At 38.7% G+C, this 243,793-nt stretch overlaps 1 protein-coding gene and 1 long non-coding RNA gene across 5 annotated transcripts; both read right to left on the bottom strand.

Annotated features, from left to right (window-relative positions):
• Positions 1-36,263: 36,263 nt before the first annotated feature.
• Positions 36,264-192,032, bottom strand: gria3b (glutamate receptor, ionotropic, AMPA 3b). 4 transcript variants are annotated; one of them, XM_047353114.1, is made up of 16 exons: positions 191,717-192,022; positions 191,088-191,246; positions 152,812-153,051; positions 121,970-122,157; positions 86,316-86,369; positions 83,595-83,756; positions 82,734-82,901; positions 82,273-82,377; positions 77,542-77,646; positions 73,992-74,198; positions 71,591-71,964; positions 69,946-70,144; positions 47,442-47,689; positions 46,578-46,692; positions 40,103-40,350; positions 36,264-37,992 (listed from the first exon to the last, which is right to left on the bottom strand). In XM_047353114.1, the coding sequence occupies exons 1-15, from the start codon at positions 191,793-191,795 to the stop codon at positions 40,105-40,107; spliced, it is 2,649 nt and encodes an 882-aa protein (XP_047209070.1). In that variant the 5' UTR covers positions 191,796-192,022; the 3' UTR covers positions 36,264-37,992; positions 40,103-40,104. The 4 variants fall into 4 exon arrangements, 3 of the variants coding, with proteins under 3 accessions (XP_047209070.1, XP_047209069.1, XP_047209071.1); XM_047353113.1 differs by lacking the exon at positions 46,578-46,692 and adding an exon at positions 41,720-41,834 and having other exon boundaries at positions 191,717-192,021; XR_007036274.1 differs by lacking the exon at positions 36,264-37,992 and adding an exon at positions 41,720-41,834 and having other exon boundaries at positions 40,214-40,350; positions 191,717-192,031.
• A 16,441-nt stretch (positions 192,033-208,473) lies between these two features.
• LOC124860994 lies at positions 208,474-239,340 on the bottom strand. The gene is made up of 4 exons (XR_007036534.1): positions 239,134-239,340; positions 235,018-235,068; positions 208,720-208,779; positions 208,474-208,639 (listed from the first exon to the last, which is right to left on the bottom strand). It is a non-coding gene; the product is annotated as an uncharacterized LOC124860994 (long non-coding RNA).
• Between the last annotated feature and the right edge of the window lie 4,453 nt (positions 239,341-243,793).

Consider the following 243,793-nt stretch of genomic DNA (forward strand, 5'->3'; position numbering starts at 1 on the left):
AAGAGTGACACGAAAAAAATCCATTATGGAAAGAAAGCCACATGAAGTCCCTTTTGTAGTTTGCTGCAAACCACATGAGCGTGCAAAAAGCATATGGAAGAAAATGTTTTGGTTGAATGGAACCAAAGCCAAACCTTTTAGCCTACATGGAAAACATTTTGTGTGCTTTTGAAGTAACACTGGTCTTCAACATAAGAACACCATCTCTATGGTGAAAACTTATGGTGGCAGCATCATACTGTGGGGAGATATCTGTCAGTATGGACACTGGTCAGAGTTGATCGCAGGACCTCAATAAAGAGAACTACTGATTAAGCCTGCAAACAACTTGAGATTTATCTTACAGCAGCTATATACCAAAGAAAAATGGACAAATATTTGGTCCACAGATAAAAAATTCTGATGCATACTTACGGAGCTAAATTGGGGCCATAAGGTTTGTTCAAACGAAAAAAAATTGAACTTGAAAAATAAAAGTTTGTTCAAACGTAAAAAATGTAAAACTGAAAAATAAAATTTTGTTCAAAAAACAATTTGAACCTAAAAAATAAAAGTTTGTTCAAAAGAAAAAAAATTGAACCCGAAAAATAAAAGTTTGTTCAAAATAAAAACATTTGAACCTGAAAAATTATTTTGAACCTCCCCCCAAAAAATTTGAAAACTTGAAAAAAAGTTTTGCAACTGAAAAAAAAAAAAAAAAAACAGACGTGAAACTGGAACAAAACAAGTTCAAAACTACTTTTCAGATTCAAGTTTTTTTTTCGAACTTGCAGACTTTTTTTTCGGCTTCAAACTTTTGGCCCAGTTTTGGCGTGGAGGGCGGGGCCTCAGATCACAGGGGTGTGGAATCATGACTGACAGCTCAACACAGCGGCTGAACAACATATTCCCAGCTGTGGCATTCAGGGTCCATGGGAACTGGAAATATCTGTGATACATCATCGATATTCTATATATATGTGATTGGTTTTGAAAGATAACATGCTTCACCGATAGAAGCAGCTCACGTGAATACACGACGTGCATCTCAGAGGAGAAAATAATGATCTTGACAGATTTGCACAGCATTTTAAGTCCATGTTGGAAATTTCCCATGCTCTCAACATCAAGCAAAAGAACCGACAGACTAAGCGGCAGTATGAAACCAGATCCAAAACGAGACGGTATTTTCTGAAAATCCTTGCATAATTAAGCCTGGACTTGTTTTCACATGGACTGGACTCGGGTTTTGGTTTCTGTTGCATTTTTGATTTAAAGGTGTTTGGTCTTCATTTAGTGAAGTGACACCTTTCAGACCTTTCAGAAGTTTGTTAAAAGAATTTGAAGACAATATATCCTTTGCCTTTAATGTCAAATTTGTGGGCTACTTTGTGTTGGTCGATTGCTGAAAGTCTCAGTAAAATACACTTATGTTTGTGCTTATAATGTGACAAAGTGGGGTATACTGTTTCTTGGAAATACTTTTTCTGAGAAATTGTAGCTGAAGCCTACTACATCGTCTGCAATCTAAGCAGAAAGCCTGACAAGTAAGGTCACAGAAGAGGCCCCAAGGGAGTGATGCTGGCAAGTCAACTCCAGCATGAAGGCAACAAAACTTCCTTGCTTCAGTTTGATTTATAATTAAATTGTCACCACCTAATCAATTTGAGGTGTAACGACAAGGACAGAATCTGCACATCTAACCTTAGAGCCCAAAACAGAGGGGTTCTGAGCTATGCTTTTATATTAGTGACCTGAGGTTCATACACACAAAATAATGTTAGAATGTATAGTTTCACCTGTCTTTTTTATGTCACAAATCTTTTTGTTCGCACTCAATTGTTTTTTACACATGGAAAATCTCAATTCCCCAGACATTTTATTTCTCAAGGAGACAAAGTCTGTAAATTCTGACCATGACAAAATCTAAGCTAGAGCTAAACCAACACCAAAGCAAAATCAAAATTGGAATGTTTGCGCGCTGGTCAACAAACAAACACCAGGCTGGTGAAACATCCTTTTAATACTTTCCTAGTTATGCTGAAACCGTGAAAAAAAACACACGTTTAAAATTGTATATGTTTGAAGCATTCACACGGGTAACAAAAAAAAAACCTGAATTTGGGAAAAAACGGAAGCACAGGAGAATGTTACACATTGTTAGCACTTCATGCATAACTGCATTTAAAAGCAGATAATATTTAACAGTACAACACACTCAAAATCCCTTCTGATGGCCACACTCGGTGAGAACATGCCATTTCTCCTTAAAACCGAAGTTCAAACTGAGCCAAAAACCTACTATGTAATATGCAGTTGGAAATTTTACTGCCTTCTCAGGATTTGAGCTTATTTGGGCCAACTTTGTAATTGCCTTTAAACTAATCTACCTAAATAGGCACCCGGCTCTGCTTTGCTCGTGATTGTATATACTGGATGATGTTTATGACAACAAAATTGAGACTGTCTCATACTATGTTCCAGCTGCCTCAATAGCTGGAACTTGGATCTGGGTTTTGTCTGTGTACCAGTGACAGGAAAACTGGAGAACCAGTAGAAATATGTCGTCTAATAATGCTTGTCCCAGTAAAATTAAGTACACTATATAGAACAAAAGCTACGTAGTTCTGACCAAAATTGTGACCCAGTTTGTTGGGTAAAGAAGAGGAGGAAAGGGAAAGAAGCTTATCATACTTCACAACCTGTCACTAATTTAATTACATAAATTCCGTCGTTTGTTAATGAAAGTCTTGTCAGCCACTATGAGGTTATCATCGTCATTTTGTTCAACTTGATAATTTTTGGGGCTAATTTGAAGTAAAGACAATATTGCACATATTCAGGGATGCACAGTCACCCAGTTCTTAGCAAGAAGGTTCTGGGTTTGAATCATGCCCTGGGTCTTTCTTCATGGCATTTGAATGTTCTCCGTTTGCATAAATGGATTTTCTAAGGGTACTCCATTTTCTCCCTACTATTCATCACTCTTTGCTAGCCTTAGAATGTAACTATAATCCTGTTAACCCCATATTTACACTGAAACCAAACCCACTATCTCAGGTTAAGCCCATACCTCAAGCCAGGGCTAGATTGTCCCATATTTGATCTGGGACTGGGATAGCACAATAACTGAAACTGGGTTATTTTTAACACAGCAGGTTTGGGTGGTCACTTCTCTTCTTATTATCTAGCATAAATCAAAAACGGACCACCCGGATCATTATACCTCAATGTATAAACAGTTTACATGCCTTTATGATACAGAGGGTGCGTTTGTGCACAAGACAAGGACAATCTTAACATATTTACATGGAGGTGTCACTATTGTAGAATAACACACTGAATAGATGTATTGTGCCAGTTTTTGTTTTTATTTCTGTGAAAAAAGTATGTGTGTATAACATCTGCATGGCTCTATAGTAAAAATGTCAGCGTGCCTAACATCAATCTAGGCCCCTGAGTAAGTCACTTAGCTTGACTACAAGTGTTGTATGTCAACTCCAGAGCTGTGCTCATTATATGAATAAACAGAGTCACAGACAGATTACTGGACATAGATCATTGTGTCTGACAGCTCACTCTCAGCTTTGACTGAAGAACTGATAAAAGCTTTTTAAAAAGTTCCACTCCAGACAGTTTTACTTCAGTCTGGAGAGGAGGCTGTCAGTTAGCCGAATAGCAGGAACACAAAAAAGTTCAAACCAATCTTTGAGTCCACTTGCAAAGGAAATCTCTTTTCTTCTCATTACTCTCACTTTCTTCCACACCTATTTACCCCCTCCCACTTTCACTGTGCTCTCCAACTTTCTTCTCCCCCCACTCTTTTTCTTTCTCTCTCTCTCTCATCTCCCTGACGCTGAGCCAGATCTCTTCTCTATTCCTTTTGCTCAGGTCTGTGGGCTGAGACAGACTTATTTAACAAGCTCCTGGCGGGCTGGGCACTGGATGTGGCAGCTCTGCAACTGAGGCTGATGTGGCCCTTTCTACCACAGGAGAGTAAATCCCTGGGAGGTGGTCTCCAGATGGGCTCGGTTTGAGGCAGTTCACCTCTGGTTCTCCCAGATGAACGACATACGGGATAACACTGCATATCTGAATGCCTAATGAGGACTGAGTGTAATTAATTATGTGGATGCATTTTGGTCCGTACTTACAATCCGCACCTGATGCCTTTCCATCTTCAGCTAGCAGATCATTATTATACTGTGGTTGATGATTGAAGTGCTGGGAAAAAATATTTGGTAAAGAAAAAGTAAATACTTCCCTAACCGAATAAGTGGTTGCATCAGCTTTGGCAGCAACAATAGCTGAATTGTACTGCCATACCATCTAAATTCATAAATGTGGACATTGACTTGGCCACTTCAAAACCTTAATTTGTTTTTTTTGTGGGGGTATTCAGAGGTAAACATGGTGAAGTGCTGCACAGTCTAAGTGTACCTGATTTTTAGGTCACAAACTGAAGGGCAATTCTTCTTAAGGATTTTTTGATAGAGAGCAAGTCATACAGGAAATACTGCCACTGCCACGTTTTATTGTCACTACAATGTTCTTTTACTGAAACCCTTTTCTGTATTAGTTTCATGCAAGATTTAACCAGATGTAATATTTTTTGGCAAATGTGAGATAGGCCTTCCAATTATTTTTTGTCAGCAGGGGTTTTGGCATTGGAACTCTCCTATGGATTCTATTTAAGCCCTGTCTCTTTCTTATTGTTAAATCATGACCACTGACCCTAAGTGAAGTGAATGAGGCCTGGAAAATCATTGATGCACTTTTGAAGTAATTTTGGAAAGCCATCAACTTCTGGGAAGGTTCACCAGTGTTCTATATTTTCTCATTTGCAGATAATGGTTCTCTGTGGTTTGCTGCAGTGCAAAACCATAGAAATAGCTTTGTAACTCTTTCTAGATTTTTTTTTTCCATTTATTGTCTTAATAGACAACAGTAATAGATATCTTTTTACAGCACGTCAGATTTAAAGAGAGTCTGACCATTGTCACCGTACATAAAACGTTTCTGTCAGATTCATTTTGATATATTCTCAGTTCCTCTCTCTTTGCACAAACTGCTGGTATTCTCCCGACGTGCCACGTGCTGACACTGCTTTCTTCTGCAATCTATTGATCCAAGAGCCCTGAGTGATAGATGAGTTTAATAAAGCAAGGTGCAGTCCTCCCCAAATAAATGAGCAAACAAAGGATTTATTACCAACATCTGCATTTTAAATGGAAGTAAACAGGCCTTCAGCTGAGAAACTTGATACTTCCCAGCAACTTGAAATCTGGGCCAGAGCATTTGGGGATGCATTGAATTGTGCAAAGGGACACTCATTCATGATTATTTTACATGAGCATTCCTCTCACTGCCTTTTCTTTTCTTCTGCCTATCAATGTCTCAGATTTCTACGTCTTTTGCAGCTCATCTTTACCCTTCAGGAAGAACAGACCTTGTGTTGCCAACTCTTTACTTCAGAGTTCCCTATTCTTCTCTTTTGTCTTTTACCTCGTTTTCTGACAGAAATTCTCTTTTTTCAATTTGTAAAGCAGTCTCCGTTTGAACCAAAGTGCTCATCACTGGTTTGTCATAACAAATATTGTCCTTTTTCTCACAAACATCAGCACATTAATTTGTCCTCTCTTTTTTGCCATGCCAGTGCCACAGGCTGTTTAGTGGTGTTGATTTATCCATGCGCAGTGCCAGCAGAGCTAAATCTCTACTCCCGCTTGGCTCAGAAACAGTGGTGTGGACGGTTTAATTTCAGCTTTGAAAGACTGTCGTGCTGCCGTGATAATGCAGGCCTGTTTACCCGTGATTGGACTAATTAATAGGCTCACAGATGATCTGCGCCCATCTCTTAACAGTCGCAGCGGAAGAAGGTGGGGAAAAATGTGGGAGAAAAGGGACAGAAAGAGAGAGGAATGTTAAAGTTGTTTGACCTGTGAATTTTGGAGGCCCTTTTCAAACATGATCGTTTCACACATTTAACATTTCTATGTGTGCAGATAGAATGTGCAGTAACTCCATGCACAGATGACTTGCGATTTGCCCAAGCCTGTTTGTTTATCCGTGGTATCTTAATTGGTAATTACAAGCAAATTTAGCAGGTCCTATACAGGGCACATGCGCATTTTCACTTTTCATAATCAACTCTTCCCTGGAAATCTGATATCCTGCACTGTTTACAAAGATCTACGGCACCCCTCTCTGTCTCTGTTTCTTTTTTTCGTGCAAATGACCCACTAAACCTCTGTGCAATGAACGTTTGCGTGATTTCCATCCCTCTGAGCAATTACTGACTGAGCTGTGACTAAATGAAAAAAATATTGTGTTTGCCACACATCCATTAGTCAACTATGTGCTTCACAATGAATGAGTGCTGTTTGTCTGCAGACTGTTGACATTGATGTATGGCCATATGGTACAGCAACTGGGAAATTTGTCCCTAAACCTTAATGGGGTAATCTAGAATTTAGGTTCCAGCCTCAATTGTAAACTAACAGATCTGAGGTTATTTGTGACAAGTGCCATTCTTTCATTTTGTTTCATACATAAGTTGGATGGTAGGAAATCTGTTAAAAGAAAAAGAAGCATTCATATGTAGCCACCACAGTGATGTGGTCACTGCGCCAGTGTGTTATGGTGAAGAGAGATGAGCAGAAAAGTGAAGCCCTCAATTTACAGGTTAGTCTACGTTCCTACCCTCACCTATGGACATGAACTTTGGGCCGTGACCGAAAGAACAAGATCCTGGATCCAAGCAGCTTAAATACGCTTCCTCCGCTGGGTGGCTGGGCACTTCCTTAGAATTAAAGTGAGGAGCTCGCCCATTTGGGAGGAGTTCAGAATAGAGCCACTGGTCCTCCACATTGAGAGGAGTCTGTTTAGGAGGTCAAAATCCAATATGGCTACTCCATGGTGAAGAAAAAAAACTGTTTATTTGCACTTCTGACGGTTTGTGTCTTTTTAAATCTTTCAGACACATCATACTATGCAAGGAGTATTAATATGTTCATAAAATGCAAAGAAATACAAAGTTATTTTTGGCACTGCAAACACATACGCCTCTGTTTGTCTTATTTGACATGGGAACACCAATATGTCATTTTTTATTTTGGTGGCAACCCAAATGCGAAGACAAAGACATGATGAATAAAGCAATTTAATAACAAAACTCAAGAGATGGGAACAATCTGGCATAGGTGGACAGAGAAAATACAGGATCTAGCAATGGAGTAACTGAACCAAGGAGTATTTATAGAATAGAAGAAATAGAACAGAGTTGTTCTTTATTGTCCCACAGTGGAGAAATTCAAGTGTACAAGCAGCAAAGTAAAAGGCAAGTGGAAGTATGCAGATACACACAAGGTGAAAAATATGATAACAAAAACAAACAAACAAAAAAAGAATCAGAGACTGTACATTGAGGGAAAAATTTACATTGGAAAAAGGAATACTGTACAATTTTTCTCAATAAAAAATGTGCAAATGTGTAGGGTTATTTGAAAATGCACAGAACGTGCATATATTTGTGCATAAAAAACAACTATTTATAAGAAAATGAAAAAATCAAATATCCGCAGGGATATAAACACGTATTGAGTTTGTTGGGAACAGTGATGGCTATGAAGTCTCACAGATGCTGGGAGGAAGAATATGTAATAACGCTTCTTTGTGCACCTAGTGTTTCAGTTTGGCACTTAACATACCGGGTACTGTACTTATTGAAAACCACTCATGTTGATGTGTGAGTCTTGGGTTAGCTCTGCTAGCCACACCTCAAATTGGATAATTAAGATGTTCTCTGTAGCCTTTCTGAAGCTGGGTAAGGGCCGCCAATTTCTAAAAGCAACACAGGTGAGTAATTGAACAGATGAGGTAGTGCTATGAGATAGTAGCTGAGGCACTGGGAGAAAAGAGTAATATTAGTAAACCACTGAAACAAACTAAATTGACCAAACCAAACTCAAAATCCTACAGATCATGACAAAAAGTGTATAACACTGCCTAAAGTTCTTTGCCATTATTACTTCTCTCATATATCCGGGATCAACATCATTGTGTATTCCAGAGCTGCTGGTTCAGAGTTGCTTGGGGGAGTTTGAGAGCACAGCGGCAAGTTAGCAAGCTGTTGGAGAACTGCTGTAAATGATTCATGTTGCACAAGCAAGCACGTTCGTGTCTACGTGGATTTTAAAGCAGCAGCTGAATGATGTCCTTTAACTCAAGGTCTTCAGTCCCTGAGTGAATATTACACTTCAGGTTAGTCCTATTAATGAGGAAGAAGTGATTTTCCTCCGCCTCTCGAATGCTGTTCACATATGTTTCACGACCATTAGTCCAGGGTTGATCAAGCCACTGCAAAGCTGATGGTAATTTGCTCTGGGACAATCTGTGCTGGCACCATTCCACCCAGTGGGACTGTGTAGGTGTAGCAGCAGTAAAAAAAACACCTCTTGTTCAACTTTAAACTCTTACTCCCTGCTCCACCAGCTAAGTCCATCATCTTTCTATTTTGTGTTTTTCCTTTTTTCTTCACGCTCCCCCACAAGCTTGTATTTCAACCCAGTCAATCCTTGAGGGGATGAAGTGGCAGGATAAGGTCGCAGCATCTGTACGGGCTCTCATTGAGGCTTAATGAATACCATTAATTCAATCGGAGGGACTTGTTGGGATGGCCGTGGCCTTTGTCCAGTCATGATTAAGCGATGCTATCAGTTATCAATTGTAATGAGCTTTTGAAGCTGTGGGAGGGGAGTGCCGGCTTTTGAAATAATAACATCTTGGTCTTATGATGGGGGTAAGGCCAGACACCTATCTCAACCTAATTATATATGATAGGCTGGGAGTGGGAGGGAGAGGGGGTCTATCTCAGTATCTCACTGCTTCACAGTATTTTGTTCAAAGTATCAGCATATAGACAAGTTTATTTTGAGAATGTGATGGTGACATTTCACATTTATGCAGTTAAGTCCAGAACTATTCACACTCCAAGCAGATTTAGATTTAAAATAATTTTATTGAGCTTGTTTCCTGTCAGAAACAAAAAACAAAGGTATTAAAGACAGGTAATAAAATAATGCAAATGGATTATCAATTAAGAAAAAATATTGGTACTTGTAAAATGTTATTTTAAAAACGGCATGTCAAAGATTATTTATATCCTTCTCAATGTTGTGCAACAATAAGCTGGTTTGACTATGAATACCCATGCCAAAGGCATCTATTAACAAAGTAATTTTGATTAAGCTTTTACACTCTGTTAATGACTGTTTTATGAACACCCGCCTGGTGAGGTGTTGTATTATAGAACAATAGATGGAGTGAATTGGCACACTGGCCTTCTCAAATAGTAAACCCTGCACACAAATACAGAATAAACACAAACAACATCTCTCCAAAATATAGAAAGTTATTAACAATATGATTCAGCTTCGAGTTAAAATACTTCACAAACGATTTACCTAGACTATATAGTAACACTCAACTAAATTACTAAGTAAAAAGGAAAAGAAAGAGGAAAACTAATGAACTATAGAAAAAGGGAGAGAATACAATTAAAACCAATAATTGATAAAATGATGCATTGGCATTACAGTTCAGCATGAACATATTTTTTTCTGTTTAAGAACCAATGTTTATTTCGAGGAATTTGGAATAAGCCTAATTAGTTTTAAAATTACCAAAGAACAATAATTTGTATGTGTTCAAACAACCAGTTCACAATGCAAATCCGAAGGGTAAATACAATATTATTTTAATAAAGCGATATTTTTAAAATAAAATATTTGCTGAAAATTGGAAATCAATAACCTCTTAATGTTGTTTGAACCAGCCACAGCCACGGGGAGTGATGTACTACTAAAATGGCCGCTTAAAGCAGATATAGACTCACAATTTGGCCGCCTTGACGGCAGGCCTGATGATGTCATATCTGGAGTTAGACAAATAACTATCCTCTATTAGCAACCCCTTTAAGTCCTTCTACCTTTAGGTACCATTAATATAAATATTAATGTGTGTATGAGCTGTGGCTGATCATTGCATTAATGGAATGAGTGATGCTGAAGACACATCAGAACTTGGCTGTTATCGCCCCAGCAGCTTGGTGGTGAGCATCTAATCAGACTAGTGCACATGGACTGTGTGCAGTGTTGCGTTTTTAATGCCATCCTCATCAGGCAGTGGGGAAAAGCCACTTTGTCAGTGACACTGTCCATTCTTGTAGAATTTTGTTTAAGATAATTTTCTGCAGAAGATTAGACAGAAAGGTTAATGTGACTTGTCTTATTTTCAGTGACCAGAACAGCAGACCATATTTCACTTTGGATCTGAAGATACACCCTTGTACTCGGCCAGCGAGGTCCAGACATTCATGCACGTTTCCTCTCATATGCAACCTGGTGAGGCTGCGGGTAAAGATAAAGAGATGTTGTCGCACATAGAGTTTTGTAGCTCTTTGATGTCATGGGGATTCCAGCTGTGAAACTCCCCATTCCTGGGTGCTGTGCAGGAGGATGGGTTACAACTGTGCATTCTGGGATTCAAAGTTTTTACTAGTCTCTTTTCTGTGTGTAGTTCAGTGCTTGTTTCCCCAACAACAATAATCAAAGAAAAATATCTTTATTGGCATTAAAAGGAATCAAACCCTTTTTATAACTGCTAATAATTTTTTTGCATGTTTCCTCTTCTGATGATTCATCCTTGGTGATGACCTTCAAGTCTTTGAGGTTAGAAGCCCTCCTTGCCATCACCCTAATCTTTAGCTCCCTCCCCAGATTATCTATCAGATTTAAATTGATACTCTACCAAAATCTTCAGCCATCTATATGTTTAAAGAGTGCATTTGTTGTTTTTGTATTTCTAAGAAACAGAACACATACAGTATATCTTTATTTTCACCCAGATGCATAAACCTCTTTTTACTTCTTCCAAGTGACAAAGCTTGACAGGCTTTCCACTCATGATTTTCTGTTTTTTGTCACCTCAGCAGTGTTGTCCTTTCCCTGACGCATTCATTAAAAATGCAGCATCTCTTGGATCTTTGCCCTGCAGATTTAAATAATTCACACAAAGCACAGTATCCATTCAGTTTTTATGAACCCCCTGTGGCAGTTCAAGGCAATTCAGTCTGTTTATTTCACAAGCTCCCTTGTGGGCCATCATCTCAGTCTTTCTTAATTCGGCATTTGGTTGCAGCTCTACAAAACCTGTCTCCTTATTGATCTCCTCTTGCTTTATTTTTAACAAGCATCACTCCTGCTACAAGGAGGAGGTTTCAAAGAGTTGCTGTCTTTTTAAACAACGTAACACACATGACTAATGGGACCTTTTTTTTCTTACAGGTTTTAAGTTTAAAATACCAAATATTCATATTCATGGCTGGCTCATATAATCAGGAACAAACAATCCTTCATGTAGAAGCCCTAGCAGAAACTGGAGAGCTGAGAAGCACTGCAACAAGCCTGGAGTAATGCACCCATCTCATCTTTCTCATAACGTTATTATACATTTTGGCCTGGAGGCCATGAAGGTTTAGCAGAGGATTATTATTTCAAGCTCTAAAATAAATCAATCTTTTATCAAAGTCTGCAGTCCCCATGAACTGCCTAATCAAATTGAATAGTGTTCTAGGCAAGTATCGTGCTACTCTTCTATTAAACCAAACTATTGGTGAGGGAGATGGCTCAAAAATAGCCTCCCTCATAAGACATGGTTGTTATGTGCAGACAATTGAAAATTCCTATAAATCTGTAAAACACTTTTTCTGCCTTTGAAGTTTCTCTTCTCGTCATTGCCCGCTTAGTGAATAAAATGTTTTGTGTTAGGGAAAACATTCAAACTGTGGAAGGTATTTAAGCATTTTATCCCATTTACCACCTAAGCCTTCATGTTTCAAAATGCCACTTTCACACTTAGATGGGCAAAATAAATTATTTTGTTCACACATTTGTGTAATGTCATTTCTGAAGAACAATATCTGTCCCCTTACAGTTGTACCTCTCTCAGACTAGCATCACCCTCATTGGATGTGGCTGCCTTGCAGGCCAACACTTTTATGGAACTGATCCCTGTTGAATAGCTGCTGTCAGCTGGAAGAGCAGATAAAGTGTTTTTCCTGCTTTGGTCAATGATGAAAATAACAGTCAATTTGGAAAAAAAGCTGATGAATTTACTTGAAACAGCAATTCCTCTGATTTTAGATGACACTGCATTTACATGACACCCACCCTTCTTTGATTTTTCCTCTTGGTGTTGGCTGTAGTTTCACTTTAGATGTGATGTGAAGGATTTGCTCTAGGACAACGCGTGCAACGTGTCACTGTAAGACTTTTTAAAATACGATTTAAGTTTAGTTTCAGCCAGGTCTTAAGGCAGTGTGAGACTAAATTATTTTAAACAATCATAAATATTTCAGAAGAAATTTGACATTATGTTCTTGCATTAGCATCAGGAAATCTCAAATTTTGCATACAGTCATGGGAAAAAAGTTCCCATGAGTGAAAATACATTCATGGTAAAACTGTGTACACCCTGGCTGGTTATGTATGATGTTATGTAGAAGTATCAGCCAGGTGCTGATAATGATCATTAGAAAGTTAGACCACCCTTTACAAAAACAGGAACTGCGACAGCTTGTTGGTCTGGAGCAAGGTGTGAGTTAACAGAATGCCAAAGCCAAATGCCATCAGCAATGACATTAATGAAGCAAATATAGTTGGCCATCAATTATGAAAAGCTGTTTCAGAGAACTGAATTATTCTGTAGTGAGAAATCTTTTTACAAATGGAAAACATCTAAAATGTTTGCCAAGTTTCCTAGGAGTAGACATTCCTACAATATCAGGTGAAATTGCGAAAAACCCAAGAGCTCAGTGTCAGACTCTACATGCCTTATCTAGCATATTAAATGTTTAACTTCATTACAAGACAGTTAAACAAAGACTGAACCAGTATGGTTTGTTTGGAAGAGTTAACAGTAGAAAACATATTCTCTCTGCAGTTATTCCAAAAATTCCTCAAAAACAACACGATAGGCTCTTATAGTCATTCAGAAAACTACTTTGAGTTATTGCCACTAAAGGTGGTTGTACAATCATTAATCTGAATAGTAAAGAGAACTTAACCCTGAAACTATGGCTCAGAAATGCATCCGCAAAATGTTGCGAAAAATACAATTAAAAAATCATTTATTTTCGGTGTAAAATTACATTGATATTAATCTCAAACAGTATCAATAATTATGTAGAGGTTAAATATCTCTTTTCTTTCAAACTTATAAATGCAAGTTGAAGTTTTTGTCAGGCTTGGTATGGCAGAGGACCCCGGAATGCAGACGGACAGGAAGCATAGGCGGTGAGTAATATGATTTAATCTTAGAAAAACAAAAAACTCACTCACAAGAGGAGGCAGAACAAGACAATAAACAGGCAGGCAAGACAGGCATAGCATGATCCGTAACTACCGGCTGAAAACAGGGTGATATGATCTGAAATGTTTCCGCGAGGAATGAACAGAACAGAGGCGTATATATGGAGCAAGAACCAGGTGAAACGAGGAGACTGAATGTTAGGTGCAGGTGAACCGAATAAAGTTGATTGTCAGACAGGAGAGAACAAATCGTGGCTGGAGCAAAACAGAGACTCTTGAATACAAACTAATAGAAACACAACTAGTAAACCATGAAACCAAAGCATAAGAAGATCCAAAAAACCTAACTTGACAAAACATGAACTAGAAGACAAAAACTAAAGCATGACCAGGAAAATAACAGAAGCATGATTCAAAACCTATCAATAATAATAATAAGAAGAAGAACCCAAAAACACCCACAAATCATGACAGAAATCCTTTGTAGTCTACGTGCATTTCTCATCAGTGCACTACTATTAAGATCAATTAATGTCCACAATTTTGATATGCACACACAACACATTATTTTTGTCTTGTCCACAGCAACCTTGCACATGTGATTAAAAAGATGTTTAGAAAAGTGATTTACAGTCAAGCCTTGGTTTAAGTTTGAATAAATAATGGCACATATTCTTGTGGTACATCCTCAGCACGTATGTGAACTACACACAAGAGCCTGTTGAGCACTAATTAGGTTGTGGAGGAGCAGCGGTGACAAAAACATCACTTCCTGTGGAAAGACCTGGACTGTGTCACTCATCGACTGTACCCATGTTTTTATTTTCAACCATAATGAGCATGCCGCATCCACTCGGTTTGTCTCATATAGGTTTGTTTTCCTTTTTTCTTTTTTACATCCTCTTGTTTAGAAAGTACATTTTATTTATCAGCTCAAGGGCTTGTCAAATTTTAAAAAATGTGCTCTTATGTTACTGTCATTTGTGAATAGAAACATCAAACAAGCAATGTATTACATCCTCTTGTATTCTACCTCTCATACTTGCTTACAAACGCACAAGTGAGGTGTTTTTCTCTTTACATCCCTCTTTGAATGAAGAAAATTACTTCTCCCACTCTTTCTCATGTACAGTCTCAGCCTGTGCCTCGTTTGATGTTGCTGCAGGAATAGTTCCAGCCTAGTGTTTTAAAACAGCAAAAAAAAAAAAAAAAAAACCCAAAAAAACAAATAACTATTTGCCTCTGCAACTGTCATATCCACAGAGCTATGTGCCGATTGCTTGCCGTTTCTGTTCTCCTACTCCTTCCTTTCCAGGGTGTGACTGGCAGGTGAAGGCTGCTGGTCACATACTAGAAGGACTCAGTAGGACAAGCTTAAGGAGAAGCTGCTTTACTAAGAAACATGCCAGAGTGTTTTGGTCACATGAGTGGTAATCAGGCTCCCATCTCTTTGCACTCCTTGCTTGTCGAAACTCTGAGTCTAACCTCCCTTGACTCTCCTGACAGAAACCGGATTCCTCCGTTGGTGTCTGAGTTCTGGAATCCAGTGATCAGCTTCCTGGTTCCCTGCATCTGTGTGGACACCATCTAACTGGATCCCTCTCCTTCTCTCTGCCACTCCCCTGTCAGTCCTCCTGCTAACTGATATCAGACTCCTTACCTCTGCCTCTACCCCAGTCACCTCTCTGTCCACCTTCCAGTGCGTCATCACCCACCAGCTATCATCTGGAAGGAAATAAGGAAAAAACACCATACAGTGAACTCCTGTCAACCTCAGCTCTGTGGATAGATTCCTCCTCTCCAGGAACTCTTAACTATCTCCACAGCAGTAAGCCCCCCTCACTTAATATCAGCCCATTACTCATCATCTCTATAACTATATCTAGCCACCTACCTCATCCAAGTGCCATCCGGGAACCTGGTCCCAAATCATTTGTGTACATATTATAAAATAAATTGTCTTCTGAATTTTACACATTGTGTCTGTTATTAATATTATTGTAATTCAGAAGAACTTAAGAGCTGTTTATCTAATAGCATATTGATACATTTAGGTCACGTGCTTCAGCTACTGATAATCACATCAAGTCTTTGCTTAATAAAAAAGATGCTTTTCAGTTCAACTTGTGCAGCTTCTTATGCCATTAATATACATTCCTTTGGTAATTAATAGTGGTAAAATAGGGGTGAGACTAGATTTTGTGGCACAAGATTTTGTTGTGTTAAAATGAAACACTTTAGTGGTTTACACTTGGCACACTGTATCTATATTTGAGAGTCTTAAGGATGTAGATCTTGAACTGCCTGTGTTGACAGAGTCTGCTCACAAGCTGTTTATCAGCCTGAGCAACAAACTTTGGTTACAAACTACTAAAGAGTCCCCTTCCCCTTTTGAACTGGTTGATGGGTAGCATTTTGCTTGCTTAGTAGAAAGAGTGGCAAAAAATATATAAATGAAATGTAACCATGGTGATGTGTTACTTGCAAATGTGGGTAAATTTGGCATCTGCTTTATAGCTCCCTGATGGCACTACACTAAAGGGCTATTTCAGCATTGTCAAGATTTTGAACCAGAGAGGTTCAAAATCTAAAATACTAAATATAAGACTGATCTAAGCTGAGCTAGATAATTTTAGACAGTTTGAGATGAAACTTTTATTCTATCTGAGAAAACATGAAGGGAGCAATTTTAATGTTTTGGCATTATGACCACATTTAAATTAGACAATAATAAAAGCTTAAATATGTGGGGTAGTCAAACCAAACCTGAATTGTTATTCACTGATTAGACATTCTTTAAAACACAGTCAGATTTCTGAAACCTTTACCCTATTATTGAAAACAGAACAACAGGGAAACTTAGTTTTCCTTAAAACATTGCTTATCTCGTTGTTATGAACCCAACATCATGTATCACCATGTCTTGTGAGTTGGATGTATCATCACACCCTGAGTGGCAAAACATTTTTTCACTTTGTGTAACAATTTTATTGCATCCTTCACAATTATAGACACCTCTGGTTAATGTGTGTCTTTGTCTGTGCTTCTGTTCTCTCACTGTGTGGTGGAAAAAAAACTTGGGTCATTGTTCTGTCTTGTTTATCACACTTCCAGTTGTTTCAGACTTTTTAATTATTGCTCTAGCTGTAGTTATTAGATGAGCTTCTATTTTCTTCTAGCCTACTCCTAACGTAGATCTGCCTTATTTGAATTCCATGCTATTAAATCTTTCTAACTTTGAAAAGTGGCTAAGAAAAATGGGTTCCCATGTTACATCAAAATTACCTGAACATGTGAACTGCTTTTTAAAAGTTCCCAAGAAGAAAAATGTTTTACTTTTGTTTATGTAAGCTAAATATTTATTGCTGCCAATAATTGTGGTACCAGAGATTTTGTTAAGAAACATTTCTTAAAATGAAAATTTCCCCCTCTTAGATTTCCTATACTTATTTTTTTAACTGTGCAGTTCTTCCTCATTTCAAGGTAATATATAATATAGAATATAATACTAGTTAGTATTATAGTATCACATTTTTTTCCATGTGCCTTTTACAGTGTTATGTCAGTTGTTGTTATAAATACAATCCAGGTGTCAATGTTTCCGTTTTAAATAAGTGAAATCATGCCTAAGTACTTGTCACCTATCCACAAATATTCAAAACTGAATTCCAGAGAGGTTCTTTTAATTGAAAAACATGATGAAATGATAAATATCAAAGTGTATACAGTATAGCTATTATAGCAATTCAATTAATGAGACTGAAAACAAATCAGCTTGATTGATTTACTAATTTTAATTAATGAACAAGAATGCTTCATGGCAATGGACAGGGACTCAACAACCAATCCTGAAAACTGACAGGTGATGGAATAATCTAATGATCTAAATGCAGATTCCTACAGCATGTTTAGTAGATATATAGTATGTTAGATATATAGTATTGATTCATGCATCATATTTGATTCATGAATCAAGTTATGTCTTAGTAGTTCATGTTGGAGACACAAAAGTATTGTTTACCACACACTACAAAGGTTTGAAGTCCGAAGCTATAGCTAAAGACTGCATGGAGTTAGCATCATCTGCCTGTGCCTACCTTTGTTTGTTCTTCATCACATGTGTAAATGTATGTTTTTTCATCTCTGTGTGTGATGCTGTGGTAATCTTCTCAAGCTGTTCCACACATATTGCTCCTTTACAGCTGGGATTGGCTTCATCCTCCATGTCCCTGAACAGAATGAATTGGGTATGAGGAAAAAGATGGATAGAAAGTGATACTGTTTGATCAGTGTTTTAGCCTCGGCTTGGCTTAAAAAAAAATCAGTTCAAACTACTGCATGATAACGTTATCTCAGCAAGGATAGTGCTACAGATTTATATATATATATATATATATATATATATATATATATATATATATATATATTTTAAATGGTCTCTGAATTTTACTAGCTTTATAGAACCATATGATATGCCTGGGTTATTTTTAAAATTTCATTTCCTTCAGTTTAACATGATTTATACAGTATGCACTGTAAAACCTAAATTGGCATGTCTTGTCAAGAGACTGTGATTGTGTTTTGCCCCAGGCCAATGAGTGTAACTTGGAAATTTTTACCCTGAAATGATGCTGACAGTGAAATGCATGACATTAATTTACCGAACAGTCTTAAAGTCCACAGAGACTGAGGCACAGCTGTTCAGTTAACTTGCTGTTTAGTTAACTTGCTTTCACTCACACAGAGCACACTACATAGTGTATAGGCCACATACCTCATGTAATTTAAAACCTGCCTAGCATTATGTTGGTCTCCATCTATCATACTACCAACTTAGCTCTGCCCAGTAAGGGAAGTATTAGCACATGATGCACAGAAACAAGATGATGCACAATATTAAGTTGACAACAATCCGACAAGATCTCAGCTGTATTTTTGGGAAAATTTGTTCTGTTTTTCTATTCACAAATGAAGGTTTCACTGACAACAAACTGTTTTAAACTGTTTCTAATCAGTGGAGAACCATGGTTCCTAGACTTTTTATAATGACTACCATTTCAGTAAATAAAGAGTTTCGCTAGAACCATCATACGGATAATCTTACAACCATATAAATAGAACAAAACAGAATGACAGAAGTTTGCATCCATATTTAAATTCATTATGAACAAATTAACAGTGAAGCGGGAAGGCTTGAGTTTCCGTACTATCGTCAAATATATATATATATATATATATATATATATATATATATATGTATATATATTGCAGTTTTGCATGTGCATCCATTCAGAAGTTGGCACCCCCCTGTGTTGAGTAGATGTGCCCTGTACGATGCTGACATTAGACATAGCATTTTTCCTTCCCGACATCCAGAAACATGAATTTTAATTGGTTTTTAGGAGCAATGGCTGTTTGGTAGTGTCAAGGTAAGTTTATTTGTAATAGTAGTTTGCCTGGACACTCATCTTTGACAGAAACTGGAGCATGAATAAATTGGGTTTGATGTCACTCTCAAATCCAAGTTCTGTCTTGAGATGTAAATTAAATAGCATGTAAGTGGTCATAAGCACTTGTTCCTCGTTCCTCCATTCATACAGGGAGTTCTTGCAAACATTTCCATTACCCTTCTCAAATGCCCAATGGAGCAAAGACCAATGTGCTTGAACAGCTTACCTTTTTAACTGTTGTCACAAATAAAACTTTCATAAATCTTTTAGTGTGTTTTATAAACAATCTCTGTTCATGCCATTTTTATGTTGGTGGTGGAGGTCCCAAATGCAGACAAGAAGCAGGCGGTAACATAAAAAAGGTGTATAAGGCATTTATTGATATAAATGCATTTACAAAACTCATCGTACGTGGAAAGTACTGACTAAACTGACTGAAGGATTTTGCAGAATCTATACAGATGAGGTTTAATTACTGATGACAGTGAGCGAGCAACACAGAATAAATCCGGGGGGAGAATTAATGACCAACTAACACTGAAAAGAAACACAGGACACGGACAAACACGAGAAACTAAACTCTGTAGCTGTTTCTTTGTTCTAAAGAGTACCAGAATCACTGCCACACAAATGATTTGAAAGTTGTAGGAGCTTTGAATGTTGTAGGCCAGCTGTCTTCATTAGTCAACACAATTAGCACTAAAGAACAACTCAGGAACATCCACGTGTTTTTCTTCAAAATAAGAGCCTCAAACACCCCTAGAGGCAAGAGGCAAGAAAGATTAATAAACACATTTTCATATCTAGGGCTCATTATAATAGTTTCTACTTAGTTTATCAGATGAAGCTACCTGCTGGCAGCAATTAGACTAAGCTTCACGGCATAGACTTCATTTTTCCAAGATTTTTGTTAATGTTTCAATGTCATTTTAATGTTTTGAAATCTTGTGCCAGCAGGTCTTGTTGCTCCTCTAATGGACACATGTTCTTATTAGATGTTTGTATGGTCTTCTGAAGTTGGCTGCAGTGGTCAGATATCCTTTGCTGTATCTTACTGACAGATGACAGGGTTACAATCTAGAAAACTGAAAGTCAGGATAAAAGCCTTAGCCTCAGTGTTGCGACCATGTTGTGTCTTTGTCTACCAGAGTTCAGGCAGGTGGTTTGGGTGGATGGATGCACCACCAAGAACCAAGACTACCCAACAGAATATTTTACTGTCACTACATGATCAGTGTATTGCTCATTTCACCTACAATGTGTTGTCATGGCTTTTAGTGTTTGATGTGAACATTGTTTACCATTCTACCTAAAAGCATGTTGTGCAAGGAAGGGCTTCAAAATATCAAACCAATTTTTCCAGGGTAAGATTATCATAATATTTAGAAAATTTTTGGGAAGCATATGGATATTACATTGTCTGACTCACACGAGACGACAAGTTATGGGGTGTCTTTTCAAAGGGATCATCTGTTTATTGATGTAAACATGAGAATGTTATTTTCTCACAGTTTAGTAATGCTCCATCTCGGGCCCCTCCGCTAGAGAAAAACAAAAGATTTAGGAAATGATTCAGTTGAGTCTATATACAGAGTTGAACTTTCATCACCAGCCAATCAGTGTTTGTTTAAAGAAGAACCATAGCAGACTCATATTTCCTTTTGTTGTAACCATAACAACATACAAAAACTATTATGATGATTGGATTACACAATGGACTTTAAAAGCTAACACTGAAGAAAAAATGACCAGCAACATTTAAACAAGAAGACATTAGGACCATAAATTACTTTTTAGAAATGTTACCATTCACTGTAGCTTGGAAGCCAATGACTGACGATCATTTCACTTGTAAATATAAACTGAAGTTTACAATATTTCTGGGTCAGCTTGAATTCTGGTTGAAAGCATGTGTTCATGCCATCAGCTGTGTGCCAAACATGTTTCTGTAAAAGTCTGCTGCCCTCAGCTGTAATGAACAAGTGCAATGTCCAGATGTTCTGTCACACTGAGCTAGTTGTCAGTTCTACTGGAGCTATTAACAAAGCTCAGCAGAGCATTGGCCCTTCCCTCTTTTTTCTGATCTCTCTGATCCAACACTGCAAATGTCTTCAACGCCTCTCTCTCTCTGTCCCCCACATGTAAAGTGAAAGTACAAAACTACACACATGAACAATCAAAGCTGGGGTAAATCAATTCAACACACTCCGAAGCTCATGCACATTTCACTGTTGCCCAGACGTTATGCTCACAGAACAGAGAGATTCATCAAAGGAGGGATTTTGCATGATGCTAACAGTGCTCTGCAGGAACAGGCCCTTGCAGCCTTCCTCTAGTACCTGCAGATTTTTCATCCATGTTACCTGATCCATGCTGTGACCTCCACAGTGTGTTTGAGGAACTATCCACCTGGTTGAACCCCTGATGAGAAGATTGATACCCTGTCTTATCTCTTTTCTGTATCTGCTTTTTGGTGAAAATGTGAAACACACAGCAAAAAAAAAAGAAAAAAAGAAACAGAGCTTGTTGAACTTCAGGGCTCTACATACAATCATGGTGACTTTATTTTTTATCGAAAATAACTTAAATATAGTATTTTTTTTACCTAAAATGTAGGATTAAGAGGTGACAATTAATCTAGTTTGAAAAAAAATTGAGAAGCTATTTTCTACTATTATGTTAGATACCCTGTGCCACAGAAAACAGTGAGAATTTGACCAAAAAATTAGGGTAATGATTAACCAAAATAAGCCCAGTAACAAAGAGGATCTCTACCGTTTTAATACAACTCTGTTGGGATTATGATTATCGATTAATTAATATTTAGCAATAATTATAGTTAAAAATCATAATTTGAGAAAATTAATTTCTTAATCAAAAATCCTCATTTATGAATCGAAACCAGAGATGTCTTCGGGTGTTGTAATTGTGGCTCAACGCCTTTGATAATCACAACCGTTAAATACTCAGTAATAATTGATAACTATTACCAGAGATGTCAGTTTAATTGACAGTTTCTGCCGAAACGTGGGGAACTTTAACCTTATTTTGACAAATCACTCTTGCACAAAATAAACACAAAACGCCTTCTCTTTATCTATGTGAAAATTTATTAAACCAATCAGCCTGATACAATCAACTGTTCGATCCAATAATCTTCACCTACTCAAACATGCAAAGTTCTACACAAAAGGGTAAAATATCTAACTAAACAAAATAAAGCAAAACAGCAGTGAGTGTGTATGGAATCAACCAGCAGTCATGGCAAAAGTGATAATATGACAAGGGAATATGGTGTTGAACGAAGCTTTGGGATTGCAGGCCGCCAGAAAGTGTAGCTCAGTGAGATGCACAGTCATAAAACTTCCCCCACTGCTGGGGATGTTACAGAACACAAAGGGTTATAAAACGTTTGGCGGCAACTCATAAAACACGAAGTCGAAGACAAAGAAAATGGTTGATTTTCACCATAAGGTTAATATAGCGGTCCAGTTTCACAGCGCACCTGCTCTCAGGTGTTCGCACAGTAAAAGCACAATCTTGCGAGACTCAGCGGCCTCAGAAAACAACAGTAATCACGTTTCAAAAGAACAATGGCATGCACATACAATTCAGAACACATTAGTCTCTAAGTGGCGATTCTACATCGCACTAAAACCTACTCTACCCTACCCACGCTACTCTAAATAAAGAAATAAAAATAAAAGTTGGATTTTACTTGTAGAAATCTTCCTTCTGGGGCAGCGAGTGAGAGAAAAAAAAGGGGGTTGAAGAGTTGAACAGTCAATCTCCGTCTTTTCTCCTCCTTGGCGAAAAGGAAAAACATGATCTGACCGTCAGCAGTCGACTAGTATAAAACAAGGAGGGAAAGTTGCGTCTCCTTGAAACGCCGTGGTTTTTGGTTACGTGTTAAACTCACGTCTTCGATCGGCAAAGTGAAATTTCTGGCCTTCTCATTCCAGAAACCTCTTTCATGAATTTTTCGTTGGCCAACGAAGGAGAATAAATGAAGAATCCATGTGGGACCTCTTCTTCTCCAGAGAGGCGCTTCAGTTACTGGTCCTGTTTCCAGTGTGAAAAGCAAAGCTTTTAAAGGGGCCACCTTCATTTATGCTTTCCGTGACGTCAGACTTGGGACGCCCCGTCATGTCAGCCGTGGTGGCCGCTGGGATTTGTAGTAGCGGGCTAGCCTGGGATACAAAATGGCCGATGACGCCAAACGGCCTGGTAGCATCCAGCAACGTGCAAATGGTCCAACAACTCCACTCTTTAAAATGTCATCTTTACAAAGCTTTGAAACACCGTTGCATTGCCATTACACAGTTGTTAGCATCCAGGCAGGATATGAGACTTTTTTTCTAGCTTGTGCCAGTCACTGCTGAATCGGACGTGGCACCATGATCCAGTCCTAAAGAAAGGCAGAGAACCAGCCAAGTCTTTATAAAAACGAATAAATTAACAATTTAGTAGGTGTATTACTGAGTTACAGACTTAAATAACGAAAGGACAGGACCCCAGATGTGACCCTGAATTGAACAATGAATCTTTTCAAGACTAAGACAAGAGATGATGTCTGAGAGCCATTGAAGGTGGTGGGCAGAGGCAGCGATCTTTCATCTTAATAATATGGCACACCTGGCCAGGACCCCTTGCTTTACTTAGGTAATATGTTTGTCTTCCTCATCCATTGTACCAGAGAAAGAGAGCCAATAAAGGCTTATGTGTCAGTTTAAAGTAATTAAACCCTTAATTATAACGGCTTTGAGAATGTTTTATCATACAACATTCACTAGTCCCATAAAAACTGAAGTCTAAAACATTGTTACCTACAGTAGATTTTACCAGCACAAATACAATAGTATAATCCAGTGAAATTAATTTGTTGATGAAGAGGAAGCTATTTCTCCACAGAGCTTCACCAATCAATAATGCCTTACAGCCACTGGTTATTTTATGTTTTGTTTATGTTTTGTATGGGTTCAACATACATGAAAGACATGTACTATGATCTGAGGTATCACGCTGATGAAGACAACACTCATGGCATGTTGTGGGATTATGGAAATAACTTTTTTTGATCCATAGCTATTTTCCTGATTGCTATTCCATGCGTGTCTATACATGCACAAGACTCTTGAAAAGCCTACATGTAAATGATGTGAACACATAGTTTAATCTTATATTGTTTTTTACACTGCCTACATGTCTTCCTGTTTAAGAACATAATACACTTTAGAATAAAATAAACTACAAAGAATATATATATAATTATATATGTAATAAGTACAGCAAATCATCTTTTTTCTTAGATGGATTTCTTGACCAAATGTTTGTTTCTCATTAACTGTTTGATATCCCTCTTCCTTTATTTAAAAACTTGATGCATCATTTCCTATAAAGGCCTGGCTTATTGATAATTCTGCATGTGTACATTTGAGATCAACATGAAGCCATCAACTAAATGTACTTGCATCTTTAAGGACTGTGGGAAATAACAGGAGTATTAAAACCACATAGTTAATACCCAGTTTTATTCGGTTCCATTTGTTCCAAGTCTTTCCAGTTCCAACGTTATTTTTAATAAATAAACTTCAAATCATTATAAAAACTCATGATTCAATTTGACTCCCATAATAGGCTAAGGTTTGTGTTTTTGGACTATCTGGAGAAAACCCAAACAGTTTAAGCTAACTCAGCCTCATTCAGTTAGATCCAAGCCTGCTTAACTAAAATATTGTTTAAGACATAAAGTTTAAACAGTAACCTAAGATGACTTTTTTTATATTAGGAGCACAAAAACATAGAAATTACTTTTTAAGTTTAAAGCAACCTTAATTGTACTGGAGAATACACTGAGAGCTTCAATTTACAATTACTGTAGTACAAAGTTGGAGATCCTGGACACATCCATGAGTGAATGGGCAACTGTACAGCCTACACTTAGGTACACATGAATAGAAATTGGAACTGAGGACTTTTTTGCTGTGACAGAATAATGTTAACCACCACATTAGTTTGTTGCCCTTAGTGATTTGAGATTATAATAATAAAATTGATTGGATCATAAATGTGTGTGACCTAATCACACTGAAAAGTTCAATAAGTTGGCAGACTGACTTGTTCTCTGTGGATAAAGTATTATTTTTGTGTACTGTTTTGTTAATTTGTAAACATTTAGTTACTGTTGTAACTTAGTGATCTGTTTATTTTTTTTGTGAACTGTGTTTGAGTCACTTTCTGTTTTTCAGTAAGACCTTTCCTGAGTTGCTTCATCTTGCTTGCTCTTGTATTTCATGGTGGCTGTCATGTTTGGCTTAGTTAATTTTTAATACTTTTGTCCTTCTGTCTTACCTTTTGTCCACTCAGCTGTCTCAGTTTTCGCTCCCCTACAGCTGTTCCACATTCATTTAATCCGTTTCACCTGTTCCCACCATGGTAATCATTGTCCCAGTATTTACACTCCCATTTTTGAACCACTCCTTCCTGAATTCTCCTGTTTCCCTCGCTTTCTCTCACTGGGTTTTTCCCCTGTTGTGTTCTTCTTTCTGATGCCACTAGTTTTTTGTATATTTGCTTTATCTTCTCATTAAATCACTTCTCATATAACCCTGACTGCCTCCTGCTTGTACTTGGGTACTTTTACAGCATAGTACATGAGAAACAGATGTATGAATACATCTCAGTATTTTTTGTCACTCATTTCAGAAGCCAGGGTTATGTTATATAGATTCATCACACACTAGAGTGTAATATTTCATGCTTTTAGTTATTTATATATTAAACAGAAATTTTAGGCTTCTGAAAAGTATGTTCTATGAACTGTAAGTTGTTTGGGCCTCTGTTTGAGTGAATGAATACAATAATGCATAGACATGATCAGCCTGTGGTTCTGCTGAGATGTAATGGAAGCCCAGATTGCCTTGATAGCAGCCTTCAGATCATCTGCATTGTTGGGTCTGGTGTCGCTCATCATTCTCTCGACATTACTTCATACATTCTCTATGAGGTTCAGAGCAGAACAGTTTGCTGGACAATCAAGCACAATAATACCATGGTCACTGAACCAGGCTTTGCCTTTGGCAGTGTGGGCAGAGTCCAAGTCCTGCTCCAAAATGAAATCAGCATCTCCATAAAGATTGTCAGCAGAAGGATACATAAAGTGCTCTAGTGTCCAGATAGTTGACAGTGTTGAAATTCAAAACTAATCTTCCACTTACAAGAACCTCATTGAGGATTACAGGCAAGGTAGGAACACACCAGGAAACACACGGGTAGCAAGCAGTAGAATCAATTGGCGAGAACAAAAAACCAGAATGTATAAATGCTGAGCGGAGTGGAAAATGGGCCAACAATCTAGAGGAGCTAATCAGGGAGAGAATCAGGAACAGCTGGTGGAGCAGGGAGATAGAAGGCAACTGAGGTAGAGTGGCTATTTAATACAGATGAGCAGTGAGTGCAGGGAGGTAACATAAAAAAATACAAACTAAAACATCTAACCTAGGAATCAAAAAACATAACAAACACCTAAACAACAGACTGAATCTTATAAACCTGGATGAACTTCTTTCTGAGCATGTAGATATTGAATCGAAGGGGCCCTAAGATGGATGCTTGGGGAACGCCACATGTGATTTCTGTGCTCTCTGATGTAAAGTTACCTACTGACACAAAAAAGTCCCTGTCCTTCAAGTAGGATTTAAACCAGTTGAGTGCTGTACCAGAAAGGCCGACCCAGTTTTCCAGACGCTCTAATAAAATGGAGTGATCAACAGTGTCTAATGCTGCACTAAGGTCCAATAATACCAGCACTGTGGTTCTTCCACAGTCTGTATTTATATGGATGTCATTGAACACCTTGACAAGAGCAGTCTCTGTACTGCGGTGAGCAGGAAGCCTAACTGGAAGACATCGAAGCGGTTGGTCGTTGTTAGGAAGTTGTTTAACTGTTGAAACGCAGCTTTTTCAATTATCTTACTGATGAAGGGGAGGTTTGATATAGGCCTGTAGTTCTGTAGTAGCAGCTTGTCCAAGTTGCTCTTTTTCAATAGAGGTTTGATAATTGCTGTTTTCAGGGCCTAGGGGAAAATACCTGACAAAAGGGATGCGTTTATTATTTGTGTTAAATCAGATGTTATTACGGGCAAAGCTTTCTTAAGGAAAGCTGTGGATAAACATCGAGACGGCAGGAAGAAGAGCTTAGTTGCTGTACGATTTCCTCTAAGTTTTTGTAGTTTATTTGGTGAAAATCAGTTCAAAATCAGGTTTAGTTGGAGACAACATTGGTACTGTAGTTGATGTGGATGTGCTGACTGCCCCTCTGATCTTTTGGGTTTTTTTCAGTGAAGAAGTTAGCAAATTCATTGCAGGTCCTGGTAGAGTGGAGTTCAGATGCTACAGTTACAGGAGGGTTTGTTAACCTGTCGACCGTGGTAAATAATGCACGAGCATTGTTAATGTTTTTGCTGATGATCTCAGAAAAGAAAGATTCCCTTGCATTTTTCAGTTGTAGGTTATATCTGTATAGTGTCTCTTTATAGATAATATAGTGAACCAGGAGTCCAGTCTTTCGCCACCTGCGTTCAGCTTTTTAACATTCCCTTTTTTCACTTCTGACTGGTGGAGCACCTCTCCATGGAGACATTTTCTTCCCAGAAACAACTTTCACTTTAATTGGAGCAATTGAATCAATGATGTCCGAGATTTTAGAATGAAAGTTTTCTACCAGGTCATCTACTGTGTTACAGGGCAAAGTGGAGGTAGAAGAGTAAATCTGGTTAAAGGTTTCAGCAGCACTGTCCTTAAAGATGCGTTTTCTTATAATGTCTCTTTGGCAAACTGAGTCATTGGAGATGATGCTTTCAAAAATAACAGAAAAGTGGTCAGATAGGGCAACATCAGTTACAGACACCTTGGAAATGTTTAGACCCTTAGTGATGATCAAGTCCAAAATGTGTCCCTGTTTGTGCGTTTGCTGTTTAACATGTTGAGTCAAACCAAACGTTCTAAGAGTGTCACATAGATCTATTGCACTTCTGTCTTCAGGATTGTCCATGTGAATGTTGAAGTCTCCAACAATAATTAAACAGTCATAATCAACACATATCACAGATAAAAACTCATTAAAATCACTGAAAAATTTGTTTTGGACTTAGGAGGCCTGTAAATATTCAAGAACATGGTTCGGACCGGGCTCTTTACCTGGAGAGCCAAATATTCAAAAGAGTCAAATTTGCCCAGAAATACTTTTTTACACTCTAATAAATCTATAAACAAAGTGGCCACCCCTCCACCTTTTCTTTGCTGTCTGCTCTCACAAAGAAAAGTGTAGTTCGGAGGCGTCGCCTCTATCAGAATGGGAGCTTCATTAAATTCATGTAACCATGTTTCTGTTAAAAACATAACATCAAGATTGTGGTCATTAATGAAGTCATTGATTAAAAATGATTTTCCTGACAGAGATCTAATGTTCAATAAAGCCAGTTTATATGACTTAGTTGTTGATATTATCTCTGTGTCTGGTTGTACCTGACAGTTTATGGCTTTTTTTGATTGTTTATTACTGTCTCTTATCCTTTTGGCTTTCTTCTTTCTGTCACGTATAAGCACAGAGATTTTACAACTATCTTCTATTAGGGGCCCAAGTTTTTTTCTGGAGATGCTCATTTCTGATGTTCAGAGTTACCACAGGGGCCCAGACTGTATCACAGAGAAGTGATTTGAAGGTCCTGATTAGGAGGAGATAGATTATGAGGTGGTGGAAGTCTGCGGCATTTGGAAGATGTTGGTTTAGTAGCAGGGCCTCGGCCACGGGGGGTGTTGAATGGAGAAGATGTCAGAGCCATTTGGGTCCCAATTTTAAGAGCTCCTTTCATGTTATCAGAATCCAGTAAAGCAAAAAGCAGGCTCAGTTGGGAGATGGGAGAGTTCTGTGCAGTCTGGGTCGAGGTCTGGGTTGAGGGGGGTTCTGCTGGAGCTGTTGGAGGCAGCGTTATCATTGTTGTTGATACTCCATGTTCTCTGCTGAAGGTCGAAGCTGCTGGCAGATTATTTACTGAATAGAAGAGATTAGATGTGAGACGTCTGGCTCCTGGCTTGTTCAAAATGAAACCATCTTGCTTGAAGAGTTGTCTTTTTTCGCAAAAAATATTAAAGTGATCAATGAAGTTCACAGATGTAGTAGCACATGCTTTTTTCAACCACTTATTAATCATCAGAAGTCTGGAAAAAATCTCATCTCCACAGAAAATTGGTGCAAAGGGTCCACTGAGAAACACCTTGATATTGAGACCTCCAACAATATTCAGAAGATGAGTGAAATCCTCCTTCAGTCCTTCTGATTTTTTCTTAGCTACGTCATCCATGGCTCCACAGTGTATAATAAGGTTTTCTAGAGACGGGCCCTTTTCTGTGATTGCAAGAATATTCTCTGAGATATCAGAGACCACGTTACTGGTACCAATCATAACTTCTGTGTTTTTCTTGTTGCAAAAGTTTTTAATCCCATCCACCGCTGTGTTTCCCACTATTAGGGTTCTTGGTCCGGTAGGGTACTTTTTCTCTGGCAATTTAGGAGAAGACTGTTTAGAATGAAGGTTGTTCTCAAACCTTTTATTGTTTTCAGAGGATGGATCATTTTCCTGGTTGTCATTCTGTAGTGGAGCAAATCTGTTTTGGAGGAGAATTCCATTCTTTCCAGCTGTCTCACTCCTATCAGTTGTTGTGACAGCAGCTCGCTGTCGAAGTCTCCTTTTCCCAGGGGAAACAGGAGCATTTCTCTGTAATTCTGGCCATTCTAATTTATTTAATTGCTGAGATCTTCCAGTGAGTCATCCACCTTGATTTTTTTGGCATGCGCCTAAAACATGCCAGTAGTGTCTGCCGGTAGGTTTATTCTCAGTGTTCTGATTGCCGGCTGAGTTGTTGAGCTGGCTGTCACTGCTTGGGATCACAGGCAGAGTTGAATCATCATTGCACCCCATATTCACCTCCACATTCACTTCTAGTCGATGGATTTTCATCTCCAAAACAGCCAATTTTTGTAAAAGTTTGTCGAAGTCCTCTGTGGTGAAGGGAGGCCTTTTGTGCTGATTAGCTGGCGTCAACTTACCCTTCTTTCAGGTTCGATTATAAAAACATCAAAATCCTTTAGAAAAAAAAAAAAAATCCTTGGGAGTCGCTGGTAAGAAGTAGTTTTAGTCCAATATTTCCGTAATTTTGGCTAAGAGATAAAAAGTTAGGAGTAAAACAATGCAAGCAAGCAGTGAGCTTAGGAGAAAAGCGTCTGAGCAGGCAGAGATGCGGAAGCAGAGCTCTCGCCCCAGCTGCTGGTGCACCACCATACTTTTTCATTCTACTCAACTTTCTACGAATATGCTATAACTTTTACTTAATGTTAATATTTTCAGAGAAACTGAAGGGTTTTCATTATTTGAAAACCCTAATCTTAAAAATGACATGTAATAAAGGTTTGAAATAATAACAGTGACAGAAAACATTGAACTTTTTCACAATATTGGAATTAGTCCACAGTAATCCATTACTTACTCTGAAATTAGTCAATCTCAAATGTATGCATCATATTTTACATCACAACTGTAAAACTACAAACTTCAAAAATATTTAGTTTTTGTTCTATGTTGTTGAAATGTTTAACTATGTTTTAATATTTTACTAACCAGAACTTTTGAAACAATAACTAAAGAAGTAACAGTTGATAACAACTACTAACGGGTAAAATACTTCATATTTATTACCTACAAATTGTGGCTCTTCTGTAAGCTTAAGCAGCCTCTGTCTGTCTCAGGTGAACCCTTCTCTTTGTTGGTGTTTTTGATGTCAACACTGTGTGTCTTGTACCCAGTAGGACTCATTATTTATTGGTTTCAAACCAGTCAGTCAGTCAGTCAGTCAGTCATCTTCTATACCGCTTATTCCATAGTGGGTCGCGGGGGAGCTGGTGCCTATCTCCAGCAGTCTATGGGCGAGAGGCAGGGTACACCTTGGACAGGTCGCCAGTCCATTGCAGTGGTTTCATACCATGAGTGTCAAATGCAAAAAACTCCAATGAGGGCAGCTGTCGCATTAGATGTTTGAGCTGACACAACTGTTGCCAGTAATCACAACTTTGTGCTGAGTTGTATTATGAGTCCTGATCGCTCAGATTCAATCAAACTCTTTTTAGATTTTTTACTGCCGTTTGCATGGCGTCTGAGTAACAACTGCATTCCTTCACTGTCTGCAGAAGAGATTTATTTTTTTACATGAAAATCATATTTGCAAAAAATTGAAAACACTTTTATGCAAAGCAATGCATTTAAAATGACTTGTATGCTGCAGCTGGTGTAAATCACGCAGCGCAGTGCAGTTTCTCTGCTAATATTACTTTAATGTCATTTACCAGTGCTGCCCCAGAGGCTTCACACATGATCTATATGTGTTACCTCTTGCTACATCTCTGTTGTCTATAAATTACACAAAATGAGAAGGTGCAATGAAATCCAATGAGATATTGTTGATGCTAAGAAGAAAGCATTAAAGCAGTTGCACTCTGTTGAGCACTATTTATTTCATTGAATTTGACAAATGTTTCTAAATAATAGAGCATGTTCTCAGAAGGCTGTTAAATGTCAGCTAAGGCTGTCAAGAGCAGGTGTTTTCAGATACACTTGAAAATAGCTGAAGAGCTGCAGTGGAGAAAGGACAAAGGAACAAGTGAGTTGGAATCTGATTTATTTATTGTGTCCTTGAAGGAAGAGAGATGAGGTGAATGACTGCAGTGTGCAGCAAAGTGAGGAAGCTGTACAATAAGGAGTTTTTTCTTCAGAAGTAATCAAACTATTGTTTCCAGGTTAGGCCCTTCTGTAGCCTTTTGTCTTCTCTTTCTTTAACACAGAGAAATATCTGACCCTCTTCTCACTTGTGAGGGAATCAATGTTAGATCAGATTAAGCTGCACTGGCACAAGCCCATAGAGCCAGCAAACACCAGGCTCCAACTTCTATTTGCACTGTGCAAAGTGTAGTATGATCAGTTGTCCTCTAGTCAAAAAAAGTGCTCTTGGAATCAAGTTAACATATTTTTATGTTAACTTGAAGGTGTTGCTTTCTAGATCAGACACCTCACCCAAATTTCTGTTTTACAGTTACTTATACCCCATTCTTCCAGCGTAGACCACACTGTAGTGTTCGGTATCATTGCCTGGTAATGCTAATTAATTTTGAAGAACAGTCTCATGAGCTTCATGTGCTCCCCTCCCCCCATTCCCACATTGTCTTACTCCTAGATGATGGCAGTCCAGGGATGACAAAGGGGAAACAAAGCTATAACAAGGACAGGGGAAGCAGTGAAGCAAATGAAAGAACAGAAAAAGCAATATTGTTTTTTTCTTGTCAGAAATGGTATGTTTGGATTGTGACGTTTTGTACAGCCCAGCCTGGATCCACAGGTATGGTGCAGCAGTGAATAAATCCTGAATCACAGCAACAACTTCCAAAATGAAACATAAGAAATAAAAGGAACATTGTTTTTGCCAAGTTTGGTGGATTTGTTATTTGATCTTTGCAGACTGGATCTCTGGATGGAGGTATTTCTTTCACCAACAATACAGACCCTGAAACCACTGACTGAGAAAATGTTCAAAAATAGTAAAGGTTTAATGTATTACACTAAATTTAGTGATAGTAATTAAAAAGGTTGAAAATATTTGCCCTGAAACATATAGGCTACAGAGGACTGCAAAAGCCTGTATTCCTCTTGAACTTTTCGTAATTTTGTAATGTTACAGTCACACTTGAGAATTATATTTTATGTGACAGACCATCACAAAGCAACATATTACTGTGGCATGGAAGGCAAAAGATAAATGATTCTCAAAATGTTCAACCAGTAAAAATCTGAAAACTGCGGTGTGCATTCTTTTCGGCCCCTTTTACTTTGATTTCTGTGAATTAAATCCAGTGTAACTAATTTCCGTCAAAACTCTTTTAGTTGCTAAACATATGCAATTTAATCTCAGTATAAATGCACCGGTTCTGTGAAAGCCTACAAGGTTATTTATAGATCTTTGTGGAACAAACGGCATCATGAATACCAAGAAACACATGCCATGTAGAGGACAAAACAAACATGTTGAAGAAGATGCTCCGGACTGTTGAGAGCTACACTTAACTATTTTGCCTATATGCAAAACACCATGTAGAGGAAAACTAACTCTAGACATCACCCTGAACACACCATACCCATGATGAAACATAGCGGCAGCATCATGCTGTGAAGATACTTTTCCCCATGGACAGAATTGATGCAAAGATAAATTAAATTAAATACAGGACAACAGTGGAAGAAAATCTGGATGCAAAACACTTGAGACTGTGGCAGAGGTTAACTTTCAAGCCGAAAAATGCCCCTAAACATGCAGTGGTTTAGATCAAACCATATTATTGTGATAGAATGGCCCAATCAAGGTCAGACCAAAATCAAATACAGAATCTGTGACAAGACTGTAATATATGACTACGCTTCAGCTTTTTTGTAATATTAATTGAGCAAGAGTTGAAGTCTCTAGATGTGCAAAGTTGACAGAGATACAGGATATTCCTAAAGACTTGCTGGTGGAATATACATTTTAATACGCTTGATCGAGATGACTTGAAAAATTACAGACCTATATCCAATCTTCCATTCTCTCTTCCAGGGTTAATTGTGGAGTACCACAGGGCTCAGTACTTGGGCCTATTCTCTTTACTATATATATGCTTCCAATAGGTCAAATTATTAGGCAGCATGGGATACATTTTCACTGTTACACTGATGATACTCAGCTTTACTTATCCATAAATCCTGATGAGCCCAACCAGTTAGATAGACTACAAGCATGTCTTGAAGATATAAAAACTTGGATGACGTTAAATATTTTGCTTCTAAATTCAGACAAGACAGAAGTTGTCGTCTTTGGACCGGAGCCTTTAAAAAAGAAACTGCCTAGTTCATCACTTAACCTGGATGGCATTAAATTGACCTCTGATAATAAAGTAAAAAACCTTGGTGTTATTTGTGACCAGGACATGTCATTTAAATCCCATATTAAACAGGTTTCTAGGATTTCCTTCTTTCATCTCCAGAACATTGCCAAAATTAGAAATATCCTATCCAGGAGTGACGCTGAAAAACTAGTCCATGCATTTGTTACTTCAAGGCTGGACTATTGTAATTCTTTACTATCAGAATGTCCACAAAATGCAGTTAAAAGCCTTCAGCTGATTCAAAATGCTGCAGCAAGAGTTCTGATGAAAATTAAAAAGAGAGATCATATTTCTCCTATTTTAGCTTCCCTTCATTGGCTCCCTGTTAAATCCAGAATACAATTTAAAATTCTCCTCCTCACATATAAAGCCCTTAATAATTTAGCTCCATCATACATCAGAGATCTGATTGTTCCATGTTCCTAACAGAGCACTTTGTTCTCAGACTGCAGGTTTACTGGTGGTTCCTAGAGTCTCTAGAAGTAGAATTGGAGGCAGATCCTTTAGTTATCAGGCTCCTCTCCTGTGGAACCAGCTCCCAGCTTTAGTCCGTGAGGCAGACACCCTGTCTACTTTTAAGGCTAGGCTTAAAACTTTCCTTTTTGATAAAGCTTATAGTTAGAGTGGCTTAGTTTATCCTGAGCTATCTTCCTTATTTTTTTACCTCCGTCTTCTTCCCTCCTAAGGGGAGTCAGGTTTAGCCTAAACTGGCTCAGTTATGGTTGAGGTGCAAACACACCCTCCATTTCTGCTACCTGTATGACCCCCTCTCTTTTCTAATGGTTATAATCAGTCTGACAGAGGGAGGTATCCCAATCATTGTGGTTTTTAGTATAACAATGACCATCAGTGGGACCCTTTGTGAGGTGCCTTGAGACGACATTGTTGTAAATAAGTGCCGTTTAACTAAATAATCTGAACTGAAACTATCTGTGTAGTTATGCTGCTAGAGGCTTAGGCTGCTGGAGGACATAACGACCACTTTCACCCTCTTCGCTGCATTCTCACACTACTCTCCAATTTTGCATTATTTGCTGTTATTTCAGTTTTTAACTTTATGTTCTCTTTTCTCTTCCTAGAAGCTACACCTGGCCTGACTCTGTGTCTACCTGTGACACCTTTATGGAGAGGGGAATCGCCCAAGCTTCTGCTGGCAACAACTTAATGCTCACCTTCTACCGATGATCCACATAGCCCTGTCTTTTAGTGTTTAACCCTTTCTCTCTCCTAGACATGGAAATTGACTGAGCTTTTACTGTAACTAATTATATGTGCTCTCTTTCAGACTCTAACCTTGAAAACTGGCTCAGAGTTTATCTGTTCTTTCTTTCTAGGTGAAACGACTAAAGGAGCTACATCCATTAACATAGAAAGGACTCCTGGATCAGTGCTTCTGTGTTCTTTTTGTGTCTCTGCTCTGTTCTCTCAAACCCCCAGTCGGTCGTGGCAGATGGCCGCTCACACTGAGCCTGGTTCTGCTGGAGGTTTCTTCCTGTTAAAAGGGAGTTTTTCCTTTCTGCTGTCGCTACATGCATGCTCAGTATGAGGGATTGCTGCAAAGTCAACGCCAGTGACTGTCCACTGTCTCTACATGCTCATCGAGGAGGAGTGAATGCTGCAAGTCACTGACTGGATGCAATCTGCTGGGTCTCCTTAGATAGAAAAACGTTTTATCCAATTTGAATAAAAAGCTAACTCTGACTGAACTGTTCAATAGTTAGGATTAATTGGAATGTATGTACCTGACTGTTGTGAAGTGCCTTGAGACAACATGTGTTGTGAATTGGCGCTATATAAATAAAACTGACTTGAAATTGAATTGAATTATAGACATCTAAGTAAACGGGGCTGAAAAAGAATGCACACTACATTTTTATTAATTTTATTTGTAAAAAATAATTTAAAAACCACACATAATTTTCCTTCCATTTCACAACTACTGCTACTTTGTGTTGTTCTAAATTTTGTTTAGATTCATTCAAGTCTGTGGTTGCATTGTGATAAAATGAGGAAAGGTTTGGTGAGTATGAATACATTTGGAAGGTACTCTATGTTAAAAATTTACCATGCAACATTAACTCATACAGCAGGCAGTATGCTTCAATAAAGTTTGAGGTTTATAATACATTATTGATTATGTAACAAAGGCTTTCATGAAGATGAAGATGTCAATGTAGCCCTAAATCAGTGGATACAAGGCAAGATACCAGGATTAAAGCAGATAGTGCTCACTATTGATCTAACAAGCACACTTTTACTGACTAACAGCTCAATATCGTACTTTTACAGGAAAATTTAATCCCTTTTTGTACTCATCTATATGAGCTCTCTGTTCAGGCTATTGATACTGTGAGAATTGCTACCACCACAACCGTTGCAAAGCTCACAGGTCTTTATTTTATAATATTATTTCGAAGAAGTAGAAATAAGCACAAAGACACAAGGCCCTTTCTGTACATTTTATTTACAAAAATGTATTAAAAGTCTTTGTACAGCGCCTCTTTCGATGAGGTTCAGCAAATTTCACATGCATCTTTTGCTCTTTTGAAACCACTGCTACGCTCGGCAATTTTATGTATTCTTTTTTCCGATTATTTCCGCAGGAGATGATACTTACTAAAAAGCGAAACAAATTTAAACAAGTTGAAAAAATGAATGACTAGGGCTTTATTTCTATCATTAACCTAGGTGTTAATCTTGTGTGTAGCAGAGCTCATCAAGCATTACTGATTTCACATGCAATTCTTTAGAAAAAAAAGAAATAATGTAAGAGAAAACCCAATCTGTTATCATGTTATATAAATAATTCTCATTAGTCTAATTGTACACATCTCTCCAGGCTACCTCTTTGTTTGTCTTCACATTGTTTCTATTTTAATATAAAACTATCTGCCCATAGTTTCAGGTGATTAGATAAATATCCTCCTAAATCCTATGGAATCACAGTCTTTATGAAAGAACACAATTGGTTACAGCAGTATGGAAATGTGTTGAGCTCCAGGAGACGCCCCACTGTAATCTTATAAAAATCTATCTTTTTTTGTTGTATTTATATATTTTAAATTTACTAAGTAAAACCACTAAACACTTTAATTTTCATGGAAGAAAATCCTTTTGAAAGCAAACCACAGTTCATTGGAAAATGTGCAATTTGACAGAAATGTAAAAAAAAAAAAAACTACAGAAAAACAAAAAAACTTTTTTCTGTGAGCCTTTAACCAGACTACAGTTAATCTACAACTGAAGTACCCATTTGTTTGGTTTTACTTTGATGTAATGAAGACTTCAGTGAATCTAGACTTCAGAGAAAGACTCTTCAAAGCATCATACCTCCCTTGATATTTTACAAATCGCATTTATCCCAAACTTATTTTCTGACCTTACGTAATCATTGTCATACAAAACACAGTCTTGGCAGTATATGAAGTGCTAAACAGGACCTGGTTCATCTTATCTTCTTCTTATCTTCTCGAGTTCAATCAAACTCCCCTGAAGACAGTGGCGGCAGCAGCAGCAGAGTTCGAAGTACAAACAACAACACGCATCTTTGTTTTGAGCTCGACAGCATTCCTCTCCATTGCAACAGATCTTTCTTCTCAAAGTTCATGGTCATCCGAAGGGCTTCACATTAGTATAAAAGGCTATTATCTAATAACCAGTGTCCTACAGTGAACTGAGTAGATCTAGTAAAATAATTTCAGCACACTGAACCAGTGAAAATCTGGCAGCAGAAGGATGATGAGGAATCTGACCATATTGATTACAAGAAACGAATTAGACAGTTGTCATGTATAATGCATCGACTTTCTGGCACTTCAAAATGTGCTTCGAGTTGCAAATGATGGCTTTATTCTCTCATTCACATGTATGTATATATATATATATATATATATATATATATATATATATATATATATAGTTTTAAACTCTGCACCATTCTTCTGTTTTGTATGAGTTTCAAGCAAAAAGCATTATTGTGATCGACTTGCATTGTTTAGACTCGGTTCCATAAGGCACTGAGAGGCGGAGGGAACCTCATCGGCTCTTCCTGTGACCAGTCAAGTCGTGTCGTCAATGCAGATTATCATGCCATGAAGCACAAACCTCTGTGGTCCTGTGCCTTTCATAGATGTTTAGTCACAGTTGTAGAGGATGGCTGAAATGTTTCGTGAACCTGTGTCAATGGACAGAGCAGGGGCAAAGATGGGAGAAGTTTAGGATATGATTGAGAAATATACATCAGCAAGAATGCAGCTCTAAGGTGTGTGACGATACATTGCAAAAAAAAAAAAAAAGTAGGCAAGGACATGTTGGGGTTTTCAACACCTTTAACTGAGAAAATATTTTTAATTGTTTAACTTTTTATTGGTCACGATAGTTTGGACTAAATCAAAATAAAATCAATCACTTGCAAATATTTTAGACCAATGTAGCTTTGAAAGACTTGATTAGTCTGCTTCCTCGAAGCTGTGCTGCTTCAATTTAAACACATTTGATTGTGTTAATTATGTTCTGTGTCCAACTAAATCCTTGCCACTTCCAGCCATGTAAAAAAGAACAGAGTAAAAATAAATCACAGCAGCTGTATTGTGCACAAAATGCAAAAGTTTTTCTTCTCTGGAAGAAAACTGGGTATTTGTGGATTTTATCACTCACAGTAATACGATGATTGGGGAAAAGTCTTATTGTGGCATTTAAAAAAACTGACATGTCACAAATTGTTCTTAATGAGAACGCCCATGCAATTACTGCAATCAAAAAACAAAGCTCACATGTAATTCTAGACTTTACTCAGTGGATTGTTGCGCATCATCATTTCATGGTTTCCACTGTTTCTAATGATATTTTTCAGTGGCTTTTAGCTGGAAGTCCTAATTGCATTTTTTGAATTAGAAATGCTTTTAAAAAGTCCTCAGTACGTTTCATGTGTTGTGGTCTCTGCTTCTGCTTTGAAAAGAGTTTCAAAAAGCTGGGCTCAACATTATTAGCATTTGCTGGAACGACTGGGTGTAATGTGGTATGCACATTTCCTTGGCCTTACAGGGCATTTTAGTAGTTTTTAGTTCATTGTGTTTGAATTTATGTTGAGTAGCTCCAAAGCATTGGTTTGTTCAGATCTATTTCAATTCAGATCTATTTCAATTGCAATCTGGTATTTTCAATCAAATCTAACACATTAACAGCTGGCTGGTGAACCCAGTTTCAGCAATGGAAGTTTATTTTATGACATCTTCGGCAGACAGCATTTTCACCCTTAACATATTTAATCAAAATGTGCTTTTTCAACACACCTGAATCAGAAGAAAGACCTCTACAAGGCTGAATGACTGCTGATGAGGGAATTCAGCCAGTTGATTTAGGTGTGTTGGAACAGGGATGGATGTAAAAATTGCAGGACAGTAGCTCTCGAAAACTGAAGAGGGGCTCCCCTGCTATAAGAGGTACAACTAATACACACTCACTGATAGAAGGGTTAGGGTTAAAAAATAGGCAACTAGATAAAAGGGTTGGGCCACAGGATAACAGATCTAGGAAGAAAACCCACACATCTATCTCCCAACTGACACTCTCCAGCTCATTCTGGTGGAGCCCAATGCATTCCACAACCAGTAGGGATGCAGTGAGTTCTAGGTCACCCATGGGGTCACCCCTGAATGTAATGCAGAAGACTGTGACGGCACAGGGCTATGTCAGTGACATCCTGTGCTTGCACTTCTGAAACAGCACCCTGGGACTGTCTTTTAACAAGACAGTGCCTCTCAACACAGCATGTGTGTCTACGGACAGAATGCGTTATGTTGAGGTACTCCTGTAGCCAGTCAGATCCTGCAGTCTTGCACAAATCAATAATGTGTGAGGTCAGTTTAGACATCAACTCTACTGACCTGTGGGCCAACTTGCTGCAATAAAAGGACTTAAAGCAGCTGTATTCAGACCCAAAAGGTTGCCACACGTTATAGGCTTGGGTCTGTCAGTGAGACCGTACTGGCAAGCTGGTTACCTATTTGATTTGATACGATAGTCATACCGATACATCATATTCCATTCAATATGTGTGGTTTCATCAATTGCCACCACTCCATCTTGTTGCTCAACCTTTCTTCCAGTGTGTGTATCAGTGGTTTGTTTTGTGGAAATAATTGGGTTTTGTCTAACATGGCAACCATAAACAATTTCACTGGCAGCAAACATACAGCTGCATAATTCATTCTGACTGCTATGAGAGGAATCTAAATGATTCATCTCTTCAGATGCTCTGTGTAAGGTAAAGAGAGCCAACGTACCTCTAGATCTTAACGCTCTCGGTTCCATAAACGTTGTAGCCTTCTCTGTATGTGGCAAAGTTCTGGGTGTTGGTTGGGGGAGCGGGCTTAAAATTCTGGGTATTTTTGGCCAGTTTTAGCCGTTTGGTTTCTTGTCGTGATTTATAACAGAACTCTATCAGAGCCACCATCATTGCCAGCCCCAGCCCTCCAACTAGAATATAGAAGACACCCGCCACATTGCTTAGGCTGAGAGCACTTGTCTTGTCCTGGGAGAAAGTGAATAACAAAGTTAAGGGTTTTGCAGTGGAAAAAAGGCAACAGAACAAGTTGTAACCCTGAAACTATGCTTTAAACTACTCAAAGGTAAAACTAGTCATAGTTACTTGATAAAACTATTAATAGAACACTGGTATCAGCAGCTGAGCAACAAAAACCTACATATTTAGAATAAATTATTCTCTAATAGGAGCCAAAAGTTCATAAGGAACGTAATATTTGCTAGAAGAAGCCAATGTGTTTACTGTTCTGGTGAATGTAGAGCTTTTCCTGTAATAAGCTGCTTATACTGTACGTAAAATGGCTTCTGCTTTTAACCATTAATGGAAGCCGGTCAGTATCGCATAGGTCAATAGCTCTTAAAAAAATCCCTGCCTTTTAACTCTCTCAGAGACATGTACGTATAACTTTCATGGCAATAATGTCATACAGTACAGTCAAGTTGATAGCATATGAATGATAACTGTGTTGAAGTAAAAAGAAAATCAATCTAAATGTCAAACCATTTTGCTGCTGCTTACCTACCAGACATATTCGTTAAAAATTTGTTCATTAGAGTTTTACTATTTGCAGTTTAACCCTATGAGCATGGAGCTATTTAAGATCTTATATAAATATATAATCGGTCTGAATCAGAGAGGGTTAAATAGCAGGTTTGTTATATTCTTCGACTACTTGTAACGCTCAAACAAAGCATCTAAGGCTCCTCTCTGAGTCACCACAAAATTTCCAGGACGCCCTGCGGCGGTCCTGCTGCTCCAAGAGGTTGAATTTGTGTAACTCATCACAATAAGAGGGTTTGCTTGTTCATCACACCATGGGAGGCTGAAGAATCTAATAGACACGTCTCAATGCAAAGTAGTAAGAACACAAACAAATCAAATTTTCATTAACAGTTTGGTAAATAGAAACAGCAGCAGAATGGTCAAAGTATCATGAATGTCAAGAATGGAAATGAGCAAAAAAAAAAAAAAAACAAACCCTGCATTTATCACATTTGTTAACTGCTGTGATTCAGAATCTAAAAATGGCACTTTTTTAGTTTTCCCATAAAGTTATCATTACAGTTTTCACAAAGAGAGTATCATGTTTTTATACTGCTTAAAAAAAGCGTCAAATTTAAATTGTATAAAATATAATATATAATTAGAAAACATAATAATTCAGGGAAGCAGTGCCCAAAGCCACACAGAAACTGGGTTACAGTGTGTGGCAGAAAATGTTAGTATTACAAAAAAGAAAGGTGTGTGTTGCAAATAAACAAAATGCATACTATAAATGTAAGAGTTCTTGTCTTGCATATGAACAGTACGTCAAAATGCAATTTGGAATCAGTACAAAAGACCTGCAGCGACTGACCTTACTTCCAGAGTCCTTGGTTCCACATTCACCCTTATCGTACCACCATTTGTTTTTCAGCTTGTCTAAGATGCCTTGTTCACTGAGTTTCAATACTGCAAGGTTTACAGGAGTTCTTCACGTGGGAAATAACATAAATAACATTATATTATGTTATTTTATGTTATTCAACTTTTAAACTACTACATATTTTACAAAGCGATAAAGCAGGGCACCTGGCTGTTGTCAACATCACAAAGAGCAGGCATTCTACCTATCACCTGTATAACCCCTAGTCTAAAGCCAGGACCTACCTAATCGCTTTGAGTAATCGGCAGATGCTGCTAACAGGGCGACAAGCAGGTACTGACAGTACGATCTGCAAGTCTGTGACCATCAATGAGACCGATTCATGGGCAGGGAGTACCAGAGGCTTTCAGCTGCAAGTCATTCTGTCAGGAGCTTTGTCCTTACTGAGCAGAAAAAAATGATTTAAACCTCATTTCTTCCTCCTAGGCCTCATGTTTTTTTCTTGTTGTTCTATTATGAGTCTATAATGACAAGATTCTGGAAGTATATGAAGCCCAAACTTTAAACCTACATAATGCATTTGGAAGTTTATTGCTACTTATCACTTCGAAAACCATTCTGTTTTGGCAGATTGGTAACAGATCAGAGCTGCAGGATGACGCTTAAGAGTAGTGGGATATTTGTCTCATGTTTGCCTGCAGCTGCAGAACCGACTGTACTGTTTGCCATGTCTGGAAGCTAAAGTCATCATAAAAAACAAATCTAGACAAAAGCACACATCAAGGAGCTGCTTCATGATTTGTAGTCATTTGGAGTTCAGCTAAATTTTTCATCAGATGCAAAAGGTGAATTGCAAGCAAAAACATTGATAAATGAGTGACCTGACTACTGCCATGAAACAATGTATCCCAGGGGGGATCCATGCGACAGATAATGCCCTGAAAGAAGATTACAGTACCGTATATGCTTCATAGCCAATCAGGGGAAACAGAGTGTGAAGACCAAACCATTGTCTTGACTTGGAAAGACATTGATTAACAATGCAATTACCCAGCAACATGTTCTGTGTCTGAAAGTCAATCTAGGTTGTGGTGTGTTGGGTGTTGGGCCTGAGGGGGAACTCGCTGTGTGTGTATGAGTGGACCTGCATGCTGCTGGGTGAAAACAAATCTGTGCATCTCTTCATGTCTGCTAACGGGACCTCAAAGCAGTGCCAGACCAGTTGATTGGATGTTCCAAACACATTGCTCTGGGCTAGTTTAGTCTACCTTTCCAATGTTTCCTGAGGAGGACCCATGAAACAGACAGATCCTACATCTCTTGAACTCCTGGTGCATTAGACAAGTGATGAAAGAGGGATGAAAACGGTTGTATGTACCAGAGAGGCTTCTTGAGACTAGTGACTTAAAAGGTTTCTGGACAAATATTGAAACATTTTATCCAAAATTAGCTGTTGCTTGAGGCTTTTTCTTCTGAAAAGCTGTTACATACCTGTATCAATTGCATGAATGTCATTCTGGGCAAAACAATTATTCTGGTCTTTTATTGGTGCATTTTAACTGTTCATTTTTGCTAGCTAAAACGATAATACAACAAATAACTGAAAATTAATTTTTCATAGCACAGGGTCCTGAAATAATTCTGGGTGAACCACTTTGAGCACTCCGAACGTTTAATTGAGTTGGTTTCCTGGCTGGGCCACAGCTTTTAAGAGTAGCTCATACATATTCAATTATTTTGAGGTCAGAGCCATTCCAGAAGCTTAATATTAGCTGGCTTTAGAAACCAGCTTTAGTTTGTTTAGGATCACTGTCCTTTGGAGCACCCAACTGTGTTCAAGTTTCACTCATCTGAACCAAACCATCACCTCAGATAAAAGCAAACCTTTCAGTATATTTAGGTTCAACATAAAAAAAAAAAAAAAAGGCTCAAGCTTATTTAACCTGGAAGATGCTGTAACACCAGTCCCCTGTCCACAATTCAATTACTTAAACCACATGACTTGACTGAGAGGGTGGCAACCAAGAAACAACTGCCTCCTTCTTCAAGCACTGAAATTTCCAGTTGCCCAAAAGGTTGCAATAAATGATTTCTAGTGAACGGTTTTCATTATCAGATGAAATGAAGATTGAGCTTTTTGGCCACTAAGAAGTTTGTTTGGAGGACTCAAGGTGAGGTTTTAAAACATAATAATACTGTCAAGCATTCTTCTGGGTTCTTATTCGTCACCTGTGGTACAGGTACATTACACAACACAGGTGGAATAAGGAGGAAAGAGAGCTACCACCACCTTCTACAACTTCACCTCAGTCAGGTTGATGGTTGAAACTTGGACACAATTTAATGTTCCAACAAGTACAATAATTCTAAAACATAAACCAAAACTGGTTTTAGAATGGAGGGAAGGCTCAGCCCTTCTGAAACATTTGTGGACCATGCTTCAAATTCTCAGTTTACACAATGACCGTATTTATATTTTCACCCTGTTTGGATTTTTAAAAAATCCACATTAAACTTGTTCACCTAATTCTTCTTCTTATTATAATTAAAATTATTATTTCAGCTATAAAAAAGAACAGTTCAAAAAAATTATTAAAAGCCAAAAATCAATATGACATTCATGATGATGGGTGTGCAGCATTTTTCAGCACTGTATTACTGCAATAACTGCATTTTTAAGATGAACTGTAGCATGAATATATACAGTGCAGAAAAAAGTATATTCAAATACACATAAATCCTCCAATAATAAATAAAAAAGTATTTTATATTTCAGGGTATTTACTTAGAATGTAATTCTTTAACCACAATAATTATCTTACAAAAAATGTCTGTTTAAAATGAAAAAAAAAAATAGAAAAGCAAATGTCTAAATGTCAGTTGTAGATTATTTCTTTCCACTTTGTGGAATGAGAAAATGTTATGGAAACATGAATATCCAGAGAATTAAAATTGACCTAAGCTTGATATTTTTTTTTACATTTTTTCAATTATTTTAACTGAACGCTTTCGATCTCTGCATCACAGGGATTCAAGTTCCACCAGAAAATAAATGAACAAAATAAAAGGATGTGTTGAGGCATGTCTTCACATATAATGTCCTGTTAACAATGTAAAGGCACAATAGCACCTTTCAGCTTGTAGACAATCAAGCCAATTATGTGTCATTAAACTGAGCTACTCTGTGAAGGTATAATGTTTGAGTCATCTGTGAAAACAGAAACAGCCATGAAAACTGGTGCTCATTCGTTAGGAGCTGGTTGTGGTTTCACACTTTGGACCTTTGGTTGCTGCACTGAAAAGGTTATTTACCACTGGAAAAAGGGTAGACAGATCTTATGGTCAGAGGGGTCACAGATAGAAAGGAATCAAACCACAGGCAGGTTTATCAGGTCACTCACTTAAGAAGAACAAAAGTGTTGTTTTTAATTAGAATTCTCACGTTTGCCTGTGATGCTTAGTCCCCTCAAGACGCCGCTGTTCCCCTTGCTTTATGGTCGGCCTCTGCCTGGCAGCCATTTTCCATTTAAGAACTGGTTAACCTGACTGGTAATGTCAAGCAGCTGTGCTCTAAAGTGCAACAAAGCATTTTTACAGAATTACCAAAACCTTACAGGTCTTATGACCATATGAGCATTCTGACTCTTAGAAAGTGATTCTACTGACAAGCTATTTTATATAATTAAACATCCCTTTATCAGCCTTTTTTTAACAAACCCACTTAATATGCACAGAGAAATCAGTTGGTGACCAGCATAGGATTTATGCTTAAATCTAAAAAATTTGATCTTCTTCTGATCAGTGAAAACACCAAACATATTGATTATGTATAGTGTGTTCACTGACAACAACACTCTTTCGTGTGGTATGCTATTACTCACTGAAGCCTGACAATTACTGTTTTCAGTAGTAGTTAAGTGTTTAAAATCAAGTCAGAGGAAGCACAGAGATTAAGGAAGCTATAAAACTGCAATGCTGAGTCACATCTGCGGTTACGCAGGCCATGAAAAAGAGCAAGGCTTTCATCAGATAACAGGAAGCCTGAAAAGACTACAGTAAACTTGCTCTCTTTTATCCTTTTTAGCTTTCTACCATGCTGACAGTCCTTTGAAATTCTCAGAGTTTAGAAAGTGAATTTTCTGGGAAAATACACAGTCTACTTTTCAGTAATGCTAACTGCGCTAACTGCATAAATCGCTAATATAAGATGCTAAAGCCAAATTCAAATGTCAACTCCTTAATTAATTTGTCTTTCTTTTAAAAAAGTAAAACCTATTTTTAAAGTGGCAGCTTTCTCACACATATAGATTGATGCTGCATTTGCCCCTAATATAAATAATCACCACTCATGACAGTAAGGCTAGAAAAACATGTTCAATGTTATTCATATGTTTTTAAAAAAATATTATATAGTTATTAAAGAGAAATCAGAATCAGGTAAAAGTGTTGTTGACAGGTCAAAGCTTTACAAAGACCAGAGATCATAAACTGGCTTCAAAATTTTGATCCGTTCATCTTTGCTACTACCTGTGTCAGGGTGAATAAACACAGTTCATCCTTTCACAACAGCAGGGTGGCCACACTCTCCAGAAGCCTTGTCATTTATTTCTCAGCGTTGTAACTCTACAAGTGATATTATTTTCAGCTGGTTAAGGCAAGAGCTCCTTAGCTTTCAAATGAGCCGTTACACCGTCTGGTCAACCTAACAGTACATTTTTATTATCCGCCTCAGTGTAGCAGGTTGGTTGGTTTGGTCTGGATCGGGTTGGTTTTTGGTTGGGTTATTTGTCAACAGTTTTGCCGATTACTCTGCACTATGGTACCCGATTGTGGTGACATCGAGGCTGACCTTGGAGTCACCTCCCCCGCTGCCGCACTCTCCCTTGTCGTACCACCATTTGTTTTTCAATTTGTCCAAGAGGCCTTGCTCATTCAGTTTTAAAACTGCCAGGTTAACAGCATTTCTTGAAACGATAAAACATAACTTGTAAGAAAATGCACAGGTTCGTGAGAAATCTAATGCAAAGTGATAATAAAATGTCATAATAGGAAGCAATGGTAGTGAAACTACCACTGTCAAAGAAGGGGCTTATGCACAGACTACTGTTAATCAGAATTGTCTAGGAAAAGGACAAATTGTTTAAAAATTTAAGGAATATGAAGAATATAAGAAAGGCTCATATAAGGCAGAGACAGTGTTAAATCTTGGAAAAAGGTGGCATGAAGGGTTACGTAGTTTAGAACTGAAGTGTGCGGGATGGGGACACTTGTCATTGAGAAGAAAAAGTAACAACAACAAACATCATGCAATTAACATTCGTCACAAGTGACAGCGCAGCTTTTAAAGGCTAAATTGAAAAACCATTGAACTGTTAAATTAAAAGTGACAACACAACAGTCAGGTAGGACAGCACACGGGACAGAAGGAAGGATCGAAGGAGAGAGAAAAACAGCAGTAAGAAAGACATAAATATGAAATGATTGTTAGCTTTTACTTGCTCATCTGAATTTGATCTTTTCTAACATGAAACAGCAATTCTATACAGAAAAACATTAAATAACATTTGAATCCAAGTACAGTTAAAGGCATCACTACCGTTACCTCTGCGTCCATACAAAACAAGAAGAAAAGAAGAGAATGACAACAAGGGGACATCAGGGTAGGTGGAATACTATAACAACATGGGGGATATTGTTATATTATTCCACCCACCTTAATGCTGAGCCTTTGGGCGTCGCCACACCGTAGCCTTTAGAGTCGAGGTTCCCTCCCACTTTCATGGTGTCACAGGGCTTCCGCTGCTCAATGTACTCGTTCATTGTGGACTCAAGGAGAAAGGCAAACTTGCCCTTCGACTTTCGCACTCGGGTGACACCGTCTGGCGTGGTCTTAACAAACACAGAGGGTTCTGCGGATTTCATGTACGACCACATCTTCTCGTATACCGCTATTTTGGATCGCTGTGTGGAGGAGAGGAGGAAAAGGACTTTAGAGGCTCCAAAAACTCGCATTCAAGAAATGGATTTTGCAGGATTTTTGTTCTTAATGATCACTTGATTTAAAGAGGCGCTGCAAAGTATTTATAGACATCTAGGAAGGTTTGTGTGATATCTTTAAATACTTCCAGAAAATATGGCTGATGAAAATTTACATGATCATGTGGTACAAGAATTTACAAAATCCATCTCTTTTCTGCAGCGCTAAAGCACCAAAATATCTAACATCCCAAAATCCGTGTATATAAATGAGCATCACACATCACCATCGTCAAGTTGAAAAGTAAAAGACAGTCCATTTAAGGACTAGTTCTATAAATACATTCAACTGACACTAAACAGCAGATAGTGATCTTTTTATTTAAATACATTCATAATTTCAGTATCACATCCTCGATGGATATTCTGCCTCAGTGAGTGGAGTAAGGCTTTGTTAATACTTCAACTTCAACTTGTAGAGCTTATTACAGTAACACATTTCTGCAACATGGTTAATTAAATATCTCGTCTGACTCAGAGGCATAGCACAGAGGAAGATGGGGAAGTGAACAACAAAGCAGCCCATGACAAAGTGACAGAGACGAGTGCTTCTTCAGTGCCGCAGGTCAGGCTTATCGAGACCGTTAAATCTGGGAGAGTTGGACGCTATCTATAATTAGCATCAATTAAATCATTCAGTGTTGCTGGATTGTCTTTGGCATTCCCATGTCACACATCCTGGTGTGATCATGGTCCATGCAGAAATGAGCCCAAGTAGTTTCCTGTGAAGACTTAATGTAAATAAATGCACTTTGTTTGAATGCACTTTAAGAAAAAAAAAAAAACAACTCAGAATAAGTTAAGCTGATTACAATAGAAAATTTGCTTGAGTCACATTATTGGTATACAGAAATTTAAAAAAATAAATTGTTGAATGAAGCAAAAAAAAACCCAAACTTAATTGGTTTGTTATGGACTAATTTTAGAATTACATATATCTGAGGTTTCAGCACCAAATCATTTTCATTTATCAGAACCGAGATAATTTATTTACCTTTTCTAGGTTGGTTTAACTAGTTTTAAACATTTTTTAAGCAACCAATATGTTCTTTGAAAAGATCATTATGTCTTTTTAATTAATTGAAACTACCGACAGTTAACACAAGCATAATTTTCTCTCGTATGACAAGATTATTTTTATTTTTGTGGAATTGTGTCTAAAATGTAATCAAGTGATCTGTTGATATAGTTTGTCACATATAAAGCAACATGCCTCAGTCAGTTTGTTATTATTTCCACTATACTGTTGTTCTTCCACAGTTATAAAAATCCAGTCTTCTAAAACCCCACATCCATTGACATCAGATTCTGGCGATGTCTGACCAAGAAGACTTGTGCTTTGTAATTTACTATGTTTCTTTTTATGCATATCTTTTTGATCATATTCTTTCTTCAGTGGTGTTTATTTGCATTTTGTGCAGCTGTAGCTAAATTTTTGAGCCACACACAAAAACATGGTATGAATTTAAGGGAAACTGATAAGAAAAAAGGAGCAGGAAAGACTGGAACGACCTGAGTTCACCAACCAGGGATGACTTTGAGGGAAGGTGGTGTAAAAACCACATGACCTGGTCTATGGGTTCCATTTGGGAGCAATAACTGAGAGAGAATTTTTAAGTTCCAACCATATCCTACCAGGATATGCAAATGTGCTGCATTATGCACCACTGACACACAGACTTATAATGAGCCTAGCTCCAGACGTTAACCCCATCATGTACCTGCAGTGCAGCCATAGCTGTTATTCCAGGCAAAACCAATGGAAAAAAAAATTGAGAAAATCTTATCACTCTGCCAGAAAGAAAAAAGGTGTTCGGGTACTACAATAAATCTGTATATTTTCCAAAACTGCATACACTGAGGTGGCTAGTTGATGCTATAAAAGCAGAATGTGTTATTTACAAGAGGCAAAACCAACCATAGAAAACAATCAAATTAAAGAAATCCAAATAAAAACATGTAGATTTTTATGACTCAAATGCATTAGAGCTGTACCACTTAAAGTTCTGCTACAAGGACTGTCCTCATCACAGTTTGCTTTGGCTCCAGCTGTCAATAGCAGCATCCATCAGGACTTGTTGTTTGTCGAAGTCTGGCAGAAACCAATAAGGCAGAAACCCATGCATCTTGAACTCTTGCTCTGACTGATCTTCATTATATTCTTTTTTCATCAGAATTAATACACACTAGGTGGAATTAGCCTTTTTTAAGGTAAAAATCTTTAGCTGGTTATTGATTTATTTTTGTGGCAATTACTGGACATGAATCCTTTTCATCCAGCCATGTTTTTATTCAATGATTTACAGCTGGTGTTAAAATAAAATACACCTATAGCAAGAAACTTTAGTAATGCAGAGTAAATCCCCAAATAAACTCAGATGGAATATCTTGCTTTTATTAGTTGTTTTCTTTTAGCAGTAAGTGTATTAAGTTATAACATGATTGCTTCACCATTTGTTTGTCCATTTTATAGTGTTGGGACTAAAAAAGCAATCAATTCAAACTCTGCAGCCACATAAGGGATGTGTGCCTAGAACAATATGTCTTTTGATTTGCTATCATGCAAAACTGTTTCCCACGTTTCCATACATCAAAGGCGTATTTGCAATTTTTAACCCAAAGAACCACAAGTCTTTAGTTCAGATGTAGTCAATTAATTATAATGATTTAAATTATAATTAGTATTAACAATCAAATATTGATAATATAATATTATTAAATAATAATTACAGTTATAATAAGGATTTGATCCGTGAACCGAGAAATTAGTTTATGGACCAATGCTTTGGTTTATCCGATTATCGGCCTTCTGACTGGATTTTACAATTAGCTACAAGGGAAAAATAAAATCAACAATATGCTGCTTGCAGAGTCTCAGATGTTTTGTGCATTTTGCTGAAAAGTAAAATAATTAAATATTTTTTTTTAAGCATGCTTAATTTTACTTGTATTTTACTTCAAACTGGTAAACAGGCTACTAGGAATATTAGAAAGTGAGTGAAAATCATTGTTTTTTTTTATTTGAAATTGACACTAAAAACAGGAGACTAACAACTCATCATCAAATGCATTGCTCTTCCTGTCCAAACATGCTGATTATCATAGAAGGGTCTCTGCCTTGAATTAGTGGGAGTCTGCTTAACAGAAGCATATCCATCTCTAATGCATTCCCATAAATAAACAAAAGCATTAACCTTGACCAAATGAAAGTGCTTTTCTGGCTTTATGTAATCACAGTTTGTTTGCAGGCATCTGTCGCTGCACATCAGGGCATGGGTGAGGCTAAGATGAGACAGCCACATCACACAAATATAAAAATCTGCTTGATGAATGTTCCCCAATTAAAATGAACAAAAACCCAAAGCCTGGGTTACATCCATTCTGCTTTAATGTAAACACAACAAATGAGGGGACTGGCAATCAGTGAGATTTGTTTTTTTTTTTGTTTCTTCCAAAATTCATAATTTAGTGTGAGACATGGCATCGAAATAAGACTCGTTTGGAGGGCATTTCCCCAAAGACACCAGGCTCATCCTCTCAGCGATGAGAAAGCTCCTTGTGCATTGAGAAAATAATAGATCTCAGCATTAATAAGTGGCGACAGAATGTGCTGCCACAGTGCCTTATTATGTCAATTTATCAATATCAGAAAGGCTTGCAAAGTGTGACCGAAACCTAAATAGGCCAATTCACTGGAACTAAAAATCCCAGCTGAGATGCTTCCAGCAGAGAACCAAGGAGAGAAAACGAGGTTCGAGGAGAGATCTCAGCAGGGAAAGAGAGCTATTTGATTGCTGATTGCTGGCACATTAATGTGCACAGTGACAGCCTCACCAACGCATTCACATTTACAGCTGACTAATACGAACAAACATCACTCATCTCTTTTTAAACGTTATCATTCATGTTCTTTGTTGGGCATGTGAAATTCAATTAGGGAGCAATTACCGAAGTCCATAAGAAATCTAGAGACCATTTGAGGAGCTATTAAATCCTGTTATAAACACAGCTTTATATGTTCGACCATTCTAGACATCATATAATGATGCTGAATTCTAAATCTTTATATTGTTACAAAGGAGTGACGTGGTTTCATATTTTGTTTTTATAAAAAAAGACAAAAATATCAAGCTGGGATTTTTGTGTGCCTATTATTCTCCTTTTCTCAGTGTCTTTAAAAGTCACTCTGAAGCAATCACTGTGTTGCTGGCTTCATAACAGAGTACCTAAATAGCCTGTCCTCCTACCTCAGCGACACAGTTACATCATCTGTGTAGGTGTTGAACCTGCAAATCATCCAGAAACAATGAGCTTCCTGCCGTCTTGTAATGTAATGTTTTTCAAAGCCTCTGACCTGAGACGAGAAAACAGATAAGACTTGCCTCAGGGAAGGCAGAATTATGGCAAAAGCAGTGGTCCATATTAGCTTTGTTTTACCAATACCTGATACTGTAAAGTCTCCTAAGATTGTACAAGTGGTAAACATAAGATAAAATAAGTGGGCTGCAGTGCTGAAAACAAATATTACAGGCTAAAGTAGTGCTTTGCCCGCGGATTATCAAGAAATTGTAGTTGCTTGTATTTTCTTTGACTTCTACCTTTAAATCTCAGTCATTACTAGACTAGAATAGAATAAAATAGAATATAAATGTCACTTTTGTCCCACTGCATACTCTTTAACTTCATCAGTAAAAATATTAACAAAAATGAGAAGGGTGTACTCACTTTTGTGAGTTACTGTATGACAAGAGCCAGCACCACCGAGCTTTACATTTTTAATATTACTATTGCTATGCACTCTGCGGTTTGGTTTGTGCATTTCTATACCAGACAGGGTTCTTCACTAACAAAGTAAGCTAAATACATTTTGGCTGTTTTTATTGATTATTAGACAATTCTATAAAATTATATATTATATAGTATTTTACTGGTTCGACAGGAGTTGATACAGACCGCTACTGAAAAGATATCTGACAGGGAAGCACAATAAGCTATAATTGGCAATAGTACAAAGGGCAGGTTTGCAGTCGACTGTAAAAACTACAAAATTTATTTTGACAGATACACTGTCCGGAAACATAAACAGGTGCAAAAGAATGGCACCACCCACAAACACAAGTGTGGATTTGGCAGGATTAGGCATAGAGGAATTTGAATAGAATGAGGTCAGTGATCAATATTTGGTAGTTTTGTCAATAGAAACATTCCATAGGCACCTCAGTCATAAAATGGCTGTTCATGTGTGTGAGTATTGAAAGGTGCTGCATAAAACATGGGTTGCCTGCAAATACATGCCTCTCATGACCCAGTACATTTTGATCTTACAGAATAATTGGCATTGGAAGCTTAAGCTAATGGGTTGTCCAAACAGGCCTGAGACCAGAGCAAATCTTAATGTCTTTAAAATCTCCAATCCCAATATTTTACAAACCTTTAATTTATTGTCATGCTTGTCACAGATTTTTATTTACAGGGTTCCTAGATCTCCCTCACGTAAAAATTCCATTCTTATCCAGACTCTGTATTACATAGTCTGGATAAGTATGCTTTTACCAGACTCTGAAATGTCTGTAGAAGCATCCTTCCATAAACAAACGGTTATTGCACAGAATGGTTTAGTTGGTACAAAGAAGAACAAGGTGAAACAGAGTTTGGTTTTGTGCTTTACATCTCGTTGATCCAGTCTAGATGAGAAGGACAGATTTCACAATTTTCATTTTAAAATATGAAATACTAAAGTTCATAAGGAATTTATGGCAGATTTTTCTAGAGTTCATAGGCTTTCAATATGGAACCTGGAAAAGCCAGAAACAAGAATGAAAGGTAGGGAGGTAGGACACAAGCACAGAATGACAATAGGCGGGGGGACGGACAGAAATAAGGAAGAACAGAAGGAAGGAAACAAGAAAGGGAGGAACAAATGAATAACCCAAGAAAGGAGAAGAACGAAAAGAAAAAAGGAGGGAAAGAACGGTAAAGCACACAGCAAGGAAGAAATGAAAGAATGAACAAAGGTAGAACACAATATAGGAAGGAAGATTTATGACAAGGTAAGAACAAAACAGGGATACACGGAAGGGATGGGGGTAGAATAGAAGGGAACCAATGAAGGAAGGACAAAAGGGAAGGGAATGAATCAATGAATCAAGAAAGAAAGAAAGGATAAAAGGAAAGAACAACATATTTAAGGAAGGAAAGACATAAGGGGAGGATGATTGAAGGAAGGAAGGAAGGAAAAACAGAAAAGATGAAAGGAAAGAAGAAATGTCATAACAAGAAAAAAAGAGACCATTTAGACGATAGGATAGGGATTAAAGTGCCTGTGACACGCTTTTCCCACAAATACAGAAAATGAAAAAAAAGATCTTAGCTGTGATTGGAGGACTTTTCGCAAACTGCTCTAACAAGAAACCTCTGAATTCACAAGATAAATTATGTCAGAGGTCGCGATATCTGACAGACGAAGGAGAATGGTGAAAGCAATTGCTATAGCCATGCTGTTTAGTGCATCTGATGTGAAAAGATCTTCGAAGAAAAGGTTGTTGCTGTTGTTGCTTGTCTTGCTTGCCTTGTCACAAAAGTACATTTAGATATTGGTAGTTATTCTTAATAATTAAAAATCCGAACTTCTTATTTTATTATTAATAATGATCCAAAATTAATATAATCAAAGTAAGATAAATTACACACACACACACAATATATTTAAATAAATGTTTATCTGAAGATATAATTTGACACTCCTGGCAGTGTCTTCAAATCATCCGTTGTGTCTGCTGCTACTGCTCCATTCTGCTCAGCTTCGCCTCTGGCTGTTTCACTCATTGTTGTTAAATCTGTAACCCTGGATTTACACTGTTCAGCTGCGAACTTCTCTGCCCTTATGATTTACATCCGCACCGCTCCAGTCTGCTGGGAAGCCAGGAGGAGCTCCAAGAACCATACGTAGATCGTGCAATAAAAAGCCAATGATAAATGCAGTAGTAAGTCCAAAACAACCTATTTGCAGAAGCTAAACCAGTTAAACTACTTCATTTTTCTTTTTATGCATCCAGATATTTTCATGGGTGAGTACACGAGTGCAGCAAAACTATATTTGTGGCTTTGTTTGGTGCATTTAATGTTTAATTGTTCGGTTTAAAGTTTTCTTAGTAAATGTAGCCCATAACTGATCTACTTGATCAAATGTAAACAGTTGCTCATATTTACATGTGTATACATAAATATATCTGTGTATGTATTGAAATAGCGAGATCTAATCCATTTTTGGTGACTTGTTTTGAAAACCTGAATGTTGTGCTCGTTCTGTTTTCTGTTGGTGCGGTATGATTCATGTAGATTGACTCTGGAGGTGCTCCAGCATACGGCAAAAATAGACTCTGGTCAAATTAGGTGGCCGTCTGCACACCGCAGCCATCTGATGACAGCCAACCTTTTTCTCCTGACTCTGCTGTGTCTCTCTCTGATAGTGACTGAAATATATCTAAAGAAACATCAGATTATTTGCTGCTCTCTGTGTTGCTGGCTATTGTAGCAGCAGTCAGTTTAAGTGCTTGGGCTTCCCCTTCTACGTCATAAAACAGCGCAAAGTGCAAGTGCGTTTTTAGTGAAATTTATGAACATGTATCTCAACAACAGCATGGCTATTTACATTATGTAGATTCTCACTGAAGGCATCAAAACAGTGAATGAACACATATGCAATTATGTAGCAAACAAAAAATTGTACAAGAACTTTAAATATGTTATATTTTGGATTCCTTAAAGCAGCTGCCCTTAATATTTCAGTTCTGTAAGGACTAAAATATTCACCTTTGGCCGTCTCCCATTGCACCTCTGGTGCAATGTCTGGATATAAACAGATTTTTCCATAAACTTATTTTCCCCTTTCCAGACCTGGTAAATACGGAAATCAAATTCCATACTTCTCCCTATGCTATCAGACTGTGTAGCAACACTGCATTTACATATAAAAGCTGAGGTTTATATAACCTGTTATTGGATTTAGGAGGAGGTGCGCCAATGATGATCTTATTGAGTGAAACACATACACAGAAAACAGAACATGTAACGTGAATCCAGTCATGTTACAATTTATACATATCAATGATTACTTTTATTGGAGATGGAAGCAGGAAGTTGTGCGTCCCCCGTAATCTTGCTGTGTGAAACTAATTCTGTGACAGGAACACATTTAACTAAAAACACCACCCAAGGCAAACATAACAGCGATTTGAAAGATCATATAAATAGCATTTGCATAAACTGTCCTAACATTTGTCAGAATTGAATTGTTTTTTTGATACGGGGAAAGCTTGCACTACCTGTAAGCTTTAGCCTCTGGGACCAAATAATGTAAAATTATATTAAATACAGACTGTAAGACAACTATCTAATGTAGGTCAGATAAAAACTGTGTAACACCTTTAAACAGAACCTCCCCTAAAGAAATGCCCAACTATGTCTTTAACATTTATTTCATAATGGAAGTATTGTTTTTCCTTCGGTTACCTTAAATGAGAATCTGTTTTTAAATATCACACGACTGTTTTCAATGACTAAACAGGTTGATGTTAAGTTGCACTAAAGCAGAAATTAAATTGATTTTCCTACAAGGGTATAAATGTTCCTCTTGCTATAATTTGAGTGTAATATAATTTAAAACATTTAACAACTGCAGCCCGACATATCGCTTGTTGCTTTTATTATGAAACAGATCATTTCTAAACAATAAGCCCAGTGGCTTAAGCACTGAAACAATAAAAGTCATGATAAAGAATGTTTTTTTCACTATATGTTGTAGTATTAGCTTCTAGCCTCTGCTGATAATTGCCTCAGAAGTCAAGTTTTGACCTCTAGTATTTAAAAAGGTTACTCTGCAGGAATATATGTGAAGTTTTTATAAAAAGTGCTTACACGTCTGAAAGAAGTCCTCTAAATTTTCTGTGCTGCTTAAGAGGACAGAAAGACGGTGAGAAGGGCTGTTGCAGTTATGTGTTTTAAAAGAAAATTGGTAAATTTAGCGGTGAGATGTTTTTTTGTTTTTTTTAGAATTTCCAATTATATCATTAAAACTTCTGCAGAGACAAGTGATTAAACTCCAGAGTTAAACAAATTGACCTCTCCATTCTAAACAACAACTTAATCTGTATCGATTTTGAGTTATGCAGCATTTCCAGCCCTCTGCCCGCTGGCCTCCGAACTGCAGCCCGTTTTTTATTCTCCCTCTGACACTGCAGAGCTGCTTTTATTACAGCTTCCCATGCCTCTGCATTTAGAGGCCATCGCCAAGCACCTCTGCTACATTTCATTCAACCAAACTTCCCTTCCATTTTGTTTGGCTACATCACCGCTTCCTCCTTAATATCCTGTAACCCAGGACTACCTATATCTCAAGTAGGCAGAGATGAAAGTTGAGGCTCTGGGGGTGTATTTTGTCACTGAAGTCCCACATGCTTCAACCTGAATACCAAGTACTCATCTTTGATGCCCAGTGCTGGACTCCAATAGCTCCTCTCCAGCGCCTGCTGCTGCTCATCTTAATTTTGGCAAATCCTCGGAGGACTGTACTTCTCCTTTGAGGTTACGCCTATCTTGCAGCATGCACGTGTGTTATGTTTCTCTTTTCATGCAAACAGTCTCTGATCTTTGTTGTAACTGAAAATATGTCTTATATTCTAGGCTTCTTCAAAGTAGCCACCTTTTGCTTTGATTACTGCTCCGCACACTCTTGGCATTCTGTTGATGAGCTTCAGTATGGAGGACCGATCCTGACAAAATTAAAAATAAAAGCAGATATATATATATTTTGTTTTTCCTTGTCCTTAAACATGCGTTTTCATCAAGAAATGTAAATGTTTTCTTTTTCCTTTTCCTTACACATGCCTTTGTTCTTTTCACATTTCCTCGTCTCTCTTTTTCCTTTACCTTATGCGTTTCTGCTTCATTATGCAAATGAGGAGGGCTGCCTTCTTCTCTCCAGCTCATCTCCTATTGGTCAATATACAGGAAGGAGGAGGGTCCATGTGCAGGCTGAGGGTGTGTCCCAATTCAGGGGCTGGATCCTTCCAAGCGCGTACTTGTGGGCTGATTAGGTCACAGGTTACGTAAGGTCTGTCAAATGCTGCCGACAAAAGTGTCCTTCTTTTGCCCGATTTGAAGGATGCGTTGTGAGTATCCTTCGCGGTCCATCTTTTCCCATGATTCATTGTGGGTCGAAGCAGTTTGGTCAAACAGGGGCAGCAATGGCGGACCACACTGGCAAAAGCTGTGAGTAAACTGTGAAAAATTACACATTCTGTGACACAAATGAACTTTTACAATGTTTTTAGTGCGGGAATATAACTGTGTAGACGTGAAAAATCTGCTTGATTTATCAAGACATCGCTTAATTTCAAACGTGCTCCGACGTGTTCGGAGTTTTCCGTTCCTGGCGTAGTAACCGGCTCGCTTCGCCAGCCCTATCGGCGGTGAGGTGAGCTAGCCCGGTAGAGATCTGACTGGACTATCGGCACTGAGCTCCCGCTGGCAGTCATCACAGTGAACGTTAAACACAAGTGATTTCTAACAGTTTATGTTATTATTTTAATGTATTGTGTCATTTGTTCATGTAAGTCGATTTGACATTACAGGTGATATTAAAGTTAACCTGAATAAATGGACGATTTTATGTAATCCTACCGTATCGCTGGAGAGTGTGATCGAGAATAAATAAGCTTTTAAATATTAATTTTAATGAAGAAATGTGCTATATGTGTTTTTAAAAATATATTTATAATTCAGCTAGCATTATAATTTGTGATTCCAGGTACAGTTGAAGAGAAATACACTTTCAAATGCAAGCAAATCTCAGTAAAGAAGTGAAAAGTTTGAAAGAGCTTGTTTTAGGCATTTGCATAGAAATATTTTAATATGTTCTGCAAATTAAGACAAATGTAAAATAAAATAAAAAGCCTTTTTTTATGCTGATATTAAGCAAGATGTTTTTTTTTGTTGTTTTTGTTGTTTAGGTACAAAGGAGCAGATGGGCCAGTTTATTAAGCTCAGGGGTGAGAATGACCACCTTTTTACTGGAGCTAAAAACTCAGCCACCGCTTGGAGGTACAATAACAACATTATTTGCAGTCAGTTTCTGTCCAGTTTCAAAAACTCCTATCTTTCTAACTTTCATAAATATCCATCCAGTGATTAACATACTTCTTTTGGTTTTCCCTCTTTCCTTTTGTTTGTTTAGGACAATTCTGGAGAAGATGGACCAACAGGGGAAGGTCACCCCCTTGCAGGACCAAAAAAAAGTGGGACGATATGAAAAAGACATATAAAGTTTGTTCAGAACTTCTCATGTCACACACAAATAAAAAATATTTCTAAAAGTCTTATTGGTTTCTCTGTTTAGTCAACTCTTCTTTTATTCCCTCTAAATTTAGGATTGTAAGTATCCAGGGTCAGGAGAGGGAGTCAGTGAAAATCCCACTGCTGCTACTTGGCCCTGGTTTGTCCTTATGGATGAGTTGTTGGGACAGAGGTCTTCCACAACACCTCCTGTCCTAATTGCCTCCATCCCTGAGGACACTCCAGGGCCAAGCGGAGCGGTGGGCAACCAGATGGAGAAGGAAGACAGTGAGCCAGCAGGAAGGGGTCAGAAAAGAAAGAGGGACAGAGATGATGGATTTGATCAGGGAGGACATGAGGGCACAAAGAATGGACAGACTGTTTTCCATCTTAGAAAGAATGGTACTGAAATAAGGTGCTATATAAGAAATAAATAAATATGTTTTGTTCAGATAGTTTCTTAAAGTTTTAAGCTGTTCTAATAAATTTCTAAATTGTTTTTGTCACCAATGTATTTTATTTCCATTTGACCTAACAATACATCAACTTCATTTAAATTTCTAAACAGTTCATTTTGAAAATTACAAATAGCATTTTAAACAGAATGTGGAAAAAAACAACGTTCAAACAGATCAAGATTACAAGACAAAAGGCATAAAAAAAAACTATGTACAAGTATTTACAATGGCAACAGCAGGATCACCCTGAGTGTCTTTCTGAACAGAAAGTCTCTTGCGGTGTGGCTAAATCTCTCGCAAGGTCAGACACTTGGATGGGATGCTGCAACTGAGACCTGTGGTTTGTCTTTCTGGATGGTGAGCGAAGCATCACACAGGTGGTCTGCAGATGTTTGTGATGCCTCTTTCATCCATCAAGTTTAAAGGGCTGGCTGGACCACATCACTAAGATGTAATCAGAAATATGCAGAATTAGAAGATGGTGCTCACAAAATATGACAATTAGTTATACCCCTCAAACGTTAATCAAATCTATAATATTATACCTGCCTACATACAGTAGTCATGTTCTGGTGTGTGTATATATATATATATATATATATATATATATATATATATATATATATATATATATATATATATATATATACACTGCTCAAAAAAATAAAGGGAACCCTTAATTAACACAATATAACTCCAAGTGAATCAAACTTCTGTGAAATCAAACTATCCACTTAGGAAGCAACACTGATTGACAATCAATTTCACATGCTGTTCTGCAAATGAAATAGACAACAGGGGGAAATCTTTGGCGATTAGCAAGACACACTCAATAAAGGAGTGGTTCTGCAGGTGGGGACCACAGACCACGTCTCAGTACTTATGCTTTCTGGCTGATGGTTTGGTTGAATGTTGGTGGTGCTTTCACACTCGTGGTAGCATGTCTGCACAAACAGTTAGAAACTGACTCCATGAGGGTTGGATGGTATGAGGGCCCGACATCCACAAATGGGGGTTGCTGGACGCTTGGCATTTGCCAGAGAACACCAGGATTGGCAAATTCGCCACTGGTGCCCTGAGCTCTTCACAGATGAAAGCAGGTTCACACTGAACACATGTGACAGATGTGACAGAGTCTGGAGACACCGTGGAGAGTGATCTGCTGCCTGCAACATCCTTCAGCATGACCGGTTTGGCAGTGTGTCAATAATGGTGTGGGGTGGCATTTCTTTGGAGGGTTGCATGGCCCTCCAAAGAAATTGGCCATGTGGTACAAACCAGTACAGGACCTCTGAAACATTAAATCACTCTTTGGTGTGGTTATGGCATGTAGTGGTGGTTATGACCCCACACACAACCAAGCACACAGCTACTCCATGCACAAACTATGCAAAACACATTAATAAAGAAATAACATTTTAGTTTATAATTTATCAAACAAAAAACAAGAAATAAAACCAAATTCATCTAGAAAAAATCAGTTTGACCTGTCTATGTGCTTTCATGCTTCTTTAAAACTAAGGTGGTCCTTCTGCCAAAAAACATTGATGATTTTTGTGTGATTTTGTTGTCAGCACATTCAACTTTGTACAGAAGAAAGTATTCAATGAGAATATTTCATTCGTTTGTGTTCCCTTTATTTTTTTGAGCAGTGTACATTTATATATATATATATATATATATATACACAGTACAGACCAAAAGTTTGGACACACCTTCTCATTCAAAGAGTTGTCTTTATTTTCATCACTATGAATACCAAGAGTGTGCGTAGCAGTAATGAAAGCAAAAGGTGGCTACTTTGAAGAACCTAGAATATAAGACATATTTTCAGTTGTTTCACACTTTTTTGTTCAGTATATAATTCCACGTGTTAATTCATAGTTTTGATGCCTTCAGTGTGAAGCTACAATATTCATAGTCATGAAAATAAAGAAAACTCTTTGAATGAGAAGGTTTGTCCAAACTTTTGGTCTGTACTGTAACTAAATGACATGTAAGAGATATGATGTAAAAATGTACAGCCTTTAGAGATAACACAATCTTAAGACTTTTTATTACTATTTAAGACCAGGGAGAAACATATATGCAATCTCTTTTGAAAAAGTCAATGCCAAGCATCTTGCTTGTTTTTGGGCTGTGAGCCGAACCCCCATTTGTGGACTTCGGGCCCTCATACCATCCTCATAGAGTTGGTTTCTAACTGTTTGTGCAGACACATGCACATTTGTGGCCTGCTGGAGGTCATTTTGCAGGACTCTGGCAGTGCTCCTCCTGTTCCTCCTTGCACAAAGGTGGAGGTAGTAGTCCTACTGCTGGGTTGTTGCCCTCCTACGGCCTCCTCCACGTCTCCTAGTGTACTGGCCTGTCTCCTGGTAGCGCCTCCAGGCTCTGGACACTACGCTGACAGAAACAGCAAACCTTCTTGCCACAGCTCGCATTGATGTGCCATCCTGGATGAGCTGCACTACCTGAGCCACTTGTGTGGGTTGTAGAGTTCGTCTCATGCTACCACGAGTGTGAAAGCACCACCAACATTCAAAAGTGACCAAAACATCAGCCAGAAAGCATAGGTACTGAGAAGTGGTCTGTGGTCCCCACCTGCAGAACCACTCCTTTATTGAGTGTGTCTTGCTAATCGCCAAAGATTTCCCTCTGTTGTCTATTCCATTTGCACAACAGCTGTGAAATTGATTGTCAATCAGTGTTGCTTCCTAAGTATACAGTTTGATTTCACAGAAGTTTGATTTACTTGGAGTTATATTGTGTTGTTTAAGGGTTCCCTTTATTTTTTTCAGCAACACCACCAGAACATGACTACTGTATGCAGGCAAGTATAATATTATAGATTTGATTAACGTTTGAGGGGTATAACTAATTGTCATATTTTGTGAGCACCATCTTCTAATTCTGCATATTTCTGATTACATCTTAGTGATGTGGTCCAGCCAGCCCTTTAAACTTGATGGATGAAAGAGGCATCACAAACATCTGCAGACCACCTGTGTGATGCTTCGCTCACCATCCAGAAAGACAAACCACAGGTCTCAGTTGCAGCGTCCCATCCAAGTCTCTAACCTTGTGAGAGATTTAGCCACACCGCCAGAGACTTTCTGTTCAGAAAGACATCTGCCTCTTTGTTCTGTTGAAGAGGTTTTTCCAGGAATCGGTCACTCAGATTGATCCTGCTGTTGCCATTGTAAATACTTGTACATAGTTTTATTTTATGCCTTTTGTCTTGTAATCTTGATCTGTTTGAATGTTGTTTTTTTTCCACATTCTGTTTAAAATGCTATTTGTAATTTTCAAAATAAACTATGTTTAGAAATTTAAATGAAGTTGATGTATTGTTAGGTCAAATGGAAATAAAATACATTGGTGACAAAAACAATATTGAAATTTATTAGAACAGCTTAAAACTTTAAGAAACTATCTGAACAAAACTTAATATTATTTCTTATATAGCACCTTATTTCAGTACCATTCTTTCTAAGATGGAAAAACAGTCTGTCCATTCTCTGTGCCCTCATGTCCTCCCTGATCAAATCCATCATCTCTGTCCTTCTTTCTCTTCTGACCCCTTCCTGCTGGCTCACTGTCTTCCTTCTCCATCTGGTTGCCCACCGCTCCGCTCGGCCCTGGAGTGTCCTCAGGGATGGAGGCAATTAGGACAGGAGGTGTTGTGGAAGACCTCTGTCCCAACACCTCATCCATAAGGACAAACCAGGGCCAAGTAGCAGCAGTGAGTTTTTCACTGACTCCCTCTCCTGACCCTGGATACTTACAATCCTAAAGTTAGAAGGAAGAAAAAAAGAGTTGACTAAATAGAGAAACCAATAAGAAATATTTTTTTATTTGTGTGTGACATGAGAAGTTCTGAACAAACTTTATATTTCATATCGTCCCACTTTTTTTTGGGCCTGCAAGGGGGTGACCTTCCCCTGTTGGCCCATCTTCTCCAGAATTGTCCTAAACAAACAAAAGGAAAAAGGGAAAACCAAAACAACAAGAAAAAAAACAAAAAAACATCTTGCTTAATATCAGTGTAAAAAAAGGCTTTTTTTAAAATTTTCCATTTGTCTTAATTTGCAGAACATATTAAAATATTTCTATGCAAATGCCTAAAACAAGCTCTTTCAAACTTTTCACTTCTTTACTGAGATTTGCTTGCATTTGAAAGTGTATTTCTCTTCAGCTGTACCTGGAATCACAAATTATAATGCTAGCTGAATTATAAATATACTTTTAAAAACACATATAGCACATTTCTTCATCAAAAATGAATATTTAAAAGCTTATTTATTCTCGATCACACTCTCCAGCAATACGGTAGGATTACATAAAATCGTCCATTTATTCAGGTTAACTTTAATATCACCTGTAATGTCAAATCGACTTACATGAACAAATGACACAATACATTAAAATAATACTAACATATACTGTTAGAAATCACTTGTGTTTAACGTTCACTGTGATGACTGGCAGCAGGAGCTCAGTGCCGATAGTCCGGTCAGATCTCTACCGGGCTAGCTCGCCCCACTGCCGGTAGGGCTGGCGAAGCATGCCGCCAGTTACTACGGTGGGAGCAGAAAACTCCGAACACGTCGGAGCACGTTTGAAATTAAGCGATGTCTTGATAAATCAAGCAGATTTTTCACGTCTACACAGTTATATTCCCGCACTAAAAACATTGTAAAAGTTCATTTGTGTCACAGAATGTGTAATTTTTCACAGTTTACTCACAGCTTTTGCCATTGTGGTCCACCATGGCTGCCCCTATTTGACCGAACTGTTTCGACCCTCAATGAATCATGGGAAAAGATGGACCGCGAAGGATACTCACAACGCATCCTTCAAATCGGGCAAAAGAAGGACCTGCATCTGTCAGCATCTGACAGACCTTACGCGCCGCGCTGTGACGTAATTAGCCCACAAGTACGCACTTGGAAGAATCCAGCCCCTGAATTGGGACACACCTTCGGCCTGCACATGGACCCTCCTCCTTCTTGTATATTGACCAATAGGAGGGGAGCTGGAGAGAAGAAGGCAGCTCTCTTCATTTGCATAATGAAGCATAAGGTAAAGGAAAAAGAGAGGCGAGGAAATGTCAAAACAACAAAGGCATGTGTAAGGAAAAGGAAAAAGAAAACATTTACATTTCTTGATGAAAACGCATGTTTAAGGAAAAGGAAAAACAAAATATATATAAATTTCTTTATGAAAACGCATGTGTAAGGAAAAGGGCAAAACAAAATATATATATTTCTGCTTTTATTTTTAATTTTGTCAGGATCGGTCCTCCATACCTTCAGGAGGTAGTCACCTGAAATGGTTTTCACTTCACAGATGTCAGGTTTAATAAGTGGGATTTCAAGCCTTATAAATGGGGTTGGGACCATCAGTTGTGTTGTGCAGGAGGTGGATACAGTACACAGCTGATAGTCCTACTGAATAGACTGTTAGAATTTGTATTATGGCAAGAAAAAAGCAGCTAAGTAAAGAAAAACAAGTGGCCATCATTACTTTAAGAAATGAAGGTCAGTCAGTCCGAACAATTGGGAAAACGTTGAAAGTGTGCCCAAGTGCAGTCGCAAAAACCATCAAGCGCAAAAACCATCAAGGCAACAAGCAGAAGAGACTTGTTCGGGCTAAAGAACACAAGGAATGGACATTAGACCAGTGGAAATCTGTGCTTTGGTCTGATGAGTCCAAGTTTGAGATCTTTGGTTCCAACCACCGTGTCTTTGTGCGGCGCAGAAGAAGTGAACGGATGGACTCTACAAGCCTGATTCCCACCGTGAAGCATGGAGGAGGAGGTGTGATGGTGTGGGGCTTTGCTGGTGACACTGTTGGGGATTTATTCAAAATTGAAGGCATACTGAACCAGCGTGGCTACCACAGCATCTTGCAGCGGCATGCTATTCCATCCGGTTGGCGTTTAGTTGGACCATCATTTATTTTTCAACAGGACAATGACCCCAAACACACCTCCAGGCTGTGTAAGGGCATTTGACCAAGAAGGAGAGTGATGGGGTGCTGCGCCAAATGACCTGGCCTCCACAGTCACCGGACCTGAACCCAATCGGAATGGTTTGGGGTGAGCTGGACCGCAGAGTGAAGGCAAAAGGGCCAACAAGTGCAAAGCATCTCTGGGAACTCCTTTAAGACTGTTGGAAAACCATTTTAGGTGACTACATCTTGAAGCTCATCAACAGACTACCAAGAGTGTGCGGAGCAGTAATCAAAGCAAAAGGTGGCTACTTTGAAGAACCTAGAATATAAGACATATTTTCAGTTGTTTCACACTTTTTGGTTCAGTATATAATTCCACATGTCTTAATTCATAGTTTTGATGCCTTCAGTGTGAAGCGACAATATTCATAGTCATGAAAATAAAGAAAACTCTTTGAATGAGAAGGTGTGTCCAAACATTTGGTCTGTACTGTACCAGAGTTCAAAAGAGGACAAATTGTTGGTGCATGTCTTGCTGGCGCATCTGTGACCAAGACAGCAAGTCTTTGTGATGTATCAAGAGCCACGGTATCCAGGGTAATGTCAGCATACCACCAAGAAGGACAAACCACATCCAACAGGATTAACTGTTGATGCAAGAGGAAGCTGTCTGAAAGGGATGTTCGGGTGCTAACCCGAATAGTATCCAAAAAACATAAAACCACGGCTGCCCAAATCACGGCAGAATTAAATGTGCACCTCAACTCTCCTGTTTCCACCAGAACTGTCCGTCGGGAGCTCCACAGGGTCAATATACACGGCCGGGCTGCTATAGCCAAACCTTTGGTCACTCATGCCAATGCCAAACGTTGGTTTCAATAGTGCAAGGAGCACAAATCTTGGACTGTGGACAATGTGAAACATGTATTGTTCTCTGATGAGTCCACCTTTACTATTTTCCCCACACCCGGGAAAGTTACGGTGTGGAAAAGCCCCAAAGAAGCGTACCACCAAGACTGTTGCATGCCCAGAGTGAAGCATGGGGGTGGATCAGTGATGGTTTGGGCTGCCATATCATGGCATTCCCTTGGCCCAATACTTGTGCTAGATGGGCGCGTCACTGCCAAGGACTACCGAACCATTCTTGAGGACCACGTGCATCCAATGGTTCAAACATTGTATCCTGAAGGCGGTGCCGTGTATCAGGATGACAATGCACCAATACACACAGCAAGATTGGTGAAAGATTGGTTTGATGAACATGAAAGTGACGTTGAACATCTCCCATGGCCTGCACAGTCACCAGATCTAAATATTATTGAGCCACTTTGGGGTGTTTTGGAGGAGCGGGTCAGGAAACGTTTCCTCCACCAGTATCATGTAGTGACCTGGCCACTATTTTGCAAGAAGAATGGCTTAAAATCCCTCTGACCACGGTGCAGGACTTGTATATGTCATTCCCAAGACGAATTGACGCTGTATTGGGCGCAAAAGGAGGCCCTACACCATACTAATAAATTATTGTGGTCTAAAACCAGGTGTTTCAGTTTCATTGTCCAACCCCTGTAGCTCGCTGTTTTACAGCTGCAAAAACAGCCTTTTGAGGTTGCCAAGTCTTCACAAAATCATTAGTTTATGTTCACAAGTCAGGAAAGCCAGAAACAAATCATACTATTACAGATGTCAATGTCTGGAGATGCCAAACTCCACTGGGAGTTTAACAAGAACTCTGTGCTTTGGTCTCATGAGGCTAAGACTCAGCTTTTGAGACCAAACACTCCAGGTCAGTTTGAGAAGAAACAAAGGATGACATCATGAACTCTTTGAAATACCAAGAGACTTTAAATAAAAATCTGATTGACCCTACTCACAAACTGAAAACAGGGTGTCATTGGTCTTTTAGCAGGATAAAAATTCAAATCATGTGGCTGGATCAAGTAAAATTATACAAAGTAACTATGAAAAGGACACAAAATATTTTATCATTTTTCAGTCCCCCATATCTAACTACTGTAGTAAATCCTTTTGGGTGAGTTGAAAACAAAGGTGCATAAAATGGCACCTAGGCAAAGGATTTCAATTGTAGCTCTCTCTTTATGCACCGATCTAGTAAAATGTTGCATGGAAGTACTGTTTTTTTGGCAAAAGGGTTGTATAAAGTATTAACAGCAGGCGTGCCAATAATTGTGTCACCGGTGACCCCCAACCCACCCCAATAATTGTACTCAAATTAAACAATGCATTTTTCCAGATTTGTCTGTGTGAGATTATGCTAATGCAAAAATGGGCCGTAAAGGGTTACTTTTTTCCCCATCCATACCTAATAAGGAAGATAGTGCAGCAGAAGTGCTGGAGCAGAGTGACCATCTTGAGGTGAAACAGACAGACTAAACATTAGGGAGGGAAACGTTTCCAGGCGAGCACGGTATTCTGGGGAAAAGTGGCCAAGAGCAGTTAGAAAGCCACTGCCAAATGAATGATGGAAGCTTCCACTGGGCACATCAGTGGGTTCCTGGACCAGCTACCCTAGTTGGTAGTGGGCATCAGAATTTGGGCTTTCTGGGGATTCTGTTGCAACACCCAGTGTTGGAAAATAATCCAAAGCTAAGCCACATTCCCAAATGAAGACACAAACTGCAAAGAGTGTTATGGCTCTTATCAGGTAGAAAATACATTTCCAAAAGGAAATTTGACAGGAACTAAAAAGAGCTTTCATCTTTATGAGTAGATAAGAAACATTCAACAAAAAACACCAGTTAATGCAATATTTATTGATCGATGTTTTATAGTTTTTTGCTACTGAAAGCAAATAAATACTTTAGATGACAGAGATCGTTCTACTTGTCAGGGAGCTTTAGAAAATAAACCAGGTGAAAGCATCAAAAATAAAAGGCCAACGGTGACAGACGTGATGACATATGCCTGGTTTGAAAGGTTGGACTTGATTTAAACTTTACAGCTGGCTGATGAAGTATGGGCCTAATTAGCGCTGAATGTATTTTCTGAAGAAACAGATCTGAAATGGAACCTGAACTCATATTAATCAGTGAGTTTTCTTCCTTGTCAGTCCTCTGCAGCTTTAATTAAAAAGTCCCCTGGAATAGAGCTTCACACGTGTCATTTCCTATTTGAAGTCTTGGGGATGTATAACTAGGACACTCGTTTCACAGAATACAGAAGATTGGGACTCCCAATCCACATCTTGGATTGTTCTGTGACACAGCATACCTTTTCAGGGGGTCTTCATTGTCAATTGCTACTACTGTGCTCTGTACAAGCTTACACCTGTGCAATATTTTTCATAAAAAAGCAGAGCAGTGACAGGTTTTGTGAGATGTTGTGTGAAGAATAGGTTTACTGTCATTCCTAATATGTTTTTCTAAATACAAAGCATTATCTGCACTGAACTGAATCTTTTATGCCTAATTCATGAGGAGTTACAGACTTTAATTCAAAGAATTGTAAATATCAAGCCCTGCAGACACTTCCGAATCCTTCTTTGACTGAAAGAGCATGGATTTAATTCTGGATTTTGTGGTCGGGACTCAAAATTCAACTAAAACAAAGAGTCTCTCTGCCAACAGGCTGCAGCTGTTAAGCATATGTTTTGTTTCACTCCTGCTGATGAGTAATGAGGGAGCATAAGATAAAAGACATAAAAGTCATATTGCCTTTCTGTCATCACAGTCAGAGCAATGTTTCATGAATTTGTTTTCAGGAGTGCTATTGTGAACACACCAGGAACTAAGACATCTATGGATCTCAGAGCACAAGCTTGATCATTCCGACAGTTCACAGCTTTGGTTAGATCTTGCACAATGAGCATGTGATTAGTTCTCAGAGACTCAAATACTCATGCCTCAGATTGTAGGTAATTTATAACTTAATTGCTGAGCTAGTCCCTCACGCTGGTGGACATATTGCTGATTCCTTCTGAAATGTCTTTCCGAGCGCTCTGCTTGACCTGCAGGGGCTCTTCTTCATTACACCCAATTTGCCATCCACGGCTACCTTGCTAATTATAACTCATGAACTGACCCTTCTGAGTTTGAGTCTTACGTAGGTGCTTTGATTAGCCTCCTGTTTTTATCACCTCTGACTCTTCTGTGTTGTTATCATCCTTTCTGCTGACAGCCACAGGAGGCCACAAGGTTGCGCACTGCAGCGCGTGCTGCATAAATTTGACAGTCATGTCCAAGGAGTTCAAGAATTGCCTCTTAATCAACATGCCTTATTTGGGGCAATTTTTCACAGGTCAGGAGTTATTTACTGAAAGCACAAAGAGGAACAGCTGCAAGGCGTTGTCTCTCAAGGACACAAATGAGGTTTATGCTTCAATATTTAGGCTTCTGCATGGTTTGCCACTTCAGCCAATATAAAAGGCAGTTACAAGTCAACTGGTGCATTGCGCAAAAAAATGTTTCTGACCCTACTCACCCTGAAAAACTCTTTAGTCGAGCCTGAGTCCAGAGTGCCATACGCTATCTCTGTCTGCTTTGCTAGATCCTCAGCACTCTCTATAGGCGACACCATTCTCTCCACGGTCAAGAAGGCAGCCAGGTTGGCAGTGTACGAGGAAATAATGATAAGGGTGAAAAACCACCAAACACCACCAACGATACGCCCTGAAAGAGACCTGACAGAGGGAGTGTATGATGGTATGATGGGGAAACAAAGAATGCAATTAGAGTGACATGTGGTGCCCATCAAGCTGCTAACATCTACCAGTTGTGTTCAGTGTATGATTAGTGGATCAGTCATTAGAATTTCCTGGGTAAATCCTAAAAACAAGTTAAAAGTGTATCAGTGAGTTAAAAGTTTGCTCTTGTAACACCTTCTTCCTTCTTCCAAGGAAAATTGTGCAAGAATGTTTGAATGTTGTTTTTTTCAATTGGCTGTGAAGTCAGGGTCAAAGATTATTCCAGTGCTTCAAATAACAAACTTTGAGAGGATAATAATCTTAAAGAGCAACACTGCACTTAGCAAAAAATGTGGAATTCTGGTCAGAAGTTTACATTCATTCCTCATCGACATGAATGTCATCTAAATATGGTGGTCGAAACTGTTCTTTTTACAGAGTGGAATAATGGTAGAACAAACAACTTCAGGGAACCCGTTTGAATTAGTTTGTGGATTTTTTCTTATGCACATGGGTTAAAATGACAGACATGGTGAAATGTATACATACAGACACACTAATATTTAGTGGCGGTGTCTCAGCTTGGCAAGTTGGAGAGAAACCACTTGTTGGTAACCATCCATAAATCCAAACTTTCAAAACTCAAGTTGGTATCGAGGAACAAAAGGTGGCATCAACTCAGCAGAGGTGATGGGCAGTCTTACATATAAAATTCATCTAATTCTAAAAGATAAAACACATTAGCTTTGTTTGACAACTAATTGGTTTTCTGTTATCAAGTGTCACCAGTACCAAAGAAACTACCCTTGGCTGAAGTCCAGTGATTTGTCTTGTCTTGGCACTGTTCAACATGGACTGTCCAGTGTGTGTTTATAAAGGAAATTGTGTGCATTACACACTGGTTCCAGTTTGTTTTGGGCTTAAATCACCCAGACAGCTGATAGCACAGACTGTCTGTAAACACTGCATCACATCCTTGAAGAGGGCTAATACTTGCACAAGACGGCCAATACAGAGCAGTTACTCTCTTGGTGTGCAGCTCAGAGGCATGACAGTAGTGGGTTGACCGCTCACATTCCAAACACATGGAGACAGCAAAACGTCATGGCTCTAGTGAATGAGGCTAACAAATGTTTAGAGGAGCATGCTGATTCTTTATGCTGAGGGTCTCTTTCCCTGCCAATGGCACTAGTGTTTTACATAAAGTGGATGGAATAATGATGAAGGATTACCTCTAAATTATTCAATCTAAAAAAAAATCAATGGTTAGATGGTAGAAACCTGGACATAGGTGTTTATTGTTGAAATAAATTATTTTAAAAAACTAAATTAATACAACATTTGTACTGAGTGTATGCAAGCTTCTGACCAGAATCCAGATAAAAGTTTTTATCTCTATCCCTTATTACCATTCAATCCAGGTGTCTACTGGAGCTGACCCACCTTGGAGAGATGTCACAGCCTTGCTGCATAAAGGCGCCCAGTGAGAACCAGAGCGAGTTGAAGATGCCAAAGTCATTGGGAGGATCGGGGGGAGTCTGGGGGTCTTTGGTCTCATCCTGCTCCTCGAGGTTCCACTCATACGGGCTGAACCGACTGACCAGGAACAGGACCACGCTCACACCAATGTAGGCAAACACTATACACATCCAGATCTCATAGGCCAGCGGGTCCAGGAAGGAGAAAACACCGGGCTTGGACTTTTGTGGCTTCTTTATCATAATGGAGATGCCCAAGCTCATAAAGGGCTTGGAAAAGTCTATTACCTCCTCTCGAACCAGAGTAATGGTGAGAGGCGCAACGGCTATATCTGCCCTCTGGAAATAGGGACATGCACAGCAAGCATTAGTCATGAAACATGTTAGGGAAATAGGTCATCATATGTGTGAACGACTGCAGCTGTTAAAATCTCAGTTTACATATGATATTAAAGAAAAAATCCTTTTAAGGAGAGCTGTAAAAAAGAAAGGTGAATCAGCAGAAAGGTTGCTGAAAATGTATGTAATATACATCTAAGATGAGAGCGGAGTGAAGCAAAATTTCCCATGGAAATGTTGCTCCATTTAGAGGCAAAAAAGAGAAAAAGCTCTAGAGAAAAAGGCAGCTTGGAAGCGATCCATCGAGACAGACGGGTATTTGAGTAATGTTTGACTAAATGAGGCAGAAAGTGGAAGAGAAATTTCAGAGGTATATCGCAACAAAACAATAAATAGAATTTTTTCACTGAAGTAGAAAGACAAAAAAAATCAGTGCATGTGTTTAGTTAGATATTTCCATCTGCAGAATGCAAAGTCGGTGCTACATACAGAAATCTGAGCGCAATGGCTGCGTCTTACACTTGGTTTCCCAAACATAGCTTATTCTGGCACTGTATTTTTTCCTCCAAGCTGTTTCTCTTTATCTCCTTCTCCATTTGCTCTGCTACTTCAATCACATTACACTATCAAAACAAATCCAATGAAGGTGGTGCTGCCCCTTTTTTAGAAATCACAATGGCTTTCTCTGTAAAAGTAAAAGCAGAAGAAAATAATTAATCATGTTAGACATTGTTACTGCATACTGTGCGTGTGCGATTAATTAAATAATGCTCCTCTTCAAAGGAGCAAGAGTGGGAAAAGACAATGGCATCCATTGTTGTATTGTGCTATGTTTGTCTTTTCATGTCGAAAAACAAGAAAACATTGAACTGAAGGAGCACGAGGCGGAGAGTGTTTGCTTTTCATGAGGTCGGAGCAAGAAGCGGCACAAATAGAGCCAATAAACACAACTGTTGTTTTTTTTTACCCTGTCAACGCAACACTGAGACGTGGGCTATAACCATTTAATTCTTGTGCTGTGCTCAATCAATGGTGAAGCAAACAAAACAATAAAGAGGAGCCTCGGGCCTAACCTTTAAAAGACAACTAAAATCAAATTAATTTACTGGTCAAAAGGTCAGAATGTACAAAACTATTAGAGCTGGCCCACCTGCTTTAAAGGCGCAGGGCTGGAAAGACTTGACAGCAATGTGGTTGGAATCATTTTCCCACTACTTTCATCTGCAAGGAGTGGATTTTTCCTATTTGAAAGATAATTTGGCACATGAAACTGAGCAATCTCCTTGGCTGATAGCAAGGAGATTGAACAAGTGAGGAGGTCTAACTCTCATGCATTTTGTATTTGGCCCTTCCTCAGAGAAAGGTGACAGGGAGGAGTTGGGATAATTTGGGAAATTCTTAATTTGTTGCAAGCTCCCATGCTCGCTCTCGTCAGATGTATAACAAGCCGTGACCCCCATCCTTAATGCGAGAGGCTGCGAAGCGCAGCACATATGGATCTTGTTGCTTCAAACTGCAAACCATCATTTAGCTGTTGATTCCAAAGCAGATTACTCAGCTGTGAATGTGGCATAATTCATCAAATGCGTGAAACATTGAACACAAAAACACAGTCACTTCAAAGACATACAATGTTTCATTCATCAAAGTGATTACAGTGTGTTTGCCATATGGACTCATTGTTCTCATGTACCTACCTCTGTTTTAACTGCAAGAAAGAGAGAGGGAGAGAGACAGTTTCTAGACTAAGCAACAAGGATTAATTGCAATGAACAGCACTGAGAAATGATTTCATTTTCTCCGTCTCAAGATGATCACCAACTCCCCAATGCTTCAGGCTGCATTTGACAAATTCACTCACAGCTGAGCGTCATGGGACATCATGGGGCTTTGAACTGGGGCAAGAGCTGATGAGTTCACCATGGGTTTGGTGATCACCATAAGACAGAACAATGAGATCTCCTCTCATGTTGAAGTTCCTTGCAAACTGTCATGTAATCAGCAGAATCGAGACTCCCAGTACTCACCCCATAGACCAGTTCACCCACCATCCCGTTCCATGTCTTGGTCTCAGGGTCTCGGGCGCCGTACTTGCCGTCCATTACTATTGACAGTTTGTACTTAATTCCAACATGTTTGGCAATCTCAGATGCTAAATCGACGCAGTAGCCTTCATATTTGTCATTCCCCTCCAGATGCTTATAATTTTTCTTGTACATCACATAAGGAGCTTCCTGTTGATTCAAACATGGTTCATTCACTCCTATGTCCTTGTACATGTTTAAAAATACAGAAATATGCAAACATGCATTCAAATGCATGCACATACAGCAAACACAGACACACTCATTCACCGACACACAGATATACACACACACAGAGAAGTATTTCTATGACGTTGGAGCTCTTTAATTTAGACATTTTCTTTAATCCTGAACTCCCAACCTCTAATTTAATAATGTGTGAATAGATCTTAATCCCGCCTTTTCCTAAAATTACCCTTGTAGTTCAGGGCTAAGGTTGTTCTCATAATGTTAAGAACTGGTACATTCACACTCACTGGCCAATTTATTAGGTATACCTGTTCAATTGCTTGTCAACACAAGTCGCAACCCAGCCAATCACATCACAGCAACTTAATGAGTTTAGTGGATCTAGATATGGTATAAATGATGAACATGGTATGGCGGCTGGTGCCAGATGGCCTGGTCTAAGTAATTCGGTAACGACTGATGTCAGAAGTCAGAGGAGAATGGGCAGACTGGTTCAAGATAATAGAAAGTCAACAACAGCTCAAGAAGCCACTTGTTAGCACTATCTTTAATCTTGGAGAAGATTTTTAACAGCAGCACAAAAGCAAACGTTGTGCCATTCCTGTCAGCTAACAACAGGAAACTGTGACTGCTATTCACGCAGGCTCAGCAGAATCAGACAGAAATAGATTGGAAACATGTTGCCAGGTCCGATGCATTTCAATTTCAGCTGCAAAATTAAAATAACTGGGTCAAAATTTGGCATAAACAACATGAAAGCATGGATCCATTCTGCCTTGTATGGCAGTGGTGGTGTAATGATATAGCGAATATTTTCTTACTGCTTTGTGGGGTCCTCAGTGTATTGTGGCTGACCAACCCGATATGACTACATTCTACCTGTCTTCCTATGGCTACCTCCAGGAGAATAATGCACCATTGTACCAATTTGTATTGTATTGCACTGACTACGCCAAAACAAATTCCTTGTATGTCCAAAAACGTACTTGGCAATAAAGCTTTTCTGACTCTGATTCTGATGTCCCAAACCTCAAATCATCTCAATAGTTGTCGGTGAATATATAATCCATAACTAATTGTTAATCTTACATTATGCTAAATCTAGACTTGCAGTTTGGGGCTCGGCAGTTTAAATACTGATACATTTTTAAGATTATATGTGTTTTCAAGGTTTTCACAGAAATACACTGACAGTGTCACCATTGCAACAATACTTGCCTAAATCAACAGGTGACAAAGAAGTAGGTGGGGGAGAAAAGATTAATAGCAATATGAATATTTCAACTATTATTTTAAATATTAACTTTGCTTGTCAAACAAATGTCACTAAATGGTGTTGAAACATGGTTAACAAGGTCTGACTTTGTGACCTTTTTAAAACGGCACTGTTAAACTTTTACCTGAAGGTTTTCTGTCAGTACTGTTTATTTAAAAACTGTAATTCACAAGAATTTGCTCTTGGTCCTTGTAATGTTTTCCTTGCAACCTAACCAAAGATGAGAAATACACACCAAGCAGAACCCCCCCCCCCCACACACACACACACACACACACACATTCCATACATCATTGGCTGCTACAGACATGTCCAGGCAGTCGTGCATAAACAAATGACGGCCTGCTAATATACAGTGATAAAAGCAGAATGATTACATGGTCTGGTTGCTCTTATCATGCCTTGACAGCCAGCAGACACCAAGCCAAACACATATCTATTAAATAGTTTTTTAACCTGTAAGTCCAACTCAGTGGCTTTTTGTACATGGAAGAAAATACATTTGTAAATTGTACAAGCCAAATTATGCTTTTGATCAGGTTGGGTCACTGGTAGGCAAGGCATGGGTCAGCTCAGTGGAGAATGGGGATGTAAATGGGGGTGGGGAATGGGTTTTACAAGTAAATGCCAGTGACAGGAGAGGGATCAGAGAGTGCCACTGGTATCTCAGCAAGCACACCGCACCACTGCACAGTTAGATGGCTATATTAAATAAATGAATAAAAATCATCATAAAAATCATCATTAGTATTATGATTATAAATAAAAAAGATACCACTATAATAATAATAAATAAATAATAAAAAAAACTATTATTCTACCAGTAGTAAACAAACAAGCAACTAAATAAATATTAACTGGTTGCTATTTGCTATCTACAATAAAGCAACAGAAAAATTATTCATAACAAAAATACTTAAAAAAAGGGCAGGAATGTGCCAGTTTTTTCACTCCATTTTTACAAAGACTTGTGCAGCTCATCCTTCCTCTTACTGAGCACATCGTTATAACGAAACAACAGGGCTGCTCAGGAGAGACGGCATTGTCATTACAGCCACACACAATTAGAGTGCAAGAGGGAGAGCAATGATTTGTTTGTTCTGTGCTGAATGTATCCCCTCACACTGGATCCACAGAGTATTTCCTAGTCAGTCAGTCTGTTAGTCCATATCCAGAGATGTTTAATTGTTCCTTTTTGTTTCTGAGTGATACTCATTCATCTAACTGTACATACATCTTTAAACAAGACCATTGCTTTTATTTTTTTTTTCCTTTATTATTTCAAAATGTTTTGTTTTGCAAAAAAGAGGATCCTGTTTCTGGATATTATTGTGTCTTTATAAAAGCACTTAAACATTTCACATCTAGTAAGCCTAAATTAATTGGTTGATTCAATATACTTAAACTAAGATTTAAAATGTGCAAAATTTTCTTAATTTGGCTTAGTTTAGTCCCTTAGGATTATTATATACTTCAACACAGAACGCATGAAGAAGAAATACACAATAGATTGGAGAACTGATAACAGGGGAAACCGCCACGCCACCTTATCCTTCTCCAATGCTATTTATTTTGCTTTACCCAGCTTGTGAAACCACTGCAGCATTTTTCTCTCAACATTCTGCAGTCAGTCTGTCCCAAGTGTCATTGAACATTTACTTGATGAGGACAGACGGGTCTACTTACGTATGCGTTTTTTATGTTTTGTTTTTTGTAACTGATGGAGTCAACCATAATCACTTACACCATTTATTGTGACGTCACTGCTACGACAGGCCACTAAAACATGGGAAACCAAAATGCTTTGACACCCACACGGATACAGTTGAAACACTCCCCCCTCCCCCCGAACTGCCGCCTTCGCTTACTTGGGGCCGACTGTTTCAACATGTAATGAGTGGGTGGAAAGCAACACAAAAAAAATGTGGTTCTACCCGTCCAGGACAAAATGTATCACTCATTGGAATCAACACCATGACCTCGAGTGGCAGAATACGTGAAACACTTAAAACTGTGTGGAAAGTGTACCATAATAGTAGTGACCACAATGGTTCGGTTTTCCACTGAGGAGTCGTTGGAGACCTGGGGATCCATAATATTTACAAATCGTGTGTACTCGTTCCAGTAACCAATCTGCAAAGAGAAACCAGCAATTAGTGATACCCTCTAATACACAGATGAGAAACGTGAACATGGACAATGCCTTGCAAAAGTATTGATTCCCCCCAACACTGCATGTCACCCTAACCAAATAATACCCATGAAGAAATATGCTGAAGGTAGCCTTATGTTTCGGTGATGCCTTTCTTAACCAGGGACAGAAAAACTCATTAGAGATGATGGGATGATTTTTATATGTATGTTTATTCAGCAGAGACTTTTATCTAAAGTGACTTATACATTAGGATTATAACAATGTAGTTAACATCAAAGCTAACAATAGGCTACTTCAATAAGCTACTTAGAAGGAAGATCAATAGTCAGGTGTTGTTGGAGGTAACAGGGGTGACTGCAGGCTTAGATGGAATTTCAGAAAGAAATGGTGGAGTAGGGGGGTGCAGAAGTAGATGATAGGTGCTAGAGGAAGACATGCTCGCTAAGTGCTGGGTTTTTAATTGTTTTTTGAAGATAGAATCAGAATCAGAATCAGAATCAGAAAAGCTTTATTGCCAAGTACGTTTTTGGACATACAAGGAATTTGTTTTGGTGTAGAGAGAGAGAGACATCACCTAATGTACTCAGTAGGTGATTCTACCTTCAAGAAACAACACAGGAAAAGAGTCTGGATTGTTGTGAGCATGATGTGGGGACTGCTAGCTGAGAATTCTTTGACAAGCGGATTGACAAGAACCTTCATGAGAGTGTTCAAGTTGTTGGGAGCCATTCCATTAAGCTACTTGTTGGCCAACATTAATAACTTTAATTTAATGTAGGCTGTTAGCCATTGGAGTTCAACAATCAGAGAGATGATGTATGCTCTTTTATGCTGTTTAAAGACCAGATGAATTCTGGACATGTTCTGGACCATCTGCAGAGGTTTCACAAAACAAGCTTAGAGCCCAATTAGGGGGACGTTGCAGTAGTCAAGGCGGGAGATGACCACAACCTGATCAGGAGCTGGGTGGCGTGTTGATCTTAAAAGGTCAGCAGGTCATCAATTATGAGCTAGCAAGGGATAGGGATCCAGTTTGGATGCAGATATTGTAGAGTATGGTTGAGGAGACAAGCAGTTCAGTTTTAGAGAACTTTAGTTGGAGGTGATGGGCTTTCATGCATGTCAATATGTCAGTCAGTTTTAGATTTGCACTAACACTGTGTGGTTGTCAGGTGGGCAGTTTGGGTATAAAAAAAAAACAAAAACGACTGGGCAGAAATTTCAGTCTCTACGTGCAAAACTGATACCCAAAAAGATTTGCAACAGTCACCGTAGTGAAATGCGAAAAGTTGTATGGACTACTTTATTTTTCTATCACATAAAATCCCAATAAAACACACTTAAAAGTGGATTGTGACATGACAAAGTTTGTAAAGGTTCAAGGGGTACAAATACTGTTGCAAGGCACCATAGAAGGGGCACATATTAGTTGGAACGTAGCAGTGATGCAAACTCATTAAAATAACATTGTACATCCCTAAGGCATGCTGCTTCCACCCTGAAGTTCAACTAAAATAGCAACAATGAGCGGACCACTAATCCAGAATGGACAAACAAGAGTTCCCCATTTATCCAAGAGCACAGTGAAGACTTTATATTTCTTCATTCATCATTTTGCTCTGTATTATGATTACAAACATCATATGTTTTGTGTTTTTGTACTGCAACCTCACAGCTCCTGTGAAATATATACTCATACGGAAGCCAACACACATCCCTTACACCTCTAGCTTTGTAGGTTTTTATAGTAATTTACTGAAACGCAGGCCTGCTAACTGCATACACAGTTAATATTAAAGGACACTATTCCAAGGCCTCCAGGATTTCTTCTGCTGTTGTAGTCCGCCTGTATTCTGCTGTACAGATGTTTAAGGCAAATAACTGTCAAGTGTTTGTTTTGCGCATCTAAAATAATGGGTGCTTTGGCTCATGATGAAACGTGTTGCATATGTAATTGCCAAATGTGTTGCTGGCTGGGAGTTTCCCCTTCACATCTGGTGAGCATTTTTCTGTTCCTCAGATCTTTCACTGATATCGACAAACAGGTGTACAACAGCGCATTAATTTTCAGATCCAAGAGGAGGTGCTAGAAAACAGCAAACTTCTAAGAGTTGAACTCCAAACTGAGTTTACAGCTGTGAATGTATTCAATGCATTTGCCAGAATGGAAAAAAAAAGTTCTTGTTTTCTTTTTTATCCACTGCACTTTTTTTTTAATCCACCAGCTATTTTGAGCGGTGCTGCTTATGGGACCAGTTTGAGCCTGAGGAGCTCCAGAAGGTACATCCTGATCTCACCCCGAGCAACTACGACACATATCAGCTCATACATCATTTGTGGCAGTCACAGCTAAGACCCTCATCCTCCAATTGTCACTGGGGTGGCTGAGGCTGCAGGTCCTGACAAAGTGCTGCCTGTCTTGTCTGATCTTCCCTCCCTCATGTTCTCCCACTAACCTCCTTTCTCCCACTCTAGCCATCCATCTCCCTGCTCTCTCCGTCTGTGCGGGGATGTTGGTGAGGGCTATGCAAAGCTAATTGAAGTATGGGCTTGGATGCCTGCAAGGCAGGCAGTATAATCACACATCATATCAGACTGAGCCTACACTTATCCGGCAAAGTAGAAATTCACAGCTGCCTCTTGGATCTCAGTAGGGTAATGAAATAAAACCAGAGGTCATCATATGGTACTGGTTATAATGTGAACGTTCCACTGGCAATTACCATTTTAAAGAGGAGCTAGAGGAATTTTTGGGTACCCTTTGCTGTAATTGGTTATTGGAATGGTAATTACTGTCAGGAAAGAACCAAAATCATATCTGCGCTATCCCACGGCAACACAAATGCCATGCCTTTTTTACAGCACAGTTTTAGCTGTCAGATTGCTGGCTTGGTATGATTTGTGGGCATTTCAATGCTTGCTTTTACCAAAGCAATTGGCATGATTCTTTGCTGTCCACTCAACCTTTTGGACTCACGCATTTGAAGAGAGAGAGCCATTTGAAGCACCTGGATTTGACTGAACTTTTTAAGATCACAGTCTAGGCTTTAGGCTATGCTGAGGTTAACATTGTCAGCCATTGGCAGTCTTATGTGTGACTAAAGCATGACTGTCTCTACTAATCATGCTTTGATGCATTAGTTTCAGAGGAGTCAGGTTGTGATGGCTTTATCCGTTGTTTTGTGAACTAGTTCAGACTACTTCACTGACAATTTTCTGCTTTATATATTTATTTATTATTACCTGACTTTTGTGAAGTGCCTTGAGACAACATGTGTTGTGAATTGGCACTATATAAATAAACTGAATTTAATTGAATTTATTTTTCTTTAGAAATGGGAGCATAATTGACAAAATTATAATCATATTGTATTAAAGAAAATCAGAGACTGGGGAAATAAATTCACAAGAAAAGTATTAAGGGCATTTTCTTGCCCCAACGACTCTTCAGAAAGAGCCCCCTCCACACTTATTGGCACCCATTGGTAAAAAGATGAATTAAGACAAATTCATTATTTGGTGCAGGTGCATGACCTCATAAAATCAGATCATCAAATTGTCTAGGAACTTCAAACAGTAAATCACAACTTTGCCTGGAAAAAACTGGGAAAGACAAGTGACTGAGGAAATAGCAGCAAGTAATAGCTGCTCACATGAACTTGCTATTATCTATAATCACAGCAATAATTAAAAGGTTAACGCAGAACCTGTGATGTCAGGATAATAAGGGAGGTAAAAACAAAACTTTCCAAACCTCATTGTTAGAGAACTGCAAAGCATGGCATTTTGAAGTCACCGACTTGTCATAATAGTAAACTCTATTTAGAAGCATGTGTGTTGGTTAGATGAAACTAAGATGGAGCTTTTTTGCAACAAACTCTACAGTTACACAAAAATATGCAAATGCTCTCCATATATACTGTTAAACATGCATGGAGAGCACACTAAAAGCCATGAATACCGTGTTAGTGTGCATGGCATCATGGACCTGACTTATAATTAAAATATCTTGATATTTTAATTATAAGTCAGGTCACCTTTAGTTTCCAGAAAACTGAAAATAGGTAATTATTTTGTCTTTTGTCTGGGAAGAAGAGGGCATAAGAGAGGCCCAAGGACTCTGGGACAAGAGAGATTGAGGAGAAATAGTCAGACATCCCTCTCAAAATAATATAGGGGAAAACTTGGCAATAGGTGATGGTAAAGTGAGAAAAACATCATTTAATGTAAAAACTATACTTTAAGGCGGGATTGTTTTAAATGAATAAAATTATCTGAGTGAAATAATCTGACTGAATAATTTAACTTAGAGAAACTTATTTTAAGGCTATTTACATTTTTGTTTTTCCAGGGGTGCCATTTAGTTTGAAGGCTACTGTAGGTACTTTTTCTTTTACATTTTCTATTGCTAAAAGTGTATAAAATCCAACTTTATCATTGTAGCTGAGTGAAAGTTTTGTTTGACAAAGTTTTATCATCTAAATAGGTACCAGTAGGCATGAATAAACCTTTCTGCTTTAATACAACCAGCTGAAACTTTTAAACTTCCATGTTGGCTAAAGGAAATGATTCTTAGTAGCTCTGGCAGCTGGAAAAGGTCTTACCTTCCTTGGCCCACCTGTTTTCATTTCATATATGTCTATGGTGTAATTGGTCCTGCGGCCATAGTTGTCAAACTGGATGTTCCCGGTCATCCCCTGCACTTGAACCTGATGGAAAAACAAACACTTAGACCTGGGGAAATGTGAAAAACTTAGATCACTTTGCAGATATAGCCATATCGCTGCCCGTGTCCATTTTGCAACTGGAGCGAACTCAGTCCGTTAATCAAATGATGAACTGGATACGCTTTAATAAAAGATGTAGTTTTATGGTAATGAGGGCCTGGATTTGAGCAAGCTCAGAGATATCTGGAGGCAGAGAGCGGAGAATAGCTCTGCACTCTCTCCCCTTCTCTCTGTCACTTTCCATCTTTATCATGCTAACCCTGCACCACTACTTCTCCTGGCCCCCTTTTTTCCTGTTTGGTCTCAGCCTACCACTCCCTCCCATATCCCCTCCTTACCGTTTTCAGAGCTCTCTCAATGTCTATGCCCTGGCTCCAGGGTACCGCAGGATTTGCCAGACAGTCTCCTGCACTGCCTCTACGAGACACGTCTACGCGTTGGCGCCTCAGGTACCTGAATGCCTCGGCTATCACTAGGATGGCGTCGTGAGTCAGAGCGGAGGTGTACTGTCCAAAAAGAGAGCGATAAACAAAAACAAGAGAACATATGGTATTGAAAAAATGCATTGTGAAAAATGTTAATGAATAAATAAGACTTTTTATTCTTTGGGAAGATGTCAAATTGAGAGAATCCAGGAAAAAAAAAAAACAGGCAATCTGTGTGCTTAAAAGCATTTCAGCGTCTGATTGTCAGGTTGATGTTTACTTTGACACCGTGCTTATAATGAAACTTAAACTATCAAGGACTTAGTGTCAGGACCTCATTCAAAACTTTACTGCAGAGTTAGGTGGTGAATAGAGGATAAAAGTTTGATTTTTATCTCCCACGTACTTACCCTGCAACTTCTCTTGACCTTTTCATCACTGAGGGGTTGAGCCACTTGTTTGTTGACTACCACACCATGGCGAAATCTAATTAAATGGCATTCCAAATCCATTTCTTCCTTGATCATTGTTTAATTAGATGTAAATTGAACCTGCAATATAATCTTGGCTTGCACTGCCTATCAATATATCGATTGCTCCGAGAAATGCAAAGCAAAGACGCCGCAGAGAGCGAGGGAGTGGAGGTGAGAAGGTGAAAGAATGATAAAGGTAAACAGGATGAGAGAAGGAACAGCTGATGGAGTTCACTTCAGAAGGAACAGTTGGCGTGTTCTGCATGCACAATGTAATAAAGCTCTGCAAAAGCCTGAGTACCTTCAGAGGAGCGTTTCGTGCTTCTGGGAATTCTCTTTCATCTAGCCGCTCCCATCGCTGTATGAACTGCTGCACAATCGGGTTCTCAGGGTTGACAATCTGAAACCCTGAAATGTTGGCTCCTCCGGCGAAGACTTTGTCCAGACTCACATTTGTAAATCCCTAAAATGAGACAAGAGTAATGAGGCAGAGATGACCCTCAGGTAACTTGCTGTTTGTTTTGAGAAATTACTTTTTTAAAGGTGTATAAGTGCTTCTTAATAAATTAGAATTTCATCATAGTGTCTATTTATTACAGTAATAAATAAAATTAAAATAAAGAAATAATGAAACAATAAATAAAATACATAATATTTTATAGTCTCAATGATATATTTTAACTCTTAATTTAAATTTATTTATATGGCTAAGAGTAATAAAGACCCAAAATTCTAAAAGATTGTATTACGACGCAGTTATTGTAGCAGGAAGGTCTTTGGTTTGCCTTTCTGCATGGAGTTGGCATCTTCTCTGAGTGCATGTGTGGGTTCTCTTTAGGTACTCCAGCTTCCTCTCACTGTCCAAAAAAATGCATGCTAGGTTAATTGGTCACTCACAATTGTTCTCAGGAGTGACTTGTGTGAATGCATGGTTGTTTGTCCTATGTGCTGCAGTGATGGACAGGCAACCTCTCCAGGACGTACCTGCCTCTCGCCTGTTGATCGCAGGAGATAGGCGCCGCCACCACCCTCGACCCACATCCCAGACAAGGAATAAGCAGGTATAGACAATGGATGGATGAACGCTAAGAGGACTTTGGATCACTTAGCAGCAACCCAGTATCCTTTTTCTTCTTAGCCAAAGTAAAAAACCTTTGATGATGTCTCTGTGTGTGTTGGCTCTTGATGCAATAACTCTGGCTGCAGTCCACTGGCTGCACTCTGTAAACATTAAACTTACTTAAATTACCCTCTAATGGAGGGAATCACTGAATGTCTACAGGACACCTCTTCCCTATTAAAGTGAAGGCCATAATATATAATTTCTATATTATCCTTCATCAACTGATCTAATACAATGTTTTGTTTTACTTTGTTTACTTTGGTCTGAATCAGCTGAGATTGTTAACCTGTAACATTTTCCCATGGTTTAGTTTCTTCTCACACAGAGAAGTCCTCAGTCATACCAAACCATGTCACTACAAACCACAATGTTCAGTCTGTTTATTGGTCAGATGTGTCCAGGGCGAGAGAACCAAATGTCAATACAGGAAAAAGGTGCTGTGTTTCCAGCAAAAATGTAGTATGTTATCCTCTTAGTAGTATTTAGTGTAGTATTCTGGGTACTATTTCAGGCAAAATTATTGGAGAAGTATACCAACTGGATAGACATCTCAAAAGTTGACACAGGGTTGAGCTTTACGCGAACTGGCTGCCCTGTTTTGTTTCCAGTAACTAACAGGTTCAAATGCATTTCCAAATTTTACACTGCTCCAGGTGCCTTTAAATCTCTTTCTCCACCCAACTCAGTTCCTTTCCTAGTGAAATTGATGTTTTTTTTCTAAGTCCAACATTATGCCATGGTGTGTTACGACATGTGTCTGCCTGCTGCGTAATCTCATCTTCTAAAGCCAAAGAAACAGCACCAAAGGCAGCAAGCGAGAGCAGGCCTTCAATTTATAAAAACTCCCTTGCTAGTTAGTAACAAGGCGAATTGAACATTTCCTTCTACAGAGTGTGGGAAAACATGGAAAGACGTTTAAAAAGGTTAAGTCATCTTTATCTAATAAACGATTAGTGTGCTTACTGAGTGTGCAGTGTAAAACGACAGCAGGAGTGAGATTTTTAATGATGCGTTTGAATCTTTCTTTTTCAGGTGAAATAATTACACAAGATACAAATTCAATGGTTTTTAAAAACAAGTCTTGGGTGGACAAGTGTGAATTTATTGGATATTTCCACTCAGAAGTATACAAACAGGCTCAGATATGCACATATACTCAATATACTAAAATTTGGATAAATATTTCTTCCAATTTGCTACAGTTGGAACACCCTGTTTTTTCCAAGTTTCATCTGGCTTGTGCTTGTTGGAATTGGACTTGAAGAATTTTTGGAGATGGTCCTCTTTTGTCATTATTCCATCCAATTTTTGCATTGCACCAGCACCACCAACGGCCACTATTAACATGCTTGACAGATGGCACAGTTCTCCTTAGACTGACTCCTCCGAATATATAATTCCTGTTATTGTAGTCAAATAACTCTGACTTCTGACCACAAAGTATTTCCCAAGAGGCATTTGGATTGTTCTTGTGAGCTGCAAAAACTCATTTGAAGGTGTTGGTTTTAGAAGGTGCCAACAGACACGTCCTCGAGTTCAGGAGTTTGAGACCCCCGCTCTAAATCTTGTTTGACCTGGCAATGCGAATGATGTTTCAGCAGTTTCCAGTTTATAATAAACATCTGGTGAATGGTTTCTGTGTTTGTCTTGAACACCCTAGCCAGTATCCTCGTTGCTGTGTCAGGTCGAGGTGCAACCTGCTGACCAGATGAGCTTGTTTTTATCATTCTATGTCTGGGATCACTGCATGTAAACATCTGACCAGAACTACATTAAGAACAAGCACTAAAGGACACAGAAATATAAAACAAAACCATACAGAGCATTTTTCTTATATGTTACATGTAGCAAAAACCTGGTTCCACACCCTCTCAGGGGAGCAGCACGGTTATTACTCACAAGATTGGCCAGAATGTAGTGGTAGCCACGGCTGTTCTTCCCCAGGGTCACAGCCTGTGGGAGAAAAAAAAACCCAAAACATCAATACAGTAAACCAACCATGAGATGAGAGCGAGAAGTCATGACTAATGTAAGTGGGTGCACAGTCTCTGTTAATGCAGCGACGACGAGTAAACCGGATGTCACAGGAGTTTAAACAAAGCAAAGTTCTCTAATGGAACAGAAGGAGAAGGGTAGTGAGGAAGTGTTCATTAAAGAGGAAATGATAATAACAAGACAGAAACAAGAACAACGTGGAGCCTCATTGAATATTCAGTTTGCTTTGAAGTTATTCACAGTGCATGGAGGAATCTTTCACAGCTGTCGTCGGTCTTAAGGTGGAAATGTAGGGAAAATGTTTCACAGAAATTTACAGTGAGACAATAAGACGTGGATTGCATTATGCTTTGAAAATATCACACCTTTGGAGCAGAACAGCATGTCAGCCTACGCAGCTTGTCTGAAAATAGTAAATGGTGTTTCATTCTCATTGCCTCCGTAGAAACCATATGCTACCTTTTTGTTACTTCAGGTTATTCAGCAAGGCCTCTGAATAAGCCTGGCTTTCTGTGCTCTGCCCCTGGACAGACTGCTCAGCCAGGAGCTCATGCCGTATGGTTTTCAGTTTGCTCTGGATGAACCTCTGAGTGGCTGAAGACCGCAAAGATGACGTTGGTATAGATGAAGGTTTTCGTCTTTACAAACACAGCAACACCAGTTTACACCAAAATCAACATGTTTTCACATATCTGGCTCAGGATCTGTCTCTAAAGCAAAATGTTTTTTTTTATCATTTATTTGTGTGTGCTTGTTAGGCCAGGGACACTATTTGTTATTGGGGATAGATTACAGAGTTCACTCAGAATGGGAGAGAGTAATGAAAGGCACCTTTGTTTTCTAGCTCAAGTTTCTCTCTCATTTCAGCTGCAATTACATTTGCCTAAGCTTTGCTACTCTTAGCAGATTTTGGTCATGTTGGTATACAGTAGCATGAAGCAATTTGAACTTCATCCATGCTTAGACTTAACAACCTGAAGGATAAAATAAACCATTTATCTGCCTCCCTGTAGAAACCAGTAAGTTGTTAACAACAGGAAAATATGTCAGTGGTGCTTTTCAAGAAAGGTACATGAAGGAGCACAATCACACAAAGCCTCTCGCTCAGTCTGTATGGATGGGTCAGCACTGACAGTTTCCTCATCATTAAGGTTTTGCACCTTCAACAGTGCATGATGTCAGACAGATGGGAACAAACCAAGAGACTGAAACAGAAACAAAAAGGAATGAGCTGATTATAAATGCTGAAAAAGCAGGCGCTGGGTTTTAGATCTCATCAGTCTCGTTTCTAATGAGTAAGTGACAGAAAATGTCATGAAAATAAATTCCTGTAATGGTTTTAACAGTTTAGATGGAGCAGTTAATCACATATCCGCCTCATGTAATATATTTCAAGCACTGCTGCAGTTTTGTGGCCAAAGCCCACGGCTCCACACTCCTTTCTCTGTGTGCTAACCTTGACTCTGGCGGTAAGCCTCCTCACACCTGCTCTGGAGCAGAGTATAGGAAGACTTCACCGCCTGCCTGCAGCCCACAGCTCAAAGCCAGACTGGCAACAGCTACATAAGGCAACCTCGGGATGAAGCACAGCAAGACACTGATGACACAGATATACACAGCACCTCCAGCCAGGACACACAAACCTTTTCCACTAAACCCATTTCATTAAGCAGTCAGCAACATCTGATGGAAACAAACAAATTTCATTTTAAATATCTTGTCTATGTGATTTAAAATAATTTATTTTAAGTGTACAATCACCATAACAAGACAAAATGTACAAAAAAGAAGCTGTAGATTTTTCTTATACTAACATAAAGAAGCAATTGTTATTTCAGCGGTTAGAAGTACATTTATGTCTGGATTAATAGTCACCAGTTGTTGTTAAAGTGGTTCCTAAAGGAAGGTTTATTATCTAAAGACACATTAACAGTCAGCATCAATTTAGTTTGGATACTAAGGGAGTAATTCTCATTGAGGACTCAGGCTGATATTTTCTCCATTCTAAAGTGGATTTCAGCCAATTAAAGCCAATGATTTCTGTTTCAGTTATTAACAGTTTTAGCAATTATTTTATTAACTGTTTGATTTTATAATTATTTGTCACCATTCATATATTTACTCCATTTCTCTGTACTGTTTATGTTTTTAGAATTGTAGCATTTTTATAAACTTTGTATATTTATTTTCTGTTTGTTTACTGTTCTGCATACCTGGATTTCCCCAATTCCTTCTTCTCCAAAACAGTTTGATTGTTACGTATTATTTCCTGTTTGTATAGTTAGTTTAATTATTTCTATTGTGTTCTTTAATGTCTATCCATCTGCTTTACATTTTGTAAAGCACTATGTGTTACACATATGAAAAGTGCTTGACGAACACAGTTTGATTTTGATTGAAACAACTATCAATCACAAATGTATCACAATGCTCCCACGTAAAACATGGCTTTTACTAACTCATGTCAAGTGCAGTTGTCATTTAACAAGCATTCATGACTCAAAACACACTCACTCTTTAGGTTGCCTAATTAAAACTATATTCATTTAAAAGGTAAACAACAGCACCAAAACCCTTCTAATGTCTGTGCTGCTTTACATACAGTAGCTTTACAGAAAGGCAGTTATTGAAGCTAAAGAAAAAGGATGAAAATAAAATTTATGTGACTATGCAAGAGCTGTGGATAAAATCTCCCTTAAATATCAAAAAACACTGTTTTGGCAGATCATCTGCACATTCTAATACTTCCTGATGCAATATTGTCATATCGCCTTAGCCTGCTAAAACTTTACAAATACTACTTCAAGCAAACTATTTTATGGATTTTGTTTTACCACATATTGCTTTTGAACCTGATAGTTGTACCTTTTGCAGTGGACTTTCATTCATGCTGCAATATGGCCAGATACTACACTCATTGAGTGTGCTGGTTGTTACGATAGAAGACTCAGTTTGCCGTTTTCAGTGTCAGTGAGGTGTTTAACAATGAAATCACACAGAAAATGGTAAAAAAAAGCTCCCAGAACAGAAACTGTATTTTCTAGGAAGGCATGTGGGCTGTTCCTTCCTTTCTAATACATTTAAACAGGGGATATCACTTCACAAAACAACAAGTAGCATCAAAGTTTCTCTTTCATCACTTTTAAAGAGTTAAAAGTTCTTTTAAAAGTCCCATCGGTCATGGATCAACCGGGATTAGGAAACATTGGCAGTGCTTTGGTAATCTCAGTGTTGAGGTCTCCTACCTCATCAGGAAATACTGATGAGGTAGTAAACTCCAGACTGAGGTATAGAGGCTAACCATGCCAATCATTCTAATCATGCCAGTCTGTAATTTATCACGCTAGGTTTAAAATGTCATGACTAGTCATTTATTGTTATTTTACCAAGATAAAACAACAAGAATCCTTTGACCACTTCTTTGATTAATCACAATTCTCTCATTTTATTGAAATTATTAAATTTCCCCGCTATAATTACTTTTGTAATAATTACGATAGGAGACTCAGTCAATATTTACAAGAAGCAAAGATGATTTCAAATTAGCTTTCACGGGATAGTTGTGTGTCTTGGCTTGAGATTATCTTCCATCATCCTATTACTCTCAGGTGATTGGTTTTGCTGTGGTCTTCAGAATGCATACATAGATACACAGGCCCACTACAGAAAAAAAACCTTTTCCCAGAATGATTTTTCTCCTTTTTCACATTGATCCACCAGCTGGCTCCACCGCCTTTTGTTCTGCAGCTTAAGAAGACAGTGCACTTTGCAGAATTTGAGTTTTTTTTTCAAGCCTCATGAGGGAAGAAAACTCAACTGACCTTGACTTTACCTTCATCCAGCCACATGCATTGGCCCCAGCAGACAGAGAGAGCCAAATGTAAAACTACAACTCCAGACTTTTAATAAACGTTTTCCACAAAGTATGACCTTTCTACCGCCGAGTTAGCAGCAACACAGAAAGAGGCAGACTGAAATGATTCCCCTGAGCTTAAAAATATCACCAAGGTGAATAAAAGATGAGCAAATAATGAAGCCATTAGATTAAGCCAGCACCTGAAAAATAAAAAGAAACCAAACTACAATTCTTTACTAAACTGGAAAGGAATGCAGTGCAGAAGTAATAATACCTCTTAAACTTTTTTTTTTTTTTTACAGTTTTTTCACATTAAAACAACAGACTTTGCTGTGTTTTATTGGTATTTCATACCATAGGCCAACACAAAGTTGTGTATAATTGTGAAGTGGAACAAAAATGATGATTGGTTTTCTAAAAGTTTTACAAATTAAAATCTGTTTTCTGTCCCCATAACTTTGATACATTTATTTGATAAATAAAATAAAATCCAGTGCAATTTTTTGCCAAGAGAAGTTCCCTGTGATATATAAGTTAACCAGAGCTGTTCTGTGAAGAACTCAGAGGTTTGTTTGAGAACATTAGTGAACGAACAGCACCATGAAGACCAGGGTATACACACACACACATCCGTGTTTTACTATCTTTATGAGGACTTTTCGGTTACTACCATTGACTTCCATTCATTTTCCTTGATTTTTAGTGCCTAACCCTGACCCTAACACTAACCCTAACCAGTTAATACCTAAACCTAACCCTAACAATAACTCAATTCATACCCTAGTCCTAAACCTAACCCCTGTCCCAAGAACGGAATTTGAAAAAGTGAGGACCAGAAAAATGTCCTCACTTTGTCAAAATGTCTTCACTTTGTCAAAATGTCCTCACTTTGCGATAAAAATACAAAAAATGGTTCTCACTCAACAAGTACAAGAACACACACACAAACACACACACAGATAAACAGTAATTTGCTATGACTACCTCTACAGCACAATAAGAAATATAACAATGTCTGATGATGATTTTCATTTCTAACAAAGGTTGCTAAGTTTACCAACTAAGAAGCTAGGACGTATCACCATAATCAAGGCATTGGATGCCACTCTTTTAGTTTGTCATTTGAAGGTTTTAAATATATTATACAAAATATTAATGCATAATTGTTTATAATTCATAATTAAGTAGTTAGTTCATAATGGTGTATAATATGTGATATACAGGGGTTGGACAATGAAACTGAAACACCTGTCATTTTAGTGTGGGATGTTTCATGGCTAAATTGGACCAGCCTGGTAGCCAGTCTTCATTGATTGCACATTGCACCAGTAAGAGCAGAGTGTGAAGGTTCAATTAGCAGGGTAAGAGCACAGTTTTGCTCAAAATATTGAAATGCACACAACATTATGGGTGACATACCAGAGATCAAAAGAGGACAAATTGTTGGTGCACGTCTTGCTGGTGCATCTGTGACCAAGACAGCAAGTCTTTGTGATGTATCAAGAGCCACGGTATCCAGGGTAATGTCAGCATACCACCAAGAAGGACGAACCACATCCAACAGGATTAACTGTGGACGCAACAGGAAGCTGTCTGAAAGGGATGTTCGGGTGCTAACCCGGATTGTATCCAAAAAACATAAAACCACAGCTGCCCAAATCACGGCAGAATTAAATGTACACCTCAACTCTCCTGTTTCCACCAGAACTGTCCGTCAGGAGCTCCACAGGGTCAATATACACGGCCGGGCTGCTATAGCCAAACCATTGGTCACTCATGCCAATGCCAAACGTCGGTTTAAATGGTGCAAGGAGCGCAAATCTTGGGCTGGGGACAATGTGAAACATGTATTGTTCTCTGATGAGTCCACCTTTACTGTTTTCCCCACATCCGGGAGAGTTACGGTGTGGAGAAGCCCCAAAGAAGCGTACCACCAAGACTGTTGCATGCCCAGAGTGAAGCATGGGGGTGGATAAGTGATGGTTTGGGCTGCCATATCATGGCATTCCCTTGGCCCAATACTTGTGCTAGATGGGCGCGTCACTGCCAAGGACTACCGAACCATTCTTGAGGACCATGTGCATCCAATGGTTCAAACATTGTATCCTGAAGGCGGTGCCGTGTATCAGGATGACAACACATCAATACACACAGCAAGACTGGTCAAAGATTGGTTTGATGAACATGAAAGTGAAGTTGAACATCTCCCATGGCCTGCACAGTCACCAGATCTAAATATTACTGAGCCACTTTGGGGTGTTTTGGAGGAGCGAGTCAGGAAACGTTTTCCTCCACCAGTATCACGTAGTGACCTGGCCACTATCCTGCAAGAAGAATGGCTTAAAATCCCTCTGACCACTGTGCAGAACTTGTATATGTCATTCCCAAGACGAATTGACGCTGTATTGGGTGCAAAAGGAGGCCCTACACCATACTAATAAATTATTGTGGTCTAAAACTAGGTGTTTCAGTTTCATTGTCCAACCCCTGTATATAGATTCCTTAAAGTAGCCACCCTTTGCTGTGATGACTGAAATATTAAGCTTTGGCTGTCTCTCCATGAACTCTGGAAAATTATTTCAAAACTGTTAGAAAACCATGTATGTACTGTATGTATTAAGCAGGCGGCATAGTGGTAAGATCATTTACCATGTTGGCTGGTTTTGATCTTGGCTCTGCAGGTCTTGTCTACTCTGATTCGGCTTTCATTTTAGTAATCTAATAGCATCATCGCTCTAACAGGGCACTCTGATTCAAACCCATTGAATTTAAAGTATGATTTATATTTGCATTTTCAAGTGTCCATAACAAGTTATCCCGACTACTCTGTCATTTTGCTCTGCAGTGAGCAACCAAAAGTGAAGCACTTGACACAGTTTGGGACAATAGGGTAAATCTGATATCCGTAACCCTGGGATGTAGAAGGACTTTTCTCTCTTCAGTCTCTATTTTTACTTCAAGGCTCTTGCAGAGGTGGTCTTGTTGGAGTACCCCAGTTTAATTTACAGCCACGGCCGGCTGTGGCTGAGATGCTTTTCTCCTGCTGCAGTGATTTATGCCCCTAAAGACAGTTGCAGAGGTGTTGGCCTTCTCCTCATTGTAGAACGTTTTAAATGCACATGTCTTATATTTACATAACATCTATCCATTCCTTTGAGATATGAAAGCAACTTGGTATGTGATATTTTGAAGGAAAGAAATCGTTTGACACCGCAGCTCATGCCTTTGTGTCAAAACTTTAAAAGATTGGCTTTAAAGATAGGCTATGTCATTTTTACTGAAAACGATTGGAGTAATTTTTCACGCCCGATAAGAAGAAAAAATAAGGGTCCTTCAGGGTTAAAGACTTTATTAATTTACACTGTGTTACTCTGCAGTCCTGGAAACGTTCTAAAATCTCACATGTTCTCAGCCTCTCATTCAAATGTTGAGTCAGCAGGTCACTTTCACTTTAATGATAACACTTTAATCCCATTGAATTCTATAATCTCAGTTAGTAAATGGTCCTCAACAGCCAAGGTTAGTGCAAGGGGCTCCAAAGCACTGTGTACCTCCAGCTTTAAGGACTCATCCAGAACACTCCTTAAACAGGTGAGGAGAAAATAAGATAATGTTACAATGATAAGTGCTTTTCCAAAAGGATTCTTCCTCTTTTCTTTCCCTGTTTTTGGGTCAAGGTTTAAGGTTTCTTTATTACTCTCCTATCAGAGAACTTTGCGTTGGTAAAAAGGTCAACTAAGACCCTCAAAAAGTGAGAGGACCGAATTTGTGACAGATTTGAGAGATTGTATATTTTAGATTACATAGAAGGTTTAGGCAGTAATGCTGCTAATACACATACTGGCAGAAAATGCTTTATGTGTAGAGTACATACAAATCTGAAGCTTTTAGCTGTTTTTTATTGTTTAAATCCCTTTGTTCTGTAATGAAATAGCATCGAAAAATTATTAGATTTTTGCATTTGCATCTAAATAAAGTTACAAATATAAGAAATTATTTTAATTCTATAAATAACATTGAGCATAAGGCAACATCAACCGTTCTAGGCAGTTTGTGATACCATATAGCATTAAAATATTTGACAAAGATTCAGTGGTGTCAAAAATTAATACTACCAAACATTATAGCCAAGTATATTTAGGTAGGTTATTATTCTTTTAATGTTCTGTTTTAGTATATTTCAGTCCTACTATACTGGCCACCTAGGAGTTCCTTTAAGAAGAGAAAGAGGAGCATAGATGGTTTCCCATTCTGCCTAGAGAGGTAAGATATTGCGAGGAGGCCTGGTCAGCTGTTTATAATACATTTTAATTTTAAGAAGGTCAAAATATTTAGACAAGGGATAAAAGGAAGGAAATTAGAACTGAAACCATATTATCAAAAAATGCATGCTTGTCTGTCAAACACACTAATGCAAGTCTTAGCTGTATTTTAAACATTTTGAAACAGTGCATTTTAAGCCTTTTTTTCTATGTTACAAAATGATATGAGTACTTCTAACAGCCAATAGCTTGCTATGCAAAGTCAGTTATCTTTTAGCTGGATGTCGGAAGGATTCAGAATTACCTAGTAAGTTTGTGTATCGTTTTACCAGATTTTCAGAGTTCTGACACTACCAACATTGTAGACAAAGGTCATCTTATACTCTGCATGGCAGCCAGAATATTAATACATTTATGCCTGAAGCAGTTTGATGAGCATCTATTTTGTCAAAAATGTCATTATCACAGATGAACACACACGACTTTATGCAAACTTTCCCAGTAAGAGCCTTAACACATGTAGGCTACTGTAACTCATAAAAGCACAACTTGTCAAGTTTCTCCACCACACATGAAAACAAATGTTAATGCTGAGTGCACCATGAATGTTGCATTGCAGACAGGAACTAGGCAGTTTAAGTTATTTTATTTATTTATTAAACAACCAAATCCTTGCAAGTATTTCCAACAGTGAAAACATTGAAATTTTGTGGTCGGCCAATATTGATTTCACTGCAAATAAAATCTGTGTCTTCAAACAATGTGTTTGAAAATACTACAAATTTGAAAGTTATTCCATTGTTTTTACATACTATTTATAATTTTGTCTCATTCTCTCAACAAAACTTTGTAGTTAAAACAGAAATACTATAATACAGCGGACAATCTCAGCATGCCACATCACTGAGCAATGCGGTTTTTGTGATGTGGCATGTTGGGATTGTGCAAAAATGTAAAGTACTTCACAAATAAAATGTATTGTTATTGTTATTGGTATTATATTTAAAGTTATCAATGTACTTTTGTGTTCTGTATTTTCAGCCTGTCTAAACAAAACCATCATGACTTTGGAGACAATAATCATAATACTACATTCTTCATACTTCAAACTAAAATCCGCTAATTAAAATCTGCCCATCTTAACCCTCTAACCTCTCTTCCCTTTGGGTTGGACTGAGAATTCACCTTCATAGTGACTACAAAAAAGCCTGGAACCCCCCTATCACTGGCCAGTTTTTGACAACATTGGATCCAGCCAGTACACTTAAATGCATAAAGTGGACCAGATTTTAATGCAGTTTCAAAAATTCCAAACTTTCTAACTTTTATCTATTTCATTCAAGCATTTTCAGTTCAGACACTCATTTAATGTTTTGAACATTCTTTGCGTTGCTTAGAAATGAAATAGAATTAATTTTGTACTTGCACAATTTAGTACTGCATCTGCAGTACTGTGATAGTGGTGATTTTGATTTGGTACTTCTGTTTCACACGCAGCATCACATTCCAGTCCATTCCCTATGACCACACTGAAGTCCCTACGGGCGACAGAATACTATTCTGACAAATACCCAGAAGCAGCTATTTTCTTTACACTCTTTTTGAAAACCCGGCTCACTGCTTATTGTCTTGTTTTTTCCGGCATTAAAATACAGCTTTGTTGCTGGCACAGAGCTCATTGCCTGCATTTCTTTGAACAGCTTGCTCGCCCTGGGCTTGTCCACAGTCTTCATTTTTTTTCTTCTTTTCTTGTCTTTTTCTGCCTTTTCTTTACAGAAGTGACAAGCAGGTTGCTGCTTCTGAACAGGCTCCAACACATCAATCCTTTGAGGAAAGTGGGCCAGCAAAGAGCATGTAAGCACATATGAGGAATCTCATACATGTTTCTGATAGATGTGACAATATAGATGCTCAAACACAGTTGCAATCAAATATCATATAGTCTGGAATGTATATACCCATGATTGGGAACTATTATTATAGCAGTCTTTGTGCTACCACTTCTTAGCATATACTGTAAAACATTTCTTGTTTACAATTATTTTTCAAAGCCACATTCCCTTCACTGCATAATGTCACCGACCTCCAAGATTCAATAAATGGGTTTTGGGAAACACGGCTGTAGGGGTAATTTATCTGTAGTACATTACTGATGGAGAAGTCCTATGGGTGATAAATCTTAGGTTGTTGTTACAGCATAAAATGATAATGGTGCTGGTATAGCTTTTTGCTCATTATCCCAAAACACATTTACAGGGCAGCTCGCTCAGATCTTACAATGTGACCTGATGCAGCAGTATGTAAATATGTGTCTTGGTGTGTTGCTACGTCATGCCAGATGTAAAAATGGAGCCAATATAAATGACACAGAGCTGGATGTGCTCAGATTTTAAAAGAGGCAATGTTTTGTGTACAAGGAGCCTGATGAGCCCTTCATCATCTTCAGAGCACAAACAAAAATAACGAATTAATTAGGTGATTGGCCCACCAGAAAATCAATGAACCACAGTTTTAATAATTGCTTAATCATAGCCATTAGATCAAAATGCCAGAATACCTGCCCTGTGTTTGAAGAACAGTTAAGTCAATTTCTGTCGAGTTTCATGAAACATTACTTAGTGATAAAGTTTATTAAAGGATATTGAGGGTGCTTATTAGACAAAGAGGCTCCAGATACATGTACTGTTATATGGATGGTACAAAGAAGCAAAAATGTTGCTTCACACCTTACAATGGGCAGACTCGAGAAGTCAACACCGTGTCAACTGGTTCACACATATTTCTTAAAATTTGTATATAAATTTGCTATTGAATGATAATTTAATTTGAGCTGATGTTTTGTCCCAAATTGAAAGACATTCCTCTAAGCTGCTCCTAAATGATTGTATTCAGGATAGTGGAGAAACTATCAGTAGGAAATATCTGAATTGGCCAAGACTTAATGGTGGGACTAAATTTGATCTACTTGGTGTTCATTTTTTAAATATAGCTGGAGTAGATTGTCCAAACTTTTTAAAGACAAACGACATCTGTTTCATTACAAATATTAGCTTAAACTGAAGTGTACTGTTAGGTTTCAAGTCTTAACTTTTTGCTAACTAACTTTCTTTCATCTTATTAGTGTTTATTATGTGTTTGAAAATATCAGAAACTCAACTACAGACAGAAGATTTCTTTATGTGAACGCAAAACCTCTCACTACAGCTCTCACTCTGACCGGCATAATGCCGTATATCTGCACTTTGTCATGTTACAACCAATGCATTTTCTCTAAAATACCAACACATAGTAATACATGACTGTCATTTATTTATTAAGTACAAGAAAAAATAGGTGGTTTTAAAAACAACTTAACAAAAACTTGCAAAAAGTATGGCTGTTTTTTCTTCACAAGAAAACACTTCCCACACCATGATGCTGCCACTAGCCTTTGCTACATTCAGGGTGATGTGAGAAATTGGTTTTCTGACACACACTGCATATTGCATGTAGGACAAGAGTTCAATTTTGGTCTCACCTGACCTGAGTACCTTTTTTCCATATTTGTGCTGTTTCTGCTTGAATGCTTGTGGCAAACTACAAACAGGACTTCTCATAACGTTCCTTCTGCCTCAGCTGTGGATCTGCAGCTCCTCCAGAGTGACCATGAGCCTCATGGCTACCTCTGTGATTAACCTTCTACTTGCCCAGCTTGTCGGTTAAGGTGAACAGTAATGTTTGCAGTTGTGCCATACTCTTTCTGTTTTCAGGTGATGGATTTAACAGTGCTCTGTGTGATGTTCAAAGCTTGAGATATTGTTTCATAACCTAACCTCGCTTAAAATTTTTCAACTTTATCCCTGACATGTTTGCTGTTTTCCTTGGTCTTGATCTCGGTATTTGTTCACTGTATTTGTTCACTAACATTTTCTAACCTCTATGATTCTTCCTGTCCTGAAATTACACACAAGTAGATTACATTTACTAACTTGTGACTTCTGAAGGCAGATGTCAGCAGTGCAAATTATTTATGTATCACAGAAAAGGTAGCCGAACAAAAAAGGTCATCAGTGTTAAAATGCAAATTTCCCTTCCACTTTTTGCCCTATTGCCCTTTTGGCAGAATACTAATATACAGAGAATGCAGCATTTCAATGCCTGGATAAACAGTGCTGCTCAGTCATGGGCAGCATATAGCATTTTCTGCTATGGAACAATTGTATCAAATTTTGCAAGCTTAAACTTGCCTATTAAACAGATCCCCACATTCCAGAAGCTTCAGCAGCTGGTATGAAGACATTCATTCTGCAGGGGGATTACTTACAATTAAATCATAAAACTAAGCCACTGAGAAGATTCTCTTTTAGCTCAGCAGTCGGGCTGCTGAGTCCGCACTGCTTTATGATTCCTTCTCAAGGGGCAATGACCTTGACGAAACAAAGCAGCAAGTCAGCATTACTACACGGACACTGGCCTCGGCTGCTCAAATCCCCCCAATAGTCTGCCACAGATGTGTCTATACCTGTCTGCAATCGCTTCCTTATAGAGCCATGCCAGCAGGTAGCAGCCACAGGTCTCCACATAACTAACAGTGGGTGCCATTTTTTGTGCGATTTCCCTAATGGGACACAGTCCATTCCTGACTCAGATTATAATGGCGTGGCCCAATAGGGGGCAACTACTGAGAGACGTCCAGCAGCTTCCCTGAATGCCTGTGACTCATTTATATTGGCAGAGCTGGACGGATTATTCCAATTAGCTTCCAAAAAAAAAAGGGGGGGAGGGGGGCGCATGCTGAGGTTGTCGCACAACAAGGAGGCAAAGCCAAGCAGCTGCTTTGATGGTTAGCTGCTGTAAAAGCGTTATTTTATCTCAGTGTGCAAAAACAAACTTTAGTGAGGAAAAATGTGTGATGACAATGGTTGGAGAGGTGAACAGAATTCACCAAGAGAAAATAATTACATTATTAATGAGCACACTGACTGAAAAAGGGAAGCGTTACACAGATTGTTTGCCCGGCATCATTATGGTTTGGATGAAACAAGCAGTTACAAACATTACTGCTAATATGCATCACATGTGATTTCTAATGAATGTTCTAATGTTGCCTTAAAAGCCGAAGCTTGTAGTTAACACAAACTGGAAAAAAAATCCAGTCTGTTCCCAGAATTGTTTGGGGAAGGAAATTTGCCGCTCGAGAATTAAATTAGACACAGCAAATTAACACTATCAGCAATTCTGTTTTTAACTGTGGCTCTGGGATCAAATTAGATTCATAGGAAACAAGTGACAATAATGATTGTTGAGAGGATATTGTGAGGTAAAGAGAAGCCAAAATACAAATGAATGTTAAGCCGAATCCAATTCTGGAGCTGATTACCTCATAAGCCAGCAGAATCAAGATGGGGCGAAGGGTGGAGTGAGCCAGGCAAACAGAGGAGATGCAAGAAATAGTCACTATTCATGGTAATTGTGTTTCCCTGTACGACAATGACTGGTGGACCTTTAATTTGCTCCTCTAGGAATTGATGTGATTGAGGAACAAGTTTCAGGTTGTTAACAGGCTGTCTCATCTGTGGTCTCTCCACATGGCAACTCACACTGTGACCTCTTCAGCTTAGGCTATCAGGCATCTATCAGTCATGCAACACCAGCCTAACCCCTGTATGATCTTAGATTAGGTTGTGATCAAATCTACAAAACATATGCAGTGATACATAAAGTCCACTGTTACTCATATACTGTTATTATTCTGGAAACATCCGTTTTGCTTTAAAATGTCATCTTAGATTGTATTTGCATGTTTTATAAAAGTGACTACAGACAATAGACCAGGGCTCCTTAAACTCCTGTCCTGATGTGCCTCTGTTTAAACTCACCAGAATCATTACCAAGATTCTGCAAAAGTTGACTACATGCTGAGAAGGCAACCAAGCTTTTTTATTTAGGTGTGTTGGACCTGGGTACGCATCTAAAAGCCGCTGGACGCCGGCCCTCAGGACTGAAGTTTGATACAACTGCATTAAACCATGGTAACTGAATCTGCTTCTATTGCTAGAGGCAGCACGGTTAGCCTAAATACTTTGAGAATACACATTCCACTCCAAGTATTGCTCCCACAGGGATATGTGGAAAAACATCCCATACCATCCCATAGGCGGAGGATCTGCGATGCTGTAGGTCAGCTTTTCCTACAAAGGCTCTTTAACGCTGAGAAATTGCCTGTGGTATTATGCAGTCCCCACCAGAAAACTGAAAATGGGCCCCCATTGGGTCATCCAGTAGCACAATAATCTAAATTCAATGGCCAAGTAAACAGAAATGGTCCATCAGCTTGCACTCATACAAGTACAAAAACACAAAAATCTCTGTGTTCCAAATGTTGTTAGTGATCAGAGTTCCAACAAACAAATGCAGCACTACAGAAAGTCCACATAATACTTTTACTATTTTTGGCAACACCTGCTTTGTCTTTTTACCCACCAAATATGATTCCACCCATTATACCAAGATAACCGACTCTGCTCCTACCGCTAGAAGCAGCATGATTACCAATAATACTACACCTCCTACAGGAAGATGTGAAAAAGATCCACATGCCCACTCTTAGATATGAGGGAGGTTCTGTGATGCTGTGGGCCTTTTTTGCACCAAAGACCTTTCAAACTGTGGTCTGTGGCATCAAAACTCTGAAATATTAGGACATTTTAGATACAAAGCTGATGGTCTGAAGAAAACAGAAAATGAATTATGATCCAAAATTATTTGGCCAAAGAAAGAAAGGTGACTTGACTTCATACAAGTAGAATTATTAGTGATCTGAAAATAAAAATATCAATTTGTCTGATCCAAAATTATTTAATGATTACAAGTCATAAAAGTAGTATAATAGTTTATTTAATCCAGTACAAAATTAAATGTGACTCCACCTATTAACCCAAGGCTCTGACTCTGCTTGTATTGCTGAAAGCAGCAACGGTTACCCACAATACTCCAATTATTCCTTCCATGGGACAACCTCACAGACCAAATCAGTCAAGCAGGATGGCACTGGCCCTTCCTACAGGATGTGCTGGAACTCAATCTCTGATAAGCACGACAGTAACTCGACAAAAACTGAACAAACAGATAAAGAAGGCTGCCTTTCTGCTGGGGACTGCTCTGGAGTTACTATACACACAAAAAGATCAATCAAGGCGCGAGTTGGATTATCTTAAGTAGAAATGTGCTTGCATAACAGAAATAGATTCAGTTCAGTTTGTTGGATGATTTCAGTTTGTTGGGTGTGATGTTAAAAAAATGTTGTTGAATAAAAAGATATTTAGGATTTTCCATACATTTTGATTTCTTACTTAAAAAAGTTGTGTTCTTTAACATATATCTATATCTATCTACAACATACTGCATACAGCTGCCTCAACACTTATTGGCATCTGCAGTGAAGAGGTGTAAAATTGTTCATCTTTTATTGCTGTAACATTACCTCTCAGTAAAAATTTAAGAAAAATCCAACCCTTGATTTAAGCATATTTATTCAGTTCTAATAGTTTTTAACAAAATAATCAATGTCACATTTATCAAAAACCCTCCCAGTTCCAACATAATAAATGCAATTGGACAATGTTTTTAATTTTGACCTTATGTTTTTATGTTGATCAGTGTTTAGGAACTTTTAATTAGTAAAACACAACTCACCATTTCTCCAGGGTACAAATATGACGTGACACACAGCCCCATTTCTCGCACTAGCTAAAAGGGATGTGAGAGAGACTAAATGTACATCCTTCAATCAAACGAGGTGTGAAAATTTTGACAGGTGGGTGGGACTTCCGGTGGCTGGGACATCCTAGGGCGGGACTTCCGGTGGTGGGCCTTCCTGTGACGTAACCGGATATCATCATTAACCGGATATCATCATTAACCGGATGCCGTCATTAACCGGATGTTGTCATTAGCCAGATGTTGTCATTACAAGGAAGCGAATCTTTCTAATTGTATGTTTTTAGATGTTTTTTACATCTAAAAACAAAACATGTAGTTTATCCACTTTAAAAGGTCACTCAGGTTAATGCAGGCACATCACACAAAATTCTGATAAAAAGAGAGAACCTGACAGAATTGTAAATTCATTTTGTTTTAACACAGGGGTTATTTAGATGTTATTTAAAAAAGAAGGATGAATTGGCTTCTGTTATAGAGATGAACTGAAAAAAAAAACAAACATGTAGTTTATCCACTTTAAAAGGTCACTCAGGTTAATGCAGGCACATCACATGAAATTCTGATAAAAAGAAAGAACCTGACAGAATTGTAAATTAATTTTGTTTTAACACGGGTTATTTAGATGGATGTTTTTACATCTAAAAAACAAGGAGACAAAAAGTAGATACAGAACCTTTCTTCCTCTGCTCAAATGTTTGAGCAATCTAATCTGCACCAGTAACTTGTAGAGATGATCTAAAACAGAGAAATAAATGAACTGAAAAAATAAAAAATAAACATTATAAAATCCTCAGTCACTGTTTATTGAATTAAGGCATCCACAGCTGTTTCTTGTGTATTGTCTCAGACACAGTCTTCATACTGACAGTGCTCTTTTCCTGGCCCAAAGTCTGGAGCATTATCTCAGTCAATACACATCCACTGTTTAATGAATAGGTGACCAGACCTCAGACATCCGCAGCTGTTTCTTGCGTATTGTCTCAGACAGTCTTCACGCCAACTGTAGTCAAAGTAATTAAGAGGAATGTGCTCTTTTCCTGGCTATAAGTCTCGAGCATTGTCTCTGACAATTCCCATTCCCTGTTTATTGAATTAACACGTCTGTGCTGTTGCTGAGGTGTCTCGTGAGGGGTGTGCCCAAGGGGCGTAACTATGCGCGCTGATAGGATTTCGTCATTAGGGGGCGAATCTAGAATCAACAAATTAAAAAAACAGAGGGGCGTTCTTCAGTGTTTGTTTTAAATACTAGCGGAAAACGCAACAATTTACCTGCAGCATTCGCTGGAAAATAAAGCTTGTTGAACAATAGTTAGAGTTAAGAGAGTTTTTCATCAAACCGGGGAGAAAAGCAAAGTGTGCCAAGATAATAAACAACCATCTACATCATCTATTTCCTCGTCTGAGATACCTATCGGAATTCCTATCGTAACATACTCTGCAGATGATGATTCAACTTCACCAACAACAATGGATAAAAAACAGGCCTCAGGTCAGCTAAGACGTACGTCTCTTCTGTGTGAAACCCCAGTAACTGTCTACAGGCATACGCGCCGTGAATTGGATGCCCCGAAGAAATCAACATATTACCTATACAAGGTACAAAGGCCTCCGTTCGACACTCTGCAGGAAGAGTGGTCTTTGGGACCATATGGACTGAGCGGTAGCTGGGGGTATATTTTCATGTACGAAATAGGAGAGCTCTGCCTGTATCAATTGGATCAAGACGAGGTATTTAATGGATCATTGGCTCTGTGTACTCTCACCCACAACGACAGGGCTGTGTTACGGCTGGCAATCCCACACCTTAACGATAACCCTGAATCAGTCTCAGTGTACGAAAGGGAGGATGAAGATGAAAGCTCTCCTCAACCAGCAAAAAGGATGAGAATGTGTCCTTCTGATGTTGAAAAAGCTGCGAGAGAACCTCTCTTTAGTGCAGCGTGGGGTCAAAAACCACAGAAAATGGCCGCTGGTCTTTTCAGGCTAGCAAACGCAAGAATAACCAGACGACCCCCTCAGATCTGTTTGTGTTGGAGGCATTCAATCAGAACTGCGGTGTATTCAAGACTATGCTGGCTCTACCGTATGATGCTTGGGTTGAGAAGATGAATTAAATTGGACAGCGTCTTTCCAACCTTTTCGAAAACTCACGCTGCTGGATTGATGTTATGTCAGTGAAAAGAATCCTGATGTTCCCTGTTGTGGATCTAAAGCCCACCCTCTTTTGAGGACCCACTCCCCTTCTTGAGGACCTCCCACCTTCCTGCACTATATATCAGGGTCTAACTGCGAGCTCACAGACTCTTCTTCTTCATAACGGCGGGCGGCAGACCTTGAGAATGTATGGAGCGTACGGGAAAACACCATACCGGGACCTCTACAACCAGCAAGAAGAGACCGTCTTCTCTCCCGATCATGATGATGAAAGCTTCAACACCGGGCCGTATCATCCACCTTCTCCAGACCTCTACTCACCAGCCACCTCATCGTCGCAGCTCTTTGAGTCCCTATTCAGTCCAGGGACACCGACAGGATACAACCTCAGATCGTATCATCCACCTTCTCCCGACCTCTATTCACCGCTATGCGTGGCTGAGTCTGTACACACAGATATCCAACCTGAAGACAAGAGGGTGATTGTGGAGGACGAGGCAACCATCAGCTACTCACCCTCCCCACAAACTCCAGACCCGATACCTGCCCCTCAGCCTTCACCAGAAGGGGAGGAGAGTAATCAGGGTGATGAAATTGACGGCTGGATCTCAAGCACTCTCATCAATATGGTGAAAACAGCAATACTTCATTTATTCAACATAACCTGTTTGAATTATGTCAAAGAAACCTGTTACGGGTGCATAACGAACCACCCGAGCCAACGACAGCATCAGTGGCTGGAGATATTGGAGGAGGAGTATTACCAAATCAACTTTCAACGCATCGTGCGACGACTCGTAAACCCCAAGCTCCTTCCTGCTATTTGGAAACTTCTGACACTTCGACGCATACAAGCAGATGACTTCAGAGTGAAAACGATTGCAGAGACGGTTTTATATGAACTGAAATCGGTACAAGGCTTCCATAGTGCAATCACTGATATGTACAAGAAGATGAGCGGTAATGACTGTCTCAAGCAGCTTAACTCTGTTTCAGAGTGCTACGATCCGATCTCAGATGATTGATGACTTGTTTTGTCTTTTCTGTATTCTCTCTCGGGCTTCTACTGGTATACATATATAACAGTTTTGTTTTTTAAAGATTGCAGTGTTTGAATTGATCTTTATTATCTGAATGTGTTTTTTATTTTCTGTTTCTCTATTAAATACGGGTACAAAATAAAAATAGAAGTATAAATATACCCTCAGGTGTTTATTTTTTTCATTATTTAACAAGTAGTCGTCAGAGTGAGCATAAGACTGGGATGTCTGAAAGAAGGATCATGAAAAATGTATATTACAACCCATCAAATCCGGGAAGTTTAGGGGGTTTAGAAAGGTTGAGGAGGGTTATACAAGATGAAACGGGGAAGAAGATATCTATACTCTACATAAACCTGCAAGAATAAAGTTCCCGAGAAACAGAGTTTTTGTCACCAGACCATTGAGACAGTTCCAAGCCGATCTCTGTGACATGCAAGCTCTGGCCAAGGAAAATGACGGTTACAATTATTTATTAACAGTCATTGACATCTTTTCAAAGAGGGCGTATGTACGTGTTTTGAAGAGGAAAACTGCTGCAGAGGTGCTAAAGGCTTTGGAATCAGTTTTTAAAGAAAGTCAGGTCCCAAAAAAACTTCAGACTGATGCAGGGAAATTTAAGCTTCTAATGGAGAAACACGGTATTGAACATTTTGCCACAGCAAGTGAAGCAAAAGCCTCTGTGGTTGAGAGGTTTAACCGTACGTTAAAAACAAGGATGTGGAGATATTTTACTGCTAACAACACCCGGCGGTACATTGACGTCCTGCAAAATTTAACTGGAAGCTACAACCATACCTACCACACCAGCATTAAGATAAGCCCAATGGAAGTGACCTCAGAAAATGCCTTTGAAGTGTTTCAGAATCTGTACGATGTTACCTCCAACAGATATTGCAGGGCCTCAGTGACAATGTTTAAACAGGGGGATCTTGTCAGAATATCCAAGGTACGTGGAGTGTTTGACAAAAAATACAGAGTTTTACAGATGAAGTGTTTGCAGTGTATGAGTGGATACCCCTGTATACAAACTCAAAGATTTAGATGGAGAACCTATTGAGGGTTCTTTTTACGCTGAGGAACTTCAAAAAGTAAAAATATTTAAGGACAAGATGTATCAAGTGGAGAAAATATTAAATCAACGCACCGTCAAGGGTGTCAAACAGGTTTTTGTACGCTGGGAAAATTGGCCTGAGAAATTCAACAGTTGGATCAAGTTTGATGAACTACGAAACGTATAAAATAGGTGTGTGCTAAAACCTAACGATTCATACAGCATCATGGACAGCCAGGCAGAGGATGACGGTTTTTACATTACCCTTCCCTCTAACGCTAGCAAGGAAGTGTTTGAAAATAATACCAGTTCGAGTTTCCGTGTAAATTTAGCTCAACATATTGATTTAGAAGGCCAATGGATAATTGCATTAGCAGAGATTTCATACCCTCATACATGGCATAATTTACCGGATCATGATGCCTACTTTGAATGGAGGAAGGTTGGCGATGTGGAGATCAATACGCAAACGATCAGAAGTGGCTACTATAACAGCGTTATTCAACTCGAGACAGAGATGGAACTGTTTTTCAAAAAAATTAACTCGGGTATCCGCATTAAATTCAGCAAAGTTCAAAAGAGATTTGCTTTTCAAGCAAGCGGTCCGTATGAAATACGCTTCTTCAACACTCTAGCTTATATGATGGGCGTGAAACCAGGGGAATGGATTCATGTATCTGAACCAAAACTGGCTCCTTTTCCGGCAGATATAAAGGCTGGTTTCTATCAACTATACTGTTACAGCGACGTGGTCAGCCCGCAAATAGTAGGCAACACTTTTGCACCTTTACTGCGGACCGTCAAAGTACAAGGCGACTTCAGTGATATGGTTACTCTGACGTTTAACCCCGCCCACTACCTTCCAGTTTCCAGGAGACATATTGAAAATATCCATATAGAAATTAAATCGGACCAAAATGTTCCTGTAAATTTCGTCTATGGTAAGACCATCGTAAGACTACACTTCAAACCTGTGATATCACAACGTAGCCTGAGATAAATTTTATTTGTATAAACAGAGATATATATAACCTCTAAGACTGATTGATTATCATTCATATTACCCTGGTCCTTCAACACTGCATCAAGCAGGCAAGAGAGAACATGGCACATCTAAGTCTGAGACATGATCCAAATCGCTTTGTAAATTACTATGTAAGTCAATCAGGCGGTAATCTGCCAGGGTTTTATGGGGCCCCGGTCATGTAGGGACGCTTAATTGGATCATTATTTTCAAAATTATTCCGCTTCGTATCCCCTCTGGTTAAAAAAGGATTCGCTATTGCAAAACCCCATCTTAAAACGGCTGCATCAAATATCGCTTCGGATGTCATCGGTAGAGCCGTGAGTAAAATGAGTGGTTCTACACGCACCGAAGGTCAAGAAGGTTCAGGAATTATCGTTTTATCCAAAAGACCCAGAACAAGACCCCCTGGTGATCGTTTAAGGACGGTTAAAAAACAACAACAAACGCGAAAAAGTAGATCAGTTGGAGCTGACAAACGAAGAGGAAGGAAGTCATCCGCAAATTTTGATATATTTAAATAATGGCTCTTTTACATAACAAATCATCAGAGTGCACGCTGGCAGAGTTGGACTTATTTTCTGCCCCGATGACGCAGCTATCGATTGAAGATAAAATTTACACCGAGATCCAGCCTTTATCAGCAATCACCGATGGAGGGCTGATTGAGTTTTTCATTCCGGGAGATGGAGAAAAGTATCTAGATCTCAACAATACGCTGTTGCATCTCAGAGTGAAAATTACTAACGAGGATGGAACAAACCTGCCGGATGATGCACCTGTAGGGCTCATCAACTACCCGTTAAACACCATCTTCAGTCAGTGTGACGTCACTCTTGGAGATTGATTGATTTCACAATCCAGCGCTACACATCCATATAGAGCCATGATTGAGACATTGTTAAACTTTTTTGAGGATTCTTTAAAAAGCCAGTTGAGCTCTGGTCTTTTTTATAAAGACACTGCAGGTGCTCTGAACTCTATTGTTACAACTAACGCCCTAACCAAGGTCTTAACAGCAGAGCAGGCTTTACGGAAAATTCCAGGGAGGTACATCTCCTAGGCCCCCTGCATGCAGACATATGTTTCTGCGAGAGACTTCTTTTAAACTCTGTTGACCTCAAAATTAAACTTACAAGAGCCAACGATTCTTTTTGTCTCATGGCCGCAAGAGACTCCACTTTCAAACTCAGGATATTAGGAGCATCTCTTTTCATCAAAAAAGTTACCGTCTCTCCAGCTGTACGACTGGGTCACACTACAGCTTTAATGAAAGCAAATGCTCTCTATCCACTTTCACGTGTGAATGTAAAAACATATCAAGGGTTTGCAACCAAGAGAATCTTTTCTTAGGTATCTTTCCCAAGTATGTGGTGATTGCATTACTGGATCATGACGCTTTTACAGGAACACGCAATCTCAATCCGTTTGACTTTAATCATTTTGATATGGAATATTTAGCTTTGTGTAAGGATTGCAGACAAATTCCAGCTAAGGCCTTCCAGCACAATTGTAACCAAGGTAGTTCAGTGAGAGAGTATTACAACTTGTTTACGGCTACAGGACGACATCGAAAAGATCTTCCGCTGAGTATAACACGTCAGGAATTTAATCAAGGATACTCTCTATTCGCATTTAATCTTAACCCGTGTGAGGACACAGATGCTCTATCTCCAGTTTCCAGTGGGAATTTAAGACTGGAAATGCGTTTCAGAAACCCGTTGCCTCATACCACCACGCTGATCATCTATGCTTGTTATGACTCTATTTTAGAGATTGATTCAAAGAGGCGTGTGCTGGTGGATTATTATTAATCTAATCAGACATGAATAATCATGAAATTGAGAACCTGCTGCATCATCTGCTGGGAGATTTGTTTTGTGGTGTGTGGCCGTGCGACCAGCTCCCGCTGATAGCTGACAAATTCCCAGGGCCGGCCTACTTTATTGTGAATACACATCCTTCACACATGCCTGGAGAACACTGGCTAGCTCTGACTTTGGATGAGAATGGTCAATCCAGCTTTTTTGATTCTTATGGATTCTCTCCGGATTTTGAGTTCTACCCGTCAAGCATTGTAACATTTGTAGAAGACAGATCCTCAAAAATATTGTATCATAACAATCAGCTTCAAAACACTCTGTCCACTGTGTGCGGTCATCATTGCATTTTTTATCTATGTCATAGAGCGTGCGGATTATCACTGCAGCAAGTGTTGTCAAAATACACCGGAGATGTGATTAAGAATGATTTAATGGTATCTAAGTTTGTGAAAAAATATCAGAAATGTGTCATTAATCAAAGTTGTACATTTTATACTCACATAACATGCTCTTTGGAGATGTTTCTGGATTGTTATGGAATTTAAATTGTCTTTTTTTTTTTTTTTTTTTTCTTATGATTTAATATTTGTGTAATGACATCATATGTTAGTGTGTGAAGTAGAGAACGAAGCTAGACTTGAAAATATAATCAATAAATATTTTATTGAATAAAAGAAATAGGCTACATGTTTCATTTTCTTATAACGGTTTATGGTGAAAATGTAATCCATCGGGGTGGTAGTGTCGTCTTACGAAGAGACCTTTTTCACTTCCCATCAGCATTTTTGGATCTTCCAGCTCGGTTCTCGACCAATGGGGATAATGAGTTATCTGCCTTCTTCTTGTTCTTCTCTGCTTAACGCTGGGTGGTGTACCCCCATTTTCAATAGATGTACCCTCTGTTTTGAACCGTCTATATTCATCACGAGCATAAGGGTTAATGACTGAAGATATGGGGATGTTTACCTCTGACAAGGTATGTAGAAAGACTGACCACCCTTGGGGTAGCCATACACCAGATTTTTTAAACGGTAGCATGAGATTTTTCAACAAGTCAATCATGTGGGACCCCTTTATAATATTTCCGTTAAATACAAATTCACCTCGCGAAGTCCAACTCTCACTTCTTTCGGATAATTTCTTCAAAATGTACTCAGCATTTTTACGGTTATGCTTCGGTAGGCTTTTCAGTACATCCGTAACAATCTGATCCGAAGCAACCTGGTCCTGCCCCGGGCCTTGTTTTTCTTGGGACTGCTCATGCTCAGGAACCTCTGTGTCACGCTGAAGCGTCAAGCTCACTCGCTGTTCTTCTTTCACACCTTGCTTGAGTAGAGTCAGATACCTTTGCAAAAGCGCATCGTATTTCTTGATTTTTTCATAAGTCAAACCCGGCTCGTTTATTATCGCTCTCATTTCAGCATGCAAATTCTCCTCTGCCGTCTGTCTGATGGACGTGTCTGACTGGGTCAGACGCTTGAATTGATGAGGGGAAATGAGATGCATCTTCTGCGATGTTCTGAGAGACATTATCTCCTGATTATACCACCCACTAGATCACCGATCAAGGGAGCAAGAGCCGTTAAGATGGGGAGAATAAAACCACCTCCTTGACTTTTGAGTGCCAGCTGTTTCCGCTTGATACCAGTTCTTTTATCACCCAACAATCTGATGATTTTTCTTTGCTTCTTCAATTTCCGGTGTTGAGAGGGTGATAGTTTAATGTTACCTTTTAAAATATTCAGAGCAATCTCACACAGAGCCTGAAGAAAGTCGGGTGAGCAGTGTGCGAGAATATCCTTACGTTTCTGTGGACAGGCCTGGTACAAAGCTCTGAATAATGGGACATTCCTTTTTATACGCGCAGACATGATGACTTACTTTGTTTTGGGTACGTACACAGCAGGCCACTGGTAAGGAAGTATGCCTGTTCTCAGTCTGAAATGTTCTGGGCAGGTAGGCGTGAAATCGATGAGCTTCTTTCATTGTGTCTTCAAAACTCTCCAGGAAGACACCCTTTTGCGATGGAAACATTTGGTGCGCTAGTATATTCAGCTGCAGTTTATCTCCCGGGTTTTTAAACAACACCATAATTTTACAGTTCAAACTAATAGTGCGACTGAACTTTCCCTGGTGAAAAACATTCTGAGTCAGCATCATGACGCTCATATTACGATGGTGACGAAACTGGGTAAAGACCTTCATCACGTTTTCATCATCTGTGGCTTGAGCAATAACATTGTCTAGAATAATCAGATTATTCTGATCAGGAGGAAACAGGTTTTCATCTTCAAAAGAATGAGGCAATCCTTCCACAAAGGTAATATTTTTATTCATCTTCTGCAATTCAGCATACATCGGCTGAAAAGATGTGTAAATCCACGCAATATTTTCTGGAACAACATCCATGACATGATTACAGTTCTGCAAAACACTTTTTACAAAAAAGGTTTTTCTACAACCACTGGGTCCTATTATCATACATGAGAAAGGCGCTCTAAATCTAGGATCAAAATCAACCTCCTGTAAATTGGCAGATTGCAACATTTTTATTTTTTTTTATCTTATCTTTCTTCTTCTTCTTCTTCTTCTTCTTATGCTCTAATAACCAAAAGGCAGAGTTGTCCCGTCAGAAAAAAGGCATCTCTTGTCATACACCAACCGAAACCTTTTAACAATGCAGCATTTCTTAAGAGGAATCTCTTTTTATCCCTCCTGATCATGTGCTGAGGGATTTCAATGACACTCTCACCTGACCCCCGTAAGTAGCCCTCGACCAGCCCTTTGATGCTGTCCAAATTGACCCTCTCGCTGCATTCATGTGTCTGAGTGATACCTTTAGCACGTATCACTAGCTTTTTCTGGTTTTTGGTTTGATATGCATAACTCTTGGGTCCTGTTGATGCAAACTCCAAAATGCTGTCTCAGTAAGATCACCCAGATAATTCCCCAACTCCAGAGGAGTTTCACCACTTTTTGTCACATAAATCAAACTGTCCGTGTCAATATAAATAAATCTGTTCTGCAATTGCTCCATGCTGCTGAGAAGTTTTAAACGTGCATAAACGGTGGTGAATGCAGCAATAAACACATTGTTTACTTTGCTTGGGGGAGAGATGACACGTTTGCTGTAGTTCCACTGCACTACACACATTTCAGGGTTGAAGAAATGGAAGTAGTTAACCCTGTATTTACTCGAGAACATGAAGCTGAAAAACTCATCAGGGTTAGTGATGACTGTGATCTGAGACAGATCACTTCGCTGCGCAAACTTTCCCCAAAAGATGTTTAAGCACAGTTTCGCAACCTGTCTTTTGGCAGGGTTCACCTCGATTTTATCTGCGTCTAATTGGATACCCTGGTGGAGTTTGTAGTCTGCGACATACTTTGACCTGCTCTCCTCATCCACCGCTTCAGAAGGGTAGCCTGAAGCCTCCTGCTTACCCTTTAAAAAGCAGTGAATGTAACCTTTAAAGATTGTGTCACTGGTCTTCTCAAAATGCCAAACTTCAGGGATTTTAGCAAGGCAATAACCACACTGCAACACTTTACAAAACTCTACACTCATCCACACACCTATCAGAGCTCTGTCCTCATCATTATGCCTGCAGGGACCTGACTGGTTATTTATTTCAGCACATGTGCGGTAGAGGGTGACACGGGAGTGGATTTTCTCTCCTGTCCCATCCCGCTCCCACAGAAAAATGTCTTGTCCCATCCCAATCCCAGGCCAGCATAACAAAAAAAATCCTGTCCCGTCCCACTCCTGGTAAATTGACTCCCACTCCCATCCTGCTCCCATTTAGAACGACTCCCACTCCTGTGCTACTCCCATTTTTGTTTTCTTCATTTAGTCTTTTGGCAATTTCTTTCTTTGAAGGACCAGTTAGGTCCCTGTTTTTAGCTGTAGTAAAGGCCAGTTAAAGTAAAAAGAATAATAATGAAGAAATAATAAAATATCAAACAAGGAAACAGACCATGCCTATCTTAGCTGAATAAACAAAATGTACATAGTTGTATTTTACTCATTCATTAAGTGATTGTTTCCTTTGAATAATGACATTACTTTTATGTTTCAAGTTGCTGAAACGAAAGAAAAATGTACCTAGCAAGAAAACTGTACTTGTTGAACAAAAGGACAAAAAGGCATTACCTTCACAATTTAGAAACTGTACCTCAATGGTTCACAGCTCTGGTCCTCAGGGACACCTTCCCTGCAAGTTTTAGATGTATGTCTGCTCCAGAACACCTGATTCAAATTCTGACATGACCTCCTGTACAGGCATCAAGAATGGAGGGTCAAACTGGACAAAATTAATACAATAAAATCATCATTAAATAAATAAATGTTGTGAATGTCCCATAAGTGAAGTAAATGTAACATGAAAGAAATGTAGCATTAAATGTGCCATTAAATTAAAGGTACCATTTATTTATTTAATACATCATTAGAAACAATAAATGTACCATTATATCATGAAATGGAATATTATGCAATAAATGTGCCACTGAATAATTAAGTATAATTTTAAAGACGACATGACGTAATTAGTGGTACACTTAATATTTAATGATGTATTAAATAAATTGTACATTTAATGGTACATTCAATTTTTTTCTATTTCACAACATATTTATTTAATATCTTCCCTTGATGAAGTCTTTCTATACAGAGTCCGCGAGGGGACAAGGGGGATTTTTTCTCTTTTTTATGTCCCCACGCAATAGTCTTTGCGTTATTTCGCAATACTTTGTGGGATAGTTTCCAAACCAGATAACTGCAAAAATGAAACAAACACTTTACCCGTTTTGAGATTTATTGAGTTTTATTTTGAAATCAGCCTTAAATAAAATTATCTTCAAATCAGACTAAAAGACAGTTTTTATCCACAAGCTGTCAAACAAACTACTGAACAATAATACTGCACGAAACCACATCTGTGACACTTTATTTCCTTATTACTGCTGCATGATGTGTACTTTTCTTTGTACGCCATTAGTGTTTTTGTTTTTATCGTGATTTGAACGGTTCTTCTTATCCTAAGCATTTCATCACATTGTTGACTGCGTGTTAACCTGCATATGATAAATAAACCATATCAATCACATATCAGTGCTGTTTGTTTTATGAGCAGTTTGTCATCTGTGCTGCTGTTCCAAAATGCCAAACGCAAAAGTATTGCGTGGAGACGCAAAAGTAATAAATTTCCCCATGTCCCCTCACGGGCTTCCGTACCTTACCTCTTAAATCTTTAGAGCACATGCAGCAATTTTGTTGTTCAGATGAGACTTGACACATGTTGGTATTTTTGGTTTGATGAATGAAGAGATGCAGGGTTGATTTAATCCATAATGTGTTTTACAAGTATTCCTTAATCACTGGTGAACTTGATTACGACTAAACACGTTTTACAAGCAGCAGACTGCGTGTTAAGACTGCTACATTCAACTCTCCTGAAGTTCGGTAATATTTGCGACTTTCCTGTCAGCTCTATGAGTTTAATAGATAAGTCCTTACTTCTGACTTTACGTTACAAATCCAATTTTACCACGTCCAGTTCTCCACCTGCGTTTGCTCCCTCCATTCTGAACGCAGGTGGAAAACATCGAGCAGAAGCACTGTTGGCTTGTGGGACGTGTAGTTCGTTTGACTCGCATTATAGTATAGGCTTCTTGGAAAAAAACTACACAATGGCGGCGTCGATCCAAGTTTTTTTTCCTTAAAGTTTATAACAAAGTCTCAGTTTTACATTTCCAAGGACAATTGATCCTAGTTTGTTTTCCCTCCTATTGGTTAGCTCCCGCTCCTGTCTGCTCCCGTTCATTTTTTATCCTGTACCGTCCCAATCACGTGATCTTTACTGACGCTGTCTCCCGTCCCGCGGGATTCCCGTGGAATCCCGTGACCCGTGGGACTCCCGAAAAAATGTTTACCTTGGGATGTTCTGTAAGGCAAAACAGGGAAAAAGAGACCTCGTGGGGGGTAGACCACAGCTCTGATGAGGCCAAAGTAGCTGCTGGGGTCATCAACATTTTTGTAAAGGATGGTGGGGTGCCCAAGGGGAAAGATGCATTTACATAAGGGTACAGAGATGTGTAATCCACATAGTGTACAGTTTCACCTGGCCCCGCTGTGTACCTCAACCTCATAGGGCAGGTGCGTCCACCATACAGAGCATCTCGGGGTGATAGCGGTTCGGGTGCATTAACTTTCTCAAGAAAGCTGATCACCCCGGGGTCTGATTTTTTCATTTCAGTCCACTCATGCTCCCAGATGACTTCGAGACGAAGGCCGTACACAGTTTGGAGTACCTTGCTTCTCTCAACAGTGGCTGCATAAAACTGTTCAAATGCTACCCCTCTCAAAGGACACTTGTCATGAGGCATGTAACACTTTTTACAGCCATGGAAAAAACAGCCGTAAAATACAAACGCAACTTTGACACCGTTAATCTCTGCATACTCTTCCACAGAATATGGACCAATTTTCTTTTCCCCCATGTTTAATGCATGTTCGATGTCAATTTTCCTGCTGTCTGAAATCCAGCCAAGCCATTGAATGGACGTGCTGGAAAACGTCTTACTACGACGCCTGTAGTCCAGAGGTGAGGGGATGGCCAAGGTTTTAGGAGGAAGGAAATTGGTTACAAAAACCTTCATGCAGGCTGAGGCTATCGTGACGCATTTAAGCGGATCCACACTTGTCTCCTTAAAGAACTCATCCCTGAATTTAACACAACCTTGAAATAGAATGTCCACATCATTTTTACAATAACGAATAGCTTCTTTCTTAAAGTCAAAGACCCCTTTGCTCGCTTCTCTGTACCAGCTGTTAAACGCCTGTTGTTCTTGAAGGCTCATGCGTTCTACAGCGTAGGAGGATGGAGGAGGAAAAGACCCCACATACTGGAGATGTTGCTCAGACGAGAATAGGTGGGGGAAAAAACCTTTGGTCTTATCACTAAAACCTAATGCTTTCGGCATCGCACTAAGCTTCATACACATGAAGGACAAACTATCAATGTGTTTTAACCTGTAATCAGGGTCGGTTAAACAGAGAACTTTACTTCCCTGCATGATGAGATGAGGTTTAATGCCTAACTGCAGCATAACTGTGAGAATCAGGTAGCTGTCATATCCACGCGCGTTATGAGCTATTAAGGTAAAGCCTCTGTACATCGGTCTCCTGAAATGGAGAAGTAATTTTTGGGTGCAATTCAATCCATAAGCATGCCATTCCTCACTTTTCAGCATTTTAACACAGACCAGATAGGTGATATGCACACCGTTCTCGTCAATGAAGCATTCAAAATCATAAAAAAACAGTTTATCATCTAACTGATTACAGGCTTGGGTGGTTTGAATGTAACACAGATGACCATCGCACGTCACATCTGAATCAGGAGGTATATTCTCACCGCAAATACGGCATTTTACATTACACACGTGTGGTTTATCCTGCTTGCTGATTGGAATAACGTATATCATTTTGCACACCTTGCACAGTTTTACCAACTCACAGTCACTCATGGGCCTGTCAGCACTAGGTCTTTTGCGAGGTTCCCTGTGTCTACTGAAACAAGAAGAGTTACGACAAATTCTGTGACAACCTGCACAGGCGACAGGTTCGTTAATTTCACGCATACACTGGTATGAGTGACACACCGGACAATAGCCTTCACAATGGTGTGTGTCTGGCTTCTCATAGCTCCCGTAACAATATGCACAGATGTATCTCGATCCTATAAAACCCTTGAGATTTTTTATCCCATAGTAGTGACCTTGAAATAACAGCAGAAAGAGAGGGTTTGATCGATCAGGGAAACTGGTCTCAAATTTACACAGAGCTGCAGAGCCTGTAACGGTCCTGTGAAACACTACAATTTTTCTCTTCAGAATGTTTTCAAATTTACCAATGTCACGGAAAGTTACTGCTGTCTGATCATCTAAACCAGCCCTGTGTTGCCACTCCCTCCCGAGCTCTAAAGCCTGATTATCAGTAAGGTTAGAGTCAGAGACATATGTGCAAGACTTATGGCAAAGCATAACTGATTACCGGTATTATCTACAATATACAGGTGACGCTTTTTCTTCTAAGCAGTTCACAGTCTAACGTTCTTTTAACCTTACGTTTTGACCCTCTGCATTTCAGCGTTGGACTGTACTAACTCATCCAGAAAATCCTCAAAAGCAGGCAGAATCATATTCCCATCATCGTTAATGGTAAACGTGACATTACGGTTCAGATTTTCCCCGACTAATTCTAGCTGCACAACATCGTTACGTCTGGCTAAAGATGTTGCAGTATCGGCTAATTCACTGAGAATACGCATGATGTTTATATAGGCTGCAGTGAGATCAGGGACATTCCCAGGGCAGGGAGGCGGGATGGTAAAAGGTCTCCTTCTTTCAATGTTATTAAAATGTTCACGTTCAACAGTCGCAGGATGATCTCCCTCAACCTGATCAGGGTTGAGTGCAACCTCTGGATTGAAATTGATGCCATGCGGCCCAGTATGATCAGCGGCGTGTGACGTTGAAGGAATTTGTAAGTCAGCTGATTCATTTTGCTGAATGCTGGGTGGAGATGGTGTTCTATTTAAGTCTTCAACAGCCTGTTCTAGCTAGCTTAAAAAGTCACCGTACAGATTTTGATTTATTACATTTTCACTGTTAGCAGGAGATGCATTTAACCCGATGTTATCTGCTACATCAGCATTAACAGGAATTTCATTAAGTTGAGCAACAACATTCCTTATCTCATTCAGCGCATGTGTGATCTGGCTATCCATATTAACTTGAGTATCAGAAGAAGAAGAATAAGACCCAGGGATCAGTTTAAATTACCTTGATATCAGCGCAATGTTTCAGTAACAATGTCTGACATGCAGCCAGAAGCGTTAAACTTGATGCTTTATTACAACGGTCACGTAAGGATAGGGGAACTCTCTGTCTGTGCTGTTGCTGTCCAGGTCTTGATGAAATCTGCTCCACCATCAACGTTGCCTCTGGAAAGATAAAGAAAAAATAAATTAATTAAATATCCAAATTAATTCAGTAGGTAAATGAGTATAAGAAGAATTAAACTTACCATTCAATAAACTTCTAACAAGCCTCGCCCTGGTATACAGAGCACAGAGTCGCCGTCTTTTCCTCAATTTAAGATATTCTGTGAAACAAAATAAAGTTACCTTAGAATGCGAGTCTTTTGAAAAAAAAGAAAAACAAATCTTGTTTCTGTGAAGATTTGGATAGAACAGAATTTGAATATAACTATAACTTACTCCGTACACGGGTTATTTGAACGGTTCCGTGTGGTTCCAGCTCTTCCTGCACTGAACTGGTACAGTTCTGCTTAATGTTATCCAGGCTTGGGTTCTGGATTAAATCATTCGATATATCTGTAAAATATTTTATCAGGGTTAAAACAAGTCTGCAATATCGCATAGACCTATGAAAACATATGCTTAGATATATATATATATATATATATATATATATATTTTTTTTTTTGACTTACTCTCCTCTTCCGGAGCTGTTAATTTTTCCGGCGCACGGTCAGGGGACTGTGGCACATGAATGGCTTCGCCCTCTATTTCATGTTTAGCTGGGATCGGATTGTCTTTTTTAAAGACAAGTTTCCGTCTCAACTTTGATTTTTTCGGAGGCAGACGGTTACAAACGCTGACCTCTCCAACGTTCAGGAATACGTCTCTTGTTAAATCTTTAAGTAGAATTTATTTCATTCATTTTTTAAATCACAAAATAGCATTCACCAGTTGACTAAACCAGATGTTTTTGCAATTAATAATTACCATAGTCAGACTGTGTAAAAACAATACCATCCAGCTCGTCACTCGTGGGTTCTAAAGAATATAAGTTAAACATTATTATTATCCAATGAGCATTCACAAGCACTTAAATAATTCTTAAAGATGAATACTTACTACTGAAGATTGCGTTGTATCTTTCGATAGAAGCAGAATGTTCACCACCTTCTTCGTTTCCTGAAATATTTTTCGACATTTTTTTTTCTGCTTCTCCTTACAAATGTTCTAAAAATATTTCAGTGTAACTGGTTAAAAATAAACTTTTAGCTACCAGATTTGAAGCCGGTCTCCCAGTAAAGATTGCGCTGTATCTCTCGATAGAACCAGGATGACTGACTACGCTACCTTCAGCGCGCATAGTTACGCCCCTTGGCCACACCCCCCCCGAGACACCTCAGCAACAGCACAGACGTGTTAATTCAATAAACAGGGAATGGGAATTGTCAGAGACAATGCTCGAGACTTATAGCCAGGAAAAGAGCACATTCCTCTTAATTACTTTGACTACAGTTGGTGTGAAGACTGTCTGAGACAATACACAAGAAACAGCTGCGGATGTCTGAGGTCTGGTCACCTATTCATTAAACAGTGGATGTGTATTGACTGAGACAATGCTCCAGACTATGGGCCAGGAAAAGAGCACTGTCAGTGTGAAGACTTTGTCTGAGACAATACACAAGAAACAGCTGTGGATGCCTTAATTCAATAAACAGTGACTGAGAATTTTATAACGTTTATTTTTTATTTTTTCAGTTAATTTATTTCTCTGTTTTAGATCATCTCTACAAGTTACTGGTGCAGATTAGATTGCTCAAACATTTGAGCAGAGGAAGAAAGGTTCTGTATCTACTTTTTGTCTCCTTGTTTTTTAGATGTAAAAACATCCATCTAAATAACCCCTGTGTTAAAACAAAATTAATTTACAATTCTGTCAGGTTCTCTCTTTTTATCAGAATTTTGTGTGATGTGCCTGCATTAACCTGAGTGACCTTTTAAAGTGGATAAACTACATGTTTTGTTTTTAGATGTAAAAAACATCTAAAAACATACAATTAGAAAGATTCGCTTCCTTGTAATGACAACATCTGGCTAATGACAACATCCGGTTAATGACGATATCCGGCTAATGACGATATCCGGTTAATGACGACATCCGGTTAATAATGATATCCGGTTACGTCACAGGAAGGCCCACCACCGGAAGTTCCGCCCTAGGATGTCCCAGCCACCGGAAGTCCCAAAATTTTCACACTTCATTTGATTGAAGGATGTACATTTAGTCTCTCTGATGTGAACCAAAGTTTATGTTGACACCACACACCGTCAGGATGATGATCAAGTAGGTATACAAATCTCCAAGGCGCATTGTTAGAGAACTGCAACAACTAGTTGTATTTTGGAATGATCAAGTCTCCATAACAACAATTAGATCTATTTGCCAGGAATGGCTTGCAAAAATATTTTCAGACTTACCATTACAAGCATAAATGTGTGACTTTTGCTAACCCCCTTAGTGGGACTTTTACTGGAACGTCGTTATTATGTCAGATGAGACTTAGCTTTTCAGCAACAAACACTCAAGTTGGGTTTGGCAGGAGGATGAAAAGGTAGAGAAGCATCTCATGCCCACCGTTAAGTATGGTGGAGGATCCGCAATGCTGTGGGCCTGTTTCTCTTCCAAAGGAGGTAGGAACATTTAAAACCCACACCTGTAAAAATGTCTGACATTATTGGCTCCTAATATCAGAACATTTTGAATACAATTCTGGTGGATGCCGCCAAATAAAACAAAAATGTTTTTAGTGGATCAATTACATGGCCAAAATAAAACAGAAGTTATTCACCAGACAGCAAATCACCCTTTCTTAAATGGACATCTGAGTCTCCAGACCTGCATCCTATAGAAGATCTGTGGGTTGAGGTAAAGATAGAAATGCAGAGTAGAAAGGACAGTTCTGGGGACAATGTTTATATTGTCCCAGAAGAATAATTAAAGATCCCTCTCTCTGTATGCTCCACCCTTATGAAATGTTATAGATTTCATTTTTTTTAGCACAAGGGGTTATAAAATTGATTATGTTCAGTAATAACAACAAGTATTAACACAGGATTTGTTTTCTCACCTGAATAAATCTATACAATTAAAGGTTTGATTTTTCTGCATGCAAAAATGCTAAATAAATCTCATTGTTTCAGTTTGTCAACAAGTAAAGGTGCACCAGTATGGATTCGGTGGAAATTTCCTGATTTCTCATATTTTGCAAAGTTTCCACCTCTCAATAGAAGTTTAGTCAAGAGTATAGGAAGACAGAGAATAGCAAAGATTTTTTTCCTTTCTTTTTTCTTATGAGTTTTCATTAATTATCTATGGCTAAGAGCGGAGGCAATCAATTCACCAAATAAAATAAAATAAATAAATCTGTATAATATCTGAGTCAAAGTAATTCTTCATGAAAGAAAGACTTATAATTGTGTTAAAAGTATGTTCATGTCCTTCATGTTCATTCAACAAGGGTTGTTTTCTTTTGGTAGATCTGGCTTATAAGAGAGTCACCCCTTTGCAACACATTGATTAAACAACATTTATAGTATTAGTAAGATACTTTTTCATCTTAACATCAATAATTTCCTACCTACTGGAATAAATCTAGCTCTTTAAAATGTAGAGTTACCTGATTAAATTTTATTATGTATGCACACACAAGGAGTAATGGATTACTGGATTATTATTGTATTGGCTGCAGTATTCTGACATTTGCCATGTGCAAGTACTCAGTTGTGTTGCCCGATATGAATCTAAAATGCAGAACCCACCTGTTCCAATATAGTATTGATCCGGTCCACCTCGCAGTCGATCACATAGCGCTTCTCCTGCCTCCTGTCCATCTCTTCAATGATCCGCTTGAACTCTGCCGCGTCTGTGGTGCTGCTGACAGAGCGAGCGGTCACCTGCCAGTTGTTGGCCACTGCTGCCTCCATAATGGACTGCAGGATGGAAAAACCTGGAGAGAAAGAGAGTATGACTCAGAGGATTAAAAAAAATTAAACACCGGCTGGGTCAAAGAAGTAATTATGCAAGGGCAGCCTGACTTCTGAAATGTTCTGGTGGTTAATAGAGGTTAGAAGGGTCATCTCATTAAAATTAAAGTATGTGGACATCTGGAGGGCCAAAATATTTTCTATTGTTTGAACAATTTGTGTGCAAAACTGTAGAAATTTTCATTTGTATATTAAAAAGGGATTGCATCTCCACATTATTAAAAGATCAGTAAGCGATTTTATTGCACTTGGCATCTATTAAATGATGCCATTTAGCTCAGCCACATGTTGACTTTGACTTTGCTGTGAAACACGCTGCGCCCCTTCTCTCCTTGGAGAATTGTGCCAGAGCATTTAAAGACAAAGACAATAAAAGATTCATCCAGGCTGGTGTTATAGAGAGAGAGAGATCATTATGTTATGAGAAGAATGGGGAATGAGCCCTTCTAATGATTAATTCACATGTGAAATATTTTCATTTAACAGTGCACTCAGAAACACTGTGGTCAAATCACATACCACAGAATGAATAATGTAGCCCTAATTCTGGGGGGATGAATTGCATGTAGCACAAGCTGAAATAAAAATGGCTTAACTCATCTCCAGTGTTTAACAAGTGACAATGAACATGGAAGGTTATTCAAACACACTGTTGGTAATTTATTAAAAACCAAGGACAATGAAATTGCAAATTGAAAGTCAAATAAGCCTCTTTTCCATACCTCTGTTCATTTTTCATTGTCTGACATGTGGGTAACTAATACAGAAAAGGGGAAAGAAAAAGGTGAGAAACTATACCAAATTCTGGCAGATACATATAGATTTTATATTAGGATTTATATAGCTTGGTGTGAGAGGAAGTTATGCAGATTTCCTGACACACTTTGATAAGCAGTGGACAAAGTAAACATTTCTCTTTTTTACTACTGTATAAGCACTTTCTCTAAGCAACCATTTCTCCAAAGTTAAAAAATGATAAAGGAAGAAAAAATACTACAAATAGAAACAAACAATAATGTTAGTTTTCCTGTCTAGTCCACTTTATCTTTGTGGTCTAGAAGGTTTTGGTTTGGGAATGCTTTGAGACTTCTTAATGCATATGTGTCTATGGCTACGTTCACACTGCAGGTCTTAATGCTCAGTTCACATTTTTTTTTGTGAAATATGATTTTTTTGTGTGGTCGTTCACATTTCCAAATATATATGACTTGTAGTGATATTCTGTGTGAACTGCATTCATACAACTTAAGTGTCCTGCATGCGCAGTAGACGACGCAATGACGTCACATGTAGCGAGCGTGCTTAGTGTTTGCAGAAGTAAATATGGATGGAAATGTTGGACTGTATCTTGCGATTTTTAAGTTGTTTTACAACCGGAGCCAGCACATTAACGATGCAATATTTTTCTAAAGAAGATTGAAAAGAAAGTGAGTCACATCCGCCATGGTTGTTGTTTTTCTTTCCGCTTCCGCGTAGCAGGACCCAGAATAGTGACGTTTGTCGAGTATCAATGACGTAGAGGTCAAATAAATGCAACCTGGCCGTACAGACACAGGTCACATTTGAAAAGATCAGATACGTATCGGATTTAGGACCACATATCCAAGTGGCCTGTTATTTGAAACAAATCGGATGTGTGTCATTCAGACTGTCATAAAAAGTTTTAATATATGTTGCATAAGGGCAAACAAATCGGATTTGGGTCACTACAAGCTGCAGTGTGAATGCAGCCTATGATTCCCAACACAGCCACATCACCGCAACATAACCTTTTGCAGTGTAGCAAAATAAAAATAAAAAAAGGAGGTTGACACAGTGCGTCATCTTTCCAAAGGAAAAGAGTCATGCTGCCTAGAGACTGTGGACTACCGGATCTGGTTTTCAGAATAAATCAGCAGCTAGCCAGTACTTGTTGCACAGCACATTCCCTTATTAATGATGTTTAAAAACATTGGTTTAACAGTCAACTTTAGGTTTTTGGACACAGTGATATTCAGAAATCTGTCTAGACTAATATAAATCTATATAAATATCTGGTAAAACAAAGTTCCGCCTCTACTCCAACTGAGGAACTTTTCAGTAAGTAAATTTAAAAGTCTTAAAGGCGACATATCAAGCTTTTAAATTCTTCCTTTTTACACTTAAATCATTCAGTTGTGGTCTATATAGAGTGGAACTGCAATGCTTTTGTCTAATTTTCTTGTAATCGTAGCTCCACAGGCTCCTCTTTTATCTCTGTTCTGAGGTGCATCTGAGAGCAACTCGTTTTGGTGCGGTTTCTTTAAATACTGTTGAGGCACTTCACACCCCGCCCCCCAAAGGTCATGGAGCACTTCACTTTAACATGTTCGGCCATTTCTGTAGTTTGATAACTATCTAGCGCTGCAGAAACAAGACAAAAATGGCAAAAAACTATGTAGAACTGTTTATGTAATAATAATATTCAAAACATGCAGTATGATTCTGTCTTTGAGCTAAAAGCAGCACACAGCACTAACAAGCAGAAGGCATGATGCCACTGCTATCAACACAATGGCCAGGAGGTCAAATCAACACACAATAAATTCATGTCTAATATATAGTTTCTTGTCATTTTAGCGGTTTTTGCAGCTCACCACTTTTTTTTGTCCATCATTTCCATAGACAGAAGGAACTGACCGCTTAATCAGATGAAGTCTTTTAGCAAATCCTTCTTCATACTGGCGGACGTTGCTGAAGGCACTTGTACTTGAAGTGGGGGAAATAGGAATTTCATAATTGAGCTTGGACTCCAAAATAGCATTGAGAAATAAATATGGCGGAAATTGATCAGCCGGAGGTCCATGACCGTATTTAGCTTTTCCGCAGCACATATTGTGACGTAACAGTTGAAAAAACGTAACAGATGATAGAGAAAACTGAACGGACTGAAAAATATGACCCAAACATAATATAAAAATATCTCCACAATACCTGGAGAGACTAAATTAAACTTTTCTGCACTCTTGCAGACAACAAGTACACAACAAAATATATTCAAGGGCAACAAAAGTGGATCTCGCTTGTTACGTCACCTTTAAAGCCTACTCCACTAACATTTGGTTTTGCATATGTAAAATTGGAGCTAAGTGTTTTTGGCTTTGTCTAATTTTCAAATTCCGTGTAAAGAGAAATCTAATACTTGGTTAGCTGCCCGTATATATCTAAATTGCAGGATAAGAAACACCCACCTTTCAAAGACCACAATGAGACATGGAGTTAGCCTTAAATATCTAAAAACTAAACTTGAAAGTAAGAAAGCTAAAAGTCTGTGGAAAGGATGGTTGAATTTTATTAACCTAATAAGATCAGACTTTGTCTGAAACACAATAATTGGGACATCCCCCTAGATAGGGCTGATTTCTTTAGTTACCAATGGTATGTTCATTGGTTTATATATCTTTGGTTGTGTTATTGGTAAATTATTTCTTTAACAAAAAACTGTGAAGATATTTATCATTGCCTTGTCAATAAAAATAAAATAAATAAATATATATCTAAAATCTCCTTGGCCCAGGGTCAATCCACCTCTTAGCCAGTAATACACTCATTTTTATATTCAATAAATTTGAATATTATTGAACAGTTCATTTATCTCAGTAACTCAATTTACCAAGTGAAACACTTTTTGTAGATTAATTACGCAAAGACTGATGTTTTCAAGCCTCTGTTTTTGTTAATTATGATGATTTTATACTTACAGGCAATGAAAAAAAAAACAACATTTAAGATTAAAATATTACATCAGAGCAACAAAAAAAGTTATTTGTTCCATTTTGGTTTAATTTCATACCTGATTTCTTCTGATTCAAAATAATCAAAACTACAAAGGTACGAAATGTCAAAACAGCGACCTGACTACTAGCACCACCTGAAAGCTCGAGGCAAGTTTGATTCAGGAGAAGAAACAGGAAGAAAACACAACATACGGCAAAGCTGTCTTTATCAAAATGTCACAAAAATTATTATTTATCACCACATTTACAGTGTAATTTATCATCTCTTCCGGTGAACAGTGACTCGAATTGCAATTAATAATTTCCGCAGTCTAGAAATAGCAACTTGTGTTCTCACAGTTTTATACCCAGAGTACAAATCTACAAATCTTGTAGGAGATTGAAGAGAGTGCTTACATGTAGAGGCAAAGGAACATAATGCAAAGTTAACTTTGTTAATAAAACCTATCCTTATTGCACAATCTGGCTCAGGCATAGGGAGGGCAATAGTGACAGAGGGCAATGGGAGTTTGTTGTATGGTGAGCACCCCTCCGTCCAAGATAGAAATCAAGAAATTATTCATTCAGAACCAAAAGGAAGCATCATTGATTACCAATGAAGTACTAACTATTTTTTAAAGATCCTAAGCAATTAGTTTTGTACAATACACAGTCATGCAGACATGCACAATCTGATTTCAGCTTCAACTATATTGTTGTGAAATCGCTGAAAGAATGAAAGTTTTACAAATTGTAGCTGTGCAATAAAAATGTCCACATAACTTTATAAATTCCATCTCAAATGTGATTTCATCCTAACGGAGCCCGGCAAGTGTCAGCGGGTAAAAAAAAACAAAGCTGGTGGATATCCGCACTCACGCTTTACTAAACTGTGCGTTCAATTTTGCAATCTGTTCGCACAGATTACTAAACTACGCTTGCAGTTTCTGCAATCCGTCTGTACGGTCTGATAAACTGCGTTCAGTTTCACAATCTGTGCGCGCATATTTATCAGTGGCATCTGTTGAAAGCTTGTATGTACAGATGCCTTAGTGTAACAAAAATTATACCAGCTGTGAAGTGTGCTGATTAAAACATAGCTGTGCTTTAAGTTTATCTTAACAGACCCAATGAACTTACCTCGCAGGTGTGGGCCATGCGTCCAAACTCTCGACAGATGTTACTGAGTAATCTGCGCGTACGGATTGCAACAACTCGAATCTGGTACAAGAGGGTGCAAACTGCTCACACCTTCTGCATATAATAGTAATGTTTGTGTCGTTACACTAATTCTGCTATGGGCTTTGTGAATGAGATGAGGCATGGAACAGAGCTACAAGTTGGTGTTCATAATATTAATGAATCAAGGCCCCTGTTTTGATATGACTAAATGGATTACTGGTAGCTTACTTTCTAACAACCATTTTTGCTGTTTGTCTTACTTGATCATGAAACCTTAAATTGTGATCATGTGTAAAAAAGGTTAATTACTGAGAGGAAATCATTAGGAGAGTAACGTATTCTCGTGTCATGAGACCATGAGATATCACAAAATTAAATCTAAATAATGTTTCTCCTCAAACTGACGACTCTTGAGCAAAGCACTGTCCATTTGGTGTCAGTATATGACTTTGGTAAAGTGAGTGTTAGCAATTATCATGAGACCTGGAAATGAAGGTATGTGCTTTTAGTTTTACACCTTATATTAATGTTTGTTAGTTTTTCTGAATTAAGAAAGGAAGGTAGCAATTCACTTACTCTGTCCTACTGACAGAGCTGGCAAATAAATATCGCCCATTGGGCTGGCTGGCAACACTTGATTACAAAAGCATTGATGAAGCCTCTACCACTTTTGAATAATTTGTTTGACAGCAAAAAACAGTAACAAGACTTTAATGTATTGTAAGCAGGTATTTAAGGAGTCTGGACTGCATTTGATTCAAAATCTAAAACAGACTGGTTAAGCATGAGTTTCATAATTTAACATTGAACAGACATTCTCTATAAAAAATTGCAAAAAAAAAAATGTTATTTGTGAACTCAAAAACTGAGCTTTTTCCATCCATTTTTAAAATTAGGATCATCTTACGAGTCAAGTGTGACCTCAAATAGTCTACACTACTTATAGATTGTCTTGTTTAAAACCAAGTCAAAATAGCTGTTGAAAACATACCTGAAGAAATTTGGCTGATGTCTAAATGTATCTATGTATAAATGGAAATGAACATGTCAAATGTCAAAGAGAAGACATTGTTTTTACAAATGACACAAAATGCCTAAACCAACTGAAGCAAAAAGAAATCCAAGTGTAATATCATCAATTTAGCAGTAGCTCGCCTGCTACAGTTCCTCAGACTCCTCCACCATAAAGCTTAAGTGACAGGATGCAGGTTTGAAGAACATGGATGTATTATTAATTGGAGACATGTGCTCAGAACCTCACCAACTATCAGCCAGCTAAACAGCATGGCAGGCTTCCCAGCAGTAAAAGCTTCTCACGTTAGGAGGCGTCATGCAGATTAACTGGGTCAAAATGGTTTCTGTTGGTTTGGAAATGTTTAAGAAAGCTAGGAAAGGTAGAAAATGTCAGTGAGCTATTCTACATGCTGTAATCACATCAGCTATATGACACGTGATAAGAAGTAAGTAGAGGTTTGTTTTAGGGTTACAGGTATCTGATGGTTCTAGCTGTGCAGTTTGACAGGAACTGTTATATATCTCAGTACCTCAAGAATTAAAAGACAGAAAAGACTAACGGGAATGCAGAGAGGATTTTTGGCTTGTTTTATGCAAGTATCAGAAGAATTGTGTATCGAAAATATGTAATGTTCTTTTACATGAGATTGGAGGTGCCAAAGAAATAAAAATAAATGAATAAACATCTCCAGTGCAGAGGAGTGAAACACTGTTCTGTCAATCCGATTCAAATCATGGGGGCCTTTTATTTTGAAATTGCTGATTTGTACAGCATTTGTCTCCTCGCTGCCTCCGGCAAGCGCAAAACTGCTCAGGAACAATTGGATTCATTTAAGATTCACAGAAGATTCCATGCCTGCAGAGTTTTACATTTGTATGGAAATGAAGAGATGGAATCTGGTGGCGGTAAATAGTCTGTCCAGAAAAGGATTATTTCTGCTCTTATTCTTTTGTCTCAAGTCAGCAGAAAAGTTTGTGTTTTCTGATTTAGACTTCAGAATCTACAAAGAACAAATAATTTTTTCCTGATATATAAAGTATTTTTTGCAATAGCATGGAAAACTCTTGTACTTTTGTTACATAAAAACACAGCCTTAAATGCATTTTACCACATAATGAACTGAAGTGAAATGGAAGGAAACATACAGGAGTTTCACTTTTTATAAAAATCTGAATAGGCGTGGTATGTGTTTTTATCCGTTGTCTCTGAATCAATATTTTGTAGAACCAACTTTGACTGAGTAAAACTGTTTTGATCTAAATCCTTCCATTTTAACTCTAGTTATATGTTTAGAGCCATGGTCCTGCTAGAAGTGGACCTCTGCCCCAGTCTCAAGCTTTTTACAGCCTCTAAAGATTGCCCTGTAATGAACTCAACCAATGTTGCCATGAACTCTGAGGAGCTCCCCCCATGTGGGGAAAGTGTGTTCAGGTTGACGAGGGTTTTGCATGAAGGCCAGAATGTTTAATTCCAGCTTTTCTAGAGTCAACATGATCCTTTTGGCTATGTTTCTAATTAATGCTATTAATTCTTCCCCTGTCAATTTAAGTGGACATGTTTTCGTAGGTCTGCATATGTGCCATAATCTGTTTTATTTTTGCATGATAGATTGAACAGTGCTCAGTGTGATTTTCAAAATTTGGATAGTATTTTATAACCTAACCCTATTTTGAACTTCTCCACATCCCTAACCTGTCTGAATCAGAATCAGATTCCAGCTTTTTTTGTCAGGTTTGTGTGGACAAACAGGGAATTTGATTTCAGTTTCAAGCGCTCACAGCAAACAGATGTTTAAATATATAAACTTTAGAGCAAATTTCTTTACATATGAAAAAAGAGAACCATAGAAGGGCATGTTGGGGTAGTGCAAATATGCTTATTTAGCTAATTGAGAAACCTCTACAGCCTTTACAGAACAGCTGGATTTGTACTGAGATTTAATTGCACACCAGTCGACTGTAAAAAATAAATAAATTCCTATTTTCTTTCCACTTCATGGGTCAGCTGCTTTGTGTTTGTCAAATAATAACTTATATAATAAAATTCATAGGTTATTTTGTTGTATGTAGGTAACATCAGAAAAAAGTTTAAGGAATATGAATAATTTTGCAAAATACTAGTATTAGCTTGAATCTGCAATCAAGCATTGTCCCATGCCATGCTTGTAGCACAGATCTGCAGAAGTCAGTCACTATTTTTTAGCAAATGAGATGAGTTTGATCGTCAGCCAGTATATAATTTTATTCTCCTAAACAGCACTGGTGGGCCCTATAAATGCTCTTGATAGTGATATTTACTGCCAACATGGAAAAGATGCTGTAAATAAATGCTTTGCCAGGATCCCCACAGCTGTTTCGCATCTGAAAATGTAACAGTCACAGATACATTATGGAAGACAACAACACAGTTTCCTTATCACCTCCTATAAATCGCTGCACTACAAATACAACAGCGTGCAGCAGCTTCTGCTGATCAAGCTTCTCAGTACTAATCATACCAAGGAAACACGAATGTAATTCTATAAATCAATTTCCACTACTTCTTATTGTGATTGCTCTTGCCTTGGGTAAAACATTTCTGGGGAATTTCTTTCCATGAGTCTTCTTATGGCAGCCCAAATAGTGAGGCAATGTCACAGTGACCTCCTCTCCTGTTTCCTTTTAGGTCTGATAAAATACATCAGTGTTTCTGCAACATAACGTTGCCAGGAGACAGAACAAAAGTAAAGGTTAACTTTGATGCCTGTGATTGCGATCAGAAAAGAAAGCACTTGCTTGCATACTGCTGAGGCTGAAATATGGTTGGGTTAGATGTACACTTAAATGTTCAACACAGTAAAAAGGAGCTTCTAAACCGTTCTGTATCGAGTTGTAGTATTTATCTTTAGAAAAGTGTGAGTTCAGGCTGATTTGTATAGACTGCAATTGGGGTGAATGTATGACTCAGAGCTAATATGAAGGAACCGAGCTAGGAGACAAGAGAGAATGTCTGTGCCAATAGCGTTACTAATGGCAGAGGGACTTTGTTGGACAAAAGTTTTTTGAACATGTAAATGGGCTGTTTTCATGCCTGAACGTGGTGTTAAGTTGCTTCTTAATCTCCAAATGCTCTCTTGGAATAACTGTACAGTTTGTAGAGCAGTGTATAAACAGCTGTGTTAGATAAAAACTCAATTATTCCGACATTTTCCAGCTATCATATCCAGATGGAGCCTAAAGACGCCTCATGTGCTTATAAAAGCAGAGCTGTTGTGAACGAGATGTTGTAGCAGCGCGACATAGAGTGGCTGAGTGAGAGCTGCGGCCCTCTCCTTCGTCTGTGAACCGGTTCGTAACAGGATGAGTTTTGAAGCGTCACCCGTGGCGGCTCAGCAGTAATTGAATTGAGTTGCATCTAATCTCATTGTCCAGCTCCTTTGGTTGGCTGACTCTCATTAGGCTTCGTCACAAGACTTCCATCTCGCTTTATTTCCTCCCCTCTCAAACCCCTCCACTCATATCTTGTAGCCAATTTACACTAACGCTGTAATTCCAAGAAATATTCCAGTCCCTCTAGTAATGCACCTCAGCAATGGCCAAAACTTGACTTTCAGCTTCAGACACAACACTAGTTGCTCATTTTACACTATAAGTACATTATCACTTGCTTTTCATTAATCCTAACGCTAACTCTAGTAATTTATTGAAATGGCTAACAAAATATCATGCTTTGCTAAATTTTTCATACTAATTTTTTCATATTTACTCAAATTACAACTACAAACTTCTTTTAAGTTTTTTTATTGTTGTGCAGGATTTACAACTTCTGTTCAAAATTACAAAATCTGAGAAGTTTGGTTAGCCATTACAGTTGAAACCAAGTGTTTACATACACTTGATGATAAAGAGACAAATAACCCTTTTTTCGGCCCATTTGGTCCAATACTGCTGAGAGAACTGATGTAACCGAGTCAGGTATTGAGGCTTTGTTGCTTACACACACACTCACACACATACACACGCACACACACACACACACTCTTGTTTTGCTATATGTAGTGAGGACCATGTGTTGACTCCCATTGACTTCCATTGATTTTCAGTCATTTTCAACCCTTTCTATGCCCTAACCCTGACAATAACCCTAAACCTAACCATTACCAGTGCATGCCTAACCTTAACCTAAAGTCAATTCACACCTTAGTCCTAAACCTAACCGTTAGCAAAATAGGTCGTGAGGACCAGCAAAATGTCCTCACTTTGATGCCAAGACAGGAACACACACACACATTTTTTCCTCAAATGAACGTGGCACCTTCAGGCATCTGGAGACTATACCCAAGGACAACTTGGAGGTCGATAATTATCCTCCTAAATCCTTTGATAAACCTATTATGTGGCACAAGGAAGCAGTTTGATTGAGGTGTTACCCTAAAAAACATACACAGTTGTGCCTTACAGTTAATTTAAATCTTGTGAATTACCCTATCAAGTCAAGACATCATAATCTGGGCTTTCCAAAATGGTGAGAATGCATAGTAACATTAGTATTGAATTTCTTGATGAAATTACAAAAGAAAAATAAAATGAGAAACAAAACAAACGGAGACCAACAGTAAAGTACAAGAGTATTTAAACATTCAAAGGGGCAGGTAGAAGTATAAACTTATTTTTAACCCACCCCTTTTCTAGCAACATCATTTTGATCACTTCCTAGTCCTTTATATAAATCTTAGCCGATGTAAACTTCTGAATTACTAAACGAAAACTTCTAAATTAGAAAAATGAAAAAAAAAAAAACTAATCTATCTCTCTCTCAAATACAAATAATTTTATAAATTCTAACTGCAAATTAAGGATGGGTACCAAATTGGTACTTTTATAGGTACCAGCCAAATTCTGTCTGTACTACTGAGTACCGATTCACGTAAAATAAAACGGTACCATATTTCGGTACCTAAACGCATCATTGTGACAATGAAGGAGTGGAAGAGTTGGCAATTTTCCATGCAGGACATAAACACAGCATTGCATGCACAAGAGTGTAAAGACGTCAGTAGCCGCTGGTACCGTCAACAAAGCATGGTTGATAGAAAGTGCTTGAAAGTATGGCTCCACTTTTCAAAATGCGATGCAGATCACGCTCGCTGCAGTATTTTTGAGGAGAAGTGCAAGGCCAGCGGTGGGAATATTTCTAATCAGAGGATGGTCCTGGTTAAACACAAGATTTTTCTCGAGGCTAAAGAGTGCACAGTTTTTGTCAACCTCAGATCTATGGCTACAACTCCTGCTTTCGGCACCATTAGCATGCCTGCATCCATAGCGACTAGCCATCAACATGGCTGGGTTTTAATTTGTGCATTATGAAGAAAAAACACAGCATAGTCAGTTAAGTTTTGCTGGATGTTGTTTTGATACATTCAATAAAGTTTATATATTGAGAAATAAATATGTTAAATATAATTTTTTTGAGATTTTCTTATTAAATGAATTACCATTGATTACCACATAAACACATACAAAAGTATCGAAAACTGGTACTGCGGAGTAGCGGTATCTATTCCCAAGTACCGGGTATTGGTACTGTATCTGTTCAAATATGAAAGGTACCCATTCCTACTGCAAATATCTGGTATGAGCCATTTTCTTAAGCCCTACTTGAATCAATATTTTGTAGAACCACCCATTCTTTGCAAATATAACATAACAATCTTTCAGATCATGTCTCTACCAGCTTTGCATATCTTCAGTCAGAATAGTTTGCCCATTTGTCTTTGCAAAAGCTCTGCACAATTAGAAAATGAAAAAATTACAAAGTCACTTCATTTGATTCAAATTGGATGGAGAGCATCTTCAAACATAATTTTTTAAGTCTTGCCACAGACTCTCAGCTGGATTTCAGTCTGGCTGCATTTCTAGGGTTGTTCTCCTGCTGGAAGGTGAATCTTCATCTGAGTCTCAAGTTTTTCACATCCTCTAACAGATTTTCTCCCAGGATTGCCATGTATCTATCTTCCCATCAACTCAACTCGACCATTTTCCCTTTTCCTGATGAAGAAGAGAAGCAGAGTGATGCTGCCACATCTCTGATCATGGGAATGGTGTGTTCATGATGATGTGCAATGTTTCACGCCACAGATAGCATTTAGTATAGGGCAAAATAGCTCAATTTTATGGCTTGTGGTAACCACCAATTGGACGTCTTTTGGTTTTTGATAATGTTTTTCCCCTTCCACAAAGACCAGATTTGTAGAATGCAAACTCACAGTTATCTTGTCCACATAGTCTCCAAGTGAGTTGTCAATGTCAGCAATTGCTGATTTTTTGCATTCCCTATATGGCTTGTAACAACCTTGGGTTACATTTGAAAGCAATTTCTGAATTTTATTTATGGGAATCAGAGTATAGGGGCTGAATACAAATGCGCAGCATTAAAGTTTTTATTTTTATTTTTATATGTAAAAAAGTTTTGAAAACCATATATCAATTTGGTTTCACTTCATAAATATGGAGTTTTGATGAAAATTTAATCTGGAAGTCTCACCCCCTCCTCTGCTTTGTTCAATGACTCCACTATGCCTCCCCACTCCAACCAATCAGCATGAAGTCCGCATTTCCTCTTTAGCCAATCATTGTCCAAGGCTCCGCGTTAAAAACCTTCGCTCATGGACGTCCTCACTCTTCAAGCTGAGCTTCGACCCTCCTACTCCCCATCTCCACCATCTGGCTTCCAAGCTCCTCCCAATTCCTCTATCTCCTCAGGCCTCCACTCCACCACCACTCAGATCCCAAGGGGGAAAGACATCTCTAATTCTAATCCTAAAATGTTCATTCAAGCTCATGTCATTCTCAGCATTCGTGTCTTCTTCCGGAGTCCGAGCACCAACGAAATAAATATCTGCAAATAAACTTCTCTAATTGCCACAGATGTGTTTTCTCATTGTGAGTCTTTACAGGATTGAAATTGAATATTTATATATTTAATTTATCACATAAAATCACAATAACATACAAAATGTGGCTGTAATAGGACAAAATGCAAAAACTTTCAGGGAGTCTAAATGCTTTGCAAGGCACTGTATAAAGAAATAAGCCAATATTACCCAAAGTGTGTTCCTCAAAAAATAAATCGATTCAAAATGACCTGAACCAGCAGCCCAAACCAAATAGCCTGAACCTAAATATCTAAGGGGCCACACATGACAGACACGGAGCCAGCAGTAAATGTGGCAGCTCTCTGCTCTAATGTGCCAATCCTCTGGTAAATGGGGGTCTCTGGCAGGCTGAAATGCCCTGTTGAGCGCTGTCTCGGGTCTCCCATGGAATCAAAAACAACTGAGCTGAAAGCACACAGATAACGTTGTGTAAAAGTAGGGTTGGCTTGATACATCACCGAAGAGAGATCGGGACTCATCTTTGCAGATGTAATGCTACTATAAGCCTCCCATAAAAGATCTTTTACAAAGAAAAAGAAAAAGATAAATGATCAAGGAGAGATGAACTCTGAATGCACTGTGTGCACACCATTTACCTCTGCTGGTGTCAAGCCAAGTAGAAGGTTTCTTTGTCTGCTTTTGTCTAGGGCTTTGTAGATGCATCATATATATTATAAATAAGTCATTTTATTCAGTTGGTTTGCCGTGGCAGAGAGAATATCTCTAAACCTGGCTTAAAAACTCACTTTGATGTAAGTAAGATCAGTAAGATCATTATGAATTTAACCATTTATTTTGGGAATTTTCTTTGCTTATTTTTTACTAGTGTTATTATTTTTTATCTCTTTTTTTGTTTCGTAACAGAAGCCAATAGGCTAAAAGAGCTGGGTGCCAAAGCTACTTTATGAGCGTTAGGAGAATTTTAGTTTAAGGTAACATGGAACATTCTCGTCAAACCATCAACATCAGCAAATTGGAAGTGATGATGATCAAATTTCAACTCTAAGAGCAATAAAAATCACATGAATGTGTGATTTCTAAGGAAAAATATGAATAATTTACTTCTGGACACTGCAACATTGGAATCAGTGAAAAGTAAAGTAAAATCTCCAGACCCCACCTTAGCCCTGCAAAAAAAAAAAAAAAGGTGGACTTTGCATAAATGCCAGGCCCATGCCAGGGAACCAAACTTTTTAAATAAACTCTAAGCATTCTGACAATATAAAGCCCAAATTATCTCTGAAGCCTGCTGATGGCCACAAAAACTATCGTTCAGGTGCAATTTGTTATGGGAAAATAAAATTGTATTGTCAATACTCATTCCGCCCGGGCAATTAACCTGAAATCCGACCCCATGATGGGGTGTCTGTAAATGACTACAACTGCATTTCAGTGGCCCTTGGTGTCATAAATCAATACAGACAAAGACCTAAGAGACAAAGAAATACAGTAAAATTGCTGAATTAGATAAAAATTGCAATAATCAGTAAAACTGGTCATAAACCTAAAAAGCTAATTATCTTATCTAAATTTAACCCAATATGACAAAACATCACAGAAGACTAGGTATATATATATATATATATATATATATATATATATAATATTCTTATATTTTGAGATGTGCCTGTACTGGTATTAAGTAGGCGTGTTTCTGCTCTGAACTTCCCAGGAATCTTCACTATAATGAGTGACACCAAACAGGAGCATTCAGATTGATGTTTTAATCTTGTCTGAAGCAGGTATTTGCATTAGCTTAAGAGACACAATAATAGAAATACCTGAACTTTCCTGTGGGGAAAAAAGGGAATAAAACATACTGCTAAAATGTGAAAAAATAAATTAATTGGATGTTCCTGCTATAAATTTTTTCCCTTTTCTTCTTAGTAATAGTAGCCCAAAAATATGTTGCCAAAGCTTTGATACAATATTAACAGCAGAACTATAATAAAAACTGCTTCTATCCAAGGTGTTGATCTAGTCAACAAGAAAGCAACTGTGAAATCAAACAGAAGCTGCATGCTGTCTGTTTCTTTTACATGTGCAGGAGAAACAAGAGGAGCACTTTTCCCTCGTGAAAATCCTCCCACACACTTTTGGGGGCTCCTCAATCCATCCCTGCCAATTTTCGTTCCAGCTCACTCACTAAAAACTATGCCGCGCTTGTGTACAGTGCGCACACAGACGTGCATGGACCTTGACAGACAGACAGAGTTGTGTATTTGTCGAAAGGGACTAATTAAGTTCTGCTCTGAAGTCTTACAAGCACAAAGAAAATTTTAAAAGGAGGGAGGGTTTTTTTTTATTTGAAATTATTAAGTTATAGTGTTTACTATCTAGGAGTGTATATATATATATATATATATATATATATATATATATGTTCTTTTAAAGAAACAAATTGGTCCTCTGGCATACAGTAACATCAAAGCAATCAGCCTCCTCTATGGCAGCTTGAAGAAAAGGCTAGAGCACTTTGTTATAATAAAAAAGGAAGCTCCCAGCTGTAATTTCATGGCTGCTGAAGCTAACAGTGGGCAGGTGGTAAAGTAGCTTTATTTCAGGTTCAGTTAAGAGGATGCTGTGATAGCAGAGAGGTTTATTGTGTGCTTATTCTGACAGAGGGTGACTCTCATATCATGTTTTTTCTTTGTCAGTTACAGGTGCTTGACTCATAGTTTTTCAAGAGGTTACTAAATTAGATGGGTGGTTCTGCAGCTTTGACACTGTATATTGGGCTGTCACATTAGAAGTGATACTAGTTTATGTGTGTAAAATAAAAAGAGAAAGTGAACGCTGGTGATGCATCACTTCATCCATATTTTTTTAGTATTATTTTCTAGTGTATTTTATGGCTTCTCTGATGTGCCCTTTCTTGTCAGTGTGTCCAAGCTGATTTATTCTCCTGATGCATGCATAATTTAGTTGTTACGAATTTGCTGTGAAAGACAGATTCACTAAAGCGCAAAAGGTCTGTTTGTGTGTGTGTGTGTGTGTGTGTGTGTGTGTGTGTGTCGCCGCTGGGTGCAGCTGATGTGCCATTATTGTGGCTGAGATGGGACCTGGATGTTGAAGAAACAAAGTGTGTATGATACAGACATGGCTGCAATAGGAGGCTGGAATTCACACTTATTATCTGACATTAGAAGCAAAAAGGATAAATCACCCACTGTGAAGGACAGGGTTGCACTTGGATAAAAGTTATTTGTGTGAAATATGTCAGGGTGACAGCAAAATACCTTTAATCATAAATAAAAAAGGCAAATACATGCTGATTTTTGTTTTGTGAAAGACAAGTTTGAGTTTTTAAGAGAAGTAGGGTAAAAAAAATAACAGAGTACTCTGATACAATCTAAATGAACATCACCGATACTGCTATAAATATACTCTGATACCCTAAAATAAAATCTAGCACAACAAACTGATTTAGAAAGTTCCTTAATTAGTTACTTAGTTAGCCTGGCGATGGATTGCCGACCTGTCCAGGGTGGACCCCGCCTCTTGCCCGTACACTGCTGGAGATAGGCTCCAGCTCCCCCGTGACCCACTATGGAATAAGCAGTATAGAAAATGAATGAATGAATGAACGAATGAACAGGTAGCCCACATGTATGTAATTTAATCTCAGTATAAATGCAGATGTTCTAGCAAGGCTTAAGAGGTTTGTTAAAGGACATTAGTGAGCAGACAGCATCTTGAAAACCAAGATAAACAGGTCAGGGATAATGTTGTGGAGAAGTTAAAAGCAGGGTTAGCTTACAAAACAACACCCTAAGCCTTGAGTTTCCCCCAATGGCCTCCTTTAACCCATTTTACAAACTGAAGAGAGTGTGGCACAACTGCAAAGAATTCAGTGTCTAGATTTGCAAAGTCAGTAGAGACATGTCCAAAAAGATTTGCAGCTGTAATTGTAATTGGTGGTTCTTCCAAAGTATTTGCTTTCTTTCCACTTCACAATGATACGCTTCTTTGCGTTGGTCTATCACATGAAATACAATGCATTGAAGTTTGTAGTTTAATAATAATCAAATCATAATGTGAAAAAGCCAAGGGTTGTGAATACCTCTGAAGGGGAGGTGTAGTATTATATATTCATTTTAAAATGTTGAAATTAAGAATTTTAATGCCCTTTCTGTCACTTTATTATCTCTTTCTGGCAATCCTAACCAGTTTTGGTGATGCTGGAAAAATATACACTTTAATTATGCTGGCATTCACAACAATAGGAGGCATGCCAAACCACATCAATCTAATTAAAGAAAATACTTTATTTGGGTTCCCATCCAAGGCATTCAGGAGATAAGCAGGATACATTTATTGTTTGACTTTTTTGAGGAACAAAGGCAATTGTCTCTAGATAGCCAATTAGAGGGGATGCTAAAGGATGGGGAACAAAGTTCACTTAAGACATTTACTCCCACCTGACCCATATCTGTCTTTCTATCCTCCTCTCTGCCGCTCTGTAGCTTGGCAGGAAGAATAGATGGTTATAAACCTCTTTTGTGCAGGGGAAACGACAAAAAATCAAACTAACTACTGGTGGTCATTCAAAAAGTATCCTGTCCCTTTTTATAGGTCACTGTACCAGGAATTATCTTTTGTTTGCCTGCATCTGTAGGGAGCAATGAGGGTTCTAGTTGAAATAAAAAAACAAATTCTCATCAGTTTCAAACCTTTTTCTTGACATTTTACCATTCCTTCACATACAGTGCTGTGCAAAAGTTTTAGGCAGGTGTGAAAAAATGCTGTAAACAAAGAATGCTTTCAAAAATGGAAGTGTTAATCATTTATTTTCATCAATCAAAGCTTTAACATGGTATTCATTATGGATAATTCGTGACTAGCACAGAGGTCCAATAATGAAACACCCCTCGAATTCAGATCGGGGAGGCCACTCCCCCCAAACACGCCTCTCCAGGTGTCACTGTAGTTTCCCACGTGGGCGTTGAAGTCCCCCAGCAGAATAATGGAGTCCCGGGAGGGGCACTATCCAGCAACCCTGACAGGGACGCCAAGAAGGACGGGTACACCGCATTACCACTTGGCCCGTAGGCCGAAACGACAGTCAGAGACCTGTCTCCAACCCAAAGCCGCGGGGATGTGATCCTCTCATCCACTGGAGTAAAACCCAACACTAGATGGCTGAGCTGGGAGGCAACAAGCAAACCCACCCTAGCCCACCACCTCTCCCTGTGGGCCACTCCAGAGTGGAAGAGTGTCCAACCCCTCTCGAGGAGATGGGTTCCAGAGCCCACGCTGTGCATGGAGGTGTCCAACAATTTCTAGTTGATCAGCTCAGGTTCCTTCCCCCCCAGCAAAGTGACATTCCACATCCCTAGAGCCAGCCTAAGCATCCGGAGATTGGGCCACCGAGGTCTCCACACTTCGTCTGCTGCCCTATCCTCTTTGCACCGGTCCCTCACGGTTCCCCCAGCACGTGGTGGGCCCACTGGGGTATGGCCTTGCGTCTCTCATTCGGGGTTGGCCTGGCTGGGTCCCACGAGGAGCAACCCAGCCACCAGGCACTCTTCGACGAGTCCCGACCTTAGGCCTGGCTCCAGGGTGGGACCCGGCTCCGCCGTACCTGGTGACATCACGTGCCTTGATTTTGTGGTCCTCATGAAGGCTCTTGAACTGCTCTTTGTCTGACCCGTCACCTAGAGCCTGTTTGCCATGGGAGATCCTGCCAGGGGCATTTAAGCCCCAGACAACATATCCTCGAGGATCATTCCAGCACTCATAGACATCCACCCATTGTTTACTATTCTCACTTTATTATTTGAAATTATGTGGTGGCAGTGGTCTGCATTATTTACTATTTTTGCAGGAATAAACCAGATTTAGTTATACTGCCACCACATAATTTCAAATAATACAGCAATATTTTCATTAATATAATATGAATAATATAAACTGAATGCAGTAACTCTATCAGGGGACTCTGTCAGTGGCATTAATATCTTTATTCTCATTCTCACATTGCTACCAACGATTTAGGTTTACAGTGCAATGTTTCCTTTACTGTAGAGCCTTGTCTCACTTTTTGATTTTTTATAGTTTTTCATATTTGTGAGTAACTGTATGCTTTAATTTGCATTTTTACGTTGCTGCTGACACACCTGAATTTCCCTACTGTGGGACAAGAAAGGATATTTATTCTATTCTATTGTATTCTATTCTATTATTTAGTCCTATGGTGCATGTTAGATAACAATCTATGGGCTGAAAGGCTATACAAGAATTGTTTATTGAGACATAATAAAGCTGACTCTGAATATAATCCAATTTAAACCATCCGAGTGTTGTACTGTATGTTGAGTGTTGACGTCCTGTTGGAAGGTGAACCTCTGCCCCAGTCTCAAGTCTTTTGCAGCTTCTTAAAGTTTATTTCCAGGATCCCCCTATGTTTATTTTGACATGTATTAGCTTTTCATCACACACAGTGTTTTGTTTTAGGGCCCAAAACTTCAGTTTTGTTGTCATCTCATTAAAGCAACTTCTTCCATGCGTGCTGTACATGGCTTGTGACAAACTTTAAATACAGGTCCTTCTCAAACAATTAGCATGTTGTGATAAAGTTCATTATTTTCCATAATGTCATAATGAAAATTTAACATTCATATATTTTAGATTCATTGCACACTAACTGAAATATTTCAGGTCTTTTATTGTCTTAATACGGATGATTTTGGCATACAGCTCATAAAAACCCAAAATTCCTATCTCACAAAATTAGCATATCATTAAAAGGGTCTCTAAACGAGCTATGAACCTAATCATCTGAATCAACGAGTTAACTCTAAACACCTGCAAAAGATTCCTGAGGCCTTTAAAACTCCCAGCCTGGTTCATCACTCAAAACCCCAATCATGGGTAAGACTGCCGACTTGACTGCTGTCCAGAAGGCCACTATTGACACCCTCAAGCAAGAAGGTAAGACACAGAAAGAAATTTCTGAACAAATAGGCTGTTCCCAGAGTGCTGTATCAAGGCACCTCAGTGGGAGGTTTGTGGGAAGGAAAAAGTGTGGCAGAAAACACTGCATAACGAGAAGAGGTAACCGGACCCTGAGGAAGATTGTGGAGAAGGGCCGATTCCAGACCTTGGGGGACCTGCGGAAGCAGCGGACTGAGTCTGGAGTAGAAACATCCAGAGCCACCGTGCACAGGCGTGTGCAGGAAATGGGCTACAGGTGCCGCATTCCCCAGGTCAAGTCACTTTTGAACCAGAAACCGCGGCAGAAGCGCCTGACCTGGGCTACAGAGAAGCAGCACTGGACTGTTGCTCAGTGGTCCAAAGTACTTTTTTTGGATGAAAGCAAATTCTGCATGTCATTCGGAAATCAAGGTGCCAGAGTCTGGAGGAAGACTGGGGAGAAGGAAATGCCAAAATGCCAGAAGTCCAGTGTCAAGTACCCACAGTCAGTGATGGTCTGGGGTGCCGTGTCAGCTGCTGGTGTTGGTCCACTGTGTTTTATCAAGGGCAGGGTCAATGCAGCTAGCTATCAGGAGATTTTGGAGCATTTCATGCTTCCATCTGCTGAAAAGCTTTATGGAGATGAAGATTTCATTTTTCAGCACGACCTGGCACCTGCTCACAGTGCCAAAACCACTGGTAAATGGTTTACTGACCATGGTATCACTGTGCTCAATTGGCCTGCCAACTCTCCTGACCTGAACCCCATAGAGAAACTGTGGGATATTGTGAAGAGAACGTTGAGAGACTCAAGACCCAACACTCTGGATGAGCTAAAGGCCGCTATCGAAGCATCCTGGGCCTCCATAAGACCTCAGCGGTGCCACAGGCTGATTGCCTCCATGCCACGCCGCATTGAAGCAGTCATTTTTGCAAAAGGATTCCCGACCAAGTATTGAGTGCATAACTGTACATGATTATTTGAAGATTGACGTTTTTTGTATTAAAAACACTTTTCTTTTATTGGTCGGATGAAATATGCTAATTTTGTGAGATAGGAATTTTGGGTTTTCATGAGCTGTATGCCAAAATCATCCGTATTAAGACAATAAAAGACCTGAAATATTTCCATTAGTGTGTAATGAATTTAAAATACATGAATGTTACATTTTCATCATGACATTATGGAAAATAATGAACTTTATCACAATATGCTAATTTTTTGAGAAGGACCTGTAGGCCTTGATTTTCTTCAAAAACAGTGTGTTTCTGCCTTCCACTCTTAGGCCAGATTTGCAGAGCACACAACTAATGTTACTTATCAATAGATTCTCCCATTTATGTTGAGGACCTTAGCAGTTATCTCTGGTTAATGGTCTCTTTTCCTGACTGACCAGTTTAGGTGGATGGCCATATCTTGGAAGGTTTGCAGTGGTGTCATGTTCTTTCCATTTTCAGGTGATGGTTTGAACAGTGCTCCATAAAATGCTAAAATGCTTTGTTGTTGTTTGATAACCAAACCCTGCTTTAAACTGGACCACAACTTGGTTTGTTCCTTGGTCGTTTTTAGGCTGCTTGTTTACATACGTTCTTTAACAATCCTCCAGGGTCATTATAGAATAGATGTATTATTAGTGGCATTAAATTAGATATGGGTGGACATAATTTAGAAATTAAGTGAAGGTAATTTATTTCACAGGATTATATTTTGGGGTGTCAAAGTGACGGGGGGAGGGATACAAATGTACGGCACACTATTCCTTTTTATTTGTAAAATGTTTTGAAAACCTTTCACATTTGGCTGGCAGCCACATGCTATTCACATAAAAGATGCCAGATAAGTACGGAAGACTTATATAACTAGAGGTAGGGGCTAGTCCACATCCCAAGGTCACCTTTCAGCAAAGAACCCCTCAACTATCCATATATCATGGATGTCACAACCAGCAAGAAAAAGTTTCAAGAATGCTCTAGAGTTACCGTGTTCATTATTTCGTCTGGCTATTGCGGTCATAAAGGGCAGGAGAAGCATTGAGGGTATCCAAAAGCATTACTGAATATTCAATGCTAATTCTAAGGTGATGGAAATAAACAGTGGGGTATTATTTATTTTTTATTCTACTTAATTCAAAGTTAGTGTATAAACTATTTCAGACATTGTCTTGACTCTTGATAAAAATGACCCTGATTGTTAGCTGTAGGAGCTATAAGGGAGGGAAAATACATTACACCTTAGCAAAGTTTCAAGTAAACCTTTTTTAGCTGAAATATCCTGTCATCTATTTGTTTGTATATCAACAGATGTCAGAGAAACGTCTTCAGGAAGTCTGCTATATTGTCGTTTAGTGCAGTTTGCAAATTATTTCTTTGCTATTGAGTCACTGAATACAATCTGAATGCTCAAAGGAGGAGTACGGTTAAAAGCCAAACTGAGATGTGGCTGTAATGTTGAGACCGCAACAGAATGCTTAAATATTCCCAGGTACTTCTTGTGAATGCTTCCTTAAATACTATCACAGTAACACAATACTATCAGAGCAGAGAAATCCTGTAATGTCCCCCACATTTTGAAAAAGTTATTTTTATGAAGAAAAAAGCCTTTTAAAGATTTCTTTTAGAGATGGAATAAAATTCCAGAACAGAATGTAAAAAGGATGAGTTTTCAAATGGCAGTTAAGAGTTATGTGTAAATCCCTTTTTGCATCTGTAAGGAGTTCAATTTGAGTAGGACTATGTCTCTATGTACATTGCCAGTCAAAGGTTTATACACTCATCATGGGCATGAATCTCATCATTAATCTCACATACATTTTCAGCTTTTAACAATGCATTTGAATGGTGCTTGTTTTTAAGGGTTGATTGATAATACAATAAACATATTCAAAGATTTAGGAGCACAAATTATTTATGATCCATGGTAGATTTTCTTGTTGAAACACCCCAGGTTTCAACTATCAAGTTGTTTGTTTAAAATGATCATAAGGAATTTAGAGGTAGTTCTCCTCTTTTATTATCCTCTCCAATCTCTGCAAAGCACTTTGATCAATGGCAGCACAACAGTCCCACATCATAATGTTTCCACCTCCATGCTTGACTGTTGCAACAGTGTTTTTAGGGTTAAAAGACTTACTGGGACATACTTTGATATTTTTAAATTATAAATTTGTTTAAGATTATCATACATTATTTTTGTATGATCAGTCCATCGTGGAAAAAGCATGGTCCAATCTTTAGAAGCTCATAGATAAGTATGGAGTGCATGGCTATGATGAGCGTATGCAAACTTCTGTTTGGCTCTGCAGGATTTACTTTTTTCTGAATCTATTTTGAAGATGGATTTTTAAAGAATTTGATTTTTTGCACATTATGTGTTTGCTTCAATTTTAGCACTGGGGCATGAAGCTTATTTAGCTTGTTTGCCCAACAAAAACAAAACTCTTTAAACTTATGTTTTATTGCATCAATAAGCAGCTGCTGGATTATGATGCTGAGTTTCTGCATATGGTATGCATGTAAACCCTTCATGGGTTATTAACTAATATGAATATATAAGACTTCCTTCAGAAATTAGCAAAAGACTGTGTTTTAAAGCAAATAATAGATTAACAGTTAATGAGCTGGAAACAGCTGAGCCAAAGACAACTGTTGTCAAAATGTTCAATGAGAGGAGAGCTTTAAAAGTCAGGACCAGTTCATTCAGAAATTACTATGAGCCGTGCAACGCTGATATTTGCATTAAGTCATCCAGAAAATTCTAATTTGTTTTTCGATGTCAAACAAACAGCACATACCCTGACCCCTTGTGATTTGTTTTGCAATTCATCCTTTCCCGAGCACTTTGCCATGGCTGAAGAAGGAAAGGTTGCGACTGCTGTACGACAACAATCAGAGTGAGCGCAAAGACATACACTCAGAGGGAGGGAGAAGACATAAGCGAAAGGTAAAAGCACATAAAGAAGAACAATGGGAGGGGGGCAGGGAGGAGAAAATGAGGGAGAGGGACTCATAAATCAGGAAGAGGTGAGATTGCTGAATCAGGGTTGATTGTGCCTGGGAGAGACAATAAAGCCTGTAATCATCTGTCTCTGCTGCAGAGACCTGGCAATTATCTGCCCATACCTGACCGCAAAAACAGAAAGGCCAGGATCCATCTACCTTCACCCTATCACCCCATACCGCTCCAGTTTTTAAAAGGAAAATATGAGGATGCTCCCTGTAAGAGGGTATGTGAGGTATGTGTAGCGAGAAAGAGTGTGGGAAGAGATTTTCTCCTGCTTATTTATTCAGAGATGAATCAAAGGAGAGGGTGGTGATTGCTGCTTAGGATCTTTGATCTCCCTCTGCCCACATGCATATTAACATACACACATAAGGAAGCTTGTCAGTTTATTACCAGAGATAAGAGGAGAGTAGCCACTTATAATGACGGTGTAATACTGCCTATGTAAGCTCCACTTGCTTCAGCTTCAGCTCTTTCATTGGGACGTCTGCTTTCAAACAGCTGTCTCATATTGGCATTTAGGGTACAAATTCCCTCATTTCGCTCCAATACATGTCAGCCTGAAGCATATGGACATCGCTCTCTGACTGAAATCACAGCACTAAGGGCTAAAAGCATTTTTGCCTGTCCAATAACAGAGCTAAATGAATAGTGTGGCAGTAATTAATCTTTTCTATTGACTGAATAAAAACCTCTTGGTACTACTCAGCTGTTTTTTTCCCTTTATTCCTCGCTGTGATTTTCTCTCTAATAGCAGAGTTTGGAAAATAATTGTGAAGGTACTGCCAGTGTTGTGGATGATCAAATCTTTTATCAAACGCAAATTAGAAGGCAAAAAGGGACTCAGGAACAATGTGTTTCAACAGGTGAACATCCAGTGCACATCCTGAGAACAGGGTCATTTGCAATTCTGATTTATTTATTTAATTAAATGCTTGTGTTCAGCAAATCATTAAGGAAACATCCCATTGAAAAGGACTGTTATGTGTGGCTTTTGTTTTTGTTTATTCCACTGTCTTCTCTGAAGATCTCGCATGTGGGGGGTGGGGGTGGGGGTGGGAGGCAATTAAATAAAGTAGTCCAGTCTCGCTTTTTAGCAGGGCAAAGTTCTAACATAAAACCTTCCATTTCTTGCTAATTTATTTACATGTTGTCAGTTGCAGTTTGTTTTAAAGATGCCATCTTAAATGTGCAGATTTTATGCATTAGCTCCAGAAAATGTCACCTATACCTCACTTCCTCTGTCCTTTATCAAGCAACAGATTTGAGCAAATGTGAAGGGCACTTTTCAGTAGCCACTAACAATAACCCAGTTCACTGTCATGCCATCTTTTTTCTAAAGCTGTTCTTGAATGATTCCCCATTCATTGCATTTTTTACTAGTTTCTTTGAGAATGTAGGTATCATTTGCTTAAACTTCTCATCATTCTGCCTATCTCTGCTTGTTAGTCTTGCAAATGAAAATACATAATTGTAATGTAATTTACTAGAAAGTAGAGGATACAATTTTTTGAAAGAGTGCTTTCAGTGGTGCTAGTATCACAATGTTGAGACAATGAAATAGGTGCTATAAAGTTGAACTCTGCAGGGCCAAGAGATCTTGATGGTAAATATTTAATTCAACTAAGGCGGAAAAACTAAAATAAAAACTGACTTTATTAAATGATAATGCTAAGGTTGCCACATTAACATAATTTACTATACTATTGGACATAATAAATATAGCTGTAGCTCCTTATAGTTTAGTATTATATTTTATATAAATGTATAGATAATTTAATGATAACACATAGATACATAGATACTTCCTCCCATAGTCCAAAGACATGCCTGTTAGGTTAATTGGTCTCTCTAAATTGCCCTTAGGTGTATGAATGAGCGTGTGCATGGTTGTTTGTGTGTTGCCCTGCAATGGATTGGCGATCTGTCCAGGGTGTACCCTGCCTCTCGCCCATAGACTGCTGGAGATAGGCACCAGCTTCCCCGCGACCCACTATGGAATAAGCGGTAGAAAATGAATGACTGACATAGATACATCTAAGAAGATTATGAGAGAACACAGGTGAGTGAGTTGGCATCTGTGTCCTCTTTAAAATCATCATTGGGGGCCCCAGGTATTTATGTACATATTTTAGTTTTTCTGTGATTCTAGTCTTTTTTAAAGTAATGTTTGGAGCTTGGCAGAATATGCTGTGTTCCAAATTACCATGGTTAGTTGACTCAGTAGCTGAACTAGCTTTTTTATTTCACTGACAACAAGCTGTTGTAGCTTGTGAACAACAGTTTAAATAGTGATAAAGTTTGTTTCAAAGGTTGCCACTTGAATTTTTTACACATTCTGTCATGTTAGAACAACTTGTCTTAAAGTGGACAGCTTTCTGTCTCCCAGTGTTGCAGCACTGATCAAGAAAATCTATGTTTGTGTCGGAGCAGACAGTTAAGATCGCTAATAGGTTTTCTTGCAGGATTACCCTATGTTTAACTCCAGTTACCATCCTATTAACCTTAGTAAGCTCTCCTGTCCCTATTAGAGAAAAGCTTCCCACAGCATGATGCTGCCACCCTCATGTTTGGTGTTTTTAGGGAGATGTGCAGTTAGTTGTACTTCACACAAAGATTTGGTTATAGACCAAAAAGGTAAATTAAATCTCATTTGATTAGAGAACCTTCTTCCACATTATTATGTTGTTCCAGAAAATGGAACTTCTTTAAACTAGTGTTCTTGTTGTTTTCTTTTGGCCACTCTACATTAGGGCCAGCTTTATAGAGAACACAACTAATAGTTGTCCTGTCACCGTTCTACCATGAAAACTGTGGATCTTTGCCTCCTCTCCAGAAGCTAAAAGCTAAGGGCACTGTTTAATACATAACCCTGTTTTAAACATAACTTTATCTCTGACCAGTCAGCTGCGTTTCTTTGTCTTCATGATGCTGTTTGTTCACTAGTATTCTTTGTCAATCCTTTGTAGACATTACAGTACAGCTGTATTTATAGAGTGTAAAACACTCACAGGAATTCACTAATTACTTGACTTTTGAAGACAATTGATTGTACAAGATTTTATTTATGGATATCAGACTAAGGAAGTCTTAATATACATATTGACAGCATGCTTTGCAGGATTTTATCTGTAAATAAAAGAAAAAACACGTCATGTTGACAGCACTACAAAATTATGCACTATTGTAGTTGGCCTAAAGCTAATGGGAATGCTATTGAATGAAAATAAAAATCAACACAGTCTCTAATGTCTTATTTAAAAGAGTTGAAATTGCAGAAACAATGTGATGAAAAATTAAAAACATTTTAAGCTATGCCCGTAAACAAGAAACTGACCTATTCTTAGGCTAAACAAATATTAAACCAAGACACAGAAAATATCTTTGTATCTTTAAAACTAAAGCTGGATACTCTATCAGTATTGAAAGCACAGCATTAAATTATTTCATAAATGAATATGATCATCAAGCACAAAAAGGTTAGGCATACCTCCAACTTGCATTTATTAACTATAAGCCATCTAAGCAAAAAAAAAAAAAAGAAAAAACAATATTAAACTCCAAAAACAATAAATAACTAATTTAGATAAGTTTAACAAATTGTAAGTACAGACTCAATAAAAAGTAAACTGGTAATTTACCATTTTTACTTTTTAATTTTCAATAAAAAGTAAACTGGTGAAGGGTAAAACATAAGTAAAAAATTAATGGATAAAAATATTTAATATCTGAACAAAATGGTAGCAGAAACTGAGTTCAGTGGTGCAGTCCATCTGATAAATTAACACGCTTCAACTGGAGCCTTTAACACACATTAGAAGCATTGTGGTACGCTGAGACACAACAGATTTCTAGGTTTTGATCAATCAAATGTAAAGTCAACATTTGATTGAAAAAAACAGATCTAGAATTTGTAGATGGAACTCCACATCTCATTACTTTGACGTGGGAATAATGTCAGCATAAAAAAAAATCTGACCATAGTGAAACAGATAAAAATAATTTAAGAGTCTTTGACACAACGTATTGAATGGTCTGCCAATTTTTCCCTACATTCAGAACTGGAGCCCAGAAGAAAAACATGCACCCTTGAAAGCAGTGTTCCCCCTGTCACTCCTCTTCCTTTGGCCAGCAGTCAGTGTCCACAATGCCAGGGGAGCTGCACTACCTGATAAGTAGAGGTAGAGGCTCTCTGACACATCTGTCTGGTTGAGGAGCCAAGTGTCAAAGCCACCCAAAGTGCTGGATGAAGTGCATCAATAAACGACTTTAATCCCCTCCTGGGGCCAATGTCCTCCCACTAATAAGGGATCGTTTCACACTGCTGGCTGTAAGCAGCGAGGTAAAAGTGGTTTGGCATGTGCCTCAGCACGCGGATGTGCTCTACGCTGGGAATTGTCTGTACACAGGTAACAGGCTGTAAATCACAGGCCCCTGCTGTTGCCATAATTGCCGGACAGAATTGATGTTTGTTTCCTGCTTTTTATTGTTTTACTTCTCTCTGTTGCCCTCTTTTGCCCTTTTATTTTTTTAAAGACCATGTCCATTTGTCATCACTAGTCCTCCATATTTCCAATAGTCCCTCCAATTTAAAATTTCAGGCCATTTTTTTTCTGAAATGACCCTTAACTCTGTCCTAGACAGTTTCATATACTACACAAAGTAAAATAAAAACAGAAGCACGGAGGCTGAGGAGCATTGGTTGTTCTGAAGGACATTTGGGTTGCTAGCATCCGCAGGGGAGATCCAATGAGTGTCCTAGTCAGAGTGACCCTAATTAACTACATATTATCTACAGGCTGTGCAGAGGATTAAGGCCCTCAGCTGTTGACCGTGCAGACCTGGAGACCCAGAGAAAGAGGACTCTGCATGAAAACCCACTTCATATTTTGCCTCAAACCTGAATTTAGATAGAGGTGGGAAATGAAGACTGGACTTTAAAAGATCCAAGCAAGAAGGCAGCATGCAGAAGAGAAATGTGACTGGAATTATACATTGTTTTCTGTTTTTGCCTTTTGTCGCACCTAAATATTTTAAATGATTAAACACATTTTAATATAAGATGAGGATTACCTGAGGAAATACAAAAATTAGTTATCACATTATAGATTTATTAGGATAAAAAAGCAATCCCATAACCAAACTCTATGTGAAAGGTAATTAACCCCTTATTAACTCATTAAGTGTTAGTAATGATTTTGTATTTTTTTTTTTCAATTTCACTAGCACTACCCAAGCCTCTAGAAACAAGAAATTGCTTAAATATATAAAGCTATTGACAACACATAGATCTCAAAAATCATAACAAAATGCCTAGATTCTGTAACAGATGAGAAACAAAGTCATCAATATCTGTCAGTCTGGAAAGGGGTTTACAAAGCTATTTCTAAGGCTTAGCAACACCAGCGAACCAGGAGAGTCATTATCCACAAATGGAGAAAACATGGAACAGTGGTGAAACTTCTAAGGAGTGGTGAACCTACAAAATTACTCCAAGAGTGCATTGATGACTCTTCCAGAATGTCACATAGGAACCCAGAACAACATCTGAAGGACAGGAGACCTCACTTTCTTGAGTAAAGGTTAGTGTCTTTTATTTAACAATAAGAAAGAGGCTAGGCAAAACTGAACTCCATGGGAGACTGCCAGGGGGGCTAACCAAAAACAACACAGAGGCCTGAGTCCCATTTTTGGAAAACATCTGGATTTTGGGAAAATATTTTGTGGACTGATGAGACAAAAGTGGAGCTTTTTGGAAGGCATGCATCCCGATACATCTGGCTGAAAACTAACAGAACATTTTATTAAAGTTAACATAGTACATACAGGTAAGCATTCGGTGGTAGTTTGATGGTCTTGGGCCGCTTTGCTTCTTCAGGACTTCAATGACACACTGTAACTGATGAGATATGCCTTGATGAAAATGGGGCTTTCTACCAGAATACCCTGAAGGGCACTCTGTAGGTGGGTTTTGTTGGAGGGTTTTTTCATCAGGCTGACATAATCTGATAATGAAATTTGTTTTATGATCTGAAACGTGTGACAAAACAGCTAACATAGAAGCAATCTTTCGGGGATAAATACTTTTTCACAGTACTGGATCTGCAGGTCAGTACTTTTCTATAATGGACACAACCGGAGGAAAACAGTTTCTTTCATGCCTACAAACATATTTTGACTTTGTCTGTCATTTCCTGGAAATCTGCCTCTCCCCCTGCCAAGGTAATGTTAGAACAAATTTAAGTTACTGTAGAGGGAGAGGATGGTTTTTCTACTGAGAGATAATGAGCTCATTTTCCCATATGACATTAGAAATCCAAGAAATTAACACTTTGCTGTGTTGACAGGTTGTCATGTAAACGGCATCCACAACGTGAGGCAATCTGGGGACTACACAGAGCCCCCATTGAAGCAACACAATGAGCAGCTCCCACGGGCTGCCAGGGAGTCTGATTTGGGTTGGAAACCCTTTAGTAGCAGCTGTGACATACCTCATTTCAGATGAAAGATGAGCCAATATCAACAACACAATTAAACAGGAGATCAACTGGCATCAACCACTCAACTGTTGGATGGATTCAAAGATTATTGCTCATAAATGTGCTATTGCTTCCAGAGGGGTAGAGTATTACAAGTACGATGCTCTGCAAGTGAAAGTATTTCATATTTTCATAACAGCAAAGTATTCTATTAGAGAGTTATAACAGTTCAACACTTTACAAGCTGGTCCAGGAGTAAGACAAGGCAAATTTAAACTTCCATTATCCTGCTGTATATCTGCTTTACTGAGTCACTATAACATGGTTCCCTGCAGTAATTCAGTCCATATAAGCCACTGCTCAAGACTCTTCAACTTACCTCGATCGGTGTCATAGAGGTAAACAAACTTCTGCCATTTGTAGTGGGAGAGCAGGCTGAGCACCGCACCCCTGAGGGCCGGCCGCATCTGGATGACAAACTGCACCTCGTTATCGGTGGGGTAACTGGGCGTGACAAAGGAGGTGTGCAGAGCGCCGCAGAACGAGGTCAAGGTGTTCATGGACTTCTTGTCGTAAAATCCGAAGATGGCGTACACCCCACGGGAGAACTGGGAGCAAACTGCAGGGACAGCAGAGTTCAAGAGGACATGCGTTAGCATGTGTTCACTTCTAATAACTAGAGCCTCATCACTTCAGGCTGTAATAGTTCTTTATGTGGCAAACACATGCAAGACTAAAATAGGGTTCATGTACATGTAGATGACCTATTGTGTTCTTGATGATTCATAAGCAACATATGAAAGGAATCTAAATATAAAAACATACATTAGCCTAAACACACCCTCCCTACACTGAAATGGTTATTGCAACGCCATATGATAATGCTGTTTTATCCTCTGCCCACAGTAAATGGGCATTTTATTTAGTTTCATATTTATGAACTACTTTGTGTTATGTTTCACATTAAATCCCTATAAAATACATTGAAATGTGAGGCTATCACAAAATGTTAAAAAGTTTAAGGGTATTCTTCTGCAAGCCACTGTAATTACTAAAGAGTCATATCTGATGGACCATTTTATGACATTTTGTAAGGGAAACATTCAACATTAGACTGCAGGGGCTTGAAGTATCTTTGCAGAAAAGACTAAAAACTCTAAAGAACTGATGAATAAAACATTCAATGAATGAGCCTGAAAATGAGACCAAGCTGCCACTTTAAGAGAATGCAAGAAAGTTTGGAACATTGCTATTTGTAAGTGAATTCTGCAAACATAGAAAATAATCAAAATTATTTAAGTACTTTAATAAAATAAAAAATAAAAAACATTTTCTTGAATTTCATAATTGGATCTGCAATTTCAACATAATTTCATTGAAGCACTGATTTGCTATAATTAAAATGATAGCAAAGTGAGGTGAAAAAGTAAATCTCACTTTAGGATACGTTAACTCTTATGTATCTAAATCTGTGTGCTGTCCAAATTGGTGCACCACGTCCACAAAGACAGTCTGCTTTCCCATAGGATCTATTGATAAAGGCTGCAACGTGTATGTTGGGAAAGTGTCAGGCAGAGGATAGAAACGTCACATTTGGTGAAAGCTTCTAGCTCAAAGCTCCCAGCATTTATCTCTCTGCTCCCTCATCCAAAGTGAACAAGTCACTGCGGTATTCACAGCAGCTGTGAGCGCTGCTGCTTCCTCTCCTCGGTTCAGCTCCCTCCAAAAGAGCGGCGAACGACAACCCTTTTCACCTCCATAAAAAAAGAAAAATTAAACTTTCACTTTCAGCAACCTTGCAAACAATAGTCTTAGGTGTTGGCAAGTAGTGGCTTTTAATTCATGTGACGTGTCATCAAATCCAAAATAGCTAATTTTATACAGATGACAAAAAACTCACATATTAAAAACACAGCTTGATTGTTAATTTTACTTTTATAGGCTGAGACAGGCAAACATTCAAATTCAGTTGAACAAATATTTTATCACTTTGGATATTATCTGGGGAAACTATAACAAAAAATCCCGGAATTGAACAGCTAAGTAAAATGAGCTGCTTCCTTATCAGTAAGAGCCTCTGGCATTTCTTGATAGACCAAAAAAAAAAAAAAGGTTTGTGTTTTCATCTTGCACTCTAGTGAAACAGCATAAATGTTAGGCTTGAACGACTTCCATTAAGTCAGAAGCCATTTGTGCACTAATGTGTGAACAAATATTAAGAGCTACAGGTGTGTTTTGGTTGCCTCGCTCTATCATAAACATATTCTGATTGACTCTCCAGTTTTCCTATGGGGTAATCAAGCATTCTCAACACTCTTAAACTCTTTGAATATTACAGTAAAGCTATTCTGTTGACAGAGGGTGGTGGCTATATCCAATCCTATTTTATGGCTGTTTCAAATATTTGGTTCTGACTCCTTGACAGATATTTAGGTTGCATAGTGGGATATTACTTCGACTCTTGCCTTAAATAAGAGGTGTCGGTAACAGTCACCAATGTGACAGTTCTTATTTTATGCCCTCTAATCAGGCAGGAGATGTTTTTTATCATCTCCCCATGGGATTATTCTGCCTTTGTGATTGCATGTGCAAGCCCCTCCTTGATGTTCAGAGAACAACATGATGGTGCTCAGGTATTTGGTTCTCAAGCACAGTTGTTGCTTAAATGAGAAATTTCATCACTGTGGGATTTGCCTCATCTACTTTAATTCTATTCGCTTGCTATCTGTAGTCAGACAAGGACCTCTTCCAACATATAGACATTCATTCACAGTCTCTCTCTCTCTCTCTCTCTCTCTCACATACACACACAACATACACAACTTCTTGATAAGTGAATCAACAGATGGACAGCAGTATTCTGGGTAAGTGCTGCAGGGTGAGTGGGGCAATCTCAAAAAGTGAATGGGAGCCAGTGAGAGTTGCAGCCCTTGTCAAGGCCAGGCTTCCTCTACACTTCCTCTTAATTTGGGTGAGCACTGACACTGGACCTATCCTAGAGGCTAGATCCAGCAGCTCCTTTATCTCAGCTGAGCTGTCCTCAGCTTTTAGGGTTAACCTTTGAGCCAGCCCAGACGTCGATACCAAACAGGGCCACGTCATCCTCTGTTGCAACCCTTTGGTAGTTCTTTGTGCTGAACCCTTTTGAGGCACATTGTCTTGTTCCAGTGGAAATGTTTTGGTGTTGCAATAATTCCAAGAACAATGCCATTTTAAATAATCTGAGCTCAATACAGATTGTTTCAAAGAGGTGACATTTGTAGACATGTGTTCTGCTTTTGGTTTGCAGGGTAATTCCGGTCACTTTTACTCGAAAAGACCTGCCTACGCCCTGCAGCTCTCCCCTTTTATGCAACCCCTAATAAACTAATGCTTGAAGTAGCAAATGATCCTGTCTTCAAAATCTGCAACTGCACCTCCACCTCCAGAGTCAGCCTTAATGAACATCAATTGTGGCTGCTTATATAGCACCAGGGGGCTTGTTGTTGCAGCAATGTGTATACATTGCGCTATAGACCCTACCAAAGTTATTCTACCACTACATACAATTAATGGGAGCAGTGTTATTGATTTTTAGTAGAGTACCTTAAGCTTGGTGCAGAAGCCTCCTGTCTTCTCCCTCTCAATCACTACTAGCCATCTTCCAGTTTGAAAAAAACATAAAATGTTATCTTTAGAGCTTTGTTGTTTCCTACAACTAATAAACAGTTGTAGTGATGGAAAAAATAAAAATGTTACCTTCATCGTTTTGTGGCAGCATTTGATATGAGCAATGGCTTTCTGCCCAGGGCAGCATGGCTTGGTGAAATGCCATGAGTCAATTGAAAAAAAGGTATCTGTCATTTTGCCCAGAAGTAGTTTTCAATTGCTTATTTGCAAGTCAAGTCAATAGGACTGGGCACTGCCCTACTATGCCTAAACACTGCAAAATATACTGCTGTTCATTGCAAGTTGCTGATGACCTTGAAGTTACTGTTTGATTTTAAGCTAAGGATTTCTTATTTGATGTTTTCTTAGGGAGTCTGGATTGCATTTGGCCATTCCTTGTTCAAAATAAAAAAATAAAAAAATAACGTTTCAGTCCTTAACTGAATACACCTAAAATGAATATTACAGGAACATAACTGGGGGATTTGTAAAAAACTAAAGAAAAAGGAGCATTTTCAATTAGGGCTGCACATTGTATTGCAAATGTATCATAATCGCAGCACACATATAGCAATAACTGCCTGGTCTGCAATAAGTACTAGCTTAGTATTAAAGTACCATGCATTGAGGGTCTGGTAAAAAAAAAAGAAAATGGTGTCATCCATCCATCCATCCATCCATCCATCCATCCATCCATCCAGTTGAGCATGAAGAGGCTTGAAAGGATGTTGTGTTGTAAACCTCTTAAACATGACCCAAAGTAATCCATCTTTCTCATATTTTAAATCCCATAAAGTCAAATTAAGAGTTATTTATTTTTTCTGGAGAGATAGCAACATTTGCTATAATTCTCTCCTTCTTTATTATTTGGTTTTGGTTGTTTTTACTGTTGATGTTTCTGCACTGCAGCCTTTGGACAAGGTTTATGTTGGCACCCCAGAGTGAAGAGCACACATGCCTGCAGAAAAACAACAATCTGTGTTCATTTGTAGTAATACTATGTTTTGTGTATCTGATTTACAGCATTTCTCTGTGACTATTTTGGTAACAGAACCTCTTTCCGGCTTGTAGGCAGGAGCTGCAAGATGGTTTCTGTTGAGTCCAGTAACTAGACCTCACAAGAACCTGCAAGATGATGGATTTTAATCAAGTAATTTGAGTAATGGCTCATATTTCCTAAGAAAAGGATTTTCTCCAGATTTAACAGTGGTAACACCCAGTAGTTTTATTTGTCTCACAGTAAACGGATAGTGAGTTATTTATGTTTAATGTGTGTGTTAACCTGATGGGTTTGAGTCCTTTGCTCTGTAACTCCCTCAGGCTTGAATCATTACCCAACAGGCTGAGTTAATGTAATGTTAATTTATCTCAGTCCTGACAGAAGGTGTGCCGGTCATGACCTATGCTGCTTAACATTATATAAGTTTATGGGTTCTTGCAGTGGAGATTATGTTCTTTTTATTCTACTTAGTTTTATTTATTTGTGTCTGCTGCCACATTCTTATTGTTCTGTTTTTTATTCTCTTTATATTGCGTAGACTTATATTTAGCCTGTCTTGTTTTTACTTGTTTTCTGTTTTTATTCAGACCCTTGCAACAAAATCTCGCTTAAATGCACAATGTGAATGTGCCGTTGAATGACAATAAAGTCTAAGTCTCAGTCTAAGACCTTAAAGAAATAAAAGGAAGCTTGCTGTTGTTTTTTCTAAAGCACAGGAATATAGTGTTGTTTTCAACAGAGTGACTGTTTAGGACATATAGGTCCATCCAACGCCACCAGCTTGCACCTCAGAGTGTCCAGGAACTCAATGATGATCTGGTCAGAATCTGGGAGGATATTCCTCAGGACACTATCTGTCATCTCATAAGGAGCATGCTCTGACGTTGTCAGGCATTCATGTTGGTGATGTTGGATTAAACTCTCTGTGGGTTGATAACATTTATTTTCATCAAATGATGGCATCATTTTATTCCTAACATACATATTCCACATCAGTATGAATATCCAGCAGGACTTGTTTTTCCACTTGAGATCTGAAGTGTCTTCAACCTGTTCTATCACTAAACTCTGGGAAAATTAAGGTATCTCATGCAGCTATTTCTCAGAAAAATGGTGGACCGACCCAAAACTGTATGCATCATTCAACAGCAACATAGCTCGCTCTGCACCTGATTGACTCACCTGAAACATTACTAGAGAAAAATCAGCTGACATCCAAATGGCTACCTGTAGCATCTAATCAGCCCAAACTCCATACATCATATAAAATGCAAGTTGGAGTAATGTCTGTTGATTTGAAGGTGTTTTCCCAACAGCTGCACATGATGCATTCAAGTACAACTGGTAAACTAGGTTGTCGAAATATCAAAACTACTCCAAAGTGATTTAAACATATTTTTTTTCTCAAATATGGACACATTCTTATTCAAAAATGTCAAAACCATTTCCAAGTGGTTATATTGTTGTATAATCTATCCACCCAGGCATTTGCTATTCCTGCTTGTGGTACTTTATTCATAAAAAAACAAAAAATAATTATCTGTAACAATTCTCTTTAATCAGTACATTTGAACAGTTTTACATTTTACTGCAGCTACAAAAATGTACACCTAATGTACACCTATGCCAGGTTGTCACATACATACAGTGCCTTGAAAAAGTATTCCTACCTCAAACTTTTTTTTCAGAATTTGTCCAGTTACAACCACAGACCTAATTTTATTGGGATTTCATGTAAACCTGCACAAAGTCATTCATAATTGTAAAGCAGAAGAAAAAATGGGTTTCAGTATATTTTAAAAATATGAATCTGAAAGTGAGGTGTACAATTATATTTATTACCAACTAATCTCATCCATAAATGAAATCCAGTCCAACCAATGGTCTTCTGAAATCCACTTTTTAGGTAGATAGAGTCCATCTGTCTGTAATTTAATCACAGAATAAGTCCAGCTATTCTGTAAAGGCCTCAGAGCATTGGAACAGAAACATCCTTTTAAAAACCAAGGACCACGGCAAACAGGTCAAAGAGAAAGTTGTGCAGAAGTTTAAAACAGGGTTAGGTTATTAAACACCCATCCACCTAAAGTGACAGGCTGAGGAAGGAGACCGTGAATCAAAGAAGTAGCCAAAACCCTAAAGGCAGAGGTAATTATGGAGAAGCTAGAGAGATCCACAGATCCGATGGGAGAATTTCTTGACAGGACATTTACGTATTAGTTGTTCACACCACAAGGTGGCCATTGACATAAAAAAATTATATAAAAAAAGCTGTTGCTGAAAGAAAGCTACAAGAAAGCCCACTTGCAGTTTGTCATAACTCATTTAGGGGACACAGCAAACTTGTTGAAAAAGAGGCTCTGCTTAGATTAAACTCTTTAGCAGACATGCACAACACTATATGTGAAGAAAAACACTAACACATCAACATAAATCCATTATCCTCACTATGTAACATGGCGGTAGCAGCATAATGTTGTGGGAATGCTTTTCTTTAGAAGAGACAAGGAAGGAGGTCAGAGTTTGTGGAAAATTGACAGAGCTAAACACAGGGGAACACAGGAAACCCTGAACACAAATGCCTGCCACACTATTTAGATTTTTATTTGCAAAACATTTTAAATGCCTCGTTTCCTTTTTCTTCTACTTCACGAGTCAAAAGTTTTAGAATGCCTTTTTTCATTGAATGGTTTTCTTTACGTTTATGACTATTTACATTGTACATAGATTCTCAATGAAGGCATCAAAATAGTGAATGAATACATATGTAATTATGTAACAAACAAAAAATTGTAAAAAAACTTTAAATATGTTATATATTTTAGATTCCTTTAGTTGTGATGACTGAAATATTAACCTTTGGCCATCTCTCAATGAACCTCTGGGAAGTTCTTTCAAGACTCTTTGGGAAACTATATCAGGTGACTATCTCATGAAGCTCACGGAGAGAATAACAAGAGAGCAAAGCAGTGATCAGAGCAAAGGGTGGCTTTTTTGAAGAATCGAAAAAAACATAAAATGTTTAAGTTATTTCACACTTTTTGTTTACTATATAATTCTATGTGTGTTCATTTAGAGTTTTGTTGCCTTTAGTGAGAATCTACAATGTAAATAGTCACGAAAATAAAGAGACCCATTAAGTGAGAAAGTGTACCTAAAACTTTGAACCGGTAATGTAATTACAGTATATTTTTTTGTTTATCACAGAAATATCCTGATACAATGCAGTGAACTTTGTGGTTGTGATATGATAAAATGTGAAAACGTTTAATGGTTATGAATACTGTTGTTTAATATATGAGATATATATGTGCCTTTGATATAAGTGCTTTACTTGAAATTCTTGAAAATTTTTAAATAATCTTTTTCATTAAATTTGTTTTTGTTTTTGATAGACCGATACTGGTCTGGTGACTGGACAAATTTTAAAAAAAAATAAAGCCATTAGCCATTATTGTAGAAGAAATGTAAATATAGTAGTAGCATTTTAATTAAAACTCATACAATTTTTAAATCTTGAAAAAGACACCATTCATGGACACATTTTGGTGGGAGAAGTAGCACAGAGATAATCTGAAAGAATGTATAAGCAGGTAATTTTTCTGTGTAATTTTGCAGTATTACTTTCACCAGCAACAGCAATTCAAATCTCGATTAAATACTGAAAAGCTTGATCTAATCAGCAATTAATCTTCTTTAAGCTGGTGGGCTCAATTTATATATACAAAAACTGGTGCAAGGAAATAATGATGACCAATTGCTTTTACTCACTGCTAGAGTAAAAAGAGAACGTGTTGGCTATTAAAATACATGTGGAAAAAGAACAGGGGTTGCTTTTTTAAGATGGAAAATTGTTCCTTTGTGCTTTGGTTGTTGTTATAATAATTTCCTGCATCACTTCTTTACTTTTTATGTGACCCCCGCGTCCCGGTCCCGGATAAGCGGAAGACGACGAGTACGAGTATATACAAAGAAAATGAAAAGTAATACTGAACTAGTCTAGAAACTTTTGCATTAATATAACAAACAAAAGCAATGAGTAAAAACAAGCTGGATTCAGGTATTATGATCTTATTTTAAGCAAACAAAGCCATGGATCAGAAATATCATGGATCCTGCCTGATGTAGCTACAATGTTCCAAAAAGTACAGCGTTAGTCACTTTCTTAAAGAGTTGCCCTCCTTTGCTGCACTGACCCTCCTCTCTTCCATCACTTCAGAGTCTCTCTCCTCTGTCGTCTTCTTTACCCTCGCCTCCCAATTTGACCTCTTATTTTTTTCTCTCCTGTCTTTTCGCCATCTGGTCATCCCCCAAAGCACACATCCTCTTCAGGCATGGCAGTCCTCCTCTCCACCTGAGTGCCTCACGCTTTTCTTTCCTCTCAGATTGTTTCCCTCATAATATTGCTTGGCTCCATCGGTGGAACGCAGATTGTGCCAGATCTATGCAGAAACAAAAGAGCAAGCGATGCAGTGTGGTGGAGCAAAGGCACTGTGCAGAAATGCCCTGGCCCGAGTTTCATCTCTTAGCAATTAAATAGAAATGAAATAAATGTTACGCTCCAGCTGAAAATAAAGGAAGCTGAGCTGCTCTCCAACTCTGAAGAAGTTAAGGAACAGCTAATATGATTCCCGGAGCGTCACTTAGAATTTCAATAAGGCTAATTTTATTTAGGTTGGACAACCATGTGCATGCAGACAAAGTCATTACAGAGCCTTGTATCTGATTGAGTGGTAAACAACACTTCACATCGCTCTCTCATCTGCTGCTTCTCTTTTCTGTTCTTCTTAATCCATTTTTTTCCTTCTCTCTCTGAAGCTAAGCATGCCCCCCCCCCTCCTGTGCCACAGGGAACCATGCATCCTATCTCCAGTTCACTGGTCAAACACACAGTGTGCCGCCCTGATTCCCTTCTATAATCAGGACACTCGGCAGCGTACGGGGAAGTTGCATTTCCAATGCATCACTTGAGATGGCTGGCCTGGTATGCTAGTTCAGAGGGAAATGTGCTGTCTTACAGGAACCCTGAGTTCATTTATAAAACAGATTATAACTTAACTAATGATAATAGTCCTACAAATATATGTGTAACTTTTTATAGACTCTTGTTATTCAGACCTCAGTGCTCTTTTTGGGATTGCAGCCAGAATTGGTAAATGTCAATGATGTCGCTTTAGTTGTTTTTCTCAACTCCGTCACAAATTTGAACTTCTCACTTTTCCGCTTTGGCTCAGATGCTTCCCTTCTCAATTTTCCTCCATTTCCCGCCTATGTCTCAGCCTCTTTCTCCCTCTGGTCTTCCATTGTGCTCCAGCTGTTTTCTCCCACTCCCCCCACTGCTCCCATCTAACTCGCCTGCAGGGACCGCCATTCCTGCTTGGAACTGAAGAAGGAACGCTGTCACAAGTAGATATCTTGTAAGTGCCCAAGGGGATTGCATCAGCTCTTGTCATTTAGAGACATGAAGTGCTTCAAACTATTAACTCAAATGGCAGACCCAGATTCGAGAAGTACTCAACAGCAGTGGTGCCCTGAGAAGATAAAGGCAAACTGTCTAGTCCTCCTGAATCAACTTCTCATATCTATTAAGACACTGAATTATTTGCTCGGCCAAATCACAACATCACAAAGGAAAGAACAGATGTGAGAATGTTTAGAATGGTCCCTTGTACCTTTCAGAGACAACAATTTGTTATTATGCTGACACTCATAAATAGCATTGTATAAGTTGAGCCCAAATTTAAAATGTTTTTGGAAAAATATGAAAGGTTGTCATACAACAGCATAACTGAATAACTACTATGAAAGTTTGATTTTTTTATCCATTTAGTATGAAGTGCATTAGTAGGGTTAGAGTAGAGAAAAGAACACTGTCTGGCCTATTACATAAAGTCACACACTATATTAACTTGACACATTATGGTGGCAGCGTCATAATGTGGGGATGTTTTTTTTTCAGCAGGGATAGGAAAGCTGGTTGAAGTTAATGCAATAATGTATGGGGTTAAAGACATGGTAATCCTGTAAGAACACTTGTTAGTAGATGCTAAGAGTGACTTTAATTACAGAGGACTATTGCAATTATATTGTTTTATGACCACAACGATGATTCTGAGGATAATCGTTAAGATGATGGGAATATCAAATAATTGTACATTTTAATCCAGGCACATTAGGAAGGTATTTAATGTAGAAAGCTGGGGTACCATTTATATATTAATCTGCCCATTTGTTTTTGATCAATATCTTGTTGAAAGTCCCAGTGAAAGCCCATGTTTGAGCTTCCTGATAGACGGCACCAGATTTTACTTTAAAATGTCCTGGTATTTCAAAACATTTATAAAGCCATGCACTAAAAGATTGTTCCCAGGGCCCTTGAAAGTCAAACACTCCCACAGTATCACAAGTCCTCCACCTTACTTAACAGTGGGCAGAGTGTTTTTATCCATACTCATTCTTTGTTTTACACCTGACCAATCTGGAGTGTTTGTTGCCGGAAAATACGTCTTAGCCTTGTTTGACCAAGTGGCCTGCTTCCAATCGAAGTTCCAGCAAAGTCAACGTGTTAATGTTACGGATCAACTAATGCAACCCAGATCATAGCCCTGCAATAACAGGCTAGTGTGACTCAAAATTGTTTCCTATAGATTTTTGATAAAGCTATCTGATGTGCGTTTTTTCTTAAGACTTAACAGCATGTTTGCTGGTCAGTCAACATAATAGTTATTATTTTATAAACATCTACATTTTTTAGAGTTCCTCCACGAAGATGATAGCTCAGTACTATCCTTTCAAGGTTAAGTATTGCATTAAAAAGTTTAACAGATAATTTTTTATAATTGAAAGTACATTAACAATTTGGTTTGCTTAATGCAGAACATTAATTTAATCTATAGCTAAAAACTGTTTTGTCTCTTGGTGTAAAAATGGTAAATTAACTAAACTTGTATAGCAATTTCCTAATCATACTAACTACACAAAGTACTTTCACAGCAGAGCCATATTCACAATACGCTCTCATATACACAACACACATATTGGAAGGCAACTTGGGGTTAAGTGGCTTGCCCAAGGCAGATTTAGGAACATTCTCTAATTTATCTAAAAATCTAAAGTACTGTGTTTAGGTCGTTTTCTGGTGTACGGTATTTTACTCCACACACTGACAATTATTCAAAAAAATGTTGTCCTTTAAATTTTCATCAGTAAACATGCAATCAAAGCACGCAGATGTTTTACAGGTGATCACATCTAAAATTTACTTTGTTTTTCACAGAAGCTCCGACTCTATATAAGCAAACTCTGGTTTTGACATCTGCCCCATGATCAAGCTGCCAGGTTGCGAATTCCCAGAGCTCAGTGCCTCATCTGCTGTTTGGGTTTGGAAAACAAGTACAAGCAAGTCACTGGTGTATTCACATCTGTGTCTGCGTTTTTTGCATATATGCGAGTGCTTACCTGGTGACTGTGTATTGGACAATAGAAGCTGGCCTGGTAATGCTAACTCTCTGAGGTTTGTTTGCCCAGAAATTAGGAATTATTAGGTACTGTCATAATTAAAACAAGTTTCCAACTTAGTTTAGGCAACTTCTACATAATGTTATGTCTGTTCAATGTTCAATTCAGAAATAAAGGCTAAATTAATACGTGGGTTTCCGTGAAACTTGATGTGCTAAAGAAATTAGTAGTAAACACACAACACAATCTCTTCTTTGCATAACCCATTAATGGAAATAATAAAAGCTGACAGCCAGAAGAGCTTTCAGATGGGCTTATGTTATTGAGATTCTTTTCAAAGAGGTCTGGTAATCTTTTTTTTCTGGATGAATAAAGAAAACACAATACGTCTAATCATTATCTATAAATAGCATGAGAATCAAATGTAACATGAGGACATACTGAAATAAGTATTATATAATATCATGTTTTGTAAATTGGCATAAGTACAGGTTTTTAACATTCTTTAGATTTACTTTAATTAATTTTTTGGTTAACACAAAAATAAATCAGCAAAGATCACCATAGGATTATCTTCTTCTTCTTCAAAGTAATTTAGAGTAATTCACTAAAAATATTCAAATAGCCCCTCAAGTTTGAGTTGTTTTCGTTCTTTAACTGCATCAAAGATGAAAAATAGAATATACATAACAATCTTATACCAGTTAGTTCAAGATGCTTATATGACTGACATTAAAAAAACAAAAAAATAAAGTCATCTGTTGTTCCACAGCTTTTCCAAAAGAAATGATGTGGAACAAATGCTACATTTACTTGAGTCACTGTGGTCCAGTAAATGGTTCATGCTTGAATAAAGAAAAAGGCAAATACTTATACTTTCCTTTTAAGTGCGTTATTAAATTTTCAGCATTGCCTATTGTCTGTATGCCAAATCTTTTGTTTTCATTATTAATGCACAGCACATCAAACATTTGCATGTTTTAAGTTACAAAGAAAAAAGTGGGCAGTGAATGTGAAATAGACCATTGGAATTGAGATGCAACGGTCGACCTACATGCTTGTACATCTTAACCATAAGACTTAATTTCCTCTTCTCTCTTCTTCTTTGTGTCTCATAGTCCTTCAGCCTTCAGCCTCATCATCTCTCTATCTGCCTTATTGCTGAGTCAAGTTATTGTGGCTGCTGAGCAATCCTCAAAGGATTCTGTGACTCAAGTCCATCTCCATCAGACAGGTATTGCCATTTTCATGGTCTTATGAAGATGCTTGTGTTTTAAACAGCCACCTGAAACTGCACAGACATACTGTGTACACGGAATAAAATAAGGAAGCTGTTTTAACAAGGCTGGAGCTCAAACATTTAGAACAATAGCCACTCCAAAAGTGATGCAGCAGTCAGATCGGTTGATTTGCAGAATAATCAGTTGGATAACACTCCACTGATACATTCTGCATGCCCCTATTCTCTGCATGCCATCTCCTTGACACATGCAATTAAGGACTTTCTGTGTGAGCAGATAACAGACCTAACCCCTTTGGCCCTCGCTTCACCTCCGCCATGACACACACCGAGATCCCATCCTATTACACAACGCAAATAACAACCTCTTCTTCAGCAGGCTCATGCAGTCCACCATTTGCTGCAATGCAGGGGAAAAAACGATTGCTACAGAACTTGTGTCATCCCTTCAAAGTAGATCACTCTGCTCACTTTGTCATCACAGTTTACACTGAAACCCAAGCTAAACACTGACCTCTCCGGTTTAGCGGTGTGCATTTTTAAGGAGGATTCAGCAGAGTATGAAACATATAAGGCTTATGATATTCTGTAATTGGATTTCCCAGAAAGCTGGTGACAAAGTCCCTCACACACTACTAATCCTCCCAATCACCACTGCAGGCATAAAGCGTGCTCTTCTTTCTAGATGAATGTGTAAGAAGTGAAGAGAATGGTCCATGAAGTGAGGAAGAGCACAGAGTTCTGCAGATGAGGACAAGGGATACGAATTGCAGCAATGCTTCTTAAGGGCAGATACGTCTGGGTGTCATAGGAGTCAGTCTAATCACCACGTATCAGGTAAGAGGGAAATGATCAGAGGAAGCAGAGCGCCAAAGTCCATGAGAAAAAGGAAGGAGAGAGACAGAGTTCAGCGTGTCACCCTAAAACAACAAACATTCAAACTGTTACTGTCAAAAGTGGTGCTGGCCTCTGCCATCATTGCAAGTGGGGCAGATAAGCTTTGCTGAATCACAAGAGACAGTTCACCTAAGGCTGCCTTTAAGAAAAAAAAAGATGCAAGAGGAAACAAATCTCAGTCCCATCAAAAAGATTAAATCAACAGTTTAACAAGATAACACTGAATTATTTGATTCAACTATAAGACTGTTGAACACGCTTGAGCAAAGGTTCATGTTGATATATTTTCTGTATGATGTTCTGCACTCAGTAGCCTTGTTTTGAATCCAATTCATTCAACAAAAGGAATACCTGGCAGTTAGAAACATCAGCTGTTGTTGCTCCCATTTAAATGTCAGACTGAAGAGAAAGAAAAATATCTTACAAAAGTAAACTTTGGATGAGTGTGCAGCCACTGAAATGCTACATTTACTTGCTTCCATGATCGTATACTATAGTGCTATGTGTATATATTTTCTTGGTAAAGCTTCTCATTTTTACTTTTCTACAGCTGCAAGGCAAAGTGTGAATTCAGTCTAAATTCAACATATCTTTGGCTTTTTTTCATTCTATAAAACTGATTTCAGATATCTTTGTCTAAAATAAAAGTAACTAGATAACCACTGAAATAGTGCCATGTCTGTATTTTATTTTGGCAATTATTCACACAGCTTTTTCCTGAAACGTTTTAATTTCCTGTGCAATATACCATGCAGGGTCTTATTTGGCTACCTCTGTCACTGTTGCAGGTTGTTGGGTTTCCCATTCTGTGAGCTGTTTCTCTACAGGTTCTCATTAACTACAGACAGTATCAATGTCCCACTATATTAAAGTTGCAGGGTTACAGTTAAGCTCAGAATTATCAGCTACAATAAGAAGGGTATGATCGCAGTAAGGACAAGATAATTTAGAAGAGTAAAAAAAAAAAGACATTTATTATAATGTATTTTAGTTTTTTATAAAATGTATTCTTCTTTTACATTGTTTTATGTCAGATTCCAGATCAGAAACAAACTTTTATGTTGAATAAAAATTATTAAATGGCTGTGCCATGGGTAAATTTAAATATCTACAGGTCCACATTTCAGGACAACACACAGAAGTGATTTAAATGTAGTTAAGTACAACAAAACATTCTTGTGTAAAATACGACAGACTTTAAATACTACTTTAAAAACCACTAATAGGCCAAATTCATACTTACAGCAATGCATGTAAATACATTATTTTCCACCTTTGATTTAAAGGGACGTTGACTTCATACTTTTCAATGCATTTTTAAATAATCAGTGATAGAGTGCCTAACTATATTCAACTTCTGGTTCCTGTAGTTGGTGTAGTTGTGATTTTTTTTCAGCCACACCCATAGTTGTTGCCAACAGGCCGTGGTTTTTAAGAATTCTGGGCTATTTTTATGTGCACAGCTTTCAAGACTGACAAACCGGGGCATTTTTTTAAACTAATTCTAATTCAATAGTTTTTTACACTTTACAATGACATTTACAGTGAAAGAGAGACTGTATTGACTGCTGCAGCTTTATTACACCTGCCACACCTAGACAGCTTTAAAGTTAATCACAAAATGTGTGTTTTAAAAAAAAAGAACTTGTACAGGACTTGTCAAGTCCAGCCAGATTTTGCAACTATGACATTATAAATACAGGTCCTTCTCAAAAAATCTGCATATTGTGATAAAGTTCATTATTTTCCATAATGTAATGATGAAAATGTAACATTCATATATTTTAGATTCATTGCACACTAACTGAAATATTTCAGGTCTTTTATTGTCTTAATATGGATGATTTTGGCATACAGCTCATGAAAACCCAAAATTCCTATCTCACAAAATTAGCATATTTCATCCGACCAATAAAAGAAAAGTGTTTTTTATACAAAAAACGTCAACCTTCAAATAATCATGTACAGTTATGCACTCAATACTTGGTCGGGAATCCTTTGGCAGAAATGACTGCTTCAATGCGGCGTGGCATGGAGGCAATCAGCCTGTGGCACTGCTGAGGTCTTATGGAGGCCCAGGATGCTTCGATAGCGGCCTTTAGCTCATCCAGAATGTTGGGTCTTGAGTCTCTCAACGTTCTCTTCACAATATCCCACAGATTCTCTATGGGGTTCAGGTCAGGAGAGTTGGCAGGCCCTTTGAGCACAGTGATACCATGGTCAGTACTTTGGACCACTGAGCAACAGTCCAGTGCTGCTTCTCTGTAGCCCAGGTCAGGCGCTTCTGCCACTGTTTCTGGTTCAAAAGTGACTTGACCTGGGGAATGCGGCACCTGTAGCCCATTTCCTGCACACGCCTGTGCACGGTGGCTCTGGATGCTTCTACTCCAGACTCAGTCCACTGCTTCCGCAGGTCCCCCAAGGTCTAGAATCGGCCCTTCTCCACAATCTTCCTCAGGGTCCGGTCACCTCTTCTCATTGTGCAGCGTTTTCTGGCACACTTTTTCCTTCCCACAGACTTCCCACTGAGGTGCCTTGATACAGCACTCTGGGAACAGCCTATTCGTTCAGAAATTTCTTTCTGTGTCTTACCCTCTTGCTTGAGGGTGTCAATAGTGGCCTTCTGGACAGCAGTCAGGTCGGCACTCTTACCCATGATTGGAGTTTTGAGTGATGAACCAGGCTGGGAGTTTTAAAGGCCTCAGGAATCTTTTGACAAGGACCTGTAGTAGCTACACTTTTTCAGATGTCAGGCTGCATGGTTTGTTACTGCAGCAGAAAGGTCCAACAAACGTATTAGTATCAGACTGCCAAAGATGGAAAGGGGATTAGTTAATTGATGTTGGACCACTTGTTTGCTGAATATTGGACCATTTGCACGTTGCTGGATGCCACTATGCCTTTCCAACGTCATCAGCCATTTTGTACCGCAGGATAGTCTGTCCTACAAAACCCAGCAGCCACTGCGGCTGATATGACGGGGCCGTCCCAAGTCTGACGTCACAGGAGTTAATATAAGAAGGTGAACGCTTTAATCCTGGCCTTCAGCTGGGGACCTCGACACGGTTACCACGCAACTGAAGCATCTCTCTGGAGAAGAAGAGGTCCCACGTGGATTCTTCATTTATTCTCCTTCGTTGGCCAATGAAAAATTCATAAAAGAGGTTTCTGGTATGAGAAGGCCAGAAATTTCACTTTGCCGATCGAAGACGTGAGTTTAACACGTAACCAAAAACCACAAAGTTTCAAGGAGACGCAACTTTCCCTCCTTGTTTTGTACCAGTCGACTAGTGACGGTCCAACATAATTTTTCTACCTTTTTGCCATTGAGGCCACCAAGGAAGAAAACGGACTGCTTCGCTGAGTATCCGCGGACGCGTGGAACCCTTCACCCCCCCCCCTCTCTCTCCCTCTGCTCAGAAGAGACAACGACAAGTAAAATCCACCTTTTATTTTTATTTCTTTATTAGGAATAGCTTGGGCAGAGTAGAGGAGGTTTTAGTGCGATGTAGAATTGCCACTTATAGTCTAATGTGTTCTGAACTGTATGTGCATCCCATTGTTCTTTTGAAATGTGATTACTGTTGTTTTCTGAGGCCGCTGAGTCTCGCAAGATTGTGCTTTCACCGTGTGAACACCAGAGAGCAGGTGCGCTGTGGAACTGGACTGCTATAATAACCTTATGGTGAAAATCAACCATTTTCTTTGTCTTCAACTTCATGTTTTATGAGTTGCCGCCAAACGTTTTATAACCCTTTTTGTTCTGTAACATCCCCAGCGGCTGGGGGATGTTTTATGGCTCACCGTAAATAAGCTACACTTTCTGGCGGGCTGCGCTCCCAAAGTTTCGTTCAACCATATTCCCTTTTTATTTTGTCCTAACTGCCATGACTGCTGGTTTGATCTCATACACACCCACTGCTGTTTTGTTTATTTTGTTTAGTCAGATATTTTACCCTTTTGTGTAGAACTTTGAATGTTTGATTAGGTGAAGATTATTGAATCGGATAGCGGATTGTATCAGGGTGTTGACTTAATAAATATTCTCGTAGATAAAGGGAAGGCGTTTGTGTTTATTTTGTGCAAGAGTGATTTCTCAGTCAAAATAGGGTTAAAGTTCCTCACGTTTCGGCAGAAACGGTTGATTAGTCAGTGTCATCTCTGGTAATAGTTATCAATTATTACTGAGTATTTAACGGTTGTAATTATCAAAGGCGTTGAGCCGCAATTACAACACCAGAAGACATCTCTGGTTTCGATTCATAAATGAGGATTTTTGGTTAAGAAATAAATTTTCTCAAATTATGATTTTTAATTATAATTATTGATAAATATTAATTAATCAATAATCATGATCCCAACATTGAGATGTGTGTGGAAGTGCTTAAAACTTGGAAAATAACCAGATGTCTATTGCAGCAGCAGTCACGCTGCATTAGGTTCCGAAAAACCTTCAGACATTTCTTTACATTGGTCATAGACTGGTTTTGGTCTTGATGGTGCTTAAACAATCAGCTCATCAGTTAATGGATAACTGAGCCTTTTAACTGTTGCTGCTGAAGTATGGCTTAAATTCACATCAAGAGCAATGTGTCTGCTGCACGGTGACATCAAAATGGGAAGAAGTATGTACCAATCCTGCCACTGAGAACATTCATATATAAAAAAGACATGCTATGTCATTGAGCAATTTTCAACCTAAATCCTGGTGACAGGACTGCATTTTAAAACAGAAACCTCACAGGACCATTGTCTCCTACCCATTTGTCTTTCTGTGATGAATAACAGAATAAGTCAAAGAGGATGGTAGATGGGATCACATGTTTAACCTTGAAGGCATCACTTAAGCATTTCCCCTTTTTTCTGCCTCAGCCCTAGTGCAGGGATGGTTAAGTATGTAGAGTCCGACATCACTTTACATCTTATTAGTGCCCTCACTGAGATGGTATGCTGTCCCTGAATGATAATGCTGAAAAAGGGAGGAGATAGATTGAAATGGAAAACAGAGGACTTACATGGCCCTCTGACAAAGTGACCATTATTTCACCACCTCTAATGGCAAACTCTAGATCTTGTTCCTTCTTGTTAACTATTTAAAATAAACCGTCCAACCTCTGATAATGGATTTCTGTTCCATCTATCATTATAAAGTCAGACATCTAACAGAATAAGCTATTATAGTATTTTGCTTGATTAGAGATGAAAATCCCTGATTAAAAGTCACTAATATGAGATAAACCTTACTGCTGATCAACAACTCTGTAAAGCTCGACATGTAGTTTAAGAGAATTTGAAGTTTTTCCTTTTTTTCTGGTCACTTAAAATTAAACCATTGCCTTTTCAAAACAATCTTTTCCACACTAGAATTCCTGCATAGGTAGGTGGAAGTACAGTACCTAGGTGTTAGATGAACTGAGCAGCTCATGGACATGCTAACAAGAAACAAAGAAATGATTTACATTGATTAGATGTTTCTAGTAAAGAAAATCTAAGACAAAACCCTGTTTATTTGTGAAATATGTTATTTCAATGGTTAGCAATTTTCACTGGTATAGCATTAAGTGCCATGTAATTCTAAAGCCCTAAACAGGTCTTCAGTTACTTTTACTGTTTATTTTATCTTGCCAGGTGTGTCGGTGTATTTTTTATGGAGATCTAAGCATGAAGAAATAAAGCACATATTGTAAAACATCAGGTCTCATCACATACATTTGAAACCAGATATTAATTAAGTGCATAAAAATGCACAAGCTTTTTACCCTCTGTCTAATATTAAATGAGACTACCCTTTCATGTAATAGGCCACAGATAAGATTACAAAAATTATTAATAGTATGATTTCATGCCAAGCAGTGAGATAAAATTTTATGTGTCTATCTGTGTAACTATTTCATTTCAACTGAAAATGAAATACTTGGGTAACTTATATACAACAGCGTGGTTGGGATGAAGGCTATAAAATGTGCAGTAGACCACTGAGTCAGGGTACACTACGGTCTTGTTTTTTTATATTTTTTAGATTGCATCTTTTATTATGTATGTATTCTCTGTACAGATATGTGATGCTGAAGCATTATTTACTTAAATCACTGTATCTTTATCTGCTGAATGAAAGGCAGGTTTATATTAGTATCACGGAAGAGATGTGTCTAGCACCAAAGGAACAACCTTTAAAGTTCTTTGGTTTTAACTTGGTATAGATGGGCCTCTTTCCTCAATATGTTTTTTTTCTAATTATGATAAATGATAACATATGTCCTTAATGTTAATACGTTTTTCCTCGGACGATGCTTGATTTTGGTAACACTGTCCTTGGTCACATATGAATTTATTGACATTTTGATCAGCTGTGATAAGACGGGGGATGACAGTAAGCTGTTCTGAGATATTGTTCAAGAAATTGTCCATGTGTGTAGTATATCAGTGTACTTTTGATGTGTATAAAACATAAAGTTGAGTGGACACACAACAACACAGAGTAGGAGTACTTTAAGGAATAAGTAAAGAGTTAAAGGCAAGAGTAAATCTTCAGGGCGACTGACTCACTCAGTAGGAGGAGCATAAAGTAATGAGTTTGATTCCAGCTTCCTTCCAACCATGTGCCATTGGGCAATAGGCAAGCCCCGTAACTCCAAGTTGCCTACTAGTCTGCTCACTGGTGTATGAATGTGTGCACATTTGGGAGAGCAGCTTGGTAAATGTGGTACTGCTTAGAAAACAGTAAATGGTTGCTGTGATTAGAAAAGTGCTTTATAAGTTCAGCCTTTGTACCATCAAGCAATAAGTATTCAGTAAAACACATAAAAGCATAAAGTTCCAGGTTTGGCAAACTATGGCAGTGAAAGCAGTTGGTAATATTTGACATTTATGCTAAATTATTATAATACAAGAGGATTGTAGGTTTCAAATATCATTTTTGTATACGGACAAATATGTCTTAACAGAAACAAATTGTATCAAACAATAGGTGGGTGACTACACCTAAAATTTTGGCTAAACCAAGATATCCCAGGTTTATTTAGTGTGATTTTTCCGCTTGTCACATTGCACTTTTTTGCACTAACTGAAAATTAACAATCAACCCTCCAGATTTTTGTTTTTCATATTCAGGAAATGAATTGATTTTATGGTGCGGTATTGTATCAAGAAGCAATATATTTAATTTAGACTTGTAAAATAGAACATAGCTATTAAATGTATTTATTTTAGGTTATCTTTGTATTTTCAGCTGTTGGTTGGAAAAACTACTGAGTAATTTCACATTTCTAGAAGAATAAGTCAACAGGGACAGGATACACAGACCTCCAAATCTGAAGATGGAAATCTTCCAAGATGGAGGTTTTACTCAAAATAATTGATGTGTTTTGTCATTTTTGCAGTCACCTTGGTTTTATCTTATAAATGTGCTTGTCTAACCGAAGGCTTTTTGTCAGCATGTACATGGACTGACTTGGTTTGCTGAACTATTGGGTCTATTTTTAGAAATGCAACTGTGCACTCAAAGACTGCTGAGATGTGTTAGGATACCAAATAAAATGATGACTTAAAGTGATAATAGAATAGCCTTTTCAGTGGCATTTGTAATTTCCAACTTTTTGGGAGGTAGAAAATCACTTGTTTTCAGAGGTCATTATAGACTCTGGATGGAAAAACACACTGACTGCTAAACAACTGCTTAAGTTGTCTCATGGAACAAGAGTGTTCACAACTTGTAAATATTTAATTCAGCAACATGGAGTCCCAAGGCTAAAAAGCATTACTTAGACACAAAGCCCTGAAAATGGAAGTGAAATGTTCATTGACTTTTAATAAACTTTGGCCACTAGAGGATGATTGCAAATCTAACATTATTTGTCCATACAAGACACAAAGTTGGTCACTGTACAGCTTAGAAATGGAAACAGAGACAAAAAAGATAACTGGCGGGAAAACTCAAAGTTAATCGAAGATCTTAAAAGATATCATAAAGCCAGTTTGAATAGACGTTTAAGAAAAGTATAGGACAAATTCTTGAGTCATCCTTCATTTTTTCATGCTTTCCTTCTCAACAATCAAACATTCTTGCGATGTGATTCTAACCAGCTATGGGATATCTGCCTTGTGTTTCCGTTGTGTCTTTCATCAACAGCAAAGCCATGTTGGCACATATTATTCAGGCATGTTGAAACACTCTGTGACATGAGCATCCCAGCTCTAAAAAGCCATAAATTTATTTTCTGACAGTTGTCATGAAATCACCCCAAACTGCTTTTAGTTCTTATGCAGCCGAGTTACCTGAGTACAAACAACATCCATTTGTGACTTTACAGTACTAAGCTGTATTTGAAATACTATAAAGATGGACCAGAAAGGATTGTACTGTAACCCACGTACAAGTTTCATTATCCTGTATAGCAGTAGCAGAATCGGTAAAATAATACACATGTATTTATGTCCTATTTCTGACACATCAATGATTGAACATAAAACAGTAAAAAAAAAGACCTTTAGAAAGTTGAGAAGGACTTTAATAATTACAACATATGGCTATTTGGAAGCAAAATACAAAGAACTAGAGGTGGACGTTATGCATTGTCTTTGAGGGTTTTTTTTCTCTTACTGACTATTCTCACCACAATGAGTGAGGCTGCATCCTTATTATTATCCCTGCATTCCACACACATGTGGAAACATTTTTGTACATTTAAAAATCAAACCAAACTTCTTCTCATTTAAGCAGATTTTGAGTTTTTTTGTGATGTACACTTTTGTGAGGCAATAAAAATCAAACCAGAGTCAAATACTTTTTCAGTGGTCACTTCCCTGTCACATGATTTGTTTTGGTACAACTTATAATTTGGATCAATCACTGAAATATATTGTACATTCTTCCGAGACAAAAAAACCCCAAAAAACTGAAGTGCTGCTTTTGGTTTCTTTCTGTTAGACTATGGGTCTTTTACAGAAAGCATGCAACAAATTTGCAGAGCTGTATCCACCTTATTTGTAGCAGTTAATTATGTTACCAAATTTGAGTAAGATAACAAAGGTTGTAGTAAAGTGGCCTCTTTTGGTAGATAATCATTAGTGAGCTGTATTTTTGAAGCAACTGGATTGCAATTTAGCAAAATTAATATTTATGTCTGTTTCAACAATTACACACTTAGACATGTCCCTACAATGATGGAGCATGCATTCAAAAGTAAAATGGGATTATATTATTTTCTACTGGTTATCAACATATGAGAAATCAAGATGAATGTGCCATTTAAATGTAAAGTGTTAACTTCATCAATTAAAAGCCCACAAAGGAAAATTCTGAACCCACATGGTGCTTGGGCTGCATCTGACCATCAGAAAAGAAACGTCTGCTTTTGAAAAGTATTTACAGCGCTGAGTGGAGATCAGTTTATAGATATATCAAATTAGTTTTGTAGTTATGTTTTATTATTTGTAATAATTCATGTTGGAGGCAGGACAAAGTGTGGTCCCGAATTGACTGCATCATCTGCTGACCTGTTTGCTTGGAAAGCAAACTGCAGGGGGTCCATCAGGGGGGCTGGTGATGTCCTTCAGATGCTTCGACACCAGTAGCTCAAAGGATTTCATGACCACAGGCATCAGGGTGACAGGTCTGCAGTCATTTACCTCCATGATGGTGCATTTCTTGGGGACTGTGATGATGGTGGAGCATTTGAAGCATGAGGGAACCTGACATAGCTCAAGAGGGATCTCAAATGCTGAATTTCGTGTTATAGATCTCAAACACTGGCCACCTAATCTCTTTATCTGACAACCGTGCCTTTCTCCACCACTATTTCCTTCCTTTATAAACATAACTTAGCCTTGAATTAGTTTATGTCGCTTTTCATTATTTTGTAGCTCTGTTGGGGTTTGCCACTGACATGTAAGAAAAGTTTTCTATGGAGCCCTTTGCAATGGCTTCACCCAAGTGTGTTTTTTCTTCACTGGCTGCCACATTTTCTGTCATGGGTCCAGATGAGGTCCTCCTTTCGGATCTGCACAAAATGTCGCAGAGTATAAAGTAATTATGGGAAAAAAGACAGAAAAATAAAACCAAGGGATGGAATGGTGGAATTTATTCACTTCAATATTTTATCACAACAGTCATGCATGGACACGCAAACACAGACACCGGCCTGAGAGCATCCACCCACAGGTTTTATGTAGCCATGTGTGAAATGACAAGAGCCACACAACTGCACTCTTCTGAATTAACTTTCAGAGTGGGAAACACAGGAAGAAAATGGTTTAAAAAGCCCATTATATTCACTTATTTTTTTTCTGATGGAGGTCAGTGAGCACTAAGGACAGGAGAGCCACAGCAAGAAACATGTAAAGCAAGTTCTGCACCCATGTACATCATCTCAATAAAACTGTTGGACAGCGATGACAAGATTCTTCTCAGTGACCAAGCAGCAAGACAAGCTGAAACAAATATGGAGCTTCACAGTCCCCTACCACAGATTCTAAGCATATTACTCATGGCTGTTTGGATATTATCCTACTCTTACAGCATGCAGAATTGATTAAATCCATGTGTCGTCTGTGAATCAGTGAGCAATCTGAAATTAACTTGCAGCGGTGACAAATCTGACTACAGTGATTTCGAAGGCTCAAGTTCTGTTCCTCCTCCTCACCATAGAATATCTCAGTTTCTCTATCATTAGCAGTTTACTCCACAGCAACAACAGACCCCTGTGTGACATCGGCAAAGCCTTTATTTTTTCAGCTGCAGCCAGCAGTAGTCGCATGAATTCACCCCCGTTGCTTTGGATTATGCCTTTTATTATAGAAAAAAATTTCAATATTAACTACAAAGGCTATTCTTGGCACAACTATCATATCTGCATCTTTATATGACTGCAAGGAATATGCAAATGCTTTTCCTTTCTTTTTCTTCTTTGCCTCTGTGGTAGAGCGCCCATCCGCAAGCTTCACAAGGTTATGATGCTTCAGTGGCCAGGCGACTGTGAACTGTCACAAGCAATCACTTATGATGGAGCCCTTGTTTCTGCACAGACATGCCGCTTTGGCAGGGGCTTAGCCAGCGACTGGCTCTCTCGAAACAGGCCAGAAACGTGCAGATCAATCTGCTCAGCCGGCAGATGGAGAGCTGCAAGCTGGAAGCCCCCGTCGCACTGCGATCCAATATTTACAAGTTCAAGAACTACATCGTGACACTTCCAGTTGGTGCTTTGTATTCATCACAACACAGTCGCCTCAGTTTTGACTGTCTTTAGCACAGAAAGCACACAGCACAGAAAGGCAATGAAAATCGATACACAAGCCCGAAAACATTAGAATGTTTTTTCAGAGGCTTTTTTTAGGATGTTTGGGAGAAATTGGAAAAGAAAAACTGTCTGACCTTGGTTAGGACAATGCAGTCTGCAGCTTCCCACTGAGGAAGACAAAATAAAAATTCCTCTTACGTACCAACTCAGCATTATTTAAACACCTCAGCATGTCTGAGTACTGTTGCTGAACATGTGCATGTCTTTATGAACACAGTGTCCCTATCTACTGGTGGCTACCTACAACAGGATAATGCATTTTAGCAAAAGCTCAAATCATCTTAAACTGGTCTTTTGAACATGACATTGAATTCACTCTACTCCAGTGTTCTTTACAGTTGCCAGGTCTTCATCCAGCAGAGCAACTTTGGGATGTGGTTGGACACTGAATTCATGTCATAGATGTACAGCCAAAAAATCAGCAGCAACGGTGTGATAATATGTCATATAGACCAAAGTCTCTGAGGACTGTCTCCAACACATTTCTGAATATGTACTACTAGGAAATGTGGCAGTTCTGAAGGCAAAAGAGGTCAAACCCAATACTAGCAACGTGTACTTATTAAAGTGCCTAGGAAGGATATATTAACAAATGCAAGGGGAGGTGGGGCACAGACAGAAGAAAGGCAGTAAAGGGTAAAAATACTGACTGGAAAGAGTCAGGTTTTTAAAAATGCTCTTTTTTTTATTCTCATTGTACTTTAGTGCCATTTCAAACCTGGTGGGTGACACTAAATGACATTTCAAAATAAGAAATATCTCAGCCACAAGAACATAACCCACTCTCCCTGAGAGGTTTTGCTCAGTGAAAAAACAAAATGGAAAGCAGCCATCACACATAGTAGGATGGCTGGCGGGAGATGAATGGTTTTAAAAAGATGCTGGTTCTCTGTTCGCTTCACTTTAAATGCACAACAAGTGGCGTTTGTTTCTTATCAGAAGCAGCTTTTTCTTTGCACGGAGAACAGCAGCAAATGTGTTTAAGGCGGCACAAAGATTTTGTGTCTCTGAGTGTGGCCCCCTCGTAGTGTTTATCACTGCTTTTTCATATAGTCAGCCTGCTGCTCTTCTTCATCACATGGCTGTGTTGATATCATCTTCAATAAGGCAACACAGACTTATCCTATCATTGTTGACTTATAGTTCAGAACCCACCTCATTATTTGCAGTGTGCAGATGTGCAGAGCAAACATGTGCTGTCATGTTTCAACATGTCTGCTGGTAAAAAAGGGAACTTTATGTACACTTGGTGTAATGTCATTGCACTAAAGCTCAAAAAGGCATGGGTGTTCAGCATATCATACCTGAGTATTTTAATTCAATTTTTTTATGCACAAATAAGGCACAAATAGCTTTGGACACTGCTTGTCCTGAGGTATTTGAGTGTTTTTTGTGTTGTTGTTGTTGTTGTTTTTTAAATTATATTTCAACCTGAAAAGACTCACAATAAGAAACAAGATGGCAATTAGAGAAATTTATTGATGAAAATTAATATCTTTGGCGCTCAGACCCCGAAGACGTGAATACTGAGAATGACATGAGCTCAAATTAACGTCTTAGGCTTAGAATTAGATGAGTCTTCCCCCTTTAGGATCCAATACTGGTGGTGGAGTGAAGGCCTAAGAAGGTAAGGGAGCTGGGAGGAGTATGGAAGGGAGATGGTGGAAGTGGGGCGGAGGAGTGTCGAAGCTCAGCTGAAGAGCGGGGAATCCATGACTGGAGGTCCTTAAATGCAAAGCCTCGGAGGATGATTGATTGAGGACACATGCGGATCTGACACTGATTGGATGGAGGAGAGATGCACGGTGGAGTCATAGGATGGCTGGGGGATGGAGGTAAGTCTTTCAGTTTGAATTTTCGTCAAAACCTCCATTAAACGGCCCCAATTTATATAGTACGGTCTCCGCCACATTTATTGGCAGCCCTGGTGTGGATGTGCAAACAGCCTTAAAATAAATCCATATTTTATCACAGCAGGATAATTTAAACCTGAAATTTCTTTTTAAATTTAGCCCTTCATTTGGGAACATTTGTTCAGTGGGGAAACCATCACACATTAAGCTATTTATTTTTTAAACAAAATTACCAGTGGTACAATTGTACTTCCAACAATCCCTTAAAAATTGCAAATGAAGCCTATTTTTATGTTGGGCTTAGTTTTTTAACTGATTAGAGTTTATGGGACCTTAAAATTAGTAATCCACAGCTGTCTGATTCAAGTGTATCTTTTCACCACATAGAGTGAGCAAGAGGGTAAAGCTCTCTGTTGAGAACTGGAGCAAAGAGTGGCATCTTTGAGACTTGGTGACCTCAAGATGCTGTAAGACACGACTTACAGGGAGTTGTTAGGGAGAGAAAAGGTATTTTCTGTAAAACCACCACAAATGTAAACACATGGGCTATGCTACTGAGGCTTTAATTGCATGAGTGTTCTGTGGTAAGAAGAGACTAAGAATAAACTGAAGTGAATATTGCAGGTGGGTTTGTTGAGAAACAAAGAATGATATTTTGGAAAGCACCTCACGTCCTTTGTATAGCGGAGTAACTTTGATGCCGTGGGCCTGTTTCTCTACCAACGGCCAGGAAATTGTAAAGAAAAAATGTAGAGACCTCTGCCAGTAAAATAAAAAAAGGTTATCATTGGGTTTTTTAACAAGACATTTATCCAGAAATGGTTGATCAGGCATAAAATCAATCTTCTTCCATGGCCATCTTTGTCCTTAGACATAAACCCTGTAGAAAACCTGAAGGGTAACCTTAAGTGAAGAGTATGTAGAAGAGGACCCAGGACTCTGACAATTAAGAAATATTTTGCAGCAAAAAATAGTTAAAGATCCCTCTCTCTGTATGTTGCAAGCTTGAGAAATGTCATGGGAGAAGACTAAGTACTATCAAAGTATTAACAGTAAAAGTATCAATTATTGTGCCACTGGAGATTTTGTTAAAAACAATTATTTCTTAAAATGGGATTTGTTTCCCCCGACTGAATAATTGTACCAACATTTAAGGTTAAATTGATCAACATTTTTAATTTTGAGATTATGCTTCTACAATAAAACATTAATTTATTTTAAGGCTATTTAAAACATATTTACCAGGGGTGCCAATAGTTTGGCTGGAACTGTAATAAGCAAAACAGAGAGTAGTCCATTTTTGACTATCCTTAGGATGCCAGGACATTTCATAATAGTGGTTACCTCTTAATCCAGTTTAATCCCACCGGAAATTCGGTGACATTTGCCTCATCAAACTGAGCAGTGAGGAAATCAATGGGAATACCCCTCATACTTAGCCGTCAGGCCTAAATAAATCTTTAAAAGGAAAAGATGTGATGATGTTAACTGATCTTTAAAATCAATAATTTCTCCCTACATTGTTTACCAGGTATACTTCATTGATGCTGAAAATGGCAAAATGACCCGTGTTTATATAAGATTAGAAAAGTTGAGTCGACAATAACAGCAAGAGAGGGGGAAAATGTTTTACCAAACAACATCTGCCAGTAGCACAGAGGCCAAGACAAATAATTCTCTGACAGCAGCACTTCTTCTCAGGTTGGGTTCAAGAGGATCTTTGATATTCTGGTTAAAAATTTATTGTGTTGAATCTGCCTCGCGGTGTGCACTGTGTTATGTATTCTGAATCTCATTACTGCTTCAGTTAGGTGCCTAACATGAAAAAATGCAAAAGAGGGCATCTCATGGCCAGTAAATTAGGTCAAAAATAATGTTCCCTTTGGAGGTTTGGTCTTTGGCGAATTTCCAACCTTTTATCTGTGAATCCCAAAAAATGTTTGCCTTATGTGACCACTACAAAATGTAAGCATGATTGAGAAAAATATGGCTAATTTAGTGGAATATTTTTTTTTATTCATCTAAAAATCTGTGGGATATGAAGCTCTGCTGTTAATATAGTTGTAAAAAGTATGTGCATGCCTGGTTGTTTGTCCTGTTTGTCTCTGTGTTCCCCTGTAATGGACTGGAGACCAGACTAAGGTGTACCCCGCCTATTACCTAATGACAATAGATTTAGTTGTAAATAACCTGACCATAGGGCAGCATGGTGGTGCAGTTGGTAGCACTGTTGCCTTGAGGCAAGTGGGTCCTGTGTTCGACTCCCAGCCAGGGATGTTTCTGCATGGAGTTTGCATGTTCTCTCAACCTTTTATCTGGGTGGGTTCTCACCGGTTGCTCCGGCTTCCTCCCACAGTCCACAGACATGCCTGTTAGGTTAATTGGTCTCTCTAAATTGCCCTTAGGCATGTTGCATGGTTGTTTGTGTGTTGCCCTGTGATAGATTGGCGACCTGTCCAGGGTGTACCCCTGCCTCCCACCCACAGACCAGCTAGAAAATGACTCACTAATCTAACAATTATGAATACAACTTCAACTAGCTGGATTCACGATTCTGCAAATATAGCAGAGGTTACCATAATCTGAATTTGCATCAGAGAGAAACATGATCTGTTTATCTGATCCTTCGCTATGTGAACACTGTTGTCAGTTATGTGCTGACATTGTGCTCTTCTCTCAGGCGTTGCAGCTCCCAGAGCATGTAACCCTATCCTAGCTCGTTTCTGTACCACTCATTTGACTGAGACCCACATCAAGCCACCTCAAGAGGCCTCTGAGGCCGCCTGGCCAGCTGTCCTCAAAATCGCTCCATTACTATGCTGTTCATTACTGAGAAATAGTGTTTGGGTCAGAGTATTTTCTGTTTCAAATATAATTCTCATAATTTCGTTTTTTACTTATTTTCATATTAATTGTGTTTTGTATGTTTAAAAATTTTGAACTTACAGTATTTTATAGTGTTTATTTTTCCAGAATTGTTAGCATACAGTGCCTTGCTAAACCATCTATGCCTCCTGGATGTTAAACTCTGTAATACATGGCTCAAGTAGAGTCAGAGTGGATAGAACGAGTCTTAAACAGATATTTTCTTAAGTCTTGCAACAAGTTCTTTATCGGATCTGAACTAGACATTTTAACATATGCTTTCATCTTAAACCATTCCTTTGTAGCACTGGGTGTATATTAACATTCCTTGTCCTGTGTTTTGTAGACTTTAACATGTGTTCTTCCAGGATTTCCCGGTATTTAGCTTCATCCATCTTCTCATCAACACTGACCACCATTTTGCGTGTAGGCCAAAAACTAGAGTTTTGGTTTCATCTGTGTAGTGTGCTTTCTTTTATGTTTTGACTGGCTCCAAAATAAATTTTGGCAACTTGTAAAAAGGAGTTCTTATGGATTTCCTCTGGCCACTCCATTAGGGTCACATTTGTCTATGGGTTTGTTTTTTGACACATTCCACCACCTGAGCTGTGGATCTCTGCAACTCCCCTAGTGTTCTGATGGGCTTCTTGGCTCCTTCTCTAATTATTGCTCTCTGTATCTAACCTGTTAGTTTAGATGGACAACCATGTCTCGATTGTAATGTAACAAAATGTGAAAATGTTTAAGATGTATGATTACCTTTGCAAAGCACTGATGTTAATGTGTTTTTTAGCAGACATTGAATTCTGCTCATATTAAAATATGAGACAGACAAATAGGCATGTATATCAAACTGTGTGGCTCCATGCATGTGAATGTGCACTTGCCTGAGCATGAATACACGACTGCATTATGACCATACACAAACCTCCATCTGTGCCTCCAACACAGCTGGACTGTGATGGCATGTCTCTGTACAACCCCCCATTGCCTGGAGAAATCTTTCTCTTAAACACAGTCATGCACTCATGCAAACACATACTCTGAGCAGCCTTTAAAACAAGTCTTAAATTTGATTTCAGTTACTGCAGTCCATATATCTACCCTTCCACTCCTCAGTTTACCTCTTTTTTTTTCCCCACATTTGGCCTTGTCACACCTTTCAAGCTGAGCTCTACAGCCTCCAAGACCCAACACTGTGGCATGCTTACAATCACCTGAGGAGCCTCTTCAGACAACAGTCTGTCCCTGTCAGTGTTATGCACTGCAAAAAAACTGCTTTCTTGTCACTTTGTTTACAAACTCTTCCCACAAGACCAAAACAACAGCATCTCCAAAAGCTACTCTCAACAATATATGCAGACATTTAGTAAGGGCCTTATTGTCTGTGCTTCCCAGCATATTCCATTGGCCACCTGTGCGCTGTCAAAGTGTAAACTGCCACATGACATACAAAGGTTTGTTGGTGTTTCCGGGGCAATATGAGGAGAGCCGGCACTCTGAGTGGGCACAAATATTAATAAAAAATCATGATTTTATGACCTTTGAGCCTAAACAATGAGTGCTTCTTTATAAAAACAGTTATTAGCAGTAAATGTCTCCTCTACATTCAAAAATTCACTCAGGTGACTTAAATTGTCTCCAATTCCCACTGTGTCAAAAATATCTCATCATGACTGTGCTAATAATAATCTGCACTGTAGTGCAAAACTTAAAAAACTAGAAACTAAAACTTGAAATAAAAACATAAACACAAGGGTGATTCATGATGTTAAGCTAAAACAGCTTGATGTAAAGAGCCATAGCTAAGATTTATACCTACCAAATTCAATGTGGCATAAAAATTCCCTTTTTTAATCTACCCCAATTGATCAACTGAAGTGTATTCTTCTGAAATCTATAACAAACACTGTAATTTTTTTAATTGGCTAAATGTTTCACAATGTGGATGAAATGGATTGTGTTTTAAGGTATCAATGGAGTAGTTCTCAGTTTTTGAAGTGAGGTTCTGTGTAAATATTATTAGTAATAGCTCATCTGCTTGTAGTAGACATGCCTTATTGCTGTTGTAGGCTAACAGCTAATCAGACGTAGCCACCCTTTTAGCAGAAAATAGCAATTTAAAACAACTCAAACTGGAAATGTTTATATCTGCTGGATAATATGTCTAATTAGCACTTATTAAATATTGATCAGGTGGATAAGCTAGAGATACCCTGTAGTGCCAACCAATACAACTTTACAATAGTACAAGTTGTTTGAGAAATCAATGACAAACTTAACAAGTTAAAAGCCAGTTGGCTCAGATAAAAGGAAGGAAAACAGCTGACCTACCTAAGTCCATTGGCAGCTAAATGTATCTACACCACTGTATCTCATTGATAAATACATATTTTGTTTGATACATCTGTACGAAAACCAGAGCAATAACTTTTCAGAATCTCTAATGGCTCATAGCCAACAAATTACACATGTATTATCTGTTACAGTCATTCTCCTTTATTTTGTTCATGTTTCCCACAACAGCAAAAATCCAAACTGTTGAAATAGGACAGCTTTCTCTATAGTCAGCATCAGTCAGAAAAGTTGGACAAACCGAGCAGGGAAAGAAACATATGCTTTTGCCAGGGTTTAAGGACCTCGAGGATTCAATAAAAGAGGGTAGACAGATGTGAAAAGGCTGGCAGAGGGGACACAGACCATTAGCTTAATGACAGAATGAGGAATTGTGAGATGAGATTAAAAAGCCAAGGAGTGCAAAATTTTCCTTTTAACAAGAATCAAGGCAGGTAATCTTATAAATTGCACAGCAAGAGTTGTGCAGGGATTGATGTTTTTATTTTTATTTTGCCTCAGGCAAAAAAAGTAAAGAAGGGTAAACAGGTAAAAAAAGGACGGCGGTGTCATTAAGTTGGTGAAGCCATGACTATCAGCAACATTAATGCTGTCTGCTCTGCTTTTCCTCAAACGTGGACCCTTTGCTTTGAAGTACTTTTCAGTTCTCTGTGAGCACACCTGACTTCTAGCTTCAGCAGCTATTATGGAGCCTGGGCTGGTAATTACACATTTCACAATTTCTTATGTTACTTCAAAGCAACAACAGTCTTGTCACCAAAGGACATAGCATGCTTCTGTGGTACAAAGCAAAGCCTCAGGGATTACTGAAGACACACATTGTTATTCTGAAAGTCAATAATTTCATCAATAGCACAGAGCTTTAAAGTGACTTAAAATAAATTAAATGACATAAAAGTTGGCTTTTATTAAATGCAAGCATTTTCAAGTTTTATTTTTAAAAAGCAAAATAAACATTTTTTGAATTTGAATGGATTAATGCTTATATATGGTCTCTTACAATTAAACGCTTAAAGGGAGTAAAACAAAACAGGTTATTATTATTATCTTAAATATAAATAAAAGGTATTCTTTTCAAAACCTTTACAAATTATAAAGCAGATGTATGCTGCTGCACACAAAGGTCTGAATCATTCACAGGAGCCAATTCATGCCAAAGGAACTTTGGTTGACGGGTAAATTATTGTGACAGTTTGCAGAAAAAAAAAAGATGTAAAAAATTTAAAACTCTGAGCACAGGAAGCTCTCACTCACAAGGCAAGGTCTCCGATGTCTGTAAGTCAGCAGATAAGTGATATTTAATAACCTTAATCTCTTTTTTGTTCACTATATTTAAAGGGTGGTCATGGACTGATGTGAGCTCACCATGAGCTGTCTTCAGTTTGCAGCCTCAGCTAAGAAGAATATCTGTGTACCTTCTAGACATCTCTAACTTTGGAGTACACAAATTACACTACAAAGTTTAAACTGGTCAGTTAGAACATTATGGCCTCTCACAGGTCAAGTGAATAAAACTAACACGTATTACTGAGTGGGATATACACTATATAACCAAACGTTTACACTATCTGCGTTCACACACATATGAGAGACATCCTACATTTTGTAAGGTTTAAAATGATGTTGGCTCTCCCTTTGCGGCTCTAACAACTTCAGCTATTCTGCGAAGGTTTTCCAGAAGGTTTAGGACTCTATTTATGGAAATTTCTGACCATTCTTCGTCTGTTTGCAGAGTTAGACACTGGTGTTTGATACAAAGGACTGACTCCCAATTTCCCATCTTATTCATCCCAAGAGTGATCCAACAGTTTAAGCTCTTTGCAGGCCAGTTATGTTTTCCACACCAAACCTGCTCATCCATGTCTTTGTGGATCTTGCTTTGTACTCTGTAACAAGACATGGCCAACCCCAAACTGTCCACAAAGTTGGCAGCAATCAATTGTCCAAAATGTCTAAGTGTAATGAAACATAAAGAGTTCCTTTCCCTAGAACTAAGAGGCTAAGCCCAACATCAGATAAACAGCTTCACACCATAGCCCACTCTGCCAAATACTGTGGCAATGTAGTGTGTTGGGGAAAAAGTTAACATTTTGTTCCCAAAGCTGGGGAAAAAAATAAACAACTGTGAGGATTTAGGTGTGTTTGACAAGGGCTAAATTGGAATGACTAGATGATTGGTTAAGAGCATCTCCAACACTGCAGCTGCTGTGGGGTGTTCCCACTCTGTAGTTCTTAGTATCTATCAAAAGTTGTACAAAGATGGAACAGTGGTAAACTGAAAAAGGCTAACTGATGTACAAGAGGAGTAAAGACAAGTTGGTCCTATTCAGCAAACAAGCTACTGCAGCTTAAATGCTGAAAACGTTAATGCTAGTTTAGACAGAAAGGTATCAGAATAAACAGTGAATTGCTGTTTGTTACGTGTGGGGTTGCATAGCCGCAGACCAGCCAGGTTGCTCATGCTAGTCATAATGTCATGCCTGATCAGTGTATGTCTTGGCTCAAATTAAGTACACTATGTTTCAATAAAAACCAGATACAGTAATATTCAATAAATCATTTATTTCACTAACTCAATTTACTAAGTGATACACATTATATAGATTCATTACACAGACTGATGTTTTCAAGCCTTTACACGTGTTCTGTTAATTATGATGATTTACTAAAAACACAACGTTTAATTTCTTAGAAGATTAGAATATTAAATCAGAAAAAATAATAAAAAAATACATTTTAATACAGAGATGTGTTCTTTTGAGAAGATACTTTTAATCTGAAACACAAGCTTCATCGGAACACATTCTGATTTATTGAATGTGACCGTACATGTTGTCTGTCAAACACACCCCCATAAGGATCTGGACAGTTTCGTGCAGCTTCCCTTCATGCTAACAATAGACTCAGCCCATTAGATCCTCACTTAGGATGGCCTGCCATACGGACTGCAGATCTTTAGGGTTCTGTAAATTCAAGCACATCTTTTGGGTACTCTATAAAACTTGGATTTTGCAGATTCTGAGGCCATGTAAAAAGGCAATGATTTTGATAGGCTTTTAGTGTCTCCTAAGAATTGCACAATCAGTAACAATTAAATGTAAATGATTGTAAATCTCTTAAAAAGTATTCTTTGTAAACTGACTTTTAACTCCAGAGAGCATGATTACTGGGCCAGTTGTTGTTAATTAAATGCCTTTTGATGGTAATTTTATTGCTTATATTGTCAACCTTATATTTTATTGCTTGTTGCTTTAATTATCTTATTCTTATCTTCTTTTTTTTTTTTTTTTTTTGCATTGGTTTGTAAAGCGCTTCATAAATAAATAAATGAATGAATGAAAATGAGTATGTCTCATATCGTAAATAGCCAGCCTTTATGATTTTGACTGTGGTTATGGCACATTGTCCTTTGGCAGTTTTCGTCGGAATGACAGTAGATTACGATATAAGGTCCAGAATCAAACAGAATCAAGTCTACATCAAACATACATTGAAGACCTTTGTAAGTAAGATGCTTGCATTTGGAATCTATTTGCCTTGACGACATTTAGATTTCTCCTCTGTGTTCTCATATTTTAAGAGGCAGTGAAAGGCGTGCGGCACATTTTAGTCCTTCATTATTTTGAACTTCTGCCTTTCTTTTTCACATCTGATTTTTTTTTTATCCATAACCACCTTACTGATGATTTGTACTGACTTTAACATCCAGTGATTTAAATTAATTTCCTATTATCTGCTCATATTCTTGGAAATGTGACTTCAATGAATACCATCTATCAGCAGGAGGTTACTCCCTGGGGTAATTATCTCTCATATTTCATAAGAGTTAACTGATACAAATAGGTATCTGAAGACAAACCAATGGAAGTACCATGTAATATAAAGTATTCTGGAAATAATATCAGACTAAATTGAATAATATGTGAAATTTAAGCATTTCGATTTTCTTTTATCCCCACAACTTACCAAAATGCTAAGAGAATGGAACTAACATGGATGGATTAAGTACATGGGTATGAAACAGTTTGCGTCTAGGTATGAAGGAAAAGTAAGTAGGAATGAAATCAGGTACAAAGTAGCAAAGGGCTGGGTTGACTAAGTGACTATGCTATAGGTATCGCCATATAGCTGAGTGTCGTGGAGGATCTGGGCAGACCATTATTTCATATATTATTTTTGTGTTAACCCACCACGGGTAGTTTTTTAATCTGCAAAGCAGCAGCCAAAATAATATAACATTTGATGTTTATATTAACTTTTTATTTTTCAAAAGTGTATGATTTTCTCAAGTTCACTGTTGTCCTACAACATTACAACAGACTATTGGTGAGGGTACCTAGAAACGGTTCTATTGCTCCTTGAGGGTGAATGCTTTTGCTAAAACTCTGCTTTCCTCTGTTTTTAATTAGATTCTGATATCAGCCCTTTTCTCCTATCCTCCTCTCTCCTCTTCAACATGCGTGAAATTGAACAGCATTATCTATTATTTATTCACCCTCATTTGCCTATTGTTTCTCGTGGATGCCTTCGTTAAGCCACTTGCTGCTCTGCTGCCTGCGATATGATGCTCTGCTTCAAATGCCTCACTGTTCAGGCCCACCTCCTCTGCAGGTCTGAGTCCAACTCATTTGCTGGCGTTGGTTGGGGAGCTATGGATTTTTTTCCCCTTTCACCCAATGACAGCACGGTGAGGTGCTATGAGGGCTGAGTGCTAATGAGCTGACTCTGCAATGCCGGAGAAGACGCTCTCTAACACAGTGGGTGGGGGATCATAGGACAGAGCAGTCGGAGATGCTCCAGCAGACAGGGGAAGTCAAGGGGCCATAATGATCATGCAATGCAGAGGGCTAGAAGGACACAGCTGCAGCAGTCAGTTAGAAGAGCTGAGGGCCAACAAAGTTAACTATTTCCCCAAATAGAAATCTTTGTTTATGTTAAACAGAAAAAACATTTTTATTTTATTTCTTATTTTTTTTCTAGAGATAGCAGTCAAAAGAAGGGCAAACAAGAAGGGCTTTTGTCACATCTATCTCTATAGTATGATAATAAACAAAATAGCAAGAAAATCAAATCAAATAAGCTTAGGTTTGTTTTGTTTTTTTCTGACAAGAGGCTATATGATAAAATTATTGACATTACTAAACACAGTGCTGTTTTATTGCAGACCATATAACTTCATCAAGAAGACGCCATGTTTACTGTGAGGGAACAGCTGCAGTTTTTCATATGGGGGATATGACTCACCACCCAGGGTGTTGTGTATCAGGGGTGACATGAGTGCTTGCATATGTTTAAGTTTCAGGCTATTAAAGCTGGTATCTGATTCATGATTCATATTCGGCATTATCTAAAGAACCATTATACCATTATATGAATGGGATTTTAGCATCTCTTGTTCAAAATCTAAAAGGCATTGACTAGTCAAACTGCTTATTCACAACTAAACAGAAATTCTTTAAACCACAGTTTGAGATTTTTTGAACCTTTATTTGTAAAAACACTGAAATATTTCCAATGTTTTTTGGGGATTAGGGCAATCTTAACTTAAGAAAAGCATGAAACCCCAAATATTTTGCTAAATGGAACTGGTTGGGGTTTGTGATACTAAAAAAGGAGATTCTTACTGTTCTCAATATCCCTCATAGCCTAATATTGTGTACATGGAACTGAAAGGAGGAGCTCGCCCAGGGATGCATTTATGCAGTAACTGCCACTGTGAGTGAGTGGTGTAATGTTACAACGTGGAATAAGTGTAGAAGCTACATACTAGCACATATAATTTAAATGTGTTGTGCTTTTCAACAAAAAGTATACAGTCTAAAGATATTTGTTTTTATTAAGCTGAAAAATAAAGTATTAGCCCAAGTTTTATTTATTTTTTTCCATCCTGACTTTCTGAATCCGTGTTGAGGTGATAGGAACTTGTCTGCATGCCTGCACTCAGCTGCAACTTCTATAAGCTCCTAAATAATTCCTGCTCATTCTTGGCGGACCCCAGAATTATACCGGGCACTTCAGACATGACTGAAAAGGCAGCGCACTTACATGCATGGGTGACGGAGAAGCTGTTGGACGACTCGAGATTGTCGACGTTGTAGTTGAGGTGGAAAGGTTTCTCGGTGGTATTTTGATTGGTGTTGTAGAGTTGGACAGCAAACCTGAACGCGCTGTGCTCCTGCACCGTGGATCGCATGAACAGTCCCCCTTTGGAGAGATGCAAACCAAGATTAGACAACTCTTACGGTCGTAAGCAGAGTCTATGATCAGTTTTCCCCCCATTCTTTTGTTGAATAATAAGGAATTCAGTATGTATAAAGAAACTATTTGTAATTTAAAGACTAAGTCATGCATTACTTATCAGTGCGTCGGTCTGGAACTCTTCGGAATCGAGAGGGGACAAATTCCGCCTCTTATCATCCTAAAAATCCCTCTTAAACCATTTGTGCCAGTTTATGCAAGAGCTGCAGCTTTATTGTAGTTTAAAAAAAACACACAAAAAAAACAACAGCTGCTTTAAGAATGCAGCGCTGCCTATGGAAAATCAAGTTGGTCGGCGTCATTGCGCAGAGCTCCGTATGCAGTTTCCAGTATAAAACTGCAATCATGCATTTTATTTGCATTACACAAAGACACAAACAATAATCAGAAGCCGCCTAACAGAGCGAGGCACTTACCGATGTTAATCTGATTCGGAAATCCAGCTAAGGACTGGTCAAAGAGCCACAGCAAAAAGAAAACCACGCGTTGTGCCATTTTCTCCGATCTGATCTGTTCAACTCCTTAAAAGGCTCTGTCTAAGCAGATTCATATGTTCGGGATGGATGCCGGGAGTAAATGGAAATCCGGTGGGTAGATGATGGTGGCTCACAGTGCACCAATTCATTCATTGAGGTGCAGCCCAGCTGCAGAACATTTTTTTGCAACTAAGAAAGAGAGGCAGAGAAAGAGACGGAGAGGGAGGGATGGTGGGGGAAGATGAAGCTGATCTGAACTCTGATTGGACCCGTCGAGGCAGGCCAGCGTTGGTCAAACTTGATCTGACGTTAAATTAAAAAAGCCTCAGCCTGCTATATTACGACACCTCGGCAGCAGGACTGCACTTGTCAATATTAGCCCTCCGCTGACCGAGTCAATAAAAAAAAAAAAAACACCGCAATCTAAGACGGCCGATGATTCTGACTTGGCTAGCCGCTTCCAGCTGTGACAGCTGCTACATCGTCAGAATGCACAGAGAGGCTGCGTTTGCTACTCAAGAGGTGAACGTGAATGTAGTAGTGTAGTTTTTACAAAGGTCGGTCCACTGGGTTACATTTTCAAAGTTTGGGTCACATCGGAGAGTAAGAGACGTTTGGGGCTCAGAAAATCACGAGGTTAGTCTAAAATAGGTTATTGATTAAGGTAACGGAAAGTGTCAAATTGTTAATTCAAACAAGTAAACCAAGCTACTCAGAATCTTTGCTTTCGAGGTAAGCGAGAAAATGCAGAGAAGGTGGAGCTGTCCATGGTGCTGAACACAAGCCCGAAGAGAATCAAGCGAATTGTTGATCATACATCTATAAAATATAAATTAAGATTGTAATAGTGACCCTAACTAATAGATTTTGTTCAAAACATTTCACTTTCCACTCCATATAAAATGAATCACGTAAAATAGATCAGCGGTCAACATCTCATAAAGCTTTTTAAAATTGATCTGTTAAACTCATGGCACGTAGGTAAGATTTTAGGTAACCATATTACACTGCATTATGTATCCCCTTTAGTCTGTGACAGAATATGTATCCATTTTAAATCTTCTGTGACATTTTAGTCTTTTGCAATAAAAGCCAATGGTGAGCCAACACTTCTTTTTCACCTTTGTCATCGTACAACCACAAACCCCAATGTATTATATAAGGATTTTAAATGATGGATTACCAAAAAGTAGAGCATAACTCTGATGTGGAAGTAAAAGGAAACAGGGTGTTTGTTCTATATTTTCTCACAACAAAACATCTGAAAAGTGCGGTATGCATTTCAATTTAGCCCTCCTGAGCCAATACTTTGTGGAACCACATTTTGTTGCAGTTACAGCTGATGGATCACTTGTTGAAGCTAATTTAAAAAAGAACAGGGTCCATCACTAGAGGGTCTGGTGGATTTATTCAGAAGTTGGGGTATAGTAAAACTAAAACAATGGAGCACGAATTAGTTTGATTGATAAAGATAATTGTTTGTCACTTTGACATTTTACGTTATTAATTCTAAATAGTGCTGTTAATCAGTAAAGGCAATGAGATATTCATATCATATGACTGAGTCATCTTGTCGGATGGTAGAGATTTCCTGTCCTAGTTGGGGGTCAATGTTGGTCAGTTTCTGCAAATTATTACATCTCTGGGGTTTAATTTGCTGTGAGATTATATTGATTTCCTTGTCACATGAGTATGTGTGTAAAAATTACATTATGTTCGCTGCTTTAATTTAATGACTGAAAGCAATATGTCTTTTTCTGTGGAGTTTTTTGTGTGTGGATATTTTCACACCATCACATCACACAATTAGTTTAAGTTGGGATAAGAAGCCGACTATTAAGGTATTGCAAAACACAAGTAAATTCGAAAGACAGATTATGCTGATTCCTTATCACAATTGAGAATAATGAAAAAAGGGGGAAAGTTATTCCACACCAAAGGCACCTATTAGTTGAGATAAAGCTTCAGCATAATTGATTGTGGTGATTGCACTGTAATATTAGTAATTAGGGCATTTTGGCCATGGCGCATTCTAATTATTATCAGAGCTCAGCTTCTGCAGGAAGTCCATTCTTTCACACGTGCAAAAACTCACTGATAATATCCACAGGTCCTTCTCAAAATATTAGCATATTGTGATAAAGTTCATTATTTTCCATAATGTCATGATGAAAATTTAACATTCATATATTTTAGATTCATTGCACACTAACTGAAATATTTCAGGTCTTTTATTGTCTTAATACGGATGATTTTGGCATACAGCTCATGAAAACCCAAAATTCCTATCTCACAAAATTAGCATATTTCATCCGACCAATAAAAGAAAATTGTTTTTAATGCAAAAAACGTCAACCTTCAAATAATCATGTACAGTTATGCACTCAATACTTGGTCGGGAATCCTTTTGCAAAAATGACTGCTTCAATGCGGCGTGGCATGGAGGAAATCAGCCTGTGGCACTGCTGAGGTCTTATGGAGGCCCAGGATGCTTCGATAGCGGCCTTTAGCTCATCCAGAGTGTTGGGTCTTGAGTCTCTCAACATTCTCTTCACAATATCCCACAGATTCTCTATGGGGTTCAGGTCAGGAGAGTTGGCAGGCCAATTGAGCACAGTGATACCATGGTCAGTAAACCATTTACCAGTGGTTTTGGCACTGTGAGCAGGTGCCAGGTCGTGCTGAAAAATGAAATCTTCATCTCCATAAAGCTTTTCAGCAGATGGAAGCATGAAGTGCTCCAAAATCTCCTGATAGCTAGCTGCATTGACCCTGCCCTTGATAAAACACAGTGGACCAACACCAGCAGCTGACACGGCACCCCAGACCATCACTGACTGTGGGTACTTGACACTGGACTTCTGGCATTTTGACATTTTCTTCTCCCCAGTCTTCCTCCAGACTCTGGCACCTTGATTTCCGAATGACATGCAGAATTTGCTTTCATCCGAAAAAAGTACTTTGGACCACTGAGCAACAGTCCAGTGCTGCTTCTCTGTAGCCCAGGTCAGGCGCTTCTGCCGCTGTTTCTGTTTCAAAAGTGGCTTGACCTGGGGAATGCAGCACCTGTAGCCCATTTCCTGCACACGCCTGTGCACGGTGGCTCTGGATGTTTCTACTCCAGACTCAGTCCACTGCTTCCGCAGGTCCCCCAAGGTCTGGAATCGGCCCTTCTCCACAATCTTCCTCAGGGTCCGGTCACCTCTTCTCGTTGTGCAGCGTTTTCTGCCACACTTTTTCCTTCCCACAGACTTCCCACTGAGGTGCCTTGATACAGCACTCTGGGAACAGCCTATTCGTTCAGAAATTTCTTTCTGTGTCTTACCCTCTTGCTTGAGGGTGTCAATAGTGGCCTTCTGGACAGCAGTCAGGTCGGCAGTCTTACCCATGATTGGGGTTTTGAGTGATGAACCAGGCTGGGAGTTTTAAAGGCCTCAGGAATCTTTTGCAGGTGTTTAGAGTTAACTCGTTGATTCAGATGATTAGGTTCATAGCTCGTTTAGAGACCCTTTTAATGATATGCTAATTTTGTGAGATAGGAATTTTGGGTTTTCATGAGCTGTATGCCAAAATCATCCGTATTAAGACAATAAAAGACCTGAAATATTTCAGTTAGTGTGCAATGAATCTAAAATATATGAATGTTAAATTTTCATCATGACATTATGGAACACTAAGTAAAACACATAAATGGGTTTTACTTAGTAAAAGGCTTAATAAAAAAAAGGCTGAAGATTGGTCTAGAGGAGGTTTCCTTTGTATCTGAAGATGATGATGATTCACAGCTTGTAGCTTAGAGGCTCACCAGCAAGAATTACTCATTTGCTCCTTCTGAACGCCTCCTAACACAACACGAGAAAGTCTTCATACTTGCCTGTTAGAGGGGACATGAATGAATACGTTTGAGGCTAGAGTAACATTTACTGAAAAAATGACAGTCCCAGCCTCTATTGGTAGTCTAGAGGGAAGATGTGCTATTATTTTTAGGCTTGATTCGATCTTGATTACTGGACAAGTATTTTGTCATCTTGACATTAGAATCCTATACTTTCTCATCACTTCAGGAGTGATCCTGACAAATGTGGGATATAATAATGGATTTTTGAGGCAGATTCTGTCATTCTCTCCTGGGGGCTGAAGATATTTAAAAATTACAGACCTACTTTATAAGTGTCCATAATTATATAAAACACATCACATTACAAATATCTAAAAGACATTTAGAAGATGGTAAAAGCAGACCTGTTATTAGTTGTTGGATACTTCTATAAATATGTTCTGTACATTTACATCTTTATTAGTATTTATAACTGCTAAATATATGAAGTATTAATCTTTAGTAGTTTTATTTGTGACATTTGCAAAAAGAGCCAGCAGTGGTAGGATATATTTTCCAAACAATGAGGTGGACTTATTATGTTTTCTTGGTTTTCCAGATTTCTTTTAGTTTTTTACTGTTGGTAGCTTTTCACCTATTTTCTATTAGAATTTTGATTTTGAACCTTGACTGGGCCATAGACCCTATAAATACGGTTTGATCTAATCCATTTGATGGTAGCACTGGGTGTATGTTTAGGGTCGTTGTCACGCTGGAAGGTAAACCTTTGCTCCTGTCTCAAGTCTTTCACAGGATTTAACAGGTTTTCCTTAAACAACATTCTGTATGTAGCAACATTCATCTTACCATCCACTCTTACCATTTAACTTTTCCTGCTAAATAAAAACAACCCCACAGCATGATGCTGCCACTAACATGTGTCACTATGAGGAAGATGTGTGCATATAGCATTTGTTGTTGTTGCATGTTTTTGTTCACTTTTCGTTTCATCTGACCAGAGAACTGCCCCATAGTTACAATAGGCCGCTTGGCTGCTTTTCTGATTCTTCTTAGCTCAGTTTAAATGGATGGCCATGTATTGGTAGGCTTGCAGTTGTGCTTTACACTTTCTATTTTTCAGATGATACATTGAACAGTGCTATTACAAATGTTCAAAGCTTGGGATATTGTTTTATAATCCAATCTTGGTTTAAACTTCTCCATGACTTCTTTATCCCTGATCTGTCTCCTGTGTTCCTTGGTCTTTATCATGCTGTTTGTTCAGTAAAGTTCTGTAATAAAACTCAGAGGCTGTAACAGAACTGGCCTATTTATACTGAGTTTTAATTAAATTCAAGTAGACTCTGTTTACTAATTACGCGACTTCTTAAGGTAGTTGCAGTGGATTATATTTAGGGTTATCTGACCTAATTCTCTCCATTACTGTTTTCTGTAATGCATTTGAATGACCATGTGTATGAATGATCCCTTACAAAGTTGCCTTGTATTAAAATGGGCTTAAACATATGCATTTCTCACCTTTCAGATATATAAAGCCATATATAATTTTTCTTCCACGTCACTTGCATCCACTACTTTATGTTGAGCTACCACAAAAAGCCCGGTAAAATTCATTAAAGCTTGAGGTTTCTACTTGACAAAATTTGAAAAAGTTCCATGGTACTGTAAGCCCAAGCATAACATGCGGCATGACTCAAGGGATGAACCAGTGTATTACACACAAAATAGATTCTATTAGCATCTATATTCACTTTATGCAAGCAGACTGTAACAAAGTGCAATCTGACTAGATAGAAATAGTGTTTTTACAGTAACAAAGTGATTTCCATAGAACTATTTGTCAATTGCAGCATCGCCTTTTCACAAAACATGAGAAATGAGAAATGAGAGAAATGAGTGAAGAAATAGCCATTCCCTTGAAACAACTTACAAAGAGATTGCATTAGGAAGACCACTGAAGAAGATTTTAAAAATCAGATTACTGGAAACATACTGTAATGGAAATAATTGCAATGAGGCTCAATAGCGTTGCTCACGATTTTTCTACATGTAAACACGATTACTTCAATCAAACAATGCATGTTATTAATGTTTGCGTTTCATTTTTTTATTTTTTATTATTTGGATTACATTAAAAATTATAGATGGATCTGGAACAGTGTGTCACACATGCACTTGTGTCACACTGGTTTACAAGGGCATCTGTGTGGGGGAAAATGTGCATCTGCAGGACATTTTCAGAACCTCTGCATGCTCCTCACTGTCAAGTCAAAAGAAGCAGCTGGCAACTCCATGTGAACTGGAGACAGCACATGGCTGCACACATCCTCCTCAGAAGAATGGTGGGAGGCAGCTCAGCAGGTGAGAGTATGGGTTGTTGTTTTAGTTTGGCAAAATATTTGTGGAATCCTTTTTTTAGTTATAATAAGAAAATAAATATTGTCATACATAAAATGTTTTTCCTGTGACAAATAAAACACAAACTTGCATAGCAGGAAGGTGACACAGGTTTTTGTCCCAAAAATGACTCACTATGGTACAACCATTTGCCTTTTCAAGTATGGCAAAAGGCTTTTGCAAACACTGAACCAGGTGTTTGAATAATGTTTTTAGATTAAGTACAGATTACCCCAAAGTTTTAGATTAATAAGATTAAATGCATGATGACATTACACTTTAAAACTGATAGCAATTACTTCAATTCAGCAGGAATCATCTGCAAAAACTGCTTTTCATTTCAGTCAAACATACTTTTCTTGTAGAGATCTGAAAGCTTAACAGCTGGCAAATTTGATATTTGATATTTATTACTCTTTGATCTAGCCACGTCACGTCTTATTTCATTTCCTTTTTCCTCACATATGACTTGACTCACCTTTCAGTCTAGTTTTTCTCAACCTTTAGAGCAATGCCTCACAAATATCCTGTCCTGTTTAGGAACTAATTTCAGTAATCATAGAAATAGGTTCCTCTGGTGAAAGGCACGTAATGAGAGGGGCTGCATTAGTATTGTAGAAAGGATGCGGTTAAACAAGCATTACGCAGCTCAAACTCAATGATATTTGGAGAGCGGTTCCAAGAGCCCATCAGTCTCAGCCAGATGTTGGAGGCTGATAAGAGAGTCTACTCTCAAGGAGCTTTTCTTTATTCTGTCAGTGCCTCCTTCAATGAGAGAAACTGTGGGTAGGCCGAGGCCTAGGGAGATAGAGATGCACTTAGAATTGTGGCAGAGTTGCACTGATATAAAGAAACAATGGATCTAGCTGAACAGAAGATGTAAGAAATATTATATAATATTAAATACATTTATTTTGACAATGTGGCAGGATATTTAGATAGAAAATATAAAGCATATGTTCTAATTCAAGGGACTATTATTCACTAGCTGAATGCAAATGAACACACAGATCATATGCTTTTGTTGGTATAAACTATCATTACCTGGTTTATACAGAGTTGATTTTATCAGCTACAAAGATTGACTGGCTTAATCCCAGAACCACAGGGCTGCAGCAGTAAACTCGCTTTGTGGCAGGAATCATCACCACATTAGACCAAAGCTGTGAGACTGCAGAACAGTTCCCTATCCTCCTCCTCCTCCCATGTCAAACACAAATATGTACAGAACAGAACATGTTCAAACTCTATTACACATATTTACAATGTTTGAGTGTGTACGTGATAAATGACCACTTATATACCTCTACTGTCACTGCACATAGGTGTGCATACTCAGAGGATTGTAGGTAGTTTACTGCTGATACGATTAGTTTACCAAACAAAATAAAATTTATGGACAAAATAAACTAAACAAAATGACAGTGGGGCCAATTAAGTGTCACTATTCAAGAAATTAATTATGGGCAGAATATGCCTCCTACACATAGTTCAAGGTGTTTTGAAATAGGTTTTCACAAATCTACTCATTCTAAAACTACCGGCAACGTATCCCTAAATGCCAGAGGAGGCTATTAGCCGCTCATTGTTCTTAGTAAAACTGATATTTAAGACTTATAAACATATTGCAATAAACAGTACAATAATTAACTAATGAATATAAGTAAATGTTTTCCTCATGGCTAAAAATAATTAATGAAATAACCAATAAAATAAGTCACTGGATAACTTTTGAAGCAATGGCTCATGTGAGTTTTTAACTGCACTTTTCAAACTTCGTGTAGCAAACAGCTGTGTTGCAGTGTTAAGGTTAACATGTACATTAACACAATCAGTGTAACTTTCTGTTATCTAGGCACTATACTGAAAGAACACAGACTCAAATCTACATCCACATCCAAACGAAAATCCCCTTTATTAATTAAAATATTTCAAAGTCAGCTCATCCTGTAGTCCTTTAGATGTAACTAAAAAAGAAATCTAAATAAAGCTAGTATTTTCATGTCAGAGGACAACTCCTGTGACCATGTTAACATCATATAGGAACTTATTGGGTGTTAACATAATAGTGCTGTTCTTTAAAAAATACCATGCTGTGTTTGTAAAAAACAGTCAGCTAATTATCTTATTGTGGCTTTAATATGACACCATAAGGCTAGAGATATAGTCTATAAACACTTCTAAAAATATACACATACAATACATTGATTAATTACTAGTGATTAAATTACTGCTCTAATGTGGTGCCTGTAGAGAGCCAATACATTCTTGAACTTTAGTGAGATAACAACCAAAAAGGGAAATTTGTTTAAAAACAGATAAAAAGGATTATTGTGCTCTCTGTATAAACAGTGTTTATATGTTGCTGAAAACTGAAAAGGTGAAGAGCTGCCCACATAAGAATATCTATGTATGTCTTAATGTATATGACAGGTTGTTAGGGTTGATAAGTTGGACTACTGACTTTTGAACTCTTTGTTCAGTAGGACTGAATGTATAGGCTACAAATCTCAATTTAGCTTAATTCAATTCAGTTTATTCCTTCAGCGCAAATTCATGACTAAGTTTATCTTATACCATCTTATAACAAGATAAATGTATCTGATTCATATAAAGAAATCTAAAATGAGGTCAATACAATACAGTCAAACAGTATGGACAGTTTCAAATTGTTAGGGCTTACGAAATAGGACCCCAGAATGCAGACGAACAAGCAGCGTAATGGTAAGTGAAAAAAAAAAGATTTAATCAACAAAAATTCACTCAGGAACAAAACAGAAACCGGCTGGCTAGACAGGCATGGCATGGTCCAAAAAGCAAGACATGATTTCAGAATGTTTCTGCGAGGAATAAACAGGACAGGTGTGTATATATGGAGTATGACCAGGTGAAACAAAAAGACAGATTAACTAGCAGGTGAACCGGATAATGTTAATTGACAGAAGAACAAAACGTGGCTGGAGCAAAACAGAGACTCTTGAACACAAACTAACAGAAACTAGAAAAACATGAAACAAAAGCATAACCAGATCCGAAAACCAAACTTGACAAAACATGAACAAGATGACAAAACTAAAGCATGACCAGAAAAACAAACAGAAACATGATTCAAAAATCTATCAATAATAATAATAATAATAATAATAATAATAATAATAATAATAATAATAATAATAAACAGAAGAACATTTCAAAACCTTAAATGTGAAAAACATAAAGAAAAAACCCAAAACCAAAAAACCAAACAAACCCAAATCATAACACAAATTCAGTAACCCACATTCCTATTTAATATAACACAGTTCTGTAAAATTCTGTGCATAATGTCCACTGGTAAAATGTGGCCTTTCCCAGGAAGCCCAGCCAATTGCACCAAGACATTCACTTTGTAGCTACCTTTCCTCCTGGGAAGCATGTAGCAATAGTAAAAAGGTATGACTTCCTTTCAATAGGAAGAAACCTCCAGCAGAGCAAAGCTAAGTTTGAGTGACTACGTGCTGCAGCTGACGGGATTTTAAAAGGCAGAACAGATACGCACAACACATAGAACTAATGGTTCAGGAGTTCTTCCTGTGTTAAAGAAAAAAGTACAATGAGTTAATGGCTGCAGCAGCTCCATTTGTGGCTTCAGGTAAAAAAGAAACACAATTAAACAGAGGAGCTCTGAGCCTGTGGTACAATCTAAGATTGAATGAAAAAAAGAGTTAATTCTAGTTGTAGTAGCAGTAGCTTCTTCAACAGACTAGATCATCGATAGGTAGAGATTAAAGTTAGTTGTTGCAGTTTAGTTGTACCACTATTGCAATAGCAATAGTGGTACAACTAAGCACACAAGCACTCACCCAGGTGCAGCTTCCATTGAAAGAAAAGCCAGAGACACAACATATTAATGGCAGCAACAACTGAAGATAATGGATAATTATAGTAGGAGAAAGTAGCAGAGTGAGGAAAAGCGGTCAGTGTGTCCTCCAGTGGCTTATGCCCATAGCAGCTTTACTATAGAGAATACTATAACTATATACTTTATCAAAAAGGAAAGATGTAAGTCTAGTAGACAAGGAGTGTGGCTCATGGACAAAAACTGGGGGCTGATTCCAGAGGAAAGAAATCTGACAACTATCAGATCTGTCTCCCATTCTACTTCATAGAAACTCTAGTAACAACCAGCAAACCTCTCGTCTGTTCTCAGTTTGTTCATGTGGAACATGATCTCTAAAATAAAAAGGTACTTGATTACTCAGGGATTTATTTGTAAGGAGTATATTCTGGATTTAGTGAATAGTGCACCAATGAATAGAAGCTAAAATTGTAGAACACTCACTGCTGCTTTTTGGTACAATTCAAAGCTTTTTAGGGAATTGATTGGGCTTCCAGATATTCAGGAAGCCCAATAGTAAAGTAATAAATGCTAAAAAATATTATAATTTTAATATATATTTAAGCTAAATGAAAACAACCAAGCCCCAACAGTCATAAAAAAGATGTTAAAGGTCATCCATTGTATAAAGTGAGAGTAAAACCTAAACATTTTACATTGCACTGGTACAAATAAATGTGTGGATTACAAGATGTAGCTGTGTGTAAAGGAACATGTAAAGTCTATTTTTCCAACCCAACGTATTCCACAGAGCAAAGGAAAAAAAGGTTAAAAAAAAAGAGAAAAGGAATACTAATGGACACAAGAATAGCATATTGAAATAGAAAAAAACACAGTAGGGTCACTGATTTGGTTCAGGTAACTATGACCCAGTCATTTTCAAAAAGAGAATGACAACAGTTGAGCAAGTTTTATCAACCCCCCCCCCCCTCCAAAAAATGGTTTAAAACTCAAAATATACCTTCAATGGCAGTAGTTTTCATTTATTATTCATTTACTTCGTGTGCTTAATTGAGAGGAAAACAAGATCAGCAAAAAGGTCAGAAAAAATAGCTACTAATAGTTAGTGATCCCGTTAAGTAATCACTAAAGTGCCTTCTGTGACCAGTTTCAGTGATTGATGTCTAAGGTGTTATTCTTGCTAAGACAAGTCTACTCATCTAAACAAGAATTAGTCTAATATATCATATTCATTGATGAATTTTAATTTAAGAGTAAAATTAGGTCATTTAAACCACTAAACTTGAACAATACTCTGACATAAGGTTTTGTGTAGGCATTAGAACTATGTAAATCATAATAATTACTAAGGGCACAAATATAAAACCAAGGGAAATATTTATCTTTAAATAACAGCCATACATGCTTTCAAGCACACTGAGTACGTGATATTAGCTTAATAGCACTCAATCACGTTTCCCTTTCCAACAAACAAGGACCCATAAAGACATATTTCAAGGTCAAGCATTTTAAGAAATTAACCCACTGAAGCTTGCAGCATATAATAAATGGCAAACATTCTCTAGATAGTCTATGTATCACCTCTTCGAAGGAAGAATGTAATGAAACATTAATTTGCTGAGGTAATTAATATTGCATGTCATTTAATGATCAGGGAATAAAGTGGTCAGTAGGTAGTGAATATTTTTTGTTAGCATTTTGCTGCTTCATTTGCAGTGAAGCCACTGCTGTTTGTTAATCTCACATGCACTGCAATGCTTCACTTATCCTATTGTTAGCCAATTCTGCTGTACCTGCAATTAAATTTCCAAAGTTGGAGAAGCTTAGCTAATTGCTGCCAAGCAAATGGTCTAATTTTTTTTTTTAATACAAATAATGCCTCAATGTGCTTTAGTAGTTTAGGAACCCATAATACAGGATTCATGCAAGCACATACTGTCAATCAATATGAAATTAGATTTTTAATACAATGTCATGTCAGCTCTTCCTGAGCATTTATTTGACAGATAAAACTATAATCAAGCCAATGCAGTGCATGCACAGGGACAGTTGAGCAGGGCATGAATGAAAATAACCCAACTGTAACTCAAATGCAGCATTTCTCATTGATGCTTCTTAAAAGTGCCAAACCCAGCCACAAATAAAACTGAAGCATTTTTTAAATATCACCTCCACTCCATGGAATATGAATTTTATGTAAAATTTCCTGAAATTCGAGGAACATTTGACTGTTTTCATGTGGTGTGCTGTCAGCGACTATGGTGGGTGGTATTGGAAATAAGAAGCACTGCTCACTTTGGCATACAAGTGCTGCTATAATTAGAAGGTCTACAAGGCTTATAAACATCACCTGTGGGGCAACAAGGCCTTTAAAGCTATCTACATGGTATGATTCTGCAGTGGCCAAACTAAAGCTGCAGCCCAGGCTCTGAAAGGTTGCCACTTCTAAAGACTCATGCGAGACAATGTTTTATGTAAAAGAAACTGCAGAAACTTAAAACAGCATTTCCAAAATGATTTAAATTATCTCTAAAACAAAAAACCATGCAGTGCCTTGCAAATATATTCATACACCTTAAACCTTTCCCCTTTTGTGATGCTAAGACCACACACATGTATTTCATGGGGATTTATATAACAACATGATATGTATATTCTGCTACCATAATTCAATGGTCAGTAAACTTACAGCTCTCATTGCAGTGAAAGATATCCAAACCATTCTATAGTAGCTCTGGCCAGGGGAGTAGCTACACATTCCGGACACCATCTATGTACCATCTTGATGGGCCACCATGTTCTCCTTATCTATATCTCTCATGGATGTTTTACCTATTGTTGTGCAACAATAAGTTTGGTTCGTCTGAATAACTATTGAACAACTTAATAATTGTCAAAGGCAATCATTGACAAAGTTGGTCAGTTAGCTCAAAATGACCAAGTTGGGGCACCTAAGTATCAGGAATTAATAGCCAAACAGCTCTCATTCTCTGTCATGTATTGTTTTATGAATACCTGCTGATGAGGTGTGGTAGTCTAGAACAATAGATTAAGGAGTGCATTTATGCACTGGCTTTCTCAAACAGCAAGCCCTGCACACATAAACACAGACAACTTCTTTTCAAAATATAAGAATTTATTAACAGAATAATTCAAAGTCAAGTTAAAATACTTGATTTAGCAAATGCTTTAACTAGGCTAGTAACATTCAACTATTATTATTATAGTTTTTTAAATATTATTTTCTGAATTGGAAATCAATAACCCTTTTGACAATCAATTCTTAACGTTGTGTAATCAGCCATCCTAGAGAATTATTTTTAAATGGATTTATGAACTCACAAGATGGCAAACGAATAGATTTAGACTCACAATTTGACCGTCTTAACAGCAGGGGTGATGATGTCACATCTGGAGTTAGCGGCTCAGCTGTCAACAAAGCAAATAGCGGTCCTCGTTTAGTAACCCGATTAACGTCAGAGATTTGCCATTAAATACCATAAATACAAATATTAATGTGGGTATGATCGCTGGCAGCATGCAAAGATGTGGTCTTTTACTGGGCCAGGGAGATCAACACATTCACGCACTTGTTCCCGTATGCAACCAGAGAAACAAATGCTGCCGTGCATAGTCTTGTAGCTCTTTGACATCATGGGGATTCGTTCTGTGAAACTCCTCCTTCCTGGTAGCTGTGCAGGACGATGGATTAAAACTATGTATTCTGAGATTTAGAGTTTTTACCACTCTCTTTTCTATGTGTTGTGCAGTCCTTGTTCTATCTCATGGCTGGGCCCCAACACAATGGTTGTAGAAAAAGATAGTAAATATGATCTCAGATTTAGCTCTATATTGAGAAGATGTCTAAAAGCCAACATAACAAGAATAAACAAACCAAAAATATTTCACGTAAGTGTGATCCTTTCAGTTCAGTCAGCTACAGACGATTATAAATACACAACTGCCTCTGTAAGGTAACCTTTCTCACATCTCCAGTGCTATCATCTGGAGATGAGTGACCTGCTGCTGCTGCATCTAAACTTGAGAGAGAGCCATGAGCTTTGCTAATTCTGATATTATACGGTTGTGGTGGTGCTGAAATGTGAATTAAAATTCAATCATATAGTTTTCAACACAGCCTAACTAAAGTCCAGATTTGGGAAACACATAACTAATAGGTGTCCAATGGACAGATTCTCCCACCTAAGCTGTAAATCTGCAGCTCCTCCAGAGTTATTGTTCCCCTCTTTGCTGTTTCTCCTACTATTGCTGTCCTTTCCTGGCCTGTCAGATTAGGTAAAGGGCCATGTTTTAGTACATTTGTCATATTTTCATGTTTTGATTATGGATTGAACAGTGCTCTGTGAGATGATCACATATAAGGATGTTATTTTATAGTCTAACCCTGCAAAACCTCTCCACAACTTTATCTGGGACCTCTCTGGTGTGTTGCTTGGTATTTCTTATCCTGTTTCTTTACTAAACAAACATGTGAGGTCCTCAAAGAACAGCCAGATTTATACTGAGATTAAATTACACAAAGGTGGACTCTGAAGGCAATTATTTGCACTGGACTGTACTTAAGGATATTAGACTAAAAAGGTCTAAATACAAATGCACAATTTCAAGAATGTTATTTGTTAAAAAAAAAAAAGAAATATGGAAAAGTTTATTGTGTATGAATACTTTTGCAAGTCACTGTACTACTGAAATGACATGTCTAATGTTAGGACTCAGGAAATTTCTGCACTTTTGTTAAACTGATTCCAACAAAATCTTTCCAAAGTACTAAGATAAGTTCCTGTTTTCACCACGTTGCATCACATTTCCTTTAAAAGCACAATATGTGTGGTTCTTAACACTGAGACGCCTGACTGTTGCAGAATGAAACATTTTCCTTTTTCTAAGCAGGATGTGAAATTTCTGTGGCTCAGAGCTTTTTTGTTTTTAGACTTTGCATTTCAAAACACATCATATGACTTTATTGAATAGCTGAAAGAATAGCTGTTCCAACGACGTGCTGCAAATATTTGACATGGTGACTATATCTTTCTCTAGATTGTAAAAAAGACAGAACAGCACTATGTTTTATAGGTGAGTGAGTGGCAAATGGTTTAGATTAGTGTCAGCTGATGGTGCTGTGATAGCTCTTATAGGAAATACTATCCCGAAAAAGAAAAGGCTGGTGGATTGATTTGATAAAGTGTCCCCACCTCTTTGTGAATGTCACAAGTTTGGCCTCTGTGCATACATTGAATAAATTATATATTGAGTCAGGCAGGAGATGTATGACATATTTACTAAGGTGAGCAGCAGAATCACAGATGCTGTTTTTTTAACTTTTAAACTATAAAATTTACTAGGATTGTCTTTCTAAATAAAAATGGAATTAACAATAAACTGTCATGCTGTGTTAAAAGTATTAAAACCACTAATGCTGTGTTTAAAGTATTAAAACCACTAATGCAAGAAAAGCTTAAATCTAACCAAAAAATAAGACATTTCCATGGTAAACACAAGATTTTAAAGCACAATCTATTGCTTTATTTTTAACATCCCATACTATAGTGAAAAAATTCAACACACTCCAGCTGAGCACATTTTTTCACATCTCTTTTCCTGAACACCACATTCCTCTTAGAGTCATTAAATTTTTACATTTCTTTTTTTTTATTCCTTACAGAAGTAAAGTGCACTGGATGTGTCATCCGCATGATTCAATCCACTTTGACAGCTGGCTTTATAGATGAGCTGCGCTGGCTCTACATGTAGGCATGTCCTTGAAGGATGGTTCGCATTTAGTTAGGTTTATCCTGAATAGTGGTGAAGCCATGGCAACAATGGCAATAGAACACCTCATTTATTTGACATGAATGGCAATGGTTAGTAAAGACAGCTACAGTGGTGACAACAAAGGCAGAGGAAACCCACAGAAGAAAGGTGGGGGGCTTGATCCGTCACAGATCAAACAAATGGGCCTGTCACTGAAAGGGAAAGCTGTACTTTATCCTCCACTGTCCATCCAGTTAACCTAGTTTTGGTCTAAAGTTGTTTAGAAAGACCCAACCAGGTACAAACTTAATATGACAGGGTCCATAAGTTCTCAAAAAATCTAGGCAGATGGTTGGTAGCCCAGCCTCTTGATTTGTCTGTTTAGCTAAACTGGTGCTCTGCTTTACAAAGGAATTTCCAGGAAAATATCTAAGCTATAACAAATTGCCACAGTTATAAGATTCATCACTGTCAGATATTCTTTTCTTATCCCTTCAATAGGTCATCATCCTTTCTCCAAAACAGGAATTCTCTGAGAATATGACACACTTATTTTAAACCTCCTCACCTGACATTTTAAAAGGTTAAGCTCCTTGGAAAGGCCAAGCTAATTAAATAATTTCTCCTCAAAGAGAAGAAAAAGCTAGCTAATCACTGCGGAGACATACCTCGCCCATATTACATGATCACTTATATGCACTTCAGAAAATGCTTCAGAGTGTGTTAGATTGAGAATAGTTTCTGTTTTCTACACTTAGGATGTTATCAGAAACTGTCTGCTCATAGCATCTCTAACTAAACCTAGCATGATTATCGAGGTTCAATTGTTGCTACACATGGAGGTAATGGGCATAAAGTTTTATTGAAAGTTGACTTTAGGGTGCGGTGCTGGTGGTATAGGGTTTAAGTGTGCAACCTATATACGGAGGCCTTAGTCCTCGATGCACGCTGTCGCGGGATCGAACCCTGGCCCCGGTGACGTTTTCTGCACACCTTTCCACCATTTCCTATCTGCTTACTGTCAAAAAAAAAAAAAAAAATGTCAAAAAATAAAGGCCACAAGTGCTGCAAAAAAAGAAAGGTGACTTTAGTTTTTACCATGTTACTGTCGGTATGAAGCTTCTATGTATGTTTTCTTAATATTTGAATCCACATCCCCTGTTAGTATATGAGAAAGAGATAGTTAAATCTAACACAAATCAAAAATTCCAATAAAATAATTTAATAAAAACTTTTTAATTAATACACATTTTATACAGAATTATACAGAATAAATCGCATTTTATACACAACTGAACTAAAGGTTGGTAATATGTTAGCGTTGGAGCTTAAGCTTTTAGCTGCTAAAGGAAACATGATTTAACATGCTTAGGACTACAGTATGTTGACTTTTTTTATGCAGGTTATTGAGAAGAGATTGGAAAACACAGATAAAATTGAGCAAGCTCACATTGCCAGACCATCAGCGTTTAAACCACTCATTGAAGTAAAGTTTGGGTTAACTTCAAAAACCTAACCCAAAACAAATCTGTAGCATCAAGGCTAGGTAGCCTGCTAGTACTCAAATAGTTTAAGCACCACAAAGCAAAACACATTGAAATAAAAATATTTGAATTATTTTATCCTAAACCAATTTTCTCTGCCCTGACACAACCACTTATGTGAACTATATGTATAAATAATGTGGTTAAAGGTCCAAAAGTTTAAGTTTATGCATGAAAACACAAAACAAGCTGTGTTTTCATTGTCAAACAGTGTTTTAATTTCCAAAATTCTTACTCAGGGTTCAGTCGCTGAACTAGAAATATCCTTTATCCTCATTGGGAAAATTAAGATGTACCAGCACCAAAGTGACAGAAAAATGGAAGCACACAAATACATATAAAGATAGCAATAATATTATTCACACTAAGACTGTTCAGTAAGGTGAATTGTACAACGTAAATGAAAAAGTACAGTTATCAAACCAGTAAACTCAGACTATGAATAATATGCAACAGAGTAAGATAATATTAACAAATGTACAAACTGTGCTAAAAAAGTTTTTGTGCCAGAATATGAAAAACTACAAATAGTCACAGTTATTTAAGTAAATGTTTGAGTTTGTTGGAATAGGGATTGTTATACGTCTGCTAGGAGGGAGGACCTAGGATATTGAGTTTTATTTAAAAAAAAAAGGTTAATGATGTTTCAAGGTACATGTGGAAATAAAAATGTTGCTAAATTTACTGTGTTAGCTGAACAGCTACTGTGGATGTGACATCATCACGTCGCATTGTCAGTGACTTCAATCAAAATTAGTCAGAGATGGATGATCAACAACATTAACAATCAATTGTACAAAAGTTATTCATTTCTTATTTGGCAAATAATACTTTTGATTTTTTTTTAATTGAGATAACATTTTATTTTTCCTTCTGAGTTGCATTGAGATCTCTCTTCACCACAACGGACCGGCACAGTGCCCCCAGTACTGCGGCAGCCGCACCAATCCGTCTGTCGATCTCCCGCTCCATTCTTCCTTCACTCGTGAACAAGACCCAGAGATACTTAAACTCCTCCACTTGAGGCAGGAACTCCCCTCCAACCTGAAGAGGACAAGCCACCCTTTTCCGGTCGAGAACCACGGCCTCGGATTTGGAGGAGCAGATCTACATCCCAGCCGCTTCACAATCGGCTGCGAACCGCCCCAGCAGGACCACGTTATCTGCAAAAAGAAGAGAAGAAATCCACTGGTCCCCAAACCAGACCCCCTCTGGCCCTTGGCTGCGCCTAGAAATCCTGTCCATAAAAGTTATGAACAGGACCAGTGACAAAGGGCAGCCCTGCCGGAGTCCAACATGCACCGGGAACAGGTCCGACTTAGTGCCGGCAATGCGGACCAAACTCCTGCTCCGCTCGTACAGGGACCGGATGGCCCCAAATAAAGGCCCCCTGATTCCATACTCCTGGAGCACCCCCCAAAGGGCAACATGATGGACACAGTTCTGTGTCCACAAAACGTATGTGGACCGGTTGGGCAAACTCCCACAAACCCTCGAGTACCATGTAGAGGATATAGAGCTGGTCCAGTGTTCCACGGCCGGGACGAAAACCACACTGCTCCTCTTGAAGCCGAGGTTCGACTATCGGCTGGAATCTCCTCTCCAATACCCTGGCGTAGGCCTTACCAGGGAGGCTGAGGAGTGTGATCCCCCTGTAGTTGGAATACACCCTCCGGTCACCCTTCTTATGAAGGGGGACCACCACCCCAGTCTGCCAGTCCAGAGGCACTGTCCCCGACCGCCACGCAATGTTGAAGAGGCGTGTCAACCATGACAGCCCTACAACATCCAGAGACTTGAGGTACTCAGGGCGGATCTCATCCACCCCCGAAGCCCTGCCACTGTGGAGCTTTTTAACCACCTCGGTGACATCAGCCTGGGTGATGAAAGAGTCTAACCCCGAGTCTCCAGCCTCTGTTTCCACCAGGGAATGGGAGATGGCAGAATTAAGGAGATCTCCTTCCACCGCCCGATAATGTCCCCAGTCGAGGTCAGCAGCCTCCCACCCCCACTGTAAACAGTGTTGGCGAAGCACTGCTTCCCCATCCTGAGGCGCCGGACGGTTTGCCAGAATCGCTTCGAGGCAAACCGGTAGTCCTTCTCCATGGCCTCACCGAACTCCTCCCAGGCTTGGGTTTTTGCCTCTACCACAGCCCGGGCTGTGGCATGCTTGGCCTCACAGTACCCGTCAGCCGCCTCAGGAGTCCCACAAGCCAACCACAGCCGATAGGACTCCTTCTTCAGCTTGACAGCGTCCCTTACTGCTGATGTCCACCACCGGGTTCGGGGATTCCCGCCGCGACAGGCACCGCAGACCTTACGGCCGCAGCTACGGGCAGCAGCATCGACAATAGATGGAATCTGGTCAAAGCTCTCCCGGAGGTGGGAATTGAATACATCCCTGGCCGAGGGCTGGTACATTTAAAGTACAAGTAATATTTTTTAAATCTATGTGTCATGGCATTGGGTTGAAAACTATGTGCTTTTTAAAATAATTTTCCACAAATATCAACATCCCATTGAAAAAAATCTATCCTTTCTCTTTTTGCCAAGGTTTTGTGTCTCTTTACTTGAAAACCTAAAAATTTTATAAAATGTTGGTTTTTTAAAAATTAAAACAAATTCCCTTTAGTAGATATTTATCAAAAATTATAAGCTGTCTTTTTCAAATGTTTGCAGCTCTAAACAAGTTTTTTTTAGATGAATGGAGGCCTAAAATGGCTCTTTGGATTATAAAGGTGCAGACCCCTGTAGTTGTACAAAGTATTGTTTCAGGGTTGCTAAATACAACTGCAAAAACTTTAAGGAATTCACTTTTCAGATTTTTATTCATACAAAACTGAATAAAATCACAATTATGTGCCACTTTATGTTGCTCTTTCATATGTGTAAATATTGTGGTTATCATTTGTAACACACTATGGTAAAGCATATATTATTATATTAATTAATTAATTATATTATCATGAATGCTGCTGAAAAAGCACATGAATCATTAACATTATTTGAAAAGAAAAGAAAAGAAAATCTTGCATAATGTTTGCCCTGCAGCTCCAGAAAGTAATATCTGACAGATCTGATAAAACATTCCTGTGCACACAGCTATAATGCCACAGATTCAAGAGGTGTGTTGAGGTAGCTGTTTATCTGAACAAATATTAAATACTAAAATCATATTAGACGTGAACTTATAAAGAAACAATAATGTTCAAATCACATGTTACAGTTTTCTCATCCACTCTAAAAAGAAGGACTTTCTCTCAAAATTCTAAGTACCTCCCCAATCAGGAGGAGAACTGGCGCTCCAGTTTACCAAATCATCATCATTGTGTTTATAGCTGGACATAAGAAGCTCTGCAGCTGCTGATACAGCAAATTTGCTAAGATCCCCATACGTGATCATGATCTCGGTATTTTCACCAAGACATTATGTTCGACCCTTTGCATAATGGGAAGCATTAGCGTGATTAGAATCAGGACAGGAGCAATAATGCCCAGTGAGGCTTGTGTGATTCAAGAATTTGACACAGCAGGTTATGATATAAGACTGCATCCTATCAGACAGGATGGAAAGGATGGACAAGGCAGCTGCACTAATGCAAAGTGACACTCACTCCCTCGCCTGCTCTCCTAATGGCCCACAGATAGATGGGCAACGCAGGGTGGTGTGAAGGGCAAAGGGTTGCAGGTTCACCCAACCACTTCCTCTTGTCAGAAGTGTTTTATTTATTGTTGTCAGGATGTGAGATTTTGGACTTTGTTTGTGGTTTGGTGTATTTGTTTTACTAGATGCTCTTGTTTGAAGTTTTGTATTCTTGTTCATCACTTTGTGTTCGGACAATTCTGGTTTCCTTTTGCCTCCCTGTCTGTTCTCCTCTCATCATTAGTTTTCCTCTTTTAGTTAATTACTCAGTTTCTGTTCCCTTTACATTCATTGTCCCTCTTAGCTCTGTTTCTTCTGTTTATCTTTATTCTCCAATTCCTCCTTTAACAGGTTAGCTTTAGTTACTGTTTACTTTTGTTCTAGTCATCTTTTCTCCTGTTCTGCTTGGGTCTGTGTTTCTCCTTATTGGTTAATCTGTTTCACCTGCTCCCTCTGCCTCCCAGCCTCCTTGTGTCACCTGTTCCCTGTTCCTCTGATTACCTGTCCTATTGTTTCTTGTCCACCTTTGTCTGTATTTAAGTTTGCCTTCGTCCTTTGTTCCACGTGGTGTCGTTATGTCTTTTCAATGTCCTCATGAGATGTCTTTTGGATTTTGTCCTTGAACTGGAGAATCTTGTCACCCTGCACCTCGCCTGCATGTAAGTGGACTCGCTTTAAATTAAAGGAGTTTTTGACCACCTCTCTGCTTTTCTCCGTGCTTGTCTGCCTTTTGGTCCACCCCAAAAATAGAACTATGACAATTGTAGCAATTGTATTCAAATATCAGGAATGCATTATTCTATTTAAATATAGCTCGTTATTTTCTATTTAGAGTAAGCCTTATAAATGTTTGTTTTCTGCATATGAAAATTTTGAGAGTTGTGCACAGTTCTGCTTAAGAGTGGAAAAAGCTGCTCTGAGCACTGTAACCACACAGTAAACAAAGTGAAACATGGAACTGCAGAACATGACTTTAATAAAAGTGCAGGTAGGTGTTTAGCTGAGTAACAGTATTCATTTGTCATCCTGCAGACTTGTGTCAGTTGACTGTTAGGAGCTCAGGAGTAGGGGTTGTGTGTCGTTGTCTCTGTGCATTTTCAAAGATGCACAAAGGAAAGAGTGCTGGTGGCAAAGAAGCTTCAATCTAAAACCCCATTTCGCAGGATCACTCAGTAAAGAGAAATAATGAAAAGAAGCTTTTATCTATGACCCTGACCTGAAGCCATCTTTAAACATCAGAAAAGAACTGGCTGCTGTCACTTTGCACTTCATTAAATTCAAATGTCAATAAAGAATAAAATCACATGTTTTCTTTTTAACAATACAACATGCACTGTTACTTACTTGTTACCTATAAACCCATTTTTTTGTTTCCTGTTGGTCCACTCTCTTCATGTATCACACTGAATCTATATCTAGGTATCAGCACTGAGAGACTTTTTCTGCCTCGCTGTAAATATTAAGGTATTATATAAAATACCCCTGCATTGGCCCTAAGCTCCAACGAGACTACTGCTTCATTTCAAAAGTGGGCACTTGACTGCAGAAAACACCTAGAAACTAAAAGAAGAATTTTTACCCAATGTATTTTTTGGATGTGATGGAGAGAGCAAAGCTGCCTAAAGAAATGTGTGTGCACTGCATATTCAGTACAAATATCACATAAATTCAGGTGTGTTGTCATGCTTTAAGTTTTTAATTTAAGTTTAAGGGTCTGATTTAAATGTCCAAGTTTATACGTTTAAGTTACTGGCCAGCTGGTTTTTCCCCTTGAAGTAACGATTGTCTACACATATCTAGATTTCACAAGAAAAAAACAAGAAAAACAACATGAACATTAGACAGAGCAAGAGTTTGTGTTCATGGAGCTCAAGGTTTTTATTCTGTTGTTTGAACTTTTCCATCTGATTGGTTTCTATGCATGTCCGCCTCCCATTAATGAGATATTCTGTTCGTATTGCATAAACTAGTCAATTCAGTGCATGTAATTCAGTTTTGGAGAAATGCAAATCCAATATGAAAATAAGTAAAATGTCTTATTTTCTGGCTGGATGGGTGGGGTATCCTTCAGTCAATGTGCTCATTTTCAGTCATTTTTGGTGGTTGTGGCAGGTAATGCAGCAGTTCTGCAGGAATGACAGGATTGATAAAAAGTATCTTTCATTTTCAACATTTTGACCAAACACAATAACTAGGTTATGTGTTTGTTTTGTTTATAGCAACTTAATGAGTGCTGTATATATTCACTGATGAAATCAGTTCATTCTGGTTTGTACTAATCTTTATAAATTACTTTCATGTATTTATTTTCCTATTTATTCTGGAATCCATGCAGTGTTTTATTACAGTTCAGATAGTTTGTTGCAGCTGTCAAAATACCACCAAACATCTTTGAAATATGAGATCAAATAAAACACAGAAGTAACTAAAAAAATTCAAAAGGATCTTCTCAGTAAAACCACATGTGGTTTCAGTAGAATGTGGAACTCATGGCCATGTCAGTTTAGAGTTAAAAAATTAATGTTTTGGTTTTTTTATAGATAATTTATACTTCTTGTTATTTTACTTATGTCACATTGCTAAACAGGACAAATGCAAAAATGACAGTGCCTTGTCAACCATTGAGTTTAATATTTGAAGGTATTTCTGCTGATTTATGCCCTCATCATTTATGCCAGGGGTGCCCAAGTCCAGTCCTCGAGATCTACTATCCTGCATACCATCTACAACACACATGAACCCAATGATTTGATTGTTACCAGGCCTCTGCAGAGCTGAATGACGTGCTGATGAGGGAATTCAGCCATTTGAGGCAGTTGGGTCGGAGAAGAAATGCAGGAAAATAATTATTCAGGACTGGAGTTGGACTCCCTGGATTTAAGCTCATTCCTAAATTGTGTATTTTCACTAAGATGTCTATCTTTAATGAAACAAAAAAAATAAAATATTTGAGGACCAGCTTAAACATGAGGCATATTCTAATTAAAGAACAAACAAATTAATATTAATTTATTATGACAGTACTGTGTCAATTAAATTTAAGTTATTTGTATAAGAATGATAAACTATAATTTTACAGGTGTCAAAATTAAACATTTTGAAACCCTGTTACAACACATATATTTAGCCTTGGAATCAGATTTACATGGATTCTTTAAATCCTAAAGAATGTTCATCAAAATCAGGTTTTGAATGCCTGATTAATAAATTGCCACTTTAAATGTGTTAAGTAGAGAAGCTAAGGATCACTTTCAATTAATGATTTTGCCACATTCTTCATTAACTAAATGCTGTGAATTAGAAAAAGGCGGACCCAAGATTCAGCCAGACACAGTACTGACCTGAGAAACGTGGAACGTGAGGTGAATCCTCATGGAGTTGGGTAATCTCAGTCATACAGTGACAGGGTTGATGATCTTGGAGATTGGGAAAGGTCCAACAAATCGGGGTGCCAATTTCTGGGATTCTACCCTTAATGAGAGGTCCTTGGCGGAGAGCCAAACTTTCTGCCCCACCTGGTACTTAGGGGCAGGGATCCGTCTCCGGTTGGCCCTTCTTGACTGAACCAGTGACATTCTGATCATCGACCTCCTGGCCTTTCTGCATATTCTTTGGCACCTTAGGGCAGCCGCTTGGGCGGACAGAACATTAGCTTCTCTTTCCTGAACTGAAAACATGGGTGGCTGGAAACCAAACAACATGAAAAGGAGACAAACCAGTGGCACTTGATTGCATAGAGTTCATGGCGTATTCAACCAAGGGCAAATTTTGTGACCACTTGGTCGGGTCAGACTCACATAATATACGAAGTTTGGTTTCAGCTTCTTGGTTGGCTCTCTCGGTTTGGCCATCAGACTGAGGATGAAACCCTGAGGAAAGACTAACAGAAATTCCCAACAAAGAACAAAACTCCTTCCAGAAACGTGACACAAATTGGGGTCCTCTATCAGAAACAATGTCATTTGGGATTCCATGGAGCCTGAAAACTTCTCGGGTCAATATCTCACCCATCTCATTAGCAGATGGAAGCTTCTCCAGGGGCACCAGATGAACCATCTTTGAATATCTGTTAATTATGGTTAGTAGTACAGAGTGACCATTAGAAACCGGTAGACCTGTCACAAAATCCATCGCAATATGTGACCATGGGCGAGGGGGAATTGGCAAAGGGGGCGACGAGAAGGCTTGGCTCGACAACATTGAGTGCATTCAACAACAAAGTCTTTGACATCCTTGACCAGCGATGGTCACCAAAACTGAGTTTGAACTGTCTGAATGGTTCTGCTGATTCCTGGATGACAAGCTAAACGAGAGCAATGACAAGACTCCAGTACCTTAGGCACAAGGCGTTCAGGGACAAAACAGCGGTCAGGTGGACATGATGGTGGGATAGGCAGATCCCTAATAGCTTCCTGTACCTCCCTTTCCACCTCCACTCGGGACACAGACAACCTGACGGTTTCAGGAAGGATAAACTCCTCTTCACCCGCAGACTGAGATTTTTCAGGCTCTTGAATCCGGGATAGGGCGTCAGGTTTGCCATTTTTACTCCCTGGCCTGTAAGACAGGGAGAAATTAAAACGACCGAAAAACAGAGCCCACCTAGCCTGTCTGGGGTTTAGCCGTTTTGCTGATTTCCGGTACTCCAAGTTCTTATGGTCAGTCCACACCAGCCAATGTCTCCACTCTGTCAATGCCAACTTGACAGCCAATAACTCTCTGTCTCCCACGTCGTAATTCCGCTCAGCCTGTGACAGAGTCCTTGAAAAGAAGGCACATGGGTGAATACGATCATCCTCACCTCTTTGACTTAATACAGCTCCGACCCCAGTGCTTGAAGCATCCACCTCCACAATAAACTGTCTCTCTGGGTCAGGAGACCGTAACACTGGAGCTGACATGAAGAGTTCCTTTAACCTATTGAAGGCCTTCTCTGCATCCTTATTCCACACAAATTTCACCTTGGAAGAGGTAAGAGTGTTTAGGGGAGTAGCAACCAGGCTGTAATTTCTAATAAACCTCCTATAGAAGTTAGCGAAGCCCAGAAATCTTTTAAGCTGCTTACGATCAGTTGGAACAGGCCATTCCAATATGGCCTTAACTTTGGAGGGGTCGACAAGCACTTTATCTGGGGAAATGATGAAGCCTAAAAAGGAAGTGGTAGTTATGTGAAACTCACATTTTTCTGCCTTGACGAACAACTGGTTTTGGAGAAGACGCAGGAGAACAGCTCTGACATGTTTTCTGTGGGTTTTCAGATCTTGAGAATAAATCAGTATGTCATCAAGATAAACAAATACGAATTGACCCACCATGTCTCTTAGAACGTCATTGATCAATGACTGAAAAACTGCAAGAGCATTAGTAAGTCCAAATGGCATGACCTTGTATTCATAATGGCCCATAGGCGTGTTGAAAGCCGTTTTCCACTCATCTCCTTCTCTGATTCGGACCAGAAGATATGCATTCCTTAGATCCAGCTTAGAAAATATCTTGGCTCCCTGGATCTGATCAAAAGCTGTGTTCATGAGTGGTAAGGGATATCTATTTTTAACTGTTATCTCATTAAGGCCTCTATAATCAATGCATGGTCTCAATGAACCATCCTTCTTCCCAACAAAATATAAATCAGCACCTGCAGGAGAGGAAGAGGGTTGAATGTGCCCTGCCTTTAATGCCTCATCAACATAACTCTTCATGGCCCTGTGCTCTGGACCAGACAATGAATAGGTTCCGCCTTTAGGGGGTGATGTGCCAGGAAGCAAATCAATAGCACAATCATACGGTCTGTGGGGTGGCAGAACTGTGGCCTTGATTTTATTAAAAACCTCCTTTAAATCATGGTATTCTTGCGGTACCTTGATTAAATCTGGATAGGTCTCCTCATCCTCATTCTCCACACTGACCTCCGTAGCAGCAGACAAAAGACAGTCAGCGGAACATGACTCTGACCAACCCAAAACTTCTCTTTTCTTCCAGTCGATGTGAGGGTTGTGTTTCTGCAACCAGGAGGCCCCTAGGACTACAGGAAGTTCAGGTGAATTAATGATCATGAAAGTTATTTTTTCTTGATGATTACCTCCAACTGTTAAGGTAATCTCCTCCGTCCTGAGATGTGAATTGTTCATGCTGTGACCATCCAAAGCTAGCACGTTTCTTGTGTCAGCTGATGGAATAAGTTTTATGGCGTTCTTATTTGCAAATGTTTCGTCCATGAATTCAGTATCTGCTCCTGAATCAATAAACATGGCCCCCTGGAGAGACAAAGAAGAGGTTTGATAATGGGCTGGAAACAAGAAGGAGGAGGCAGATAGTTGACTTCGGCTCAGTAGAGACCTCCCTTCCTCTGCTGAGCCTGTCCTTTTAGTGGACACCTGAGTGCTAAATGTCCCTTCTCTCCACAATAAAAACTGAGCTTGAATCTTCTCCAACGATCTTTCTCCTCAGGGGTAATCTTGGTTCTGCCCAATTGCATGGGCTCACAATTATAATTTTCCTCAGTGAGAGGTGACCGACTCCTTCTCTCATACCGGTGTGCAGAAACCTGAGTTAATGATGAGCGACCCTTCTCATGGCGCTTCTCCTTCCTTCTCTCTGCCAGCCGAATATCAATGCGAGCAGCCAAAACCTCGAGTTGTTTCAGGGAAGAAGGATAGTCACGGGTCGCTAGCTCATCCTTGATGTCTTCGTTTAATCCTTTCATGAATGCATCCATCTGTGCTGCCTCGTTCCAACGGCTCTCTGCAGCCAACAAATGAAAGTCAATTATATAGGTCGAGACAGGTAGATCACCCTGTTTGAGGGACAATAATCCACGACATGGAATGACCGGGTCAAAAACTCGAATGAGTTCCTTGGAAAAAGTTTCATAAAGATTACAAGATGCAGACCTGTTATGCCATTCAGCAGTTCCCCACTGTTTTGCCTTTCCTGCCAGCAGAGATATAACAAACGCCACCTTGGAACGTTCAGTGGGAAAGGATGACGGCTGAAGCTCAAAATGAATTTCACACTGAGTTAGAAAAGCTCGACATTGGTCTGAGTCTCCCCTGAACATCTCAGGCGGAGAGAGGCGTGGCTCCCTTACCTCTGCTTCTTGGGCGTGGTTTCTTTGTGACGGTGGCGGCTCAAAGACAAGATTGCCAGAACGTAATGTGGAAATTATTTCCTCCATGCCGGAACCCAACCAGGAAAGGGTCTCATCAACGTGGGTACGCCACTGTTGTGCTGGCGATGGGTCCATTTTTGGCCAGATTTTTTTGCTATGAATCAGAAAAAGGCGGACCCAAGATTCAGCCAGACACAATACTGAAAGTTTAAAAGGTTTATTCAGCCACAGGAAAACGTCACCCAAGTAACACTCCTCACAGCTTCCAGGAATCACTGAGGCAGAAAGAGGGATTAGTGACTTGTAGTCTCTCTAGATTTTGCAGGGATCAGAAAAGCCACTAACCTGCTTTTGTCTTGAGTGGAACTTGAAACCCAGAGGGGAAACCTCAGTGGGCGGCAGGCGGTGATCTCCACAGCACAGGTAAGAAGTGACTCCAGGCTGAAAAATCCGAGGGCTAGGCTGGCTCAATAATCCAAGGACAGAAACAGGGTCAACGATCGGAACAAGAGACGTCAGGCAAGGGGCAAGCAGAGGCATAAACCAGATGCAGGAAACAATGTCGACAACCAAAATCCAAATAGTCCGACAGGGAGCAAGCAGAGGCATAAATCCAAAAGGCAAGGCAAGGCAAGGCCAAGAACAATGATCAGACAGGAAGGAACGCTGGATATCTACTCACACGATGGCTTTCAAAAATCTGGCACCGTCTGCTTGTCAGAGTCAGTATATATCAGGGAAGACACAGGTGCTTGGCATTCCACAGATTGCACTACACCGCACCAGCCACCAGGTGCATCTAATCTGCTGATTGCAGCCAGGGAGACAGGGTAGAGTAGACATGCCAGAATCATAACACTAAATCAGACTAAGTGTTTATGTTTAGGTCCTTCAACTTGAACCAAATTGTTTTTACTGCTGTTAAATAAGCAACGTTCGATAAATTACGTGTCCAGATTAATATAAACAAGATGAATACATTATGAAGTGCAGTATGTTGGGACCCTAGCCATGGGTTACAACATTAAAGGCCAGTAAGAACTTTTCTGGAACTTTCAAAAAATCACATTAACCCACTTCTAGCACAGCCAAGAACAGGAACAAGAAGGGAGTAATAGCAGACCTCCCTTGACATCACTGTTTGAATAAAATCCCTGGGTTCCAACAAACAGACCTCTTCCACGCAGGTCCCAAGAAGACCTGGAAGGAGAGACACAGCGCGCCAATGTCTCTGTGCTGGCAAACACACATAACTCTTCAAACTGGATCCAAGAGTGTCATACAATCACACGATAATATGCACTAAGTTAAGTAGGACTGAATTGCTGTTTGTGTATCTGGTATTCATTAATGAACAGGGTAATTAAGGTGCAAGCGTGGCTGGACTTTTCTTTCTGAGGTCTACAGAAGCAAACTGTGTTCCAGAAAGTGGAGCGGCTTTCCCGGACTGAAGAAAGGACAAAGATACCACAACACATCATGCCACTCTGCATGCAGTTCAGCCAGGCCCTCAGAACTAGCTGCCCACCCCACAGCTACGGAGGTGAGCTGCAAGTTTACCCTTTGTTCACCGTGGATGCTTTCCTCAACTTTGTCCCCCTGGACAACTTCTCCTCAGCACGGTTCACGTAAGAGGTAGTGTTTGGCCAGAGAAGATTAGTGTAGAGTTGAATAATATAAATAATGTTCTTTTATTGACGTTGGTTTTTGTTTGTGTTGAGAAACTCAGCTACAGGGAATGCTAGCAGAATAGCAGTCAGCTAAGGATATGTTCTGTGTTGTGTTTTTAAACTTAAGACAAACTTTATTTAAAGGATGGTTTTAAACACATAATGCGCTGTCCGCTTATGCATTTCAACCCTTTTATTAGTGTTATTTTAAATGCATGTGTTTGATTTTGATAACAAGCTATAAGTTTCTTTTGTTACCTCCAACCGCTAACGGCTAAGTTCACGGGCTCGGCCACTTTATGAGTCAGCTGTAGATCATTTACCCAGAAAGGTTGTTAGTTTCCAATCTAAAAGGCACTATTTCCTTAAATATTATTTTACTAAATGTGATAACTAATTAAACACTATTAAGACCCATTTATGCAAAAGGTTTGGTTCTTATTCAAAATAATATTTTAATATTTCCTTAATAATGTTTCTATAAACACATAAGGGCAGCTAATTAAACACCGTTGAGAATTGGTCATTCAGAAGGTTGGTTTTATTCAGCAAATCATTCTTTAAAATGTTTTTATCAAAAAAATGTTTCATCTGATCTTACATTGTGAACGACTGTTTAAAGTCATACCAATTTTTGCCCCAAGTTAGTTCCAAGACGAACTTAACTACATTTACTACATGGTAATGTTGTATCACTACTCTGGTCTTTCACCTATTTATATTGTACATAGCCCATTGGTCTTCATTATTCTTACATTCTGCTTGGTAGTTTAGTTGGGTTGTGTTGTGTTAGCATAGCAAAGAGTTTGTTGATTGAAAAATGTTTGACTTTGAGTTGACTTATTTTTGTTAATAAATTCTTGTATTTTAAGAAATTGTGTGATTTCATTATGTGTGTGTACAGAGTTTTGCTGTGGAGCTTGGCTCATCCCTTTCAAGTTTGTCCTAATACCACCGCCTTATTGGGCAGATATTCAGAGGACAACCCTTAACAGACTGAAATATGATTTAATAAAATATTAAAGTATTATTATTACATAATATATTCATCATCGCAACAAGTATATGTCCTGTGCATCTGCCAAAAAGTCATCAATTAGATTTTTTATGTTTACACATTGATTTTGAAGGTTTAGAAACATTATGTTCCTAAACTACCGCATTTTATCCTAAAAATCTAAAACTTTTTATATCAATTGATCTAAATTATGTGTTCATAAATGATGGCCAGTGCAATGCAGATCTTATCAGACCCGACGTCCCAGTTTGGTCTCACTCAGTTGAAATTGTCTCCAGTGGTGGGGCTTCAGTGTCTTCAAGATATCACAGACCATTGACATAAGTGCATCTAAAGTGAACACTTTTCAGTCCCTCGATGGGGATCCCTTTTTTGCAGCACTTCACAGTGTGTCCATTTTGATTTGTCACCTAAAAATGTTATGAAAATGGTAAACAAGGAAAACCAGGCAACAAAACACAACCACTCCAGCCTGAAACATTGAAAATACTAAGGTTTTAGAGACAGAAATGTTGAAGTCATGTAAATTTGCACTTTTAAAATTTTATAACTTATCATATTAGTTTGACACAGTTTATGCAATAAATCACATATCACAAACAAATCTTATGTGTATTTATGTTTTGTCCCCAATTGTGCAATATGTTTTCAGCACCTCGTTATAAAGCGTGAAAGGCTTGTGAGTGAATGGTTACCATTTGCTGACAAGTCAGACTGATTTATCAGCTAGCTTTGCCCTGTAAATCTGTACTTTTGCTACATAGTTTTTCTTAGATATTTTTTCCCCCTATAACTGCTCCTTTATGTTTCTGTCCTAATTAAGCAGAAACTGTCATTTTGCATAAGGGAACACCAGCTACTGTTATTGTTGAACTTGCTATTGTTCCACGTTATCTTGCAGAAACACTTGTTTATTAAAGGGAATGTTTGTGCTCATGTTGTGAGAAACTTTGGGTTCATTTAAGACACAGCATTCTGTAAATACTTGCATTGGACTTTTCTGTAGAGATGGAGGCCTTGTTGACAAAGTTCTTCGATGTGGAACGGTTAGAGAAACGATTAAAGTCTTGGCTTATTCTCTATAAATAGTTGGAACTTTGTATGAAGCCCGATTCCTCTAACCTTTTAAATGCTTGAAATTATCATTTTTGATTAATTGGTATAACACAGATTTAACTGTGGAAATATCTTAAGTCCCTACTTATGTCTTGAACATTTTGATTCATAGGCACCTATAAAAATGGTCTAGTACAGTACTTGTGCAGCCTTCCTCTTGGCCCTTTTTCACATTGCTTGAACCACTGTTGCCACATATTTTCATGCATTACAAAAATGCCTAAACTCAAGGATGGAGCTTTGTTTAGGCATAACAGACTATTTTGGAAAAAAACAGATCTTCAGGTACTTTTTTACAAACATCCCATCACAAAGACAAAACTGATTCATTTTTTTTATTTGAATCATTGAAGAACAACAAATAACAATACAAATTCTGAACTGGAGCAGCCATAATCACCTCCACTAAACGAATTATATTTTAGTGCATTACAAGGCTGAATGAGACATTAACTCACTGATCAACCTGACCAGTGTAGAATATAAACTATCTATGTGTGTAACTGCAATGTGTGGAAATAGGGGGGTCAAGCTTAGGGAGTGAAGCATAGAAGGGGCCTAGGGGAGTGAAAACATAGGGAGTGAGAAGCATAGAGAGTGCAAGGTCATAATTTAGAAGAGGACAGGGAAGGCCAGAGACAGGGGAGGATGAGTTGCATGTTACAATCAGAAGTATTCCTTATTTGGAGTGTTATGTTACGTTATACATGTGTGCCATGATATATGTATATGTTGAACACACCCTTGAGACTGAATAAAACTAGCTGGAAGCAAGAGTTGATCAGAGTTGGGCTCGCAGATACTTGGCTGGAGTCTCCATCTCTCACTCTGCAGAGGCGAACATAAGTATATTGTACTTGTGTTTATTTCACTCTTTGAAACCTGTACCCAAATCAACGGACCCGGGGAAGCAGAGACGGCTTCAACAATTGGTGGCTCGTCCGGGATTTGGGACAACAGGCGAAAGAAATTCGGACCACTGATGAGGACCAACAGGCATCAGACACGGCTAGCCAAAAACTACAGAACAGGTAAGCAGAACCTGTTTAATCAAAACTTCTTTTGGATTTTCGATAGGCTAAATTAATATTGTGTCTGATGTCTAAGTAAGTCTGAGTCAGCCAAAACTTAAGAAAAAGAGTGTCATAAATGTCGACTAGGATTTAAACTGGTGAATAGGAGGTTGTTTTAAACTGGTGAATAAGATGTTGTTTTAAGAGAATTACAAGACTTAGTGGTGGTATTGTGTGGAAAAATATAATAGTTTCTCAAACGTGGCAGTTCAGAGTACGTCCTCGACGGAGGTCTACTGTTAAGCTGGGTCAGAGGCCCGGGAGAGTGAGAAATCCCAAATTCTACAGAAAAGTTATTGTGTGGAAAATATAGTAGTTTCTTGAACGTGGCGGTTCAGAGTACTCCTCGACGGAGGTCTACTGTTAAGCTGGGTCAGAGGCCCGGGAGAGTGAGAAACCCCAAATTCTACAGAAAAGTAAATACACTGAGATCAGGCACAAACACTTGGGTGTGAATGTCGTGTTTTACGTGAGTTCTGCCTCAGTAAAACTGGATTACAGACGTAATAAAAGCACAAACACATAGTCTGAGAATAAGTCCTGTGAAGTGATGAACAGTGAGCTGACATAAAATTCAGCAAGACCAGGCTTTTTGGTAAAAAACTCATGAGTTGTGCGCAGAGGAAATAATCTGTGTTACAGACTTGTTAGGAATGAGTGAAAATTTATGTATGACTGGAGAAGCAGCTGTGGAGAGCAGCTGTCTCTCATTGCAGGTGACTAAGTGCAGTTTTCTATCTGGAAATCTTACGGATAGACTGCTGATTGCTGTTTTTGATGAGTAACAAAATATTTCTCTGTGAAAACTCAGATTATAAACACATAAACTTAGAAGGAACAATATAAGCGGTGGAAATAACACCGTAAGATATAGAAAGTTCTGTGAGTTTGACATTTAAAAAAAAAAAAGCTGTGAACAGCAGTTATTATAAATGTAAGACTGGTCATGAGCTGTTAAGTTGGGTACCAATAAACCGACAACAGACTTGTTAGGAGTAAAAGAATGAGCTGTTAAGTTGGATAAATAACCAACAACAGACTTGTTAGGGTTAGAAAAGTGCATAAACTGGACACACAACACTCTGGCAAGCATTAGACAAGATTTATAGTTTAAGTCCATGAGCTGTGAGACACACACACAGGCCATTAAAAACAGGCTTCTGGGGGTTGAATGTGTTCTGGTGTCTTGAAAGTTGGTCAGAATTGAATGAGTGAGTGACTGAGATAACGCATTACAACTATATCTTTTACAAAAATAGGATAGTCGTTGTTATAAGATGGAAAGTGAATTTAATAGAGAAATGGATATCAGTGCAAAAGGACAGAATGTTTTATGGAAAACAATAGAAACTCAGCTGTTAATAATGAAAACTGCTATTAAGAAAACATTTGAATACAAAGAGGAACAGAAGTTGGTTAAAGGGATGGATTCTAAAATAAATGAAGAATTGTCAAAAGATGGAAAGAGCAAGACAGATAAAGAGAGTCTAGGCAAGTGGTTTAGTTTGAAGGAAAAAAAAACGCAAGAAAGGAGAGAGATTTGGCTGAAAAAATGTGTAGAGACAGCAGTTGGTTGAGCAGAGGAAAATGGAAGGGCCTGGCAAATAAAGCAGAAAAAGACGAAAAGTTTTGGTTACAAATGAGATTCTTGTGGCAGAGTAGTGATCATGCTATGACTGAGAACAGACACTGGAAGAGTAAACAGATTAAGGATAGCAGTACAGTTGAAATGCCGCCATCATATGAACTTTTAGCAGATCAGCCCATTTCATCACACCACACGGGCCCCACCTCTCCTCTTACTGGTTTGTATCCTACGCTGCAAGTAACTAGGGGAGAAGTCTGAGTGTGTGATTTACCGCCAGGAACTGCTCAGACTCCTCCTGAACCTCCCTGCTCGGCCCCCACCTCTCTTCTCTCCTCACATTCCACTGATGGGTCTGTATTGTCAATTGGAGGATCATTCATATCACAGGCCCCACAAACTGATCCATTTGCTGACCGGGTATTACGGGACAAACTGCGGCCAGTTTCTGGCCCAATTAAGTGTTCCACCCCGTATATTTCCCATTCACCTAGTGATATAGAATTGGTCACACCTCTGAAAGCCAATGTAACTGAGGGCTCAGTTAATATGTCAGTGTCAGAGAAATGGATAAAAGACGAACCACCGACTGCAGTAACTTATCATATGCAGGCACCACCTATTACAGTGCAGAATCAGACACCAATTGAAAATGAGGAAGCTATGTTATCTTCCTCAACCCCAATGCCACTAGTACCTGAGGCTATGCCTCCCCCTGCTGGACATGGCTATAACATGAGACCCCGAACTCAGTCCAAATCTTCTTATATGGGTCCACTGTTCCAACAACAATTTGGAGCAAATATATACAAACCTTTTGCACTGGGAGATCTTACCACTTTGTGTGACAAATTGCCTTCCATCTCAGAAGGAGCGTCTATATGGTTACAGACTCTAGACTCCCTGACAGCAGGTACCACGTTAGCTCTAGGTGACTATCGGGCCATTGCTGGACGATGCATGAAGCCACACAGCTGTAGGGACATAGAGCTTGCTGCAGGTACAACAGTACCAGATGAGGTCCTACTTACTGTATATTCCACTCATATAGGCATAGCTCTTAGACAGATGTATCCAGTATCCAGAGGACGTAACATTCCAAAATTTGAGTGGAACGCAAACACAAATCCTAGAGAATATTTAGATCAGTGCAAATCCGTGTGGCAAACACAGACAGTAACTAATCCAGACGGAGCTGGTCCCCAAAGGGACTGGTTCCGGGACGCTGTCCTACGAGGGTTACCGCTGCAGGTTAAAACTAACATTGAGGATAATCCAGATCTGCCTGGATCAGAAATTGCAGTATGGGATCGACACCTGATACATCATTTATCTAAACTCAAAGAGCCAAAACAAGATGAGGAGAGTGAATTAAAAACGCTACAAACTCAGCTCCTGAAAATGCAATTAGCAGAAGCTAAACTGAAGATCGGGGAAAAAAAGAAGGAGGGTAAAACATCTAAAATTATGTATAAAGGTGCAGTGTCTCAGTCCCCTCACGCTCCTCCATTTCCTGGAAATCCAGAAACAGCAGGACAGTGGCATCAGGCCTCGGTCCCATATCAGGGACATGCTGGTCGTTTTGGGGGACGGGGAGGGCCAAGAGCAAGGGGATTTCAGAGAGGACCACAGAGGAGGCTGGGTAATGCTTATGTGTGTTATTACTGCAATGAGCCTGGACACTGGTCCCGAGATTGCCCCCATAAGAATGGTCCACCCGGAGGGTATGGGTGTTATGGTCCCGCCATGGCTCCTCCGGCCCGTCCATACAGAGGCAGAGGTGGCCCAGCATGCGGTGCATATGGACCACAACTCCAATTACCAGCCTGGGACGAGCCTAGTCACTGGCCTGAGCACCACTGAAGGTCCCCACCGACCCCAGAAGACAGCGGGACTGCGGACCCCCTGCTGTCTGTGACTGTGTTTGGAAATAGCCTTCCTTTTCTGGTGGACACCGGGGCCACATGTTCAACCATCAAACAGGCTCCTCCAAACACACTCTCCACCAGGACTACAACTGTCATGGGGTTCTCGGGGGCAAAGCAGGTCCTGCCATATACTAAGCCTTTAAAGACTGAAATTGGTGGACAAATACTGAATAACAGTTATCTAGTCTCCACTGACACACCTGTAAATTTACTGGGTAGAGACATGTTAATAAAACTGGGAGCAACCATTTTATGTGGGACTGATGGACTGCAGGTTCACCTGCCTAATGGCATCCAGTTATTTTGTGACAATAACACTTCTTTTTCACATGGACAGTACCTCCTCCAGCCACTGCAGGACTCAATAGCTGATATATACTGGGTTTTGCTGCAACCTGAAACCACCGCGCAGAGAGGCATCCTCTCGGCTTTCCATCGGTGGAAATCCTGGGTCTCCACTCTGGCGCCCTATGTACCTCCTCCTGACCCCCCGCATGTCACCTTGTTTTATGATAGAAATAATTGTGAATGCTACCAGGAAAGCTTTGCTGACGAGTTAGAGGGTACACACTGGGACATTGCCACCATAGACATTTATGTAGCACCAGAAGGAGTAGTGGCTGAGGTTCATTTGACTAGAGAGCAGGAGGTGTGGTATAGGATGTGGTCTGATGGCGTGCCTCATGTTTCTTTGGCTCTGCACCCAGGTCATGAAGCACGTGAACTTGGAGGCATGTTAAAATGCTCCCTGAATCTACAAGATTGGCAGCCTTTGGCAACCCCTAACCTTTTTTATTCGCCCTCAAGGAACACTTATCACATATTCAACCACTCCACGGATGTGGGCACACTGGAGCATGTTCAGTTAGACAGACACCATGGCAGGGAAAAAACAGACCATCCACTGGCAGCTGCTGTTGTGGAAAAAATGCCTTCCACTCTCTGGGCAGAGGGGCCCATGGATGTAGGTCTGATTAAATGTTCCTCCATTACTTTTCAGTTGACCACCGACTAACCAATATGGAAGCCCCAATACCCTCACAAGCCAGCAGCAGAACTAGGCATTAAAGATACAGTGGAAGGCCTCTGGAACTCAGGTGTTTTAGAGTCTGCACATTCCTCTTCATGGAACACACCCATTTTTCTGCCTTCCGTTAGCTGAGGAATGCAGGGACATTTTTGCATTTACCTATAAATCTCATAGATATAGATACACTCGTTTGCCGCAGGGATTCGCGCTTTCTCCAGGGATTTTCAATCAGGTTCTAAAAGACTCTCTCCAAGATTGCCTATTACCACCAAACACCACTCTGATTCAGTACGTGGATGACATCCTTCTTGCAACGCCCACTGTGGCTGAATGCCTTGAGGCGACAGCAATTTTCCTGTCACATTTGGCTAAAAAAGGCTACAAGGTTAGCAAAGCCAAACTCCAGATCTGCAGATGACAGGTTGACTTTTTGGGCAGAGTTGTTTCCCAGCCTGGCATGGGGATGTCCCCAGCTCACCAATCTGCAGTTTTGTCTTACCCAAAACCGCTCCTGGTTAAGGACATTCAATTCAATTCAAAGATACTTTATTGATCCCCAAGGGGAAATTAGAATTCCAGTACAACCCATCCAAACATACATCATGACACAAGACAAGGGGGGATGGGTCACCGAGGCTTTGCTGCCCACTCACAGGCGCTGCCCTTGCTAGATGAGAATAGAGGCCACATTAGGTAAGTAGAGGGAAAAAAATCATATTTCACACTTTATCCTTAGCAGGATACAGTTTGAGATTGCAAAAAACCTCAGCACAAAGAACCAACAGTTGACAAAACAACATCATGCTGGGAACGGTGAAGGTGGTGTGAGGGGGTGCATATGTTTATCTTGAGCATGTGTGTGTGTGCTTGTGAGTGTGTGCAAGTAAGTCCATGAAGCACTGTCACAGAGGCCATTGTCCTTGATGATACGTTGGAATGTTCATCAACCGGCCACGAAGTTCTGAGCAGGTCCACATATGTTCTCAGGGAAGGGAGGGTGCAGAGGGAGCAGAGCGTCATATTTACATAACTTCCAGGAGAAGTTGAAGATAGCCAGCCATCAAGGCCGTGCAGGGGAGCCAGATTCAGAAGAACACTAATTATTTGGGTTAGGCTGACTCTTAATTTTCCATCAGCCTTGAGAGTCTCGCTGGTGCTTCTCAAAGGTGAATCCAAATAGCCAAATTTCTGGTCTTTCGCCAGATCCGAGCGAACAACTTTCTCCAAGATTGATCCCATTTCACCCCTGAGTCCAGGAACCGCAACCTGCCTGCGATCCTAAGGATCACATTCAGTCTGCGATTCAGCTCACGTAACATCTCAGTCTGAGTGTTGATCGCTCTGAAGATCCCATCACACATGCCAGGCAGTCTTACAATGGCCAGAACAGCTGCTGACACTCTCCGAATTTCTCAATATGCCAGGTAACCGCTGACACCAAAAAGCAGAAATCCTGATATCAAACATCCAATTATATACACATCTTCCACATCCTCAACTGACATTATCGACAAACACACAATCCTCCACTTCTGCCAGGAGTCCATCGTGTATCTAGAGAAAAACGTCCAGTCCGGACAAGTTGGACTCTCCTTCACTCTGTCTTCTCCTCGAGAAAATTTGATCAATTGCATTGAGAGGCCAGCTGACCAAATCCATAACTAAGAATTTGGAAGATATGCAAAAAGAGGCTCCAAAGACAAGACACAGAGCTGAAGCAGGGCAGATATGGGAGGGGGTGGGAGACAGAGAAAAAGCGTCCTCCTCCACCGAGAGTTGTCTTTCCTAGGACTCACAGGGTATAGCAGATCTTTTGTGCCCGGCTACACCGACCTCACTGCACCCCTTAGAGAGCTTGTCAAAAAACAGGGCATGACAAATCTCACTGCCCCGCTTGAATGGAATTAAATTACACATTAGGAGCAACTACCACTTTTCGGTTTGACTTGTGTGATGTTATAAAGTGTGGGAAGAATCTGATTGCCTGGTTGGGGTATAATGTGTATTTGTGTGCCAATGTCGACATGTCCACCCAGGCAGGACCATGAGTTTATATGGGGAAAACGAGCTTTGCGGAAATTGAGGTCACGCAGTGGGGTATACGGGTATGTGGACATCCACCCTGACATATATAAATTTACGGAATAGAGACAAAGCCAAACAAATCAGCCTGGTACGGGCGTTGACACATAGCACACTTGGGGGTGTCAATGCACTATTTTTGTCCATAAAATCGTTACAAGAAGGTTTGCATCGCACCTCTCACAAGTGGGACGAGGTGATGTATTTCACTTTAGGGGTAGAGGTAACAGGGACCGACCCCCAGGTACTAATCAAAGTCAATTTAAATAAACCAACTCCCCAGATGCAGGCCACCAGCACTCCTACAGTTCCAGAACCAGAAGACCAACTAGAAGGGGTGATGAAAATAGATTACTTCACCCTGCAACCTCTAGAAATAATCCAGATGGCCACAGGTTATGCAGATGATAATCTGTGGCTGCAATGGATGACACAAACCGCAAAGGAACAAAGTAGGTCTGACTGCATTGCATGCGCATCTGCAAGGCCACACTTAACCACTGACCCAGCCCCTTTAGATCCAGAAGATGCTTGGGGGTACAGTTGCATGTTACAACTAACTAAAGAAGCCACTCCAGCCAACTGTACCATGCTAGCTAGCATCTTTCCACCCATTCCAAACAATACTAAGACAGGACCATTCACTCCTCAGAGGCTGAATGGGACATATTTTTGTTTCGAGTTCACCTCAAACATCCCAAAGGTGAATGTAGGACAAATTCCCTCGGACTGGTGTAATACCACCACGTCTGGGAAAGTGATAGGACTCTGGGCACGATCAGGATTATATTATTACTGTGGAGGATATAGACTTCTCACTAATATACCAGATAACACCATAGGAGTATGTGCAATGGTTAGATTGCAGGCCCCGTTGATTTTAATTGGCCCTAATATTACCTCTGTGACATATCAACAAGATAAGGCGCTGGCACTCACTCGCAGGAGGAGAAGACATATTATGAAAAGAAGCACTTCAACCACTTTTGACCTGAGTCAGGGTTCCCCCACCTATATAGATGCAATTGGAGTTCCGCGAGGAGTCCCGAATGAGTATAAACTTGCAGATCAAATATCAGCTGGATTTGAAAACATCCCTATTATAGCTGCCTTGTTCCCAGTAACTTCCAATAAAATCGTAGACCGCATTAATTATATTCATTATAATGTTTTGCACCTGGCAAATCTAACTCGAGACGCTGTAGAAGGTTTATCTGAACAATTGGCCCCAACTTCTCTCATGGCAGTTCAAAATAGGATGGCTTTGGATATGTTATTAGCTGAAAAGGGTGGCGTTTGTGCCATGTTTGGAGATATGTGTTGTACTTTTATTCCCAATAACACTGCACCGGACGGTTCAGTGTCAAGGGTCTTGGAGGGACTAAAAACCCTCTCCGCCACCATGCATGAACATTCTGGAATTGATAATCCCCTGGAGGAGTGGATGTCAGGGATATTTGGACACTGGAAGGGTTTGATAATGTCTTTAATGATTTCTATTGCAGTATTTGTAGCTATAATGGTAACCTGTGGATGTTGTTGTGTCCCATACGTTCGTTCTCTGATGTTGCGCCTCATCACCTCTGCAATTGAGCAGAAGGATCCAAAGATAACGATGCCACTGTTGCAAATTGACTATAACCAAGATGAGGACTCAGTGTGAACTCATGGACGCATAATATGATGCATGCATGTTGTTTAATGATTTTCTCTTTTACAGGTGGTACAGTAATATTTTTGCATTATTTCTACTTATCTTTAGAAGGACATATTAGTTTGTGAACTCTTTTTTAAGAGTTCAAAAGGGGGAATTGTAGAATATAAACTATGTATGTGTGTAACTGCAATGTGTGGAAATAGGGGGGGTCAAGCTTAGGGAGTGAAGCATAGAAGGGGCCTAGGGGAGTGAAAACATAGGGAGTGAGAAGCATAGAGAGTGCAAGGTCATAATTTAGAAGAGGACAGGGAAGGCCAGAGACAGGGGAGGATGAGTTGCATGTTACAATCAGAAGTCCTTATTTGGACTGTTATGTTATGTTATACATGTGTGCCATGATATATGTATATGTTGAACACACCCTTGAGACTGAATAAAACTAGCTGGAAGCAAGAGTTGATCAGAGTTGGGCTCGCAGATACTTGGCTGGAGTCTCCATCTCTCACTCTGCAGAGGCGAACATAAATATATTGTACTTGTGTTTATTTCACTCTTTGAAACCTGTACCCAAATCAACGGACCCGGGGAAGCAGAGATGGCTTCAACACCAGCTAATATGGCAAAGACACTGAAACATCATTCGGATTAGAAGTGTGCCAAATAGTATTCAAAGGAGGCAAGGTGATTGTATTGGAAGGAGTTGAACTACCAGAACACAATGTTGAAAATACTTTGGGATTCCTGACACAAATAACTTTGAAGGGGCCACAAAAAACTCACCTGCAGCCCTGTACCTAGAGAGCAATGTGTTTCCTAGCAGTATAAAGGAGGAGATAAAAGCCACTGATATAAGGACAAGACAGCTACCAACAATGAATGGGGGTGTTTTACCAAAATGTAGCACCTTGAGACTGAGTAAGCGAGATGAGAGAGACCCAGGACCAGAGAGTAAAGTGCCACTATTCAGAAGTAAACAGCAAAGATCCTGGGGGTACATCACAAAGGTGGCCCCTAAATATAAGGTGATAAATTAATTGTCTGACAGCAGGAAACCAATGTTAAAGAGGAGTCCACACTGGAACAATCATGGTATGGTAAGACCCTGCATGGCATGTGGATCTGGAAAATTGTTGACGGTTGGCAGATACTTAGAAGTCCTACCAATGACTATAAAAGACTGGAAAAACAGGAAACAGAAACTAAACAAGCACATGGACTCAACACAAGAGCAATAGAGGCTGAAGTTTACCATATCAGACAGAAACCTACATACAGTGTGCTAAGATGCTGCTAAAATGGCACATAATAACTAGTAACCAAGTGGCTGGAATAGTGCAAAGATGTCCCATGTCGTTTGGGATCACTATCTAAATCTCTACTGCTTTTATCATCTTTGCCCACCATCACAGTCGGTTGCGGTTGGGTCTGGATCTTCACGTCCCACAGGATTTAGCTCTCAAACACCCTTGGTGTTGTCCCACTTTGACTGTGGGCCTTATGTTGTGTTCATATTTGGCATAGCACTAGATAACAATTCCTGAGATTATGGATAGAGGACTAAAATGCCACAAAGAGAATGATATTTAGTCATATGTATTTTACATATCTAGTAATATGTAAAATACCTTTTTGTGGTATATGTATGTTTTTATTAGGCCAGAACCAAATCGATATCATATAAAAGTAATTACCATTTTAACAGTACTATTAGTTAAAATTCTTTTATATTGCATAACCTTTACTGCCACATAAATAACTTAGGATTTAGAAAAGGCATCTAAGAAAATGCTGCACAAAATAACTCTTCTTCTTTTTGAAAAAGCTGCTTTTGTCACTTCTGCTTACAACAGGAGTAACAGGAGATTAAAGCGTTTCCGAGTCAAAATCCACCCATTTAACAGTCACATTTTTCACCCTTATCCACAGCTTATAAATCACTTACCATTATGCAGGAATTTTGGTGCCTCTAGTAGAAGGACTCACTTTCTAATTCCTGTTTGAAATGGAAAAGAGAGACTATCAGCACAGGAACAAAACTGTGTGGAGCAAATTTACATTTCCTGGTTGTGAAACCTATAAAAAAAGACAATCAAAGAGCTCAGCAGCACATAACATCCTTCCTGCTGTTAATTGGAAATGTTTCACTAATAATTCTGTCATATTTTCTCTTCAATCTTCCCTTAACAGTTGTTGTTTTCAGGTCACTGAAAAGCTTAAAGCGAAGAACAAATATTCCTGACGGTGACTGAGACAAAGAGGGGCTATCTCTCATTTTGCCACTGCTTGTTGTAGCTCTGATGTGACTAACAGCGGGGCTGAATGTCTTTTGTCAGTAAATGAGACTTTAATATGTTGCACCATGGAGATGGGATGTAGAGTGTGCGGTCCCTGCTGTTTCGTTCATCAGCACCTTGACTTGTCACAGGCTGCCCCACATGACTCCACTCTCATTTTCAGCGACTGGAGTCTGAAAGATCACAAACCCTAGCATCCTTGTAACAGTTTCTTGAATTACTATTTGATGTGCATTCATAAGCAAGCTTCTTGATTCAATGTTACCTAAAGGTAACATATCTAACAATATTCCCACAGAAAACTTCATTCTCAGTGTTATCTAACTTCACTTGAGTTTCATCACATCGTAAATTGCAATTTATTAATATAATACAGTTTTCCTATTAGTTTTAGTATTTTTCTGTCTTTTATATTCAACATCTTTTATTTAACTTGTCCTCCATACTTGCAAGATTCTAGCTCAAGTCGATTAATCTGTCCTCCCTGCTACCCTCAGTTTGTTTCTGGGAACCTGAATGCCTGTCAATCCATCTGCAATCTGTCTGTCATTTGGGGAAATAATGTTTTCAACTTTTGGAATTTTTTGCATGTTAGTTATGAACTCACATTTACTGTCACTCTAATGCTTTTCCATTCAATTCAATTCAGTTTTATTTATATAGCGCCAATTCACAACACATGTTGTCTCAAGGCACTTCACAACAGTCAGGTACATACATTCCAATTAATCCTAACCATTGAACAGTGCAGTCGGAGTTAGCTTTTCATTCAAATTGGATAAAAAGTTTTTCTATCTAAGGAAACCCAGCAGATTGCATCCAGTCAGTGACTTGCAGCATTCCCTCCTCCCGGATGAGCATGTGGAGACAGTGGACAGTCACTGGCGTTAACTTTGCAGCAATCCCTCCTACTGAGCATGCATGTAGTGACAGTGGAGAGGAAAAACTCCCTTTTAACAGGAAGAAACCTCCTGCAGAACCAGGCTCAGTGTGAGTGGCCATCTGCCATGACCGACTGGGGGTTTGAGAGAACCGAGCAGAGACACAAAAAGAACACAGAAGCACTGATCCAGGAGTACTTTCTATGGGAAGGAAAAGTAAATGTTAATGGATGTAGCTCCTTTAGTCGTTTCATCTAGAACGAAAGAACAGATAAACTCTGAGCCAGTTTTCAAGGTAAGAGTCTGAAAGAGAGCACATAGAGTTTGTTACAGTTAATCTCAGTCAATCGCCATGTCTAGGAGAGAGAAAGGGTTAAACACTAAAAGACAGGGCTATGTGGATCATCGGTAGAGGGTGAGCATTAAGTTGCTGCCAGCAGAAGCTCGGACGATTCCCCTCTCCAGAAAGGTGTCACAGGTAGACACAGAGCCAGGCCAGGTGTAGCTTCTAGGAAGAGAATAGAGAGAACAAGGTTAAAAGCTAAAATAACAGCAAATAATGCAAAATTGGAGAGTAGTGTGAGAATGTAGCGAAGAGGGTGAAAGTGGTTGTTATGTCCTCCAGCAGCCTAAGCCTATAGCAGCATAACTACACAGATAGTTTCAGTTCAGATTATTTAAACGGCGCTTATTTACAACAATGTCGTCTCAAGGAACCCCACAAAGGGTCCCAGTGATGGTCATTGTTATACTAAAAACCACAATGATTGGGATACCTCCCTCTGTCAGATTGATTATAACCATTGGAAAAGAGAAGGGGTCGAACAGGTAGCAGGAATGGAGGGTGTGTTTGCACCTCAACCATAACTGAGCCGGTTTAGGCTAAACCTGACTCCCCCTTACTCCAACCAACAGGTAGGGAGGAAGGCTCCCTCCCGGATAACCTAAGCCACTCGAACTATAAGCTTTATCAAAAAGGAAAGTTTTAAGCCTAGTCTTAAAAGTAGACAGAGTGTCTGCCTCACGGACTAAAACTGGGAGCTGGTTCCACAGGAGAGGAGCCTGATAACTAAAGGATCTGCCTCCCACTACGTCTAGAGACTCTAGGAACCATCAGTACACCTGCAGTCTGAGAACGAAGTGCCCTGTTAGGAACATATACCATCAGATCTCTGATGTATGATGGAGCTAGATCATTAAGGGCTTTATATGTGAGGATGATAATTTTAAATTCTATTCTGGATTTAACAGGGAGCCAATGAAGGGAAGCTAAAATAGGAGACATATGATCTCTCTTTAATTTTCATCAGAACTCTTGCTGCAGCATTCTGAATTAGCTGAAGGCTTTTAACTGCATTTTGTGGACATCCTGATATTAAACAATTACAATAGTCCAGCCTTGAAGTAACAAATGCATGGACTAATTTTTCAGCATCACTCCTGGATAGGATATTTTTAATTTTGGCAATGTTCTGGAGGTGAAAGAAGGAAATCCTAGAAACCTGTTTAATATAGGATTTAAATGACATGTCCTGGTCAAAAATAACACCAAGGTTTTTTACTTTATTACCGGAGGTCAATTTAATGCCATCCAGGTTAAGTGATTGACAAAGCAGTTTCTTTTTTAAAGACTCCGGTCCAAAGACGACAACTTCTGTCTTGTCTAAATTTAGAGGCAAAAAATGTAAAGTCATCCAAGTTTTTATATCTTCAAGACATGCTTGTAGTCTATCTCACTGGTTGGGCTCATCAGGATTTATGGATAAGCAAAGCTGAGTATCATCAGCGTAACAGTGAAAATTTATCCCATGCTGCCTGATAATTTGACCTATTGGAAGCATATATATAGTAAAGAGAACCGGCCCAAGCACTGAACCCTGTGGTACTCCACAATTAATCCTGGAGTTTAAAGATGATTTATCATTTACATGAACAAACTGGAATCTGTCAGACAGATAAGATTTAAACCAGCCTAGCGCTGTTCCCCTGATCCCTACAGCATATTCCAGCCTTTTTAAGATAATATTATGGTCGATTGTATCAAATGCAGCACTGAGATCTAACAGAACCAGAACAGACACAAGTCCATTATCCAAGGCCATAAGAATATCATTGAAGAGTTTCAGTCAGGTTTCAGAACTCATCATAGCACTGAAACAGCTCTGCTGAAAGTCACAAACAGGTCATTGCTGTGTAAATGCTCACACATTTGATTAGCAACTATTTTCTCAAGAATTTTAGATAAGAATGGAAGATTGGATATAGGTCTCTAATTATTCAAGTCATCTCGATCAAGCGAAGGTTTCCTAATTAAAGGTTTAATTACAGCTACCTTAAAAGCTTGTGGTACATATCCATTTACTAAGGATAAATTAATCATATCTAAAATGGGGCTGGTAATCAGAGGGAACACTTCCTTAAATAATTTGGTTGGGATTGGGTCGAACATACAAGTTGAAGGTTTAGATGAAGCTAATATCTCTGATAACTCAGGAAGCTTCACAGGATCAAAACAGTCCAAACACAGATCAGGTTCTGCAGTTTTGAGCTCCTTTAGTCCCGATAACAATTCTCTCATCTAAAGGCTAACACAGGTAAAAAAATTTTATGCACAATTTAGTAGATAAAGACTTGGTGAAAAATATATTTGATCATAATTCAATGGACAATATAGAATATACCAAGTACAATATATTTGCAGGGAACAAAGGGAACTTAAATATTTATACTTTTTTAGGTGAGAAGAAAATCTGTGAACTTTTAACTAGTAGTTTGTGAATTCCTGTTTCTTTGAGGTAAACATATGACAAATTACAGAAGCCCATTTCTCTTAGCTTCTCTTTAGATAAAATAAAAAATTAAGGCTCGGAGATCAGCACTTACAAGGTCGTAGGAGATTCACAGAAGAGAATTCACAAGAAGCATAATCCAAAGAGTTCGAGGAAAGACGTGACAAACATGGTATACATGAAATGAGGAACCAGCGAAGAATAATTAGAGGAACCGGGTATATAAGCAGGGAGAGAAGGAGAGTGGACCAATGAGGGAGAAGCTAGGTTAATCAGAAGAGAAGTGGAAGCAGGTGCGGGAATTGGCTGTGGATACTGAAGAAATGAATGGTTACTATGGCGACAATAACTAGGAAACACAGGGACACAAAGGAACTAAACTATAAGAAAACCAAAGGGAAACTAGAATCTAAGGATAACACTATCTGATAAGGAAGAGCGAAGTGAAGCAAAGACCTAGAATTACTATAAACTAAAACGTAAACAATAAGTGCAACTAAGCCTAGTGTGGAAACAAATAACTATAAACTATAACCTCCTGGAAGGAACTTAAACAGCAGAGACGGAGAACTACACTAGGAATAAGGCCGGGGAGAATTACTAATATAAAAAGGAAATGGACACTGAGTAAATAATAACTGAAGGGGATCTAAGGACAAGAGGAGGAACTACTTGAGGAACAGCAAAGAGGAAAGGCAGAACAAAGTAAAAAGAAGGAATAAATAAAAATTGCTATTAAACCAATAGAAACATTAAACATAAGCTAAACATAAATAGTAACTTTAGAGAGAGCTAAATCTAAGGACATGTAAACAAGTACAAGAATCTAAGAAAATATAAACAAAACCAAGTAAACTACTAATCAAAGGAACAGGGAAAACCTTTAACGGCAAAGAAAACAAAAACAAAGAACAAAATGGCATATCCTGACAGTTTACTTGGTTGGTCTGGTCATTTCTATAGTGCTTTTATGTTTGTCTATCTGTTTTTAACCTCTGTAGAAAATTTTGTATTACACTTGGCTATATGAACAATGATTAAATGACTTGTATCTCCCCCATCTATCTGAATGGCTCCCATAGTCCATTTATTGTTTAACCTTAGTAATGCATACAGTACCTGTTATTAAAGAAGTCATTGAAATAGATCATGAAATGGTCACATTGTATTGCAATATTTCTGAGGGACATCTTTGCTCCACAGCCCAAAAGGTTAAACAATGGCTTTAAAACTTCCCATCTAAATTAGCTCACTGGGGAACCAGCACCTTATTAACAAGTCAGCTGACAAATTTTTCACTCACAAATCAAATTTATTCAAAAAGGGTAAACAAATACAAACTCTGCAGCTAACTTTATGCTTGCTTTTTTGCTGCACTAGATAGCCCCAATATCTCTTATCTTATTCTAGCTAGCTGAGAAAGTAGTCAGACCAAATGAGGACTTGTCAGAGGAGATGCAAATTTGCTTGATTTTCTGAGCAGTGATTGACAAGGGCTCTGAATGCATCAGGATAGTCAGTGCTTCTGGCATACCAGGATGATAGGATTGAACGAAGGCCTTTTTCTCGTCAACATCATTTTACTTATTAATCATATAGAGAGTATGAAGCGTGAAATGAAAGCCATCCAGTTAAACTACTCTAGCCTTGACTAAATAAATAGTCCTGTGAGGAAATAACTTTTAAGGGATTGGTTTGGTGGCAATATCGGAACACTATGCAAAATACCTCCAAATATGTTGTAAATCAAACACTAGCATCAACCTTGTAGGGAATTAAACCAGCTGCTGCTTTCAACCACTTTTAAACAGCTGTAGACTGTTTTATAACACTTTTTGTTTTTTTGATATCATGAAGACATTTTTTTTTTTTTTATAGTTGTCTTATATGCTTGCTTGATCCAGGAAATCCTGGCAGTCATCTTAATAATAATTATTAATTTAAAAAATTTAAACTTTTCAGTTTGGATGAGATAATATGAAAATATAGTTTTTTTAGGGTTGCCCTTGCATGCATGGGTTCTCTCTGGGTACTCTGGGTTCCTCCGACAGGCCAAAGACGTGACTGTTAGGTTAATTGGTCTCTCTTTATTGCCGTTAGGTGTCAATGGGTGTGTGCATGGTTGTTTGTCCTTTATGTCTCTGTGTTGCCCTGCAATGGACTGGCGACCTATCCAGGGTGTACCCCGCCTCTCACCCACTGGAGATAGGCACCAGCTCCCTTGTGACCCAGTATAGAATAAGGTATAGAAAATGGATGGATGGTTGGTTTCTGAAACCTAAGCCTTAGAGAGTTCTGGCCACAAAACACTCTGTAATAATCTATTATCATGTCATGTAAAGCATTTGCCCACCGATCTGAAGGTCAGTGGTTTTATCTTATGATGATGTGCCAGATTGTCCCAACATAGCCACTTTAGCCTTCATTGCTGTGTGGTAGACATGGATATGCATTAAATGAATAGATTTAATTTCACAAGACAATAAAGTACAGAGCACATGCAACGTATCATAAATAAGTTTCAACTGGCAAAAACAAAGCACACCAGAGTTAAAAACAACAGCACAAGTGCAGTTTTGGGGTCAAATACTGAACGGCATTAGCTGTGCCGTTATATGAAAATGAGTCACTTGCATTTTTTGAGTCACTTAAATGAGCTCAATGAACTGTGGAAAATGTTAATTCTCTTCTTGAGGGCCTTTTGTGTTCCACATCCCTTAGGAAATAAAAAGAACATTTTTCAAAGTTAAGCTCAAACTTTGGTTCAAATTTAGTGGTGCGGTCACTCTCTAGGCATAGGAATTCCACTTTTTATTTTAGGATATATTTGTGCTTTCTATCCGCCACACAGAAAACATTTTCATTTGAAAAATACATTTTGTTGTTAACAATTAACATAGGTTATTTGACAACATTTAAAGAGACTTTAATATAGTTTCAGATTTAAAAAAACACTGTAAATTAGACTAATTCTCATACTTTTAGCAGATCAAGCTTCACACACTACACCTAGCCTTACAGAGTTAGAACACTGATGACTTTTAAACCTGTGTGACAAATGATTTCAGCCTCAAGGTGAATGACCTTTATTTTGAACTATATAAAATCAGCTATTATTGGGTTGAAATTGTGTTAAAAGCCTTATATGAGCACTGTGACAAGTATAACTTAAAACAGTGTTGCAATATTATACAAAATGAAAGACATTTTAGAACAACAAATATTATACCCTGATACAATGCAAACATATGGGTAATACATTTAAAACTTACAGAAAATTGTTCGTATGCTACAGAAAAAAGACTGTAAGAATTGTAAAGGGCTCAAAATACCATGTTTCAATAAATAGAATATGTAATAAATTGTACATCTTCACTTGAAAATTCTTGGATGCACTTTAACTCAGTACTGCACTGGTAACGTTAAAAAGCATGCAACAGGGCGCGACGCGTGGTATGGTGGTTGAGCACGCGAGCCGTGTGGGGGGTCCTCTACATAGCTGTCCCTGGTTTGATTCTCACCCCCGGCAACGTGGGCTGTGTCTCTTCCCCCTCTCTTCACCCCACTTCCTGTCTGCCTACTTTCAAATTGTAAAAGATAAAGGCCACTAGTGCTGCAAACAAAATCTTATGAAAAAAAAAGCATGTTTTTCAATATTAAAGAAACTGAATATGAGCTTAGAAGTAAATGTATGTTTGATAAAGGAAAGGTGAGAACAAACATTGCAAAAAAGCATACAAAGCACAACAACATCTCCACCTGCTGAGAAAACTGGAAGGACATTTCAACACTGGTCTATAAATCACTCGTTGAATCTGTCATTTCCTTTAATATTTTACTTTCTCACTGTGAAACATAAAACTAAACTGTTCTGGATCACAAACCAGGCCAGCAAAAAAATCAGCTCACCTCAAACCTCTTTTTCTGAACTTTACCGCTCTGTGATCAGTGTTGTGACTATGAATCTGAAAATATTATTCAATATTTAATATTAATATTTTATCAAATAATATTTTGGTCTGCTAAGGGTTGTCCCGTGAATACCAGCCCAGTAAGGCAGTGGTAACAGGACACAATCAAAAGGGTGAGCCAAGCTCTGACATTATTGAACAGCATAAACTCTGCACACACATGGAATGAATTCAAACAATTTCTTAAAATACAAGAATTTATTAACAAAAATAAGTCAACTCAAAGTCAAACATATTTCAATCAACAAACTCTTTACTATGCTAAAACAATCCAACTAAACTACCAAGCAGAATTAAAGAATAATAAAGACTAACGGGCTACGTACAATATAAACAAGTTGATTAAAGATGATTGAAAACCATGATCGAAAGAATGATGCAATATTACCATGCAATGTTATTCATGTTTGAGAACCAAGGATTATCTTGAAGAATCTGGAAGTGAAGTTAAGTTAGTCTTGGAACCAACTTAGGCAATAATCAGCATACCTTTAGACAACCATTCACAATGCAAGATCAGATAAAATATTATTTTGATAAAATAATGTTTTAAAGAATGATCTGCTGAATAAAACCAACCTTCTGGATGACTAATTCTCAACGGTGTCTCATTAGCTGCCTTTATTTATTAAAATAATATTTAAAGAAATATTATTAAGGGAAATGGTAAAATATTTAAAGAAATATTTTGGAAAAGAGCCTAATCTTTCTGGGCTTAATGGTGTTTACTTAGTTATCAAGTTTAGTAAAATAATGTTTAGGGAAATATTATTTACTGGATTG

Source organism: Girardinichthys multiradiatus, chromosome 23 (assembly GCF_021462225.1).
Source record: "Girardinichthys multiradiatus isolate DD_20200921_A chromosome 23, DD_fGirMul_XY1, whole genome shotgun sequence".
In the NCBI taxonomy this organism is placed as follows: Eukaryota; Metazoa; Chordata; class Actinopteri; order Cyprinodontiformes; family Goodeidae; genus Girardinichthys; species Girardinichthys multiradiatus.

Excerpts from the sequence above, each read along its gene's own strand:
- gria3b (XM_047353114.1), bottom strand. The coding sequence starts at position 191,795 with ATGGCACAACGCGTGGTTTTCTTTTTGCTGTGGCTCTTTGACCAGTCC. Across the intron at positions 153,052-191,087 it reads CTTCTCCGTCACCCATGCAT|TTTGCTCCCAGTTCTCCCGT; the intron begins GTAAGTGCGCTG and ends CTGTCCCTGCAG. Across the intron at positions 86,370-121,969 it reads TCAATACTATATTGGAACAG|GCTGTGACCCTGGGGAAGAA; the intron begins GTGGGTTCTGCA and ends TTTCTCCCACAG.